Source organism: Lissotriton helveticus, chromosome 3_1 (assembly GCF_964261635.1).
Source record: "Lissotriton helveticus chromosome 3_1, aLisHel1.1, whole genome shotgun sequence".
NCBI classification, from domain to species: domain Eukaryota; kingdom Metazoa; phylum Chordata; class Amphibia; order Caudata; family Salamandridae; genus Lissotriton; species Lissotriton helveticus.
This window is the reverse complement of record NC_136061.1, coordinates 2,061,839,920-2,062,128,277: the sequence shown is the minus strand read 5'-3', so window position 1 is coordinate 2,062,128,277 and position 288,358 is coordinate 2,061,839,920. Positions and strand designations below refer to the sequence as shown.

The following is a 288,358-nucleotide window of genomic DNA, read 5'->3' as shown; positions in this document are numbered from 1 at the left end:
AAGGTCTCTGAATGGCTGCATCAAAGAAATCACATAGTTGGTTATGTTTCCATGGATAATGGCAGTAATATAGTTAAGGCCATGCAGCAAGGTGACTATTTAAGAGTGCAGTGTTTGGCGCACAGTATTAACATCGTGGTGCAAGATTTCTTAAAAAATTAAAACACAGTCAGCAAGTTACTGACCACCTGCTGAAGAATCTGCACACATTTCAGCCATTCTTTTTAGGCCCGGAAGCAGCTGAGGGGCATTCAACATGAACGTAGACTGCCAGTCAAAGGACTCCTCCAGGAGGTGGCAACACGTTGGAACTCAACCTTTTACATGCTTGAGCGTCTGTCTGAGCAGTGCATGGTAATCAATGAGTATGTCTTTCGACGGGGTTCTACTATGAAAGACATAAGGCTAGAGTTGGAGGAATGGAAGCTAGTTAAAAGCCTGACAGACATGCTTCGTCCTTTTGAGGTCTTCACCCGTGAAGTCAGCAGGGAGGACTGTTCTTTGGGCAAAGCTATCCCATTGTTGGTCATGCTAGAGCACCAACTGAAGGCGGTGTCTTCAACGTTCTGAGGTGCTGCTGAAAAGCAAGACGCATGTCAGTTGGCGGAGAGGTTATTAAACCGCCTAGTGACAATGAAAGGCTTAAAAACATACATACAGAACAACATTACATTTGTGCCACTATTCTGGATCCACGGTACAAAAAGGCAGTGGCCAGCAAAGCATTCATTCCTTTTGATGAAGCAGATGTTTCAAAGTACAAACATTGGCTAGCTGTGTCAGCCACTCGGTTCGAAAAAGATCGGCAGAAAATTCAAGGAGCCGGCAGAAGTCAAACTGAATCAGCAGGCCATCCGGCGTCAAGTTCCACTTCTGAATCTGTGGGCGAAGGGAGTCACTTTCCCTCACAGCCTTTAACGACACCAGCAGCAACCGTATCATCATCCTTACCTGCACCAGGCCCAGCCATAATATTGTCGGAAGCGGATTGGCTAACTCATCAAGGGTTTGCTCGTTCCAGTGCTGCAAAGGCCACAGATGGTACGCAAAGTGGAGCAACCGTGGAGAATCTTGAGTCAATGGTGCAGGCCTATCTGGATGACCCAACAGCAGTCTTTGTTAATAAGAACCCATTGCTGTATTGGTACAGGAAAATGCCTATATGGCCACTGATCACCAACCTGGCTATAAACTATTTGTCTTGCCCACTCACAAGCCTGTCTTCTGAACGTGTTTTCAGTGCTGCTGGTGCCATTGTAACTTCAAAAAGGACCCTCCTTTCGGCCAAAAATGTAGAGAGGTTAACACTGATCAAGATGAATCAGCACTTCATACCACCAGATTACAAAGTACGTGAATGCACGCAGGAAGAAGAGGACACCGACTTAGGTGACGGAAGTTCTTCTCTGTTAGCTGACCTACTGCCGTCTCAATTCTTGGAGTTTGAGGACGAGCTCTACTTCCCTGACACCGAGGCCTGAAAATGACTTCCTTTTTTCGTCCTTATTTAATTTTATTCCTGTGTGTCTTTCTTTGTTTTGCAACTTTTACCACAACAAAACTCTAATCACCTAATCACAACAAGTCCATCAGCAGCACTGTCTTCATCTTATATTCCTTATTGATTTGAATGTGCCGCAGTCTGCATTCCTGAGGTTCACAAGTTCACAACTCAATCATGCTCCTCTATACTCCTCCTCCAGACTCCCCCTATCCATTTCCCTCAGGGCAGATGGATGGATTACGATGAGTCCCCTCAAGTGGGACTGAAATTACTGACTGACTACATGCTTGCTGATTGCTGACAGAGTTACTTCTGATATTGACAGGAGAGGCTGCCCTGTGGGCCCTAACTTTCCGGAGAAAATGCGGAAAAAAAGTAGAACAGGTAATGAATAATTGAGAAGATGGCATGCAGTGGACAGCAATGGCTGTGATGGCTCTGATGAAACCAATTGCTGTTTGTTTTTTGTGCATGTAATGATGAATCATATGTCTTGTCTTAGTTATTATTCAATCTTTTACACAGTAATTGTAACTCATGTCAACTACTCTGTTTTTTTTACCTTGTTTAATTCAAATTGTACTTCAAATTCAGGGGCCACTATGTTGCATTTCACAATATGCAAAATGTCCTTGGAGTGGACTCACTTGCCAATATACCATGATGATTGATTAAATAATATATTTTTTTTCTTTACAGTCACTCACTGGGATGGATGGATCATCAGCGTCGGATTACGGAAGAACTATGGCCAATTCGTGAGTGGCAAACAGGTAAACCAGTCTACAACAACTACTACAGCAGAACTACATGTTTGTCTATTCGTGGTATGTAGTGGTCGAGGGCGAGGCTGTGTACTGTTGTTGTTATGCCAGGCAGAGTCCACTCCAGACAGCAGTTCATGTAAAATTGGGGCTATGTGGCTTGCTGCATACAATTAGATATGTTTTGTCTGTCTGACAAAGAGCCTAGGTATGCTACATCAGGTTGCTTCACTCAGTGGTGCCTGCCTTGATCGTCTGCATGGCACTTCCTCAAGCTTGGGCCAAACATCCGTTATGTTTGCAAAATTTGCTGTTTTTCGGTATTTCGCAAATATGGCGCATTTTAAGTTGGGGAAATAATTCCCCTTCAATCCTTGAGGGCTCATGGGGGCCAACTAGTCCACCATGTGCTTCCAGTAAGCGCCACTCCGCTGCGTTGCAGAGAGATGGTCCAGGCTGTGCTCATTTTCTCTGCAACGCAGCTCTGTGGTGCTAACTAGAGATACCTGATGGGCTAGTTGTACCCAAGCGAAACTCAGGATTCAAGGGGACTTTATCCCACAAATTAAAACGACCACTGGGCGTGGTTGCACTCGTCAGCTCAGCACCCCCCTCAGGGGTGTTATAGTTAGCAGGACATTTCACTCATACAAAACCAATGAAATTCCCCCGTTATAGTTAGTATAACTAACTATAACTCGAGCGCCCGCAATGCACTGCTGATGACGTCACATATTACATCACTCATGTCATGGTCAGTGACATCACTCATGACATCACTGATGACATCTCAAATGACGGGTGTGCGAGTTACAGTTAGCTGAACTAACTATAACAGGGGAATTTTAACCCCTTCCGTGCTCATGACCAGCGCAGCTCGTCACGAGGCACGGTGCTCCTGTGCTCATGACTCAGCATGGGCGTAAAATCCGTTTTGCGGGTGGATTTGCGGATTTTTGGCAATTTTGCGTTCCGCAAATCGCGCAAGTTTGCCCAAAAATCCGCAAATCCGCAAGGTACGAATTATTTTGCTTGGTCGCGCTTGAAAAATACAATATCGCGCGTGCGGCGTTGACTTACCGTGATTCTGATTCCGCTGAGTTGTTTTTCTCCCGGTTTGCGTGTGCGGCGCCATTTTCGATCTTGCTGCGTGATCGCGCGAGAGTTTTTCGAACGCAATTACGTTATCGCTGCTCTCCATCTTGCACAGCGAGAGTTTGACAACGCGAGTACGTCATAAAGGCCCGCGATCACGCATTGCGGGAGTAAACAATGCCGAACACGTAGATGCAGCGCGCAGCTGACTTCCGGCGGGATATTTGAACAGCTCGCGTTCCCGAAAGTGCAAAAATTGCAATTCTGCACAAGAAATCCACCGCAGGAAGCATAAACCTTGTGAAAATGATGATTTTGATCAGAATAACTCCTCAGATTGACATTTGGCTGCACTTTTTGGTGCAAGGAGTCCATTTTTTGGGAGGGTGGGAGGAAGGAAGTGCCCCAGAGTCTCCAACTTCCTGTTCCTGTCCAGCAGGCTCCTCCCAGTGCTTTGTCCATGTCCTGGTCACTTTTGATTTGGATCTGGAGCTGGAAGGATTACTTTTTGTGGCTGCTGCTGGATATTTGTATTTGAGAACTTTTTGGACTTTGGAGTTTGGATCACTTTTGGACATGAGATTTTACAAGTAAGTTGGTGTTGTTTGTTTGGGGCATTGCAGTTGAGGCAACTACAGTTTTAAAACTTTTTTCACAACTTTAAAAAAATATATATTGTGGGTAGCCACAGTATCCAGTAGGCCCAGGGTTAGTCATGGGTGCATGATGCAACTCTTTCTGTGATTTTTTTTAACTTAATTCTCATTTATGTCATGGAATTTTAGCTCACTGTTATATGTTGATTTTTTTTAAATTTTGGGGTGCCTGTAAAGCCTCACTAGCCAGTAGGCCCAGGTGTAGTGAGTTGTGAATGGACCTAGTCTTTCTGTGGGGTGTCTTGAATTTAAACATCATTGAGGGCATGGATAGCATTGGATTGTGGTGATTTTTCTGTGTTTTTTGACTTTTTGGGGTGTTGTTGGGGCCTGGCGATGTGGGTGGGGGCCATTTTGAGGCCAGGTACAGGCAGGGCCTGGCCATGTGGTGGGGGGAAAGGGGCCATTTTGAAGCCAGGCAGTGCGCTCAGGCCTGCACCCAGTTTGCCTTGCTTTCAACAATTATGCCCAGGTGTAGTGAGTGGTGCATGGACCTAGTCTTTCCGAGGGGTGTCTTGAATTTAAACATCATTGAGGGCATGGATGGCATTGGATTGTGGTGTTTTTTGTGTGTTTTCGACTTTTTGGGGTGTTGTTGGGGCCTGGCCATGTGGGTGGGGGCCATTTTGAGGCCTAGTACAGCCAGGGCCTAGCCATGTGGTGGGGGTCAAGGGGCCATTTTGAAGCCAGGCAGTGTGCTCAGGCCTGTTTGCCTTGCTTTCAACCATTATGCCCAGGGGTGCACAGTGCTGCATGGACCTAGTCTTTCTGTGGGGTGTCTTGAATTTAAACATCCTTGAGGGCATGGATGGCATTGGATTGTGGTGATTATTCCGACTCCTCACCCACGCACACAAAGCACTACACAACCAAGGCCCAAGATACCTCAACAGCCGCCTCAACTTCTACACTCCCACACGCCGGCTTCGATCGACCAACCACGCCCTCGCCACTGTCCCCCGCATCCGAAGAGCGACCACAGGAGGAAGGTCCTTCTCCTACCTGGCCGCCAAGACGTGGAACTCCCTCCCGACCCACCTCCGCCTGACCCAAGACCACCTCGTTTTCAAGAAGCAGCTCAAGACCTGGCTGTTCGAGCAGTAGCGGACCCCCCCTCCCCAAGCGCCTTGAGACCCTCCGGGTGAGTAGCGCGCTATATAAATGCTTTGATTGATTGTTGTGTGTTTTTCGACTTTTTGGGGTGTTGTTGGGGCCTGGCCATGTGGGTGGGGCCATTTTGAGGCCTGGTACAGGCAGGGCCTGGCCATGTGGTGGGGGTCAAGGGGCCATTTTGAAGCCAGGCAGTGTGCTCAGGCCTGCACCCAGTTTGCCTTGCTTTCAACCATTATGCCCAGGGGTACTCATTGGTGCATGGGCCTAGTCTTTCTGTGGGGTGTCTTGAATTTAAACATCCTTGAGGGCATGGATGGCATTGGATTGTGGTGATTTTTGTGTGTTTTTCGACTTTTTGGGGTGTTGTTGGGGCCTGGCCATGTGGGTGGGGGCCATTTTGAGGCCTGGTACAGTCAGGGCCTGGCCATGTGGTGGGGGGCAATGGGCCATTTTGAAGCTAGGCAGTGTGCTCAGGCCTGCATCCAGTTTGCCTTGCTTTCAACCATTATGCCCAGGTGTAGTGAGTGGTGCATGGACCTAGTCTTTCTGTGGGGTGTCTTGAATTTAAACATCATTGAGGGCATGGATGGCATTGGATTGTGGTGATTTTTGTGTGTTTTCGACTTTTGGGGGTGTTGTTGGGGCCTGGCCATGTGGGTGGGGGCCATTTTGAGGCCTGGTACAGCCGGGGCCTAGCCATGTGGTGGGGGTCAAGGGGCCACTTTGAAGCCAGGCAGTGTGCTCAGGCCTGTTTGCCTTGCTTTCAACCATTATGCCCAGGGGTACACAGTGGTGCATGGACCTAGTCTTACTGTGGGGTGTCTTGAATTTAAACATCCTTGAGGGCATGGATGGCATTGGATTGGGGTGATTTTTGTGTGTTTTTCGACTTTTTGGGGTGATGTTGGGGCCTGGCCATGTGGGTGGGGGGCATTTTGAGGCCTGGTACAGGCAGGGCCTGGCCATGTGGTGGGGGTCAAGGGGCCATTTTGAAGCCAGACAGTGTGCTCAGGCCTGCACCCAGTTTTCCTTGCTTTCAACCATTATGCCCAGGGGTACTCAGTGGTGCATGGGCCTAGTCTTTCTGTGGGGTGTCTTGAATTTAAACATCCTTGAGGGCATGGATGGCATTGGATTGTGATGATTTTTGTGTGTTTTTCGACTTTTTGGGGTGTTGTTGGGGCCTGGCCACCTGGGTGGGGGCCATTTTGATGCCTGGTACAGTCAGGGCCTGGCCATGTGGTGGGGGGCAAGGGGCCCTTTTGAAGCCATGCAGTGTGCTCAGGCCTGCACCCAGTTTGCCTTGCTTTCAACCATTATGCCCAGGTGCAGTGAGTGGTGCATGGACCTAGTCTTTCTGTGGGGTGTCTTGAATTTAAACATCATTGAGGGCACGGATGGCATTGGATTGTGGTGATTTTTGTGTGTTTTTCGACTTTTTGGGGTTGTGTTGGGGCCTGGCCATGTGGGTGGGGGCCATTTTGAGGCCTGGCACAGGCAGGGCCTGGCCATGTGGTGGGGGTCAAGGGGCCCTTTTAAAGCCAGGCAGTGTGCTCAGGCCTGCACCCAGTTTGCCTTGCTTTCAACCATTAGGCTCAGGGGTACTCAGTGGTGCATGGACCTAGTCTTCCTGTGGGGTGTCTTGAATTTGAACATCCTTGAGGGCATGGATGGCATTGGATTGTGGTGATTTTTGTGTGTTTTTCGACTTTTTGGGGTGTTGTTTGGGCCTGGTCATGTGTGTGGGGGCCATTTTGAGGCCTGGTACAGGCAGGGCCTGGCCATGTGGTGGGGGTCAAGGGGGCATTTTGAAGCCAGGCAGTGTGCTCAGGCCTGCACCCAGTTTGCCTTGCTTTCAACCATTATGCCCAGGGGTACTCAGTGATGCATGGACCTAGTCTTTCACTGGGGTGTCTTGAATTTAAACATCCTTGAGGGCATGGATGGGATTGGATTGTGGTGATTTTTGTGTGTTTTTCGACTTTTTGGGGTATTGTTGGGGCCTGGCCATGTGGGTGGGGGCCATTTTGAGGCCTGGTACAGGCAGGGCCTGGCCATGTGGTGGGGGTCAAGGGGCCATTTTGAAGCCAGGCAGTGTGCTCAGGCCTGCACCCAGTTTGCCTTGCTTTCAACCATTATGCCCAGGGGTACTCAGTGGTGCATGGACCTAGTCTTTTTGTGGGGTGTCTTGAATTTGAACATCCTTGAGGGCATGGATGGCATTGGATTGTGGTGATTTTTGTGTTTTTTGACTTTTTGGGGTGTTTAACTGATGTTCCTCTGGCTTCCATTGCTTTTAGGTGCACAAGAGAACCACCAGTGCCAGGAAGAAGTCCTGCAGCGGTGTGTGCAGCACAACGTCACGTGACGTCACGTCTGACATCTGAAGAAGATGGCCCCAAAGAAAGGTGGCCGTAGCGCCTCAGCGAAAAAAGTTGCCAGTGCCACTGCCAGTACGAAGGAGCAGAAGAAGCAAGTGGCACCACCTACCAAGGAGACTGGTGTGCCTACCTACATCTTTTTTGGGAAAAAAGAATACGCCTATAGCAGCAGCGGTGTCCGCCAGGGACCAAGCTGGAAGCAGCACCTCCGCTTCATTGGGCTCAGTGCCAGCACGCCAAGTTAGGTCCAAGACCATGAGTGCTGCTGCGGCAGCCACTTTGGTTGTTCAATCACCATCGACCAGTGATCTTGGCTCATCACAAGAAAGTACCTTCCAATCAACGCCGGGTGCAACTCAGCTGACGAGTGTTCAACAACCACAGCCGAAACGACAACCACAGGTGCAACTAGTACAAGCGCAAGTACATGGGCAAGGATAGGCGCAAGGAGAGGCGCAAGTAGAGGCGCAAGGAGAGGCGCAAGGAGAGGCGCATGGACAGGTGCATGAAGAGGTGCAACTAGAGGTTTATGGAGCGGCACAACTGCCTACAACGCTTGTTCCTCCAGAAGTAGGGGCACATCAGGAAATTGATATTCAAGAGGAGGTATCATCCGAGGGAGCCACTCCTCCTGATGATGATCCATTGTCTTCCAGATCCCCAGCAAGAATTAGGTCAAGGAGGGCTACTACTACTACAAGTTTTTCTTCAAGCCCTCTTCATTCTGATGACCTTGATCTTGATTGGAACCCACAAATGCAGTCTGAGAGTGAGGCACGCCATGAGACGACAAAGGAAGCTAAGCCTAAAAGGAAGGCTCCCGCAAGGCTTCGACTTATGGGTGATGACAATGAACAAGAAGTGGTGTCTTCTGCTGCTGATGAACAGTTTGACGATGACCCAGTCATCACAGTCGTCACTCCAGCCCCAGCAGGCATACAGCAGACAGACATTTTGATCCTATCCCGAATGGCTGCTGAGCGGGATGTGGGCGGCGTGGCACTGGTACCACCACCAACACAGTTAACTACAACACCAACACGACCTACAGCTTCCATATTTCTTAGTCAGAAGGGCCGGCAGGGACCTCCATCCAGCTCGACCTCAAGTAATGGTGCTGTAAGTGAACAACAGAAACAAATTCAGCCACGCCCATCCTCCACTTCATCCGTCATTGAAACTCAAAGCAGCACCTCCACCACCAGCAGACATTTCCCGTCCCCAGTTTGGGACTTCTTTACTGTTAGCCAAAGTGCGGAAAACATGGTTGTTTGTTCGATTTGTAAAACATTAGTTAGTCGGGGTAAGCTTGGTTCCAACTATGATACCGGAGGCCAGAGAGGTCATCTAAAAAAACACCACATTATCCATTGGGAATCGCACATAAGGAAGATCGAGGAAGCCAAAAGAAAACCAAATCCAAATGTATCCATTGATATTGCATCTGATGATGACGAGAGGCTGATCGTGCAGGGGGGAAGTGAAGAAGCGACAGACATTTTTTCTGGTACACCCAGTACCGCTGGCAGCAGCACTGCAGTGGTATCGCCCACACCCTCTACCCCTGCAACATGTATGAGGCACACTAAGAGTCTGGGAGAGACACCAATGCGAACAACTACATCACTGGCCTAACTGGTTTGAAGAAGTCATCATCACGTAAAATGATCCAGCCCACCATTCGCGGAATGTTGTTGTCAGAGGCGTCATTTGAACGCAACCACCAAACGGTACGTCTGTATAAAGCAAAGCTGGCTAAAATACTAGCACTGGACCTTCTCCCTTTTTCTTTCATGGAAGGGGTGGGGTTTCTAGAATTAGTTGCAACAGTCTACCCTAAATGGAAGGTTCCTAGCCCGTCCAATTTTGCCAGAGTTACGGTTCCAACACTACATCAAGATGTGCTGGAGGTGATTGGGGTAGCTTTGCAGAAGAGTGCTGTTCACACTATCCACTTGACAACAGACATGTGGACCAGTTGCCAAGCCCTTGATTACATGTGCATCACTGCACACTGGGTCTCTTTTGCAGGGGTTAGACACAAGTCAAGTGCAGGTGTTGACCCGGACACACTTTTTCAAGCTACTCGTAAACATGCAACATTAGCCATGTTTGCTGTGGAGAAATCTCATACTGCAGTAAACATTTTGGAGGAGTTTAACAGTAAGGTCTCTGAATGGCTGCATCCAAGAAATCGCATAGTTGGTTATGTTTCCATGGATAATGGCAGTAATATAGTTAAGGCCATGCAGCAAGGTGACTATTTCAGAGTGCAGTGTTTGGCGCACAGTATTAACATCATGGTGCAAGATTTCTTAAAAAATGAAAACACAGTCAGCAAGTTACTGACCACCTGCTGAAGAATCTGCACACATTTCAGCCATTCTTTTAAGGCCCGGAAGCAGCTGAGGGGCATTCAACATGAACGTAGACTGCCAGTCAAAGGACTCATCCAGGAGGTGGCAACACGTTGGAACTCAACCTTTTACATGCTTGAGCGTCTGTCTGAGCAGTGCATGGTAATCAATGAGTATGTCTTTCGACGGGGTTCTACTATGAAAGACATGAGGCTAGAGTTGGAGGAATGGAAGCTAGTTAAAAGCCTGACAGACATGCTTCGTCCTTTTGAGGTCTTCACCCGTGAAGTCAGCAGGGAGGACTGTTCTTTGGGCAAAGCTATCCCATTGTTGGTCATGCTAGAGTACCAACTGAAGGCGGTGTCTTCAACGTTCAGAGATGCTGCTGAAAAGCAAGACGCATGTCAGTTGGCGGAGAGGTTATTAAGCCGCCTAGTGACAATGAAAGGCTTAAAAACATACATACAGAACAACATTACATTTGTGCCACTATTCTGGATCCACGGTACAAAAAGGCAGTGGCCAGCAAAGCATTCATTCCTTTTGATGAAGCAGATGTTTCAAAGTACAAACATTGGCTAGCTGTGTCAGCCACTCGGTTCGAAAAAGATCGGCAGAAAATTCAAGGAGCCGGCAGAAGTCAAACTGAATCAGCAGGCCATCATGCGTCAAGTTCCACTTCTGAATCTGTGGGCGAAGGGAGTCACTTTCCCTCACAGCCGTTAACGACACCAGCAGCAACCGTATCATCATCCTCACCTGCACCAGGCCCAGCCATAATATTGTCGGAAGCGGATTGGCTAACTCATCAAGGGTTTGCTCGTTCCAGTGCTGCAAAGGCCACAGATGGTACGCAAAGTGGAGCAACCGTGGAGAATCTTGAGTCAATGGTGCAGGCCTATCTGGATGAACCAACAGCAGTCTTTGTTAATAAGAACCCATTGCTGTATTGATACATGAAAATGCCTATATGGCCACTGATCACCAACCTGGCTATAAATTATTTGTCTTGCCCACTCACAAGCCTGTCTTCTGAACGTGTTTTCAGTGCTGCTGGTGCCATTGTAACTTCAAAAAGGACTCGCCTTTCGGCCAAAAATTTAGAGAGGTTAACACTGATCAAGATGAATCAGCACTTCATACCACCAGATTACAAAGTACGTGAATGCACGCAGGAAGAAGAGGACACCGACTTAGGTGACGGAAGTTCTTCTCTGTTAGCTGACCTACTGCCGTCTCAATTCATGGAGTTTGAGGACGAGCTCTACTTCCCTGACACCGAGGCCTGAAAATGACTTCCTTTTTTCGTCCTTATTTACTTTTATTCCTGTGTGTCTTTCTTTGTTTTGCAACTTTTACCACAACAAAACTCTAATCACCTAATCACAGCAAGTCCATCAGCAGCACTGTCTTCATCTTATATTCCTTATTGATTTGAATGTGCCGCAGTCTGCATTCCTGAGGTTCACAAGTTCACAACTCAATCATGCTCCTCTATACTCCTCCTCCAGACTCCCCCTATCCATTTCCCTCAAGGCAGATGGATGGATTACGATTAGTCCCCTCAAGTGGGACTGAAATTACTGACTGACTACATGCTTGCTGATTGCTGACAGAGTTACTTCTGATATTGACAGGAGAGGCTGCCCTGTGGGCCCTAAATTTCCGAAGAAGATGCGGAAAAAAAGTAGAACAGGTAATGAATAATTGAGAAGATGGCATGCAGTGGACAGCAATGGCTGTCTGGCTCTGATGAAACCATTTGCTGTTTGTTTTTTGTGCATGAAATGATGAATCATATGTCTTGTCTTAGTTATTATTTAATCTTTTACACAGTAATTGTAACTCATGTCAACTACTCTGTTTTTTTTACCTTGTTTAATTCAAATTGTACTTCAAATTCAGGGGCCACTATGTTGCATTTCACAATATGCAAAATGTCCTTGGAGTGGACTCACTTGCCAATATACCATGATGATTGATTAAATAATATATATTTTTTCTTTACAGTCACTCACTGGGATGGATGGATCATCAGCGTCGGATTACGGAAGAACTATGGCCAATTCGTGAGTGGCAAACAGGTAAACCAGTCTACAACAACTACTACAGCAGAACTACATGTTTGTCTATTCGTGGTATGTAGTGGTCGAGGGCGAGGCTGTGTACTGTTGTTGTTATGTCAGGCAGAGTCCACTCCAGACAGCAGTTCATGTAAAATTGGGGCTATGTGGCTTGCTGCATACAATTAGATATGCTTTGTCTGTCTGACAAAGAGCCTAGGTATGCTACATCAGGTTGCTTCACTCAGTGGTGCCTGCCTTGACCGTCTGCATGGCACTGCCTCAAGCTTGGGCCAAACATCCGTTATGTTTGCAAAATTTGCTGTTTTTCGGTATTTCGCAATTACCAAAAAATCGCAAATTCTTGAGCGGAACTGATTTTTGGCCCATGCTTGCGGCAGGGCCATGCAGACGGTCAAGGGAGGCACCACTGAGTGAAGCATCCTCCTGATTTGTAGCATACCTAGGCTCTTTGACACAGACAGACAAAGCATATCTAGGGTTTAGGGTTCAGTGCAATTTACTAAGGTTTTTGGGTTTAAGTTGTTATGGTTCACGCTGAGTCTAGGGCTCGGGCCCGATGCAGGCTCGTTCAGAATTTTGGCCTTTTTGGGTGTTTTGCGGGCGCGAGTGTTGGGGTGAAAACTAAGTGAAAACTAGTTGTAGACCTTCTTCTTCTTCTTCTTCTTCTTCAAAGAGAGAGCGCAGTAGTTCGATTTTGTTCTGCCTTGCTGAGATTCTTGGGAATCACTGGAACAAGTGACTGTCCAGGTAAGTTTAAAGAGGATCGAAGTAGTGGAAGTGCTGAAAACAGCAATGTTTTGTGATCAGCGCATTTTGCCATGTTTTGAATATACCAGTATTGCATGTTTTTGGGGGGCTGTTTGGGGGTGTTCTAGATGTGTGGCGGTGGGTCGGGGGGGGGGCTGGGAGCACTGCTGGCACAGTCTAATTTTGATTGAATTTGTTTTTCAAAAAATCCATGGTGAAAAAGGGGAGTTGGGGCCTAGCTGCAGAGCGCATTTGGACTGAATTGAAGGTAGGCCCATGTTTTGCTTTTTGCCTGTTTGGGGGTGTTCTGCTTCTTTGCCAGTGGCAGCAGGGGTCTGGGGGCATAGCTGGGAAGGTCTAATATCGGAATCAAGTCGTTTGGACAAAATCCATGGTGAAAAATTTTTCAGTTTTTGCTCACTTCCTTGTTTTCGGGGGGCTGTTTGGGGGGGTTCCTAGTGTTTGTGGGGGTAAGGTGGTCTTGGAGCAATGCTGGGCATGCCTAATTTTGGTTGCAAGTGGTTTGGAGAAAATCCATGGTGGAAAAGGGGAGTTAGGGCCTAGCTGCAGAGAGCGCACGGAGTGATCTGGGAACTAGGCCTACATTTTTCCAAGTCCCCGTTTTTGCATTTTTGCGTTTTGCCTGTTTGGGGGTGTTCTGCTTTTTTGCGGGTGGCTGCAGGGGTCTGGGGTCATAGCTGGGAAGGTCTAATATCGGAATCAAGTGGTTTGGACAAAATCCATGGTGAAAAAGTTTTTCCGTTTTCCGACTTTTCGCTCACCTTTGTGTTTTCGGTAACCCTGGGCGAAGCACTACGCTACGCTCACGGAGTTTGCGAAGTTTGCGCAACTTCGCACTACGCGAGCTGCACGTAGCACAGTGCGAACACGCGTAGTGCAGCGTAGCGTAGTGCAGCGCTCATTTTTTGCTTGTTCGTGGTCCTGAAAGTCATGTTCGCGACCGTGAGCAAGCAAAATGACATCCCGGCGAGATTCTCAACGCGGGGAGGTAAGGTCTCTCATTGTGAGTGGTTGCGCATGCTCGCGACCGCTCTCAATGAGAAACTACCGGTTCGCGTTGAGAAAGCTGCAGCTCGAGTAATAACCTACTCGAGCAGCAGAAAACTACAGCTCGCACTGTGCAAGATGCCGTTTTCAATGATTGCACAGTGCCGGATGCTTGTCCGCACTGTGCAATCATTGAAAACACATCTTGCACAGTGCGAACATGCTACTACGCAGCTCGCGTAGTGGTACGTGAAGTTCGCGTAGTGCGAAGTGCACTTCGCGTAGCTTCACGTAGCGCTACTTCGCGAACTACACCCACCCTTAGTTTTTGGGGGGCTGTTTGGGGGTGGTTTGGGGGTCTTGGAGTAATGCTGGGCATGCCTAATTTTGTTTGCAAGTGGTTTGTAGAAAATCCATGGTGGAAAAGGGGAGTTAGGGCCGAGCTGCAGAGCGCGCACGGAGTGATCTGGGAACTAGGCCTACATTTTTCTAAGTCCCCGTTTTTGCATTTTTGCTTTTTGCCTGTTTGGGAGTGTTCTTCTTTTTTGCCAGTGGCAGCAGGGGTCTGGGGGCATAGCTGGGAAGGTCTAATATCGGAATCAAGTCGTTTGGACAAAATCCATGGTGAAAACGTTTTTCAGTTTTTGCTCACTTCCTTGTTTTCGGGGGGCTGTTTGGGGGGGTTCCTAGTGTTTGTTGGGGGTAAGGTGGTCTTGGAGCAATGCTGGGCATGCCTAATTTTGGTTGCAAGTGGTTTGGAGAAAATCCATGGTGGAAAAGGGGAGTTAGGGCCTAGCTGCAGAGAGCGCACGGAGTGATCTGGGAACTAGGCCTACATTTTTCCAAGTCCCCGTTTTTGCATTTTTGCTTTTTGCCTGTTTGGGGGTGTTCTGCTTTTTTGCGGGTGGCTGCAGGGGTCTGGGGTCATAGCTGGGAAGGTCTAATATCGGAATCAAGTGGTTTGGACAAAATCCATGGTGAAAAAGTTTTTCCGTTTTCCGACTTTTCGCTCACCTTCGTGTTTTCGGTAACCCTGGGCGAAGCACTACGCTACGCTCACGGAGTTTGCGAAGTTTACGCAACTTCGCACTACGCGAGCTGCACGTAGCACAGTGCGAACACGCGTAGTGCAGCGTAGCGTAGTGCAGCGCTCATTTTTTGCTTGTTCGTGGTCCTGAACGTCATGTTCGCGACCGCGAGCAAACAAAATGACTTCCCGGCGAGATTCTCAACGCGGGGAGGTAAGGTCTCTCATCGTGAGTGGTTGCGCATGCTCGCGACCGCTCTCAATGAGAAACTACCGGTTCGCGTTGAGAAAGCTGCAGCTCGAGTAATAATCTACTCGAGCAGCAGAAAACTACAGCTCGCACTGTGCAAGATGCCGTTTTCAATGATTGCACAGTGCCGGATGCTTGTCCACACTGTGCAATCATTGAAAACACATCTTGCACAGTGCGAACACGCTACTACGCAGCTCGCGTAGTGGTACGTGAAGTTCGCGTAGTGCGAAGTGCACTTCGCGTAGCTTCGCGTAGCGCTACTTCGCGAACTACACCCACCCTTAGTTTTTGGGGGGCTGTTTGGGGGTGGTTTGGGGGGTCTTGGAGTAATGCTGGGCATGCCTAATTTTGGTTTCAAGTGGTTTGGAGAAAATCCATGGTGGAAAAGGGGAGTTAGGGCCGAGCTGCAGAGCGCGCACGGAGTGATCTGGGAACTAGGCCTACATTTTTCTAAGTCCCCGTTTTTGCATTTTTGCCTGTTTGGGGGTGTTCTTCTTTTTTGCCAGTGGCAGCAGGGGTCTGGGGGCATAGCTGGGAAGGTCTAATATCGGAATCAAGTCGTTTGGACAAAATCCATGGTGAAAAAGGTTTTCCGTTTTTGCTCACTTCCTTGTTTTCGGGGGGCTGTTTGGGGGGGTTCCTAGTGTTTGTGGGGGTAAGGTGGTCTTGGAGCAATGCTGGGCATGCCTAATTTTGGTTGCAAGTGGTTTGGAGAAAATCCATGGTGGAAAAGGGGAGTTAGGGCCTAGCTGCAGAGAGCGCACGGAGTGATCTGGGAACTAGGCCTAAATTTTTCCAAGTCCCCGTTTTTGCATTTTTGCTTTTTGCCTGTTTGGGGTGATCTGCTTTTTCGCCGGTGGCTGCAGGGGTCTGGGGGCATAGCTGGGAAGGTCTAATATCGGAATCAAGTGGTTTGGACAAAATCCATGGTGAAAAAGTTTTTCCGTTTTCCGACTTTTCGCTCACCTTCGTGTTTTCGGTAACCCTGGGCGAAGCACTACGCTACGCTCACGGAGTTTGCGAAGTTTGCGCAACTTCACACTACGCGAGCTGCACGTAGCACAGTGCGAACACGCGTAGTGGAGCGTAGCGTAGTGCAGCGCTCATTTTTTGCTTGTTCGCGGTCCTGAACGTCATGTTCGCGACCGCAAGCAAGAAAAATGACATCCCGGCGAGATTCTCAACGCGGGGAGGTAAGGTTTCTCATTGTGAGTGGTTGCGCATGCTCGCGACCGCTCTCAATGAGAAACTACCAGTTCGCGTTGAGAAAGCTGCAGCTCGAGTAATAATCTACTCGAGCAGCAGAAAACTACAGCTCCCACTGTGCAAGATGCCGTTTTCAATGATTGCACAGTGCCGGATGCTTGTCCGCACTGTGCAATCATTAAAAACACATCTTGCACAGTGCGAACATGCTACTACGCAGCTCGCGTAGTGGTACGTGAAGTTCGCGTAGTGCGAAGTGCACTTCGCGTAGCTTCGCGTAGCGCTACTTCGCGAACTACGCCCACCCTTAGTTTTTGGGGGGCTGTTTGGGGGTGGTTTGGGGGTCTTGGAGTAATGCTGGGCATGCCTAATTTTGGTTGCAAGTGGTTTGGAGAAAATCCATGGTGGAAAAGGGGAGTTAGGGCCGAGCTGCAGAGTGCGCACGGAGTGATCTGGGAACTAGGCCTACATTTTTCTAAGTCCCCGTTTTTGCATTTTTGCTTTTTGCCTGTTTGGGGGTGTTCTGCTTTTTTGCCGGTGGCTGCAGGGGTCTTGGGGCATAACTGGGAAGGTCTAATATCGGATATAAGTGGTTTGGACAAAATCCATGGTGAAAACGTTTTTCAGTTGTCAGATTTTCGTTCACTTTCGTGTTTTCGGGGGGCTGTTTGGGGGGGTTCCTGGTGGTTGGAGGTGTTGGGGGGTCTTGGAGCAATACTGGGCATGCCTAATTTTGGTTGCAAAAGGTTTGGAGAAAATCCATGGTGGAAAGGGGGACTTAGGGCCTAGCTGCAGAGCGCGCACGGAGTGATCTGGGAACTAGGGCTAAATTTTTCTACTCCCTGTTTTTGCATTTTTGCTTTTTGCCTGTTTGGGGGGTTCTGCTTTTTTTGCCGGTGGCTGCAGGGATCTGCGGGCATAGCTGGGAAGGTCTAATATCGGAATCAAGTGGTTTGGACAAAATCCATGGTGAAAACGTTTTTCCGTTTTCAGACTTTTTGCTCACTTTCGTGTTTTCGGGGGGGCTGTTTGGGGGGTTGGGGGGTCTTGGAGCAATGTTGGGCATGCCTAATTTTGGTTGCAAGTGGTTTGGAGAAAATCCATGGTGGAAAAGGGGAGTTAGGGCCTAGCTGCAGAGCGCGCACGGAGTGATCTGTGAACTAGGCCTAAATTTTTCTAAGTCCCCGTTTTTGCATTTTTGCTTTTTGCCTGTTTGTGGGTGTTCTGCTTTTTTGCCGGTGGCTGCAGGGGTCTGGGGGCATAGCTGGGAAGGTCTAATATCGTAACCAAGTGGTTTGGACAAAATCCATGGAGAAAACATTTTTCAGTTTTCAGACTTTTTGCTCACTTTCGTGTTTTCAGGGGGGCTGTTTGGGGGGTTGGGGGGTCTTGGAGTAATGCTGGGCATGCCTAATTTTGGTTTCAAGTGGTTTGGAGAAAATCCATGGTGGAAAAGGGGAGTTAGGGCCGAGCTGCAGAGCGCGCACGGAGTGATCTGGGAACTAGGCCTACATTTTTCTAAGTCCCCGTTTTTGCATTTTTTCTTTTTGCCTGTTTGGGGGTGTTCTTCTTTTTTGCCAGTGGCAGCAGGGGTCTGGGGGCATAGCTGGGAAGGTCTAATATCGGAATCAAGTCGTTTGGACAAAATCCATGGTGAAAAAGTTTTTCAGTTTTTGCTCACTTCCTTGTTTTCGGGGGGCTGTTTGGGGGGGTTCCTAGTGTTTGTGGGGGTAAGGTGGTCTTGGAGCAATGCTGGGCATGCCTAATTTTGGTTGCAAGTGGTTTGGAGAAAATCCATGGTGGAAAAGGGGAGTTAGGGCCTAGCTGCAGAGCGCGCACGGAGTGATCTGGGAACTAGAACTATATTTTTCTAAGTCCCCGTTTTTGCATTTTTGCTTTTTGCCTGTTTGGGGAGTTCTGCTTTTTTGCGGGTGGCTGCAGGGGTCTGGGGGCATAGCTGGGAAGGTCTAATATCAAAATCAAGTGGTTTGGACAAAATCCATGGTGAAAAAGTTTTCCCGTTTTCAGACTTTTCGCTCACGTTCGTGTTTGTGGGGGGCTGTTTGGGGGGTCCCTGGTGTTTGGGGGGGTTAGGGGGTCTTGGAGTAATGCTGGGTATGCCTAATTTTGGTTGCAAGTGGTTTGGAGAAAATCCATGGTGGAAAAAGGGAGTTAGGGCCTAGCTGCAGAGCGCGCACAGAGTGATCTGGGAATTAGGCCTACATTTTTCAAAGTCCCTGTTTTTGCATTTTTGCTTTTTGCCTGTTTGGGGGTGTTCTGCTTTCTTGCCAGTGGCTGCAGGGGTCTGGGGGCATAGCTGGGAAGGTCTAATATCAAAATCAAGTGGTTTGGACAAAATCCATGGTGAAAAAGTTTTCCCGTTTTCAGACTTTTCGCTCACTTTTGTGTTTTTGGGGGGGCTGTTTGGGGGGGGTTGGGGGGTCTTGGAGCAATACTGGGCATGCCTAATTTTGATTGGAAATGGTGTAGAGAAAATCCATGGTGGAAAAGGGGAGTTAGGGCCCAGCTGCAGAGCGCGCACGGAGTGATCTGGGAACTAGACCTACATTTTTCTAAGTCCCCGTTTTTGCATTTTTGCCTGTTTGGGGAGTTCTGCTTTTTTGCGGGTGGCTGCAGGGGCCTGGGGGCATAGCTGGGAAGGTCTAATATCAGAATCAAGTGGTTTGGAAAAAATCCATGGTGAAAAAGTTTTTCAGTTTTCAGACTTTTCGCTCACGTTAATGTTTTCCGGGGCTGTTTTGGGGGTTCCTGGCGTTTGGGGGGTTAGGGGGTCTAGGAGCAATGCTGGGCATGCCTAATTTTGGTTGCAAGTGGTTTGGAGAAAATCCATGGTGGAAAAGGGGAGTTAGGGCCTAGCTGCAGAGCGCGCACGGAGTGATCTGGGAATTAGACCTACATTTTTCTAAGTTCCCGTTTTTGCATTTTTTGCTTTTTGCCTGTTTGGGGGTGTTCTGCATTTTTGCCGGTGGCTGCAAGGGTCTTGGGGCATAGCTGGGAAGGTCTAATATCGGAATCAAGTGGTTTGGACAAAATCCATGGTAAAAAAGTTTTTCCGTTTTCAGATTTTCGCTCACTTTAGTGTTTTTGGGGGGCTGTTTGGGGGGGTTCCTGGTGTTTGAGGGGGTTGGGGGGTCTTGGAGCACTGCTGGGCATGCCTAATTTTGGTTGCAAGTGGTATGGAGAAAATCCATGGTGGAAAAGGGGAGTTAGGGCCTAGCTGCATAGCGTGCACGGAGTGATCTGGGAACTAGGCCTAAATGTTTCTAAGTCACCGTTTTTGCCTTTTTGCTTTTTGCCTGTTTGGGGGTGTTCTTCTTTTTTGCCGTGGCTGCATGGGTCTGGGGGCATAGGTGGGAAGGTCTAATATCGGAATCAAGTGGTTTGGACAAAATCCATGGTGAAAAAGTTTTTCGTTTTCAGACGTTTCGCTGACTTTTGTGTTTTCGGGGGGGGCGGTTTGGGGGGGTTCCTGGTGTTTGGGGGGTGGGGGGTCTTGGAGCAATGCTGGGCATGTCTAATTTTGGTTGCAAGTGGTTTGGAGAAAATCCATGGTGGAAAAGGGGAGTTAGGGCCTAGCGGCAGAGTGCGCACAGAGTGATCTGGGAACTAGGCCTACATTTTTCTAAGTCCCCATTTTTGCATTTTTGCTTTTTGCCTGTTTGGGGTGTTCTGATTTTTTGCGGGTGGCTGCAGGGGTCTGGGGGCATAGCTGGGAAGGTCTAATATCGGAATCAAGTGGTTTGGAAAAAATCCATGGTGAAAAAGATTTTCCGTTTTCAGATTTTTGCTCACTTTCGTGTTTTCGGGGGCTGTTTGGGGGTTTCCTGGAGTTTGGGGGAGTTGGGGGGTCTTGGAGCAATGCTGGGCATGCCTAATTTTGGTTGCAAGTGGTTTGGAGAAAATCCATGGTGGAAAAGGGGAGTTAGGGCCTAGCTGCAGAGCGCGCACGGAGGGATCTGTGAAGTAGGCCTACATTTTTCTAAGTCCCCGTTTTTGCATTTTTGCTTTTTGCCTGTTTGGGGGTGATCTGCTTTTTCGCCGGTGGCTGCAGGGGTCTTGGGGCATAACTGGGAAGGTCTAATATCGGATATAAGTGGTTTGGACAAAATCCATGGTGAAAACATTTTTCAGTTTTCAGATTTTCGCTCACTTTCGTGTTTTCGGGGGGCTGTTTGGGGGGTTCCTGGTGGTTGGGGGGGCTGGGGGGTCTTGGAGCAATGCTGGGCATGCCTAATTCTGGTTGCAAAAGGTTTGGAGAAAATCCATGGTGGAAAGGGGGACTTAGGACCTAGCTGCAGAGCGCGCACGGAGTGATCTGGGAACTAGGCCTATATTTTTCTAACTCCCTGTTTTTGCATTTTTGCTTTTTGCCTGTTTGGGGGAGTTCTGCTTTTTTGCCTGTGGCTGCAGGGGTCTGGGGGCATAGCTGGGAAGGTCTAATATCGGAATCAAGTGGTTTGGACAAAATCCATGGTGAAAACGTTTTTCCGTTTTCAGACTTTTTGCTCACTTTCGTGTTTTCGGGGGGGCTGTTTGGGGGGGTTGGCGGGTCTTGGAGCAATGCTGGGCATGCCTAATTTTGGTTGCAAGTGGTTTGGAGAAAATCCATGGTGGAAAAGGGGAGTTAGGGCCTAGCTGCAGAGCGCGCACGGAGTGATCTGGGAACTAGAACTATATTTTTCTAAGTCCTCGTTTTTGCATTTTTGCTTTTTGCCTACTTGGGGAGTTCTGCTTTTTTGCGGGTGGCTGCAGGGGTCTGGGGGCATAGCTGGGAAGGTCTAAGATCGGAATCAAGTGGTTTGGAAAAAATCCATGGTGAAAAAGTTTTTCCGTTTTCAGACTTTTCGCTCACGTTCGTGTTTTCAGGGGGCTGTTTGGGGGGTTCCTGGTGTTTGGGGGGGTTAGGGGGTCTTGGAGCAATGCTGGGCATGCCTAATTTTGGTTGCAAGTGGTTTGGAGAAAATCCATGGTGGAAAAGGGGAGTTAGGGCCTAGCTGCAGAGCGCGCAAGGAGTGATCCGAGAATTAGACCTACATTTTTGTAAGTCCCCGTTTTTGCATTTTTGCTTTTTGCCTGTTTGGGGGTGTTCTGCGTTTTTGCCGGTGGCTGCAGGGGTCTTGGGGCATAGCTGGGAAGGTCTAATATCGGAATCAAGTGGTTTGGACAAAATCCATGGTGAAAATGTTTTTCAGTTTTCAGATTTTCGCTCACTTTCGTGTTTTCGGGGGGTGTTTGGGTGTTCCTGGTGTTTGGGGGGGTTGAGGGGTCTTGAAGCAATGCTGGGCATGCCTACTTTTGGTTGCAAGTGGTTTGGAGAAAATCCATGGTGGAAAAGGGGAGTTAGGGCCTAGCTGCAGAGCGCGCACGGAGTGATCTGGGAACTAGGCCTACATTTTTCTAAGTCCCCGTTTTTGCATTTTTGCCTGTTTGGGGTGTTCTGCTTTTTTGCAGGTGGCTGCAGGGGTCTGGGGGCATAGCTGGGAAAGTCTAATATCGGAATCAAATGGTTTGAAAAAAATCCATGGTGAAAAAGTTTTTCCGTTTTCAGACTTTTCGCTCACTTTCGTGTTTTCGGGGGGCTGTTTGGGGGGTTCCTGGTGTTTGGGGGTGTTGGGGGGTCTTGGAGCAATGCTGGGCATGCCTAATTTTGGTTGCAAGTGGTTTGGAGAAAATCCATGGTGGAAAAGGGGAGTTAGGGCCTAGCTGCAGAGCGCGCACGGAGTGATCTGGGAATTAGGCCTACATTTTTCTAAGTCCCCGTTTTTGCATTTTTGCCTTTTGCCTGTTTGGGGGTATTCTGCTTTTTTGCCAGTGGCTGCAGGGGTCTTGGGGCATAGCTGGGAAGGTCTAATATCGGAATCAAGTGGTTTGGACAAAATCCATGGTGAAAAAGTTTTTCCGTTTTCAGATTTTCACTCACTTTCGTGTTTTCGGGGGGCTGTTTGGGGGGTTCCTGGTGTTTGGGAGGGGTTGGGGGGTCTTGGAGCAATGCTGGGCATCAACTAACAAGTAGCATTAAGTCGAGAAACCCTAACACGTGAGGGTTGGATGAATGCGTGTGCTGATGGCAAAATCAATCATGGGGCACCTTCAAGCTTGTTACAGTGTTCCCATCAGAGTCCATCCTGTACCGCCCTACATCATTTGGGAAAGCCACCATAAGTACACACGGAGAGACCCAATGTGTGATTTGGCGCAGCGTGAGCCTGGTGGTGATCAGTTACCCAATGAACTATATCTAGCAGGTAGGGATCAGGATGTAACTAGTAAGCAGTGCTGAATAATAAAGAAAATAAAGAATTTTTCAAAAGGTGGTGGTTTAAAAATGGGTGGAAGAAGGAAAATGAATTTATTAGCAACCTTCTGCTCCCACTCTCTAAAAACAGTGCAAAAGGTAGTGTCAGCAAATAACTACCTAGACAGTTCACATGGTCATGGTCGACATGTTTCTGCAGCTTTACCTGTGCCCCGGGGTCACTTACTGCTTCGTCAGGACCTATGTTGCTACTGCTTAATTAGTGCATAATAAACAAGGAAACTCAAATAAATTAAATGTCACCTTCGATTCTCCTGATGAGAGGACCGTTGGGTTTCACAAAACAGCACATACACAAAAGAGAAAGAAAAAGAAAAAGAGAACATGCCTGTTAGCAAAACTCTCTGGCGAGGCTGAGAGTCTATACAGTATCTCGCTTATAATGATGAATAATCCATTACTTTTAGCACTCATCTTGTTCTAACAAGTATTCACAAGAGAGCCAAGTTACCACTCGTGTAAAAACACACTCACCCTGTATTAAGGAGAATGTTGCCCCACCTCACCCGGCATTAGCTCAGGTACTGCGGAGCCCCGCTCTGTGCAAATAACAAACACACAAAATAAACCAATTAAAAGGAAGTACTTAAGAGTCAAGGCAGGCCGATCAACATCACATGGTTCTAAACGGCCTGAATCGTGTCTCATAACTCACCTAACCGTCGGTACTCCAGACGTCCAACTGGGCTGTCTGTGGGAGGTACCGGCGGCATGAGTAAGCTTGCTTTTATAAGCCTGAATCTACATACCGGGTAGGGGACGCTGCGCTCGTTGCTGGGAGCGTCGTCTGTCCATTTCCGGGTATGCTGAGGTGTTTCCTCATTGGTCGGCGCGGTGCGATGACGCACTTGCTTCGCGCTCAGACTTCTGGGCAATGTGGTTCTTCTGAGGCCCGTTATGATTATGATCACGGACTCCTCAGTCTCCGTTGTGATGTTCACACATGATTTATTTATACTAGTAAGGTGAAGGCATCACACCACATATTGTGGGATCCTCATAACGAAACACCAAAAATAACTTTTAAAGAAACAATTTATTTTTGGAACACTTCGAAATCTCTCGTGTCATTCTTAACAGCGGCGCATACTACATCTAACACCCGACACCCTGTTTTCAGCTGTAAAGCTCTTTTGTCAGCTGGATGTCAGTATCATTTTAACCTTTAGCGAGTTAAAGATGGCCATTTCAAGGTACTCCAAAGGAAGTCCATGAATGATCGCGCCACTACTGCGCCCTGTCCTCTCATTAGTGTACCACAAACTGGTAAAAATTGTACATATAAGGGGGGGTTACCTTGTGTCGCGTAGCCTTTGTTCGAGGGAGTAATGGGCAATATGGTAATGCTCAAGATGTCTCCCCATAGCAGACGTCTTCCTCTCGTATCATTTACCTCTATGTCTCCTACTTGAACAGTAAACACACCCAATAAGATCGTATCTGACGTTAGTGTATAGTAACGCCCCTGTGGCATAAAGTCATCATGTAGGTTGTGTTCAGAGGAATTATTGCAATCAGTCACATGACACTAGTAACAAAGGGAAGATTCATTAGTGATGTTCCGCAAGTACATCTTTCGGGGTATACAGCTCATAAATGTCAAAGCACTGACTATTAGATGCTGCTAGCTTTAGAGTGACATCCAAGGAATATCTTCATTCAATCCTTGCTTGTCTGTCCCCAATTTGTAAACCCATCTCTGTTCACGTCGGAACAGGAAACTTTTAATGTCCGTGATATGAGTTGGTATCAATGGTTGCTCTATCACAGTCCAATGCAGATCAGACGGAGTATGCTTGGTTAGTAAAAAATGGTTCGTCAGTCTGGTTGACTGTCTAGAGCATCGGATGGAGCTCTTGTGTTCACAAATGCGTGTCTTAATTTTGCGGGTGGTCATGCCCACGTATCTCTTATTGCAAGGGCAGCTGATCAAGTACACCAAATTGGAGCTGTTACAATTTGTAAATCTACGCTGCTCCCACGGTCTATCAGTCCCTATGTCAATGGTATGTGATCTGGTTGTGTTCGGACAGGCTGCGCAATTCCCACAGGGATGATGTCCTGTGGCCGCAGGCATGTCCCACAATGTACCCAGAGCTCGTGGTAACTCTCCTTTTGGACGCATATGGACCAGTCTGTCCTTTAGATTTTGCCCTCTTTTGAAGGCGAACAGTGGAGCTGGGATAGTATCACCTCCAGTATTAAGAATACTCCAACGTTTTTTTATAATCCTCTGAATTTCATTGGACTGTGTGGTGAACGTGCTCACACAAGTCATCCGATTGTGATGAGGTTTAGGTGGTAATACCTCCAATAACCCCTCGCGGTTGTTATTAGAGGCTCTCTTTTTTGATCTCCGGACCAGGTATTTAGGATAATGCTTTTGTCCAAGATCTTTTTCAAGGCATTCGGCATGATGTTCGAAACGATCTCTGGTGGAACAGTTTCTTTGTATGCGCAGGAATTGCCCATAGGGCAAATTATCTCGAAGAGATTTCGGGTGACAGCTGTTATAGTCTAGTAATGAATTTCGTGACATCGGTTTGCGGTATAATTCTGAAGCCAAACCGGTAGCTGAGGGCGTTATCAGGATATCAAGAAACGCTAATTTAGATCTACTTTGCTCCATTGTGAAGCGTAGAAAGCGATTTCTGCTATTTAGCCACTCATGAAACAACATTTTGAAAAATTCTTTATTTTCTTTATTATTCAGCACTGCTTACTAGTTACATCCTGATCCCTACCTGCTAGATATAGTTCATTGGGTAACTGATCACCACCAGGCTCACGCTGCGCCAAATCACACATTGGGTCTCTCCGTGTGTACTTATGGTGGCTTTCCCAAATGATGTAGGGCGGTACAGGATGGACTCTAATGGGAACACTGTAACAAGCTTGAAGGTGCCCCATGATTGATTTTGCCATCAGCACACGCATTCATCCAACCCTCACGTGTTAGGGTTTCTCGACTTAATGCTACTTGTTAGTTGGTGTTTAGTAGTCTTAAGGGACGTAGCATTTTGGTCGTTAAATTTCCCTCTGACCCCCCTTAGTGTATTTTGCAATGCTGGGCATGCCTACTTTTGGTTGCAAGTGGTTTGGAGAAAATCCATGGTGGAAAAGGGGAGTTAGGGCCTAGCTGCAGAGCGCACACGGAGTGATCTGGGAACTATGCCTACATTTTTCTAACTCCCTGTTTTTGCATTTTTGCTTTTTGCCTGTTTGGGGGAGTTCTGCTTTTTTGCCGGTGGTGTCAGGGGTCTGGTGGCATAGCTGGGAAGGTCTAATATCGGAATCAAGTGGTTTAGACAAAATCCATGGTGAAAACGTTTTTCTGTTTTCAGACTTTTTGCTCACTTTCGTGTTTTCGGGGGGCTGTTTGGGGGGGTTGCGGGCTCTTGGAGCAATGCTGGGCATGCCTAATTTTTGTTGTTAGTGGTTTGGAGAAAATCCATGGTGGAAAAGGGGAGTTAGGGCCTAGCTGCAGAGCGCGCACGGAGTGATCTGGGAACTAGGCCTACATTTTTCTAAGTCCCCATTTTTGCATTTTTGCTTTTTGCCTGTTTGTGGGTGTTCTGCTTTTTTGTCGGTGGCTGCAGGGGTCTGGGGGCATAGCTGGGAAGGTCTAATATCGGAATCAAGTGGTTTGGACAAAATCCATGGAGAAAACGTTTTTCAGTTTTCAGACTTTTCGCTCACTTTCGTGTTTTCACGGGGGCGGTTTGGGGGGTTCCTGGTGTTTGGGGTGGGGGCTGGGGGGTCTTGGAGCAATCTGGGCATGCCTAATTTTGGTTGCAAGTGGTTTGGAGAAAATCCATGGTGGAAAAGGGGAGTTAGGGCCAAGCTGCAGAGCGCGCAAGGAGTGATCTGGGAACTAGGCCTACATTTTTATAAGTCCCCGTTTTTGCATTTTTGCTTTTTGCCTGTTTGGGGAGTTCTGCTTCTTTTGCGGGTGGCTGCAGGGGTCTGGGGGCATAGCTGGGAAGGTCTAATATCGGAATCAAGAGGTTTGGAAAAAATCCATGCTAAAAACGTTTTTCCATTTTCAGACTTTTCGCTCACGTTCGTGTTTTAGGGGGGCTGTTTGGGGGTTCCTGGTGTTTAGGGGGGTTGAGGGGTCTTGGAGCAATGCTGGGCATGCCTAATTTTGGTTGCAAGTGGTTTGGAGAAAATCCATGGTGGAAAAGGGGAGTTAGGGCCTAGCTGCATAGCGCGCACGGAGTGATCTGGGAACTAAGCCTACATTTTTCTAAGTCCCCGTTTTGGCATTTTTGCCTGTTTGGGGGTGTTCTTCTTTTTTGCCGGTGGCTGCATGGGTCTGGGGGCATAGGTGGGAAGGTCTAATATCGGAATCAAGTGGTTTGGACAAAATCCATGGTGAAAAAGTTTTTCCGTTTTCAGACTTTTCGCTCCCTTTTGTGTTTTCGGGGGGGTTTCTGGTGTTTGGGGGGTCTTGGAGCAATGCTGGGCATGCCTAATTTTGCTTGCAAGTGGTTTGGAGAAAATCCATGGTGGAAAAGGGGAGTTAGGGCCTAGCTGCAGAGCGCGCACGGAGTGATCTGGGAACTAGGCCTAAATTTTTCGAAGTTCCCGTTTTTGCATTTTTGCTTTTTGCCTGTTTGTGGGTGTTCTGCTTTTTGTGGGTGGCTGCAGGGGTCTGGGGGCATAGCTGGGAAGGTCTAATATCGGAATCAAGTGGTTTGGACAAAATCCAATGAGAAAAGGTTTTTCGTTTTCAGACTTTTCACTCACTTTCACGTTTTCACGGGGGCTGTTTGTGGGGTTCCTGGTGTTTGGGGGGTTGGGGGGTCTTGGAGCAATGCTGGGCATGCCTAATTTTGGTTGCAAGTGGTTTGGATAAAATCCATGGTGGAAAAGGGGAGTTAGGGCCTAGCTGCAAAGCGCACGGAGTGATCTGGGAACTAGGCCTACATGTTTCTAACTCCCCGTTTTTGCATTTTTGCTTTTTGCCTGTTTGGGGTGTTCTGCTTTTTGTGGGTGGCTGCAGGGGTCTGGGGGCATAGCTGGGAAGGTCTAATATCGGAATCAAGTGGTTTGGAAAAAAATCCATGGTGAAAAGGTTTTTCCGTTTTCAGACTTTTCGCTCAGTTTCGTGTTTTCGGGGGGCTGTTTAGGGTTCCTGGTGTTTGGGGGGGTTAGGAAGTCTTGGAGCAATGCTGGGCATGCCTAATTTTGGTTGCAAGTGGTTTGGAGAAAATCCATGGTGGAAAAGGGGAGTTAGGGCCTAGCGGCAGAGCGCGCACGGAGTGATCTGGGAACTAGGCCTACATTTTTCTAAGTCCCCGTTTTTGCATTTTTTATTTTTGCCTGTTTGTGGGTGTTAATCTTTTTTGCCGGTGGCTGCAGGGGTCTGGGGGTAGCTGGGAAGGTCTAATATCGGAATCAAGTGGTTTGGAAAAAATCCATGGAAAAAAAGTTTTTCAGTTTTCAGACTTTTCGCTCACTTTCGTGGTTTCACGGGGGCTGTTTGGGGGGTTCCTTGTGCTTGGGGGTGGTTGGGGGGTCTTGGAGCAATGCTGGGCATGCCTAATTTTGGTTGCAAGTGGTTTGCAGGAAACCCATGGTGGAAAAGGGGAGTTAGGGCCTAGCTGCAGAGCGCGCACGGAGTGATCTGGGAACTAGGCCTAAATTTATCTAAAGGCCTGTTTTTGAACTGTTGCTTTTTGCCTGTTTGGGGGTGTTCTGCTTTTTTGCCGGTGGTTTCAGGGGTCTGGGGGCATAGCTGGGAAAGTCTAATATCGGAATCAAGTGGTTTGGACAAAATCCATGGTGAAAAAGCTTTTCCATTTTTGCTCACTTGCCTGTTTTGGGGGGGCTGTTTGGGGGGCGTCTAGGTTATTGGGGGTGGGTTTTGTGGTCTGGGAGCACTGCAGGCACAGTCTTAGTTTGATTGCATTTGTTTTTCAGAAAATCCATGGTGGAAAAGGGGAGTTAGGGCCTAGCTGCAGAGCGTATTTGGACTGAATTGAAGGTAGGCCCATTTTTGCTTTTTGCCTGTTTGGGGGTGTTTTGCTTTTTTGCGGGTGGCTGCAGGGGTCTGGGGGCATAGCTGGGAAGGTCTAATATCGGAATCAAGTGGTTTGGACAAAATCCATGGTGAAAAAGTTTTTCAGTTTTGAGATTTTAGCTCACTTTCGTGTTTTCGGGGGGTGTTTGGGGGGTTCCTGGTGTTTGGGGGGGGGGGTTGAGGGGTCTTGGAGCAATGCTGGGCATGCCTACTTTTGGTTGCAAGTGGTTTGGAGAAAATCCATGGTGGAAAAGGGGAGTTAGGGCCTAGCTGCAGAGCGCGCACGGAGTGATCTGGGAATTAGGCCTAAATTTTTCTAAGACCCCGTTTTTGCAATTTTAGCTTTTTGCCTGTTTGGGGGTGTTCTGCTTTTTTGCCAGTGGCTGCAGGGGTCTTGGGGCATAACTGAGAAGGTCTAATATCGGATATAAGTGGTTTGGACAAAATCCATGGTGAAAACGTTTTTCAGTTTTCAGATATTCGCTCACTTTCGTGTTTTCGGGGGGCTGTTTGGGGGGGTTCTTGGTGGTTGGGGGGTTGGGGGGTCTTGGAGCAATGCTGGGCATGCCTAATTTTGGTTGCAAGTGGTTTGGAGAAAATCCATGGTGGAAAAGGGGAGTTAGGGCCTAGCTGCAGAGCGCGCACGGAGTGATCTGGGAACTAGGCCTACATGTTTCTAACTCTCCGTTTTTGCATTTTTGCTTTTTGCCTGTTTGGGGTGTTCTGCTTTTTGCGGGTGGCTGCAGGGGTCTGGGGGCATAGCTGGGAAGGTCTAATATCGGAATCAAGTGGTTTGGAAAAAATCCATGGTGAAAAGTTTTTTCCGTTTTCAGACTTTTCGCTCAGTTTTGTGTTTTCGGGGGGCTGTTTGGGGGTTCCTGGTGTTTGGGGGGGGGGGTTAGGAGGTCTTGGAGCAATGCTGGGCATGCCTAATTTTGGTTGCAAAACGTTTGGAGAAAATCCATGGTGGAAAAGGGGAGTTAGGGCCTAGCTGCAGAGCGCGCACGGAGTGGTCTGGGAACTAGGCCTACATTTTTCTAAGTCCCCATTTTTGCATTTTTGCTTTCTGCCTGTTTGTGGGTGTTCTGCTTTTTTGTCGGTGGCTGCAGGGGTCTGGGGGCATAGCTGGGAAGGTCTAATATCGGAATCAAGTGGTTTGGACAAAATCCATGGAGAAAACGTTTTTCAGTTTTCAGACTTTTCGCTCACTTTCGTGTTTTCGGGGGGCTGTTTGGGGGTTCCTGGTGTTTGGGGGGGTTAGGGGGTCTTGGAGCAATGCTGGGCATGCCTAATTTTGGTTGCAAGTGGTTTGGAGAAAATCCATGGTGGAAAAGGGGAGTTAGGGCCTAGCTGCAGAGCGCGCACGGAGTGATCTGGGAACTAGGCCTACATTTTTCTAAGTCCCCGTTTTTGCATTTTTGCTTTTTGCCTGTTTGTGGGTGTTAATCTTTTTTGCCGGTGGCTGCAGGGGTCTGGGGGTAGCTGGGAAGGTCTAATATCGGAATCAAGTGGTTTGGACAAAATCCATGGAGAAAAAGTTTTTCCGTTTTCAGACTTTTCGCTCACTTTCGTGTTTTCACAGGGGCTGTTTGGGGGGGTTCCTGGTGCTTGGGGGTGGTTGGGGGGTCTTGGAGCAATGCTGGGCATGCCTAATTTTGGTTGCAAGTGGTTTGGAGGAAACCCATGGTGGAAAAGGGGAGTTAGGGCCTAGCTGCAGAGCGCGCACGGAGTGATCTGGGAACTAGGCCTAAATTTATCTAAAGGCCTGTTTTTGAACTGTTGCTTTTTGCCTGTTTGGGGGTGTTCTGCTTTTTTGCCAGTGGTTTCAGGGGTCTGGGGGCATAGCTGGGAAGGTCTAATATCGGAATCAAGTGGTTTGGACAAAATCCATGGTGAAAAAGTTTTTCCATTTTTGCTCACTTGCCTGTTTTTGGGGGGCTGTTTGGGGGGCTTCTAGGTTATTGGGGGTGGGTTTTGTGGTCTGGGAGCACTGCAGGCACAGTCTTAGTTTGATTGCATTTGTTTTTCAGAAAATCCATGGTGGAAAAGGGGAGTTAGGGCCTAGCTGCAGAGCGTATTTGGACAGAATTGAAGGTAGGCCCATTTTTGCTTTTTGACTGTTTGGGGGTGTTTTGCTTTTTTGCGGGTGGCTGCAGGGGTCTGGGGGCATAGCTGGGAAGGTCTAATATCGGAATCAAGTGGTTTTGACTAAAACCATAGTGAAAAAGTTTTTCACTTTTCAGACTTTTCGCTCACTTTGGTGTTTTCGGGGGCTGTTTGGGGGGTTCCTGGTGTTTGGGGGGGGGTTGGGGGTCTTGGAGCACTGCTGGGCATGCCTAATTTTGGTTGCAAGTGGTTTGAAGAAAATTTATGGTGGGAAAGGGGAGTGTTGTGTTTATATCTAGGACCCTAATTCGATATTCCCGATTTATGCCCTTGTAGGGTTATAATCAATAATATCCTGATAAAGGCATAAGAATCAGATCCATATTCAGTAATAGCCCATTCAGTCCAAAGCACAGCACGACTACTCCCATCGACTCCTAGAAAGCACAACGCGTTCTTTAAACAAACCAAGCCTCCAGTAGCCCGGGAAATCCCCCCTGCTTTTGTTTTGATTTGAACAAGAACTCCTGAAGTCCAGAAAGAACTGTTAGTTCTTAGTGACGTCTTATGTCCAACCTTACGTCAAACCCGGCACCTTCCCGGTATAAAATACCAACAGTTGCCTTAAGCAAACACACGGTGGTTTGGTGCAGAGCGGCCATCTACTTGCCCGAGAGCCCAGCTGATGCGAGAGCCCACGGAAGCCGCCCCTCCCGTTTGACGCACTGAGAGAAGACGCTGTCTTTTTCTCCAGCCGAGAAAATCCAGCTCCGGTGTTTCCAGCCTACCCTTGCGGGTTACTGGGATATCAAGTCCGGAGGAAAGAGATACCAGACCTCCCACATTCTATTACCAAGGTACGGAGCTGACTAAACCCTTAAGAGAATTCTTGATGCAGATTCTTGGCAAAATAATCTTAAACCAACTTAACTTAAAACTGCTACTTGCTCATCCTTTCCCAGTATTAGACTTAGGTCAGGTACACCGGGGTAGGCTTAGTTAGAAGCACCAGTTGAGTACTTTAGTCAATGTATTTATGTATGTATATATTTTATCTCTTTTAAAGTATCATATGGCTAAGAAACCATATCAATGCTTTTACAGTATTATTTTCTAATACTACTTTTACTGTACGCACTTTACTTTACTTTAAGTATTGCAGTTGTGGCAATTCATTTCTATTGCATGAAAAAGAAGACTGCTCAATAAATAACACCTTTTTATTGAAAACGCCCGTCTCTCTATTTCTCTGCATTCTGGTGAAACTAAGTATGCACTGCTGACTGAGTGAAATAACTGTCTATTGTTTTCACACGACTCTAGAGATACACTCTTATTCTGAGGGAGCAAAATTGTCATGTTTATGCGGTTATCGGAAACTGAATCCCTTCTTGTCTGAGCCAGGGAAGTTCATCCCTCCCTATTCATTCAAGAAAGTTTCCAGTGACCTCTGAGCTAATTGGCGCAAACCTAAATTAAGTTTAACATAGTAAGTGGAGACCTAGATGACCTCAGTCCTATGTCTACACTGCTGTTTATGTTATTCCAATGCGAAGAGCCTATTGGGAAAATAGGAACTACACTACATGGCGCCCAACGTTTGGTAAGGCGATAATCTAACGCAAGACACTAGAGTAACTCAGTCGTGCTTTTCACACAGACCCCTTTTTCCCGTAAAAAACTCCAATAGACGTCTGGAGTGGGTGAAAGGTTAATATCCGCCGGAACTTAGTAGGATGAGAATCCTATGTATTAGTTTTTGGTATAGTCAACGTTGAAGGATACAGTGTTCCAAAATATTGTGACCTAATCTTTGTTTCCTTGAAACTCGATCTGCAACAAAAAAACTTTCAGTCAGTAAAATGTCAGAAAGTGACGAAGAGAGAGAAAGAGAAGCCTTAGCAGCTCGACTCTTACAGGAAGACACAACTCTCCATGAAAATGACCCGAGTGTTATAATCATTCCGGTCAACGTAAGAAGAACTATAACTCTCAAACTTATAGAAAATGGACTGACACCACGAGGTGGTACAGTCATATTCGTGGTAGAGGCACATGAATATCGGCAGACAGAGGTATTCTATTCATGGATACATTTTCCAGCAGCACACACTGTGACAAAAGATTTCCACTATTACAAAATAGAGGAACCTCCGGATGAATATACTCCTTTCGAGGACGTTGAAATCCCACTAAATTACCAAGAGCACCTGCTCTGGTTTAATGGCGCCCTAAAACATAATAATCACATCACCAGGCTCGGTCCACTAGGTAGACCAGGAGCAACGTGGCCGGTTCTAGCCAGCTACACACCACATCCAGACATTGATAAAATGTCAGTTCCTGAACTCTTAGCTCAGCTAAAACTCTTAATTAAAATACATAGACAATTAGTCGAATATGTCATGCGGACTGGAACAGTCCAACCGACAATTAGCATCCCACAGCTGACCCCTCATCAGGGGAATACAAACAAAATTACACCACAGAACATACAGTCATGTCTTGGTAAAACACCCATAAAACGGGAACAAATTCCATTCTGGTTAGCACAAAAAATCACTCAAATAGAGGCAGTATTTCCTGATACTACCCCTCACGAAAAACACAGAATCCTGACTATCTGTCTCCCAATGGGGATCGCACCACATGTGGAGGACTGTGACACTTGGGGTACAGTACTTGCTTCAATCTACACAAAAACACATGGTGTTCCGTGTATGGCGGTTATACCAGATGTACTAAGACAGATTCAAAATGAATACGGTCCAGAACCTGCTTTAACCCTGGGTATGAAATTAATGAAAGACTTCAAGCAGGTCTCGGCTATAATATTAGCCAATATAAAAGGAGAAGCAGCAACTGTGGCGATCCGCCAGAAATTGAAGGAAACAGATATAACAGAACAACCCTTTGACCTTGCCAGAATCATTGAAAAATCCTATGAAGAACTAGGAAGAGATAGTTTGGGTGGGAAACCGGTAAAACCCCAACTAACTGAAAATCCTGAAAAAACAATTATTAAAAATAATTTAAATACTCCAAAAAAGAGTTGGGATGGTAATAAACAATCCACTCCCAGGGAAAAACGATTCCAGTCCAGAGGAAGGTCTTCTCAACGGAGAGAAAATTCTCCAGACCGAGGAAACAAGTCTCCCCAAAGGGAGCCCTCTGAAAAAAGATACAACCTTAGAAATAGGGATAATCTGAAAAAACCTGATAGATATCAAGATGTTGATACACGTCCCTCTCGATCTTTTCAGACTTCCTCACAGAAATCGGAAAGAAGAGGATGATCAGAGCACAGAGAAAAGCACATCAAGTCCAAAGACAAGGAACCTGCTCACTAAAGTAAAAAATTACAATTTCCCAGAAAGAAGGTAGCAAGTATTAAAATTAAACATGCCGAGAATTCTGAGGACACAACTGAAAAACGGAGAGTGGGCACAGACAATGCTAGATAGTGCAGCAGAAGTGACCATAGTTCGCAAGATCCTGATGAATCTTCTGGAGACAGTGGACACGAATGAATACATTCAGGTGGAAACTGCAGATACATGAGTTAGTGTGCCCCATAAACTATATGAAATAACATTGCATATAGAGGGAGATAAAACTAGGAAAATAAAAGGTCTCTTTTGGGAAAAACTTTCAAAAGGCTATGACATCCTATTAGCTGAAAAAGACTGGCCACCGGAGTTTGTCAGGGAGTGCCCTCATGGCGAAGAAATGATTATGCCTGCCTTCTCAAATCATATTCCGATTCATAAAAAATACACACTAGCAAGAAAATGGGCAGTGGCCCAAGCTCCTGCTTTATACAAAAATCATGTAGGATGGGATGAGGATTCACCTCACCACAAATTCCAGCTAAAAGTCCAGCCCACTGCACAAAGGCAGTATCCAGTTAAACAAGAAGCTAAAAAGCAAGTCAGGGAGATCTTAGATCAACTTGAATATCAAGGGGTGATTGAAACATGCACCTCACAAATGAACAATCCTTTGTTTCCTGTCTCCAAGCCAGACAATTCATATTGTCTAGTTTTGGACTACAGACATCTTAACTCCTGTTGTAAAACATTTGCAGTACAAAACTCACATAGTGCAGCACTAATGAATAACATTGTGCGCAAAAAATATAAAACGACATTAGATATCTCTAATGGATTCTTCTGTCAAAATATTGCACCTGAAAGCAGGTATTTGACCACTTTATCAATAATTGGATCGCAAAAACAATTTTGCCGACTCCCACAGGGATTCAAGAATAGCCCAGGATTATTCTCAGTGAGAGTAACAGAATTACTACAAATATATGATGATGAAGCATTATCATATGGCAATGACTTCTATCTCACAGATGATGACCTGGAGACTCACTTAAAAAGGGTGAACACCATAATACTTGGGTTCGCGTCAGAGGGTTACAAATTCAACTTTAAGAAGTCAAGAATTGCCCATCTAACTGTCCTATTTTTAGGATATGAATTATCAAGTGAAGGCAAAAGCCTGGCAGACAATTTCTTAGAGAAATGTGCTGTACTCCAAGCACCAAAAACGCTGAAGAACTTACAATCAATACTAGGTTTCCTGAATTTCGGAAGAACATACATTCTAAATGTTAGAACCGGCTGTCTCTAGTTGGCAGAGGTATGCACTTCTGACAAATAGGGACACATCTTTTCTAGTCAGGGCAAGGGGATCACACACTTAGATAACCCCTGCTCACCCCCTTGGTAGCTTGGCAAAGCAGACAGGCTTATCTCAGAGGCAGTGCGTTAAGCATTTATGACCACATACAGTAATAAAGTGAATATACTACAAATGGACACGACACAGTAGTATTATAAAAATAAGGATTTTTATATAAGGCTTAGCACAAGATCAAATAACGACAAAAATATACCACAGTCTTAATAAATATTCTTGGAAGGAAAAATAATAGTTCAAGTGTAGTTTCTTCTTTGCACAAAGTCTTTAGTATCAAAAGCAACTCTTCTTCTTTAAAACACAGTTCTTGGCAACAATGTAACCCACACTGGAGTCACACGACGTCGAGGCAAAGTTAATCCAAAGGGTTCGCGTCGACCGCGAGGAGCGCTACGTCGAGCCCGGAGTCGCCCTGACCCCCACAACACAGTACCTTGGAAAAGTGAAGCACTCGATGATCAGCGGCGTCGAGATGTCCAGCGTCGCGTCTTCGGCGTCGATCCGGCCTCGGAGTCTGGGCGGCCTGCAGCGGCGTCGATCGAAGTCGGGCAGGAGCAGCGCTCACGAGGCGAAGCAGGATACGGCGTCGATGATGTTGCAAGAGTGAGCAGCGCTCACGGCGTCGAGAGGGCTCGAAGTTGATGCGATCAGCAGCGGTGCAGACACTGGGTCACTTGGAGCTGGAGCCGAACTCGCTACTCACTGGCGTTGCTGCTGGCGTCGATCGGGCCCGGCGTCGAGGGAGCGGGACACTGGAGCCGTTACTCACGATGTCGAGCTGGATTCGGCGACGTCCGTCGGCGTCGAGATTGCTGGATTCTTTCAGAGGTGCTGGATTCACAGAGGTGCTGGATTCACAAGTTCCAGCAACAAGCACTTTTAGCAAATGATGAAGTCCTTTAGCCCTGTGACTTCAGCAGGAGACTGGCACTCTTCCAGTCCTTGGAGATTTTCTTAGCAAAGTTTGAGAGTACACACACAGTTCCTCTCTCCTGGTTCCTTGGCAAAAATAAAGAAGTACATGCAGGATTCCCCCCAGCAAACAGCACACTGGCAGAAGGGGTAGGCAAGTCCTTGGATCAGCAGGCTTCTTGTCCTTGGTTTCAGGGTTCCTTGTCAGAAGTGATCTAAAGTCTTGGTTCAGGGGTCCTTCTCTTATACCCCTTTTTGGCTTTGATCCCTTTGTCCATGCAGGGGAATTTCCCAACATCCTGGGTTTGTTGTGGGTGTAGCCAGGCAGAGGCACCTGGCCTATTCACTGTGCAGGGCAGAGTCCTCAGCCGCCCAGTAGGAGGTGGAGCCAGTATTGTCACTGGCAGGAGCAGAGCTATCAGCTTCCCGGTAGGAGGTGGGGCCAGGATCGTCCCTGGCAGGCACAGAGCCATCAGTCGCCTGGCAGGAGGTGGAGCCAGCATTGTATCAGGCAGGGCAGGCTATCAGAAGCTACTCTCCCCCTACTCTCAATGCAAATGTCCCACTTATCCCACACTGACTCAGCAGATCTCTGGAGCCACCCAGCTCCTGTCACACACACACCAAACCAGCAGAAACCAGAAATGGTTAGACAAGAAAATAGCCACTTTCTAAAAGTGCTATTCTCAAACCCAGAGTCTAAAAACCATCCACACCAACGGATGCGTGATTAAACCCCGAGTTCAGGGATACCAAACTCGACATTGCACCATGCTCCCCGAGCCAGCTAGGATTATAGCATTAATAACCCAGGCAGCCCATTCTAACTAATGGAGAGCAGGTTACCTTACAATAGTGAAAAACGAATAGGGCTGTAATTCACTATTAGGACATGCCAACCTTGTCAGGCTTGTCCTACCTTACTCTTACAATGCACCCTGCCCTCAGGCCTACCATAGGGGTGACTAACATGAAGTTAAGGGAAGGTTTTGGGGACTGGCAAGTAGGTGTACTTGCGCAGTCAGCGTGACAGTACCAGACTGCACGTAGGTCTGGCAATGGCAGACCTTTAGACATACTTTTACTAGGCCGCTCTTGTGGGTGGCACAACATGTGCTGCAGGCCCACGAGCAGCATTTGTATTTACAAGCCCTGGCACTCCTGGTGCACTAGACTAGGGACTGATAGTAAACCAAAATAAGCCAAACATGGAATTCAATCAATACAGCAATTTAACATAGGGAGCACTTGCACTGTGGCACTGATCAGCAGTGGCACAGTGCCCAAAGCAGTATACCAGCAAAAACATCGTAAACAGTGGAGGCAAACAGAAAAAAATGGAGGAGAGACTCAAGCCAATGATGTCAGGTCTAACACGTGTCCCCTCCAGCTGAAATGTGGGGAGAACTACCCTTCCCCTGGGGAGTTCTCATCACTAAGGCGGAAAAATCTGGACAGACCATCAGCATTGGCGTGATCTGTGCCAGGGCGGTGTTCCACCGTAAAGTCCATCCCCTGTAGAGAAATGGACCACCTCAACAGTTTTGGATTCTCACCCCTCATCTGCATCAACCATCTGAGGGGACTGTGGTCTGTCTGAACCCGGAAGTGAGTCCCAAACAGGTAGGGTCTTAGCTTCTTCAGCGCCCAGACCACAGCAAATGCTTCTCGCTCTATCGCACTCCACTTCTGTTGCCTGGGAAGTAACCTCCTGCTGATGAAGGCTAGAGGTAAGTCTCGGCCCTCTTCATTCACCTGAGCTAGAACAGCCCCCACGCCATGCTCTGAAGCGTCCGTCTGGACAACAAATTCTTTAGAAAAGTCGGGTGCCTGGAGTATAGGTGCTGTGCACATTGCAGCTTTCAGGGTGTCAAAGGCCGTTTGACAGGCGTCAGTCCAGATCACATTTCGTGGCTGCTTCCTGGAAGTCAGCGACGTCAAGGGGTGCACAATGTTACCATAATCCTTGACGAACCTCCTGTAGTAACCTGTGAGACCTAAGAAGGCTCTCACCTGAGTTTGGGTTTTGGGCGGTGCCCAAGCCAGGATGGTATCTATCTTGGGTTGCAGGGGGGCCACCTTGCCGCTCCCTACTTGGTGCCCCAAGTACACCACAGAACCCTGCCCAAACTGGCACTTACTGGCTTTGATTGTGAGGCCTGCTCTGCGCAGGGCCAACAACACTTCCTGGAGGTGGCGCAAGTGTTCCTCCCAGCTGGCGCTGAACACTGCGATGTCGTCCAGGTAGGCGGCACTGAAATCCTCCAGTCCAGCCAAGACCTGGTTGACCAACCTCTGGAAGGTGGCAGGGGCATTCTTCATCCCAAAGGGCATAACCCGGAACTGGTAGAGCCCATCTGGTGTGGAGAATGCTGACCTCTCCTTTGCCCCATCAGTTAAGGCGATCTGCCAGTACCCAGACGTCAAATCAAACGTACTAAGGTACCGGGCAGCCCCCAACCGATCTATGAGCTCATCAGCTCTGGGGATGGGGTGCGCGTCAGTCTTGGTGACTGAATTGAGTCCTCGGTAATCCACACAGAACCGAAGTTCTGGTCAAGCACCAGGCGCTGCAGCCTTCGGGACCAAGACCACTGGGCTGGCCCAAGGACTGCTAGAGGACTCAACCACCCCTAAGGCAAACATTTTGGAGACCTCCTCCTTAATGTATGCTCTGACCTTGTCAGTCACCCTGTAAGCCTTGTGCTTCACAGGAGTGCTGTCTCCGGTGTCCACATCATGGACACACCAATGAGTGACACCAGGAACCAAGGAAAACAGATCAGGGAATTGTCCCAACAGTTGGCGACAATCCTGCTGCTGCTCAAGGGTCAGTGTGTCAGAGAGGACAACACCATCCACTGACCCATCTTGCTCTTTTGCATACAGGAGGTCAGGAAGAGGCTCACTCTCCTCCTCCATTCCAGCATCTGTAGCTAGGAGCAGGCCCACTTCGGACCTTTCTAAGTGGGGCTTCAAACGGTTGACATGCAGGACCCTCAAGGGGTTCCTGGGAGATTTCAAGTCCACCAGGTAGGTGACATCGCTCTTCTTCTCCACAACCTTAAACGGTCCAGTCCACCTGTCCTTGAGCACACAAGGTTCCACAGGGGACATGACCCAAACTTCTTGACCAGGCTGAAGCTCTACCAGAGTGGCATTCCGGTCGTACCACCGCTTCATCTCCTCCTGGCTGGCCTCCAGATTTGCCTGAGCAAGATCTCTGAAGCGCCTAGTCTGGTTCCTAAAGGCCAGCATGTAACTCTATACATCCTGGGGAGGTTTCCTGGGAGATTGCTTCCAGCCTTCTTTGACCAGACTCAAAGGTCCTCTTACCGGGTGACCATACAAAAGCTCAAAGGGGCTGAATCCTAGAGACTTATGTGGCACCTCACGGTAAGCAAACAGTAGGCATGGCAAGAGGACGTCCCATTTACGCCTCATTGGTTCTTCAAGACCCATGATCATGCCTTTAAGGGTACGGTTGAATCTCTCAACCAACCCATTACCTTGAGGGTGGTAAGGAGTGGTGAACTTGTAGGTTACCCCACACTCCTTCCACAGAGACTTCATATAATTGGAAATGAAGTTGGTGCCCCGGTCTGACACCACCTCTCTGGGGAACCCCATTCGGGAGAAAACCCCCATCAGTGCCCGTCCCACCACGGGGGCCGTCACTGTTCTGAGAGGGATGGCTTCCGGGTACCGCGTGGCATGGTCCACCAAGACCAGGATGAACCTGTTGCCCAGGGCTGTCTTGGGGTCCAGGGGCCCAACAATGTCAATCCCCACCCGGTCAAAGGGGGTACTGACTACTGGAAAAGGTTGGAGGGGAGCCTTCTGCTTCCTTCCGCTTTTCCCACTTGCCTGGCAAGTGTGACAAGTCTTACAATGTATGTCTACATCCCTTGGCGTCTGAGGCCAATAAAAATGGGTGACAAGCCTGTCATAGGTCTTGTCCTGCCCCAGATGTCCAGCTAAAGGAACGTCATGAGCCAAACCCAGTAGGAAGGCTCTGAAGCACTGGGGTACCACCAGCACATGGGATGACCCAGGCTCAGCAGTCTTAGGCTCGCTATACAGGAGGTCGTTCTCCCAGTAAACAAAATGTGACCCTGACTGATCACCTGAGGTTTGGGCTGAGGCCTGCTGCCTCATACCCACAAGAGAAGGGCACTCTTTTTACTTCAGCACAAAATTCCTCCCTGGAGTGACCACCATCCTGCTGCCAATGGGTCAGCTCGGGCAGGTCTCCCAGTTCAGCAACTTGTTCCCCTGTGGGCTCCAGGGCATCCCCCTCAGGGTCTACCTCCTCCTGGACCACGGGAACTATGGGGGACGGTTTCCCGCGCCCCCTGCCTCTTCTCTTCACAGCTGGGTCCTGGGCCATATTTTCAGGCTCCGGAACCCCATCAACACCCTTACTTGCTGTCATGGAGCGAGTGGTTGCACACACCCACTCTGGCACACCCAACATTTTCAAATGTGTCTCCCTCTCCACCTTAGCCCAAGGGGAGTCTTCTAAATCATTGCCCAGGAGACAATCAACAGGCATGGCGGGCCTCACAGCAACCTGAAGAGTACCTGAAACTCCCCCCCATTCAAAGGGAACCTGAGCTACCTCACACACTCTCTGGGAGTTGTCAGCAGCTATCACAGGGTAGAATGCGTGGGGAACCACCTGCTCTCTGGACACCATGTGACACTTGACAGCTGTCACACTCACTCTGGTGTCTCTGAGAGCTTCCACTCTATGGCCATTAATGGTCACCCACTGCCTATATTTATTAGTGTTACTAGGCAGAGGGGGTGGCGGGACCATTTCCATGTCTCCTAGCGAGACCAGGGACATCTCTGCGGGACCCCTCCCACCAGGGGCAACCATCTCCTCCCCTCCCAGGGCTACACTCGCCAACTGACGGGGGGGTGCACGAGGTGGTGCATTAGAATTCTTCATGGGACACTGGGGATCATAATACCGTGTCCCACCTGCCCACAAACGTAGCAGGTCATTGGGCCCCTATGAACAGGTTTACCTGTCGGGCCCCGGGCTTCTTTACAGGGGGGGCTGGGAACCTTTCCCTTGGTTCCCTTGGGGATTACTTTGGGGCCCTTTCTGGAACTCCTTCTGTTTACCCTTGTCCCCCCCACTCTTCTGCTGGGGACCCTGCCCACCTTTGGCTGAGTCTCCCACTGGACCCTTGTGGACCCTGGTACTGACCCAGCGGTCCGCCTCCTCAGCAAGTTTTCTAGGGTTAGATATCTTGCTATCAATAAGGTGCTGGCGCAGCTCTGGAAAACAGTTATTAGACAAGTGCTCCCAAGCAAACAAATCATAAAGAGCTTCATAACTTTCCACTTTTCTGCCCTTTACCCAAAAATCCATGGCTCTGCAAAAAAAAGACACATATTCAACCCACGTAGTACCAGGCAACTTCTTACATTCTCTAAAGGCCTGTCTGTACTTTTCTGGGGTTAGGCCATACCTCAACATTAAAGCATCTTTCATATGAGCATAAGACATCCTATCCTCAACAGGCATTCTAACAGGGTATCTCTCCCCTCATTCACAAAGCGACCCCACAACCCCGCTCCCCAATCCTTCTCAGGGACCCGGTGGGCCAACAATGCTAACTCATATGCTTTAAACCATTGACCAATTTCTTCATTCTTATGATAATCTTTGATCACATCCTTGGGAAAATAAAACTTACTTTCTGCAGGCACAGATGGGATGCTGCCACCAGAGGGATTCAATTCTAACTTTTTAGCTTGGATCTCCAGCTCCCTCAACCTGGTTTCACACTCCAAAGCTAACTTCTCTCTCTCAAATTCTAACCTTTTGATCTCCAAATCAGCTTCTCTTCTGCCTTTTGCATTTTCTAACTCCAACTGCCCATTTATCTTAAGCCTTGCCATTTCCATGTTGTAAGCTCGCTCTTTCGCCCTTTCTTCTCTTTCTTCAGGGGAAAGACCTTTGGAGGAAACACTACTACCGGGAGAGGACACAGGCCCATTCACTGGCACCTCCTCATCCCCTTCCCCTGTCGGTACCACCACCGGATCAGAGGGATCTCTGGACTCCAACCAGGCCTCCAATGCTTTGAGATATTCCTCCTTCGCTGAGATGCCTTTGGTAGGGACTTTAAATTTCTTGCAAAAGGATTTCAGCTCCTTCAATTTGTAGACGTTTATCTTTGCTCTATCAAATTCCTCCACAACAACAACAGGGGCAGTGACTCGGGTGTCACTCATGGTCAAAACTGGCAGTGTTCAAAAATCAAGCTTCAGAAAAGCGGAGAACAAAAATAGAATCCTTCCAAATTAGATTGTGGCCGCGCTATGGTCTGCTTTCACTATGTAGCGCACACTAATCACTGCACATGGGTCATAAATGCAAAGTTCAAATCCTCACCGCTGGTACCAATGTTAGAACCGGCTGTCTCTAGTTGGCAGAGGTATGCACTTCTGACAAATAGGGACACACCTTTTCTAGTCAGGGCAAGGGGATCACACACTTAGATAACCCCTGCTCACCCCCTTGGTAGCTTGGCAAAGCAGACAGGCTTATCTCAGAGGCAGTGCGTTAAGCATTTATGACCACATACAGTAATAAAGTGAATACACTACAAATGGACACGACACAGTAGTATTATAAAAATAAGGATTTTTATATAAGGCTTAGCACAAGACCAAATAACGACAAAAATATACCACAGTCTTAATAAATATTCTTGGAAGGAAAAATAATAGTTCAAGTGTAGTTTCTTCTTAGCACAAAGTCTTTAGTATCAAAAGCAACTCTTCTTCTTTAAAACACAGTTCTTGGCAACAATGTAACCCACGCTGGAGTCACACGACGTCGAGGCAAAGTTAATCCAAAGGGTTCGGCGTCGACCGCGAGGAGCGCTACGTCGAGCCCGGAGTCGCCCTGACCCCCACAACACAGTACCTTGGAAAAGTGAAGCGCTCGATGATCAGCGGCGTCGAGATGTCCGGCGTCGCGTCTTCGGCGCCGATCCGGCCTCGGAGTCTGGGCGGCCTGCAGCGGCGTCGATCGAAGTCGGGCAGGAGCAGCGCTCACGAGGCGAAGCAGGATACGGCATCGTCGTCGATGTCGATGATGTTGCAAGAGTGAGCAGCGCTCACGGCGTCGAGAGGGCTCGAAGTTGATGCGATCAGCAGCGGTGCAGACACGGGGTCACTTGGAGCTGGAGCCGAACTCGCTACTCACTGGCGTTGCTGCTGGCGTTGATCGGGCCCGGCGGCCGGCGTCGAGGGAGCGGGACACTGGAGCCGTTACTCACGATGTCGAGCTGGATTCGGCGACGTCCGTTGGCGTCGAGATTGCTGGATTCTTTCAGAGGTGCTGGATTCACAGAGGTGCTGGATTCACAAGTTCCAGCAACAAGCACTTTTAGCAAATGATGAAGTCCTTTAGCCCTGTGACTTCAGCAGGAGACTGGCACTCTTCCAGTCCTTGGAGATTTTCTTAGCAAAGTTTGAGAGTACACACACAGTTCCTCTATCCTGGTTCCTTGGCAAAAATAAAGAAGTACATGCAGGATTCCCCCCAGCAAACAGCACACTGGCAGAAGGGGTAGGCAAGTCCTTGGATCAGCAGGCTTTTTGTCCTTGGTTTCAGGGTTCCTTGTCAGAAGTGATCTAAAGTCTTGGTTCAGGGGTCCTTCTCTTATACCCCTTTTTGGCTTTGATCCCTTTGTCCATGCAGGGGAATTTCCCAACATCCTGGGTTTTTTGTGGGTGTAGCCAGGCAGAGGCACCTGGCCTATTCACTGTGCAGGGCAGAGTCCTCAGCCGCCCAGTAGGAGGAGGAGCCAGTATTGTCACTGGCAGGAGCAGAGCTATCAGCCTCCCGGTAGGAGGTGGGGCCAGGATCGTCCCTGGCAGGCACAGAGCCATCAGTCGCCGGGCAGGAGGTGGAGCCAGCATTGTATCAGGCAGGGCAGGCTATCAGAAGCTACTCTCCCCCTACTCTCAATGCAAATGTCCCACTTATCCCACACTGACTCAGCAGATCTCTGGAACCACCCAGCTCCTGTCACACACACACCAAACCAGCAGAAACCAGAAATGGTTAGACAAGAAAATAGCCACTTTCTAAAAGTGCTATTCTCAAACCCAGAGTCTAAAAACCATCCACACCAACGGATGCGTGATTAAACCCCGAGTTCAGGGATACCAAACTCGACATTGCACCATGCTCCCAGAGCCAGCTAGGATTATAGCATTAATAACCCAGGCAGCCCATTCTAACTAATGGAGAGCAGGTTACCTTACAATAGTGAAAAACGAATATGGCTGTAATTCACTACTAGGACATGCCAACCTTGTCAGGCTTGTCCTACCTTACTCTTACAATGCACCCTGCCCTCAGGCCTACCATAGGGGTGACTAACATGAAGTTAAGGGAAGGTTTTGGGGACTGGCAAGTAGGTGTACTTGCGCAGTCAGCGTGACAGTACCAGACTGCACGTAGGTCTGGCAATGGCAGACCTTTAGACATACTTTTACTAGGCCGCTCTTGTGGGTGGCACAACATGTGCTGCAGGCCCACGAGCAGCATTTGTATTTACAAGCCCTGGCACTCCTGGTGCACTAGACTAGGGACTGATAGTAAACCAAAATAAGCCAAACATGGAATTCAACCAATACAGCAATTTAACATAGGGAGCACTTGCACTGTGGCACTGATCAGCAGTGGCACAGTGCCCAAAGCAGTATACCAGCAAAAACATCGTAAACAGTGGAGGCAAACAGAACAAAATGGAGGAGAGACTCAAGCCAATGATGTCAGGTCTAACACTAAATTATGCAGAGAAGGTTAAACCTCTCTATGAATTAATAAAACCTGATTTTAAACCAATACATTGGACTCAAAAACACACAGAAATTCTGAGATCATTACAAACAGACATGTTAACCAAAACAAAATTGCAAACACGTGAAAACACACGCAATCTTGTAATCCGAGTCATCCCAGGAAGATGGGGATTCACATACCTGACCTCTAATGAGGGAGAAACGGTACCTATAGCTTACAAATCACATTTGTACACTCAAGCTGAAATGAAATTCAGCTCTATGGAAAAAATTCTGACAGCGGTTCAAACTGCTGTAGCAAAAGAAAGAGCCCTAGCACAAGGGAAACGAATAATAATCGTCACACCGGTACCTGCCTTAGAGGCAGTAACAAAAGCAAGCATTCCAAATGCTAAAGCATTACATCCGAGATGGATACAATGGGTTAATTATCTTGCTGCAACAGACGTAGTATACAAATTTGATCCTAATTTAAAAACACAAGAATTTCTCCAATATGAATATGAATGTCCTCTGCCGCCTGAAATCCTGCCTCTGGAACATTACGGCTGTATAATATATACAGACGGATCAGCACAACCCGCAGTTGGGGGTAAACAAGCATATAGTGCTGCATGCGCGATCGTTAAAGGTCGTTGGCGTGAAGGGAAATTTAGACCAATGGTCACTAAAACTCAATCTCTAGGAGATTGTACAGCTCAGCGAGCTGAACTATTAGCATTTAAGATGGCGCTTGAAAATACCGATCGCGAGTTCCCCACACTAATAGTGTGCGATTCATATTACTGCGTTCAGTCTTATAATGAATACTTGCAGAACTGGGTTCAAAATGGCTTCAAAGATGCAAAAGGTGGCACAGTTAAGCATTTGGGAACAAGTAGTTCTTTTACAGAAAGAACTACAAAAGACTCACGTGATACATACACTGAGTCATCAACGTGATGGCGTTCACGTTGCGGGGAATTCATTGGCTGATGAAGCCGCGAAGGCAGCTGTGCAAACGGCTTCCGTAGCTGCTATCACCCGGTCAAAAACTAAAATAGACAGCGATATACTACATGCTGTCAGTGCTTCAGTAAAAGATGACAGAAAAACACTCCCGAAAGGCGTTCCAGTAAAGTACTCATACATAACGGATGCAAACAATGTTCCATTTGCTCGAATCCCTGGAATGGGGGATAGAGCAATTCCAAACATGGAACACAGATTAGGACTCATTTCAGCTGCACACGAAGGGCTAGCTACTGCACATGCTGGTATTTCCGCCACAACATCATTATTAAAACAGAGATATTGGTGGCCGGGCATGAGAAAGCAAACTAAGAACTATGTTCTAGAATGCGAAATATGCCAAAGAATGAAAGTATCAACAGTAAAACGACCAGCACAGACGCCCCTTCTAATCTCAGATAAACCATTAGCATGTGTTTACCTGGACCACTGTGGTCCCTTACAAAGGGATGGCAACTATAAGTATATCATGGTCGCAGTGGATTCCTGTACGAGATTCATTTGGATGTGGCCCCAGCGCTCGGCTGACGCCAGAACTGTTATGAAAGATTTGCGAGTCTTTATCGGCACATACGCAATTGGCATGCTACATTCTGAGCAGGGTCCTGCGTTTAGCTCTCGAGCTTACAAAGAGGCCATGAACAGCATGGGCATCGCATTGCGGTACTCTTCTCCCTTCCAACCTGAGGGAAATGCGGTTGTGGAAAGAAAAAACCGGGACATAAAGCAATCTATAACAGCAAAGGTATTAGGTTCGGGTGATGGGTGGGTCAAACATTTAACAAGTGTCCAACGTAGTCTTAATAATCTGCCAAGAAATTCTCTAAAAGGTCTCACTCCATACGAACTATTGTTCGGGACTAGAATGCTTATTCAGGATCTTGATAGTCATACTTCAGTGGTAGAAGAAAAATCCTATGATATCAAAGATCGTTTGGCTGTTTTACAGGATTTAAATGAAAGAAGAAAAAACCTGAGTAACAAAGTTGAATAGCCAATATCCACTGAAGAAAAACCACCTGTCCCAGCAAGACCTGTCTGGATTCCAAAGATTGGGGATCTGGTCAGAGAGAAGATCGCGGTAAAGAAGGAATTTGGGCCTTCTTACAGAAAAGCTGTACCTGGCTTAGCTATCAACGGAACAAGATCAGTTGTACTACCGCCGCTTGCTGGAAAAAAGGAGAACAGAGTTGTATCTATCGACCTGGTAAAACCACAATCATGTGGCCAATAATAAGTAGTAGGCCCAGTGGACTCCCAAGAAATAACAGAATACCCAAATGTGCTACAATCCAAGAGGCTCACACTGAGAGACTGATCACATTTGAAAAACCTGCAGTAAATAACAAGGGACTATGCAATAATGCCATGGAACTTGTGCCTCTTCAAAGCCAAATTACAACAGTTCGTCAAGAAACACCAGGCTACAATGATGTAGCTTCAGACTATACTAATGAAAGAAATAAAAATGAAAATTCAGCAATAATTCCAACAATTGACAGAACTGCATCTGGCTACTTCATCAACTTCGACGACTTTTCTGAAGATCCAAGCGAGCATGAAGAAACGCCTACAACAAAAACTTTTAAAGACAAAGTAAATGAACTTTATCATCAACTAAAAGAAACATATCTGATTTCACCATGGATTGAATTTTGGATTGTGTTAGGTGTACTTACTCTCCTGCTTTGGCTCATCATGGTTCTATGTTTGGGAAAATTCATGGACGGAAAATATAGTACAATGGACACAGCAAGTCAGAACATCAACTTGGTCCTAAAGCCTCACACATCCTCCCACATCGAGAAAAGAGAACTATCAACAATGAATATCTCAGCCAATCTAATACCCGGTGGGGTAGCATGGGACAGGACTGATTATGACATTTTTGGCCCGGTTGAGCTCCTGAAGTATCCACACCAATTCAAGGTTTCATTAAGTGACTTTGTGACACCAAGTACATTCTCTGATGATTGGGACTTTGAAAACATTAATAATATGATGTCGGATTTAGTAATGTCAGCAAAATTCACAGAACATGATTATTTACAGGGTTCATCAAATTATGAAGAGTTATATTGTTACACACATTATGGTGATCACTATTTGCATAAAAGTGCTCAGCCTAGAAATGTTTTGTCTTCCGCCAAAAGGCAGCTCGAAAACATTTTATGAGAAATTTCAGTACTTCTCAGGGTTTAATAACAGTGATCCAGAAACGTTTTACTTTAAAATGCCATTTAGGACAGCAATGAAAACAATGTTGACAAATACTAAATTGATTTATTCTGAACATTTTTATGACAAAATGTCTACATTTGGTTTCGAATTTTGGAAAAACACCATTGAAACAAAAACGATCTGGGGTACCAAAGATTGGCAAGTACAAGCCCTAGAAGCTTTATTTAGGGCCTGCATGATCCCAGAACAAATGATATTCTTGAATGACACAATTCAACAAACTACTTGTCTTGGCCTAGCTAAGATAAAACTAAGATTTAAATAAACCGTCTATTCCGAAACCCATAACTGATAGTGAAAGCACTACTGATGTGGAAATAGACGTATCCCATATTTTAATTCAAAACAGAACACATCCTGATTGGAACAAGCATTTACAATGCAATAGGTCTCGCATTTACACGAGTTTGAGCTATTGACATTGTAAATGACAATACCTTTTATTTTTGTTTTTGTTTTTAAAACATAAATAAAAGGCATTGTAATTTACAATGCTAATAGTGTAAACTCACGTAAATGCGAGACCTATTGCATTGCAAATGCTTGTTTTCAAAGTTGATGCCGGAGCAATTGCATAATCACAATGAAAACATGAACAATCATCCACCAAAGCACATACTCAAGTCAGCTGTCAGATACTTCAGTCAGAGGGGTACAAAAAAAATGTTGGCAGGGTTTGCTAGTAGCAAGAGAGTAGAAATGATTCGCTCACGTATCACTAAATGGCTCACTCACTAAACATTTCTTGATTTGTGAACAATCTTCTCAGCAGACCTCGTTAAAACCTCAATCAACCAATCAGGGGTGAGTTCCCACACTTATTGTTTTTACCCTCGTGCTTCACACAAAGGTCAGGCGATGCCAGGGCTCTCTATTACAAGTTGGAATCTGGCACAGGGGAGAAACGCACACAGTACTCAGGTGCCTGGCCTGTCGTCGTCTCTACTGAGGGGCAAAACCAGCTTCTAGCTTTCCTTTTCAAAAACAAACATGAACCGAATGAGCAACGGGCCAGTCTTTTATATAGCGCGGACTTTACCTGGGCTCCGACGTGCTGGTATCCGGGACGCTGTCTCCCCACTGCACTTAGCAATGCCTCTGCGGCCGCCGACGCTTGGCTCCTCTCCACCGGCCACACGTAAAACGAAACTGAAACATACGAGGCCCGTGACGTGAGCGGTCTACGGTAGCTCACGCGCGCGACTCAATCCCAAGGCGCATGGCAGAGTCGGATTCCGACGCGCGGTTTGGGATTGGGTCACGCGCGTCGGAATCCAACTCTGCCATGCGCCTTGGGATTGAGTCGCGCGCGTGAGCTTTTACCGTCTTAATGCGCGTGGCCATCTCCTGTCTGCAGTCCTTGTCGGCCGACAGCTATAGGCTCTCAGCGAGAGCACGCTTTTATATAGCGCGGACTTTACCTGAAGGCGTCAGAGCGCTTCACAATAGGAACAGAAATGAAACATAATGAGAAACATTACAAAAGAACAGATTGCAAAAACATACGTTACTTACCTAAGGTAATAGTGACATTGTGAGCAAACAAAATACATGAGGTAGTCAAAATTGTGAGCAACCAAAAATACATGTAGTTAAAAGTGCACAAGAGGAAAAGTGACAAGTGTACAGTTATAAGAGAAAACAGAGTATAATTAGATGTATAGTCCTGCAATAAGTGCTAGACACTCAGGCTCAGGAACAAGCGTTACGTGGGCAAGGTGGCACTTGTGCAAGTATCATAGGTAAAGACAAGTGAGAGGTAGCAGCCGTGTGTTGCAAGGGCAGAGTGGTGTGTGCATGTTACACAAGCATTTGCAATGCAATATGTCTCGCATTATTAAAGTTTGAGCTAATGGTGTTGCATTATTTAGCAATGCCGATAGCTCAACCATTATTAATGCGAGACCTATTTCATTGCAAATGCTTGTTTATGTGAGGTTCATCTGACAGTAAAGAGGTGTTTGTGACTAAGTCATGCGGGTCCCTGGTCCTCCTGAGTTGACCCCTCCTGGGGAGATGACCCCTCCTGGACTTGTCTGACACCCCCCCCCCCCCGCAGTGAGGAGCAGTGTGCACGCCCGCGCACACACACAAACAAACATAAGGTCAGTCCGACGTTCTCTGCAGCAGCGACCCCTCATCCCGCCACTATTACGTGAACAGGTCAGGAGTGCCTGTTACACACTCTGAGGTGCCTGGGCGCTCTATGAAGCCACGGGGGAGGTGGGCCGGATACAAACACACACACACAGGCGTCCCGCTAATGTCCTCGAAGCGCAATGCCTGACCCTACTCCATATCTTGCATTGTCTGGACAGGAGCCCATGGGATGCCACACATGAGCGCTCCCACAATCACAAATCAAAAATGTCAGGTTGGCGACCGCCCTCTCCCTCCTGCAGGCCCCACTCCGGCCAGCAACACTGCATGGTGTCTTGTGCCCTCAGTTCAGTGCCAAGAAGGGTGAACACAGGCACACATTAAAGGTGTCCTGTCTACCGCCCACCACAGCACCCGTGCCAGGCCTCCGACCACAGTGCACATCACACACAGCGTCTGCTAATGCAGTGGATAATAAACACACAGGCTGTCAGTGTCCTGCCAAGCACCCTCGTGACGTCACTGCTCCCCTATGCACACACGTCTCCGTGCCACGCTGCACAGTGTCTGCAGCCGGCATCAGTGCCAATAAAGGCCCTTGGCCGGATCCCCACCGAGTATGCATGACAGTCAGCAGCCATCAAAGAAGCACAGGGGCAGCTGCACACAGATGCGCAGGCACACAACCTAAAACAGACACACGCCTCAAGGATGGCATGTGAGACCCTCTTCTCCATCAATGCGAACTAACACCTGCTGTTGCAGTGCAGCCATGTTCTTAGGCACAGATAGATGCACACAAGGGCAGCGCGCGCCGAAGATGCAGTGTCAGCCCCCCTCCTCTGCCTCCAGTGCAGCAGGTGGGTCTGTTGGTGCATGCCGGTCAGAGAGGCATCATTAAAGCAGGAGGGGGCGCACGGGGGCTCGCACAACCTGCAGGAGGCGTCAGTCATACACAGCAACAAGGGGCTTCCACCAGGCGGGCAGAGCAGCATGAACCCATGCAACCTTCAGCACCACTGCCCTGCTCTCTGCCCACCCATTCTCTCCTGCCCATAAATGCGTCACAGCATCACCAGCCCGTGCAAGCTTCAGTACCACTGCCTGGCTCTGCCTGCCCTGCTCTCTGCCCACCCGTCTTCCTCTCCTGCCATGTCTATGGATGTGTCACAGCAGCACGAGTCTGTGCAAGCTTCAGCAACACTGCCCTGATCTGCCCGCTCTTTGCCCACCCGTGCTGTCCTGCCTTTGGATGTGTCACAGCAGCACGATCCCGTGCAAGCTTCAGCACCACTCTGCCTGCCCATCCATGGGGCTTGACGACCCGACACATGCTCTCCTGCATGGGTGCGTCATGCAGCACGGGCTCGTGCAAGCTTCAGCAACACTGCCCAGCGCTGCCTGCTCTGTGCTCACCGTGCTCTCCTGCCAGCGAATGCGTCACAGCAGCACGGGCGCGTGTAGGCTTCAGCACCACTGCCCGGCTCTGCTTGCTCTCTGCCCACCACAAGAGACCACCTCCTGCCCGAGGATGCGTCACAGCAGCACGGGCTTGTGCAAGCTTCAGCACCTCTGCCCATTTCTACCTGCTCTGTGCCCACCCATGCTCTCCTGTCCGCATATGCGCCACAGCAGCACGAGCCTGTGCAAGGTTCTGTACCACTACCCTGCTCTCTGCCCCTCCGTGCTTCCCTGTCCTTGGATGTGTCACTGCGCCCGTGCAATCTTCAGCACCACTGCCTGGCTCTGCCTGCTCTCTGCCCACCCATGCTCTCCTACCCCGGTGCGCATGCAGGGAGGGGAGGTGCGAGAGTCTGGCTGATGCAGACTTCCTCTCCTCCACAACAACGGATATGCATGAGATGCCGGCACAGTTGACATAGACATAGACGTGTTTGCACCATCTCCAAAGCATAGACAGGATCCTCGACACAGAACCACGCGCAATTTCGTCCTCAAGAATGTGCATTTTCGAGAGCAGAACACATGCATCACAAACAAGCAGGGCAGAGTGAAAAGACAGATGGAAAGGAAGGTGATGACGTATGAGATGCGTAGATGATGTCAGGAGAAAAGGAGCGTATGTATACCCCCCCAACCCCCCAGGTAACGTGTACACAGTACATACAAAGTTATGATCGTGGAAATAGAAGTTGCGAGTATTGGTGACAGCGTCAAATTGCTAGACCCCAAAAACGAGACTCGCTGGAGCTGTGTAGTTACCAATGTCTACTAGGTCACAGGGTCACTGAAGACATTAAATGTATAGTCCCGGGTAAATAAAGTAAGTGGGGTGTTGTCTTTAATACAATAAACATTATTTGCATTTTTTTTTTTAATCCAAGGACTCATAACGCTGCCTCCAGTCCCTGGTTACACAGAAGTATCATGTTGTTCTAAGTAGGAAGCAGTGCCAGATTGACTGCTTGAATGAAATGACAATGCACAGGAAGGATTATTGAAAGAAGTATGGTCAAGCGCGGCGTTGCCACTGTTTCGCTTTAATATTAAACAGACAGTTGTGATTCAATTATCTAAATCCCACAATCTAAGCGTGTGAATGTAGGCAGTTGTGCCACGGTGGTTCGCGACGCTTCCTTCAGTTAAGCATTACCTGTCATTTAAGTTCTCGAAGGCATTGGGCTATCAGGCAAGGCACGGGATCGGCTCTACCGATCCCTGCTGGTCGGCACACCAATGTTAATTGCCGAATAACTTGATCACGTTGCATGAAACTCTCCTCCTGAGGCCGCCATCTTGCACCATGAACGGCGCTGGTTGGAGTCTCTTTCTGACGCCGTCACCGGGCTCGACGCCAGGCTTGGTTAAGGAGCGAGTGCAACCTAGCGGCCATCTTAGGAAGGCTTTCTCTGCCGAGAGGTTAATCCCACTCGCAATGGGGCACTGAGTGCAGGCCCACGCTACATTACTAGCTGTCGCTCTAGTTTTTTTTTTTTGCGATACATCATAATAGCAACACAGACAAGAAAAGCTCTACTCTAAAGATTAACTGGTGGAAGGGTGTAGAGACAAAGACATAAAAGAAGGACTAGACAAAGGTAAACATGACGCAGTTAAAAATGACAACGGACCAGAGAGGGAGCATGTCTGCAAGGAGTTCTGCCTCCTGATTGGCTGTTTAAATAGAAACCTGTGGTGCGCGCACCACAGAGGAGCCGACGCGGGAATCGAAACTAGTGGTGCGCGCGCACACCAGAGGAGCGGGGCAAGGGAGCGCGAAGACGCCGAGACGAGGTAGGGGATGTGTGTGTAAGTGCCGGGGGTTCTCTGCTATGTGTGTGCGTGCGTGTGTGTATGCGGGCGTGTGTGTATGCGGGAGGGGAGGGGGTTCTGTATGTATGTATGTGTGTGTGTATGGGGGGGGCTGTATGTGTGTTGTGAAGAGCCTGCCGGAATCGGAGCGCGTGACCTGATCCTGGCAGGCTGCTGCTGCGTGCTTGCTGCTGCGTGCGCGTGACAGTCTGTTGTCCTCTCCGGCTCCCCTTGAGTCCTTGAAAGCCGGAATGATGACAATAGTCTCGCTCTGCGACTGCAGGCCTTTGGCCTGCAATCGCAGGGCGAGACCTAAAAAGTGGTTGATCTGGCCAACAGACACGAATAACTGTCAAGATAGATTCCTGAACAAAACACAGGAGTTCAAAATGACCAGACCAGACCCTAGATACTCCCAGAGACAACATCCAGGGATAGTTACAACATACAGTGTAGGGAAACTATGCCTTGAGTGGGTAGAGAAATCCACACTGGCTGAAATTAAGCAACACTTGACTTTACTTAAAGAAGGTGCTGACTTGCGTGATTTCGTATTGGGACCACGCAAACAGCGTCAAAAACGTTTCATAGCGGCCGGTATATATGCTGCGTACAATGAAGCTTGGAAAGTAATGCAAATTGAAACAGCAGAGAAAATACGAGAAATTGATCGTATAAATCTGGAAAAATCACTTTCTGTAGTGGACAATGGGTTAACGACTCTGTCCTCCAGAATATATTCACTGGACAGCATTGTGTCATCTGCCTTTGATATAGAAGAGCAGGACTTACTAATGTTACAACATGGTCAGTCTCAATTAAGTTCTATTGTACAGCTTGGCTGGACGTTGCAAAATCTGCGTTCAGGCTATTTGCCATGGCGTTTAATCAACACAACGTCATTATGTTCAATATTTAACCTTACTGATAAACAAAAAGGAGCAGATTATACAATCCTGAGCATTGAAAAACTTGAGAGATTATCATTGACAATGTCAGAGAGACCTGTCATTGAATGGATAATACATGGAACAATTACAATTCCAATTACAACTTTCCAGTTTAAATACTGCCAAGAGTATATACCAGCAGGCCAGTATGAAAGGTTGGGTAAAGAATACATCAAATCAACCTGGAATTTACCTTATACACACAGATGTTATAGTGAAGGGAACAAGGAGGTATTTCTTAGTGGTAAAAATTATAAAAAATCACTAAGCGGTACACTTCTGTGTCAAGGAATAAATTTGCATGGAGCCTGTGAGGGGTCTTTAAATAACCTTTCATGTCACCTGCATGGCACTCCTGCAAAACAGATAGAGCCATTTTTTAGACCTCTTTCTAACGGCAGTTACGTTTTAATAAGTGACCACAGCTGTTGTGGCATGCTGCCAGGAAAAGCCTATCTGACGACTGTAACTTCCAGGGCCATTTGCTGTATGCAAGTAATGTATCCACACAGCAATCCAGATATGGGGGCTGCGTTATGGCCTTCTGTGAATATCTCTTCTATTCGAATTGATACTTTAAGCAGAATGAAGTCTATTCTTGTACAGGCAACTGTGCCTTTAACGTCATCAAAAGAAACATATGACCTGCAAGTTGCAAGGACGGCTGCAGAGATACATACCCTTTTATCGACAAATTGCCCAGTGCATTTCGTAGAAATGTTAAGCCAAATCTTAAACATGTCTGAAACCAGTGGCATCGCACATGTATTTAAGACAGTTTTTTCAGGACTGTTAGCACCCTTTGAAACAGTTCTGGGCATTTTCCCGAATTTTGTCCATTCTGTCTTTGGTGGCCTACCCTTAATCCTGGGACTCGTGGCAGGAATTTTATTTTTGCTCCTTCTGCACCGATATGGCAAGCAATCCACAGACAAGACTCTGGCAACGATGGAAGAAACGATCCTAGCAATACGACACCAAGACCGTATCACTAAGGTTCTCGGATTGGCCCGGCTAAGAGACTTGAGTGCAACTTGGTTTCCTTCATTCAGACCAATCTGGCAAGACTGCATCTTACCTGTGCTTCGATGTCTGCTATGCGGAGAAGAATGCGTGTTGGACATCTGTCTTACACTACAATCAGCAGTACCAATGGATATCGATACTTTGCTAGGTCCGGTAACGACTCATGCATTGTGTTGTCCCCAGCGGCTACCGATTCTGATGACGGCATTCGTTGAGACTTCACCACTACGAGTAGGTGGCAGTAAGGTACGAGAGGAAAGCAGCACCAAACAGGTACAGCCTTCTGTGAGCATTGCTGATCCAAACATCGATGATGGCAATCATGCAGAGAACTGCACTGTGGCAGTATTTTCGAATTTGGTCGAACTTTCACCAGATGTGGTAGACCAATTTTTTGCGGGTCTGTCTGAAATAATGTTCTCTCCAATCAACGAGAATAACTCTTAATAAAAAACAATGAACACACAGCGTTCCCTGAACTCTGAATTTGGCCTTCAGTTTTGATAAACAAAGCTTTCGAAAATATTTGGAACTTTTTTTTCCCGACAGCGAGATTATTTTTGTCCACTTTCCAAAATATTTACTTTTTTATGGAACATGGAACTCTGCTTAAAGTAGAACTATTCTTAGAGAACACAGCTTCTATTTTTAGGATACTAGAGACAATAATTTACCTCAGCCTCTAGCACATACAGCATTTTGTATTAATATGTGATGGAAGGGTGCTGCTGATTTCTTTTAAAACAAACTGCTGATCTTAGAGCACTTTTAAATCGTTTGAAACGGGATGTTGTTAGACTTGTAAAAACCAAAGTGTTGATTTAAGAGCACTTTGGAAACCGTTATTTTAAACTTAATTTGCTGTGTTTACAAGCGCATTCTTACCTGCATTCTTCTCGCTCGTGGCCCCGTTCCGCCCCGGCTTGTGCCGTTTGTTGCGGAGGGTCAGTCCGAGCGTCACTTCCTGCAGGCAAATACACTTCCGCCCTGCACCCACGCATTGCAGGTGAGCGGTCTAGTGATCCCTCACCACTAGTACTTAATGGCGGCATGGCGGAAGCGCAGCGGACGAGCGCAGCGGGAGCGCCGACTTCGCGCCGAAGTCGCGCCGAAGTCGCGCACAAGTCAAGCCCGTCTGCGCCCGTCCGCGCCAGTACGTGCCCAGGGCCCAGTACCCCTGCCCATGATTACGTAACCTACTCACGTACCGCCTTACTGCGGCTGCGGGGACCTTCTTGTTCCTCGAATATTGTTTTTAATTGTCATAAGGCGCCCACCTCTTGCTCCAATTGCAGCCTCTCATTGGAATCTGTCACCTCTAGCATAGACTGTATGTCCTCTACTTTCTGGAATATTCCCCCCCGCTATCATACTCCCCCCGCCACTTCGCCCTATCCCTGCTCCCTTTTGAGTTTTATTAGTATTAATTGTCGATCTCTCTCGAAACACAAGAGAGATATCTTTGACCTGTTGGAGACAGCTAGCCCAGCTGCCATGTTTGTTACCGAAACCTGGTTAAATGATAGCTCTGGCCCTGACATCGCCATGGCTCTTCCCAATGATTACACCTATGTTGGGCGGAATCGGGTTCTTAAAGATGGCGGGGGAATCGCCATTATTTTCAAGAGAGAATTCTCTTGCAAATGGGAAGACCTCGATTTCCCAAACTGTGAAGCGGGTTTGTTTAAACTCCTACTTACTCCTCATTTTACTTTAACCGGCACGCTGATTTATCGGCCGCCGGGCTCTGCTAGTAGTTGGGCTTCTTCCTTCCCTGAACTTATTGCCCCATTTTTGGCGCAATCTACTAATTTTATTGTTGTCGGTGACTTAAACATCCACTTTAACTCTGCTTCGTGTGCCATCTATGCTCGCCTCTTACAGGATCTTGCAGCCTTAGATCTTCACCTTCATAACTCCGACCCTACTCACAAGGCCGGCAATCTTTTAGACCCCATCATTTCTAACCTCACTGGCATTTTCTACCAATCTTCAACGCCAGTTACCTGGTCTGACCATTTTATTGTCAAATTCTCCATTAAAATGACTATGGTTAATCCTTCTAATCCCGCTCTCCCTCACAAAGCCAGCAGGAACTGGAAACGTCTAGACGTAGACAAACTAAATTCCTTTCTTGCCAACTCAAAACCCACGTCTTCCAGTATATCTACTAAAGAGCTACCTACTGTTAGATTGTGGTTGACAACAGCTTTGGATTCCTGTCTCCCGATTCAAAGAAATAAATCTCAAATCCATCATCCACCGGCACCATGGTTCTCTGACGCCCTTCGCCAAGAAAAATCTAACTGTAAAAAACTGGAACGCATATGGCGTTCCAACTATAACTCTGATCAGAAAGCAAAATACAAGGCTGCCCTTAAAGCTTATCACTCGGCTTGTGATATTGCCAGAGCCAATTTTGCTAACACCACTATTCTCACGGCGCAAAATAGACCCAAGGCCCTGTTTAAAATAGTCAAAGAGCTTTCAGGTGCGTCTACTGTACCCAAGGACCCCTGTCTGGACACTGCCCAGTGTGATGCTTTAGCCAATTTCTTTGTTGAGAAGATTGATAAGATCTATGATACTTTTAACTCTACTCCAGTTGCGTCTACTTACCCTGATCTGACCTTACGCACTCCCCCTCCTGCTATTATCCCTTGCTCCACTTCCACTACTCCCCTACTTCACACGTGGGATCCTATCTCCCCGACGCTTTTTAAAAAGTATTTACAAGACATTAAATCTGGTTCCCCCCTTGACCCAATGTCTCCTCAAGTTCTGAGTTCTCTGGATCCAGCCCTACTCCATATTGTCTTGAAGGTTCTGAATGCTTCACTAATTGAGGCCATCGTTCCTAGTGAATGGAAGCACGCTATGGTGGCCCCATTATTAAAAAAGGCCAACGCAGATCCCAACAACCCATCTAACTTTCGCCCTATTTCTTTGTTGTCATGTTTCTCTAAAATTTTAGAGAAACACGTTAATTCTTTGCTCAATTCTCACGTCGAAACCTCTAATCTTCTTCATGGCTCTCAATCCGGGTTCAGGGCTGGTTTCTCTACTGAAACCACGCTCCTTGGAGTGTCGGAATCCATCAGACAAAAGGTGGACAATGGGGAGACAGTGGCACTCATATTGCTTGATTTGAGTGCCGCATTTGACACCGTCTCCCACTCCATCTTGTTGTCCACCTTGAAATCTGTGGGTGTCGGTGGTTCCGCCCTGGCCTGGATTGCCAATTTCCTTTCTGATCGCACGTTTCAAGTTTTTTCTTCTACATCAGTTTCATCAATATTCCCCTCCAATCACGGTGTCCCCCAAGGGTCTATTCACAGCCCTCTTTTTTTTAATTTGTATGTGAGACCTCTTGCTTTTTTGGCGGAACAGGCAGGTCTCACAATTTATTCCTATGCCGATGACACTCAAGTCATCTATTCACTCTCCACTAATAAAAATCTTCCCTCTTCCTCTCTTCAAGTTGGACTAAAACTAATATCTGCATGGATGCTTGAGCACAAATTAAAACTGAATGGGGACAAAACAGAACTGCTTCTGTTTGGCTCTGATACCTCGCTCTGGGGCCCACAACATTGGCCGCCGGAGATGGGCCCTCTACCCACCCCAACCACGACTGCTCGCAATCTTGGGGTCCTCCTTGACAATCAATTGTCCTTCAGGCAACACGTCGTGAAAGTCTCCGCCACCTGTACCACCATCATCAGGTGGCTGAGGAAAATCACGTGGATGCTGCCTGTTGACACCCTGAGGACTGTAGTCCAGGCTCTTGTCACCTCACGCCTGGACTATGGGAACATCCTACTCCTGGGTGCTTGCAAGGAGGTAACTAGGAAGTACCAGGTGGTACAAAATATGGCTGTTCGCCTTATTTGCAACCTACCCGCCAGAACCTCGGCCACGCCTCATTTGCGTAAACTGCATTGGCTGCGAATTGAGAGCAGAGTCAAATTCAAGGCACTATGTCTTATGCACAAGATCATGACTGGAAGAGCCCCTCACTACCTATCTGTTCTGGTGCAGCAATACATCCCCCCACGCACACTTAGGTCATCCACCCAGAACAAGTTTAAGATACCACGTGTCAAGAGAGCCAAAGGGAGGCCGTTCGTTCTCCCTTTTAGCACCTTCTCTTTGGAACTCCCTTCCCCCTCCTCTGCGATCTGAAATGTGCTTTCTGACCTTCCGTAAAGGAATCAAGACATGGCTCTTCAATACCTAAACTGTGGGTCTGACGCTCCCCTTACCCTGTATATCGTTCTGTTTGCCTTAGCGCCGGGAAACCTCCGGGTAGCTGCGCGCTTAATAAATGTAATTATAATAATAATAATAATAATGGTCTGGACCTTCTTTTCTGTATTCAGAGCCATTTCATGTGTAATTCTCGTAAATCGTTCAGCTAAAAGATATATGCATTCTCATGAATGATGACATGCGGAAAACACATATGCATTGTTACATGTTTATTATTGCTTAGTTTTTTAGTAATGATGGACATTAATCCGTGGAGTGGGTGTTGTGTTTATATCTAGGACCCTAATTCGATATTCCCGATTTATGCCCTTGTAGGGTTATAATCAATAATATCCTGATAAAGGAATAAGAATCAGATCCATATTCAGTAATAGTCCATGCAGTCCAAAGCACAGCACGGCTACTCCCATCGACTCCTAGAAAGCACAACGCGTTCTTTAAACAAACCAAGCCTCCAGCAGCCCGTAAAATCCCCCCTGCTTTTGTTTTGATTTGAACAAGAACTCCTGAAGTCCAGAAAGAACTGTTAGTTCTTAGTGACGTCTTATGTCCAACCTTACGTCAAACCCGGCACCTTCCAGGTATAAAATACCAACAGTTGCCTTAAGCAAACACACGGTGGTTTGGAGCAGAGCGGCCATCTACTTGCCCGAGAGCCCAGCTGATGCGAGAGCCCACGGAAGCCGCCCCTCCCGTTTGACGCACTGAGAGAAGACGCTGTCTTTTTCTCCAGCCGAGAAAATCCAGCTCCGGTGTTTCCAGCCTACCCTTGCGGGTTACTGGGATATCGAGTCCTGAGGAAAGAGATACCAGACCTCCCACATTCTGTTACCAAGGTACGGAGCTGACTAAACCCTTAAGAGAATTTTTGATGCAGATTCTTGGCAAAATATTCTTAAACCAACTTAACTTAAAACTGCTACTTGCTCATCCTTTCCCAGTATTAGACTTAGGTCAGGTACACCGGGGTTGGCTTAGTTAGAAGCACCGGTTGAGTACTTGAGTCAATGTATTTATGTATGTATATATTTTATCTCTTTTAAAGTATCATATGGCTAAGAAACCATATCAATGCTTTTACAGTATTATTTTCTAATACTACTTTTACTGTACGCACTTTACTTTACTTTAAGTTTTGCAATTGTGGCAATTCATTTCTCTTGCATGAGAAAGAAGACTGCTCAATAAATAACACCTTTTTATTGAAAACGCCTGTCTCTCTATTTCTCTGCATTCTGGTGAAACTAAGTATGCACTGCTGACTGAGTGAAATAACTGTCTATTGTTTTCACACGACTCTAGAGATACACTCTTATTCTGAGGGAGCAAAGTTGTCATGTTTATGCAGTTGTCGGAAACTGAATCCCTTCTTGTCTGAGCCAGGGAAGTTCATCCCTCCCTATTCATTCAAGAAAGTTTCCAGTGACCTCTGAGCTAGCTGGTGCAACCCTAAATTAAGTTTAACATAGTCAGTAGAGACCTAGATGACCTCAGTCCCACGTCTACACTGCTGTTTATGTTATTCCAATGCGCAGAGCCTATTGGGAAAATAGGAACTACACTACAGGAGTTAGGGCCTAGCTGCAGAGCGCGCTTGGATTGATTTTGGAAGTAGGCCTGAAATGTTCTAAGTGTCACATTTTACATTTTTGCTTTTTGCCTGTTTGGGGGTGTTCTACTTTTTTGGGGGTGGGTTGACGGCTCTGGGGGCATTGCTGGGAAGGTCTAATATCGGGCGCAAGTGTTTTGGATAAAATCCATGGTGTAAAAGGGGGATTAGGGTTAGGGTTAGGGTTCTAAAATCGCAGTTTACACGTTACACCTAGCTTGAGGGAAAAGATCCGCAAATTTCGCCCACACTAATTTATACTTGAAAAGAAGACTCAGAGTACGCACTTTCAAATTGATGCTTGTATGTTTTGTAATACTGTCGACTCTGAAACTGAAAGTGTTATTTTTGCACTACACAGCGTACCTTATATTTTTTTCTCCGTGGTGTTTTAATATCACTTCCTGTTTTTCCATCAACAATTACAGGCTGACTTTTACCCTGTGCAATGGCAAAAAGGATGACCTCAGGCTTAGCGACCCGCAATTCAGCATCCACCAAGCAGGCAGTGGACAAGGTGTCTTCTGGTCCCCAACATTGATCGGCGGAGCGTCAGATGGAATGGAGGAGTACCGCGAAAAAGAGGAATGGCTGGATGCATGCAACTTACCAAATTCAACAGGACAACTACAACAACATACAGTTACAGTATCCATCTTCATTTCTACTTATCTTCTAAATAATGTTATTGCTGTGAACGTCTGTGAGTGTGACTCCGTGCATTTGTTTGCTCTCTGCTTCAATTCATCCCTCCAGCCATTGTATACTTTTTTCTTTGCTATTTTTTAAACTCATTTAATGTACTAAGTGGTTCTTCTCTCTGAGGGCAGATCGGCAAGTGAAATTGCGTAATTACTGCAGCCCTGTATTGTCACATTGTTTCTTCATAGTTAGTACATTGTAGAAAGTACTACTTACTTTACAGTAACCTATCCATTTAGCAAACAACTTCATGCATGCAGTAGTGCATGCACTTCCTTTATGTCCCTTAAAAGATTTATGGATAGCTTCGTATCCAAATATTTGTTTATCTTCAATTTGTTGTTTGTCCATGCTGTGTTTTTTTTTCTCTCTCCACAAAACATTCCCCACAAACCCCATTCCCATCCAAGTTTCAAACCCTAACCCTCTTCCCCCGGGCTGTGTGGTTTTCATTGAGGTGTGAGTAAATTACAACAATAATTCCACACACTTGTTGGGGAGGATAAGGTCAAAGCCACAGAAAACATCCTCCTCCTACACGTGGTGAATGATTACGCTGCTGTGCCCTTCACCTTCAGTACTATTTCTTGTAGTAGCCAAAGCCAAACTCCACACAACTAGTATACTTTGGAAACTTTAGCATTTGTTAGGCTAAATTATGGCACTGTTCTTGTGTACTATGCTATCTATCGTACTGTTGTAATGATCCGCTCAGGCCACTCAAGGTTTCATTTTCTTTTTTTTCATATGCTGCTACTGCCACTGTGTACCACCACTACCACCACAACGATACCATTTCATCTGCCCAGGATTGCCAAACTTCATCGCCAGTTGCCATGCAGCCAGCCCTGTGCCTAGCCCTAGGCCTATTCTCAAACACGAATCACAGGTAAGATTAGCGTTTGGGGGGGACGAAGAATAATGGAGTAGGAGGAGAGATGAGAGACTGACGGTAGTACTACTAAAGTAGTAGGACAATTGAATTCACTAACTCTGTGAGTAGCACTTACTTTTGTAAACATTTGGGTGATTACTTAGACAATTTGAATCAAGCAGCCAGTTAAGTTTCAGGAAAACAAACGAACAGTTAACCCCTCCCCACGCCTCCCCCGCAAAACAGTAAAAACGCGTATGCAATGTTTACGTTGAAAGTAAATAATTATTTAAATCCATAACAAAAATAAACTATCCCGCAAGACCCGACCCACCCCGCTCCCTAACCCCAAAGAATGTCCGTGAAAAAGTCCCCAAAGTCCAAGAAAAAACCCAACTCCCAATTCCCCCCCCCCCCCCCCAAAAAGTCTTTCAAAAAGGGGCAAGGGACAGTTTCTCCTCCTCTACTGCCGCCGGCGGTGTCCTTTGGCCAGGTGGGCCCGTTGCTCCCTGCGGAGGTTCTTCTTGAGCAGGCTCTTCATTCTCTTCATCTCCTGCTCAAGGTTGGACACCCTGAGGGTTAGGCGGTGGATGCGGGCCTTGCACCTGCTGTGGGGGGGCAGCTGATTTTTTGGCTGCTTGCGGTGGCGTGTGGCTGCGGTACCACGGCTCCGTACCGCTGGAGGCCTGTGCTGACTGGCTGACCCAGGGAGCGCGGAGGAGGATGCAGCTGTCGCGGTGGATGTTGTGGTGGACTGCGTGTCCTCCTCCTCCTCGGCCACCAGCCGCCGATATTCGGCGACAATCGCCTCCAGCTTCCTTTGCCGGGCCCGTCTAGCCAGCTCCTTCCGTGTCAGTTTGGAAGGAGCATCTATATGAAGAAAGAAAGACATACTGCAACCAATGCTCTTCAAGATTAACACAAAATAATTCAGCAGAAAGTTGTGTCACAGTAGAACTAGCAACTTGCAAGCACAGTACATAACATTTGTGGCCTGTATCTATCTAACTTCCCACTTCGTCAGCCTCTGCTCTAACATTAGTGGGGGTTTCAGGAATCAGTACTACGAGCACTATATGGACTCACTACATTAGAGTCGACTATGACAGTACACCAGTCTTATTCTTCTTCTACTCTCTTGTTTAGCGAAATTGGTATGTAAACTTCTGGAAGCCGGCATAATGCCAGCGCAGTTAACTTGCACCCGAGAAAAACAGACGCAAGACATGATGACACAAACTTCCGTTACTGTACCAGTCCAGTACATGCAGGTGGTGAAGCTCTTACTTTTCTATTGCGTGTGGCACTGAGAATACTCTGTTACAAGGGCTACTGCTTAATTAATTTAACTTTCACCCTACAGTGCCAATGACTACTAGAAAAGGAAAATGAAGAAGATAAATAATATGATTATCTATCCCTTCACAGGATATTTGCTTACTTATGGGATGACTTTAGGTGCTTTGTTTTTTATTGAGTGAACACTGATAGGCCACACATGAATGACAGAGTTGTACTAAAATTATTAACAGAGGTAGTGAGTAGCCCCTGTAAACGCCGGATATATGCTGTGCTTGCAATACAAACTACTGCTACTATTCATGGTAGTATTCGGAAAAATTACCACTTCTTTTCCTTGCCTTTGCTACACTGGAACGGACGTGCGGGTGCAGTGTTACATGCTCTTTAAAGTAACACTTACTTCATCCAGTGACCGTCTACTCTGTCTACATACACATATGAAATGAAATTAAATTAAATGAAAGCAGGATTTATAAAGCGCATGGCTGCCCGTGAGCGTCCCAGCGCTAGTGAGAGAGGTAGTGGAGAGGAAGTGGGGATTTATGGGAAGAGCCAAGTTTTCAGGAGCCTACGAATAGCGAGAAAGTTGGGTTCGGCGCGCAAAGTCAGGGGCAGCGAGTTCCACAGCTTGGGGGCGTTATAGGAAAAGAGGCGACCTCCTGTGCGGGCCTTTTTGATCCTAGGTATGTGAGCCAGATGTAGGTGTGCTGAACGTAGATTTCTGGGAGCTTCATGGGGTCTAATCAGATTTTTTAGGATATGGGGCCCCTTGCCGTGAAGGATTTTATGAGTCGTGCAGAGGGATTTGAAGTGTATTCGCTCCTGAATGGGCAGCCAGTGAAGCAGTCTGAGGCCCGATTTTGGAGAGCTCCTGCTGTTAGTGCCTGTTAGTAGCCTGGCTGCGGAATTTTGTACTACTTGTAGTTTGGCAATGACTTTCTTAGGGGCACCAAGATACAAAGCATTGCCATAATCCAATCTGGATAATAGGAGGCTCTGGATAAGGAGCTTCCTGGAATCTTGGGGGAGCAGGGGAAGAATTTTACGGGTAGTCCGTAGGATGCCGTAGCAGGCCCCTGCGGACTTCCTGGCTTGCGTGGTGAACGTCAGAAACTGGTCGAGCCACATGCCCAGGCTCTTGATGGATTGTTTTGGGGCCGGGCCGGGCGGGCCCCATGCAAGGAGGCCACAGAGTCTTTGGAATGAAGTGAGATTGGTTACCTAATACCAGTATCTCAGTTTTATCACTGTTGAGTTTAAGATGTGAGCAGTCCATCCAGTGTGAGATATCTTGGAGGCAAGAGTGAAGGTTATCAGAGGCACGGTTAAACTGGCTGAGGGAAACAACAAGCTGGGTGTCGTCAGCGTACGTCACAAGTTTAACACCATGGGGAGTGACTATTTTTTCCTGGGGGGACATGTAAGCATTAAAAAGAGTGGGGCAGAGGGAAGAGCCCTGGGGGACTCCACAATGTACAGGGGTGGCACGGGATTTAGAGGTTCCCTCGAGAACTTGAAAGGAACGATTGTGGAGGAAAGATTTCAGCCAGGATAACGCGGACCCAGAAATTCCCAGTTCCCTGAGCCGGTGAATCAGAGAGACGTGATTCACTGTGTCGAAGGCTGCGCTCAGATCCAGGAGGATCACTGCCACTGATCCTCCTGAATCAAGGATATTTCTCGCCTCCTCCACCACCGCGATCATAGTGGTTTCAGTACCCTGGCCCGGGTGAAAGCCCGTCTGGGATGGGTGTAGGAGTCCACTGGTTTCCAGGTAGGCTGAAAGCTGCTGGTTGACAAGTTTTTCAGCAGTTTTGCTGACTATGGGCAGTAATGAGATGGGGCGGTAATTACACAGTTCAGCAGGGTCGAGGTGGGATTTCTTTAGAAGGGGTTTTACTATAGCCCTTTTCCAACCAGGGGGCACAATACCTTGTAGTAAGGAGGTATTAATGAGTTTGGCCAACAGGGGCAGGATAGTAGGGGCAACTAATTTTAAAATGTTGGGTGGGGCTGGGTCAAGTGGAGATCCACTTTTGATGGAGAGAAAGATGGGGAGAAGGGTCTCCTCTGTGGTGGAAGAGAAAGAGTTTAGGCAGGGACTGTTTTGTTGCTGTGTGCTGGAGGGGGGTTCTAGCGGAATTTCTCCTGTGGGGGGAGGAAGGGATTTTAGAATGTTTTGAATTTTCTCATTGAAAAATTCAGCAAACTTGTTGCAGCGATCGCCGAGGGGGTCTACAGGGGGGGTCTGGAATTTTTAAAAGCTTGTTTACTATGCAGAAGATTTCCTTGGACAAGCTAGAGGAGGCTCTGATTTTTTCCTCAAAGAAAGCGGCTTGAGTTATTTTAAGGGCCTTTTTGTAGGTTAGGATTGATTGACTGTAATCTCTCTTTTTTTGGGGGGCAAATTCTTTCCTCCAGGCTCTTTCATGTTTTTTGCAGAGGTTTTTTAGCAGATGGAGGTCGCTATTGAACCAAGGGGACTTGGACTTCCCACCTAGGGTGTGGACGGGTTTCTTGGGAAGGGTTATATCAAGAGAGTCCTTTATCCAAGCGGAGAAGTTAGTGTCCGATGCATGGGTAAGGGGGTCGTAGGGTGGGAGGGAGTGTTCCAGGAGTTGCCTCCAGTCTTCTGTGGCCAATTTCGACCAGCAGCGTTCAAGGGAATTGGGGGCCGATTTGGACCGGTAGGAGACCGGAATGTGCCAGCTAAAAGAGATTAGGGAATGGTCTGACCAAGGAAGGGGGACAGGGTTTTGCACCTTAAGATCGGAGATGTTCGAAAATAGGGGGTCGAGGAGGTGGCCCTTAATATGGGTAGGTTGGTAATTAAGCAGAGGAAGTTGGTATGCTGCGAGGTCAAGTTCCAACTCAGACGCCGCTTTGTCGCCAGAGTTGTCAAAGTGAAGGTTTAGATCTCCTAGAATGGTAAAATTGGGAGAAGTGCTAGCCAGGGCGAGGGAGGCTCCTAAGAGGGAGCTGTAAAATTGCCCTGGGGGGCCGGGAGGGCGGTAGACAAGGATCCCTGACAGAGATTTCAGTGGGGAGATTTGAATGAGGAACAGAGCATTTTCACAGTCTGAAATAGGACTATCGGTGAGGCGGCAGGACAGGTGATCTTTATATATTATTGCTATTCCTCCTCCCTTCCCTGATAGTCTGTCCAGACGCTGAATCAGGTAGCCAGGGGGCAGGGCTCGCACGATGTCAGGGTTGGATTCAGGTGAGAGCCATGATTCCGTAAGAAACAGGACCTCAAGGTGGTAGTCTTGAAGAAGCATATATATTTCGAGGGCGTGTTTGGGCAAGGATCGGCAGTTAAGCAGGGCCATGTTGAACGGGACCAGTGGAGGGGGGCAGGGGTCATGTCCCACGAGTCGAAAGGTACAGTTGGGACAGTGAGTGAAAGAGTTCATCATAGTGATGGTATGAGTGCAGAGCGTGTGGGGAATCTGCCTGAGTTGCAAGAGGGAGTCCCTGGAGTAAAACGGAGGTTGGAGAGTCTTGGTGGGGATGGTGCTGGGCCCTGGGCCCGGTCTGGCGTCCCGCTGCGCTCGTCCGCTGCGCGTACCGGTAGCGAGGTTCATTTTGTAGAGTGAGGCAAGTGTCACCCGCAACACTAGCCCGCCGACCTCCACTCCCCCAAAGATGGCGCCCGTAGAAGTGCGCCTGCGAGAGAGATCAGGCGTCAAAGTGAGCCCCAAATCGGCAGCCTGGAGGTGCTTGACCCTCGGGGAGAGCGAGTGCGATAAGTAAGGCTAAAAGGGATTTTTTTTAAAACATTACATAAAAAGCGTTTCTACACAGTTTTAAACACACAGTATTAAATCACTGTCCTCTAGTTCCCGGCTTCCGCCTCAGGAACTTCTAACTCAATCAGGGAGTGCTCGTGATGCCGGGTCTATATGTAGAGTGAGGCAAGTGTCACCCGCAACACTAGCCTGCCGACCTCCACTCCCTCAAAGATGGCGCCCGTAGAAGTGCGCCCACGAGAGAGATCACGCGTCCAAGTGAGCCCCAAATCGGCTGCCTGGAGGTGCTTGACCCTCGGGGAGAGCGAGTGCGGTAAGTAGGGCTAAAAGGGATTTTTTTTTAACGTTACATAAAAAGCGTTTCTACACAGTTTTAAACACACAGTATTAAATCACTGTCCTCTAGTTCCCGGCTTCCGCCTCGGGAACTTCTAACTCAATCAGCTATCTATGAGTCAGATAGTACCATGATCCAGGCATCCATCCATTCAAAGTAAATGTCAATCATTCTTCTTAATGTCACAACTGGACAAACCTTAGTTTTTCTCACGGAACAACAACATTTTCATTTTTTTTTTGGAAACCACAAGCCATGCATCCGTGCTTGACTTGCATTTGAATTTGAACCAAAGGATATATTGCGCACACATACAGTTTCTGTTTCACCCACTCAGGCAGTCCTCTTCCCTTTCTCCTTCCACTCATCCTTGCTTCATCCTTCAACCGGCCATGAATCATATTCCCATCCACCTCGGGCAGAATTCAAAAACACGTATCATTCTTTGCCAGTCATCATTACTTTTTAACTCGCTCGTCCTTCCACACTTACTTACACCCTTCTTTCCCTTTTCGTTCATCCCATCCATCAAGTTCATCTCTGATCTGACTTGGCTTCTCGATAAAACTTTCACAGCTGAGTTGAAGTCAATTTAGAGGAGGCTACTACCTGGTTGATAAACTTAGTTCTAAATTTATAAGTCTTCTTAACAGTAAAGTATACTTGTACCGTACAACATACTTCCGAGGACCGGTTTCTGGCATTTCAGCCGTCTTCAGCCCGGCTTGCTTGAATCCAGTGGTGTGGAGAGCATGGGACTCACGTCTAAGCATATCCATCCCACTCGGGGTGACAAATGCAAAAACCACAGTTGATGGACAGAATGCGGAACAATGTCATACATTCACCCCAGTACAGAGATCTGGGCCTAAATCCATCGTTTTTTTTTGCACTCCACACCACCCCAGTTCAGACATGGCCATATGCAAATAGCATACTCTGCAGTCTGCAATCTCAATAAGTAAGGAATATAATAGCTTACCACTGCCCGCCACTCCTGCGGCATCCCCCACAGCAGTTCCCGCTGGCTGTTGCACCGCCTCTGCCCCAGGAGTGCCCACCTCCGCGCTGGCCCCGGCACCGGTGGATGGCTGTGCCGATGTTCTGCCTAGAAAATACATTTCAGATTCTTAGATGCCATATACACCACTCCCTAGTATTTTGTCTAGGAATGAAAAAATTTTACTACGACTACACAAACAAATTTAATAATTTGTGACTCTCTAGTCTAAACTACTAATTGCCCTTTTTTCAGGGACGGGTGTTTTTTAGTTATGCCTAGCCGTAACATGTCTTGCTACACTTTTTGGCACAACTGATGAATGCTTGCTTTTTAACACGCACCATTTTTCTCATAACAGACAGAAGCTTCCCTTCTAAGAACAAGAGCATGATCAGATCATCATCACTTGGACGGAGTCAGCACCGATTCAGCACCACAAAGAAGACTTGAAGTTCCAACCTGGTGAGGGCTCGCCCACAATTAATGTGTGAAATCACTAAGCACTTTTAAATTTTCAATCCACCGTTTATGTTGTATGCTGAACTTGATTTTAATAAATGGTTTTACTTTTAATAAAGCTTTAAAACTTACATAGACTGTGGTTTTTGGTCATGAGTGAGTGAGCGAAAGGGTTTGCAATTTGCAAGCATGAGTCCGTGGCTCTGAGAGGACGGGACTCTGACTCCGTAGTCTTATATCCTGGGTTGTATAATCATTGGGGATCAATCATCAATGAATTCGAGAACTAAATGACTCTGACACACTAGCTAGTCAGTAAGGAGATTTGGGGTTTAAATTCTGTTATGACGGAGGTATGTGGAAAGTCTAACTGCGCCTATTATAATTGATAAACAATGCACTATTTTGTGTCCATAGTTCTGTTTGTGCAGAATAGTCCCTGCAACAGTAGTAGTATGGATTGTCCTCCTATCCAATCAAAAAGTAAACTAGTATTTTATTCTTTCTTGGTGGCCATTGACATTTTATTGTTGGGAATTGTCAAAGCATAAACATTTAGAAGACTTTCAAAGACATTATGGACAACCCAGAGGACTGCACTCAGTGCATAGAGCTATTGCTGAATAGAATGGGAGTTTTGTTTAACACCTTTTGCCAACTGTGCAAGCTTAGTTAGCTACACAGACAGACTAATAATAATCTAGTAGTACCACAGGGAGTCATAGTAGAGGCAGGATAAGAATTTAGAAACAGTCTACAAGAAGATCAAAGACGATTTAGAAAAAATCCAATAAGGAACGTTAGGAAAAAATAGGTGCTGTAAAAGATAGGGAAGTATAATTATTAATATTAACAGGAAAACTTACTGGGGCCAGCAGAGGAGCCCTCGCCGGACCGATCCTGGCCTTCCTGATCTTGTCCCTTCTCCGCCGGCACCGCTACCTCCTCCTGTGTCCCCTTGCCCCTGGGGGGTGCTGATGTACAACATGAAAGAAAGACACAAACATGGATGATTGTTGTCAACCAAATCAAACATTTAAAAAAAAACAATAACAAATTAATTCGGGGAAATATACAACAATTGCACTAAATTTATTGACCTATCTGATGTGGTCTACTAGGATATTAGTATTGTTGGATTCGCGGACCGTTTACTTGGAAAGTTATGTAACTCACTAAACCAACTACAAAAAGGTTCGACTAGGACTGGCAGGCAGCACTCCGCAGCACGCGAAGTGACAGACACAGTCCATCGTGATTGCAGACCAGTGAGAAGTTGAACACTAAAAAGTTTCCTACTAAATAACCAGTCATAATATACTCAAACTATCAATCCACCACCACTATCTCTTCTTAGTGGCAGGAGTACAAAGGAAGGACTGCACTTGAGTCTCTAGGGGCAGATTTACAAGCCCCCTTGCGGCTCTTTTGCTCCGTCGTTGCGAGACTTTTGTGACGCTGCGGCAGTGCAAAAGAGGTGCCATTGTGCGGGGTATATTAACAACGTGACACATCTGGGAGATGCAAAAACCACAGTTGATGGACAGAATGCAGAACAATGTCATACATTCACCCCAGTACAGAGATCTGGGCCTAAATCCATTGTTTTTTTGCACTCCACACCACCCCAGTTCAGACATGGCCATATACAAATCAGTCTGACCCTGTGCCTCATGGGAACAGTCCAGCCCTAACTGCCAAGCCATTCCTTCCCTGGACCGGAAACAAGCTTCCGAGGACCGGTTTCTGGCATTTCAGCCGTCTTCAGCCCGGCTTGCTTGAATCCAGTGGTGTGGAGAGCATGGAACTCACGTCTGAGCATACCCATCCCACTCGGGGTGACAAATGCAAAAACCACAGTTGATAGACAGAATGCAGAACAATGTCATACATTCACCCCAGTACAGAGATCTGGGCCTAAATCCATCGTTTTTTGCACTCCACACCACCCCAGTTCAGACATGGCCATATGCAAATCAGTCTGACCCTATGCCTCATGGGAACAGTCCAGCCAGAACTACCAAGCCATGCCTTCCCTGGACCGGAAACAAGCTTCCGAGGACCAGTTTCTGGCATTTCAGCCGTCTTCAGCCCGGCTTGCTTGAATCCAGTGGTGTGGAGAGCATGGGACTCACGTCTGAGCATACCCATCCCACTCGGGGTGACAAATGCAAAAACCACAGTTGATGGACAGAAGGCAGAACAATGTCATACATTCACCCCAGTACAGAGATCTGGGCCTAAATCCATCGTTTTTTTGCACTCCACCCCACCCCAGTTCAGACATGGCCATATGCAAATCAGTCTGACCCTGTGCCTCATGGGAACAGTCCAGCCCGAACTGCCAAGCCATGTCTTCCCTGGACCGGAAACAAGCTTCCGAGGACCGGTTTCTGGCATTTCAGCCGTCCTCAGCCCGGCTTGCTTGAATCCAGTGGTGTGGAGAGCATGGGACTCACGTCTGAGCATACCCATCCCACTCGGGGTGACAAATGCAAAAACCACAATTGATGGACAGAATGCAGAACGATGTCATACATTCACCCCAGTACAGCGATCTGGGCCTAAATCCATCGTTTTTTTGCACTCCACCCCACCCCAGTTCAGACATGGCCATATGCAAATCAGTCTGACCCTGTGCCTCATGGGAACAGTCCAGCCCGAACTGCCAAGCCATACCTTCCCTGGACCGTAAACAAGCTTCCGAGGACCGGTTTCTGGCATTTCAGCCGTCTTCAGCCCGGGTTGCTTGAATCCAGTGGTGTGGAGAGCATGGGACTCACGTCTGAGCATACCCATCCCACTCGGGGTTACAAATGCAAAAACCACAGTTGATGGACAGAATGCAGAACAATGTCATGCATTCACCCCAGTACAGAGATCTGTACTGGGGTGAATGTATGACATGTGTGAATGTATGACATTGTTCTGCATTCTGTCCATCAATTGTTGTTTTTGCATTTGTCACCCCGAGTGGGATGGGTATGCTCAGACATGAGTCCCATGCTCTCCACACCACTGGAGTCAAGCTATCCTTGCTAAAGACGGCTGATAGCCAGAAACCGGTCCTAGGATGCTTGATTCTGGTCCAGGAAAGACATGGCTTGGCAGTTGGGGCTGGACTGTTCCCATGAGGCGGCACAGGGTCAAGGCTGATTTGCATATGGCCATGTCTGAACTGGGGTGGTGTGGAGTGCAAAAAAACAATGGATTTAGGCCCAGATCTCTGTACTGGGGTGAATGTATGACATTGTTCTGCGATGGTGCTAATGGTTTTGAATGTGTGAAATGTCTTGCTAACTATAACACCCCTGAAACCTATGGTTTTTTTCTGTGATATATATATATATATAAATATATATATATATATATTCACTGAAAAAACCATAGGTTATAGACCATATATAGTTAGGAATTAGCATTTACAAAACCTTGAAAATTCACTGAAAAAACCATAGGTTATAGACCATATATAGTTAGGAATTAGCATTTACAAAACCTTGAAAATTCACTGAAAAAACCATAGGTTATAGACCATATATCGTTAGGAATTAGCATTTAAAAAACCTTATTTTACCCACACAAAACCATTGAAATTCCATATATAGTTAGTTGCACTAACTATATATCGCGCACCCGCAATCCACTGCTGATGATGTCACATATTACATCATTCATGACATGGTCAGTGACATCACTGATGACATCACTGATGACATCTCAAATGACATCACTGATGACATGACTGATAACAACATCCAGTGATTTTTTGTTTCTGTAAAGTTTAAATATGTCTTACATATTGAAGAATGAGTGGATGTATAAGTGTCTGGACGAAGGATTTAGTAGGTGCATGACTAACTGTATGAGTGAGTGATTAAATGTGTCTCACTGAGTGCATGGGTTAGTGACTAAACTGTCTTAATTTGTGCATCATTATGTCTGTTGTTCTGTAAACTGCTGCATGTGTTGATCAGTAGCTGTATGAGTAACTATATGGGTTATTGATTGATTGCCCAAGTATTTGTATGGGAGACTGAGTGTGTGTGTGGCTGGCTGGGAGGTGTGTGACTCTGTGCAGATCAATGTGTACTTGTATCAATGATTGTATAAGAAGGTAAGTATGTGTTAGTATATGTTTGAAAATGTAAGGTGCTCTATGTTTAACTGTATAGACAAGAAAATGGAAGTGTCATTGATTCTTTACATGACTGACTAGGTGAGTGAGTAACTCCATGGATGAGTGGCAGACTGTGAGTGTCTGTATAGGTGTATGAGTGCATATGATAGTGTTGTAAAGATGAGTGATTGTATGTATGAATGATTGTATGGGTGAATGAGTGAAGGTGTGTGTAGACGTAGGAATCAGTGAGTGCGTATGTAGTAACTAGTATTGGTGTGTCAATGGTTTCAAAAATTATACTCTGTATTTAACACTGGGTGAAACAGAGGTTATAATAAAATGTGAGGAGATGCATTGTATTGTCACATGAATGATATCATCAGTGATGTGGTCATTGATGTCAAATGAGATGTCATCAGTGATGTCATCAGTGATGTCATTTGAGATGTCATCAGTGATGTCATCAGTGATGTCACTGACCATGTCATGAATGATGTAATATGTGACATCATCAGCAGTGGATTGCGGGTGCGCGATATATAGTTAGTGCAACTAACTATATATGGAATTTCAATGGTTTTGTGTGGGTAAAATAAGGCTTTTTAAATGCTAATTCCTAACGATATATGGTCTATAACCTATGGTTTTTTCAGTGAATTTTCAAGGTTTTGTAAATGCTAATTCCTAACTATATATGGTCTATAACCTATGGTTTTTTCAGTGAATTTTCAAGGTTTTGTAAATGCTAATTCCTAACTATATATGGTCTATAACCTATGGTTTTTTCAGTGAATTTCAATGGTTTTTTAATAGCAAATATCATAAGCTGTCGAATGTCAAGTACGTGGTAAGTAAAAACATTTTCGTGTTTATGCACACTGATCTGCTTTGAATGCTGCCCCCCCCCTCATTTCTATTAGGAGTACTCTCTCTTTGCAGATAGTGAAAGGTAGTTAACGCAGGCCTTTGCCCCCGTTGTAATACGTCGTGCCTGCTTCTCTCTCCATTTGATTGATTGTTATCCAAGCATTTACTGTTTTAGAATTGGTTCTCTTTGGTTCATTCTCTATTTACAAACAAACACAGAGTCGCAATACTCTGTTTAGTCTTTGCAGATAACGAAAAATCGTTAGAAAAAACAAAAGGAATCGAGCAAAATCAGTAGGCCACTAATGGGATCTCTTTTTGACCTCGCTAAAATAGAAACATTAAGAACAACCCCTCATGACAAATACGAAACTAGTGAGATGAACTGAACTCCACACCATGATGGCTGCAATACAGCTCGGCTCCGCCACCCACCCCGCCCAAAATAACGATAAAGAGCGGCTGCCATGATTGCTCGCGGAATGGCCACGACGGAGCTACGAAATGGTGGTGCTCTCATGCTAACGCCAGCTTCAGTCTGAAACATCCAGAAACACTGTAGACTACCAATTCGATCAGTTCCGGTAGCGCCCCAATGTAACCCGGTAGAGAAGAACTAGCCCTCCCCTTTTTGACTGATGGTTCTTGTTGCCTGTCCCTTCTGTTGTCATTTAACAGAACTATTTAGCCTGCTGAAAGGGGTTGTGTTCCGACCGCTGGTTGGTGGAGACATTTTGACTATATTCTGGACCTGCGTTGTCGCGTAATGCGTCATATGACGCGCCGCGTTAGCGCATCCGGAAGTCATCCGGGGCGCGACGCGCAGCGCGTAACGTAAGCATAACACGTCATGTGACTTGTTAATAAAACTTTTCATTGGTTCATTTTACTTTTCTTATTCTAATGATGAAAGGCTTGGTCATATGACCTAAAAATTACGCTTTTTATTACTTCCGAACATTATTTTTTCTTAAATATATGTTATAATGTTCCAGGCTAATGTACTTTCCCGGAAAATTTACAACTGTCCTGCAAGTAAAATATATTCTTTTTTCGAGAAAAAGGGCGTTTCTTCGTCCCATGACGGAGCCGTTGAGCAAAAGAGGGTCGACCTGTTGTCTTAGTCGCCGATACGCCTGAATATGAGATTCTTATCGATCACTTTATGTTGCAGAGTAGAAAACACAACAGCCCTTGACCATTTATCTTTACTGCGTTCCTGCGTATTATACCTTTTACCCTTCATGTGATTGGTCTGCTTTATTTCACTTGCCTTTTAATGATTCTAAAACAGTGACTATTATTAAAAACTTTACCAATGTATATACTACTACCATGTTTTCTTTTAAAAACCTTTATTGTGAAAATTTCATTATACAAATACGAGCCTATAACCACGTGGGCCGGCCACGGAGCAAACTGTAATCGTATATGATGAGTAGACATTTACACTGTAGAGGAACGTAACGGGCGGGCCATTAGGTTGCAAGAACTAAGGTGTCTAACAGTTGCGGAATCGGTGGACGTACATTTTATAATTAAAATACGACAGGGCCAGTTACAATAAAATTATCTAGATATACATTTGCGGGCAAGTACCATGCGTGACGTTAATTCGAACTTTCAATAGTACAGTAATCAATAACACATCAGAACTTAATATCAATAGGGATGTCGAAATACTCAATCAATTCTCGTCCCCGCCCGCCATGTGCTTCAAAATTGCATACGTATCTCGTGATTTCAAGGTTCTGCAACCAGTACACAACAAGGAGTTACGAGTCCCATTTATTCCGGCGCCATTTTGGGCGAGGACGGGCAGGTCCAGGATATAGTCAAAATGTCTCTACCAACCATCGACTATGATGATGTTCATATGCTGTATTTATAGAGTAACACTCATCTGTCCACATGAAATTAATTTGCCACAATCTAAACATGTCATTTTAATCTTTGCAAAGTTCTTCTAAATATTTGGGACCGTTTCCCTTGCCTCTGATGCTGTCAGTGCCACTTCTTTGATGAATGTACTGGCAGGTCGGGGGTTCTCCTCCAAATCTCTCTTTTATGCAGCACTATAATTAATTGGTGCCACCTCTCCATATGACGATGCATGGTATAGTTACCATAACTATATTTTTTTTCGGTTCCTCTGGAGAGTACATCGTGGCAGATGAAGCGTATAACGCACCGGGCATTTACCTTTTTTTGCATGTAGAGGAAAGGAAAAAAAAATCGAGCGTCCGAGTTCTAAGGTGTCCCAGGGCCATTTTAGTGGACCAGGCCCAAATCCAAAGAACAGGCCGCCATTTTGAGAGTCCTGTTGCAGCCGCCTGTCGCTGTAGCATCAAGAGCGGCCAAAACTCAGCTGAATGGCAACTGAAACGGTAAAGGGGCGCCCCACTACAGCAGACGAGCCTCCACCTAGGAAGGCCCGTTCACGCCGCCTCCCCCCCCCCTTCGGGCACCCCACGCCGTTATTCGGAGCAGTATTGTAGGATGGCCACACCAGTGCGGCAACTTACTAGACACCACCTCGGTGCCATCCGGATCTTGGCGCGTTGTGCTGCCTTCGGCCTATTCGCACATCGGTCCGCTACTGACGCGAACTCACAGGCCAACGGGGCGCCCCACGCCGACTTTCAGCATTGTAGGATGGCCACACCAGTGCTGCAACTTGCTGGACACCACCTCGGTGCCATCCGGATCTTGGCGCGTTGTGTTGCCTTCGGCCTATTCGCACATCGGTCCGCTACTGACGCCGCCTCACGTGCCAACGTATTTTCTCCGCATTTTATACCCTATGCCGCATAACAGGTCATGTGACTTGTTTATAAAACTTTTCATTGGTTCATTTTACTTTTGGTTTCCTAATGATGGAAGGCTTGATCATATGACCTAAAAATAACACTTTTCATTGGATGAAACCTTTTTTTTTCCCAAACGATGAAAGCCCCACCTTGTTTCTGGATGTTTCAGACTGAAGCTGGCGTCAGCATGAAAGCACCACCATCTCGTGGCTCCGTCGTGGTCATTCCGCGAGCAATCATGGCAGCCGCTCCCTACCAGAAGCCTGCAGGAGTCGGGGGCCCCCAAAACTTTTGTTGAATCCTCAAGGCGGAGGGGACGCTTTCGAGAATGGGGTCCAAGACCTAGCAGACAGTCGTCCGATTTCCAAGGTGTCCCAGGGCCATTTCAGTGGACCAGGCCCAAAAAGAAAAGAGCCTGCCGCCATTTTGAGAGTCCTGTGGCAGCCGCCTATCGCTGCACCGCAAGAGTGGGCGCAACTCAGCTGAATTGCGGCTATTGACACAGTGGACCAAAAGCGGACGGAATGGCAACTGAAACGGTAAAGGGGCGCCCCACTACAACAGACGAGACTCCACCTGGAGAGGCCCGTTCACGCCGCCTCCCCCCCCCCCGGGGCGCCCCACGCCGTTATTCGGAGCAGCATTGTAGGATACCAAAACCAGTGCGGCAACTTACTGGACATCACCTTGGTGCCATCGTTCTGCTGCCTTGGAACTATTCGCACAACAGTTTGCTACTGATGACCCACCCCCCGCGACGCCCCACGCCGGATGCCGAAATCAGTGCGGCACCCAGGCAACATCACCTGGGGGCCGTCCAGAAATCCGGACGTTGTGCTGCGTTGGGACTATTCGCACAGCCGACCGCTACTTCGTTGTTTTTCCCTAAAAATGTTTATATGTTTTTACTGTTTTTGTTTTGTTGTATATATTTATAAGTTATTAAAGTTTTATAATCTTACTACTTTGTTGGAGTGCTATATATTTTTAATGTGACACATAATTGTAAAAACTTTGATGTACAAAGAGTCATCCCTGGAATCTTCCGCTTCAGGCTCGGTCCCCTCCCCAATCACAATACAGGATGGTTTTCAGATAGTAGGAACGCGTGTGCTGTGACGGATCTCATCGAGTGTGGGCCTTGATCTACTATAACTCCTTTGAAGAGGGGTGATTCTTTACAGCTGGGGCCATAAACTACATCTGCAGGGCTAGCTGATAGCCTAGGACCGGCCTGGACAATCGGACACTGAGGAAAAGGAGTGTCAGAGGGTGCGGTAGTGAATAGGGCGAAAGGGAGGTGTCGGGCGGGCACAGGGTGTGATTCTCAGGGAAGAACAGCGCAGATGGGGGAGGTTTATTACCCATGCATAAGACAGAGAGCGGGGGTGACCAGTGCCTGGGGGAGATGCTTGCGAGGGTGGGGAGCCATGCTAAGGATCGACAGCGTGCAGAGAGTGGGTCTGGTCAAGTCATCTAAAATGGCTGCCGTGCACGACAAAAGTGTGGCATTTGAAAAAAGGCAAGATGGCGCAGACAATGTTTTTCAACACTTCCTGATTTCCTTCGAATCGAACGTTAACAGACGTTGGGGCATATTACCAAAGTTAAGCGATATTTATCCCTAACGATGCTTAGCAACACATTTTTTACCGCTAAGCATCGTCAGAAATTATCGCAGATAAACCTTGCTATTATCAAGGTTTATCGCAAATGCCATAAAAAACTACCGCAATGCATTAATATCGCTGAAAACTCAGCGATATTCATGCATTACCGAGCTAATGCTCTTAGCCATGTTATCCACCTCCCATTGGATAACATGGCTAAGAACTGCTCAGGGCAGGTGGTAGCTTTTGGAGATATTCGCGCTTAGCACGAATATCTCCAAAAGTTGGTAATAGGAGATAGCGATGTTAGCGACTGTTTCAAGTCGCTAACATCTTGGCATGCCCACTTTGCATGTCATTAGTGATAAATATCACTGACATGCAAAGTGGGGCCCAAGATGGTCGCTATCTCCTACTAGCGGTCGCTAACTGGTGTTAGCAACAGCTAGGTAATACAGAGATAATTTTATCTCCGCGAAGCGGAGCGCTGTTACAGATATATATCTTTTTTTGAACGTTAATTTCTCAAAATCCACTGAAGCACATATATTGAGACCTAGCAAAGGCACATCAGGCTACCAGTCCCTAATATTTTGCCAAGTTTCGTGCAAATCCATTCAGCCGTTCGATTATTAATATTATTTTTTTTTTTGCCCCGCGGGGCCCTTTTAAAACCTCCACATCAAACCTAGGGGGTCAGCGAGGATCTACTATGCCCCCTTATGGTCATTTGCCCCTTCGCTTTGGCCTCCTCTTGTCTCTCGATCCTACCGAGAGACAAGATGGCGGCCGCTACGGACTGTTTGGAATGTTCACAGACGCCGGAGAACCAATCAGCTTCGCTTCACAAAGCTCCGTACCGCGAAAAGTCCGCGAACCGGAGCGCTGCCCGGTCCGCTGTTACAGATATATATCTTTTTTTGAACGTTAATTTCTCAAAATCCACTGAAGCACATATATTGAGACCTAGCAAAGGCACATCGGGCTACCAGTCCCTACAATTTTGCCAAGTTTTGTGGAAATCCATTCAGCCGTTCGGGCTAAAAGTGAGGCCAACCGCCCTATGGAAAACTCAATGTTAAAAACACGTTTTGGGACCCCCCTTTTTTCTCGGCCCCCCCTTGACGAACCCCCCCCCCCCAAATTTTCAGGGGCTGCTCAGAAACAAAATGTTCCATTTTCCTGAAAATTTCAGCCAATTCCGTCCACAAACGCCAAAGTTATTAGACATAGGATTTATTCTCTATGGGATTTTTGAAAATTCTAACTATATATACCTACTGGCGACCGCCAGTAGGTAATATATAGATATGAAAATATAACATTTACCATGCTAAATAAATAAAATAATTGTACTTACAGTTGCAAAGCTGAAGTTCATCCACCTCCCAAAATTCCAATCCACAAAAAAATCAAGAATAAAAACTAAGAACCTCCACAAAACAAGACGCAATACAAAATGTCTATATTAAATTCCCAGAAGTAATCCATAGCTATTGGAACCCATAAAAACCAGAAAAACTCAAAGTAAAAACCGCACAAGCAAAAACAAAAAAGGAAAGGAAATTTAAAAATAATGTGAATCAAAATTAATAACCCTTTTTTTTTAAAGTATTAAAAATAGCTACAAACATTGCACTCCAACTTTTTAATCTGAAAAAATAAATAACATATCTACCTACACAATATATAGATCCCAAATACAATATAAATATAAAATTACAACTCTACAAAGTATAACTCAAAACTATATGTACAATAACTTACTACTACCAAATTATAGTTAGGCCTACCGTGTTACACTAGATAACAACGTAACACAAACTACCACTAAACAATCATACAAAAGAAAATTATACCATAATCCACACTAGCTAGACCTACCTCTAAAGCCCTCAATAGAATTTTTTTTAAAAGGCAGCAACAGAGAACCATGACAGACACAAATGAAATCAACCTGGGCATGGGAAAAAAATACCAACTAAATAAAAATTAAAAACATCCCACTAATAAAATTATTGTTAATAATTTTTTTACAAAAAAAATTCTAAAGCACATAAAATAACATTTTGATGGTAAAATTAAATATACACATTTTTACTGACATAAAACATCAATTTTTCATATAGACAAAATCAATTCATAACTTAAAATGAATACTAACTATATTATAATAATACATTAATTAAGGTTTATTGTTTTCTATTTTATTGATCATAAACACAAATATACATAAAACATAAAATTGAATAATGACATTAAAAACGGAACTAAGAAAATTTAAAACATACAGTTGTAACTTGAAATACATTTTAGAAATTAAATTATTATCAAAAACAGATAGACAACTTTCCCACAAAGAAATGTGAGAAAAGGGTCATTTGTTCAGCTACATTTGAGGTTTGCAGGGGGTTCTGGGTAGGAAAACGTTGGGGGATCCACACCAGCCATACCTCCCTGGACTCCCCCAGGTGTCTAGTTTTCAGAAATGTGAGGGTTTGGTAGGTTTCCCTAGATGGCCGCCGAGACCGTGGCCATAACCCAGGTGACCCCCCCTTGCAATACCTGGTCGTTTTGTGATAGCCAATTTTGATGTCTCCTCAATAACTTTTGGGCCCTTGCCTGTTGCGGGTACTTAGGCCACCCACATGAGTGAGGTACCATTTTTATCGGTAGACCTGGGGAAATGCTGGGTGGTAGGAAATTTGTGTCAGCCTGGTGATTTCACAACTTCACCACACAGAAATTTGATTGAAAAAGTCATTTTTTACAGCTAAATTTGAGGTTTGCAGGGGATTCTGGGTTGGAAAACGTTGGGGGGTCCACACAAGCCATACCTCCCTTGACTCCCCCGGGTGTCTTGTTTTCAGAAATGTGTGGGTTTGGTAGGTTTCCCTAGATGGCCACCAAGACCGTGGCCATAACCCAGGTGACCCCCCCTTGCAATACCTGGTCGTTTTGTGATAGCCAATTTTGATGTCTCCTCAATAACTTTTGGGCCCTTGCCTGTTGCGGGTACTTAGGCCACCCACATGAGTGAGGTACCATTTTTATCGGGAGACCTGGGGGAACGCTGGGTGGTAGGAAATTTGTGTGAGCCTGGTGATTTCACAACTTCATCACACAGAAATTTGATTGAAAAAGTCATTTTTCACAGCTAAATTTGAGGTTTGCAGGGGATTCTGGGTTGGAAAACGTTGGGGGGTCCACACAAGCCATACCTCCCTGGACTCCCCCGGGTGTCTTGTTTTCAGAAATGAGTGGGTTTGGTAGGTTTCCCTAGATGGCCGCCGAGACCGGGGCCAAAACCCAGGTGACCCCCACTTGCAAAACCTGGTCTTTTTGTGATAAGAAATGTAGATGTCTCCACAATACGTTTGGGGCACCTTTCTGTCGGGAGTACTTAGACCACCCAAACAAGTGAGGTACCATTTTTATTGGGAGACCTGGGTGGTAGGAAATTTGTGTCAGCTCAGTGATCCAACCACTTTCCCACACATACATTGGAGAAAAACATCCTTTTTACAGCTAAATTTGAGGTTTGCAGGGGATTCTGGGTAAGAAAAAATTGGAGGGTCCAAGCAAGCCATACCTCCCTGGGTTTCTAGTTTTTAGAAATGTGTGGGTTTGGTAGGTTTCCCTAGATGGCCACTGAGCCCGGGGCCAAAAACCCAGGTGACCCCCCCTTTCAAAACCACGTTGTTTTGTGATGGGCAATTTTGATGTCTCCTTAATACATTTTGGGTCCTCCCCAGTTGCGGGTACTTGGGACACCCACACGAGTGAGGCACCATTTTTATGTGAGACCTGGCGGAACGCTGTGTGGTAGGAAATCCCATAACTTTCCTACAAAGAAATTTGAGAAAAAATTCATTTTTCTGCTAAATTCAAGGTTTGCAGGGGGTTCTGGGAAGGAAAACATGGGGGGGGGGGTGTCCACGCAAGCCATACCTCCCTAAACTCCACCGGGTATCTAGTTTTCAGAAATGTGTGGGTTTGGTCGGTTTCCCTAGATGGCCGCCGAGCCCTGGGCCACACATACGAGTGAGGTACCTTTTTATCGGGAGACCTGGGGGAACGCTGCGTGGTAGGAAATTTGTCTCAGCCCAGTGATCCCACAACTTTCCAACACAGAAATGTGAGGAAAAGCTGTTTTTGGGATAAAATTTGAGGTTTGCAAGGGATTTTGGGTAACAGAACCTGGTGAGAGCTAGACAAGTCATCCATCCTGAACTTCCCTGGGTGTCTAGTTTGCAAAAATGTATAGGTTAGCTAGGTTTCCCTAGCTGCCGGCAGAGCTAGGGTTCAAAATTTACAGCTAGGCACTTTGCAAAAAAAGGGTCAGTTTCACTATAAAAATGTGGTGTGTCCACGTTGCATTTTGGGCCATTTCCTGTCGCGGACACTAGGCCTACCCACACAAGTGAGGTACTGTTTTTATCAGGAGGCTTTGGTGAGTGCGGGGTAGGTGGAATTTTGTGGATCCATGCAGATTCCAGAACTTTCCATCACAGAAATGTGAGGAAAATGTGATTTTACAAAGTTTGAGGTTTTGCATGGGATTCTGGGTAACAGAACCTGGTGAGAGCCACACAGGTCACCCCATCCTGGATTCCCCTGGGTGTCTAGTTTTCAAAAAATGCCTAGGTGCCAGCTGAGCTAGGGTCCAAGAACCACAGCTAGGTACACAGCAAAAAAAGGGTGAATTTTCCCCGGAAAAAAAGTATGTGCTCACGTTGCATTTTGGGCCCTGTCTTGTTGCAGGCCCTATGCCTACCCATACAAGTGAGGTACCATTTTTACCGAGAGACTTAGGGAAACTCAGAATAGTAGAACTAGTGTTTTTGCCAATTGATTTTCCATGCATTTACCCTTCCAAATGTAAGACAGTGTGTAAAAAATAATTCATTTCCAAAAATGCCCTCTAATTCACATGCTGGAATAGGTACCCACGTATATGGAGTTGTGCAAATAAACACTGCTTCTAAACTCCATATTTTGTTACCATTTTGGAAAAACATAGTTTTCATAGATACCTATTTTTCACTCTTTTTATTTTACCAAGTGAATTGCTGTATACCTGGTACTCAATTAAAAAACGTAGCAAGGTGCAGCTCGGTTATTGGCTCTGGGCACTTCAGATTCTTGGTGAACTTACAAGTCCTATATACCCCTGCAACCATAACGCTCCAGTGTAAGTAAGTATTTTATTTAGTATAGTTACTTTAAACCATTGCTACAAAGTATCTCATGACATTTCATTTATAAGTTACAATTTTAAAAACGGGGCCGATTAGGATCGCGGTTTTCCCGCATCCTCCGGGCCGGCGGAAGGCAACGCCGGCCCGGAGGATGCGGGAAAACCGCTGCGGAGCCTCCAAAGACCCACCGCCAAATTAGGATGGCTGGTGGGTCTTGGATTCCGTCCGCTGCTTTCCCGCCGCGGTCACCTTCCGACCGCGGCGGAAAAGAACTAACATGGCTGGCGGTGTCTATCAGACACCGCCAGCCATATTAGGATGTAGGGAAAGTAATGGTTTTCCGCGGCGGTTTTTCCGCTGTGGAAAAGCATACGGACATTCACTTTGGGGGCCCGTTGCGGGCCCCCTGGGTGAAGGTTGCGTGGGGGGTGCACATGGGGGGTACCTATGGTACCCCCCTGCATTTGCGTGCACAATGCAGCAGGCACCGCGCGGTGCCTGCCGCTTTGTGCACGCAAATGCTGTGCGTGCATTTTTAACATTGCTGCGGGTGCAGCTTGAAGCTCCACCCGCCGCAATGTTAAACAATAGAGGATGTGACCGCCACCCTGGCGGTCACATCCTAATCTGCACAGAGGGAACGCCGCAGCCCATGCGGACGTTCCCTCATGCTCTGGGGTCGCGGACGGACTCAAGTCCGTCCGCGATCCTAATCGGCCCCATAGTATGAAACAATTTGTTAAAAATCTGTAAATTCTGTACAGAATATTTGTTTCGCAGCATCCAACTCAGTTCTTAATGATTATAATGTTGTTCTGTCCAAAGTTAGAGACCAGTGGCCGGCATCTTGATTTTGTGGCATTCTCTTCTCTGCTTGTCTCAAATATACCAGCCAGCAGTTCAGCTGCGTGTCCCCTGGTGCAAAGCATGCCAGCACAGCCTGCCTCCATGTGTGGATGCCTCTCTGGTTAAAAAGTGGCTTTAAGAGCTGTTTCCGTTCCTGTGTTAGTTCTTTGCACTTACAGAGCAGATGCAGCATATCCTCTTCCGCTGTGCAGCACATGCGACAGATGGATAACGCTCCAGTGGCCATCACGGAATATTGCTAGTAAAAATCTGTCATGCTTAGAAGAAGGTACAGGTGAAAATGCAGACACCAATAGCAGTTTTTTTCAACTCATTTGCAATATGTTTTAATTTGAACTGTTACTTTCTATAGGAAAACCTTGAAGGATCTACACAAATGACCCCTTGCTGAATTCAGAATTGTGTCTACTATTCAGAAATGTATAGCTTTCTGGGATCCATTATTGTTTTTACATCAATTTATAGCAGTAACTGAAAGGAGGTTGAAAGCACAAAAAATAGAAAAAATAGGCTATGTCCCACTAAAATGCCCAAACTGTGTAGAAATGTTTTGTTTTCTAACAAAAGTCTGCCTGTTACTGAAAGCTGGGAAAATGGTGATTTTATCACCACAAATGCTTTATTGATACCATTTGCATGGGAAAAAGCAGAAGCTCTCTTATTCAGCACTGGTTTCCAATTTTTCACCAACATTTCGCTGTATTTTGGCTAATTTCTAGGTCCCCTCCAGGGGGAATCCACAAACCCTGGGCACCTTTAGAATCCTCAGGATGTTGGAAGAAAAGGACGCAAATTTGATGTGGACAAAACATTACAGGGGCCTAAGCGCGAACTCCTCCAAATAGCCAAAAAGGGCTCAGCATTGGGGGGAAAAAGCCAAGCAGTTAATGGGTTAAAATATCTAAAATTAAAAATTTAAATTAAAACATATTTACACAAACATACTTTAAAAATCTCTTGACCCTTTTCCCTGTAAATTTAACATCCCACTATGAAAACGTTTACTATAAATATATTTTCATTTAAACATATTGCAATAATTTTTTTAATTACATTAATAAACTTTACAATACATTTTTAAAATAAACATGCATAACTTCAAACTATTTTCAAATGAAATACATACAAATACATAAAATAGATTTCTAAACAAACACAACTAGTTAACAAAAAAAATGTAAAGAAATAACAGTATATATAGTGACTATTTAATATATTTTACAATATTAAGCAAGACTAAAAATTACATCAAGATATTCTTGCAACATTGTGATATTCCGGCAACAATATTTTTCTATCACAATTTTTTCGATATTGTGTTCAAACGTTTCGGAGGGTAAGAGTCCATTCGCTGACCTACTGTTAAGCTATAGGGCTACCAAAAGCTGTTAGAAGCCCCTTTTTCTAAGGAGCCCAGCTGACCAGTAGCAACTGGACAAGGCTTGGACCCAGCTGCTGGCTTCTGTTGGTATGTGTCTTGTTCTCCAAGTGCTATTCCTGCGGTCCTGGGACTCTTGGCTGGGTCAAAGTGTGCTCCTTCTGACATCTTGATAAAGCTGGGATTTAGAAAAGTTTTTACCCCAAAGACCTCTGGAGGACCTGGACAAATCTGCCAAGTCTCTAAGAGAGAGGTAAATTGCCAATGGGTCAAAGATTCAGGTTGCTCTCACTCTGAGCTTTTCCGAAACATCAAATCTGTTTCAGTGGGGCTTTATAAAGACAGTGTCTGGCTTTGTGGAGCTCCGTTTGACTACTTAATTCTGTCCTGCCTGATTAATCCAAGCTAAAAAAAAAAGTGACTTTGTGCAAACATAGGTGAAGCACCAATAAACATCCAGCCAGAAAAGGATCTTTATGGAGAGTGAATTATACATTTTTCCAGCTCAGAGCTTTCACACCAAAAGTCAACGGCTTCACCAGGACCTCGTTCAACAGCTATCCCACCTCAAGAAGCCCTTCTCAGCCACAGTCTGCAGCCCTGCCCCGCTGAAGGTTTGTGAGTTCTATCTTTGGAGACTAAGTGGCTGATTTAGATCTCAATGTATTGGTTACTCCTACTAGGATATAATGGGATTTATATTTCGGTGAACTGGATATCCATTACTGTTGTGAAGGAGTAACCCATCTGCAGAGATGTGAATCAGGCCCTAAGTCAGAAGATAAAACTTCCGACTGGGTTGAACCTGGTTTCTTTATTCAACCTGCGTTCCATTGCAGAAGGCCTTAATGCAAACAATATCTCTTGATTGGTCCCCTGGTGCTGTAGGCTTCTAAAGCACGGCAACTGACGAGGAGTCGAGGAAAGTACGCAGCAGGTCGGGCCAATGAGGAGTCCTCCATTCCTTCCTGGCTGTTGCCTCATGGAATGCCACCTCATGTTTTCCTCAATCTTGTGACTCGCCAGATACAGGAACTGTGAGGAGGCCCCCATCCCAGCATTAGTGAGAAGACCATGCTTTGTAAATGTGGACTTTGTATTAGTCCAACCCTTACCACTGTAACTTTTATGAAAATGTAACCTCAAGTGAATCTGCAACTTGTATATATGTAACTTGTTACAATGATAGAACGGTCCAGAGGTGGTAGGTTTCAAATAGGTATTTATTGAGATACAAGGTTACAGAGATATGATGTTGAAGCCAGGATGTAAAGTAGGCCAGTAAGTATCCTTGTAAATACGCCCCACCAGGAGCTGTCCTCCTGGCAGCTCAGCCTTCAGTCACCAACCGAATCTGTACACCCATCCAACATTCTATGACATGTACAACATAATCCATTGTGCTTTGCACGCGTGGGTTCGGATCCCATCCTCGTCGCCAATGTTACAATGATAGAACGGTCCAGAGGTGGTAGGTTTCAAGTAGGTATTTATTGAGATACAAAGTTACAGAGATATGATGTTGAAGCCAGGATGTAAAGTAGGCCAGTAAGTATCCTTGTAAATACACCCCACCAGGAGCTGTCCTCCTGGCAGCTCAGCCTTCAGTCACCAACTGAATCTGTACACCCATCCAACATTCTATGACATGTACAACATTCCACACAGAGAGCAGGGGAAGAAAGAGAATATAGAAATAACCATACAACATAACTCTAACCACTAGTATCTGTACTAGACTTATGTACTTACTACCATTCTTATGGATTTTAGAGCTTATCTGTTTGTATCTTTCCCCAAGTGAATCTGCAACTTGTATATATGTAACTCTAACCACTCGTATCTGTAGTAGACTTATGTACTTACTACCATTCTTATGTGAATTTAGAGTTTTTTTGTTTGTATATTGTATGTATCTCATGTACTCTGATGCCCTGTAATGTAACTGGTCCTTTTGTAAAGCTCTCCGACACCTTCGGGTAAAGTTCACGCTATATAAAATCTCATTAATTAATAAATATATAAAAATCATAGGTGAAAGCAGCAGGGCCTGCCGAACAAGACCAGCTGGCCCGGCTGCTAAAGTTCAGTGCCCGCTCCATGACTAAATAGGCTAGCCGTAGGCCACCTACAGAGACGAGCAGCAGGTTCAAAGCTGCAATGCGATGCCCAGTACCGGGGAGCGGCTTCGGCAATGTTTACAAACCGGACAGGCACGTGCTGACTCCACAGCCAACAAGCGCTTCGGAATTCTGTGTAGCGCACTAGGATTGGATGAGTTGCTATCCATGCTCCAATCCTAGGTCATCTTACTCAGGACGAGCCCCTCTCGCTCCCAGTAGGATCACAGAATATATTCAGCCATGGAATTGGTTGTCGTGCGAACCGGAAGAACTGAAATTACCGACAAAGTGAATGTCTTCTGTAAGCCCTTAAAACATCAATAACTGACGACAGCGAAACTTTACATATGGTCCGTGTAAGTACCGCAACGATGGTCGGGCAGCTTATAAGTAATGTTCTATTAATGTACCATTCGTCGCAATCAATCAATCAATCAATCAGTGACACTTGTAAAGCGCGCTACATACCCGTAGGGTCTCAAGGCGCTTGGGGGGGGGGGGGGTGCCGCTACTGCTCGAACAGCCAGGTCTTCAGCTTCTTCCTGAAGGAGAGGTGATCTTGGGTCAGGCGCAGGTCGGACGGGAGGGAGTTCCAGGTCTTGGCGGCCAGGTAGGAGAAGGACCAACGTCTATGTATGTGTAATGCAGACAGGAACTTACTGAACTATTGCATAACTACTTACAGTTCGGAAGGAATTATGTACTTATAAATATATTTTTAGAAAAAGGGCATTGTTGCGGTACTACGATTGCATAACATTTGAGATCATTTGCAGACGTTTGTGCTAAAAGGTGCTTGCAGGGGGCGTCTCTCTAAGTATCTGAAATGTCTGGGTCCTGCTCAGAGTTTCCAGTTCGAGCTTCTTTGGGAATGTATACTTGACCACAGCAGCTTTGTCTGATTCCTGACTGCTCCAGCACTGTTCTGCGTTATTCCGGCTTATAGCTTCCTGTGTGTTCCTGCCCGTTATGCCTGCAGTGCGCGTTTTTTTTTCTTGGTGATGCCTACATAGTGGGTTTGCTGAGCATAGACTAGTAGTTTGTGGCTCGTGTCTGCTCAAAAGAACCAGGAGCGTGATTTATCTTGTTCAGAGTCAGTATTCCTACTTGCTCGGAGTTGAAGAGGAGGTGTAATAGAGTAACAAATAGTGCACTAACGTGCCCTTTTATATAGCAGTCTAATGTACATTTTTAATCCGTGTCGATATATAAATATTTTAGTTCATGAACGGCCATGCATTATTTTATATTTCTTTGTTTTTCTAAAATTGTTGTGCTTTAACAAGATCAGTATTTAATAATATATCAAAGGGGGGCCGTGACTGCCCATGTCAAAAAGGAAGATCATCCTGGAGTCATTCTGGACTCATCTGATGATTACAGTCAGGCTATTCCTGCAATTATCCAGGGAAGTCATCCCAAGCCATCCTGAAGTATGCCTGTAGGACGAAAAATGTAAATGTGATGATGACTTCTACTGGCAGGGAGTGATTACCTTTTACAATTCCACGAATACTAATAGACAACTTCAGGATGAGTGAGAATTACACCAGGATGGGTTCTAGCTAATTTAAGGATGACTGTCAATTATTCCAGGATGATCCTATAACCGCTCCAGGATGGAAGTGGATTACTCTGGAATGATCCCATGACAATTTCTGGATGAGTGTGGATTATTCCTGGATGATCCTATGACAGCTTCAGGATGGCTATTGATTACATCAGAATGGCCCCATTATATTGGAGGGGCGTGGCTTGGCGCGCAAACGGAATGGCCGCCTAACTGAACGGCTCCCGTTTCCTACACCATTAATCCTGCATTAATCCTCACTGGCTGGAGGGCTGGCTCTCCCTACCTCGGCGGAATCGACGGAACACGGTATCGGCTACTCTCGACCCTGATTACGGATCGCTAGGAGATAACTCCGGTCGGCTGTCGGCACTGGAAGTTTTGCCGGCGTAGACCCTGGAACTCAGCGACAGGAACCTCGGCTGCGGGCGATCACGCGAGGCCGGTGCGGACCACGAGGAGGAAGGCCCTGGACAGAGGCCTTGCTGAGAGAGATCGCCGAGGCCCACGGGACGGGTGAGGCATCGGATCCTGCCCTGCACAACGGCGGAACCTACCGGGGGGTCAGGAGCTGCTGATCCCCTGAGCGTGGTGGCATCGAGAGACCTGGCCGAGAGGGTGGCTGCGCCGCCGGCGCACAGTGAACTTGATCGCCCCCTGACAGCGGCTGCAGAACACGGCGGGAGAGGAGCGGGCTGCTCCATCGACTGAGGGACCGTCGCCGCGGCGCAGTGAGTACCCGGCCAATTTGCAGTGACCCGCCATTGGGCTCGGACTGCTTTATTACACGCTGGCATACCTGTGGCGGTGGTGCCTGCGCTCCGTGGTGGGGGTGCAGTCTCGTCCCTGCCGCAGCTCGCCGGGGCCTGGCCCCCACCTTGAGACTAACTACCTGCCCGCATAATCCTGATTGATTCGGAGCCTCATGGCACAGGGGTCCCGGTGTGCTGCCATTGGCCAGAGGGAACGCTGAGACGGTGCTAGAGAGATCCGATCAGTAAGCGACGAGTGAGTGCTTTGGCTGCCCCTAATCCCTGCTTCCTCTGTACAACACATGACTAGTTGCCCTCGTCTGGTCATCCGGCCCTGGGTACTGCACACATCTTAGCTGTAGCGGGCTGTGTGACGACTGGGAGGAGAGGGGCCGGTCACCTTGCCTACTCAAGCACCAGTTCTTAGCCACCTAGACAGATTCCGCGAAGGTGGCCCAGGAGCGACGTAGGGGCACCATGGTGCGCCCGGAAAACCGACAATCAAAGCTCAGCTTCGAGGGCTTCAAGAAGGGAACGAAGCCGGGGATGGTGGAACCTGGGCCTAGCGGCACGGACTCGGCCGCTATACCCTCCCCCACGGCCACTTTGGATCTACACGGCCTGTTTCAGGAAATGCGTCAGGGCTTTGCCACGGTGGTGGAGAAGGTGGATAGAATGACGTCCAGATTGGATGCATTAGTGCACAAAGTCGATCAACACGAGGAGAGGATAACCGCGACAGAACAGCGAATCTCTGATAATGACGACCTCACTGCTACTCACACCTCCCAGCTTGCTCGCATGGATGGTCTTCTGAGAGTCATAGCAGCCAAGAATGAGGATTTGGAAGCCCGCAGTAGACGCAACAACATCCGCGTCACGGGTATTCCGGAATCCACAGACACTGGTCGAATGGAGATTTACATTGAGGCGCTCCTCCGGGCGTCCATAGGGGATGACGCCTTCTCACCTCAATTCATTGTGGAGAGAGCTCACAGATCCTTGGCTCCTGTTCCGAAGCCCGGATTGCCACCTAGACCAATTATTGCTCGGTTATTGAATTACCGCGACCGAGATGTTGCCTTGAGAGCTGCTAGAGCCAAACGCACCCTGCATTACAATGGAGTTGCCTTTTCCCTGTATCCTGATTTTACCCCCCTGGTGCAGGAGGAACGGCGGAAATTCTTGACCGTCAAAAAGAAGCTGAGAGAGGCCCAGATAGATTATGCACTGTTGTACCCGGCAAGATTGAGGGTGACACATCAGGGCAAGCAACGCTTTTTCACGGATCCGAGTAAAGTGGAGGAATATTTGAGACAACAGCGCAGGGCACAGAGAGGCAGGCGGGATGAACATGCGGACTCTGATGTGGAGTTGCCCCGGCGGACAATACTGAATGATGTACCCTGCTTTCCCTGGATGACTCTACCCTGGGGCTGCATTGCTATTTCTGTCTCACATCTGTTGCCTCTGGAAGTATTCTTGCATTTATTGGGAGGTGCCAGCGCCTGAATCCACTAGCTGTACCCAATATGTAGGAACTGCCCCCTCTAACCCCGCCTCTAAAGTGGACGGTACCGAATGAGAGGCTATCGGGTGAGGGGGTGGCTGTGCGCTATTGCTGATGGTCCCCCTACGGGAGTACCCCGACATTGACTACTGGTTGCGGGAGTTCTGGGGGTGGGGGAGGTGGGTGGGCATGGGACTGACTGGCTGCTGGCATGATCGGGATGCAGTAGTGGGAGGGGGGATGGGATCTGTTACAGGGGAGGTTGTTTGGCTGGTGCCAGCAGTTGACTGGATGTACAATGTGTTCCGTGATGTGTTGCATGAGCTGCTGCAACTTCTGAACTCGCAGCGGCACGATGTTTATATCCGAACGTATCAGGAGCATGGCTAATTCTGCAGCTGATGCGCAATTGAAATGTTTGTCTTGGAACGTCCGAGGGCTCAACGATGCTAAGAAGTGCAGAAATGTCTTAGCGTATGTGGATCGCCACCAGGTGCAGCTTGCAATGTTACAAGAAACACACTTAGCTCCCCGAGGTCGCATGACTTTTGGCAGTAGATGGGCCACTACCCGGTCCTTCTCCTCTTATTCCTCGTACGCGAGAGGAGTGGTTATCCTGATTAAACGTACAGTTCCCTTTCAGGTGTGTGGTGAATTGACGGACGTGGAGGGCCGCTATGTATTACTATGGGGGCGGCTAGGCCGCGACACCTTCACCTTGGTTAACTGCTATGCTCCGAACCTTGATGTACCTTGCTTTTTCACCACACTATGGGGTAAAATTCTGGACATAGGGTCCCGCTACATCATCTGGGGGGGGGGAGGCTTCAATATAGCGTTGGAACCTCACTTGGACAGGGCAGATAGGGAGACACGCTACAAACCCAGATCAAGAGAAGCGTTAGAGGGTGTGCTCTCTGAGGGTAACCTAGTAGATGCCTGGCGTCAGCTACACCCTGGCTGTATGGAGGGTACCCATTTCACATCACAGACTGGGACATGGGCACGACTTGATTACTTCCTCTTGACTAGAGAAGCGATAACGGGGGTGTCTAACGTCACACATCTTCCAAGATCGTACTCGGACCACAGTCCGGTACTGCTGACTTTAATAGTCCCTGGCTGGGATAACCCTAGGCCGCGCTGGCGTCTACAGCCAACAGCGTTGCTGGACGAGGTATTCCGTGCCGAACTGGGGGAGGAGATCACTGCTTTTTTCCCGAGAAACAAGGGAACTGTTGATTCTGTTGAAACTATCTGGGAGGCTTTCAAGGTTACTATTAGGGGACACTGTATGTCAAAGAGTTTTGGGGTGCTGCGCGACATACAACGCACAATCCGGAAACTAGAGGGTGAGATGAGGATGTTGGAGGCGCAAATGGTGGAGGGCGATGCCTTAGCCGCACACGCAGCATTCAGAGCTAAGCTCACGCAGGATGAGGAAGAGGCACACAGAGAGACTAGGTTTAGGGGCAAACACTGGCAGGCGAGGAAATACTGCGAGGGTGACAGGCCTGGCAAGGCGTTAGCCATATTGACGGGGATGCCGCGCGCTGACAATACTGTCCTTGAAGTGGTCAATAGCCAGGGACACACTGTCAGGGACTCGGAAGACTTGTTAACGGCATTTGTCTCCCATTATCACACATTATACACCACGGTCACCACCCCCGACATACAGTATGATGACTTTCTAGGTGACTTAGCTTTATGCTGGCTTAGCGATGTTGACAGACGATTCCTTGCTGCCCCTTTTGAAATGGCTGAAGTTAGGGATGCGATCATGTCTCTCCAAAACGGGAAGTCGCCTGGATTGGACGGACTTCCCGCGGAATTCTACAAGGCCTATGTAGACACCATGGCTCCGGTCCTCAGAGAGGTCTTTGTGGAGTCACTCGAGGACGGCCTCCTTCCTAGATCCATGCGCGAAGTCGTCATCACCTCCTTATTGAAACCAGGCCAAAACCCCGCTTCCTGCGATTCATATCGTCCCCTTTCACTTCTCAACTGTGATGTAAAAATACTGGCTAAAGTCCTAGCCACCAGGTTGTCTCTCCTTATGACCCGGATAGTGTTGCCGGATCAGTCTGGCTTTGTCCCGAGCCGCTCCACATCAAATAACCTGCGCACGCTTTTCTCCCTGCTCCATACGGTCCATCCGGACCTCCTCTTTTTAGACGCCACAAAAGCGTTCGACTCAGTAGAATGGCCTTATTTGTTCTCTGTCTTGACCCGCATGGGATTCCCCACTATTTTCATATCCTGGATCCACTTACTGTATACGCACCCTACGGCTCGAGTCCTGATTAATGGTCGTCTTTCTGCACCACTCGTCATCTCTAGGGGTACCCGACAGGGATGCCCCCTGTCTCCCCTGTTGTTCGTGATAGCCATTGAACCTCTTGCGTGCCGACTACGACAGCTTCATGGTGAAGGAGCGATTCGCTGTCTCCAACGCCAGATTGATGTGTCGTTATACGCGGATGATATAACGCTGTTTGTTAAGGATCCGGTTCACAACTTAAATCCCCTGCTCAGAGAATTTGTGGTTTTCGGGCGACTGTCGGGGGTACAGATCAATTGGGCGAAATCCCACTTCTTTCCGCTCACTGAGGTCGTACCCGACTTTCACTTAGACTACCCCCTCGAGTGGTGCAGGTCCGAACTTCGGTATCTGGGCATCCAAATATCCCGAGACAAAGACGAAATCCTGCGCTCTAATTATGGCGTCGCTGTGACCAAACTCACTGCTCTAGTGGACCGATGGATTTCCCTTCCCATTTCCATGGCAGGACGAGCTTCCCTGGTCAAAATGGTGGTGCTCCCGCGCTTCCTTTATTTTTTTCTCAATATCCCATTTTACCCAGGCGCCTTTTTTTTCAAGACTCTGAGATCGGAACTTTGCCGCCTTTTTTGGGGAGGCAGGGGTCCGAGACTTAGATCGTCCGTGTTGATATTGCCATATGATAAAGGGGGATTTGACCTCCCAGATTTCGAACTCTACTACCTCTGTGCGCAGGCGCACTATGTATATCACTGGCTTCGCCCTACGCCCTTCATGCCTCAATTGGCGGTGGAGGACTGGATAGCCAATCCCCTGCCTTTGAATGGCCTCCTTCATTGCCAGCCCTCGGCCATAACGACACCTCATACGTCAGTTACATGTACTATTGATGCATGGTGCCGACTGGCTAAAAGACTCGACTGCAGATTATTATACTCTCCCCTGCTACCGTTGACATATCATCCCGGGCTCACATTACTACAAGAGACGGGCTTCCAGAGACTCTGTGCGGCACTGAAGATTGCTTGTTGGGGTGACCTCTTCACGGCAGGGCGCTTTAAAACTGCGGATGAGTTCTTTAAGGCACATGCTCGCACCCCCCTTCTCTCCATCCCTCGCTACCTCGCTCTCTCCATCCCTCGCTCCCTCCCTCCATCCCTCTCTCGCTGCCTCTCTCCCTCCCTTGATCCCTCTCTCCCTCCCTGTCTGTCTCTCTCACTCTCTCTCTCTCACTCCCTGTCTCTCTCACTCCCTGTCTCTCTCACTCCCTGTCTCTCTCACTCCCTGTCTCTCTCACTCACTCCCTCCCTCTCTCACTCACTCCCTCTCTCTCTCACTCACTCCCTCCCTCTCTCTCACTCCCTCCTCTGTCTCTCTCCCTCTCCCACTCCCTTCCCCGCCCACACTCCCTCCGTCGCCCACACTCCCTCTGTTACCCTCACTCCCTCCGTCATCCTCTGTCGCCATCCTCCCTCTCCCTCCCTTTCTCTGTGTCCCTCTCCCTCCCTTTCCCTCTCCCCTCTCTCTCCCTCTCTTTCCATCCCTCCCTGTCTATGTCCCTCGACCTGCCTGTGTGTCAGCCCCGGGTGAGACAGCTTCCTGACACACACAGCCGCACCCAAGCACTTCACAGGTTGTTAAAGGCCATTTGAATGCTAATGAGGCTTTGTTGTATTCCACCTCATCTTAGGCCCCTGCAGCTCCACTCTGGCTAAGTGAGAATTGCCCGACCCTGGCCCCCACAGAGCAGCAGAGACTCTCAGAGTCGCGCTGCAGCAGACAATCTTTAAAAGAAAAAAAAATACATTGGTAGGATGTCTGCAAGGTCCGCGGGCCGCCAGGGAAGGCTTGCCGGGCCGCCCCTGGCCCTACTATGAGTACCCATGCTCTAGGATGACGTGGTGAAAGGGAGGCATGTTTTTGTCCTTGATATTTGGATTTAAGCGGGGACTCCAAGTCAAGTTCATTTTCACGGTCTAATGCGTCATTTTTAGTTGTGGATTTTTGATGAAGGACACTAGCCATCCCTGCTAAAAGGGCCAGGTTTTCAAGTTTCTGCAAACTCATCCGCGAACTTGCATCACCAGGCTGAGAAGTTGTGCTTTCAGCATGAGCTTTGTTACCCACTCTTATATAATCCAGTCCACTCTGCTTGGCTTTTTTGTCCTTGCATCTTTTTTCTGCAATTTCTTCCTCTTGTAGTTCGCGTAACCCCCTCTTAAGTCTACCAGCGCTTCCCCGATTGCCACAGTCCATTAACATCTGCTTTTCCTCCAGTGCCTTTTGAAGTAACACCTGTTTTAGACCCTCTGTTGTGGCAGAATAGCTTGCAATTAGCTCTTGAAAAATATCCTGAATCATTAGACACTGTTTCTTCACTAAAAAAAAAAGCAAGAGAATAAAAATATATATTTACATATAAACTTCAAAACATATAAAAACACACTGACCACTTGCAATATATATTCACGCTCTAGCCATAATATTTAAATAAAGAGGTATTGATAATAAAGGACAAATGTACAATCTATCCATAACCAAGTTAGTATGTTTTCCTTAATAGACAGTACACATTGTAAGCCTGAACTTGAACCTCCTGAAAAAAGTTGCCTAAATAAAATAGTTTATCCAAAAATGGCTGCCTTATAGTAGTGCCACAAGCTAAACGTTTCAGTCCTTTTCATAAGTGTTACATTTGTCTCTGGAAAGCAATCCAAGGCATATGTGGGGACATGCATGTTCATTTCTACTGTCCATTATTGGACTAATTAATCACAAATGTAGGTTTTTACTGAAACAGGTTGGTAATTTGTACCGTTATCCTGCAGTTGCAAACTTATTATAAAGGTTTACTTATTGTGCTTACCAGATGATTGGAACAGAATCATAGCTTTAAAATCTCTCTCTTCGGTGATTGGCCGACCAGCTTCATCTAGATTTTCGACCAGCCATTTACAAAGAACTTCCCTGGGATTGTCCAAAAGCAGGAAGTCGCCATCTTTTCGAACACACACAAAATGATCGCAAGTGAAAAACAGGACGTTGAATGAAACCATGATTATGTCCTGCTAGATATAAAAATCAGGAATTAGTTTGTGTGTGGTTTAAGTTTCAGCGGTAAAATACAAAGCATATCAAACTGATTAACAGATTTAATTGGAGAAAAGCACCCCAAAAAGTACACTGACCTGGTGCAATTTCTATGTAATATGTCTAGATGTTGGACTACAAAGAAGTGTTTGGGCATGCACTGAAGACCATTGAGGAAATTACCTAATAATCAATTTTATTTTTGGAGAGCCAGAGTGTATGCTTAGGTCTTGCTGCTCAGGGCAAATAGTAATAGCAAAGTAGAGGCATTGTGAGAGAAATAGAAGAACTATCAATAAGTGAACTTTCACACGGGGTTTGTGACGGGAAAGTTACCTATCCCCACAGATGCATAGGGAGTCAGATGCATGCTACCCTCTGCCCACCGGCACCCCAACATGAAAGGACAAGCGTTAAAAATGCAATAGGTTTCACCTTTTATTAAGCTAAAGGTATTAGCTTTGCTAGTAGTATTGTACGTTAATTGTGCAATATGTAATGGCTTTATAAATGAAACAAAAAGACATTACAATGGCAAATACATAAAGCAAAAGCATTGGCATAGCCAATAGGTCTCCCCTCTGGGACCTTATAAGTGTTTTGCCAGAGGTGTTTGGAAGTTTGGTAAAAGATGCAATTTAACATAAAGGGATCCCATACCTCGTTGACACATGCAGTACCCGCAGTTCAAACGAGAAGAGGGCATGGGGAAACCTCTTATAAGATCTCAATCAATGGGGAAGGCACGCGTTACTGCAACTTGTGCGTGCTTTCACCGTATAAATATTTAACACATGATCCGAGGCAGTTGAATGCTAGAAGCGAGAGAGAAGGAGAGAAAAGGAGAGAGAGAGAAAAGGAGAGAGAGAGAAGGAGAGAGAGAGAGAGAAGGAGAGAGAGAAGGAGAGAGAGAGAGAGAGAAGGAGAGAGAGAGAGAGAAGGAGAGAGAGAGAGAGAAGGAGAGAGAGAGAGAGAAGGAGAGAGAAGGAGAGAGAGAGAAGGAGAGAGAGAGAAGGAGAGAGAGAGAAGGAGAGAGAAGGAGAGAGAGAGAAGGAGAGAGAGAGAAGGAGAGAGAGAGAAGGAGAGAGAGAGAGAGAGAGAGAGAGAGAGAGAGAGAGAGAGAAGGAGAGAGAGAGAGAGAAGGAGAGAGAGAGAAGGAGAGAGAGAGAAGGAGAGAGAAAAGGAGAGAGAAGGAGAGAGAGAGAAGGAGAGAGAAAAGGAGAGAGAGAAGGAGAGAGAGAGAGAGAAGGAGAGAGAGAGAGAAGGAGAGAGAGAAGGAGAGAGAGAAGGAGAGAGAGAGAAAGAGAGAGAGAGAGAGAGAGAAATGGTGCCTGCGCAGCTCCCGTCGAGACCCCAGCTCGAGGTAATACATAATCCTCCATTAAGGCAGGTAGATGATTTACCGCGTCTCAGCCGCTGTGTAAACACCGCCACCAGGACACGCCGGGCCCCTGGGGCCGAGTGCCGCTTGGCCATGATTGAAACCCAATGGGCTGGAATTAATAGGAAATATTAATGCGATCTTAGGGCTCGATCCCTCTGCCTCAATACTTTAGCAGTAGGCCAGGTTGTAACTGGATAATATATGGCTGGGATCGATAGTGGCAGATGTAACAAGACCGGCTTCATTTTTACAGACATCTTAGCGGTAAAGGTAAATTAGCGCAAACAGGGAATACGTAATTGGCCCTGTCTCAATAATATATACAAACGAGTTAAAAACATTGCATGCACATGGAACAAAACCAGAATGATAGCCAGTTTTGCGAAAGTAGATATTGCAAGATGTTGGAATGCGTCTGACTACGTCTCCTAAATAGGGGGTAAACCTCAATCGCCACAGGCAACCAGCCCTTTCAATTACACAAATAGCAAACAAAATAAGGAACCAGCATTACAACGGCCAAGTTATTTGAAGCATTTATCCTTATGCTTTGAAACGCATCCATGAAAACTGCCAGTGTTTTAGAAGATGTGCTGAGCAGCATACAACACAACTTGGGGAACGTGACCAGGATTCAACAATAGAGCACACATTCATTTAGTAATGAAAGCTCACTACAAGGTGCAAGGACACAAGTAATACTCAACAATATACAGTATTCACATAAATAAATGCGTTTAGCCTTCTTTGATTGACAACTTTTCAGTAGATCGAAAACTGTTCCATTTGGTCGAGAATCTAGAATACACGCAGGTGCACTTGGAACCAACATGGGACCTACAATACACGGGCAGTGATTTATTTTTCCTTACGGCGAAGAACTTGCTGTAAAACACATTTTTTAGGCTTTTTGCAATTTTCCACAACTTACACAGGCACGCACTACGTCACACATACACAAAAATACACATGCTCAAACACAAAAGGTGCATATTAAACAAGCAGGCAGGCTGATACAGACAAACATCAAACACACATAATGCACACACATTGCAACACAGGCATTCATTATAACACGTACGAAGCACACACATGCAGGGAGCTGCGTCTGAATTTGGCCCCTTAATGAAAACTCGTGCTTTCCGAAAAATGAGGAAGCTGGTCTGGGACGGAAATTGAGCAGCTGGGACCGAGAGCGGAGGATCGATGCTGCTCTTTTTTAAGACAGGCAGCGCTATGCATGGGGTCTCTGACCCAGGATGGGCGCGTGCAGATATAGCGTGGAGCTTGCCCCGATGGACTAACATCTACCCCCTGGTAGCAGCTGCAGCACTTACCTGAGTATACGCTGGAATCGATGAAGGAAGTGGAGTTGGAAAAATAAAGAGACTGATGCCAATCCATCTGTCCCTTTTCCATTGCACTCACGGCGGTCTTCGATCTTGCCGCAGACCAATGACGTCACTTCCGGCGCTCCCGGATGTGCGTAGGCTTTTGCAAGAGGAATCCTCCGGCTTCAGGTATATGCAAAGTTGAGAGAGCTACTCTCCATTGAGGACCTGCGGTTCGAGTCCCAGCCAGCCGGCAGACTGTTGGTTTACAGTAGGTGATTTTGGCATTGTGTTCGAGGCAGCTGTGCTTTTTAAAAATGTATGTTAGTATTGTGATGGAGTGAATTCGGCAGTCACCATGACGACAAAGCTTGTTTTGATTCCTCGGGCCATGAGAAGGTCGGTCTGTCCGCAGTTGTTTAATGAGTCTAACAATTGGATTCCACTAAACTATGAGGCAGATTTACAAGAACCTTGCGCCACTTTTGCGTCACTTTTCCCATGTTAAAAGTGGCGCAACGGGCTTGTAAATCTGCCCCTATGTGTTTATGGAAATACTCTATGAAGGAAGTGCAGCCTGGGGGTACAGAAAGTATAATTTGCAATCACAGCAGCGCCTCCCGGCATTCCGCATTCATAAACAGTTTGGGGGTTTGTAGGGCTTTTGGATTTTAGGGCGTACATGGTCATTTTAGGGTTGAGGGTGGGTTTGTGTTTTGGGGGGCCAGGTGTAATTTAAGGGTTTAGAGCATGTTTGGGTTTGGGGTGCGAGGGGAGGGTTCATTTTAGGGTTTAGGGTGTGTTTGGGTTTTAGGGTACAAGGGTTAATATTAGGGTTTAGGGTGTGTTTGTGTTTGGTGTGCAAGGGTTAATTTGGGGGTTCAGGGTGTGTTTGAGTTTTGGGGTGCCAGGGTTAATTTTAGGGTGGGTTTGGGGGTTCAGGGTGTGTTTGGGTTTTGGGGTGCCAGGGTTAATTTTAGGGTGGGTTTGGGGGTTCAGGGTGGGTTTGGGTTTTGGGGTGCCAGGGTTAATTTTAGGGTTTAGGGTGGGTTTGGGGTGCAAGGGTTAATTTGGGGGTTCAGGGTGTGTTTGGGTTTTGGGGTGCCAGGGTTAATTTTATATTGGGGATCAGGGTGTGTTTGGGTTTTGGGGTGCAAGGGTTAATTTGGGGGTTCAGGGTGTGTTTGGGTTTTGGGGTGCCAGGGTTAATTTTAGGGTTTAGGGTGTGTTAGGGTTTTGGGGTGCAAGGGTTAATTTGGGGGTTCAGGGTGAGTCTGGGTTTTGGGGTGCCAGGGTTAATTTGAGGGTTTAGGGTGTGTTTGGGTTTTGGGGCGCAAGGGTTAATTTGGGGGTTCAGGGTGTGTTTGGGTTTTGGGGTGCAAGGGTTAATTTTAGGGTTTAGGGTGTGTTTTTGGGGTGCAAGGGTTAATTTGGGGGTTCAGAGTGTGTTTGGGTTTTGGGGTGCCATGGTTAATTTTAGTGTTTAGGGTGTGTTTGGGTTTTGGGGTGCCAGGGTTAATTTTAGGGTTTAGGGTGAGTTTGGGTTTTGGGGTACAAGGGTTAATATTGGGGTTCAGAGTGTTTGGGTTTTGGGGTGTAAGGGTTAATTTGGGGGTTCAGGGTGTGTTTGGGTTTTGGGGTGCCAGGGTTAATTTTAGGGTTTAGGGTGTGTTTGGGTTTTGGGGTGCAAGGGGTAATAGTGGGGTTCAGGGTGTGTTTGGGTTTTGGGGTGCAAGGGTTAATTTGGGGGTTCAGGGTGTGTTTGGGTTTTGGGGTGCAAGGGTTAATTTGTGGGTTCAGGGTGTGTTTGGGTATTGGGGTGCCAGGGTTAATTTTAGTGTTTAGGGTGAGTTTGGGTTTTGGGGTGCAAGGGTTAATATTGGGGTTCAGGGTGTGTTTGGGTTTTGGGGTGCAAGGGTTAATTTGGGGGTTCAGGGTGTTTGGGTTTTGGGGTGCCAGGGTTAATTTTAGGGTTTAGGGTGTGTTTGGGTTTTGGGGTGCAAGGGTTAATATTGGGGTTCAGGGTGTGTTTGGGTTTTGGGGTGCAAGGGTTAATTTGGGGGTTCAGGGTGTGTTTGAGTTCTGGGGCTCCCAGCTGCAGGAGGTCAGACGTTTATCTGCAATTCATTGTGCAATTATCCAACAGTTTGCATTTTTCTGGAAATCTGAAACCAAAGTGGTGGACGTGCTCTTTAAATAGACAAGCAATTCCTGTTTAAATCACCAGACGCAAAAACATCTTATTGAAAACACAATAGTACCTTTGAAGTATTCAGATGCTTATTTTCAAATCACCCCAAAGTCATCAGGAACAATGTCATCTTGTAAAGTTATCGGAGAGTCATTTACAAGTCATCCTCAGATCATCAGGAATAATGACACCTTCTGAAGTCAGCAGATACTAATTTTCAAGTCATCCTTAAATCATCACGAATAATGACACCTACTAAAGTCATCAGATACTCATTTTCAAGTAATCCTCAAATCATCATTCTGAGCTTCTGCAGCTTGCTGATGACTTCAAGAGCTTGATGATGTCTGATGACGTGTAAATGACTTCTAAGGTAGTTGGATGATCATCCAATGACTCTGGGATGGCTTCTAAAGTAATCCTGTTTGACCTGGGTGGTATGGTAATCTGCTTTGCTGCAGCTTACATGCAATATTACAGCATACTTGAAATGGTCGCGGATTTTTCTATGATAATAATTTATGTATGACTCCTGTGCTGTCTCATTCTTGGCCCCAAAGCCAGTACTGGTTCCTAGAGTGTGATCTGTTTTTATCAGACATGCTCTGAATCTCAAAGCCTGGCTTCAGTATTGTTGTTAACTAACCAGCTGCGAGATATATGAAATAAATAAAGGGGAGGGACAAGAGTTGGAGATGGATACAATGCACTGAGCCCACTAGGGGGCATATGTACAAACCACTATCGCCACCACAACGTCACCTATGATGACGTTGTGGGGGCGATAGGGGCGCTGCGTACAAGACCGGGCCTTAACGCTGCCTTGTACATAAGGCCCCCTTTCACACTATGGTTAGCGTGAAAGGGGTGGGCAGTGGGTGTTGAGGTGGCCGGGCCACCCCAACACCCATTCATTTTGACGCTGCCCCTTATGTACAAGGGTTGCGTACATAGGAGGCAACACCAAAATTAAGTCTAGATAAAAACTGGTCTTAAGATGGCGAAAAGAGGAGAAATGCATTATTTCTCCTCGTTTTTGCTTTTTCCCTGTGACCTGGACAAAGCAAAATGCCATTGTTTGTTTATGTGTAGGAAGGCGTCCCTTCCTGCACATCAACAAACTTTTAGAAAAATGCAATTTTGTCACTTTCATGTGTGCTGCATGAAGCAGCCCACATGACCGTTACAGTATGGCATTTCTAGGATTGTTTATGTGCAGGAATGGACACCTTCCTACACATAAACAATCCTCCTCTGCACGCAGACACCCTTGCACCCTGCTGCAAGGGTGCCTGTGTTGGCGCTAAGTTGCTAAACTTAGCGCCATCGCAGGGGGAAACGCAAGGCTGGACCACATTCTGGTAAATATGGTGCAGCCTTGCGTTTCAGAAGTGGCGGAGCACAGCGTTAAGCCGAGGAGGCCAACGTCACGCTCCGCCACTTCCTTGTACATGTTCCCCAAGGTTTTATGGGTCGGACCTCTGAAGACCTTTTACTGAGGATCCTGTAGTTTTCTTTTAGGTTTGTTTCCCTTCACTGCTTCAGGAACGACCACCTAAAACCTTAACTGAGGTGTCTGGATTTACTTGGGTCTTTACTTTGCCCGTTTGGGTGATGGCACTGACAAATATACTCTTGTGTTAAGGTAGTCTATTGAAACTACACCACCACCCTTCTTATGACAATGGGATTGTACAGCCACCATGCTACTATTCTTTGATCAGATACCTAGATAATCCTGTTCATTTTACACATCACTACAAATATTTTCATGTATCAGTAGTGTGAAGATCACAACGATACAAATAGAACATGTGTCAAGACCTCAACTACCTCCCCTAAAGCTTCCCACATATTTCATACTACACACCGCTTCAATGAAGCGCACACCCCCACCTGTAATGCCTCCAAAATCAGTGCCACGCCCATAGAAGTTCTGTGCTACATAAATGCTAAATAACATGACATTACAGCCCAGAAATGTGGAGGCATGAATTTCTTAGCAGAAGTTCCACACATTTATGGTTCACAGTAACTACAAAAACCTAGAGCTTTGATGCACACTTTCAGGTTTGTGGAGGTGCACATAAAATCTTGACATGTCCAGGCAAGCCCCAGACGTTGGGTCTCTCTTGCTGCAGAATGTCAAGGGGAGTTATGCATGCTGCAGAATGTCAAGGGGAGTTATGCAGCACAGACTACTTGAACAGGACACATTAGGGTGACCAGCCGTTGGTAAAATTCACGGACCATCCGTAAATTGGACTTCACTTCCGTTGTCCGTAAGGATCCCTTTTACGGACGCCTTTTGTCCGTAATTTTGGGCCTTGCAGGGAACATCACTGTTCCCTGTGAGAGGCCTCAGCTCCATGATGGGGCCGCCTCGTACTCCTCTGCGAAGCACAAGAGCAGCCCCACCCCGCCTATTGTCATTCTGTATGCGGCTGATTGTCACATACAGAATGACAATGGGCCTGTCTGTGAAAGCATGTGGTGGCTTCCTCCAGCCTCGATCTAGGGCAGGGCATTCGCTTAGGGTTAGGTGGATGACATTTGAATTTAAGACTCCTCTTAGGCGGTGGTATGGAGCGTGACACTGAACACTAGTCTAGATAGCCTACAGCAGTATAAGGCTGACTTGAAATGTCATAACTTGGAACCCCATTTTGATTCTCACACAAATCTAGGTGTGAGCTGAGCATTTATTAAACACCAGGGACACGGGGTACAGCATTTCTTGTGTGACATGTTGCAGTTCATTCATTGTTGACGTTTTGACCCCCAGAATGAGGAATAACTGTTTACCTGTGCATGTTTTTTTCCAATTCCAAGGTGCAGAAACTCAGATTTCACACATTTCTGTGTATGATTTGAGCCAGGATTTGACTTGTGAAAATCAGGCAGGCAAATAAATACCTGTGGGGTGCACAATCAATGCCTTACTCAAATGACCAAATCTGCTGCAGGTGGGAGTTGGCGGACAAATTGGTATTAGCTCTTGTTTCAAATAGGTCCCTGGTGCACTTAAGGGGACCACAGCACACAAACGGTAGGATTCCCATTACTTACCGTGACCCAGATCCTTTTTTTACCAGGCATTCTTCCAAAACACTATTGCAACAGAAGGAAAAGATACACCAAGCAGGCAAACTAAAAGAATATGTAGAAGAGAAGTACCACGATTACAGTGTACAAAGTTAAAAAGAAGATCTTATAGTTTCAGAGCTGAAGCATTGTTAATATATATACAACGAAGCCATAGTTGCTACTTTTTAAAATTTATTTTATGCAACTAACATCCATTGACAAAGCCAATAGTCATGGATTGTTGTAGGTCTAATGTTACTGGATGCAATGATAGAAACAGCAAAATACCAGTCGGGCGGCACACTATGCGCGCACATATTTTTAGCTTAGGTTTTTTAAGCCAAGCCCTTAATTACATCAGACACACCCCTTGGAGAGACCCCCAGTTTCTACATCCCACGTAAAGCCCTGGAAACAACACCATGTCACAGTCACCTCACGTCCTGGCACTGTGCATCATGCATGGCTTCCAAATTTTCAGATTGCCTACGTGCAGGTGCATAAGTGGGTGGGTGGGTATATGGGTAAAGTGTGACTGGATGGATGGGTGGCTAAGTGAAAGGAGAATGTAAAGAGAAAGGGAGGCTGGATGGACGAGTGAAAGAATGAATGCATGATTAGCAGAATGGATGGGCGAATGAGTGCATGGATGAGTGAAAAGAAAAATGTAAAGATGGATGAGTGAAAGAATGCATAATGACTGAAAGGGAGGGTGGAGAACTGGATGGATGGATGAGTGACTGGGCGGATGGATGAGTAAGTGAATGGATGGCTGGATGGGTAAATGGTTGGATGGATGAGTGAATGAATGGATGGGTGGGAGACTGAATGGATGAGTGAAATGATGGCTTGGGTGAAAGGGTAAATGGTTGGATGGATGAGTGAATGGATGGATGATTGAAAGGATGGATTGGGTGAAAGGATGGATGGATGAGTGAAAGGGTGGATGAAGGGATGGATGAGTGAAATGATGGATGGAAGGATAGATGATTGATAGGTTTGCAAATGATTGAAAAGGATTGGATATGGATGGGCACACAGATGGAAGGGCAGGATGAATGGTGAAAGACTGAATAATGGATGAAAGAATGTAAATTATCATATGAAATACCACAAAAAAGACTTGCACAGTTGCTCAAAGCTGCACGCATACCAAATAAAAGTGTAGTGCACTATTGTCTCAACCGAACATAAACTTATTTTACCTTGTACTTAAGTGGTTTTCTATTTCCTTACTTTTATACTATCGCGCTACTTCCTCTGATGTGTCTGTAAAACGTACGTTTTTTCACAAAGTTTTGTCCTGAATTTTGACCTTCTATCCTGAATTTTTAAACCTACCAATACCATCCTGAATTTGCACCCATCCCAGTTGGTCACACTAGAACACATCAATGCCCATAATTAACTCTGACAGTACCCTAAGTTACCCTCATTAACTGTAACCCGTTAGCAGTAAGTTCCCTGTCGTTGTGATAAATAGTCCGTTCTGAAAGTACTTTGTTTAACATGTTGGCAGCCACTCTTACTCAGGAATGAGCCCTGAAGTTGGCTGAGTGGATTCCTCTTTTATCCAACCTCCTCAACCACCAATTGGAGTGAGGCAGCAGGCATTACTCCTTATTTGTTTTCGCTCACTCAAACCCCTTTTTCTTTAGCAATGCTAGTTTGATAACACCATGACTTTTGTTTCAATTGTCAGCTCATTTCAGTTAGCCATTATTCAAACATTCGGATTCGAGGAAAAGTGACTTAGTGGAAAAGTAATCTTGGAAGGTTTCTTAGGTGTAAACCATTTTTTAGGTCTCGCCTGTCGATGCGCATGCGCATCGAGCAAGCGAGACTATAGGGGCTCATCCAGACTTTATCTAACTTGCAAGGAATCGTGGCGATTCCTTGCAGTGCCCGTGACTTTTAAGCTCAATGCGCATGTGCATTGAGCTTAAAAGCGCGTGCACAGCCGCCCGCATTCCTCCGACACCTTTGAAGTGAAGCTTAGCTTCACTTCAAAGGCCCGGCTTGTTCACACCCACATGCCGCTCTGCCCCGCTCCGCCCCCTCCCCTGAGTCATCCTGCCTGCCCCTTCCCGCCGTGTCGCATTTCTCCTCCCCCCTCCCCTCTCTTCCCTCCGTCTTGTTCTTCTTGCTCACTTGTCACTCTTTGCCCCTTACTTCTATCCCTTCCTTTCGATTCCCTCTCTGAACCTCCTTCTATGCCCATCTCCTGTTCCTTTCTTTTCTCCAACATTTGCCACGTCTGCTTTCCTCGTCTCCCCACACGTTTGCCTCCCTTTACCTCTGTTTCCTTAGCTCCTCGTTTCTCCCGCCTACTCTCACATCTTTCTCTTTTCTTTCTACCCTCTCGCCCCCACTTCTCTTCGTGCTCATCTGTTCTCCACACATTTCTCTCACTTAATTCTTCCTGCCTCAACTCTCCGCTCCGCCCCCTCCCCTTCCCGCCGTGTCGCATTTCTCCTCCCCCCTCCCCTCTCTTCCCTCCGTCTTGTTTGTTGTTGTTTGTTGAAGCAAACCCTTGCATTCACCCTTCGGGAGTTCATCCATTTGCGAGACTGCGATAGGCACATTTATTATTTTGTTTCCCATTCACCACAGTTTTTATTTTTTTAATAGGCACTGGTAGAAAGGGAGACTCGAACCGGTCCGTAGTCCACATCAATGCGGTACGGACAAAGATAATGACCGTGAATTGTGACCGTGAATTGTGACCTCCGCTTCGGCATTATAATTTAGCTTCCCCTCTCCTGCTTCGCATTACCAGCCCTCCCCACCCTCTGAGCACAAACAGTGCCTTTCTTAAGCAAGTGTCAATACTTCCTTATTCCTCCTCCCGCAGCCATTCCCATGTCTGCCCGACCCCTCCCTCACTCCCTACACCCCTCCTGCACAGGTCCAGCGGGCGCCTACAAAGTAGGAGCTCCACAGCGGCATTTGTATTTTTAAAAAGCAGCAGCTTGTGTAAAAGCATTTCCATTCGGGCTTCGCAGCTGTAGCATTTGTATTTTCAAAAGAGTAGCGTGTGTACGCATTTGCAGTTTGTAAATGCTCGGTCACTACAGGTAAATAAATATTGAAGTGCGTGGACTTTAGTATGTGAACTGCCAGAGCCGCAAAGAAATGCTTTCACATTCTTCCTGAATCAACTTGTAGGTGTCACCAGAATTGGCACTCAGTGTCGGCCTCGTGATATGGTGAATAGGCAACAAGAGACTTGAGCAAAGCTGTCCTTCTTAAGGAGGCGATGTTAACCAAGAGGACGGTAGCTGGACATGAGGTAAATACAACACTGGAATTAAGGGGCAAACCAATTGCCTACCTAGGTATTCAGTCTTCCACCCCTGCATTCTTGAATCTTCTTTTCACTGACTCTTCCTTATGTTCTTAACCCTTTCAGAGTTACTGGACTGTTTGGAAAACGTTTAATTTCCTTTAAATCTACTCCAGTGTTGCAACCATCTTCTTAGCGGTGAACAAACAGTAGCTTGATCGCTTTAATCGTGAATTGTTTTATGCTCTGAAACTATCCAAGGAGCTAAATTGGTTCCCTGTAAAGAGCTTGCAGTTTCTGCTTACATTTCACATGCTTCACTTGGTCTTGTTTTTTGTTGGAATGCGGCGGAAATGACTTAATTGCCGTTAGTTTAACCCCAAGGTGCATTGGCAGGGCTGTTTCAGCCGTCTTCCTCCTGTTGGCTCTTTCCCCCACAACTGTGTTTTTATGGCCCGCTCACCTGTGTGCCTCTCTGCTCTGTGTACGTCCCCCTAATGACGGACCTGGCATGCTGTCCCGCTGCTATGTATTCTTTCTGCTTTGCCACACTTTTCACACGCAACGGCTATTTTCTCACATGAGCGCCTGCCGAGCTGTGCGTCTTTGCTAAGTTGCTTTTTCCCATAAATGAGCCAGGAGTCGATGTTTTATGGCTGTGTTTGCTAGTCCATCCTTCCTTCAGTGAACCCTCAGACTGGGAATGTAATGTTACCAGGTCAGTGTCAAACACAGTACACCAGCAGATCAAGACTTTCTATTTAGATAGCTGTGCACTCTTGCACTTTTGGGTTCTAATCGTATTTCAAGAGCTGCATTTCAGAGCTTTTAGAAATGTTTATGGCTTTTTTTTTTTGAAATTCTTTAGCATTGGCTACAGGAAACAAAAATGCTAAAGATTTACAAAAAAAACCCATAAACAATTCTAAAAGCACTAACTCTAATGCTGCGAGACCTATTGCATTTTCAATGCTTGTTTTAAATAGTCATTTATGGAATTACTACTCTAAAGCAGCTGCTCAGATCTTCTTTGCGTTTCTGAATACTGATGCGACTGATTCAGATTGATGCTTGCTAGTCAAGATTTAGCTCGGACCTAAATTATTCCTTTGAATTCTTTTTGAAGGAAGGGGCTGAATAAAGAACAAAACAATTTCTTTTGCATCAAACGTGTCATTTGGAGGAAAAGGAGTTATTTTGAGAGAGAGAGGATGAAATGCAGATCAAAATGTCATTGCTTTGAAGAACATGAAAACCTCAAAAAATAGTTTGGGTGCTAGCCCTTAAGAAAAAAACACGAGGGTGATATAGGGTAGGATAAAACTGTTTTGGGAGCCGAACGTTCCCTAAGTTCCAAGGTGTTCTTACTTATAATTTAATGGACTTGCTCCCATGTTTGCTCTGTTCATTGGCATTGTGGACCATGCTGGTGTTACTGGCTCTGTGTGAACGATTGAAGGTTGTAAACTGGGGGTAGTGTTTGGAGATACCCTAGCCTCTCTGTTAAGATAATGCGATTGAGGAGCTCGAGAAACTTGGATAACTGCAGAGTTCTTATTTCACAACCGCAGTAAAATGCTTTGTTTTCATCACAAATTAGCACAGCAATGTTCAATTAGGTGGCTTACCAAATCCTCTCTTGCTCCTCTCAAGGTGATTCTACATGTAGTCGCACTTCTTGGCAAAGTGTCGAAAATCTGGATACATCACACTTATTTAGATGTGCCGCCCCTGGCTTCCACATTAAGCCAAAATAAACTTCAAAATGGCCTGCCTCACACCCAGTGGTTCACCTTTGCCTTCCCACCTTCCAGGGGAGGACGAAGAAACATTAGAGACAATCCAGCCTCATACCGGTAATTCACAAACTCGGCAAAAATTTGCTAGCTTTTAGGACGGGTTTAAAAACTCACTTTTTCAAACTGCACCCTTCTTTCAAAGTAATGGGAGTTCCATGAGCAGATCGATGCAGGATGCCACAGGCCACGGAGCCTTCATAAGATTACTCTAACGTAATGCTGTACTGTTGAGCGTAAACTATTGTGTACTGTTAGTGTGTTTTTCATTTCCCTGCCACAGATTCAACACATTGGGTCACATTGTGTGTGAGTAGTTTGTTCAGTCCTGCTTTTAGCGTGTATTCTGGAACTAGTATTTATTTATCACTTAAAAAACAGGTACAAGACTCGTAGGGACGACAATGCATGTTTTTTCTTCTTTTTTTTTTCCAACTCTTTTTTCCTCTGCTCTCCAAGTGGGCCGTAAACAGGCTACCCCATTTCCTGATAGGCCATGGACTTACTTTGGTGCCTGCAGAGCTGTTGGGTGGGGTGGAGATATTCATGGTCGTTTTACTTTGGGCCTTCAAATAGACACACCCAATTGTATCAGCCTTTCTGTGTATGCCTTTCGTCTGCTATATGTGAAAGGCAGGCAAAGCATCACAGACCCTTTGTGAATAGTGCTATTTTATGCCTTGTGGTACGTTAAGGCAGTGCTTGTTGCAAGCACATTTTGCCACCATATTATTAACTCCTTAAGTGTGTCTGTCATCCATTGGCCAATACCGGGGAGGGTTAGAAAGGGCCATTCCTTTATACCTCTCCAGGCTCAGGCAGCTCTGGAAGAGCTTCCCGAGCAACCCAAGCCTTTTTTTTTCTTGGTTTCTTTGTAATGATGCTTGCGCCATGACTTCATTAAATTACAAAAGTGAAAGCCTCGTTTCACTTTCACTGAATCAGTCCTTGGGGAAATATCTCAGCCCCGAGCAATGATTCTTCTGGGAGAGGTATAGTTGAAAAGGGATAATCTCTTCTTTCCAGTGGTACCTCTGTTTATTGGAACCCTGCTTTGTGATCGAGATTCCCCAAGCAGGGATCCACCCACTTGACACCAGGGATAGGGGAGCGGCCCCGTAGGCAATGGTGTGTGCTCCCTCAGCACATTTCATTATAACAGTCTTATGTCCCCCCAGGGGTGGGGGGCAGATAGGGGCAATTACCTCTTATCCTTCCACTCTGGGAGGCAGAAAGCCAACTAGTCACTAGGGATTTTTCTTTCACATCTAAAAATATAAGGTTGAGGCTGTTGTATGGCTCCCTACACGGTGTGGCCATACAACAATCTTTTTGCCTCTCCTGAGTAGGCCAGATGGGCCGATTACCCCGATCTGCCCCCAGGAAGCTCACTCGATGCCAGGGATGGTGGATAGGGGTACTCACCCCCGAACTTGGCCTTTCCTGGGAGGAGGACAGTAAAAAGTACTGTAAACGCCTCTGATTTCAAACTTACACCAAAGCAAAAGGAGGTGGTGGCTTACTCTGGTATGGAGCCACACCCGCCTCCCCAATCCCTTCCTTCCCACCCCCGCAGATAGGAAGTTTGTCCTTATTGGAGAGGTTGCCCCAAATCTGTCCCCTTGTGTATTACGGAAGTGTCCATCAGAGAAATATAAGGCAAATGCTTGATTCGAGGCAAAGCTTGAGGTTTGCAGGGGACTGTGAGTAAGAAAGCCACATGATGTCCATGCAAGGCAAAGCTCCCTAGAATGCCCTGGTTGTCTAGTGTTACAAAGTGCCTGTGATTCGCAGGTTTGCCTGGGTGGTGCCACGGCCCTAAATACTGCGGGTACCCCTAAAGCTTATCTGTCAATGTAGGGCTTTAGTGCCTTTTGTGTCAATGTCTCCTGGCTCACCCACAATAGAGTTACTGTTCTTATTGGGGGGCATGTTGCCACTCAGGGTGGTAGGCAATTTGTGGCTCCCCACAGATTCCAGAACTTTCGATCACAAAAATGTGCAGAAACTGTGCTGTTTTAGTCGATGTTTGAGGTTGGCAAAAGATTCTGGGTATAAAACCTGGTAAGAGCAACCCAAGTCTCCCCACACTGGATTCCCCCAGAGGTCTAGTTTTAAATGTGCAAGTTTGGTAGGTTTCCTGTTAGACATGGCATCTTTTGGCATGATGTCCCGGGTGATTTGGCTTCTGACCTTCTGTTTTTGACTGTGTGCTGCATTTCTTTTTTGCTGGTTTTAGGACTCTGGGCACTTTATCACTGCAGACCAGTGCTAAAGTGCAAGCTCTCCTTGTGTAAATTGTATTGATGATTGGGTTATCTATGAACCGCATATTTGATTTACTAGTAAGTCCCTAGTAAAGTGCACCAGGTGTGCCCAGGGCCTGTAAATCAAATGCTACCATTGGGCCTGGAGCACTGATAGTGCCACCGAAATGAGTAGCCCTGCAAACATGTCTTAAACCTTCCACTGCAGTGTTTGAGAGTATAGTTTTAAACTGACATTTCAGCCTAGCTGGTGCACCCACTTGCCAGGCCCAAACCGTTCTATTACTACATGTAAATCACCCCTACTTTAGGCCCAAGGTAGCCCCTGGGCAGGGTGCAGTGTATTTAAAAGATAGGACATGTGCAGTTATGTTTTACATGTCCTAATAGTGAAACACTTCTAATTTCATTTTTCACTATTGCAAGGACAATCTCTGTTCTATAGGGTAACATGGGGATTGCCTTGAAATATCTTTTAAGTGTAATTTCCCATTGGGAGCTGATAGAGATTTGGGTTTAGGGTCTCTGAACTCACAATTTAAAAGTACAACTTTTGGCAAAGTTGATTTTTAAATTGCATGTTTGAAAATGCCACTTATAAACAATTGATGGCCAGAATGCTGGCCAATGCAAACATTCACCTCCAGTCACAAGGATCATCATTCTTTTGCTCACCACACCATTCCAGTTTGGACCCAGCTGTATGCAAATCAGTCTTGACCCTGTTCCTTGTGGGAACAGTCCAGCCCGAACTGCCAAGCCAGGACCTCCCAGGACTGGAAACAAGCATTCTTGGACCGGTTTCAGGTCATTTCCCTTCATCAGCCAGGCTAGTTTAAATCTAGTGGTGCAGTGAGCACAAGACCCACGTCTGGGCATACTCTTCCCACTTAGGACAACATATGCAAAAGAAACAATTGATGGAGGGATTGCAAAAATTCACCCCAATCACAAGGATCTGGGTTTAATCCATCATTCTTTTTCTCACCACACCAGCTGTGGTCTCCATGCCAATGGAGTTAAGCTATCCTGGGTGATGAGGGCTGAAAGCCCAAAACCGGTCCTAAGATGCTTGTTTCTAGTCCAGGGAAGACCTGGCCTGGCCTGGCAGTTTGGGCTGGACTGTTCCATTGGGCACAGGGTCAAGACTAATTTGCATATGGCTTGGTCCATACTGGAATGGCACGGTAAGCAAAAAAACGATGGATTTAGGCCCAGATCTCTGTACTGGGGTGAATGTATGACAGTGTTCTGCATTCTGTCCATCAATTGTTCTTTTTGCACTAATAGAAAGTGGGCATTTTGTTGATTAACCATTCTGTGTCTCTGCCTGTCTGAAGAATCCTGTCTGGGTTGGCTGACAGTTGGGCTCTTGTGCATTCACTCTAAACAGTCATACAAAGAGAGCTGAGGTGTGCCTTGCATATCCTGATGGGCTGGCACCAGCCATTGGCCCTCCTGACCTAGAGTGGTGGGAGGTTTGTCCCTGAACACCTGAATAGGGCTGTCCTTGTCCTCACACAAAGCTGTGTGCACCCCCCTGTTGTATGTCTGGAGCCGGGTCAGGGAGAGGCAGGGTCTTGTTCACTGCAAAGACTTTTCTTTGAAGTTTGACTACTTCAAAGGTCAGAGAGGAGTGTAAGTATTGGACCTTTGACACTCTCAAATCAGAACCCTTCTGGACCAAAGGACATTCTGCTAGGAAATTGAACTGGATTCTGTAGGAAAGACTGACATTTTGCCTGTTGCCTTATTGTGGTGGCCTGCTGCTTGCTATTTCTGTCCTGGGAGCGAAAGGACTTGACTTCACTTTTTGAATCCTGCTTCCAAAGTCCTCCAAGGGCTTGTGCATGCTTACCTCCAGTTAAGAAGTCTCAGGGCCATCAAAGATTTCACCTACCAGTGCCTGGGCTCTTCTGCTGAGAGCCCTGACTTACCAAGTGGTGCCAAATCCAGTTCCTATACCCTTGGAAGTGCAAACTGGTGAGATAAATATCGACGCATCACAGCCTTGTGGCCGAAGGCTTGACACAGCACCTGCTATGCGGCTGAAAAATGACTGTAGCCCGAGTCTCGATCACTGTGTTACGGACGTTCATGGTACCCACTCCGACTCGAATGCAGCCCCTGACATTTGACCTCTGTCCTTAAACAGAATTCCCTCGGTACCACGCAGCCCATGGCATATTTATCGGTATGGGACCTACCCATCTTGTGTAAGGGTGCCCTTGTGTAATAGGATCTGTGAAGTATATGTAGCTGACCCAGCCTGAATCAAGCTCTGATTGCTACTTATCTGGGTGATCGGATTTCCTCCTTCCTTTCCTCCTCTTTTAGCTCCTCAATGTGTGTTTTCTAGGTCTTTTATAACTTCAGTAATAGATTGGGGGCATTATTCATTAATTTACAATAAGTTGTGGATTTCGGTTTTGTGAGGAGTGGTTCTGTCAAAAGTCTATCCTCCAGTGGCGAGGCCTCTACCAGACTCTGGCCCCTCTCGACATGCACCCGCAATGCATGCTTCAGCTGTTGATATCAGAAGATTTCCTTGGGAATTATCTCATGTTTTGCTTGCAAAGCCTCCCAAGTGACCAGATGTCCCTTCCACCACACATCTCCCAGCGTCGAGTTGCTGATCAGATTCCATCCAGCAAAAACCCTTCAATCAATCAATCAATCAATCAAAAGCATTTCTATAGCGCACTACTCACCCGGAGGGTCTCAAGGCGCTGGGGAGGGGGGGTACGCTACTGCTCGAACAGCCAGGTCTTGAGCTGCTTCCTGAAGGCGAGGTGGTCTTGGGTCAGGAGGAGGTGGGTCGGGAGGGAGTTCCAAGTCTTGGCGGCCAGGTAGGAGAAGGACCTTCCTCCTGTTGTGGCTCTTCGGGTGCGGGGGACGGCGGCGAGGGCGTGGCTGGTCGATCGAAGCTGGCGGGTGGGGGTGTAGAAGTTGAGGCTGCTGTTGAGGTATATTGGGCCTTGGTTGTGTAGGGCTTTGTGAGCGTGGGTGAGGAGCCGGAAGGTGATTCTCTTGTTGACCGGGAGCCAGTGCAGGTCTCAGGTGTCCGGAGATGTGGGTGTGTCGGGGGATGTCGAGGATGAGTCTTGCTGAGGCGTTCTGGATCCGCTGGAGTCTCTTCTGGAGCTTGGCGGTGGTTCCGGCGTAGAGGGCGTTGCCGTAGTCCAGTCGGCTGGTGACGAGGGCCTGGGTGACCGTCTTCCTGGTCTCGGTGGGGATCCACCGGAAGATCTTACGTAGCATGCGCAGGATATTGAAGCAAGACGAGGAGACGGCGTTGACTTGTCTGGTCATGGAGAGGGAGGAGTCCAGGATGAAGCCCAGGTTGCGTGCGTGCTCTGTCGGTTTGGGTGCGCTGCCCAGGGCGGGGGGCCACCAGGAGTCGTCCCAGGCGGAGGGCGAGGAGCCCAGGATGAGAACGTCCGTCTTGTCTGAGTTCAGTTTCAGGCGGCTGGTCATCATCCACTCGGCTACGTCTGTCATCCCTTCGTGTAGGTTGGCTCTGGCGGTGGCGGGGTCGTTGGTGAGGGAGAGGATCAGCTGAGTGTCGTCGGCGTAGGAGATGATGTTGAGGTTGTGTTGGCGTGCGATGGCCGCAAGGGGGCTCATGTAGACATTGAAGAGGGTGGGGCTGAGCGAGGAGCCCTGAGGGACGCCGCAGATGACTTCGGTGGCTTCAGATCTGAACGGGGGAAGGCGGACTCTCTGTGTCCTTCCGGCGAGGAAAGAGATGATCCACTACAGTGCCTTATCCTGGATTCCGACGTTGCTGAGGCGCTGCACTAGGGTCTCCCCGCTGCCGCCAATGTGTCGCTGTCCCACAAAGGGATCATCAGCGTGAGCCGACCATGCCAGCCCAGGAATCTATTTGCCACCCACCAGACTGAGGCTGTGACTTTTGTCAGAGGTGGAAGCGATCTGAACCCCTCTTGGAGTATAGTGCCCTTAGGAAACCCCTCGGACCCAGGGCTTTGTGGTCCACCCCGATCGAACGCTCCGTCAGAGGGGAAAAGACCCACTCATTGACCACTATTAATTGTGATGCCCAACAGTACATTTCAAAGTCAGGAAGGGCAATGTCCCCATCATACCACCCTCTCATGGGTTTGTTCATCACTATTATGACAATTCCCCCTTTCTCACAAGAGCTCTCTAACTGTCTGATTTACCTGCTGATAAAACACCGGTGGCACCCGATACGGGGTGTTTTGCAGCGCATATAGGAGTTTCGGTAGACAGTAATCTTTTTTATTTGCCACCTTCCCCTGAAGTGAAAGGGTGAGCGATCCCCAGTGCTTCACATCCACAATTGATCCAGCACAGAATAAAGATTGGCCAAGAAGAGTTCAGGCTGCCTAGTCACCTAAATGTCCAGTTTCTTAAATCCCTCTGTTCCCCCGCTAGGCCTTTTGGAAGGGCCCTCTGCACGTCCCATGCACAGAGGGGATAAAGATGGGATGTCCCCCAAAGTGTTATGTATCCGGAGTAGCTACCATAGAGATGAAAATTATATGCAGCAGTCTAGGCATGGAGACCTTCAGGTTTGACACCTTTAACAGGATGCCATCCGTGTAAAGGGAAATTCTGTCTGCCCATTCCCCCTACCCGTGAGAGACTGGTTCACTGTAAAGCAATTTTACCCACCCAATATTGTTGGGACCAAAGCGTATCCTCTCCAATACAGCCAACTTGTATTCCCACTCAATCGTATCAAAAGCCTTGGGTACATCAAGCAAAAGGACTACTGCCGGTTCACACCCCTCCCTGGTGCCCCCGATACAGGCATATAACAATCTAAAGTTTAACCATATCCCTCTATGTGGCATAAAGCCTGACGGGTGTATTAGTGTCTCTATAATTCTCCTGAGTCGGGTGCCAAGGAATTTAGCCAAGATGTTCCCCCTCATTGTAGGAGCTAAACTGGCCAGTAGTCTATATTCAGCTTCTCTTCCTTATGGATTGAGATGATAGTGGCTAATCGCTTTTCTATCTGAAGAGCACCCTGTCGCCTCGCGAAACATATTGCATAGGTGCAGGGCCAGCTCAATCGACAATTTTCTATAATGCTCAACGGCGGACCCAGTGCTTCCTCGCCTGAATCTCTCTAATGTCCAAGCGTATCTCTTTCTCGCTAATGTTCACCTCCACGTCCTGTCTTGCCTCTGCAGTGAGCCTCTGCACAGTTATCTCCCCCAGGATCTGATTTTTAATGCTGGGAGTTCTGCGCTCTACAATCAGCGCGAGCTTCACCATGCGGTGCGCCACAGAGCGCTGCTTCTTTTTGCTGCTCAAGTAGATTTTCTGCTTGAGCAGGAGCTTTCTCAATGCAAACGGTCGCAATCTGCCACGGTGGACCACCCGTGTTGAGAAATCTCACCGTTCTAGCACCCAGAAATAATGCTAAGGAACGCAAATTCTTGCTCGCACTCGCCCACTCAACCTTGGCGGGCCATGCTCAAGAAAAACAGACCGTTTTGACAGAACTCTGCATTCCAAGCAGAACGCAGAATGGGCAAAACCCTGCAAACTCTACCGGTGAGGCAGAGTTTATCACCCACCCCTACTTTAAAGATTAACACCTCTACAGAGAAACACATTTGTAGGTCCCATCAACCAGACAGTGCAAGTTTCTTGGTTACGAAAATCCTTTTGCAAATTTTACAATGGACCTTCTGCTTGTCCATTGCTTGCCATTTGTTGTCACTCTAATTTACTTGCTTCTTATTCAATAGCTATCATTTCTATTGTTGTGTTTATCCCTTCCCTTGTGCATAACCTCTTTACAGTTCTTTTAACTGGCTGACTTCACTGCTCACATTTCGATAACTACGTATTAGGTTGAGCCTACTAGACGGCGCATGCACTGCCTGTTGTGAGGCATATTGTGGCTTACCATGAATTTAGAGGGCATTTCCATTGGTTGGCTTTTCCTTGACATTCTCATTTGCCTGATTCTTACAAGTCTCCTAGTTTGTCAATTATGTGTTTCTCCCTCCCATGGAGCATTGCCTGTTGATTGGCTGGCATCTCTGTTTCCATTGCTAACCTTTAAAGCACTACTCCATGAGGATGCATGTGTTTTCCAGTCACTTCCCCTCGTGTAGTTCTCTCTTCCTGCATTGCTGCCCATCTCCACCACCCTCCCCTTTTCACTTTCCTGTTTCCCCCATTGCCTCCCCATCCTTGTACTCCGTGTTGCTTACCCACCCTCTCATGTGTTGCTTAATCTGAACCTCTTTGATTTGCTTTAGTCTGTCCCCCACATCCTCCCTGGTGTTGCTTCCACGTTCTTCTGTGCTGCTTTGGATCCCGCAATACTTCCTTTTCTCCCACCATGTCCCAGAACACATTAATCACTTGAAAAAACACCTTTGCTCATTTTCTTCTTTTTAGGTACTGATCTAGCTCCGATTAGTAGCTTAAAAATAAAAGAACATGCATGTGTGGCGCGTGAACTTATAAAAGATGCCTGCAAAACCATAGGGCTTTTTTATTTTGGATTTTTAAAATTTTAACCACAATACATGGCTAAAAACTATTGGCAATGCCAATTGCTCACAGTGGCAAGGCATTTAGCACTACATGAGAGTACATGTGTTTTCTACCTGTCCCCCTTGTGTGTTGCTCCCCATCCCTACCATCGTGTCTGTAAAAGTAGAGGAACAGGAACGTTTTTGCTGGAGTGTGGCTGAAGAGCAGACTTTAAGGATTGTTTTTATCTCCTTCATTCCATATATTGTATGAAAGTACAAGCTTTGGTACATAAAGGCTTTAATGGCACTTGGGAAGAGGCCATCTGCTACACTGAGTTGGTGTCTGAGGCAGAGGGTATGCTTAGTAGGGCATTTTTCCTCGGGGCCCATAAATTTGCAATCTGGGGTACTGCAGACGACCAAATGGCTGAATCCTATGGAAAGGAAATTAGCACTTGGGATCGCAGTTCCCTTTACATTCTCACATTTCTTTATTCTGATCATAGTTTCTAAAGTGAAAAAAAGTATTTGAAAAATAAACGGTGCCAATTTTAAAGATTGGAAACTTTGAATTCAACTTCCAGTTGTGTGAAACCATAACCAGTGTTTTGCTTTTCAGCCAGTATTTTGAAATGTTTTTTTTCCACCTGGTTTTTAAACAATACTTTACAGACAAAAATTGGCAAATCCAACAGCTTGGGATTCGCTTGATGAAGGTGAGATCTTTTGATGTTGCCAATGCTTGTAAAATGAACTTCCAAAGGACTTACAAATTGAATCTGCTATAATTAATTCCTTTCTCCCACTAAAATGTTTCATTCAACCTCTTAAAATTAAGGTAAACCTAACACCAACTATATTCCTTACTCTGAGGCTAAGCCAAAAACTTGCTCTAATGCTGATCCTTAATCAGATCTACAACCTTATCCTTTAAAGTTCTTCTGCATATTTTCCCTTTCCAACGTTCTTAACCACTATATGTTTGTGATCTTCTGATACCTGATTGATTTCGTTACAGTTTATGTTTATAGTTTTTTTTTCTCTGCAAAGGTAAGTAAGTGTGGATTCAGATTTGGGTCCACAGTTTCAGGTTTTTCATGTTTTTCTAAAGAGACCTTTAAGTCTCACTTAGCTAGCTTCTGGTCCAGGCAATTGAAGCAGATATTACTGGTCTAGATGCAAGTGTTTGTTTTCTGTCTATTTGCTCATTATTAGATAGTGTTTACTTGTTTACCTCTTAAACGATGTTTTTTTAAACTTTTTTTGTTTACTTATTTTTAGTGAGAAGATGAAGTGATGATTTATGATGGATCATGACGCTCCTACTCTCAGACCTCGTAGAATCCAGAACCAAAATGTCATCCACCGCCTTGAGCGAAGGCGAATCAGCTCAGGTAAACCTGGAACTCACTGGCATCAAGTCCGCATATTCCACCAAAATGTGTTTCCCAACTTCACTGTAGTCAATGTGGAGAAACCACCATGTTTTTTGCGAAAGTTTTCTCCGGATGGACGCTACTTCATTGCATTTTCTTCAGATCAGACCTCCTTGGAAATTTATGAATATCAAGGTTGCCAAGCAGCAGAGGATCTCTTGCATGGTTATGATGGTGACATTTTGGCCAATGGAAATGATCAAAGATCGGTCAATATACGTGGACGGTTATTTGAGAGGTTTTTTGTTCTTCTTCACATTACTAACGTAGCGTCGAACGGTGAGCATCTGAACCGAGAGTGCAGTTTGTTTACAGATGACTGTCGCTATGTAATCGTAGGGTCAGCTGCTTATCTTCCTGAAGAGCCTCACCCTCCTTTCTTTGAAGTCTACCGTAATAGCGAATCTGTGACTCCCAATCCAAGATCACCCTTGGAAGATTACTCTCTGCACATAATAGACCTTCACACAGGCAGACTTTGTGATACCAGGACGTTCAAGTGTGACAAAGTCATCCTTTCTCACAACCAAGGTCTTTACCTTTATAAAAATATTTTGGCTATTCTGTCAGTCCAGCAACAGACCATTCATGTGTTTCAGGTTACTGCTGAAGGCACATTCATTGATGTCCGGACGATAGGTCGGTTTTGTTATGAAGATGACTTGCTCACGCTGTCGGCAGTCTATCCTGAGGTACAGCGAGATAGCCAGACTGGGATGGCTAATTCCTATAAAGAGCCCTTCATAAATTCATTGAAGCACAGACTTCTTGTCTACCTCTGGAAGAGGGCAGAACAGGATGGGAGTGCTATTGCAAAGAGGAGGTTCTTTCAGTATTTTGACCAACTCAGGCAGTTACGCATGTGGAAGATGCAGCTTCTGGATGAAAGCCATCTTTTTATCAAGTATACTAGTGAGGATGTGGTGACACTGAGGGTGACCGACCCCTCACAGGTAAAGTGTGATTTAGAAAACAGTTATAAAATCAACACATGCTGGCACTGGCATCCTTTCGATATATGGGAATGTGAAACGGAGAGCTATTTGAAATTGCAGAATTATTTCGTCATGTATTGTTGAGATGCTGTGTGGTTGCTTTGTCTCAGTGGCATGGATAAAACATTTGCAATGAAATCTGGAACACCGTCCTCCTTTTACTCATTTTGGCTTTGTTCATAGTTTAAGTGAAAATAGTAGTCTTCAGTATGTGAATGTTTATACAAAGCTGCAACGATTACTGTATATTCTGTTTTTATTTTACAACCGTCCAGGTTTATGATGGCATTGCTGCTGCCTTAAGTGTGCATCACTGACACAGGTAGCAAATTTATATGGTTCCATACCTTTAGAGAAGTAACAAACAACTGGTACAATTCTTGTCAATTTATGAATAAACAAAGTAGACCAACACATTAACTGACAATTTAATTAAAGTCATTGTCAAGAGTTATACTAGTCCACGGTTAAGGATTGAACTCATTTTTCAAGAGCAGATACAGAAAACAGTTCTATGTGGTTGTATTCTGGTCCTATGAGGTAGTTAAAATAAGACGGGTGTGCTAGCAGAAAACTGATTTGGTGGGTGGAGTGAGTAAGGAAGAAAAATCATGCGTATAATTACGTGATTTCGAAATAATGAACATGTGACCGGTTGGTACCTTTGCAAAACAGATTGGTTACACGATATTTCAAGGTGGTTGAAAAACATAATTTACTGTGAGTGACGAATTGAAAAAGAAATAGCAGAATCACGATTGATAAGATGAGGGTAAAGGTGCAAGATAACGAGGGATAGCTGGAATTACCACTGCCATTCTTTTCTCCTTTAGCTTAAATCTTGCATTATATGTCCAATTCATATACATCTTCCCAAATGTTCAGTTTGTATTTGTTAGGGCTTCCATACTACAGGTACTAAAGCTCTTATCTTGGACTTATAAGCATTAGATCATTTTAACGTCTTACCTACCTGAACTTACCAGGGTTTATTTATATATGTTTGGTTTCTTGCTCTGGAGAGGTTTCACAAGTATTGTATTGTAATTGCATTTATATAACGCTTACTACCCCTGTCAAGGCGCTTTTTGGGGAGGGGGTCCAGAAGGGATCCCGCCTATCAGGAGGAAGGGAACAACTTTGTAGTGAGACAAAGGCCCAAGGGGTACACTCTCACTGACAGGGCCGGACTGGGAACCAAAACTGGCCCCGGCAAAGTGCTCGGCCAGCCTCCCAGGGGAAGGTCTGAGCTCTTTGCCGGGGCCGGTTTTCGGACGATTTTGTTGCAGGGCCGATTTTGCAGCTATGCTGCATAAACGGCCCTGTAACAAAAACGGCCCCCAGGGGCCCAAAACCGGCCCCCACCCTTGCGGCGCACCGGGGGATTGCCCGGTGCCCGCAACGGCCAGTCCGGCCCTGCTCACTGAACAAGTAATACTAAAAACAGAGTATCACTTGTACTACAAGAGAAATATCCTAACCCCTATGGGGGCTCTGTTAGTGTTTATGTTGTAAAGTTGAATCTACTACCGTAAAGAAGACTCGAGGCGGAAGTAAATAGTAGTAGTCTTTATTCTGTCACCCACTCTCCAAGACTGCCAGGTGGCTCTCAACATTCTACAGCAGACTCCAGTGGAACATACCATCAGGGAGGGGAGGGGAGGGGGGGGGGGGGCGGGAATGTACCACTGTGAATATACAAATTAGTGTGAGCAGATTTCAACACATTTCCCAATGACCAGTATAACTATACATTTAGTATAAGCAGATTATAACACACCTCCCTTCGCTAATGAAGGGTCAAAGAGGGAGGAAGGAAGGAAGGAAGGAAGGAAGGAACTGAAAAGAGGGAGAGGGGGCTTCCACAGATGTCAACCAAAAGAAACACCTGATACAACGGGGGAGCAGGAGGAAGGAAAGAGAGCTGTCCAGACAGGATGCCAGAAAGGATAGAAAAGTAAAGATAGAGGACAGATGCAACAAGTTAAAACCATCATGAATGTAACAGAGAACAAGCAACAAAAGGGCGATCAGGATTTCACCTTCAATATACTCCTGTTATGCAGGCATAAACTTTTAATGGTTTCCTCAAATGTACCTTTAGCATGGCTTACACAACTGACGGGTTCTTCTGGAGGGTAAATCTCCAAAATACTCTAGCAGTGTATTAATAGAGAGGCCCTACTGATAGCTTCTCTATGAGGGGATGGAGCATCCTCGTCGCCAGTGTTGTAAAGTTGAATCTACTACCGTAAAGAAGACTCGAGGCGGAAGTAAGTAGTAGTAGTCTTTATTCTGTCACCCACTCTCCAAGACTGCCAGGTGGCTGTCAACATTCTACAGCAGACTTCAGTGGAACGTACCATCAGGGAGGGGAAAGGGGGGGGGCGGGAATGTACCACTGTGAATATACAAATTGGTGTGAGCAGATTTCAACAAATTTCCCAATGACCTGTATAAATATACATTTAGTATAAGCAGATTATAACAGTTTATTAAGCAGGGGGAAATTATTTTTTATTATGACCCTCACACAATTGTAATAATAAAAAAAAAAATACCTCACTCAGTCCAAGGTATCCCTTGCCATTTTATGATTGCTTGCTTTATGTACAGGCAGTAAATTGTGAATGTACTCCTCACTGGGTAATTGTATTGCTTTTACGTCCTGAATAAAGCTCTGGACCAAATAGGCTGCAACATGTCGGAGAATATTTTAGGGCCTTAGGACCATTATATCATAAACACCCCATTATATAATTTTCAGACCGCGAATAAAGGGATACCTTAGTTTGGGTGAGGTGTTTTATTATCTCCCCTATCAAACTAGTATTCAAAGAGCTCCCTGGAACTTCATTAAACAGTCTTCGGTTCCCATTGTGAAATAGGATTTTTCTCTTGTAGATCAAGGGATACTGTAGTTGTTTGTTGAGGTTTCACATTTGCCTGAGTCTTGGCTGTGAACCCTGCCATATGCCTTCTTATCCACAAGAGGGATAATTTAGTGCAGCATTCCAGGAAGTAACAAATCTCAAAGAACACCCAATGTTCTGTTTTTTAAGGATACAGTGTCTTAAGAAAAGACTTGGTGAGGATCCAAATTGGGATCTTGTTTATAAAAAAAAAAATCAGGCTGGTTATTTCTTTACTGCCCATTCCTTATTTTTTTCTTTTATTGCCCAAATAGCCAACATCTATTGATTTTGAATTAAACAGGAAATGTATATTTCACTGAGCTCCAGAGTGAGCAAATAAGTGCTAACACTAGTTCAAATTAAGATTCTTCTTCTTTTTTAATTTAAGCTAACAGGAATACTTTTAGAGCTTTTTCAGAATACAGTTTGAATTTGAATGGATTTCATTCCCTCATGTAGAGAATGCCACAAAGTGCTTGTCACTGTTCAGTCCAAAAATGCACCAGGAATTGATGTGAATTGGAGTGCTTTGTTACCTGATATATAATTTCTTCTATATAGTACAATGGAATTCGATCCTAACTCTGATTCCACATGATCTGTAAGTCCTCATACTGCCAGAGAACAAGTTTTATTTTAACATGTAAAAGACTTTCGCACACTTCAAATCTTACTCGAGATTGTACTGTAGTCTCTCTTTTTTGGCTGGTAAGCTGGTCCTTTACACAGTGATGCACAGTTGAATCAGTCTTGAAACCTTATTTCAACCCAGCTTCTCTTCTTGCGGAGACTGGCTGATGTTTGGGTTAAGAGCTGTAGAGCATCATTTCAGGAAGTGTTGTTGCAAGCACACCCCTCGCACTGAAGCAATTCCAAAGCACTTTGTAAATATCAAATAAACTTAAAGTGAATGCATCACTCTGGTGAGGTCTTTAAGATGAAGACTTGCTGAATTACATAAGAAAAGTATCCTTGAGTTGTGTTGTTTCCGTCTCCCTACTGTTGATTAAGTCTCAACACCATGCATTTACTAGTGTGACAAAATTTGTCTTTAGAGACCTGACCCCCATTCAGTGAACTTCTGGCTGTTTGCTTTTAATGGCAGTTAAAGTGTCTCTACTCCGGCCAAAAACATGCCGACAAAACGTTCTGATACAGCATGGCTAGAAATCTTTTAACAATTAAACACAATTGAAGAGCAAATGATATCCCTCAATTTTCTCACAATCCTCAATAAAAGTATACATAGGTGATTGCAAACCCAATCTCTGCATTTTGGAGAGATTTCCGAAGCCAATCCCTACCTCCTTATAACTTTTAAACTGTCAATCATTGGTACGTCCATTTTAGTGCACAAATGAATCTTTGGTTGAGTGTTGGATGATATTAAAAAATCAGTTCATCAGGCCCCTAATAGTTATTTTGGCAGTTGATGGCAACCATTACTAATAAATACTTCTACATTCCTTTTGTTTCGGCTTTCCTGTGGAGTCCCCAAAAAACGATCTTATCTTCTTTTGAATGTCACCTCAATAACTTGTCAGCCCGGTTTGTCAACAAGTGAATTAACACCAACCAGTTTGGAGGCAAACCTCTACTCTTCTACCGGTATTGATTTTTTTTCCTGAAGTCGTGTCTGTCAGTTCTGGGTGCCTAGGTCTTGTCTAAAACTCAACACTACACTGACTCCAACCCAAAAATGCTGAACTGACTGTATTGAACCTCCTAGTATTTATTTCTGAGTGAAGCAAAAAGAAAAAACCCATGCAACCTAATGCCAACTCCTTTTTTTTTTTTTTTTTTTTTTTTTTTTGCACACTCCCGCACTAGCTCCTAAAAATATTTTTTTCTGCCCAACTGTTGAAGACCTGGTATTTTGCTACCTGGACATTGGGAATGCTGAACTCTGCTCCACACTCTAACCTGGCACTCATGAAAATTCTCTAGGTGCAGCGCGTAGAGGCGACAATCAACCTGTGTAGTTTGACAAATTCAGCTAGTTTTATATCATTTTAGCCAGCTGCACCTTTCGTTCTGGGACTTGAAGTTTGTTGTTCCCATTAGAGTTGCGGGCTCCCAAATGCCAGCAGGCTTAGTGATGTTGAATAAATAGCCTTGCTATTCTTTGACGTAATGTAACATGTATGTATTAAAAAAATCGATCTTTGCGAACATTTCTTAATTTTGCCACTTTTCGTGATTTGCAATAATTTCTGTTGGCTCATATCCAAACGACCCTAGGCTATAGTTATTACGTCTTGTGATATTGTTAACAGTTCGAATATTCTTACACGTATATCTCCGATCCAGTACTGGTAGGTAGAGTGTTTTTGAGTGAACTAGATTTATAACCCAAATTGTTCCAAATATAGGTTCCGTCCAAAGTTGGAGAAATCGTTATAATGTGTAAACTGTAACGTATGTCCGATGCCTCTGTAATCGGAGTGGTTGAGTGGTTATTGTGAGTTTAGAACGTTTCTTCAGTGATTTCAGAAACCTGCAAAGATTGTTTTTTTTTTGGGAGAGGGGGTGTGGGGGGGGGGGGAGTGGTGACTTTATCACGCACCTGTTACTGGTGTTTCTCAGATGAGTATCATTCGTTTTCACAGTGGTTCTGTTTTCTGTCCGCAGTAGTTATTTTCCGCACTGCCATAATTAGGGTGCCTGAAATAAAACATTTTTTGTGTGTGCAGCATTTTATATTCTCTCTTGCACTTCCAGACTCTACCAAATGTAAACATTCATGTGATGTTTTGATCTAGTCGATCTTTGATTTCCGCCATCACCACTGCAGTTGCCTGGTTTAATTAATTATCACAAATGAACAGCAGATTGCAAGTGTACTTGTACTATCTATTCTTTGTGGTATAAATGTTTAACATCAGTCGTGTTGATTTAAATCTTCAGATAAGCTGTTCATCTTGCATTCTCTTTCGAGACATGAGATATGAGGCAAGGAACACGTGTAGAGAGTGAGGTTTGTTACAAAATTAATATATACCTCCCAGAATTTTGGGGGACAAATTCATTTCTTTGGAAAAGAAAAAGTGTAAACTAATGCTCTATCCAACAAAGTAGCACACAAGGGTTCTAGAGACTACATTTCTGAGGTTTATTTTATTAGTGTGCTCAGAATTAATTACATGTTGCATTTACTGCTTTATCCGCCATGGCAACCCAATGAACTTCGACACAAACTTTAGTTGTATGTGTGCAAGGACTGGGTTTGTTCTTGCTATTGGAAATGGCTAACAACCCTAAATCACGTATTTTTCAGATACGTCTTGATTCAGAAACTCCGCTTGTATATTATTCTTTTAAAAACAAGCATATGCAATGCAATAGGTCTCACATTTACTCGAGTTTGAGCTATTGGCATTGTAAATGACAATGACATTTATTGATGTTTTGGTGTTTAAACCATAAATAAAAGGCATTGTCATTTACAATGTTGTTAGACCTAGTGTTTTCCTAGCCAACACGTGGGTAGAATGGCACAGAGGGGAAGACTAATTCCAAAGGCTAAATGTGTAAAGCTTGCGTAAAACCTCTCAGGAACTCAGCGCCCATCCATTCCAAAAACGACACTACACCTTGTTAGGAAAATAAGGTTCGTACTTTATAAAAATAGACTCTGTTCTCTTTGCTTTGATAATTCCTTGGTTACATTAGTACATCACCTTTCACATTAATGCAGTTTATATCACTTAATACGTTTCCACATTGAGGGCTTGAACACTCTTTCTACTTTCCCCCTCCAAAAGTGAGCAAATATAACAGTTAATGCTTCCTAACCTCTTTCTAGACAAGGCGATAATGCAAGGGTCAAAGGGATCTCTTAAAAACTGGGGTTTCCTGTAGGGTAACCACCTGATACCTTACCCCTAAGCGTGCAGGATCAAGCACTCTTATTTTCACAGACTACAATGCTTCACAATGGTTCGCCCTGCTGTCTCACTAGAAAAGGAATGGGTAAAATTAACATTACATTTCACTTTATCCCTGTTGATACCCCCTCATTTCGGTAAGCGCAACTTGGTAGGATTTAGATACACTTTTGCTTCAGGATGAGTGTTTTTCCCTTCTCTTCCCTGGAATGAGGGACCCAGCCCACTATGTTTAGTTGGCTTAAACTGAGCCCCACACGAGTGTCACTCTCCCCACTTCAACACCTCCCCTTGGCAGATCGGCAACCCTCGTGTTCACCAGTTCCAGCACTGGTTGCTTTTTATTGTGGCTGTTTAGTTCAGGGCAAGAATAATGCTGTTCTACTTTTATTCTTGGCAGTTCACTTGGCCCCCCTTTGAAGCACCGCTTCTCTTATGGACCGCCTTCGCCCTTCACACGTTATTAACCCGGCTTACTTGGGTCACTGTTGGTGTCCTTTTCGATGACGTGAGTCGGTCTTGTGAGGCAGCCTCGCCACGGGGTCTGAGCGCGGCCGTGCAGCGTTCTCCTACAGCAGAACAGAACCGCTGACTGAACTTTCCTTCCGCGGCGCAGACAAGGTGCGGCAGGACCTCTCCTCACGATCCCCTTCCGGATACGGCTGCGGCTCCTCCCTCACTGCTGACGCCGGGGCACCTCCGGAAGCTCTTCTTCCGCTCCGCCCTCACCGCTGACGCCGGGGCACCTCCGGAAGCTCTTCCTCCGCTCCGCCCTCACTGGCAGGGGTCCGTCTTCCACCGCGACGATGCTGCAGGTCAGCTGCTCTTGATCTCCTCTGAAATGCGACCGCTGCTCCTCTTGCCGCCGACACCGGAGCCTCCGCTCGGTCTCTGCTTGGTAAGGTCTGTGCCACACACGCAAGGGCGATCCGGTAGCGGGGTGCAGGCTCCACAGTTTGTGTCAGGTGGAACTCTGGAGGTTCTGAGAGGGTGGGCAGACCTTGGAATGAACTTCTATTCACCAGTTGTGGGATGCCAATTAATTGTTTGGTCACAAAGTTTATTTATGATTCTGCCAGATCAGGGTTTGGTCAACACCAGAGGGGCAGCGTCAGAACAGGTGATCGCCGGCCCGCAAGTCGATCGTTCCCTGGTAAAGCACGGTCCTCCTCACAATATTGCCTCTCTCCTTCTCTGGTCACAGGTTTCTCTACACAAAATGGCCACCTGAGTACTGGCCTTTTATAGGCTGACCCCAGTCCCCTGGAACCTGCCAGATGGTTCCAGAACCTTCTTCATGTAACTCAATGGGTCAGCTTGGTTGTGATGTCCGTTATGACAGTTGGTGGACTCCATTTTAGGTTTCTTGGATCTCACTAAATTTTCATGTGGATGACTAGGCCTTAAGGTTAAGGCAAAACGTCCTACTCAAGGAACACTTAGCCCCACAGTCAATGCTGACAACCAAAAATCTGGGTGAACATAAGAAAAAAAACTAATAACACGCAGAGGCCAAAGGGGACAAAATAAATTATAATTGTGAGGGGACCCCCAAAAACAGACAGGTCTAACACGCGTCCCCCCCAGCTGAAAGTGGGGAGAACTACCCAACCCCTTGGGAGTCCTCATCACTAAGGCGGAAATACCTGGAGAGACCGTCTGCATTGGCGTGGTCCACTCCAGGCCGATGTTCCACCCGGAAGTCCATTCCCTGTAGGGAGATGGACCACCTCAACAGCTTGGGATTTTCCCCCTTCATTTGCATCAGCCAACGAAGGGGTCGGTGGTCAGTCTGAACCAGGAAGTGTGAGCCAAAGAGGTATGGCCGCAGCTTCTTCAGAGCCCACACCACCGCAAAAGCTTCCCTCTCAATCGCACTCCACTTCTGTTCCCGGGGAAGCAATCTCCTGGATAAGAAGACTACAGGCTGATCCAGGCCCTCTTCATTTAGTTGCGATAACACTGCCCCAATGCCATGTTCTGATGCATCTGTTTGGACAATGAACTCCTTGGAGAAGTCTGGGGCCCTCAGGACCGGTGCCACACACATTGCCTGCTTCAACTTTTCAAAGGCTTGCTGACAAGCCTTTGTCCAAACTACCCGTCGAGGTCGTTTCTTGGAGGTGAGCTCCGTGAGGGGCGCTACTATAGTGCCATACCCCTTCACAAAGCGACGGTAGTAGCCTGTGAGGCCCAGGAAAGCTCGGACCTCAGTCTGTGTCTTGGGGGGTTCCCAGGCCATGATTGCCTCAATCTTTGCCTGCAGGGGCTGCACTGACCCCCTACCCACCAAGTGTCCAAGGTACACAACCGACCCCTGCCCAATCTGGCATTTGCTGGCCTTGATTGTCAATCCAGCCTTTTTCAGGGCCTGGAGAACTGCTTGCAAATGTTGCAAATGGTCCTCCCAACTGCTACTGAAGACAGCAATGTCATCCAGGTAGGCAGCGGAGAAACTCTCCATTCCAGAGAGGACCTGGTTCACCAGCCGCTGAAATGTGGCAGGGGCGTTCTTGGGCCCAAAGGGCATCACACAGAACTGGAAGTGTCCCTCAGGCGTGGAGAAGGCTGACCTTTCCTTTGCTCCATCTGTCAAGGAGATCTGCCAGTACCCTGAAGTGAGGTCAAAGGTACTTAGGTATTGGGCAGCTCCTAGCCGGTCAATTAACTCATCCGCCCTAGGGATCGGATGAGCATCAGTCTTTGTAACTGAGTTCAGTCCTCGGTAATCCACACAGAACCTCAGTTCTGGTGTGGTGCCTGGTGGGGCGGCTTTTGGCACTAGCACCACCGGACTGGACCAAGGGCTGTTGGAAGGTTCTATCACTCCTAGCTCCAGCATCTTGGCAACCTCGCCATGGATGCTAGCCTTCACCTTGTCCGACAGCCTGTAGGTCTTTGACTTCACTGGGGGGCTGTCTCCTGTGTCCACATCATGGGTACACAGGTGGGTTCTTCCCGGGACAAGGGAGAACAGCGAAGAGTACTGCTCCAATACCTGGCGGCAATCCTCTCGTTGCTCAGGAGTTAGGGATGGGGAGAGAATCACTCCCTCCACCGACCCATCCTTCTCTTGGGATGAAAAAAAATCCGGGAGAGGCTCGCTTTCTGTTTCCTCGGCACCATCAGTCACCAACATCAGGATGACCTCTGGCCTCTCATGGTGGGGTTTGAGGCGATTGGCATGCAGCACCCGTAGGGGCTGTCGCGGGGTCTTAAGATCCACCAAGTAAGTGGCCTTACCTTCTTCTCCAACACCTCAAATGGGCCTGTCCAACGATCTTGAAGGGCACTTAGCTCTCCAGGTTCCATCACCCATACCTTTTGGCCAGGCTCCAACTCCACCGGGTGAGCATTTTGGTCGTACCATTCCTTCATTACTGCCTGGCTGGCCTCCAAGTTTTCAGAAGCCTGCTCCCACAACTTGGCCATCTGGCTCCTGAAGGCCAGCATGTAGCTCACCACATCCTGAGGAGGTTTCCTGGGAGACTTTTCCCATCCATCCTTCACCAGGCTGAGAGGCCCACGCACAGGGTGCCCATACAACAATTCAAAAGGGCTGAAGCCCACTCCCTTCTGCGGCACCTCTCTGTAAGAGAACAGCAAGCAAAGCAGGAGGACGTCCCATTTCCTCCGTAAGCTCTCCGGCAGACTTCTTATCATGCCCTTCAGGGTCTTATTAAACCTCTCAACCAGTCCATTTGACTGGGGGTGATAAGGAGTGGTGAACCGGTAGGTCACTCCACACTCCTTCCACATTGTCCGCATGTAAGCTGACAGGAAGTTGGTCCCCCTGTCGGACACAACTTCCTTGGGGAATCCTACTCGGGTAAAGATTCCCATCAGGGCCCTAGCCACCACAGGTGCAGTAACAGTCCTCAGAGGGATGGCCTCTGGGTACCGTGTGGCATGATCCACCAGAACCAGGATAAACCTGTGACCAGCTGTTGTTGGTGGATCTAATGGCCCTACAATGTCGATGCCCACCCTTTCAAAGGGGGTGCTAACGACTGGAAGTGGTTCCAGGGGAGCCTTTAGCTTCACCCCTGTTTTCCCACTGGCCTGGCAGGATACACATGTCCGACAGTAAGTGTTGGACGCCACTTTCATCTGAGGCCAGTAAAAGTGGAGGACAAGCCGAGCAAAGGTCTTGTCCTGGCCTAAGTGTCCTGCCAAGGGTATTGCATGAGCCAATTCCAGCAGAAAGGCTCGGTATTGCTGCGGGACCACCAAGGCCCTTGATGAGCCAGGTAGGGGTACCTTGGGTTCACTGTAGAGGAGTCCATCCTCCCAGTAAATATGGTGGTGTCCCGTAGCATCACCTGCTGCTTGGGCTTCAGCCTGTCGCCTCAGTCCCTCAAGGGTAGGGCACTCCCTCTGCCCCTTACAGAATTCCTCTCTGGTAGGACCTCCCTCCACATGCCACTCGGCAGGGATGGGTAAATCCTCCAGAGAGTCTACTTCCCCCTCCACGGACTCCTGGTCCACCACCGCAGGTGGCCGATCTGTCTCATGGGGTGTGGAAGCCGGAGCAGGCTCTCCCTGTCTCCGGGTCTGTCCCTTTTTAGCAGCGGGTTGGGCCATTGTTCCAGGCTCCAACCCAGGCGAACTCCCTCTCCGGGCAGTCGCAGACCGTGTGCTTACACAGGCCCAGTCAGGTGTACCCAGCATCGCAGAATGCGTCCGGTATTCCACCTCTCTCCAAGTGTTGTGCTCCATGTCATTCCCCAACAGACAATCAACTGGCACGGCAGGGCTTACGGCAACTCTAAGTGAACCTGCAACCCCCTCCCACTCAAAGGGAACCTCAGCCACTGGATAGTGGCCCATTCTGCCGTCAGCCATCGCGGCGGGGTGGAGTACATTAGGAACAACCTGCTCTGGAGACACCAGTTGACTTCTCACCATAGTCATACTGGCTCCTGTATCTCTCAGAGCCTCCCCTCTTTGGCCATTGATGGTGACCCATTGCCCATACTTTGTAGTATTTGGGGGCACCTGGATCTTTGGAACCATCTCCCGCTCTCCCAGGGACACTAAGGTGACACCCGCCCACTCACCCCCCTTATCTAAGGGCAACTCCTCCCCGAGCGCTACACTAGCTACTCCCGGTGACTTTCCTCCGGTGGGAGGGGGTGGTCTCTTTGGGCATCTGACATCTCCCTTATAATGTCCAACACCACCACATTCAAAACAGTGGAGAACCCTTGGCTGCTGGCTTTGGCCAGGATTAGGGTTTCTGGGCGGGTTTGCCCTAGGGGTGAAACCTGCTCCCTTACCTTGGAAATTATTTTGGGGACCTTTGGAGAACTCCTTCTTTTTATCTCCCCCCCTCCTTCTTCTGGGGGGCGCCCTGTCCGGCTTTTTGAGAATCCCCTCCAGTCCCCTTTGAGGACACCCGGGTACTAGCCCAGATGTCCGCCTCCTCAGCAAGCTTCCTGGGGCTGGTCAGCTTGCTGTCCACCAGGTGCTGTCGCAGCTCGGGAAAACATTTCTCGAGTAGGTGTTCCTTGAGTATGAGGTCATATAAACCTTCATAGTCCCCTACCTTGCTGCCTTTCACCCAACCCTTCAAGGTCTTCCTGGCGTAATCAAGAAAGTCCACCCAATTCTGTGTGGCTACTCCTGAATTTCTGCCTATACTTCTCAGGAGTTAGTCCAAACTTCCTTATCAGCGCCACCTTCATTGTAGGGTAGTGGGTTTGCTCATCCTGCTCCAGGGCCAACAAGGTATCCCTGCCAGTAGGTGGCATATATTTATACAACCTACCCCCCCAGTGGGCTTCCAAGATCCCATGGGCCCTCAATGAGACCTCATAGGCGGCTAGCCATTTCGCAATATCATCACCTGGGGTGTAGCTAGCAATGACATCCTTGGGTAAGTAGGTTCTGGATTCTCTGGTGTTCACCTTAGTTTCGCTGCCACCATTATCTGGATTGAGGGACCTTTGCATTAAGGCTTGTAGGTCCATCTCTTTGATGGCTCGCTCATGGGCTAACCTCCTGTCCTCCCTTTCCATATCCATCCTAGCTAATTCCAACTTCGTTCTCCTCTCCTCCCTCCTATCTTCTAGCTCGGCGTCAGTTAAACCCCTCTCTGAGACGCTGCTGCCCGCCCTCGAAGGTGTCCTGGGACCTGTCAGCAGATTCCCCCCTCTAGCTTGGTTCAACATTGCAATCTCAAGGACAGTGTCCCCGTCACTCTCTTCAGTATCTGGTTCTTCCCTTAAATGAGCTTCCACCCATGCCCTTATGCTTGTCAGCAACTCTCCTTTCTTGGCACCTTTGTTAAAGAATACCCCTTGTTGCTGACACCATTCTCTGAGTTGGGCCACAGTATTGGATTCTAGCTCTTTAAAATTCAATTCCATCTTTCACTATGGAATAAAATTAACACACAGGAGAAAACCAAGAAGTGACCTGAGGTTAACCTCCACCCACCACCAGGAGTAAATTTGGAAAATCAAAATATAAATTTGGGAGGCCGCTTGGAGAAAACTCCAGGTGTAGGTTTATGGTGCACCCTGAATTACTGCAAGGTATACGCAAGCACAAGTAGTATCCCACCGCTGAAACACCAATATGTTAGACCTAGGGTTTTCCTAGCCAACACGTGGGTAGAATGGCACAGAGGGGAAGACTAATTCCAAAGGCTAAATGTGTAAAGCTTGCGTAAAACCTCTCAGGAACTCAGCGCCCATCCATTCCAAAAACGACACTACACCTTGTTAGGAAAATAAGGTTCGTACTTTATAAAAATAGACTCTGTTCTCTTTGCTTTGATAATTCCTTTGTTACATTAGTACATCACCTTTCACATTAATGCAGTTTATATCACTTAATACGTTTCCACATTGAGGGCTTGAACACTCTTTCTACTTTCCCCCTCCAAAAGTGAGCAAATATAACAGTTAATGCTTCCTAACCTCTTTCTAGACAAGGCGATAATGCAAGGGTCAAAGGGATCTCTTAAAAACTGGGGTTTCCTGTAGGGTAACCACCTGATACCTTACCCCTAAGCGTGCAGGATCAAGCACTCTTATTTTCACAGACTACAATGCTTCACAATGGTTCGCCCTGCTGTCTCACTAGAAAAGGAATGGGTAAAATTAACATTACATTTCACTTTATCCCTGTTGATACCCCCTCATTTCGGTAAGCGCAACTTGGTAGGATATAGATACACTTTTGCTTCAGGATGAGTGTTTTTCCCTTCTCTTCCCTGGAATGAGGGACCCAGCCCACTATGTTTAGTTGGCATAAACTGAGCCCCACACGAGTGTCACTCTCCCCACTTCAACACCTCCCCTTGGCAGATCGGCAACCCTCGTGTTCACCAGTTCCCGCACTGGTTGCTTTTTATTGTGGCTGTTTAGTTCAGGGCAAGAATAATGCTGTTCTACTTTTATTCTTGGCAGTTCACTTGGCCCCCCTTTGAAGCACCGCTTCTCTTATGGACCGCCTTCGCCCTTCACACGTTATTAACCCGGCTTACTTGGGTCACTGTTGGTGTCCTTTTCGATGACGTGAGTCGGTCTTGTGAGGCAGCCTCGCCACGGGGTCTGAGCGCGGCCGTGCAGCGTTCTCCTACAGCAGAACAGAACCGCTGACTGAACTTTCCTTCCGCGGCGCTGACAAGGTGCGGCAGGACCTCTCCTCACGATCCCCTTCCGGATACGGCTGCGGCTCCTCCCTCACTGCTGACGCCGGGGCACCTCCGGAAGCTCTTCCTCCGCTCCGCCCTCACTGGCAGGGGTCCGTCTTCCACCGCGACGATGCTGCAGGTCAGCTGCTCTCGATCTCCTCTGAAATGCGACCGCTGCTCCTCTTGCCGCCGACACCGGAGCCTCCGCTCGGTCTCTGCTTGGTAAGGTCTGTGCCACACACGCAAGGGCGATCCGGTAGCGGGGTGCAGGCTCCACAGTTTGTGTCAGGTGGAACTCTGGAGGTTCTGAGAGGGTGGGCAGACCTTGGAATGAACTTCTATTCACCAGTTGTGGGATGCCAATTAATTGTTTGGTCACGAAGTTTATTTATGATTCTGCCAGATCAGGGTTTGGTCAACACCAGAGGGGCAGCGTCAGAACAGGTGATCGCCGGCCCGCAAGTCGATCGTTCCCTGGTAAAGCACGGTCCTCCTCACAATATTGCCTCTCTCCTTCTCTGGTCACAGGTTTCTCTACACAAAATGGGCACCTGAGTACTGGCCTTTTATAGGCTGACCCCAGTCCCCTGGAACCTGCCAGATGGTTCCAGAACCTTCTTCATGTAACTCAATGGGTCAGCTTGGTTGTGATGTCCGTTATGACAGTTGGTGGACTCCATTTTAGGTTTCTTGGATCTCACTAAATTTTCATGTGGATGACTAGGCCTTAAGGTTAAGGCAAAACGTCCTACTCAAGGAACACTTAGCCCCACAGTCAATGCTGACAACCAAAAATCTGGGTGAACATAAGAAAAAAAAAAAAACTAATAACAAGCAGAGGCCAAAGGGGACAAAATAAATTATAATTGTGAGGGGACCCCCAAAAGCAGACCGGTCTAACTTAATTACTTAAACTCTCGCAAATGCGAGACCTATTGCATTCCAAATGCTTGAAAGCATTTCTGAGTTGCCCCCTTATGCCTTTCATGTCCCCTGAAGGGCTCCCGTTTGCTACGAGTTACATAAAGTAGCAGGTGGTAACAACTGTGCAGGAAAGACGCTCCTACAGTAAGAGAAATTCATTAAATAAAATAATGCTTACAGACTAAAGCGGACCTACTGTGTAACAACCAAAGTAAAAGGGCCAGTCCTCATGGGATGTTGCAAATGAAGACAAGGTGGTACTAAGAAGGGATTAAAATGCCTAATAAATCATAAGCCAGTATTTACGAAGGACTATGACACAAGCCAATGACCAATATGGGCGGAGACTGGGCGGAGCTTCAAGTACATACTCCAATAAAGCATGGCTTGCAGAGCTGCACATGCGCTGACCAGGCTCTACCTAAAATCAAAAGGAATATTTATTTACCTCTTTGTTTTTTGTTACCCGTTGACCATTGAATATTCCCAAAGCATATTTGTGTGTCAGTGGCAGCTTGTAGTGACATCTTATGACTAAAGATGGATTTATGCCAACTACTGCCTTTGTTAAGTCTTCATTTTGAGCTCCAAGGTGCCCGCTGGCAGGCCCGCACTCAAACAGCGGTAATGGTAAAATGGAACTGCACCCAAAGGGACATTGACATGAACTACATTACCCATAATTCATCGTTCGATGCTCATTCGAGCCGCCCATCTGAGGGCAGTTAAATTATCAATTAGAGGGAGTGTCTAAAGAATGCTTTTCCCAGGTTGAGCCTCTGAAGACGAGCAACACAGTTCAGAAACGCGGCTTCCATCCGTGACAGGGGAGCTGCAGCTGCCGGCGCACACAGGGGTCCTTTACCCGTTGAATTAATTGCTGCTGTTTGAGTGCGCGCTGGCCAGCGAGCAACTTGGAGCTTCAAAATATATATATATATATATATATACTTGAAGGTTACAAAGTCATTAAAGTTAGGCTCAGATTGGGGGCGTAGCTTAGCTTAGTCACGCAGCAAGATGGCTGCTCAATAGAGTGGTTCGGCTGGCTGAAAACATAATCCTTCTTCATTGGCCGCCTAATCTGCGACTCGCCACTTCTCAGCTCACACCGGGTGTTGCGGCTCCCGCTTTGCTGTGGACCCCTGGGACGCGGGCGAAGCCTGCTGCTGATGGCAGAGGCCGTGGCCTAGGTTGACGCGGTTGTCGCCAAGACTGTGTGGCGGCTTGGCCGTAATAGTCCAGTTTGAGCTGGGGGCTGATTGAAGAGAGTAAAGCCCAGCTGCTACCGGAGCTGAGGGGCGTGGGCTTGGTAGCCTCCCCCCTCAGCCATCTCCCCCCTGCTACGAAGACCCTTTGACTGCTGCTGGGTGCCTCGGGCTGCACTTGTATCATTTGGAGGAGCGGTGCGCGCTGGCCACCCCGGGCCTGCTGTGTGGTGCCAGCTGTCAGTGGAGCCCGGTCCCGGATTGGAGTAAGCCCTCACGTATTGTGTTGCAGTGACGGGGGGCCCCAGGCTGCACTTCCATCGGTCTCGACTGGGGCCCTTCCTTACTCCCAGGTCGAGCTAGTGAGAGCAGGATGGAAACTATCTGGGTGGGGCCTGCTCAGTCCGGGTTGCTTGCTGGTTACTGGCCCCTCCACCGCCTGTCCCCACAGCCTTTGCCCAGCCAACGGCCCCAACAAGTGAAGGACACCAGCCCATGTTGCTGCAGGCGTAGACAGAGAGGGCCTACTCGTACTCCCCGGTGCCAGCTATACCTCCAGGGCGTGGTGGGGTCTGGAACTGTGCTGCCCGGTCGGCTCTGCGAGGTGAGTCCCCTTCCTGACACAGGCCCAATCAGTCACTTCGGAACAGTCTACAATCTCTCACAAGGGTCCACACATTTCTCTGCCTTGCCCCAGCAGAAGTCCCTGCACTGTGGAGAGAAAAACAGAGACTTGGTAAGCCATAAGGGACACTGGGGCCTCCCGGGTTACCCTGCTACTGCATCTGAATTTATTGAACCATTGGATAGAACTTGAATCTCTTGGCTGAGTTGAAATCTGCACTGCCGCTGTGCACTGCTTGTACCTGTGGCTTCAGTGGGCAAGATGGACAAACACGATACCCGCCAATATCAACTTCCATTCGAAACTAAAAAGATCACATGCCAGACAGAAATGGATCAGCCATGGGAGATAATCACTGCCCCTTCTGCGGAGTTTATTAGTAGCAATGACTATCTCAAAGAAATCCTTGTTGATTTGAAAACTATCCTACGGACCATTGATGCCAAACTAGACCTCGTGGCCAGCCACCTTGACAGGATGGAAGAATGTGTCGACAAGCATAATGACTGTCTAGATCCGTTCCCTCTTGTCTAGGCTGCCCCTAGTTCTGACCCTCTCCAGGGAAGGCGGCAAAACGCAATGTGATTTCAGGTTATCTGCACTTTACCATTGCAGTCCAGGCCTCCGCAGAGAATTCTTGTCTGTCAAAAATCTTCTTCAAAAAGCCTTTTGCTTTGAATTGTTCTTTCTTTTTTTGTGATGATTTTCATCTTTTGCAGAACCCTGACACGGCAACACACCCTTCCCTGGCCCTTATCCTGCATCCTAGCACACTTAGCAGGACATCCCTTAAATATACTACACGCTCCATCTTTCTACCCTTTGACATCCAACTCAGACCCTCTAAACCTACAGCTTACAGACCATGGCATCAGGTATTAGGTGTCTGACGTGGAACGTACCAGGGCTCAATGATCCCAGAAAGGCTTGTCTTGTACACACTTACCTCGCAAGTCACCTGATTGATATTTGCTTCTTGCAAAAACTGCATCTCTCCCCCCTCTACCTCCTCTTGCCTACGAGCACGTCGATACATAGAAATACACTTCTGCTATTCTAACTATACCCATACTTACCACAATGACCTCCTCCTACTCTAAATTATGCAAGACAAACTCTGCACTGCTTACTGGGGAGCTGTATTTCTATCTTTTTGTTTTCGGTATTTTATGTAGGGCAAACTTGACCTGAAGGTATCGGGTATCTGAGCACTTTACATGAGCACCAGTTGCATTACATAAGGACACATTAATTTTTGTTACGCCCAGGGAGATTAAGTGATTTGTCCAGATTCACAGGATGTTTAGCGTTGTTGCTGAGACTCGAACCAGGATCCCCAGATTTAAGGTCGACCGCCCTAGCCGTTAAGCCACATCTTCCCCTCATTCTATCTTAAAGCTATACGACCTATCTGAGTAGACAGCATGCATCGTTTATAACTAGACTCCCACTTTACTGAGGGGTAGGTCTTACAAGTAATTGATAGTCTTCCAAACGACAAGGTACCCGGCCTAGATAGGCTCACTGCATCTTTCTACAAAGAATACACCACTCTGCTGACATTGCATCTATTATCCTTGTTCCAAGCCTCCCTGGAGGCTAAAGAATTACCACAGTCGGGCCATGAAGCCATCATAGTTACAATACTTAAACCGAGAAAAACCTGCACACCGATGCACCTCTATGGGCCACTATGTATGACAAAAGTGGACAATAAAATATTGGCCAAACTCATTGCTAACAGTCTTCTCCCTTCTCCTTCCAGATCTAGTTCAGCCAGATCAGCCAAACAACATCCGTACATTATTTGCGGTCATGAATAGTGTGGAGCCCTCTGTAGAATGGCCTTTCATTTGTGCTCTTCTCCGATGCCTCAGGCTGAGCCCTCAATTTGCGAGTCTCATTCACCTGCTGTACACCTCCCCATTGGCATTTACACCCCCTCCTGCCTTATGCTACCAGCACTACAAGATCAAGTCAAGAGCGCACAGATGGAACCGGTTTACATTGCTGATCTGTACCCTGATGGACAGTTCCTCTCCCCACCTGCCACCATGGACAACCCCTGCCCACCTGCAATGGATATTCTGCTATACCATCAAATTCGCACCACATGCTGTGCGTGAAATGCTTCTTTCCCTGATTCTCCGCATACTCTGCATGCACTCAAACATATGCTCACAAATGCTTCGCATCGGAAGCCTATCACATGCCTCTATACTGTCATGCAAGAAAAGGCGCCCATATGCACCTCTTCTGCCCCTGGTCTGTTTGCTAGTGTACGTTGAAGACCTACCACCGGCGCCTAAGACCTATGCTCCTACTCCTAGCTAAACGCCAACTAGCCAAACATTGGGGGAAGAAAGCTGTCCCAGAGTCGTGCTTTGGTTGCAGGATGCACTTTTTTTACCCTCTGTTTCTCTGTCCCCTCTTGACAGATTGCCCCGAAACTTTCAATGCACCTGGGCATTTGTTTTGGAAAAGTTCGTAATGATTCTTCAACCGGCTCCAAAGATTTAGGGAAGCCAAAAAATGCTTTTTCTATGGAAGCATGGTTCTTACTATAACTACATAATGATGATATATCTATCTATCTATAGAGTTAGGTAATAGTTCTGCCCACAGTTACCCAATAAATTGAGGGGCAGGTGGCGCAATAAAAACGATTGTGGGAATTGTTCGCATAAAGATTGGGTGGACATCTTCATCTTGAAAAAAGACCCCTCCTTTATCATAAAACCTTCGGATGAAGGAGTTAATATAGTCTTAATGGACTTGGAATTGTATTTGCAGGAGGCAATTGAACAATACGACCCACTACCAACGGCTCTCAGGAAATCCCCTGAGGGATATGGAAAAATAATTCCACATGAAGCTTCAAGTGTGGGACTACAAACGTTTATTGGAATGGGAGTAATTCATTAAAAACTGAACATAACAAAATAGCCACCTTCTATTTTTTTTTTTTTTTTTTTTTTTACCAAAAATTCATAAGAGTATATAAGTTCCACCTGGTAGGACAATAGTGAGCTTGATAGGCTGACTAATGGAAAATGGTGCACGATTCCAAGACCTGTTTTTACAATCTTATGTCACATCTTTACCTTCATATTTAAGGGACTCGACTGACTTCCTGCAAAAGTTGGATGGAATACCATGGAGAACTGAGTACGTCATGCTGACTCTGTGGTTTCCCTCTATACATCGATCAATCATAAGGATGGTATCGAGGCTATAAAATATTTTATAAGAGATAGGCCAATCGAGCATTTGGAACACACCCGAAAGGTGATACACATAACGTTCTATCTCCAGCTAAAGGGCACGGCGATGGGCGCCTCCTTCGCCCCCACCTATGCGAAGTTGTTCATGGAGTGGTGGGAGAAGGAGGTGCCATGGAAAAAGAGGATAACAACTTTTACATGGATATGGTTGTGCTCTGGTATCATTTTATAGACTTATTTATTTTGTTGGATGGGGAGATAACAGAACTGGATGAGTTCATTTTGAGATTGAACAACAATGAGCCCAACATCAAATTTACTTCATGTGTTAGTAAGACGCAATGCAAGTGTTAGGACGTAAATTTGGATGTTCAAGATGGAGATCTGGTCACAATCATCCATGCTAAAGTCACACCCACTAATTCAATCTTACATGCCAATAGCAGACATCCTGTAGCACTAAAATTGAATATTCCATACAGCCAACTGCTACGAGCGAAAAGAATCTGCTCAACAGAAGAACAATTGGAAAAAGAAATAAAAGGATGGACAAAGATTCATCCAATGGGGTTACCCGAGAAGTGTACTACAGGATGCTAGTGAAATAATCAGAAAGAAGACACACACACAGTTACTCTATCAAACAGAAATAGGTAAAGAAGGAAAAGACAAAAAGAAAACTTAAAAGAAAAGACTCCTTTTGGAGTACAATTCAGCAAATCCTACGATTTTGAGAATTTTAAAGAAAAAATGGAACCTATTGCAGAAAGAGGATCTCCTCAAAGATGTGGTGTACCAAAACCCAGAATAACTTAAAAAAAAGTAATTGGGAGACATCTTGACAAGGAGCCCTTTGGAAGTAACCAGAGAAAACAATTAGCTAACCAGCAATATAAAAGGTTTCACAAAATGTAGTTCCTGCAGAGCGTGGCAGTTTGTGATCAATCCGAAAACAATTGTAACATTGGATGGGTAAAGAACAATACAAGGAAGAATCCCTTGTGAGACAGAATTCGTATATTATGCACTTAAATGTAGCTGCAATAAATATTACATGGGCAGCACTGAATATTACAACATATAAAGACTATCAAAAATTTAGACTTGAGCTAGCCAATGGCTAATCATTTTGAGAATGTGCATGGTTGCTCCCTGAAAGGTTTCTTTTACTTTGGATTAAAACACATACCAAAAAATTGTAGAGGAGGGAGCAGGAATTGAGAAGAGCAGAATTTAAATTCATAATCATGATGGGCACAGAGATTCCAGCAGGACATAACACAAATGTGGAATTACATGTACATCTTTAGCCATTGAAGTTAGCACCTACAAGAAAGAACAAAATAAAGAGAATAAAAAAAAGAACATTCTACCATTTGTGAAATGATGGAACCCAGAGATGATTACAACATACTGCTCATGGGACATAGAATACGAAAGGGTTGTGAGGACTCTATAAAGGTGGTAGACAATGACACTTTATAAAAACGAGATATTTAAGATATTTTTTTTAATGAAAAGGACATGGGGGCATGTTGTGATGATCAAGATCGAGAAGAGGTCCATCGTAGTTCTAACTATCTGTTAAGATTAGACATATAAATAAATACATGGAAGATGTGGTCGCACCGGATGAACAGTGGAATGAAAGATACTAAGCACTTTAGTATATCCATCAGTATAGAGTAGCATGCGTCACTTCCTTAATAGAAATGCAATAGCACTGGACACTTTGAGAGGTTTGTGTAATAAGGGTACATGAAGAAGTGAAAAAGTAATGCACATGTCTCTTCAACCAGAGGAATAACTGCAATATCATGAAACACCTTAAAGCACATTTCACCTTTAGTTTTGTAGAGGAAGAAGTGCAATAATGAATTATGAGACATTCAGGAGTCAGATGCATAATAATGTGCCATAAGGATACATAGCATAGTAAAAATCATATTATGCATTTTGACACTTTTCCAGTTTGGGTCAACAGCAACCATTTTAATTGAACAGGTGCAATAGCACAAAACCCTTCTGAAGGATATTGCGATAAAGACAGAATAGGAGAGCAATTTACCTCTGAAGGATATGGTAATAATGACAGCTATTGGATTAGGAGAATAATTGATAGCAAACATAATATTAGGCATCCCATAATCAGAGACCGCATTATATTGCACAGGGCACTATCAGTACAGATCGCATAACAAACTAGGTAGAAATTGTACATCCTAAAAAGGAAAAGAAAAGAATGTAACTAAAAAATGCGATGGAACAAATGTAATATGGCAGTGACCATTAACCAGCCTAAGCGAGTAATCCACTCTCTAGTAGCCACCTGGGCATGAACATTGTGAAGGGACATGTTAAATAGAATGGTGGCTGCCCGTTGCAGTGTAAATGGAGGCCCAGTAGAAGGTATAAGCAGAAACGTGTCGGCCTGGAATCTAAATACTAATATGCAGAATCTTGTTAAAATGTTACAATCAATTAAAAAATGGAAAGGAAATAATGGGAGACTACTATACCTACAAAGATCATCCTCTATGGTGTCTGTGTTCTTCTGTATGGTGAGTCACAGAAGGTGACTGTGTGTGTGTGTGTGTGTGTGTGTGTGTCTGTGTCAATCACAGAAATGGAAATGATTTTAGACAAAGTTTGAAGTTTGCAGGGCATTGCGGGTAAGAACACTTCCTAGGAACCAAGTTAATCCCATCATCCTGGAGTCCACTCGATGTCAGTCTTCCGAATTGTCTGGGTCTGGTATTTTTCTCCAGGTGGGGGCTAACCCAAGCCCAATAAGTGCAGCCATTCACCATGGCAAGTGGGAAAATATTAGGATGTAGCCCTACTCTTCTAGCCTATATGGAAAAACACAAGAATCAAATGTCCTCACTCTTGCCTATGGGATGAGATGTTATAGTCCAGAGGAGACCAGAAAGGCTGTTGAGGCTTTAGGGGTGAGAGTCGGCCTGATGCCAGGATGGGCCAGAACCACACCATTCTTTATATTTAAAAAAAATGAATTATAAGAATCATTTCATTCTCTGGGCTTTCTCTCCCCTGGGGGGGGGGGATAGGGAAAACCCCCGGTTGACCCTTTTGGGGTGGGGGTGGCTAATGCCAAAGTCGACTCCCACACCCCTTTCTTTTGCCCCACATGCATAATGCCTGACATCTAGTAGGCTTTCTACTCCCTCTCCCCCAGGCCCCCCATGGGCAGATTTGGGGCAACCTCTCCAATTGGGACTAACTTGCAATCTTCCTGGAGCGGTTGGGGGGGCGCGGGGGGGGGCAGAAAGCATCTAGTACCCCTTCGGAGGCATTTCGAAATCCGTGGTGTTTAGTATGCTTTCTGCCACTAAGGGGGGCACATTGGGAGTGAATATCCCTATTCATCCCCCCAGGAGGGGCAGAAAGTCTATTGGGCCCTATGGTATGGAGAGCACAGGCTCATGCCCGAGAGGCACCCTACCCCAAAAGACAATAGTACATACATTCAGCCCTCTTGTCTAGTGAGTTTTCTGCCCACCAGGGGAAGCAAATTGGGGGTAATTGCCCCATCCCCCTCCAAAGGGGGAGCCAAAATATTGTTGAGCAAAGCACCAACGGTGCCTTTCTAACCCTCCCCAGCGTTAACTTATGGCTGACAGACGTACTGGGGAGGGTGTGTTGTTGTCGGCCATTGGCCGATGGCCTCACCTAAGTGGTTAACTAAACTAACTTTCACTACTTTACTTCTGATGATAAAATTGTGAAACACGTAAACATGTCTAATGTCAATTAGAATATTTATAGCAATAATGAGTGGACTCTTTCTTTGCAGAAATCATGCACTTTCTTTTTGACCTGCTGAAAAAACCCACAATATCAAGGTGGCTATTTTATAAATCGTAGAAAAAGGCTAATCACCGGGAGGCAACATCAGTCTGCACATAGAAGCATTTGTGCCTCGCCTCTGCATTAGTATTGGCAGCAGAGCGCCTATTAAAGTTAAAATAACCCAAGAGTGTTTGTGGGTTCTTTCTTAAATTCCTAAGTTCTACAGTTGATTATCTCCCATAAACTCCTATCATTTTGCACTATGTGAATTTCTCACAGGCTGTTCATGTTCCTAAATGTCCTACTGTAATTTAATCATTAATTGCAGCAAACATTTGTGAATGGATTTTTTTAAATGTTTGCCCATAAATTTCTCATTGTTAAAATGCTCATTTTCTGATAATTGTGCACATTGCAAATTTTGCTCAATTTTGCCCCTTTTCCCCACAATTATGCTGCTCAGAAATTTGTCCAGTTCCAATTTGTGTTCCTTTTTAAGCCCAAGTTTAGCTATGAAAAACCAGACTATTCTGTATCAGACTGAAGCTGCCTATTGATTATTCACTAGCATTCCTTGTCACACTCACCTTCCTGCTTCTTATTTGTGTACCAGCTTATCAATCTTTTGTTTCTCTTTCACATGGTGCATTGCCTCTTCACAACCTCTTTGATTGACTGGCATAGTGACTTCCATTACTTGCTTTTTAGGTCTCGCCTGGCGTTAGTAGCGCGCATGCGTTGCTCTCGCCATGTGAGGGCTTCTTGGAATCAATACGGTTCCAGAAGTTCGCTTTGTCCACCGCCCGCGTTTTCCATAGGTGCGCGTCATTTTGCGTCATCAATTATGCTAAACAGGGTGTTACGATTGTCCCGTAGGCTTTTAAGTCCCTCCCGGTGACCACTTGTCCACTTTCTTCCACGTGGACTGCATCTTTTACGGGCGGCGTGACATACTCTCCTTCATTAGTCAACACACATTATTTCTTTTAACAATGCTGACAGCTTTTGGGAAAATGCGACTCGGACGGGCTCTCTGCCTCGTCTTCAGACCCCAGGTGCCGCCGCCGATGCACGCCTGTGTTGACTCCCTACCCACCGCCACCCGCTCTGTCGTACCCCCACCGCCACCCACCCGTCGCTCCTTGTTGGTAACACTTAGCGCCTTTTCAGATTTGAGGCCGAACTATGTTTGCTCCCGCATTTTTTCAGTTTTGTGTCAATGTCACAGCTTATGCTTGGAAGAGAGGCGGCCATTGCTGGAGGAAGGGCCAGGAACCTTGTGGTTGCCTGGGGATGTAGAATTACGGCAGGCTGGATGCGGGGATGCCCGGCTCGGGCTGGCACTCGTCTACAACTGTTGCAGCCCAGCATTGTGAGCTGTATCTTCTATTATGGGGGTGCGCATTTCTTTTGTTCTGTGATGCGTTAAAAATAGCAACTTGGCTTGCAACAGAGAAGCAGCATGATTATTAACATGGAGGGACCCTGCCTGTTGGAATATTAATTTCCCATCCTCCTTTTCTTCTCTCAAGGACACCCCTGGCTTTTTTTGCAGCATTTCTTTTTTTCCATGCCTTTTTTGGCTGTTTGCATGGAGCTCGTCCAGAGCTTCTAATAGTGCCTCGTGGTATTTGACCTCTCTCGGGGTTACTGCATAGTGAGGTGAGTTTGTACACATTAGAATTGGGGCTCGCGGGAATATAGATCAGGGGAAACCTGCTGCAGCTGCCTTCCACTACAACTGCTGCGGCAACAGCTATCCTTGGCCTACAAAGCAGATTGAGCGCTGCTGCAGAGTGAGCCAGCAAACTGAGTGCTGCTGCAGAATCAGCCAGCTGCAGAGAGTCTACAGTATGAACCGCTTTGTAGACAGAAACAAATAAATGTTTCCTATTTGTCTTACTCAACATACGGTATAAGTTTGGAGGGGGAGGTTTAGGAAAATAATCTTGTCACCTTCGATTTATACAGCATTGATGGCAAGAAGTGCTTCACTTCAGAATGACAACACACACATTTCATACCTTGTTCCCACATCTGTTTTCCTAAGTGAGATAACGTATAATAAAGGCAATTAATTGCTTCTGCCGTAGGAGAAAGTGCCCTGTGAACAAGGAGCGCTGTCTATTTGTAGCTGCATGAAAAACACAGTTGGTGTTCTTTTTGTCAGACTCCTGCAAATTGGGTCTAAGCTAAACCATGAAAACCGATCACATTTGAATGACTGCGTTTCAGTGGAGTATGTCTGAGACCAGGAAAGTAAGAGAGCCCCTCTGAACATTACCATTAATGATGCAATAGTTCTTGCCTTTCATTAAGTTAAAGCCATTTGCTTTGCTATACAATACCATTAGCTAAGCAAACGGCTTTATCTTAACTTAAAGGCGAGACCTATTGCATTTTCAAAGCTTGTTAAGAACTGCTTTTTTTCTTTTCTGTGAAGCACTCCATTGGAGTGCATGTCTTTTTCAGCCATCTCTGTGTACGTTTCTCCTTCTGTACTCTGTGTTTCTCTGTGTTGACCTTCTATTTCACTCCACCCCTTTCCATTTGCGGTTTCCCTGTGCTTCTCCCCATTGTTTCATCATCTGTGCTCTGTGTTGCTTTTCACCAAGTGTCACTTTCATGTCTCCTCCAGTCTACCCTCTCCCCTTGCTTTCGTGTCCCTTCCCGTGTTGCTATGGCATGTTCCCCACCCTTCTCTGTGTTGCTTTGCTTTTCACCCCCCTGCACTCCACCCTTTGCTTCACCATTCTGTCGGCCATTCCCCTGTATTGTAGTAACTAAAAAGGAGAAAAACAAGCAATGGCAAAGCCATTTGGTCTCAGCAATGCGAGTGCTATTGGTTTGTCCATGTTAATGCATGTCAGCCTCGCATGTGCAGATGGTAAGTATTACCCAGGCAGGTGCAGCACCTAAGCGCCCACAGTTGATGCCCCGTTACCCCTTTGTGTAAACACGGTCGTACATGAACAAGGCATCCCAAATTACATTTACCATTTGATAGAGAGCAAAACGCAATACGAAATATGTCAATTCCCTTTAACAAGTGCTGCCAAAATTACCCCGTAATCTCATAATGCTTATTTTCTTCACCTCTCAAGAACAGAAGGTACTGTCTGCCTTAGTGCAATTTTCACTTGTGATTTGCATGGTACACACACATGCCTGCTGGAGGCACTCAACCCACTGAGCTATCCGACTGTCTGGTTTTAACTGATTATTTGCTTTTAACCTGTAATTCTGTAACATAATGTACTGTGCGCTGTTATGTCAAGAACTGCTGTCTAAAGTCTCTACCTTGCCTTGTATGATGTTCAGTTTCTTTATTTTTAGTTTTGAGGAAAGGTTTGTATCACCAGCCTTTCAATCCCCACATGTCATATTATGAGCAACAGAATCGAAAATACTGTTCTGCTAACACCGAAATTTAGCATCACAGAGGGTCTTGGGTTACAGGTGCACTATTTTGGAAGCCCCTCTCATTCTGACGGTCAGAAGCCTGAATTTGACCTCGATGTGCGTTAGACCTCAGCACCCCAGGACTAAGAGTCCCGGAATGCAAAGAAAAATCCTAGACTGGAGCTTAAATGGACTTGGGAAACTAGGACTACAGCTGTAAAGTTAATAAGGCTAGTTTTACATTACCTTTTTTGGTGTGCGGGTACAAATCCCAGCATGATTAGTTGTTGACTGAAAATACAATAGCAATGACCGAGAAATGCCCTCATGAAGTGCAATATTTTGATTGGAATATGAACTAGTTTATACTACTTACCGCAGGCGGAGCCAGTGATTTCACTCTTCTGTGCTCCGCCCACCTCCCCCTCCACCCGATGTATCCACAGAAGACAGCAGTCTACTCGAAGACCTGAGATGCAGTCTAGACTGTTCCAACACAATACCACAGCAGTTTTCCAATGTTGTGATGTCAATCAAGCAGGATCTGTATATCACTGCTTATCACATGTAAGGGTATCCAGGTGTTTCGGGGGACGGGGAATGTTGCTGCTGAGGGATGTTAGTTGAATAACCAGGTTGTTAGGCCTTTCCTGAAATCCTGCAGGGTGGGGGCTCTTTCAAGGTGGAGGGGAGGCGTTCCAGGATTTTGCGGCCAGGTGAGAGAAGGCGCAGCCTCTTCTGCTTCTTTGGATGCCGGGCTTATGGGCTAGGGAGAGGAAAGCAGAGAGTAGTTGACTGACCGGTTGGTGGAAATTCACTCTGTGATTGAGTTAGGCCAGTCCCTTCATGTCCAGGTCCTTGTAGGCATGGGTAAGCAATTTCAACTGGCATCATTTGCGGATGGGAAACAAGTGCAGAGACTTGAGGTGAGGGGTGATGTAGGTCCACTCGGAAGGTCGAGTATGAGCCTGGCTGCTGTGTTCTGGATGGTCTGGAGTCGTCTTAGTAGTCGTGAGGGGATCTCGCTCATATATGGAGTTGCTGTAGTCTACGCAGCCGTTGATGAGGGCTTGGGGTGACGGTGCATCTGGTGCTAATGGGTAGCCACTTGAAGATCTTCCTGAGCATGCGTTGGGAGAGAAAGCGAGAAGATGAGATGGCATCTATCTGTGTCTTCATAGTGAGCTTTCTGTCGAGTATGATGCCATGGTTCCTTGGGTGTTCTGTGGGCGTGGGTGACAGCCAAGTTCCACCAGAAGTCGGCCCATGGAGAGGTGTTGCTCCCGAAAATGAGTATCTCTGTTTTGTTGATGTTGAGTATGAGGCACCTGTTCTGCATCCAGGTGGCAAAGCTGGTTGTGCACCTTGCAAGTTGGATTTGGTGTTAATGGGGTCCGAAGACAGGGAGAGGATGAGCTGAGTATTGTCAGCATAGAAGATGATGTTCATTCCGTAGGATATTAGGGTAGCCAGAGGGACCGTGTACGTGTTGACTAGGTTTGGGCTCAGAGAGGACCCACAGTGAACGCCGCAGTTGATGATCTTCTTCGGGCCCAAGGTGTAGGGAGAAATGCCAATACTCTGGGTTCTCCCAATGAGGAAGGATGCGATCCATTAGATGGCTCTCCCTCGGATCCCCATCTGATGCATTCCGTGTTACGAGGATAGAAGAGGGACAACGGTTTGCATTTATTTAACGCTTGCTACCCCTGATGAGATGTTAAAGCAATTTTTTGGCAAGTAGCACGCTACTTCGGAACCCATAAAGGATTAGTGGTGACCGAGTATAGTAATATGAAATTAATTTGAGAGGTGGACACTTTAGTCTGTTATTTGATTGAAAAGCATAGTGGAGGTATGGAAGAGTGAAGGATTTAGACTTTTATTGAATTTTTGTTTGTTTTGTGGGTCATAGGCTTAGGATGAGAAAAAGGGATGTGGAGGGTGAAAGAGTCCGAGGGAAGGGCTCAGAAAGGCCTGTTTTGGAGGACCGAAATAGTAAGAGGTATGAGACGATGCAAGTTGGGGTAGAGTAGGGAAGAGTCTGGAATGGGTTATTTTTGGAGATCAAAATAGTGGTATGGGGTTTGGGATGAATGAGAGAATTAGGTGGAGGATTTATTAATCGAGGTAAAGTGTGAGAAATAGGGTAGGGGGGGCGTGGCTAGCAGCCTAACATGGCTGACGTGACCTGGTAGAGCTCCGTCCACGGGGCCTTTATTATCATGTAATTATCCTGACGAGGTGCTTTTCCCGGCCTGGGCCACGCAGAGCTGGTGGACAGAAGTGCCAGGAGGCCGCCGAGACGAAAGGAGGCTCGAATCTGGGCGGCAGCGGCGGAGAAACGAGGTCTGGGCTGCGGTGCAGTGGAGAGGCTGCCGGAGGCGCGAAAACCGCCTGAGGCCTTGGCACTCCGGGAGCCACAGAAGACGCGGCCGAGACTGCGCCGGGGGGCAACAGTTTGCCCAGTGCCCCCGGTGCTTAGGAGCCCAGGTGTGTGCAGTCGGCGTGGGGGGGTGCGAGACCCTGCAGCGGACGGCGCGCGGTGAGTGCCCGGAGGCACCCTAGGAGCCGGAGGCGGAGTGGAGGTTTTAGCGGAGCAGCCCGGAGGGACTAAAAAAGGCGGACGCCGACCCATTGCGGCTTCCTGAGACCGCATCTAAGGCCACTGGAGTTGCTGGTGCGCAGTGGACATTGCGGGGCTGAAAAGCGAGTGGCGGCCTGCGACCCTGCAGTAAGTGCTGGACCACGGGACTCCACCTCGGAGCAAGCAGCATATCGGAGGCAAGGATTTCTATCTCCCCGGGACTGAATCACATACTCGGGTAGCCCGGCGGACTAAGCGGCGAACCCTTTTTGGACCACCTGGTTGTCGCCCGCAGCCTGGGCTCCTCTTCGGCGCGATCAGCGCAAAATGGCGCCGTGCCCCCGACTCAGCTGAGACCGACCCTGGGATTCTGGTGAGGCTGGAGCGACAGTATCCACCGACATCTGCTGACTGCTGTCAAGATCCACTCACGGGAAGGTCTGGAGGTGGGGGCTCTGAAGTGTGGCTGCACCCGCCCGGTGACTTTTGCCTTGCCTGACCCTACATTGGCGGCTCGCATGCCATTCTAGCCCGCATTGCCTGCTGACAATCAACTATATGCACGAAGTCTGCTGTTGCCCTACTAGTAATCAGTGTTGCCGACGACTGGAAGGCCCTTCAGCTACCATCTTGAGTATATGCCCGCACTTGAAGTCCGATCCGCTTTGCGGGAGCCTCTAAAATGGCGGCGTAGCGGTGCCAGGGCTCCGGCGGCGGTTTTAATACCGGTGCACCTTCATCATCACTGGGACATTTTTGGCTGGCGGCAGTTGAGCAACCGAAGAGTCAGTAAGCCCTGGACTGCCTGGAGCTGCAGGGGTCCTTTCCTACTGACCCCCCGCCTCACATGGTGCCGTGCAAGGCATTTTGACCTGCGCTACCCCACGCTAAAATACCTGGTGCGGTAGATGGCCGAACTGGCGCTGGAGGCGCAGGGACCCGGCGGTGGGCATTGTGGTGGGGGTTGTCTGTGCCGGGGCATCATCATACTCCAAAGGCCGCCATCCAGGAAGAGGTGACATTGGGCGGGCTATAGTGCCAAATACAGACAGGGCGGAGACTGCCTGACGGGGGCCGGAGGAACTGACTGGAACCGCGCTGAACTGATTGGACCAGTCCTGGGGGCTGACGGGGCTGTTACATTCCTGGTGTGGGCCACAGCAGAGGCTACCTGAACGGCGGGGGGAGGGGCGCACACGATAGCGCCTGCTGAATTGGACTCGGCGGAGTATCACCCGGGCAATCGATTGGAGTTGGCCTTTGATGGCGGCGGCCCGCCCTGGGTGGGAACCCCCCCTGACGGTCACGGCGGCGGTGCTCAAACCGGTGAGGTGCTCTTTTGCTGCGTACTGGCACGCCAAACCTACACATTGATGCCAACAGCGCAGCAGATAGCGATGGGGAAGTTATGGGACAGGCCAAAGCAGCACCAACAGGCGGCGGGCGACACTGGCTCAAGGCAGGAATGGAACAGGGAGGACTCGGAGCTCACAGCAACACTGGCAGCTAAGATGGACTCTGTTTTGGTGGCGGTGGAGCGTATTGGAACCACCTTGGCGCAAACTAAATCATCCCTTGAAGCGCGGATACATAAGGTCACTTCGGATTTCACACTGCTTCATGCAGATCATCGTAAGCTGTCGGAAGCGGTCACCGCCCAGCGCCAGTCCGTCCAAGAATTGCAGCCTGTGGTGCGCAGTCATGCCTCAGCACTACAAGATCTGTTGGACAGGGTTCATGCGTTAGAAGACCGCGGAAGGGCGCTCTCGGCGCAACAACGTCAGAGTGGTCGGCCTGCCGGAGGGAGAGGAAGGGAGGGACCCTGAGAAGTACACAGAGCTGTGGCTGCAGGAGCTCCTGCCGCCCGGAACACTGTCTGCGCATTTTGTGGTGGAGAGGGCACATAGAGTATCGGCGCAGGCTCAGCGGCCAGGGACTCTGCCTCGCCCATTTCTCTTCAGGCTCCTCAACTATCGAGACCGCGATTTGGTACTCCGCGAAACCCGGAAGCTGACTGACCTCCAGGTGGGCAACAGCCGTGTGATGTTCTTTCCGGACTACACAGCGACAGTGCAGAAGCGAAGAAGCACGTACATGGCTGTAAAGCGGCAACTGCGAGAACTGGAGCTACCCTACTCCCTGCTGTTCCCCTCTCGCCTCTGGGTGGGCACCAAGGAGGGCGCACGCTTCTTTGAGGCCCCGTCGGAAGTTTGGGACTGGTTGGAGGAGACGGGACAGTGGTCTGGGGCGAGGCCCATGGGTCCGGAGGTCGGCGGATGGCAAGAACAATGCTCCAAGAGGCGGAGGAGGAAAAGAGGGACCAGACAGAGTGCGGACCTGGGCCAGGTTGCCCCCAGCCCGGAACGGCTGCGAAGGGAGCGGCAGGAAGCATTGGAGGCAGTTGCGACACTGGGAGTGGCGACCAACACCGGCAGTTTCGACACCAGACAGCAGAGTGATGCGGATACAAGTGGTCCGTCCTCTCCGTTCACTGAACTGTCAGAAGACGTCAGTCTACCTGTGGTGACACCACAGAAAGCAGACTTCATTGTGTGATGGTGCGAGGAAGTCTACCGACCGGACTGAAGGCTCTATCAGCCGCGAACTGTACTCCATATCCTTTGCCTAGCTGTTGCGCAGTGCACTGTTCGGGTGGGACACTGGGTCTCCCGCATGGGCGCCTCACGGGGAATGTATATCACCTGGGACCCGGGGGGGAGCTTTCCAGCCCGCGACTGGGCAGCGCTGACCTTAGAAGGTACACAAACAGCCCGAGCAAGTGGCCTGCGCTGAGTTTTACGTGTTACGTGCCTTAGTCATCCTAGAGCACCTCTTAGGCACTCATAGGCCCTGGATAAGGGAGTGCCTGCACTCAATTGCTAGCTGCACACCCCATCGCGTAAACACGGCGCTGAGACCACGAAACACTGAGGGATAGACCCACTTTTAGTTTGGACGTATGCCCCGTTGGGTATTCGCCCGCTATGTTCGTTTACCATCCGGCTCGTTCGTTGAGGTCGGAATCTCTACTCTTGGCGGCGGTCCCTCGTGTTAAGAGGGCCCGCCTGGGTGGCCGTTCTTTTAGTCTATTGGCCCCACAGATGTGGAATTCGTTGCCGCTCCCACTCCGGGGGGCTACTACTCTTCTTGAGTTTAGGAAAGGGCTCAAAACCTGGCTGTTCTCCCAGTAGGCCTCCAGGTAGTTCTTCTTTTATTGTCTGTTGGTTGTTTATGTTCTTTTAAACTGTATTGTGTTATCTTGCATTACTTCCCCTTACCTAAAGCGCCGGGACACTCTTTTTGAGTAACCGTTGCGCTATACAAAACAATAAATAACATAACATAAATAACATAACATATGTTGTATTGTTGAATGTTGTTTATAAGCTTCAGAAGCGACCTGCAGATACCTTCCCCGAGCAACTGTCCATTTGTCCGGCTTGGTAACCCCCCACACCCCCCTGACCCCGCGCAGAGATGCTACAATTCTATGCTTGGCAAGCACTAACATCATGACCTGGAACATCCGCGGCACGCACACCCCAGCGCACCGTTACTCTGTATTCTCTTATCTCCAACGACACAGGTTGGGGATCGCGCTTCTTCAGGAGACCCACATGTCTCGGGCAGAACTTGATAAACTCCGTAGGCGCTGGAGGGAACAGTTGTACGACACAGTGTGCTCAGCGCATGTACGCGGCACACTAATTTGGGTGAGAGCTGGTGTCCCGTTCATATGCGAGGAAGCTCAGGTGGACCCAGAGGGGAGGTACTCCTTGGCAAAGGGAAAATTCAATGGGCAAGTGGTTCTATTAGGGTCCGTATATGCCCCCAACACGGGTCAGCGCACATTCCTAGAAAGCCTGAATCGAGTGCTTCCCCCGTTCACAGGTCTCCCATGGTTACTAGGCGGAGATTTTAACATGGTACTGGACACACACCTGGACCGGTCCTTTCCCCCTCTTCGCGCTGCGCCGGTAGGATCGAATGCGCAGGCGCTGAAGGACTGGCTTACGCATTGGGGAGTGCATGATCTCTGGCGGGTGCAGCACCAATCCGATAAAATATTCTCCTACTATTCATCAGTCCATGACCTGCATGTCCGCCTGGACCGTATAGTGGGCTCCCAGTCCTTGCTTCCGCTCTTGGCTAGGGCGGAATATTTAGGTAGGATGCACCCCGACCATAATCCCCTGTTGTTTCAGATTAGCTGGGAAGCGGACCGGCCCCCCGTGCCCACGTGGCGATTGCAGCCGGCAGCGCTCGAAGACGCTGAGTTTCGCTCCTCACTGGGCACTGCCATCCTGGCCTATTTTGAGGAAAATGCGGGGACGGCGGCTGATCCTATGGCGGAATGGGACGCACTTAAAGCGACCATACTCGGGCTCTGTATAGGTGCCACGTGGAACATCCGTAAAACAGTGTCCGATTCCCTGACTAGGCTAGAATCTGAGCTTCTTCAATACGAGAGAGAGGGTGAGGGGACTGGAAGACACTCGGCCAGACTGGGTGCACTGCGAGGGGAGCATGCGGTCCTCATGGAGCGGCTGAGATGCCACAATTATGCGGCGCACACGGCCAAGACCCATGCTAAGGCGGATAGGGCCAGGCGGCTTCTAGCCTGGCTGGTGCAAAAGTCGGACCGCGGGGCTTTGGTGGGCGCCCTCCGTACACGGGGAGGGGAAATGGTCTACACGCAGCGCGAAATCCATCAGGCGCTGACTGATCATTGCAGACAGCTGTATGTGGCCCGGGGTTCTGGCCCCAGACATGCACTGGTGGAGTTTATTGACTCAGTTGCCATGCCCACTGCCACTGACGCCCAAAATGGCACACTCAGTACCCCTATCACTTTAGAGGAGGTTGCGGAAGCGATTCAGGCCTTGGCGACTGGGAAATCCCCAGGCCCTGACGGCCTACCAGCCGAATACTACAAAGCCAAAAGGGAGATCCTAGCGCCCTGGCTCCTCCGTCTGTACAATACGGCGATTGATGAGGGACGGCTCCCACCGACTCTGCAGGAGGCTTTCCTGGTATCGCTGCCCAAACCTGACAAAGAACCCACAGCACTGGGCTCATACCGCCCACTGGCAATGCTGAATGTGGATTATAAAGTGTATGCCAAAATCCTGGCAGAGCGGCTGGCGCCGATGGTCCCGCACCTGGTGCACGCAGACCAAAACGGCTTTGTGCCGGCGCGGTCCACCTCGCTGAATCTTAGGAGGTATTTTAGGGTAGCGGCGGGCGCGACAAGAGACTGGCCTAGAGCGGGGTGCCTGGTATTCGACCTGGAAAAGGCCTTCGACAGCCTTGAGTGGGGGTATTTGCAGTCAGTGTTGGTGAAATATGAGCTAGGTGCGGATTTCCTGCAGATGGTGGACCTCCTGTATTGCAATCCAGTGGTCTGTGTGAAGTTGGGACCCTACATCTCGGAGGCGGCAGCGGTGGGCAGGGGCACCCAGCAGGGGTGTCCGCTGTCCCCGTTGCTCTTCGCGCTGGCCATGGAACCTCCGGCTGCGGCCATGAGACAACATCTGGATGTTGGCATTCCTTTGGGGGATGGTGTGCACCAGGTGTCGCTATATGCTGACGACCTGCTGGTATTTGTCAGAGATGTGAGTAACATTCCGGAGTGCCTGGATCGGCTGCTGGACCGCTTTGCAGAGCTCTCGGGCTGCGGGTAAATGCAGGCAAGTCCGGCCTCTTCGCATTTGGGGAAAGAGTGGAAGACCCAGAGTTCCGGATGCAGGGCACGAGAGTCCAGTGGATGGCGGATACATTTAAGTACCTGGGGATCCAGGTTTATCACAAGCCGACTGACCTTTTTGACGGGAACCTGGGTCGAGCAGTGACAGCGCTCCGATCCCAAAACAGCTTCTGGTCCACGCTCCCACTGACGCCCACGGGCAGAGTAGCCCTAGCTAAAATGGTCATGCTCCCGCGTCTGCTGTACTATTTCACTAATCTGCCGTTGTTTCTGCCCGCCTTCTTTTTCTCCATGCTCAACAAGGTACTGCGTGACTTCATCTGGGGTTCATCCCGCCCTCGGCTGGCACTCTGGAAATTGTTCCTCCCCACAGACCGAGGCGGACTAGCTGCCCACTGCTTCGAACACTACTATCTGGCTGCGCAGCTCCAGTGGATCCTCGCTGGCTAGCTGACAGGGGGAGAGAGGACACAGCTATAGGTGATCCCCCATATGCACTGGAACAAATCCTCATGCTGTTTCATCCACTGGCAGTCCCGGCGCGTCCCACCCCGCTGCTGCTGGCGGTGGCATAGAGATGCTTCCGTAGGGCACTGCAGCTTACACGGGCAGTGTCCCCCAATACAACCGGCGGTGCCTTTGGAGGGCTCACCGGGAGGCCGGGGAGTCCTTACACGTCAAATGCTAGGACGGTGGCATGACGCAGACATACAGACTCTAGGCGACTTATATAGAGACGGGACGCTGACACCATACGAGACACTGGTCACTGACGAGGGGCTTCCCCCAGGGGGGTTCCTACTGCAACGCTCCCTTCTGGCGCACATGACGACTGGGTGGGGGATGTCACGACAGAGCCTGAACAGCACCTCACTATACAATACCTTCATGTCATGGGCAGGGGAAGGCATCTGGTCAAATGGTTTGCTGCATCCTTGAGAGCGCGCACGGAAATAAGCCTGGAAGCATTGCGGGGTAAATGGGAGCGGGACCTGGGGCGAGCACTAGCAGATACGGAGTGGGAGAAACTCCTCAAGAGTCCAGTGCGGATCCCCCGTAACATGCGCTTCCGCCAAATACAGGTCTACATAATTCATAGGGCCTACCTTACTCCAGCTTCAATTAACATATATTTCCACAGAGCGGATGCGTCCTGTCCCAGGTGTGGCAAAGTGGATGCTTATCTACTCCATATTCTGTGGAGCTGCACAGGGTTGGGTACTTACTAGGGGGACATCAGCGGGCTCCTTGCGCAGTGTACTGGACGCGTCATACTCTGAAAATTGGCCTGAATTTCTCTTACACCTTTTTAAGAGGCCCCCAAAGGATAAGGCGTCGTCCACATTTCTGGATCTGGGGATGGTAGTGGCAACGCGCCTCCTCACTAAGAGGTGGAAGGCTCGGGACCCACCTAGTGTGCAGGCTTGGACCCTGTCCCTTCAGGCATGGGCTCGGGCAGAATGGACTGCTATACAACGTGAGGAAACAGTAGGACTCCGCAAGGAGCCAGCGGCAGAACGCTGGGAGCACATGCTAAAGCCCTGCAGTCGGCAGGGAATATTGTAGATGGGGGAGTGGCAGAAGATTAGCTGGGGTCCTTGGCAGTTGGGGATGACGCATAGCGGAAACTGCACCTGACTCCTAGATTGGTGCTGCGCACGGTGCTGGGGGAATGGTGGGGGTTGGTGACATGTGGGGGCGGGGGAGACTCTTTCTGGTGGGAGGCTGGGGCAGGATGGGGGATAACACCTACTGTATGTTTATGAACATGTCGCAGTTTGCTGGTTTTAAATTAAGAAAATTAGGAGTTTTACTGTTTTGATATATGAATCATTTCTGTACACGGGGCTGGGTCGCACAGGCTCTTTTAGATTAAAGATGCACTCTAGCACGTGCGCTAACACTGGGAACACTTATACACTGCATTACAGTGCCTAAGGGACACAATATGCTCTATGTGACAGAAGGGTGGTCATACCCTCAGAGATGTACTGTAGGGAAATTCATGTGTAGTGTAATGTCTATAAATGCAAATGCCAATAAACAGATTTGACAAAAAAAAATAAAAAGGGTGAGAAATAGGGTAGTGCATTGGAAAGAGGTTTGAGATAGGTCCGAGTTGAGGTAGAGGGTATATTGAGAGAGGTACAGGGTGAAAAATAGGGTAGTGCAATGGATATGCTGAATTAGAGGAAAAGTAATAAATATATAGATCCATAAGTACATGGAAGGTATATAGATGCATAAAGGGAGTAAGTATATGTACATTTGTTTCTCAGAACTAATGAATATCTAAATGTTTGTTTTTTTTGGCATAATTATTCTGCATGTTTATACAAAGCAATACACATATATAGGTACATATCTATAGTACAAATAAATGCTTATATTCAGAGGGATGTGCTGTATATTTCTGCTTGCATATGGTGCCTATGTTGGTGGGAGCCAATTCTCTAGTAGTTTTTAGAAGATAAGGTGGTTATCTGTGGATCTTATGTTGGCGAGGTAACGAATTCCATAGTGTTTGATACAATACTTCATTGAGTGCTTTGGTTTGTTAAATCATGTGCTCCAATATTAACACAGCGAAAGTAAAAGAAAATGCAGTGCTTACAGATGAATGGGTGCATCGTGTGTGGGGGGATGTGGTGAAGTAGATGCAGGGAAGCATGTGCAGGGAGGGAAAGAGGGTGTGAAGGAGGAACGAGATGAAGTGTGAAATATGCTAAGGATTTATTTTTCACAAATATGCTGGGAAAAAGAATCGAATGTCTCACAGAGAAGATTCATATGCATGTGGCGTGAAGGGAAGAAAGGAGTAATTGCTATACTCTCAAGACCTTTTTACTTTCCGTATACCTCCGTAATGAGTACTTTTGGATGCAATAACAGAACAGTCAGAAAGAGGCAACCGAAAACTGGTCAGGTGGCAGGTTGTGTGAAAAACAAGATTTTTACGTTTTAAGCCACAGTCTTAATGAACTGGGCCGCACATTGTCACATCTTCCTAAGGATGCATAGACTCACATCCACTGCTTTCCTCCCACTTAAAACTGTGTATGAAGCTTCCTTTACCCCAGGTTGCTTCTCTGAATGACCACACAAAAAGTGCAGGCATGGCTGAAAGTGTCCCGCTGTCAAACTTTGGAAAGTATGCATAGTTCAATGAAGCGATCCTTGATCCGGCTCAGTAACAGTTGCCGTATCCCGTTGGATCACCCTCATTTCTAGCTCTCGCTACACAAGTTTTCTGGGTGGTTTTATATAGCTCAAACTCGACCTGAAGGTATTGGAGCGTTTTACATGAGCACTAGTTACTTACATTATAGAAGGACACTTTTATTAGCCCGAGACTAGAACCTAATTCCCCAATTTCAAAGTTGGCAGCTCTGGCTGTACATAGTTGCAATTCACTCGTTCCCCTCGAAGGCCCGGACTGAATGGGTGGTACTAACGTCAGCACACCGACAATGTTGTCTTAGGGCACTGATGACATTGCGCAGGATCGCGAGCAGAGCATTCCATTGTGACCTCCTCATCGAATTGGGAGTGCTATGGAGAAAAGTTTCTGTGTGATGTTGTGGAAGGGGTAATTAAGAAGGTGAGGAATCCATTAGCAGATACTGTATCCTCCGGAAAAAGTGTTACCAAAGGTAAGTAACTTGTTCTTCAACAAGGTGCGAAAGTTATGTCTCCATCAGTAGTTTATTTTTTTCGCTTTTATAAAGATTGGCTAGGGGATCTTAAAATGTGCAGTTCAAGCTGATTCTTCTGGTGGTGGAGTAACGCATAATTTATATCTTTTTTTAGCCTTCATTCTTTGTGGTGTACAACATGGTTACAACGGAGGTTATTGCTGTATTTGAGAATACTTCTGATGAGCTGCTTGAACTTTTTGAGAACTTCTGCGATCTATTTAGGAATGCCACGCTACACAGTGAGGCTGTACAGTTCCCATGCTCTGCCTCCAGCAACAATTTTGCCAGACAAATTCAAAGGCGGTAAGTAATTCACAAACCTGATCTTTCTGTTCTTGGATCTGTAACGGGCCATATGGTGAATGATTTGACAATCGGTGCGGAGCCAATGTAGACCTGATCAATTAAAAGAATATACTGACACGTATGTTGCTGTTTGTTAGAGTTGCAGAACTCAGACGTTTGAACATATAGTAGAATAATTTTATTTGCATGTCATTGCATTTAATGTCTCTTCTGCAGACAGCTTTAGCTTTTAGCAAACAGACCTATTGCAACCATTATTCGCTTAGGTTGGGGTATCTGTCCTCCTTTTGCTGTTGATTTGAGGGCCTGGCTTTCTTGTGTAGTACAGTGGTCTGCTCCCAATTTTCTCCTTACTCGTGTTTGTCCCTCTCAAGGAGCATTTCGGTTTCACTATTTTATTGTAAGACGGATGTCCCCGACTTGCATTGCATTGTATGAGGGACTATTTTCTCTCCCTCTCTCCCTGTTTCTCTCCCGGTTGGTCTCCCACTCTTCGGACCCCTCTCTTTCTGTATAAATATTTATCCTTCAGTTCTCTGCTTGCCGTCCAGCCTCTTCGCTGCTTTATCAGCGTACTGCCATTTTGCATGCATAGTAGCCATCATTAATTTTTTTAATTAAAAAAATAAGAAAAAAACATTTAAAGATAGCAATAAGCCCACAAATTGTGGTAATCTTTGTATGATTGTTTTGAAACAAATAGAAAACCTTTCCATGATGTCATTCAGAGCTACGTCTGCTACGGTGGCCCTTTGGGTTAAGATGTATGGGGGCAAGAAATGGCAAAGCCAGTAGATTTCATATGCGAGACCTATTAGCTTTGCTATTGTTTGTTAGCATTGCCTTCCAATAATACAAGGTCTTGCACTCTGTAAAGGAAAAGATTCACCTTTTGTGGCTTGTTTTTAAAGGTAAACCGTATTATTATTTTTTTGTTGCTCTTTATAGTGAAATAATGCTAATTGTCTTACAACTGTGCCCTTTCTCTCAACCGTTGGGATTCTTGTGCCATCCCCTGATGCTTCCAGAGACAATGCGTAATACCTGCAGATGAACAGCATGTCTTGCTCATACCGTTTAAATTGACTCAGATAGTTTCCTGTTCATCTGTCTGTAACAATCTTTGAGGAAAAGAACTGCTTTTATCATGTCTTTTCTTGTCAATGTTTTCTTTGTACCTCTTTAGTGGGATAGTGTATGCTACAAATTATGGTTTCATGGATCAAAAATGTCCAAACATCAAGTTGGTTTTGCACTCAATTAACTGCTGTAGGTTTTAACACGCACATAGAAATCAGACCTCTTAAGATCCACTTTAAGTGGATAAGAGATACTTTGAATGGTTCCACTTGAGACTCACTTTCATTCAGAAATGCTTGAGATCTGAGGTTGGGCTGTCCATGTCTACTACGTTCCAAGTGAGCAACCCAGCCTATGAATGGTTACAGGACTTATCCTACACTCGTACCACCCTTTTCCTCCCTCTCACTTAGATCCTCCAGATGCTAACCCTGCTTTTTCATTGGGTCAGAGTAACAGTACCAAAAGTAATTTGAAAATAGTTGAGTGGTTTGGATTCGAATTGCTTCCCTAAGTCTCTCTTTGAAGATGTTTGCAGGACTCTAGGTGGGACACATGGCAGGTGTCCTGGTACTGCCACATTGAGTAAGTGGTTAGTCGCTACACTAGATGTTCCCAAATCCAGTTCTATTAAACCTTATCAGTTAATGCTTGTGCAATCCGCACAAGGCATAGCATTCCGCAGACCATTTACTTTGGAACGCCACACTACCATCAAAGCTTGAGATTTCTACATATGACCTAAACCCTGAGAAAGTCAATGGCAAATACCTACAGTGGTGAAACACCTGTTGGTAGGTGTGTATGTATGTGAAGATTATATATATGTCTATATTACTTGCACAATGGCAGTTGTCCCTGTGTAGTTAGTTAGTTCAGAGTTTCCATGGGAAGAGAGTCTTTTGTCTTCCTAATAACTTTGGGTTATTTGACGAATCGCCGCAGAACTTTCCAAACAAAAGTTCCTCCCTTAACTCTTCCCTGGAATGTTTTGGGGTGAACCATCAAGTGTAGAATGAGAAATCTGGGTAGTCTCAAAACATGTTTTCCCATGTAAATTCCCATAGAAAGTTTGGGAAGCGATACAGAAAACACAACTCAACATAATTACAATTTTGGCAGAAAGGTAGATCTTTACTCGGAAAATGTGCTTTTTTTAATGATTTGGTGTAAATTTGTAAAGTTGTTTTTGAGAAATTAAGGTTAACAAAAATTGAGAGATCTGGACAGTTGGTTCTACGGGAGATCTGTAGAACTGCAAATTTAACACAAAAGAAAAACATTCTAATTGACCAAGAAGGCTACTTTTCCATCTGTCCGTTATGTGCCATTGGTCGCAACATGAAGAGAAATGTTGCAGACTCCATTACCAGACAGAGAGACTCTGTGGAGCAGTGTCACAAACCTGGACTGTGGGAAGAGGGGATGTGGATATTGTATATCTTGCATGTTCGTCTTGCTTTTGCTTTGTAGTGATTATCTGCTTCCTATAGCAGCTCCGCGTATGTTTTCAACTGCCAGACATTCAAAAAGAGTACTTTTTTGAAGTACCTCTTGAAAAATACCGACTGCAGGTTTTAGAAGTAACAACCTGAGCAGACACTCTCTTCTACCTCTCTGAAAGGTAAATGCCTGCAGAAGGGACTTGTTTGTGGTCTCTGGTTAATTCTCCTGCTCCTCCTCTTTATGGGACTGTTCTTACATGTTCTCTCCTGGAGATGCCATTATATTTCAATCCTAAAAATTATTTTAGAAAAAACAAAAAAAGCCAAGAGACATTGCACATGGTGCGAATCTTCTCCTGTGCTACTCCCTGATTACAGAAAAGGGTGGGAACTTATTGGGAATACATCAAACTGATGACATAAGCCAATGAGATAGTGTTCCACTCTGAGTCACGGTACGCATTACCTTTTGTAGATAAAGCAATAGCGCAGCACTTCAAAGCACAGAAATGTCACTAAAACCTTCAAGAGACCTTTTTATTTGGGCCTGTTCGGAAACCTCTTGGCTAAAACATTGAGTAAAACTACCCTTTAATTGTAAAGACAGCTTTTTTTTAGGTCTCGCGCCTGCTGTCGCAGAGCGAGTCTATTGTAATCGTTTCAGTCCTTTTTGCTTTCAAGGACTAGGCAGAGCGGGCACGAGGCTATTACGCGCACGGAGCCTGCCGGAATCGGATCAGGTCGCGCGCATGAACACGCCCGCAGCGGCAGCAGCGTTAGGACAGGCTTTCCTCGGAGTCTGTGTAGGGCGGGACTCCGAGCGGACACGAGGCTATTACGCGCACGCAGCCTGCCGGAATCGGATCAGGTCGCGCGCATGAACACGCCCGCAGTGGCAGCAGCGTTCGGACAGGCTTTCCTTGTAGTCTGTGTAGGGCGGGACTCCGCCGCCAGGCCCCGCCCCCGGTGCAGCGCCCGTCCGGGGAAGAGGACGAACAACAGACTCCAGAGCGGGCGGACCAGCAAATAGCGGACCACGAGGGCTGGGGACACCTGCAGGCTGACAGCTGCTTCACCACACCCGCGGCCAAAACAAGGAGCCGACCTCTGCCGGAGCCCAGAGAGGAGACCGCAGCCACCCGAGGTCTCAGCTGCCCAGAGACTGCTAGGTGAGGTGTTACGCGCACGCAGCCTGCGGAATCGGATCAGGTCGCGCGCATGAAGACGCGTTCCGATTCCGGCAGGCTCTTCACAACACATGCACAACACACATACAGCCCAACACCCCCGCCGCGCATACACACACATACAGAACCCCTCCCCCCCACCCCCCCGCCGAGCATACACACACGCACACACAGAACCCCCGGCACTTACACACACACACATACATCTCCTGCCTCATCTCAGCGTGTCTTCTCGCTCCCTTGCCCCCGCTCCTCTGGTGCGCTCGCCGGCTCCTCTGTGGTGCAGTTCCGTGCTTGTTTAATTCTGAAACTGTAATTACCCTTTAAATTGATTCAAGGTTTCTGAGCGCATCAAACATTACTCCTTATGCGTCGCTTAGACAGAGTGGGAGATGTGGGTAGACGGCTCGAGCTGCCACCATGAACATGGGAAACTCAAGTTTGAATCCTGGCCTCCGCGCTACCCTGAACCTGGTGCAATTCTGGATAATTCACTTAATGTCCCTGTGTTTAAATGTGTGTAAAATGTATTTGTCTTATCCCAACTTGATGTACACGATCTAGATCGTCTCCCAACCCTCGTCTAATGTACAGCACTCTGTTACTACACAGCTTGGTAAAAACCATACATACGTACGGAAATACATACTTACATACGGAAATACATGACAGCAGACATATCGTTCAAAAAACAGTTTCAATTATTATTACAGTTGTCAGAACTTTCACACAGAAAAAATGGCCGTCCTTTGTATTCCAGCTTTTAAAACACCACTTCTCTGGAGGTAGAGTGAGTTGCTCCCCGAGTGGTTAATGGTGCTAATTGACTTTACTATTGCACCCTACACTAATGCCTCGTTCATGTGATCCGCTTTAGCTACCCATGATGCAGGCGATTCTCCCATACTTCCAAACCGACCATCAAGTGAATGTGACTAGAATGCTGGTGAAGCCACCCCAGGATTACTGCAATAGAATCTATATCAGCTCACCAAAAAATACTGATGGGCTGCTGATACTCCAGGCCTAGCCAAGCAGCATACACAAGCCCATGTGAAACTTGCAGTGAAAGCGCTCTAATGGCTTCTTGTGGAATTCGGGATCAAGATCAGAACTCTGTGAACCAGATCTCCCAATGAGCTTTCAAGTACCAGAAGTATAGAGAGAGAGACCCGTAGGAGGTCGGACCCCAAGAGTCTAAAGCGCCTAAATGGAAGAACACAATGACCTTCAGTTCGTAGCACTGCTGGAAATTGAGCTATTAAGACTAGATCTTGATGGAGATCATGCTAAAACTAGTGTGGCACTTGAAGCCTGCCGGATACAGGCGTCGGCTTACATTCAAATTGTGTCTGAAATGGCCAGCCAGTGACAATCAAAGCTTCACAAAACTCTGACATAACAAGCATTGGCAAAGCTAATGTGGTGTATTGGCTTTGCTATGGTTTTCAGCAGTGCTGCATAGCATTCCCGATGCTGTGCAGCTTGACAAAAGAATTAGAAAAAAGCCTTTTGTTATGTCTGGCCACATCATTTTGGAATAGTGCACACCACACATGCCTACAAAATGATGTGGCTCCTTTTTAGGTCGAGTCTGGGCAGCGCATGCGCTGCTCTGCGAAGCATGCTGTATTCAGGTATGGACTTGAAGCTCTGCCCACTCCCAGCCCATATTTTTCTTTGGCTTGTGTCATAGGCCACTGTAAACTGTGGCTTTTCATTGATCAACATTCTTAGTATTCCCTCCTAAGTACTGCCTTGTCTCATTTTGCAACCTCCCATGAGGACACCCCCTGTTACGTGTGTTGTTACTCGGTAGGCTTTAACTACAGCCTCCGAGCACTATTTTCACAAATCGCTTTGTCGTGCCTGCTGATGAAGGCAGAACACGCTCTCTCCTAACGATTTAAAAAAAAAATATTTATAGCTGGGGCATCGAATGCATTTAGAATGTATTAGGTCTCGAATTTGCGAGAGTTTAAACTGTTGGCATTGCAAATGCCAATGTCTTTTATTTATCGGTTATAAAAACAACACATAAATAAAAGGCATTGTCATTTACAATACCAATAGCTCAAACTCTTGTAACTGCGAGACCTATTGCATTGCAAATGCTTGTTATTTTCGTTCTCACTCCTGTGGGACCGGGACCTGGAACTGAAAGTAAACTCACTTGGGATCCTGCGGGACCATCTCATAAGCTATCGGTCCCATGAGAGTACAGCAGTACAAATGGGAGGTTAAAAAAAAAGAAACAACTTGAATGGCCTCGCTGGAGGCACTGCTAAAAAAATAAAGCCCTTCCTCCTTTAAAAAAATACTCAAATGATTTTGCTCACCACCGTGATTGCATTGTTGTTTAACAGAGACAGTTTGCAGGAATACAATCTGAAGCTATCATGGCCCCAGACAAAACTGGATACAAGCAAACACTATGTGCATAATCCACCACACCTATGCAGGTTACAGCATCTAAAGATTATGTAATTGTGCTTCCACACACTTCTACAGCACCACAAGAAGAAAGACCAGTGAAGAAATCCCTGGTGTGACAGTTTTTTGTTTGTTTTACCTTACAGCTAGCAAAACAAGCATTTGCAATGCAATAGGTCTCGCAATTGCAAGATTTTGAGCTATTGGCATTGTAAATGACAATGCCTTTCATTTATGTGTTTAAAAACCTCGAATAATAAAAGGCATTGTCCTTTTCAATAACAATAGGTCAAAGTTTCCAAAATGCGAGACCTATTGCATTGCAAACACAATGCTTGTTGTTTAAAAGCGCCCCATGCTTTGCTTTCACGTTATATAAGTAAACACAGAAGAAGCGCCAGTGTTTACCGGTCGAGAGACTTACTGCTCAAAGCTGTGGCGGCGCTCATGTTGATAATATGAAAGGGTGTGCTGGTCTGTAGTATAAACTTATTGCTGCAGCGCGGTGCAAGTATTGATAATATTAAAGCGGGCGCTGTGCAGCAGCATAAAGTTTCATTAAGTTTGGCAGTACTGCTTCTGTGCGAGTTGTAACAAATTTCTTTATTTATTAATTTCTTTGGGAGAAAATTGCATTTTTAGTTATTAATGTTTCTTGTAGGCACAGCAAACCTATCAGAAAAACATAGTCAGAGTGCTACCCCCAAATGTGTTAGAAAGACCACACGTTGATACCTCAGCGCCAGAAACCGTACCGCCCAAATCCATACTGTGTTCTTTACCTTCAATAATAACCCTCTGAAGGGAAGAAGGTTGCCTTTCACTAATTGCAATTCCTCACACGAAAAAAATAAAGGTGGGCGCTGCCTTGGTTTGACTAAAAAGAGAAACCAGCATTTGCATAACGTAAGGAAAGGCATTTTCATTTAGAATGTCAATAGCTGAATCCTTCTAGACCTATTGCATTGCAAATGCTTGTTTTTCCTAGCCATCTTGCAGGGTGCAGTACTAAATGTGGCCAAAAGAGGTCTTAGGGGATACGATAAATCCACTGTATTCATTATGCATTGCATGCAATTGAGGCAACATCAAAATTACCTATCACAAACCAACCTGGTTTTGCAAGGGGGGTCCCATGACTTTTTGGCCCGGAGCTCGGCGGCCACCTAGGAAAACCTACCAAACCCACACATCTCAAAAAACTAGACACCCGAGGGATTCCAGGGAGGTATGGCTTGCGTGGATCCCTCAACGTTTTCTTACCCAGAATCCCCAGCAAACCTGAAATTTAGCTGAAATCACTTTTTTCACACATTTTTGTGTGGGAAAGTTGTTGCATCACCGGGCTGGATGGTAGGAAATTTGTGTCAGCCCAGTGATGCCACAAATTTCCACACAAAAATGTGTGAAAAAAGTGATTCTTTTCAGCTAAATTTCAGATTTGCAGGGGATTCTGGGTAACAAAACCATGGGAGATCCACGCAAGCCATACCTCCCTAGAATCCCCCGGGTGTCTAGTTTTCAGAAATGTGTGGGTTTGGTAGGCTTCCTTAGGTGGCCGCCGAGCCCCGGGCCAAAATGTCATGGAACGCCCTTGCAAAACCAGGTTCTTTTGTGATAGGCAATTTTGATGACTCCTCAATACGTTTTGGGCCCTTGCCTGTCGCGGGCACTTGGGCCTCCCCCACAAGTGAGGCACCATTTTTATCGAGAAACCTGGGGGTATGCTGGGTGGTAGGAAAGTTGGGTCAGCCCAGTGATGCATTAACTTTTTTTCAGCTAAATTTCAGGTTTGCAGGGGATTCTGGGTAGGAAACGTTGGGGTATCCACGCAAGTCATACCTGCCTGGAATCCCCCTGGTGTCTAGATTTCAGAAATGTGTGGGTTTGGTAGGTTTCCCTAGATGGCTGCCGAGGCCAAAAACCCAGGTGACCCCCGTGCAAAACCAGGTTGGTCTGTGATAGGTAATTTTGATGTCACCTCACTAGGTTTTGGGCCCTTGCCTGTCGCGGGTACTTAACCCACCCACACAAGTGAAGTACTATTTTTCACTGAAGACTTTGGGAAATGCGGGTTGAGTGGAATTTTGTGGATCCACACAGATTCCAGAACTTTCCACCACAGAAATGTGAGGAAAATGTGTTTTTGTTATACACATTTTGTAGGTTTGCAAGGGATTCTGGGTAACAGAACCTGGTGAGAGCCAGAGAAGTCACCCCATCCTGGATTCCCCTTGGTGTTTAGTTTTCAACAAGCATTGGCATAGCCAATAGGTCTCACTTTTGCGACCTTATAAGTATTTAGTTATGCAGCACAATATCCTTGGTGCAACAACATCAACTGTTGCATGGCTAAACACTTATAAGGTCCCAAAGGCGAGACCTATTGGCTATACTGTGATAGTCAGATCATGTTGTATCTTCGGTGGGCTTTTGATGTTGTTGTTTTTTTACTCCCATTGGTTTGTTATTTTTCTTAATTAGTCTATTTCATTGGCCTGACTTCTGGGTTTCAGTTGCAATTTGGGGGAATCACTAGCTGCTTCTTCCATGATAACTCTTTGTTACTGTTAGGATGGTACAGCCTGCAACGACTCACAGAAGTCCTGACGCACTGCCACATTGGGATGACTTGACAGCAGATGTACTAGACAACTTGAAATCATATCATAATCTTTATTTCAGCTAAAAGCCATAAAAGAACAAATACAAACAGAATAAAAACATGTAAATCGGGCAATTGGCATCGAAGGGGTCCATTGCCAAAAGTGCAAGTTGAGATATAGTTCAATACAAGCAATACTATCATGAAACAACTAATTACCACCAATAGAAGTTTTGATAAAAGTCAGTGCAGCTAGTGTGGGCTTAGGAAGGAGAGAGTGGGCAAAGACCAACACCAGATGATCTAAGTATGCAAAGACTCTTGAAGTGTGTGCTTCGGAAGGAGGGAGCGAAGACCAACACCTGAGGAACTGAATGTTTGACGGCTCTTGAAGTGTGGGCCTCTTTGTTCCAGTACTCTGAAACCCAGATTTCTATTGAACTGTGTTCATTGCCAATATTGCAGCAGTGGAAAGCACCTAAGTCCAGGAACACCTCAAATATACTCCGGTTCGGAATATGTAGGTAACCCTGCTCCTCTCTCTGTGGCCTAGCTCCTAGTTCCTAAAAGCACCGTTGTCCTTACAGAGTGCCTTGGGTAGTGTGAGAATGTTGCGTTCCCTGAAGCACTGGTGACCTCTGGGTAGGATTGTGGTCTGCCAATGTACACCTTGTCAAGTGACACTACTCTTTGTTTTGTGTGTGGGTCCCTTCAGGCAGATGTGCGGGTGAAACACCGAGACACCCGTGGAACAAGAAGATGACAGCTCACAACATGTGCTCTTCGGCACCGGGAAAAATTATATTGCTTTCCATCTTGTTGGCTTAATAAGCCCTGCATCAAAGACCTTCACCTGTTTGGATTTGCACTTGAAAATAATTACAAAGGAGCAAATTGCAGTCCTAGCCCCGGTTATCACGTCTGGAGATTGTTTTCAGACAAGCCCCTTTGTCGTGCAGACAGCAGGGCTGCCCTGTGAGGAGAAGGTGTTACCAGTCCGTCCAGATTTCTGCATCGTTGGCAGTCGTTCAACAAACCCAGACAAAAACGACACCAGGTCAGTATTCCGTACTGAAAGTGGAGCCTAGAAGACGCTGTCGGTAGTGGCGTCCCTTAGAGAATCACATATTCCACAGCGTATGCAGGGCTGCACTGCGAGCGGAGCGGGCACTGTGCACCCTGCCTGCTGTTCACAGGGCACAGGTTTGTAGCCTGTACTCTATTGATCCTTAGAGGAGCTCTGGATAAAGTAAAGTTTTAAATGTTAGGTTCTAGAGTAGACCTTCTCACTATGTGTGGCTTTGACTTGATATGATGGCTCAACCCTCACTCCAAATGTGTGATTCTTATTTGCAAAAAGTTAACAGCTGCGAAATCTTTATAATGCTGTTTGCTGATCATAGGAAATCTAGGAATTGCATTTTGGTGTTTAGCAGAGCCAAAACAATTCAAAATACCCGGTAAATGAAGGTGAGATTAAAAGTATATCAAAAAGCTGCGTGCCAGCACAGACACATTCGAGTTAGCTTATCTTAGGACAAGTGCACTGCACTGCATGCAGAGTTCGCGAAAGATGTCAGAAAGGGAAATTGAAAGAAAGACGCCCATTAACTCCCCCCCCGCCTCAATGTTAACTCCTTCCTACGTTAGTTTGGTTCTGCTGGAAACAAAGAAGAGGGACTTCATACATGAAACTATCACACAAGGTTGAAACTACTAATGTGTCCATCTTAAAGGCACAGCGTCAACAGATTCTTACTGATAATTGTCGGGTAAAGAAATGAAACACGGCTAACATTTGTAAAATAGTTTCTTTTTCTTCATGCCCAACATCAGTACTTCGCCGTTAGATTTTATTGAATCATAAAGACTAAAAGTGACTTACATATAATGTTTCAACTAGTGTGTTCCGTACATTGGAGTTTGAAAAATACAAGAGTCCAGGTTGCGAATTCCAAAATGTGTAAATGGTCGTGCCTTTTTAGTAAGACAGTGGGTGGTGTTCTAACCACCAGCCGCAAAGTTCTAGTTTGTCTTTCTTCACTTTTCATGGTGGTGACACTGACTGTACGGACTGTCATGGCAGCCCCCATCGGTGTTGCTGCCGTGTCCCTGGCTGTTGCTGCGGCTGCTGCAAAGAGGAGTGCAAAAACCACAGTTGATGGACAGAATGCAGAACGATGTCATACATTCACCCCAGTACAGAGATCTGGGCCTAAATCCATCGTTTTTTTGCACTCCACCACCACCCCAGTTCGACATGGCCATATGCAAATCAGTCTGACCATGTGCCTCATGGGAACAGTCCAGCCCGAACTGCCAAGCCATGCCTTCCCTGGACCGGGAACAAGCTTCCGAGGATCGGTTTCTGGCATCCCAGCCGTCTTCAGCCCGGCTTGCTTGAATCCAGTGGTGTGGAGTGCATGGGACTCACGTCTGAGCATACCAATCCCACTCGGGGTGACAAATGCAAAAACCACAGTTGATGGACAGAATGCAGAACAATGTCATACATTCACCCCAGTACAGAGATCTGGGCCTAAATCCATCGTTTTTTTGCACTCCACACCACCCCAGTTCAGACATGGCCATATGCAAATCAGTCTGACCCTGTGCCTCATGGGAACAGTCCAGCCCGAACTGCCAAGCCATGCCTTCCGTGGCCCGGAAACAAGCTTCCGAGGACCGGTTTCTGGCATTCCAGCCGTCTTCAGCCCGGCTTGCTTGAATCCTAAGTTGGCAGGGTATGCTCAGACGTGAGTCCCTTGCTCACTTGGCCACTGGATTCAAGATAGCCTGGCTGATGAGGATTATGAATCCGAAACCGGTCCCAGGATGCTTGTTTCCGGTCCATGGAAGACATGGCTTGGCAGTTCGGGCTGGACTGTTCCCATGAGGCACAGGGTCAGACTGATTTGCATATGGCCATGTCTGAACTGGGGTGGCTGAGTAAGCTAAAGAATGGTGATGGATTAAACCAGATCAGTTGACTGGGGGTGAGTGTTTGATTTGCTCAAACGTTCCGTCCATCATCCCCTTTTGTTTCGCTTTGTTCGCCCTAAGTTGGCAGGGTATGCTCAGACGTGAGTCCCTTGCTCATTTGGCCACTGGATTCAAGATAGCCTGGCTGATGAGGATTATGAATCCGAAACCGGTCCCAGGATGCTTGTTTCCGGTCCAGGGAAGACATGGCTTGGCAGTTCGGGCTGGACTGTTCCCATGAGGCACAGGGTCAGACTGATTTGCATATGGCCATGTCTGAACTGGGATGGCTGAGTGAGCTAAAGAATGGTGATGGATTAAACCCAGATCAGTTGACTGGGGGTGAGTGTTTGATTTGCTCAAACGTTCCATCCATCATCCCCTTTTGTTTCGCTTTGTTCGCCCTAAGTTGGCAGGGTATGCTCAGACGTGAGTCCCTTGCTCACTTGGCCACTGGATTCAAGATAGCCTGGCTGATGAGGATTATGAATCCGAAACCGGTCCCAGGATGCTTGTTTCCGGTCCAGGGAAGACATGGCTTGGCAGTTCGGGCTGGACTGTTCCCATGAGGCACAGGGTCAGACTGATTTGCATATGGCCATGTCTGAACTGGAGTGGCTGAGTGAGCTAAAGAATGGTGATGGATTAAACCCAGATCAGTTGACTGGGGGTGAGTGTTTGATTAGCTCAAATGTTCCGTCCATCATCCCCTTTTGTTTCGCTTTGTTCGCCCTAAGTTGGCAGGGTATGCTCAGACGTGAGTCCCTTGCTCACTTGGCCACTGGATTCAAGATAGCCTGGCTGATGAGGATTATGAATCCGAAACCGGTCCCAGGATGCTTGTTTCCGGTCCAGGGAAGACATGGCTTGGCAGTTCGGGCTGGACTGTTCCCATGAGGCACAGGGTCAGGCTGATTTACATCTGGAAAAGGGAGGAACAAAGCCCGGGAGTTGTGTGCGTGCATGCGCGCGCATATCGAATTTCACTCCAACTGAAAAATGTCAACAGAAACGAAAACATTGCCTCCCGCGAAACTAAAGAGCGCTTGCCTCAAAGTGATAAAAACCAGATGGCGCCTCGGACGGTGAGAGGCTGCAGCAGCGCTCCGAGCACATGAAGCTGACAAGGGGATTCACATGAGAAAGCCAGATGGCTGTGCAGGTCGCGCACGCTTGTGCGCGTAACAGCAAGCTGGTGTCCGTCAAAAGCCTGTGGGTAGCACTTTGAAAACCTGCTTACAAAATGTCTTGCCAGAGCAACTGCCCCATCTTCCCCCCACGGGGGGCAGAAAGGCTGTAATTTTTGCGGGTGGGGGCATTGGCATGCCCATTTTGGGCAGCCCTCGCCCTAATTACAATTTGCCCCAAAAAATCCCCGGCGACTAGTGTGCTTTTTTGCCTCCCCCCCCCCCTCTCTCCCCACACGGGGTGCATATTGGGGGCTAATGCCCCCATCTGTCCCCCAGGGGGGACAGAAAGCCTACTACATGCCAGGGATTTTTTGGGGCACATTTTGATTAGGGTGGGAGCTGCCCGAAACGGGCATGCCAATGCCCCCCACCCTAATTAGGATTTCGTGCCCCTGGCTGGTTCCGTCATGAGCACAGGGGTACCGATGCTCATGACGGAACCATTCTGTCATGAGCATCGATGGGGTTAAAGATAAATTGGTAAAAGGCTAATATAAAAACAAAGCTACCATGCTAATGAGAATACGTCTTGTAGACAAATGACCAAGAGGCAAAACTATTTGTGAACGGTAAAATTAAAGGTAAATAGACAAAATTTGGAAAATGTACATATGGTTGTACTAAAGGACACAACCTCCAAAACAGACACTAAAAGGCGGAGGGAAGGGGTGATGGTGTGGGGGCTGCATGGAATCAATATGAAATTTAAAAAAAAGCTTTTCAGATGGGCTAACTGATGAATTCCTTAAACAATGGAAGGACTCTCTATTCTCACACTGTTTAAAGCTTATTTGGGAGCGCTGAGGACAAGCAAACTCTCTCCCACCACTAGGGATGTGGTTGTTATGATGTTGCTGAAGCCTAATAAGGATGGTAGACTTTGCCACTCATACCATCTGCCATGCCTCCTAAATTTGGACAAGATATTAGCTATGGTTATAGCTGCCAGATTTAACCCTCTGATAGACAAACTGGGCCTCTCGGATCAAGTGGGATTTATCTTAAGCAAATCCATGGCACATAATCCGTGAACACCATTCGCTCCGGTACACCAGATTATCCCTGACCGGAGGCAGTGATGGCATTTTTAAACACTGAGAAAGCCTTTGATACCCTGCAATGGTCCTTCCTCTTCACAACCCTGCATAGAACTGGCATTGGAAACTACCAAACAGAAATTCATTGGGCTGCTACACTTTGACGGAAGTGATTGGATATGTATTAAAAACCGCTCATCAGATCCCTTAGGTAGAGGTAGCCAGAAGAGGCGTTCTCCCTGCTCTTTGCTATGGTGACGGAGCCTCTGTCCTGCTGGCTCAGGGAGTATCAGAATTGAATTGTCTTTCCAACTAGAAGCCTCCTAGTGTCATTATATGCAAACAATATTCTCTTTTTCATTTAGAACCTGCATGCTAATCTTGTCGCCATTATCCGAGAAATTGGTTTGTTAGAACAAACCGGTATTCAAATCAACTATGATGAATCTGAAAAGTTCCCACACATGCATTCCACGAAACAGGTAGAGTTAGATTAGCAAAAAGAAGCATAACAACTGTGCCCTACCCAGGTATTTCCACAGAGAGACAGAGATGTAGGGCTAATAAAAAATTCTGGCCTGGCTCTGGAAAACTAAGGGTCACAGGTAGAATGCTGTATTGCATTGTTGCTAGCATTGAGGATAACCATTAGTAAGACATGATCCGGTCAAAATTCTTCTATTTAATAACTAACTTTCCCATTTCACCACATAAAACATTTAAGGATTGTGTTTTATTCTATCATCGCTGATATGGGCAGGAAACAGCTGATTAGATATTTGAAACCTCTCCCTCGACAAAGGAACATTCTCCGTGCCAGATTTCGGAGTGAACCTCGACAAAGGAACATTGCCCATGCCAGATTTCGGACTGAAACGATTTCTGCTTGTGGTGTGCAAGGGGAAAAGGACGCGGACAGCTGTAAAGAAATAGGACCAGCCTGGACTCAATGGCGAGAACCCAAAGACCCAGCTTTTTGCAGGCATGAGGTGCGTTGCCCCCCTTGTTTGGGAAGTTGCATTAATAGTTGCACTGCTCAGCCCAAACAGCTTAGCCTACATAGTGCTGCACTGTCATCTCTGTCTTTCCTCACCCCCCACACCACCAAGAGCACACACTATGACGACCTTAAAAAAAAAGAATAAGAACTTACTATACATTCAAATGTATTGTGTGTTTTTCATGTTGCGTGTGTTCGAGTTGCTAAACCTCCATCACACTTAAAAGGCACACTTTGGTTCTGGGGCACAGCGCAGAGCAATGAAGTACCCCTGCATGGAGTTAATCTGCGTGGTTGACTTACTTGGCTAGTTCGATTGCAGCTGGGAAATTTGACCAACCTGCCTGCCTAGACTGCTCCACTACACTACCTCCTATAGGTGGAAGCTGAAACAAGATGTGGTTTACATTTGGTGGGCTGTGCACTCATACCAGCCACTGGAATCCAGAGAAACAAGCAGTACTTTAAAGGGAATGTGCACGCGCCTCAGAGCGCCCCCCGGATATAGAGAGCTGGCCTGACATAAGATGGGACTGTGCTGAGGGAATCTCTTGCCTTCTCAAAGGTTGCATTTCAGCATACACGGACAACTCGAAGACAAACAGCTAAGGAGAAATACTGCATCGTGGTAGAACACTACCTAGAGGAAAGTGCGGTTGGGCCCTGCAAAAGAAATGCTCAGGCAGCTGCGTGCAACACAAGCGTCAAACTCTACGGTGGAGAATTGATGCATTATCAAATATTGCACGAAAAAAATGATAAAGAGGCCTCTCATTCCTGTAAATTGTGAGACCGATGGTTTTAGAGATACTGCTTTCTTAAACTTTGTGGTTTCACCAAATTACATTTCAAGGCTGACCCAGAACTGCTGTACAAAATAAGCATCGATCTCTTAGCTTTATGGGGCCATGTGTTTCTAATTTGCGTGAATTTGAAACACATTAGCCCCATAAAGATAAGCAAGTGCTTTGTGACAGCAGCAAAGCAGGCGACCCAGTCGGATCGGAGGCGAAAGGGCATCCACAAAAAACCCTCATTTCCAGTGGCAGGCCTCCGTTTATCATAAACGGTGACGCCAGCCAATAGAAATGAGGGGCGGAGATTAAAGCCTTTTTTAGGTTTCGCCCTGGCGGTAGCACTGCGCAGCAGTGCTCGCGCAGCAGGGCGAAATCTAATGTTATCTCAGTAGTGGGGACTTGAAACCGCCCCTTCTTCCATTGGCTAGCTCCATAAATGGAGGCTAGCCATTGGAAGACATGGTTGTCCATCACTGTTTCCCCCGTCAGGACGCGAATTGTGGGCTTTTGACTCTTTTTTTTAAGTCCCGCCCCTTGTTGCCCAGGCCGCGCTGTGATTGGCTGCCGGCCCGGGACACCTCCGTGACGTCATTCCCCGGGCCGCGCTGTGATTGGCTGCCGGCCCGGGACCTGACTTGTTATTGTTTTGGTTGCCACCCTTCCCGACCTTGTTTTAAATCGGATGAATTTACTAAATGTGATATTGAGGAGAGAATGCAATGAATATGCATAGAAATCCCAGAATCCATTAGCAATTTGAAAGACAAGATTCGCTACGTCCCTAAATCACATGTAACAATAACATTTGAAGAATTAATGGGGAACATGACACTTAGAAAAGTTGAACTTAATGTGCAAAACTCCAGGTGCCAGAGTTTTAGAGACATAACCAAAAGCAGTGGCTCTTTTTCACCATTACGCGGTGCGCGTGTTTCCATGTAAGCTAGCTGTGCGCAAGCTCCGCTCCGTGCATCTGTTTTCTATTTAATGTCTCTTCAGTTTTGCAAGAGATGCAACCAGCGGAGTATCCGAGGCGAGCAAATTTAAAGGGCTGTCTGCGTGAGAATCTCTACTGGCCGGTGACTTTTTCACTCTGACAAGTAAAGCGCAGGTGCACAGATGCAGGGTTTGTGTGGGTCATTGCAGAGCTGGGGCCCCTGTCTCACTTGGTCAAAGTCTCCCTGGGAGAGCGAGCCGTTTCCTAATCCCCCGCCCCTCCGACAACTTGGTTTACTCTTTCGCATTCATCTCCTGGAGACGGCTTTTCTCCACTTCCTGTGTTAGCATTTTTTTCAGCTTCCAAAAATTAGTTTCAGGCACGGAGCTCAGTGGGAGCTGGAAGCGGCAGGCTGCGAGGAGAGGAGGCTGCCCGGAGGAACAGTCTGTGTCTGTCTCCTGCGGGGCTGCAGCCTCCTGGACGGGCTGCCTCAGCACAGAACCTGTGCCCGGGATCCCATCTGCCTCACGGGTTGTGCAAAGTCAAATAACAGCACGAGCACTTTTGCACAAGCTGACCTCGGCACCAGGCTTTCATACAGGTTGTTCTCATCACCAGGGACACGGGTGCGGACGCCCTCAAAAGGCCTTGTGCACAGGAGGTCTTGTCACCAGCATTTGCGCACAGGCAGCCCATAGGCTCCCACAACAGGGACTCGCACACAGGCTGACCCTTGCACCAGGATTTGTGTGCAGACTGCTCTCAGCGCCAAGGATTGCGGTCTGGAGTCCCTCAGAATAACAAAGGGACTTGTTTACATTTTACTTCTGTTTAAACCAAATAGTTTTCTGAATTTAGTTAGTCTTCGCAGACTCGTTTTTGCTCGTTCAGCTAGCTTTCCATACGGCGCCGGTAAGCAGTGTTGTAAGTTGCCGACGCAGTAGTATTAGGTGTCTTTTAAATGGTATTAAACTTAATATTATCTACTGACCTGTGATAAGATTTTATGGCCTTTAGCGTGGTTTTATCAGCGGTCTTGTCATTCAGACATATTTCCGTCAGAAACAACACTGTTGTAGACCAAAACTAATGAATGAGATTGTATCGTTAGCTCCCAAAACACCTAGTAATGTGATTAAGAGCTGTGACGTCAAACAGGGCCTTTCTTGAGATTGCAGTCGGTCGATAGTTGTTTGAGAAATAACAATAGAGCAGGAAAAACTTTCCTTGGTGCTGTATGCAACTTGGAAGGTCGCTTGCTGGCCGAATCCAGCAGGGCTGACTCGACTTTCATGCTTCATATGCGTGCACAGTGCTTAATTTGTAAAAACAATAAGTGTCAGGGCCCTCGTCAGGAGACCACTGCACATTGCACCACATATTGCCCCTGCCAGCGCTGCCAATAAAAGCAGCAGCACAACTGTGTGAAGAGCAGCTGCTGTTAGTGCGTTTTATTGACAACTCCTGTTTCTTCCATTCAGATGAAATACCGCCTGTGCACGGGTCCCTTCATTTTGTAACAAACGATGTCTGCTTTCAGGTGAAGTTGCTGTCCGTTCAGTATTCTAAGGTGCTTTTATCTGTGTCATTTGGGGTGTTTGCTCTTTGACCTGATATATCTAAAGTGCCCTTTCTGTTAGTATAGATGGTGAGGCTCATTGCATTTTTGTAAGCTATTAGTATTGTAAATAACAATGCCCTGTATTTGTTTTAAAACCCAAAACATAAATAGAAGGCATTGTCATTTACAATGCCAATAGCTCAAAATCGTGTGAATGCGAGACCTATTGCTTGTGAGCTACCAGTAGCTCGCCGCCTACCAATGAGTAGTTCTCTTATGTGCAGCCTACTAAACATGAAAGCCTTTGCTTGGTCGAAATATTATTAGTTTGTCAAAATTTAAATGCATATATTTGAGACGAGAATGTGTGTGTTTTCAGAACTGACAGGGTGATGTTTGGAGAAAAAGCATTTACATCTTCAAAATAAATTTAAAGCTGTTATTTAAGTTGGAGAGATGGATCACTCATATTGTTACCTTGGTGCATGGTGACTGCTGCTATGGCTGTTATGCATAAGCAATGTAGATGCAATGCAAATGTATAGTTTTTATTTACTTTACTGCTGGCAACCCTGCCTAATGCACTGATGTATTTACTGCTGACAGTCTTTGATGGACTATCACATCACTTATAGTAGCTCGGGATACAATGCCAATAGCTCTAACTTTGGCAAAGGCGAAACCGTTGCATTGTAAATGCTTGTTTTAAATCGCTCTCACAAAATTTCTTGCCAGTGAGCCGCGCATGCGCTGCAACACAGGCGAGATCTAAAAAGGGGTGGGCATGAGGTGACGTGCCCTTTGACCCAGGTAGTGCACCTCACCAGTCATTATTTGATGGGAACCACTGGAATGTTGAAGCACCTGAGGGCTATGCAGACAAATAACAGCGCATGCAGAGGTACAAAAGAAATGAGCATTAGAAAAGCAACAAACTGCACAAGAGGAAGTGCAGCAAAAAGAAGAGTTAGAAAATGATGACAACATCCAGCCTTTTAGTTTCTACTGCAGATGCTTTCATAAAGTTGTGGTCTGTAGGGAAGGTAACAGAACAGTATAAATTCAAGGGCCATGAAACAACACCTGAAAACAGAACACATTACTTGTGTAAAAAATAAAATTAATTATATTAAGTTTATTTCAAAGTTTTTTTTCAAAAAAACAAAAAGTTACAAAAACTGAAGTTGAAAAGTGCAAAAAAATTAAAAAGCAAGTAAGTGAATAAACCCCAGAAAAGTATCCATTCTGTACTTCTTATTTAGTTGGGCACTTGCTGACATCCCCCAAAGTGCATGGCTGCTGGCTCTGCATGACAGGGGGTTGCGGTTTGAGGGGTTTTAAACGCTGGACGTGGCCTGTACAGTGTTTTGAGCTGGCATGTTGCAGCATGCAGTTCTTCATTCTTTGTGGGGGGTTTTTCTCTTCCTAAACTGGAAAGTTCAACATTTTAGTCTGTAAGTGTGTTGTTATATTGTATGCTTACATTTGTACATTTTTTTTTATCTAGTCGTCACTACAATGGAACGTTTGTCTATGGGCATAATCTATGTACATTTCCTTTTATTTCAGATTTAAGGACACAATTGTCAATGCAAAATATGGTGGCCACACAGAGGCAGTTAGGAGACTTCTAGGTCAGCTTCCCATCAGTGCTCAGTCATACAGCAGCAGTCCCTACCTTGACCTTTCCCTTTTCAGCTATGATGACAAATGGGTCTCCGTCATGGAAAGGCCAAAAACGTGTGGAGACCATCCTATACGGTAAGTGTTATCTGTATGCTTAGAAGTTTGTATTTCTTCTGATGCTTTTATTAGAGTTCACATTCATTTGCTGCATGCTCCTTTGGTTGCTGCTTCTATTTGGGTTCATATCATCTTTAAAAATATTGCAAAAAGAGGATATGAGGGTGTGTGCATGGTGCAGAGTTGCACAGCAGTTTGTTTTCAACATTAGTTAATCTACTGCATATGCCATATCATGTTGGGACTTTTTATGGTTCTAAACTATTTTATTGAGTTTACGTAGTAGAAGGCAAACGATGCTCCATCATGGCCTTGCTACTACAGGGCTGACCAGCGATACCAGTAACATGAGTGAACAGTGAATACAAACTTACCCCTAGAAGCCCCCCTCACCCCTTCCTCCCTCCCTCCATCCTTCCACAGACTCACTCCTTGTTATGTGTCACAGGAAATCTCCAGCTGCGACCTAAAAGCAACCCGCATTTGGTAGTATGACTTCAGACTGTCAGAGCTGTCAGGTTCATTTAGGGCAAGTCAGTTTGTGGAATTCAGTGGAAGCAGCGCTATTAATGGAGCCCATATCTCATGGTACAAGGCTGACTTATGGGTCATGGAGAGGGTCATCTTCTTCATGCCTAGTATGTGCCACAGTCAATGCAGCCAGGTTATGTGTGTGGCCACTTTTTCCATGGCCCAGTTTGAAAGAATGGTTTTTAATGCAGCTTTGAGGATGACACCAATATGCTTCCCTTGTTGCAATCTTAAGGAAAATGTCAGAGCATTAGGAAGCCCCACTATGGTGTAGGCTGGGAAGCGCAGCAACTGCGTATCAAAATACAGGTCAATATCTGCTAACAATGCGTCCCAATATCATGTCCGGTTCGAGCAAGCCCAAAGCAAGTGTACATGAGTTACTGGTTCCCAGCATCCCCTCCAGCAATTCTCACTGCAGGTTAGGTTGCCTCTGTGTAGTCTGACTGGTGTGAGATACCGATATGTATCAATCTTGGTGGCAGTGATGCATGTCTTCTCACTCTTTGGGACCCATTACAATGTCGGGCAGAAGGCCATCGTTAGCTTGTCGGTGGAGGCCTGCCTGCCATCGAAGGCATTGGTCTGACCACCGTATTATGATATGGGCGGTCCAACCGATGTCTGCAGGGGGAATCTGCCTCTGACCGGCTCAAGGAGCACGTCAGGGCTGTGTGTGAAACGTAATCCCCAAAATGGAGGTGGTGCCTGCTCAGGCACTGCCATGGGTATCACAATGCATGCTTCAGACAGCCTTTCTATGGCGGTCGAACCTCCATAGAGAGGCTGTCAGGGGGCCCCTAGCTGGGCCCCCGTACCGCTGCAGCCTCTGCTCTGAGGCCAGAGGGACACCTATGATGCCCCCCAAAATATTCATGCATCGTGAGGCAGGCACCGCATGGTGCCTGCCACACGGTGCATGGATGTGTATAAAGTGTATATTTCCTATTGCTGCTTGAACTGCAGCCTACAAGAGAAAATATACACTTTCCAACCCCCTTGAAGGCAGTCTTATCCTATTTGCAAAGCGGGACCGCTGATGACTCGTTTGGCAGTCCCGTTTCCGTATGCCGGTCGCATGCTCATCCGTCCGGTATCGTAATGGGGCCCTTTTGTTGCGAGTGAGCATCCAAGTTCCTGGGCATAGCGTTTCTGTCCTCCCTGATTTCTTCTGTGGGTGGGGGAGGGGTGGAGGGGGTGTAAGGAGGGTGTTAAGTTCAGTGATTATGCGACTGTTGCTATTTTTGACCAGGAGCCATTTCTCGAATGTGGTGAGTGGTCTCCCATCCCGCAGCTCCCTCTCATATCCCGGGGTGAGTGACCCAATGTGGGATCTGAAGGTAGTGAAGACGCTCCGACTTAGGGATGTCATATGTGCTTTTCAGTTGCTCGAAGGGAATGGGACTGTTGGTGTCAAAGGGGTGCCTGATGTACCTACAGCTAGACCTTTGCCAAGCCTGGAAGGCTGTGGGGTGGAGACCAGGGTTAACGTCTTGTTTACTAATAAAAGGCATAAAGAGCTAAGGAAAGGAGGTAAAGCCTCGTCGAGCAATACACAATCCCATACCGCTAGGGTTACCCTGGTGATTGGTGATGAGTAGAGCCCCCCACGCCCTGTGCTTCTGTTTTAACTAGTGTATTTTACCTAAGTGTTTCCGGCACCGCTCAGTCCATGAAACACCCGTGCTTCTCGGTTCCCGAGTGACTCTACTCAACCAGAAAGCGAAGCTGTGCTGCTTGATGGTAATGTAGAAGACTGGGGACCCCAGGCCTCCCTGTCTCATAGAGCTGTAGATCAAATTGTGGCTTATACGTATTGTGGCTTATTTCCCTAGACAAAGCGATTTAGATCTGCCTACATGGATTTGAGCAGTCCCTCTAGCTGTGCTCCTGGGCGGGTTTGGAGCAGGAACAGGACTTCAAGAAGACTTGTCATTTTAAGGCTGCTATGTGTCCAAGCCAGAAGAAGCAATAGTGACTCCATTAGTCGGTCCGCTCTGATCTGCCGGAGCAGAGCGCTGAAGTTGACTGTATCCCAAAGTGTGGGGTGATCCAAATCCCCAAATACAAGATCGACTGCGTTGCCCATGTCAGTGGATATTTAGAAGTCAACTGTTCCTCTGGGGGGAATTGCACAGAGAGGCTGGGCGCCTGAGATTTTTTAGGGTTGATGCTGAGGCCTAGTGCCTTGCTTAACCGATCCAGTTCCCCTAAAAGGACTAGCAGAGAGTGCGGCAAGCGGATCGTCAAGCTTGATTATAACATCATCCACAAATAGGCTTAGGGAACTTCACTCCAGCATTTTGAGGGCTATTTTTGACTTTCTGTGTCATCTGCTCCATATAAGATCAAATATTAGAGGGTATCTTAGGTGCCCATGGCATGTCCATCGGCGGATCAGAAGGGGGGCTGATTGCTGCCCATTGACCTGGATCACCGCAGAGGGGCTGCTGTAGCAACCAAATACTCACCTGCAAAACCAGGCACCCAAGCCAAAGTGGACCAGAGTGGCTTCCAGATACAGCCAGTGAACCCTGTCAAACGGTCTCTCGCATCTACAGTTAAGAGCTTCACCTCCCTGTGGGAGCAAGCAGCATTGTCTACTAGTTGTAGTATTCTTTGTGTTATCCCCACATTGCTGATGGGGAATGAACACGGACTGCTCTGGCTCCACCAAGCCCGGCATGATTAAGGGAAGCCACTAATATGTAAATAGCTTGCCATGTACGTTAAGAAGTGAGATGGGACAGTTGGAGCCACAGCAGAGTGGATCCTTCCTGGGCTTGGGAATGCTGCAATTGAGGCTTCCAGCATGGTACGAGAAGTGTACCCATATCAGCGAAGGATATTAAAGGAGTCCGGTAATTACCGCTGCAAAGACATGACAAAAGATAATATAAAACAGTGCTGAGAAGCCATCTGGGCCTGGAGATTTTAACGGCTTTAGTCAAGAGATAGCCGAGATGGCCTCCTACATTCAGATGGGAGTGTCAAGGGAGTCAGCCTGTTCTTTGGTTAACCGGTGGGTGTTAGCTCCACAAAGGTGCTCATGGTCTTCCGACGGATGAAGGCTTTGGCCAGTGTATAGAGAGTAGTAGAAATCATGAAGCACTATCACTTTAGTGGGGCCATCTGTGACCTCGGCCCCATTGGCAGTCCATATTACTTGGACCCTTTCAGTCTGACGCTTCGCTCAGTGTTTATGGGCCAATCGCCTACCGCATTTGTCACCTTCACTGTGATAGGTATGGTGAAGTATATCGTATTTGCCCTATCCACATCGAATCCACGTAACTGGGCTTGCAGTGCTTGTCAGACCCTCTGTGCACCCACACGTTTATGGATGATCTCAAGTACCTTCATCTATCCCTCCAGGTCCCAACAACTGTCTCATGCAAAAACAACAATTGATGGACAGAATGCAGAACAATGTCATACATTCACCCCAGTACAAAGATCTGGGCCTAAATCCATCGGTTTTTTTGCACTCCACACCACCCCAGTTCAGACATGGCCATATGCAAATCAGCCTAGACCCAACAATTGTCTCAACAGAGCTTGATTTCTCCAGCGGAGGTGGTAATGCTCTCCCCTTTTTTTTTACTTCCTTTATTGTCTCCCAGAATGTGGCTATGGACGTATCCGCAGTGTCTTCAGTGTCCAGGAATTCAGTAATACCATGCCTGAGTTTTTCGACCGCGCCCTGTCTGTGGAGTAAACTGTCCTATAGCCACCAGGGAGCAGCCCACTGTTGGTATTTGTTGATCCGTAGTATAAGTTCAAGAGCAGAATGGTCTGATAACGACCAAGGGACAAACGCTACCCCACGACCCATGTCTGTAGGGCCGATGTCCTGATAAAGTTGTCTATCCTGGCATAGGTTTTGTGTGCCTTGAAGTAGAAGGTGTATTCCTGTGTCTGCGTGTAGGCCGCCCTCCATAGGTCGCTCTGTCCCACCTGTTTTAGCCAGTGTAACCCTCATCGGAAGTGGGCCCTGGCCTTGCCATGACGCTGAACAGAACCAGTCCCATTCATTATTCAGTATGAGGTTCATGTCTCCTCCTATCAAGGCCACCTGATCTGGGGAGTCCAGGGTCTTCAATAGTGCCCACCTCAGACATAGCTTTGGTTGTCATTCGAGGCGTATAGGGTTGCAATGTTAAGGGTGTGCCTGCCTAGGTTTATGTGTTATACTAATAGTCTACCCCATATATCAGCTACCCCCACCTAAAGTTCCCCGGAAGGAGTGGGAAAACAGAATGGCCGATCCCCCATTCTTTGTGGTCCTGGAAGAGAGTTGTTGAGACTTGGGGAAGTAGGTCGATTTCAGCCTATGCCAGTCACTGGGCAGTGGGTGTGTTTCCTGGAGGAGGCATATGTCCCCTCTGCTACACTCTAGATAGTACAGTTCAGCTTTGCATTTGACTGGATTGTTGAGCCCTTGTATATTGAAGGAGATAATTTTCAAGTCAACATGTGGAAGTGTAGGGGCTTGTGGGCAAATGTCTACCGTCAGGCAGAGACACATGTTCTGTAGGAGGCGCTGTGTACTTGTGTGGTTGTGTAAGTAGGTGGAGTGAGTGTGAACCCCAAGACCTAAGCAGAGCAGCAAATGACACAGGAATGATAGAGCAGCATTGAAGTCCAGGAAACCAAGGGGCAGAAGTTGGGATGCCGGAATCCATGTCCAGCAAGGACGGCAGACAAAGGACACCAAGATCTAGGGTCATCAGCTCCCGCTGATATCGCCCTACAGGAGACGACGGGCCTCCCAGGGTCAAATAGGACCACACCCTGAGGGTCCATTTCCCAGGTTGTCATCCCAGAGCGGGCAGAATATCTGGAGAGACTGTCTAGCACTGCTTGCGGTTCCTGAGCTACAGTCATGGGATCCGAGCATAGGCCTACTGAGTGTTTTGTGATCAGTGTCATCGCTGGACTCAGTTCCAGAGTGTCTGGGCGACCTTAGGTGAGGCCTTGACTTATTCTTCTGGAAGTTTCAGTAGCTGGCGCGCCTCCTCCAGGCATCCAATTTAAGGGAGTTTGTCCTCCTATCGAAAAATGATCCAGAGTGGGTGGCCCCAGTTGTATTATGTGCCTTTTACCTCCAAGTGATCATGCAGAAGCTCCTGCGCTTCTATAGGGTGAGGCCAGAGGTCATGGTATAACACTAATTTGTGTCCCTTGAAGAAGACTGGGTGGGTGCCCCTCACATCTCGCATGACGCGCTCATTGAGTTTTAAAGTCATGTACACAGACGAGGATGTCCCAGGGCCTCGCACCTTTGCCACCCTCTCAGCACACCCTGTGCTTGCAGTCCAGTTGAATGGGATGGGAATTGCATCTTCTTCTCCAAGAATGTGGCGGATGAGGTCTTGGATGTACCCTGCGATATTGGAGCCCTCCGCTTCCGATGGTACCTTTCTGATGCGGCTGTTGTTATGGCGGGAGCAGTTCTCCAGGTCTTCTGTGTGGGCCTGTTGGGCTATCTGCTTGATGCGAAGCCATAGGGCCTCCTGTTGGAGAGTCTCAAGTTGTCACCCTGTACAGCATGTAAGCTTTTTAAGTCTAGCCTACAGTGTTTTCAGATGTCTGTTGAAAGGTCTACTGTTTACAGAAGTGACCCACGGCACTACATCTTCAAACCATCGTTTCTGATTCTCCTGCAAGGTTGTGGTGTATTCAACATTGTGGAGTTACTTATTTAATTATTTTTATGCCAATCAGTTTATCAACAGGAGCCCTGACAATCACTTTGGAAATTCAGCCCCCTTCCCTACACTACCCTCCCCTCCAAGAATGTTCTGTTTTGTTCCTTATTCACCCATTCCTTCTGTTATATTACCTCTTTACTGTTCCTCAGCCTTGACAGTCACACAGAATTTTCCATTTCCCAACACTCACCATCTCACCAATCCCTGCAGTTTCTGTGGCCCACACTGATCTTCAGTGACGAGATAAGGGAAAGTTAAGATCTGGCTCATAGTTCAATCAGGAGAGCTTTCTTTTGAACTCTGCAATGTGAGCCAGGCCAGCATCAAGAGTGTCGAAGGTTTATCTTGCTGTTGCGAATTCTGGTCCACATTTCTGTTCTGAATATTTCTGGAGGTGCTACCCTTCAATGTTTGGTTACCCACTTAACAGACATGAACTTCCATTCATAGCAACACCCCACTGAATGTTTAACAGATCAGCTCAACCTGTTGCTCAAATCTCATTGTTCTTGGCGATCAGGCTATTGGCAATAAAATTGAAACTGAGGGACATGTGATGAAGGTGAGTGCAGGTGCTGCTTCTTGAGAGTAGGTCAAAGATTTTTAGGCTATTTTTGTTAATCGATCTAGCAGTGATGACCAGTCAGTTTAGTTGTCATGCCTCTCCTCTCTTTTTGTGGGTGTGGGTCAATGGTGAGGACTGGCATCAGCGAGGGAGCAAGGAGGTTATAGGTGAGTAAGAGGGTCATGTCCTTTTGGTGTTGGGGATGGGGGGTTTGTGGGGGCATAGGCCTGTGGGATGCTGAACCTGTGTGGCTTAGGCAGAGAAAGACCCCATGGTGACAGTTTGAGAGCCTCTAAAATATAGTGGATGGGCTATGATTGAAGTGGAATGATGTAGCGTCAGGCGAAATACACATCCTGGGAATTTGGCAATCCGGTTTTTGCACTGTAGCCTCTTCCTGGTGAGGGCCTTTGTAGGTTTCCAATATGTAAGGTTGTTTTCTTTTTTGGATGGCAAATCATAGTGTATAGGTATATTAGTTGGAGATCTTCATTGTTCCTGAGAGGAGGACTCTACATTCCGTTGTGCCGCTATCCTACACTCTTCAGTTGGTAGTGGCTTAAATCCGCTCCATTACTCATGCATGTGCCTTTGGAGTGACGCAGATTCCGTTTACTTTAATTCTTTATTTACAGCTCCAAGGTGGTTGCTCTACTTGGCTGCTAAAAAAATAAAAAGCAATTTCATATAATTGGGGGTAATGGAGGAACGGGTGGGAGAGTAAGGTGAAAGCAGAACACAAGGGTTGGCTTTGGGAGAAAGCACGAGAGTGGGAACACCAGAGAAGCACGCTGGCAACAGAGGACAAGATGGAACATAGAATGCTGGGGAAGAGAGTGCAGGGGAAGAAAAGCAGAGAGACGAAGGGGAAAGAGGCCCACAAAGGAGACTGCTGGAAAACACTTGCACCCTTATGGGGTGCTTAGGCTAAAAAAAAAAAAAGAAAGTAGTTCCCTCAAAGAGAGCAGTGAAAGGACACAAGTAAATGGACAAACACAAGATGTTAATGTCAAGCCATTGAATTAGTACCAAGCAAATAAGTGACAAAGCCAATCCATGATAAGTAATGCCTGAGCAGAGCTATGGGGCTCATGTAACACTAGCAAATTGTCAAGATCTGAGAGGAAGTTCTGTAGGGCCATCATGTCACTTCCCCAGGGTACTCCTATGATCCCACTAATGCTTGATTTAGGCTGCCGCCCTATTGGCGATTTGGCAAAGTTCCGGCCCTTACTCTTATGGGCCCGGCTGTGGCGAGTCCCGGAGCTTGCCAAATATGCTAAAGGGCTCTCTGAAGTAATGTCATTACCGGGGTGGCACAGGATAAAATGGCTGAGAGATATGAATGCCCTCCTGTGTAACTTGGGTCTAAGTGAAGCCTGGGCAAATAGGTCTTCCCCCCCAAAGGCAACACTCAAGAATTTGTATTGGAACTGGATTGCGACCCAACGGAGTACTAACTGTACATTGGGTAGACTCACGGAGGACTTTTTGAAATTTAAGGATTTGCCGATCCGGGAACTTTACTTAGACATTATTGAGAGACCACTTGACAGGACCCTTTATTTTAAATTTAGGACCGGGAATCTTCCACTGCACGCTCTTACATCTCGGTGGAAACCCCCAGCACAGACCACAGAATTTTGCCCTATTTGCATATCCAGACAAGAGTCAGTGCACACTTTCTGTTTGAATGCCAGGAGTATGCTCAACCAAGAAGAAGATGGCTTAAGCAATTGTGCCGTTTGTTAGGAACCAGGCATCACATTGAGGCACTACGTATTTTAATGTCGGACTCTCGCCCACTGTATGTCTGTGCCCTCTCCAAATTTTTATCATGGGCCTGGTGCATTAGAAGCAAAAGGCTTAAAGGAAATATGTAATTTTTTTTATATAACTATTCATGATGTGCTTCTTTTATCTGAAAATTAAGATTTTAAGGTTAAATGTAATCAAATTCCTATATTTTCTTCTTTTCTTTTTTTTCTTCTAAAAATGAAATTGTGTGTTTTTAATGTGAAGATTTTATGATAAGTTTTTATCGAAATAAAGCCTTTGACTTGACTTGACTTGTAATGCCTGTAACATCTTGGTAAGCCGATATGAAGTCTTTTGCAACCAGACAGCTTTAGCTGAAAGGCACACAATACAAAATGGCAGCCAGCCCTCACTCACTGTCCACATTCCACAGACTTGCTTTTTTAATGGCTAAGCTGGAATCCAGACATATACATAAATCAGATTTTACAGTGTGCAGCAATGAAATGAAGTCAGACCAGGAAATCAGTGGTATCAGTCCATTTCAGTTACTTCTTGTTTGACTTTTTAATGCTGCGTGTGCGCTTATTAATTGATTATTAAGAGTTGACACTGCATGGCCAGGCTGCGCATGGGTTCGGACACATCACACCCTAGTGCAAGATGGGCGCTTTCTTTAAAAAACGCTAGACCGTGTTAATGGCTAAAACGATTGTGCTGGCTGTAACTAATAAAGAGTGCAAAATGTCCTGAATTAAAAGTGAATGAGGTTATCTGGAATAATGCATTGGTGCTGCGAGAAAAAGCAATTTAGTTATTGTTCTTTAGATGAGTCGCATTTGATAAATGAATATGTGGAAGGTAAAGTTTCGAGTATCTGAGATGAGATTAAAAGTCGTGCTAAGTCACTTAAAAATTAAGGAATGTCCTTATTTAGGTTTTTACTCACGAAGCGGTAGATTTGCACATTTCATTGTGTGAATTGAGGAGGTTAGAGATCCTATTTCCAGATGGTAATTGATCAGACAGTGGTAAGGACAGCTAGTAGACAGTGGAATGAAAGACATCATATTATGGTAATCTGTCTTTGTGGGGCAAAGGTGACAAACTATTAAACATATAATGAGTGACTTTAAGGTGGATATTGAATACTGTGCATGTTATCCAGTTCCAGCTAACTTGCATGTCTCTGATAAATGGTCTTTTGAAGTGATTTTAAAATGCTACAATAACCTAAGAAATTGCGCTCAGTAAATGCTCTAGAGTTGCTCTAGAGTTGGCTATAGAATATTTTTTGGAAACTAAAATTGATATGTACAGTTTAGAACAATTGATGTGTTTTGACGCAATACTGTAAACCATTACAAACGGTTTCTTGGTTGTAGTATTACAGTTTAAAGTACCGCAGTAGTAGTACAATTGATCATTGAATTCAGTTGCCATGATTGTGCTGAAAAAAGTTTGAGGCGGTTGCCAAGCAAATTCTATAAACCGGTTAGAACAGTGTAAAGAAATCTTGGTAGAAACCATTATGGTATGGGCTTTCAAACTACTTCGGGAAGGGATTAAACATTTATTTAACATTATTTCCAATAAAATGTATTTGTGTGTATAAGATTATTTGTTTTTGAACGTGGATAGCTAAATCTAGTCCTTTTTTAAAGGTACCCAAAATCTATTTCATCTGACTAACTTTCAGTGTAGTATCCTGAAGCTGGTTGTGGGATTGTTTAAAAAGTAGTTAAGATCGGAATTCTTTTCTTCACCACCCCACTTGCTTTTACACCCACCCTTTCTCCACAGCCATTACTGCTTGGCCCATGATGCCCTTTAACTGAAGTGAAGTCCAGAGTGAAAACCAGACAACTTATGCCTGCTCTTCTTGAACGTCTTTTTAGGTTGAGCCTGGGAAGCGCATGCGCTGCTCTGCGAGGCATTTTGTATTTGAGTATGGACTTGCAATTCCGCCCCTATTTTTCATTGGCATGTGTCATTGTTCTTTGTAGATGCTGACTTTGATTTGTAAATAGGCTTGTTAGTCTCTCCTTAGTATCGCCTTGCCTTCATATGTAACCTCCCGTAAGGACTGACCCTTTTACTTCTGTTGTTACACGGTATGTCTTATTTAGTCTGTAAGCACTATTTTCTTTAATGAGTTTCTCCTACTGCAGACACAACATGCTTTCCTGCAACATTCATCCTGCCACGCGTGCTCTCACTTTCGAAGCACACAATGGAGGTAGCTTCTTTGAAATGAAATGGGTCTCGGATTTACAAGAGATGGGGCTACTGACATTGTAAATAATAATGCCCTTTATTTATGTGTTAATTAGCAAAACAGATTTAAAAAAAAGGCATCCTCATTTACAAAGCTATTAGCTTTAACTCTCGCAAATGCGAGACCTATTACATTGCAAATGCTTGCTTGATTGAAGGCATAAGCTAATTATTTGTGTGCAACTTGAAAGAAAGTATTTGCTTTTCTTTCTGTTTGGTGGCTCTTTTCTTTTTGTTTGGAAGGCTCAATTGAATGCATATCTCAAAACATAAATTGGAGGGAAAAAACCCTGATATTGCTTTAAAACTAAATTACTGCTTTATTAGTGAAGACAATTTCACTGGTTAAGTATGGGTTTTGGAGCTTTGTAAAACCAGCATTAGCAAAGCCAATACATTGTGCCCCTCCCTCCCTAAGCCCCCACCCATCCACAACATGATGTATTGGCATTGACAATATTTTTTATCATTGTTGGACAACATCGTGCCTGGTGTGCAGCATTGCTGAAACTTTAAGAAAATAAAATCCTATGACACATCTATAGTTACTTTTTTTTTATCACGGAGGCTATGCGGTTTGCGTAGTGGGAAAAGCACTATGATGCAGTCAGTGTTGACCACATAATAGTGCCTTTATTTTATTGGAAGGGGCAATGCAGAGGGCAGAATGTGTGTTGGGGTGCACAAGGACGAGGCCAGCGCTGGCAGTGTCAAGGCATTTCTTATTTTTTGCTAACATGAACGGGGGAAGGGAGGGCAGGTGCGAGCAGTCAGACAGGGGAGAAACAAGGAAGGGGATAAGTGCACGAGGGAGCCAACTAAAAAAGACACATTCTGGTAAAGTGCCTAAATCCAAAGAAAAAAGTAGTCCCTAATAAAAAATGGGTAGTGGAAGTTCACAAGTATTGCATCCTTGCTCCAGGCGTGGAACAAACGCATGAAGTGGATCGAAGCCTTTGGCAACTGACCAATAAGAAGCAAGAAAATGAGTGACAAATAAGCTAACCAATGGTAAGCAATGCATGGTCTCTAAGCCCACTGATAGAAATAAAAAGATCTTGAATAGACTGTACATGTGCTGTCTAGACAAGACCTAAAAAGAGTTGAGGTCAGAAACTCTTGCCTACAACCTCCTGAACCCTAAAAATACCCCTGTACCCCAAACCTATCCCTGAACCCTAAAAATACCCCTGTACCCCAAAACCCAAACCTATCCCTGAACCCTAAAAATACCCCTGTATCCCATAACCCAAAACCCACCCTGAACCCTAAAAAAATAATAAAAAAAATATTCTAATAATGAGAAAATAATAATAATCTATAATCTAAAAATCCCATACTCTAAAAATAAACCCACCCTTAAAATACCCCTGAACCCCTAAAACATATAACCCACCCTTAAAATACCCCTGAACCCCTAAAACATATACCCCAACACCCCCAAACTAAAACCATATACTTACCTTAAACTTAAATATTAAAAACATATGCTTTTACCATTCTTGCTTTTACAACGAATTTCGTTGTAAAAGCCTGCGTGGTAAAAGTATATAAGATATAATGCCATGCGTTATAATTGCATTGCGGAGTGATGGTAGTTTCGTTGTAAAAGTATGCGGAGTGATAGTATGCGGGAAGAAAGATTCGTTGTAAAGGTGTTTTACCGTGTAAAAGTTCCTCTTAGACAGCTAAAGTTTGCTTTTCTGATTTATTTGTAGTAGTAGAGTCCAACGTTCTGTTTCTTGTACAGTGCATAGATGCCATGAAAGTTGACAATTATCTGAATATTTTATATCAGACAGGATGTGCGAGCTCAAAATCACAGTAGAGAATATGCTGACAGTCAAAAAAAATAAAAATACTTTATTTCGATAAATCAATATCAAAAAAAGGCGCAGTACAATAAATATACAATATCAATAATTCATACAAAACAAAACGCACATCATTCACGATTTAAAATATACTTCAGTGGTTTTTTTAAAAAGTCAATCATGTTAAAAACAAGAGAAGGAATAAAATTTAAAAATACATCACTAGTTTCATAAAATCAACATTTATCACAATATAAATTAATCTCTCCTCCGTTGTCTTTGCTCCCAATACACGGTATCCTTTGTAAAACAAGATGGAAACTTCATAAGGATATGGTCAATCTCGCGTTTCTCATAAGCCTGTTCTTTGAACGCACAGCACCCACCAAGTAACTGGCTACGTGGAAGATGACACTAGGGTTATTTAGTAGCTGCAGGTAAAGGAGTGCTGGCCTAACTTGCAAAAACCCTGCCTTTTTAAGAACAGGGACAAGAAACTTTCTCCTCTCCTCTATAAAATGACCACAAAACATCATGAAATGCATAGTGTCCTGCGCAGAAAAATTATCGCAGGAACAAGGTAATGATTGTTCAGGCTTACACCATGTTGGATATTGATCTAATATCAGATGTATCATGTTTAGACGGAAGCAAGTTAAAAGGAACCTATGAAAGGGGTGGTTAACCAAGGTAAGGTAAAATTCTGGACCAGGGAGATTGGCAACCAAAAGGTTAGCTCTTACAGTTGGTTTTATGAGGTCCTTTTCCTCTCTTACTGAGGCCAACCTCGTTTGCATATCCCTTTTGGTTATTGCAATGTCTTTGTGTGTAATTATTTCCGGTGAGGAAAAGAGCTCAGATCTCCCCAGTACGTTGAACCCATTTTTTACATAAGTCAGCCACTTAATTTTATGTACATTATCAAGTGAAAGACAATCTTTGAAAATAGACCGATTAAGGGACAGTTCATCGTTCAGCCAAGTCTTAAGCCACATAATTAAAGGAGCCACTTTGATTGTGTCTGTTATAAAACCGGCCCCCAACTCAGAATGGATAGAGTAAGATGGCGTAGAATGGGGCACAGACAAGACTGATCTAAAAAATGTATTCTCTGTCACTTGAAGAGAGTCTGTTGGACCATAGCCCCATAATGAACAGCCATAGGTGGCAACAGACAGGCACTTGGATTTATAAATATTCATGAGGGCTGAGATTGGCCTCGCCCCCAATCTTCTGCTAAAGCCCATAATAGCCAACGATGCTCTTACAAGGACGCTGTTTCTACTTTTTATTTGTGGACCCCAGCTTCCTTTATCCTCAAAAATGATCCCCAAGTATGGAAATGTGGACACTCTGCATAGTTCTTCCTTACAACAATAAAAAAAATTCACTCTCTTACACCGTGAGCCACCTCCCGTGATCATTATTTGTGATTTTTTAGCATTTATTTTAAGGTCTAGAGAATTCATGAATAGACCAAAGGTGTCTAATAACCGTTGGAGCCCGACCCCTGTACGTGACAAAAGCACAGCGTCGTCCGCGTACATGAGGACCGGTACACAAGTCTCCCCTATGCGCGGTATATTAGGGGTCGCTTCCTTAAGCACTGGTTCAAGGGCATTAATGGAAACTGTGAATAGCAGAGGGGCCAAAATGCACCCCTGCCTCACCCCTCTTTTAGATTTAAAATAGCTGGTTCGTCGCCCGTCTGAACTAACCCTGACTGAAGCCAAAAGTCCTGAGTGAAGGTCCGCCAACAGGTTCACAAGAGTACGGTCAAGCCCTAGATCAACCAAGATGTGCCAAAGTTTAGTACAGTTCACGAGGTCGAAGGCCGAAGATAGGTCCATAAACCCCAAGTACATCGAACCATCTTTGGCCCTGGTGTATTTGTCCACTAGTAACTGCAGGTTTAGGCACTGATCCAAGGTACCGCGCTTAGTTCTAAAGCCATATTGCATATTGGATAGAATCCCTCTCTCATCAAGCCACGTCTGTAATCTATAGAGAATGACCCGCCCCAAGATTTTCACTGATGAATCAATAAGGGATATCGGGCGATAACACGCTGGGTCAACCCTACTACCCTTCTTAAAGACTGGGATGATTACAGACTCCTTCCAGGAGGCAGGGATGCTGTTCTGGCTCAGAACATTGAAGACCCTGCACAGAACCCTAGACCACAGTTTTGGATCACTTTTAAAGAAGTCGGCTGGGACTCCATCTGGGCCAGGGGCCTTGTTTTTTAGTGTCTGTTCAATTGCCCTCTAGACTTCAGAGACCTCAAAAACTACACCGGGGACCTCCAGAGTGTAAAGGGGTGAGCTTTGCAAGTCCTCAATGAGTGCGCTAGAGTATATCTTTTCAAAATGATTAATCCAATCACCATCCGGGATGTTGGATTCGAGGGAAGAAATATCCTCGTTTGAAAAGAATGGCTGATTAACTACCTTCCAAAACTCAGCGCTATTTTTAATAACCTCAGGGTCAAGTAGTTGCAACCAAGCATTGTCTTTTATCTCCTTTTTCCTGGTTAGTATGGCTTTCTTATAGGTAGATCTTAGTATGGATATTAGTGGGCGATCTTTTGGGGTGGCTTTAAGGGCCTTAAGCAGATCAGCATGCGCCCTAGAACATGCACGATCAAACCATTTTCTCCCTGTAGGCCTAGACAATTTTTTGCTAGATGTAAGGCTACTGTTAATATGTTTACAAATATTGTCAAAGGCAGTTACTACTTGGAGGTTTGATGCCCTTAATTCTAAACAGGTAATCACATCGCTTTCCGCTCTATCCAAGACAGACTGTGAGACATCCTCTGGGACAACACTTGACCATTTCAATCTACGGCCCTGATCCTTTACAACCACATCTTGACCTCCAATCACCCTTAGCCCTCTGCGAGTTAAAATAACCGTAGACAGCACCTCTGCTACTACTGGATTGTGGTCACTAAATACTGAGACCACAGTGCTGTAGCTAACCACCTTAGCTAAAATTTGACACGTCATAAAAATATAGTCAATTACAGTACCGTCGCCATTTCCCTTAAAAGTAGAAATTCTACTTCCAACCTCCCCACAGCTTGACTCATATAAGTTCCATGCTTCCAAGTAATTTTCAAGTGCCTCCCCCCTATCAGAATGCTCAAAGTGCATTACTGTCGAGTGAGGTGGCCCCTCTTCTAAGAAACTGGCGCATGGCTCGTTGCAGGGATGGATATTGAAATCGCCTAAAAGAATTATTTCAAAATTATTTGCTTTAGTTCTATATTCTGACAAAAAAAATTCAATTATATCCAAATTATGCCTAGTACATTCATTAGGACTAGAATTATAAAAATTTATGAATAAAATTTTTGAAAAAGAAAGAGGATTCAATTCAACAATCATACAGTTTGGGGAGCCTACATTATACTGTGTTAGCACACCTTTTAGGTCGGTTTTAAACAAAGTTAATAAGCCCCCCTTTGGTCTTCCTGCCCCACCGCTAGTGGCAGGGGTAAAAAAATGTCTGTACCCATCCAAGGAAAAACTGTTGGATAAGTCCCACATTTCCTGGAATGCGAGAATGTCAAAGGTTTTCAGCAATTTAATCAATTCGTCATTCCCAGCCTTAGCCCTAATGCCAGCAATGTTCCAAGTCACGATGCGGCATGGGTGGCCTGTTGTCCCTGGGTTTTTAGACAGTCAATCATTTTCTCCTAATGATGATAACGGGGAAAACCGATTAAACAAGGGCAAGATTGGTTCAGGTTGTGGATTAGGCCTACACAAATTATAACAATAAGCATCTGTAGGCATAGGAAGTTGGAGATCATGTTGTGCCCTAGGGAAAAAAACCTGCCTGTGTATGGGATATGAAGGAGTCTGATGACCAGCATGGGGACTAGGAGTCATACTAAGGTGGTTGTAAAAGAATCCTAATGGGCGCACACATATATTGTCTTCTGTAACCGGTAAGGAGGCGGCCCTTAACAATACAGTGGCGACGTGCTGAGGGTGCTTAAAGTTTACAATAACGCAGTCGCCTCTGCATGCTTTTCTCGATGTACCAATCCAGTCAACTCTACGCACTGACAATATGTCATTACAAAAAGCAGTGGGGAAGCCGCAATATTTATTTAGCCATGCTAATACTTTATTGCTTAAAGAATTTGACACTTCCTCCCGTGCTTCAAATGAATTTGGGTCGACTATTGGGACATTAGTCAGAACCACTGTATACGGTGCACAATCAGGGGGTAAATTAACTATTAGTCTTTTTTTCCCCAGAGAACCGCCCGAGTTATTTTCAACTGCCCTGCTGGCTGAGCTATTGTTCCTCAAAGTCGAAGCAGTAGTATCAGACTTTGACACAGACTGAGCTGATCTCACAGATGACACCAATTGTGTCACTTTGTCCCCCCTACCATTAGAGCTTGAGGCCATTATAGGTGCAGATGTTCCAGCGCTAGCGTTCTCGGGTAATTTAGCCTGGGACAGGTGTGAGGATAGAAGACCCCCAAGTCTAGATACCTCCTTAGAGACCTGGTCTAGTTTATCCCCAACCCCCTTGCTATCAACAGCAGCTCCTTTATGTATTGCATCGCTCATGTTAACGTTAGTGCTCTTCTTTCCAATTACAGCAGCTGGGGGGATAGGAGGGTACTTAATCTAGCTACCTCTTTGGATACTAAGTCAACTTTTACCATTAAGGGTTTAATCAAAAGCTCAATTTTGGTGGTCAACATATTAACGAGGAGCTGGATGTGGTCGCCATTTAAGGTGTTCATATCTGCCTCATTTATAGTAGCATTAGTAAGCTCTTTAGTAAGCTCAGGTTGTTTAGGTGGAGAAATAACTTTCTTAGTTATTCTATGCCCTCCCCGCTTGTTGATCAGCCTTCTGCATGCCCTCACTGGTCTGTGTACCGGTGATGGCACCACCGTAGGAGTCAAGGGGATGTGAGATGTTGATGGCAGCGGACTGTCCAATAAAACCATATTGGCTGGGAGGTTAGCAGAAGTTGAAACAGTATCTAAGTCCATCTCCACTGAAGGCAAAGCAACCTGAATAGCCCCAATAGTGTCATCAAGGTTATCTGAGGTAGAAGGTACATTAGTAGGTGAAACAGGGGGGCTAATCCTACTAAGTGAAAGGCGTCGATCAGAGTTGATCTTGCTGACCACCTTGACCATATAGTTATCCATGGTGCGGATATTGTTTTTACAGAATGCAGTTTAGCCATTTATGCTGTATAGACAGGCAATTTAAACACAGTATATTAAACACTCACAATGAGGAGCAGAGTCCTAGTTCCCAGCAGGATGAATAAGGGTCCGTGGCCCAGCCCAGCCTCTTCCTGCCCCGGACAGCCCCAGACGGCCCGCCCTCTGCCCGGGCTCAGCCCGGCTCTGCCCACGCGCGTCCCGCTACGCGGGAGGTGTTCCGCGCTGTTAAGCGCTTGCGGGCGCAGCAGGAGCGTCACGGGAGCGCCGGGGTGCCGGGGCTGCTGGGGAGTGTAGTTCTGCTGTGGCCGTTCCCCTCACGGCAATGGAGTGCTGTATGCTGGCCGTTCCCCTCACGGCTGATAGTCCTGGGCGTCGGCCGTTCCCCTCACGGCAAGACAGGTAAGGCTGAATGAAGTCCCCGCACCCCGCTCGATGCTCCGCGCTGTTAAGCGCTTGCGGGCGCAGCAGGAGCGTCACGGGAGCGCCGGGGTGCCGGGGCTGCTGGGGAGTGTAGTCCTGCTGTGGCCGTTCCCCTCACGGCAATGGAGTGCTGTATGCTGGCCGTTCCCCTCACGGCTGATAGTCCTGGGCGTCGGCCGTCCCCCTCACGGCAAGACAGGTAAGGCTGAGTAAGGAGGACCGTTCTCCTACACTCAACCCTCTCCTGCCACACCATCAAAGTATTAATTGACACTTGGCAGCACTGAGATTAATCAAGCCAACAGTTGTAATAGAGCTTCATATCCTGATATGGCCATTTCATCAATGAAACCCTGAAATTTAAAAGATTCATGGCATCTGTTTTAGATTGGATCAAACTCAAATATGGTGACTGCACTGGATTTTCCAACCTATTCCAGTCCGTTAGGCCCCCTGTGGCAGGAGGCTTCCAAATGTATGCGTTAATCGCTGGAAGGGGACATAAATCGGATATCTGGTAGGAAACGGACTGAAACAAACCACAATGGCTACTTTCATAAATAATTACCTAAATGCAACTACTTCTGTTTCTCCAAATTGTGTGTGTTGCTGATGTTTGACAAGCTACAGAGTGTTCATATTGATGTGTTGAGAAGAGATCAAGTAATGTACCTGAGATGCAAGACTGCAGACTGAGACATTAAGGAGGACCCTAGAATTTATTATAGGAGGCAATATTTATGCTTTATTGATTGATTGTCCTTTGACAAAAGAGATGGGAGCAGAGGAATAGGATAGTGAGTTTGGAAAGAGTTGTGGGGATGGAGTTGAGGCAGGATGCTGTGGATCAGAGTCCAGTGAAAAATGAAGCTCGAAAGAACCCTTTTCTCTGGAAAGGTACTTGTCAAGCTGTTTAGTCAATAAGAAATGTTGGCAGAACAATATCATACAGGCCATTGGCTGATCATTTCTTCCAGATGTAGTCAATCATAGAGGAATACTCTTTGGTAAATGCACAGAACTTGTGAAGAGTGATATATTTGGAGTCTGTGTCAGTTGTTGAAACAGTAGTTCTCTCTGTGCTTCATTTTTACCTTAGGACAAGATGCCATGTCTTTTGTCTAACCAACCGGCATGATCTTAGAGTTGAATGGGATGGCATTCACTGGAAAGAATGCAGTTGTAGCTATCAGCCTAAATATGCCATTTATATTGCAATAGGTCAACTTAAAGACTACTTACCAGCCTGTGTAATATTGGGAGAATTTGTTGACGTCTTAGCTCTTTTTTTGAAACTACTTGTTACTAAAATAACTGGGAAATGCAAGTAGGCTAAGGCAAAAAAAGTACTGAGTTTTTTAATAGGGAACTAATTGCTGAGGGAATTTAGGAGGAGCCATTTGGGACCATTGTGCCTTATTGCGTAAGGCATCAGTCTATCATTTACCAAGGTAAAGACTACATTATAATCCTTTTTTTGTGGAACAAAGTAATGAAGGTGTTAGCTGCTTAGAAACAAAACATGTACTTCCTTTATGATTGATAATTCTAACTGCAAATTCCACTCTTGTGAATAACCCTTCCAGGCACCAGGCTGGTTCTTGGGAATTTACTGGGCAATTCCCTTGCGCGTCCGTAGGTAGCATTGTGAGACGGTTCAACAACAATATTTTGACCTTTATGATGACAATCAAAGCCAACTATGTGACTGCAGAAACCTTTGACTTTCAGGTTGCCAGTCGACTCATCACATTCCCTGACACTAGTCTCTACTCGCCCACACCGTCTACAGCTACTAAGGAATGTGCCTCTTTTGCCATAGTCCTAAGGAGGTCAGCAGAGATTCAGTATCTTCTATGACCAACCAATGGGGGCAAGAACAGCGTCCTCACAGCAGTCCTAAATCCAAGACAGATGTCATAAGAGCCTTTCCTTCCTTCCAGTAAAGCTTTCACTGACGCTGCTGGGCTCCCGGGCCAAGCAAGTGCCTTGCCCCCCAGTTAATGAGCAGATTGCAATGTGGCTTCAGCCTGCGCTTGGGCACCCTGCCGTCCTCCTTCAACATCCTACGCCAGAAAGCCTGTTTGCATAGACCTCCGCAACAGGCTCAATCCAACTGCATTCCCGACCACCCCGCCAGACAAAGTCAAAATGCATGGAGATATTGCCACAGCGTATGTTCTCCTAAGCCAGCTTGCCCTCAGGTCAGTTAATCGTTGCCTCCTGGGGACGTCTTGCATGCGGTATGGGACAGAGTGGTGGACATCTTGCAGCCCAATCAGAATACACTAGGACTACCCTTACATGCCTCAAACATTCAAAAAACCCCTCCAGCCAACCTGTTGACAAATGTGGGTTTTTATATCTACTTGCAGTAGTCACACCAGACTCCTTCATAGGAGCCATTCCTAACATGGTGCCCTTCCGGTCCTTCTCTGTGCATCAGTGAGTCCACGACATTCGGGCTACAAATGCCAAAGTTTCAACCCTTAACCTGGATCACAGTGAGAGTATCTCTCAGGATTCTTGGCCTCCTGCATCCTTCTTGTGGACCATGGCAGGTGGCCCATGTGGCCTCTGCAGTGGGCGTGCCTCCAAAGAAACATTTTAGATGCCATCCAGATGTTGAACTAGACTGCAAAATAGCTACAGTGGCTGCTACTAATCCGCAATTAACTAGTGGTATACTGCTTTCCCTGCCCCACTCAGAGTAACGGGCATTGCTGGGTCTTATGGGAGAGGTGGAGATCAGAAGACTATGGTCTCTGGTGGAAACTCGTCTCCACATCAGATTGTTGAAGTTGCAAACAGTTCGCTTGGCACTCAAAGCTTTCCTCCCATCGATCAAAGAATAACTGGTTCATGTGCTCTCAGACTACACCATCATGTGATACTCCTGCAAACAAGGTGGAGTGTGGTCATGTGCTTCTGTGGGTGGTTTAATTGTCGGGCCTATATACCTTGCAACCTCTGCCTTCTGCCCAAGGTTCTAAATAAGGTCAGGAAGGAGTGGGTCGAACTCTGCCTAGTGGCTCTGGACTGGGTTGGTAGAGTGTGTTACCTGGAACTTCTGGTCATGAGCGTTTGTCCTCCAATCCGGCTTCCCCTTCTGATAGATCTCCAATTGCAGCAGCTGGGCAAGGTCATGCCTGCACAACTTGCAACTCCATACATTGAAATTGAGCAGCAGTAGTTGAAAGCTTTCGGTCTACTTCCCGGATTTGTTGTGGTCTTTGTGGTAGCCAGGCATACCAATTCATACAAGATGCTGGGAGAAGTTTGTTGCATGGTGTTTTTCTTGTAACATTTATCCTCTACAGGCAAACATAGCTGACCTACTGATATTCTTTAGCCCAATAAGGCCTTGCTGTGGCAACACCTAAAGGTTACTTATCAGCCCTGTCCGCCTTCACGCAACTAACTGATTAGCCAATTCACTTCTGATCAGCTGTTGTAATGAGGTTTTTGAAAGGGCTGAGTCATATGTTCCTGCCAACACCATTTAGGGTGCCACAGTTGAGTTTTAATTTGTTTCTCACTTCCCTCCATAGTGCTCTGATTCAGTCAGTACACAGTTGTTCCTTGCATCACCTGACACTGAAAACTACATTCCTTAAAGCGATCACGTAAGTGCGTCACATTAGCGAACTACAAGCTTGATCTGTCCAGCTGGTCTGTCCAGCAGCCATATACAAACTTTTTTCTGAACCAGTTCGTTCCCAGAACAAAAGCTGCCTTCCTTTCAAAGGAGGTCATGCCAGGGCAGTCAAGAACTCCGCCAGTTTTCTTTGCCCCTTTCTCATCCATCTAAGGGCTCCATCACCTTGATCCCAAGAGAACACTGAGCTTCTACATGAATCGCACCAGGGAACATCGGATGGGCAATCATCTCTTTGTGGGATCCTCTAGGGTGAATACAATGTGCAGGGGGAAGTGGTACAGAAAAGAACCATCTCCAGAGGGATTGTCTTGTGCATAAAGATCTGTTATGGGCTAGCTAAGCAACAGCCTCGGGACGGCCTCAAGCGCATGGATAACCAGGTCTGACAGAAGGGGCATTTTGCCTGGTCTTTCCTGCACGATTCTCTAGTCTGGGCCATTCCACAGCCCCACCCCTTGGTGAGCTACTGCTTTGGTATCTATTCAAAATGTGAAGAATGTGCGGTTAGATGAATTCATCAGGTAAAAAAATTAAGTATCTTTGTAATGCTCTGTCTGGTGGAAATTTCATCTAACCACACAGTCTTTAAGGACCCACCCCCCTCCCAGTTTTGTGCAATGTACTCCAAGTCCATACTAATAAGATTCCAATCTTAAGATCTGCACACTGGCACAATGTCATTTTGAGGATTCTTTGTCCGATGACGCGGACAGAGATTAGAAAGAAAGTGATGTCGGCGTGTAGAGATGGTAGATACGTTGGGGCCGACATCACATCTGGGGCAGGACAGACCCAACACGGAGCCACAAAACACCACCTTCTGAGGCACAAGGGAATTGCTGAATAAAATTCTCCAAATATAGTCTGGCGCTGGAGGGGTATTCCCAAGAATCTGTGGTTAGAGTACCTACCAGAAAGTGTGTTACCTAAGTTTTTTAAATGTTTTATAATTATTTTTATTAGCAAAAATCAACTCGTTGGTCATTACACATATATATTCACAGTTCTTACAGTGTTGCCTTTGCAGATTCTTATACAAAACATATCTCTTTAGATGTCATATTACACAAGCTGTTGGCAGTACAGAAGTCATTACGGCGTTAATGGTTTGTCAAGTGAGGGATCATGGGTGGTTCACACAAGTTTCCACGGTATTCATTCCATTTTGACCAAACTGCCACCCATTTCCGGGGACAAGCCCTGGCCACATAGACTGTCTTCTCTTGCAGCATACACCAATCCATGGCTTTTTTCCACTCACTGAACGTTGGAGGTGTTCCCGCTCCCCATAGGCGTGCTATATTGCGTTTTGCAATTACCTGTCCAAGCGTCACCCATAGTTTGCCCTTTGCTGATAGGTCAGTGGGCTCCCAGATGTTCAAGAGGCACCTTTTAATTTCGGGTCGCAAGTCAACCTCCCAGACTGTACGCATACAGTCATGCACCCGCTTCCAGTATGCTTGTATTATAGGGCACTCCCAAATTATGTGAAGATACGTCCCTACCTCCCCACACTGTCTCCTACAGAGCCCGTCTGCATTTCTCCCCATCAGTACTAGTCGTTTACCCGAGATATAAATTCGGTGCAATATTTTTTGTTGTATCAGCCTCAATTTTGCCAATATCGATTCTTCTTTGGGGGAGGAAAGTGCCTCTCTCCATTCCTCAAAAACAACAGTTGTTTTTGCATCTCTCCATTCCTCGTCATCAATTTCTAGACCGTCGGCCTCCCATTTCCTTCTAAGTGCCAACAAGGGGTCAGTGGTGTGGTGTATAAGGTTTTTGTATATGAGGGAGATAGACTTTTCCGGTAAATCACCGTCAAGCAGTCTGTCCTCAAGAGAAGAGGACTCCGGGAGCGTTGTACCGGGTGAAATGTTAGACTGGAGTGAGTGCCTGATCTGCATGTACCGAAAGTACTTTGTTTGCGCTAAATTGTAAGCTTGCTGTAGTGAGGCAAAAGTCACCATGCCCTTGGGCCCCCATAGATCTTTTATATGGGACATCCCTATCAGATCCCAATTACGAAACCCTTTAGTACGCCCCAATTTACCCAGCCTTTCGGAGACCCAGTGCGGGGTAGCTAATGTGGGTTTGTCAGCCCATCCCAGTTTGCGGCTCACAATATGCCAAAGCTGGACCAATTGCTTTGTAGGTCCTGTGAGTGGGTACTTGTTAGGTTTAGAGTAGAGCGCAGCCTCGAAGTTCCCCCCGGGAGGAGACACCTGTCCATGCCATACCCGGGAACATCTCCACCACTGTACGTGCCCTGGTTTAGGGCCGAGAGATGTGCTGCCCAGTAATATTTCCGAATGCCCGTAAGTGCTATTCCCCCATCATACCACCCCAGTGTGAGTTTTTGGAGCGATATTCGCGGCGTTCCAGCCCATAATAGATCCCTCTGAGTGGCTTCGATATCTGAAAAGTACTTTTGTGGGACTAAATCTGGGTAGTTTTGCAAGGCATACAAAAAACGGGGCAGTGCCATTATCTCAAATAGAGCTGCCTGACCCAGCAGGGACAACGGGACCCTCTTCCAAATGGCGGTGTCCCTCTTAAACCTCTGCAGAGGTAGTAGGAGATTCTTCTCGTAGCGAGTCGCCACATTTGTGAAGATAAAGATTCCAAGGTACTTGAACCCCTCCATGGCCATCTTAATCGGGCAGTCACGTGTTATTAAAGGGGGGGCACCATGGAGGACGTAGAAAATTATTTCCCCCAGTTGATACTGTAACCCGAGTTTCTCCCAAAACTGGTGAAAATATCTAGTGCAACTCTGAGAGATTTGGAGGGGGAGGCGAGGTATAAGAGGATGTCATCCGCATAGAGCGAGATCCGGTCCTCCCACCCATCTGCCCATCTAAGCCCCCATAGTGGGAGATCTTGTTATATCCAGGCCGCGAGAGGCTCCAGGGAGAGGGCGAAAAGCAGGGGCGAGAGGGGGCAGCCCTGTCGCGCCCCCCTCTCCATAGTAAAAACCTCTGAGATCTTGTTATTTACCACCCCCTGGGCTAGTGGCTCACTGTAGTGGAGGCACAGCCACCCAATGAAATTAGATCCAAAGCCCATCTTTTTGGGGACCGCCATCATATAGGGCCACTCTAGCGTGTCGAATGCCCTAGCGGCATCCAACAATACCACAACCCCGTCTTCCTGGATCGTATGGCTGCGTCCCAACACTCCGTGGAGTCATCGCAAGTTGAGCGATGTGTTTCGGTGCGGCATAAAGCCTGACTGATCTGGGTAGATCAGGTTGGTAATGATCGTCTTGATCCTATTTGCCAGGAGCTTCGCGAGGATTTTGGGTTCAGCGTTTAATAACGATATTGGCCTATAAGAGGCACACAGCTCCCTGGGTTTCCCCTTTTTAGGAATGGCCACCAGTGTCCCTGGGCAGTTTTCCCAGAGCTTTACTGTCCTCGAACATATTCTTAAGATGAGGACCCAGGCAGTCAGGTTTGAGCTTGTACAGCTCGATAGGGAAACCGTTGGGTCCTAGAGCTTTCCCAGGCCGGAGGTCTTTGATTGCCTTGGTCAGTTCCTCTGAGGTGAGTACACCTTCCAAAGTCTCCCGGTCATCGTCTGAAAGGGCGGGCAGCCTAATGTCTTTCAAAAGCTCGGAGGAATCCTCCTCCGGCCGCATAGATCCCTTACTATATACTCTTTTGAAATGTGCTGCAAACTCGCTAATTCTCTCCTGCTGCTCAGTAAGGAGGGTGCCCGCCTCAGTCTGAAGCTCAGATACCACCCTCAGCACTTTCTGCTTTTTGTCCATCCAGGCTATTAATTTGCCCGCTTTGTCCCCTTGGTCATACAGTCGGCCATCTCTATCTCTTGCTATGGATTTAGCGGCATCGGTGGCTAGCTCCTTATATTCAGCCGTTTTTAGCTGCATCTTTTGCAGAGCCCCTGGGCTCCCGTCAACTTGCGCTGCCCCCTCCAGAGCGAGGAGGTCACGCTCGATGGTAAGCATTTGTGTCTCCTTTTCTTTGCGTTGGCCGACAATTATGGAGAGGGCTTCACCCCTCAATACGGTCTTAAATACTTGCCAGAGGACAGCAGAGGATTTCCCCGTCCCAACGTTTTCTTGGAAGTATTGATCTATCAAGCGGCCGATCTTCTTCTTGGTCTCAGGAGTACTAAGAACCAGGGGTTGATAGGCGCCACACAGCCTACTTTCTGTTCCCCGATAGTGAGGTGCGCCCATATAGGGGAGTGGTCACTTATACCCCGTGCCAGATGTTTAATCTCTCGAATGGTAGTGTCGTGTTGCAGCGGTGTAAGGATATAGTCTATCCTAGAAAAAGTGTGGTGTGGTCCCGAGAAGAATGTGTACTGTTGTAGGTGAGGGTGGCGCATACGCCATGGATCCACTAGTCCGAATGCCTCCAGGAGGTTGGAGAGCCACATATGTCCTTCCGCCATGTCTCGGGGTGGGTGCCTATCCAGTCCTCCCAACACTACTGCATTGAAGTCCCCACTAATTAGAAGCTTCCCCTCAGGAAGAGAAAGGAGAAGTTTACAGAAATAGTGGTATGACTGAGATTGGAGACCTGGTGGAATATAGACCGTCACCAAGTTGAGTATGCGACCCTCCCACCTCCCCGAGAGCACCACATAGCGCCCCAGCGGGTCAGTCTCTGAACGTTCGGTGACAAATGGGAAATTTCGGTGAAGCAGAATGCCCACCCCGGGCTCCTGATGTGAAGCCGGCATGTATATCCCCATCTGTTGAATGCGTGACAAGTGTTGCCGATGAGGTGCGTCTCTTGCAAGAGGACAACATCTGGGAGGTGTCGCTTAACAAATTGAAGGACTATACTCCTCTTGAGCTTGTCCCCTAACCCATTGATGTTCCAACTAAGGATCTTGTGGCCTTTATCCCACCTTGTAGCCATCACTGGAAGCCATCTGCGTATGCAATCTGTAGCTCCTGCAACACCACACCGTTCCATAATTACATTCCTTTCCAGACCAACTTAAGCCCCAACCACCCCAAGCATAACCAATCATCCATAAAGAGCAATGAAACCGCTGTCCCCCCCTCCCTGCAACCCTGCCACGTAGGTTTACAACGACCCACATCCCCAACTAGCAGAGCGCCTTTCGCCCCAAAAAGGAGGGAAAGAAAAAAAACCCTCTTCCCCCTCCCCCAAGAAACTATTAGGTGGGGAAATGCGCCTGCACCAACTCCAGCCGCTGAGCGCCCTTCCCCATACCATTAATAACTTGTCAAGCATAGGCACGCATATTTCGAATGAATTCCAATGGTAATATCAGTTACATCCGGCCCCACACTAAATGCAGTTACCAATGTCTCAGGACCGGCCGGGCATTCCGACCGTGACGTGCAGATAATTAAAGTCAGGGAGTGCCGTTGGCCCCCCCGCCCAGATCAGATCCGTCCCAGGCATTGTGAGTACATCGCTCCCCCCCCCCATTTGGCGTCACCCTGAGAGGTCAGATACCCACTATCATAGCAAAGATTTATACTTTACAGTACAGCTTGCAGAGGTCCGAAAACGTAGTCCCTCCAATCCAAGCGAGTCCACTAGCATCCCTGAGTGTCTCCCATATCAGGACTGTGAAATCTCGATCGCCATGAGTGCTGACTCAGTCTTTCAGTGTCCGACCTGCCATCCAGTGAGCCAGGCGACTTGGCCCGGGTGTCCCTCCACTCGCCACCCGTGGTAGTGGCTGATGTCTGTGATGCGCCTCCGTCTAGCCAGTCCTGTACCTCCAAAGGTGTAGTGAAAAGAGGGACAATTATTTTGAGATTTGCAAGGAAGATCATCATATATTTAATGCTTTTACCCCGAAGCGCCGCTTTTACCCCATGAAAGATTCGCCACTCCCGCTGCACCTTGAGCGTAAAATCAGGGAAAAACTTGACTGTTGCGTTCTCGTATTGTAGGTCTCCCATCTGTCTGGCGGCCTGCAAGATAGCGTCCCGGTCCCTATAGTTGAGGATTTTCGCAATGATGGTCCTCGGTGGGGCTTCAGGTTTGGGCCTGGGGACCGGCGCATGATGTGCCCTCTCAACGGTGAAGATTTTGGAGAGCCTTTTCGGTTTTAAGCAGTTGAGGATCAGCTCTTCAAGGAATAGGTCCGCACTAGGCCCTTCTGAACCTTCCGGAACTCACACCACACAAATGGTCCTCGAGCTTCAGGGCCACCTGATGGTGCTGGTGTACAAGGTCATTAACCCTTTGGTCAAGCTTCTTGAAGGAGGCCTGGAGCTCCTTGATATCCGTCTCATTGTCCTGGCCTTAGCCGACGTTTTGTTGAGATCAGCGCATATAAGGTTCATCACAATGGACATCTTGTCGATTTTCGTCTCGAGGGTGGTCCCTAGAGCTTGTATGGCCGCCATTACGGAGGCTAAGGAAGGCTCAGCCTGCCCAGGTTGGCTCGCTGCCGCCCCTTCCGCCTGTGGGGCCGACATGGGGATCGCATACTTGTCAAGCTTGTTTGTTTGGGCAGCTGCAGCTCCCTTAGGTTTCATTTTGCTGCCTCAGTAGTATAGTCCGCCGTCGGCTGGGCTTTACGGAGATTCGCAGACCGATGTAAGTATTAATCCTCGGTCGACCTTTGGCGTCACTGCGCCACGCTCCTCAACGGTCACCTCCGCCACTCAGCGCGGTCTTTGTCCACCTGCACCTGCGAGCTCCAACCTCCCAGTCACGAGCATCCATCCCCGCTAATTGGGTCTCTTGTTCCGCGCCATCGGCTCCTGGTCCACGCTCTGGTCAGCCAGAAGGGGATAATAGTTGTCGTCTCTTTGGGACCCCACCCTTCACGAGGGGGCTATGCGCACAAAGACCTGTGCAGCCAGTAATGGTTACTCCGGGCACAGCCTGGATCTCTTTTCGCATAACAGACAGCCCCACACTCAGTCCCGCCTCCGCACCCGGACCTACCGGCGTAGGGTTGTTGGAATCTCACCTTTGGTTGTATCGCACAATGTCCTAGAAGCTCAGGGGCTCCCTCCCCCCGAGAGAGGGGTCTGTAAGTCCACGGGGCGCCTGAGCACAGGGAGGCGGCCACGCGCAGGCGAGGCCCGCCTCACATCAGCCTTCCCAAAAGACGTAATGCCGTTGAGCCCACGTGCAGCCACTGACACGACCTTTGCCTCATAGTAGTCCTCAGGCCTCTCAGGTCTTCACAGCAGGCTATTCTCAATCCCCTGAGGCCCGCCTCACATCAGTCTTCCCAAAAGACGTAATGCCGCTGAGCCCACATGCAGCCACCGACACGACCTTTGCCTCATAGTAGTCCTCAGGCCTCTCAGGTCTTCACAGCAGGCTATTCACAATCTCTTGACCTGCAGTCAGGGCCCCGGTGCACCTTGTGACCCCCTTATGCTGTTCTGGTGGGGTTGGTGGGGGCGCCACGGTCAGGCCCCCTCCCCGAGAGCAGGCACCCCCACCAGATCAAGTGTCCAACTGTCTTTTTGGCCGGCAACGCGAGACGCCCTGTAGCAGCTCACCGGTTCACAAAATCACTGATGCGGGGCCCGGGCAGCACGCAACAGCGGAGGCGTCACCAAGCCTCCGTGCATTAGCATCCATCGCCGCCGCAGCTCCTTCACAGGGCCGCCTCCCGCTGCGCTGCAAATGGAGTCAACGGGGGGTGCCCAGACTCGGCTGCACTCACGAAGACAGGCTTCGCCGCAGGCCCAAATGCCGGGGTGTCACGCAGGCGGCCGGCAGGAGTTTCCCCAGCTGCCTCTCAGGATCTCCCAGCCGCCTCCGTCAGCACCCGGCACAGAGCGAGAACGGAGGCGTCCCGGAGCCTCCGCGCTGCAGATATAGGCACCGCTCACTCTCTAAAGGTCAGTGCCACCTCTTAAATGTGCCATCTGCAGGATTCTGGACGGATTTATGGAGGAATTAGGGCTTCGCTCCGGCGGAGCTTGCTTCTAGGCCGCCATCTTTGCTGGCGCCAAGCCACGCTCCCCCCCCCCCATGTTACCTAAGTTAAGTTACTTTTTCTTTTGTGTGAACTTGTTTACTGGCCAAGGTAATGACAGTTAGACAGTTATCTAGTGTTCGCCTTTGCTAGGTTGTGTAATATAGGTTTAATTGTGCTTATTTTTAAGGAGGAAGAGTGAAATGAACCACAGCTTATCCTTATATCTTGCTTCTAAATACAAGTGTCAGAGCATTTTCCCTACTGTTCTGTAGCCATCTTTAATACAGAGCTTGATGTGATAAGTGTCCTTCAACCACATCTTCAAGGAGAAGGCAGTGGTCATTTATTTATTTATTTTAAATGCATCCTGTTTTCCTTTAAGGAAAATGGGCTTTATAAAAAAAAAAAAAATTAAAACCCACAAAGATTGCTTTATTTAAAAGCAATTGCAGACGATTGTCTGATGACCACAAGCAAGCCACCATTCCTGTGATTGTGGCCAATGGTAGTGGGTCGCAAATTTTGAGAAACAACCCATTGGTCCATAAGTCTGTTTGCAAAATACCAATAAATTTGGTAGAAGTTGGTGTGCAAATTGTGTCCAATTTTACAAAATCCATTTTAGTACATTCCATATATTTCATCACAAATTGTGAATCATTACTCACAATTTATTACTTGCATTTTTTGATCATGGGGCCTCTAATGTCCAATCTGGTCTTCATGCAGTTTTTAGGTTTCTCACTCTTCATTTTTTCTTTTTAAATTAGTTTTATTGCATTTTTACAGCAAACAACCAAGCAGACCGTGCATAAAAGAGGGTAGACAATACAGTCATGACTATTTTAGCCAGAATGTGTGTCACTTGCATGTTGTGAACAAAACAACGCGATACAAAAGGGAATGATGGACGGAGCGTTTGAGCAAATCAAACACTCACCCCCAGTCAACTGATCTGGGTTTAATCCATCACCATTCTTTAGCTCACTCAGCCACCCCAGTTCAGACATGGCCATATGCAAATCAGTCTGACCCTGTGCCTCATGGGAACAGTCCAGCCCGAACTGCCAAGCCATGTCTTCCCTGGACCGAAAACAAGCCTCCTAGAACCGGTTTCGGATTCATAATCCTCATCAGCCAGGCTGTCTTGAATCCAGTGGCCAAGTGAGCAAGGGACTCACGTCTGAGCATACCCTGCCAACTTAGGGTGAACAAAGCGATACAAAAGGGGATGATGGACCGAGCGGTTGAGCAAATCAAACACTCACCCCCAGTCAACTGATCTGGGTTTAATCCATCACCATTCTTTAGCTCACTCAGCCACCCCAGTTCAGACATGGCCATATGCAAATCAGTCTGACCCTGTGCCTCATGGGAACAGTCCAGCCCGAACTGCCAAGCCATGTCTTCCCTGGACCGGTGAAGTACCGGGTTTTTAAGAACCCAGCGGTGCCAGGGAGAACACCTGAAAACTTCGAGTCCTTCCTATTTCAGACTACAGAAACACAGAGTCTTCTTGGTGAAGTCAAAGATCGTATTTATTGGCTGCAACCAGTAACAGGTATCCTTGAAGTACAACAGCATGTATGTTCTCAGGAGACTGCTCAAACTTACAAAATCGGCTTTCTCTTTTATACGCGATATCGCGCTTCAGGCAAACATTCCTTATTTTACAGTTGGCCATTCACATATTTTCAATACAAAGAGAAAGCAGAGTCATGATGACAAGCCCATATTTCAGTTCGTCCAGCCCTTAATAAAATACCCGGCAAGGCCCAGTATTTTCATCAGATATCGACGGACCCCTAATAAAATCGGGCACCTCCTCCTCGTAAAACAAGTCGTAAAGAAGGGAACAAAGACAGGTGCGTGTAGGATCTAAACATGGTATGCGTGCGATGGAAGGTCTCTGATTGTTGTGTCTTGATGCTGATCTCGCTCGGCCACTGGGAAAGGAACTGGCCGGGCAGGTTTGGCTTCAGGCAGTGGAGTCAGCTTACCCAGGTCATGGCGGAGTCAGCCAAGGTGTACGTGTCCTTCGGACTCGTCTTGGCTTTAGTCATTGCCTTATGTGAGGGCAATCACAAAATGGATGCCGTTCACAAAATGGAACCCGAGGGTTCGGGACGGGAATGCTGGTTTCAGGGTGATTTCGTCACTCGGTTATGACGAAAATGCTTGTGTATACCGCAATCGTCATTTGCGGTGCACTGATACCAAAATCGGCATGAGTTGACGATGTTTATAACATGGGTCCAGAATTTTCAATACCACAGACCCTCCTTTTGCCGTTACATAGGCAATAACCTATACTCAATTTAATCTGAGTCCAGATCTGTATTCGCAAAGTCATTGAGATGTTGCTGTAGCATCATCCTATTGCTTAGCTCGTTTCTTGATACAGGTTTCCTTACGCACGGTGTAGCACAGACGCCACATATTGCAGGAGCACACTGTACACACAGACAGAACAGGAAAAGAATGGCTAAGACCATCCCAATGACTATCAGAATCTTCCATCCCCAGGCGGATACAAGTCCCCAGAACCACCCCACCAATGACCAATCTCCTTTATCCGTGTGGATAGATTCGGAGATTTTATGCAGTTTGGAGATGGCCTGGTAGACTGTCGGGGCGTTATCTGGGATGAAGATGCAGCAACTTGATTGGATCACTTTACGTACCCCACCTCGGTCTGCAAGTATGACGTCTAGTGCGACCCTCTTTTGAAGAGTCATAAGGCGATCCGACTGGAGCTCGGCAGTCAAATTGCTAAGGGCACCGGCTGTTTCAATGACAGTGGATTCAACCACCCTTGTCAATTGCCTTATGTTCCTGCTGTTCACCATAGGCCCCCAAAAAGGCAAAAAAACCCTTAAGAAATCTCCAAATTCTTGTCCGGCAGTGTCATCTTTACTCATGACACCTCTAACTATCCTTGTCCTATGGTAATCTGCCGCGGCCGTGTAGGTGGGAGGCAACAGGAACGAAACAAAACATGTGCCCGAGAAGTCAGGGGGCAACCACGTATAGGCTCTATCATGGCAGATGAAATAGGTGCCCTTAGCTGCCAGGAACGAAGGGGAAATCTGAGATGCAAAAACATATGTCTCAGTGCAGACACTTCTCCCTAACTGAGCTCTGGGATTTTTACCATTACCTTGCAGACACAGGCGACCCTGATGGGGTACTATCCAAATTGGGGAGGGTCTCTTTGCTCGCTGGTTCTCACTCAAAGTGACTCTATACCCTGTTATGTTCCATCTATCATAAGCCTGCAACTCATCTCTCGGAATCATTGTATACGAATCAATGTTCCTGCTCATGTTCGTTATTCCCACTACCAATGCTTTGTTGCTCAGGTTACTTTTCGTGGAACGTGGGGGATATGGTTCGATGGCGTATATAAACATTGTTTGAAATGCCCACAAAGAACCATTGTAGCTAAACGGTAAGACCAAGTACGAGATACCCTTATCTGTCGTATGTGTCATGAGACCACACACCCAACAATTAGTTGTGTTAACTACTAGCTGGTGTTGGTGCAGGAGCTGAACGAAGGAATTATTGACAAATTCGGATCTTCTAGCGGACTCGTGTTCAGGCAGAGGGTGAAAAGAATGCGAGGAGGCAGTAGAAGGAGGTGTAGGTTGCACAGTAGGCATGAACGTTACTTGAAAAGAGAATGTCACATAACCAATTAAAAACATCATTAGGCTCAATAGCAAAAACAAGCATGATATTAAAAAACGTTTCGTTGTAGTTAATTTACATAATTTCTGTCTGAAAGTTATTGTCCGTGCAGGTCTCTCCAACTCAAGGAAATCCATCCTCTCTGATTGCTGCCCGCGGTGGTAGGTTGATTCTGCTAAAGAATGCTTCTGTCAGTCCAGGGCAACTCCCTTAGACCAACCAGAACCGTCGACCTTATGTCTCAGGCTGCACTCAGAAGACTTTAAGCAACCGCGGCCTTAGCAGCTGAACCTGGATGGCGGTTCAAAAAAGAAAAATGAGTAGATCCTCGGTGAAGAGTTAACCTGCAAGCTGAAAAATCAAAAAAACTGTATATATATTTATATTTTATTAGTCCATGATTCTCGGTCGTAGATTATAACGGCTCTTTCCTAGTACTGTCTGGTTATGAAACAAGAGTTCAGGCTCTGCAGTGTTCAATCGACTTGACAGCGGCACAGCTTTTTGTAAAATATCATCGCTTTTCAGTTCAGAAGTTGTTCCTTTTACACGCGGTCGCTGAAGGGTAGGAAACGTGGCACAGTCTCAGTCTCGGAATCAGCAATCCCCTCCTGGACCCACCGGTCGTACGGTAGGGGCAACGGGACCCGTTTGCAGTGGTTCCCGTGCACCCAATTCTTCTTGCCCTGCACACGTACAGCAGAGCGGGTAGCCAGCAACACCTGAAAGGGTCCGGTCCAGCGGGGTTGCTCGTTCTTGGTTCGCTGGAAGTTGCGCACCAGGACCCAGGTGCCAGGTACAATAGCGTTGCCTGGATCGTCAGAAGCTGGCGGTAAGGAGCCGTGGACCTGTTGGTGTAAAACACGCAATTTAGCCGTCAATTCGTACAAATAATCAAGCAGTACAGGGTGTTCTACCTCGCTAAACTTGGTGGGCCTTGGCACTCCCCAAATGTTGGCCGGACGGCCGAACACTATCTCATACGGACTAAGTCCCAGTCGCGAATGCGCAGTCATTCTTGTTGATAGGAGTGCTAAAGGCAGGGCGTCAGGCCATTTAAGACCAGAGCTTGCTTGAATCTTGGCCGATTTCAGTTTTAATGTGCCATTATAGCACTCTACTAATCCAGCTGATTGGGGGTGATTTGCAGCGTGGAACTTCTGATGGATGCCTAGCCCTTCACATACTCTCTTCATCACTCGACCCACAAACTCACTTCCGTTATCACTCCAGACCATTCTCGGCATTCCAAATCTAGGGAAGAATTCTTTGACAAGGGCTTTAGCTGTGGACAAGGCAGTGTTGTCCTTTAAGGGGTATGCCTCTACCCATCTTGAAAAGGCACAAACAACAACGAGTATGTATTTCAAATTGTTGCACCTTTCCATGTGGATGAAATCTAGCTGCAAAACCTCGAACGGATACGTTGGAGGCGCAAAATGACCAGCTGGAGTTGGGGTTCCCCTACCAGGATTGTTTTTCAAACACACCATGCAATTCTTGACCACATTCTCTGCACACTTGGGTATTCCCGCGTTTTGCCATACCGGAGCTAACAACTTACAAATCCCTTTCACGCTGATATGAGCCATATCATGGGCCATTGTCACTACTGCAAGCACATACGCATCGGGCAACAACCATCGCTGATGTTCTGGCAATTCGACCCAACAACCATTCGCATCCAACCTACCTTTACTTTCTCTCCATTCATTCAACTCTTTCTCTGAAGCTTCAGCCTGAATCGACTTCACGCTCTCTAAGATCAATCACAAACCTGTAAACAGGTGGTTGGGAAGGATCAGTACGCTTCAAAACAGGCAGAACAGGACTATTACAAAAATTGCCTCTTGTCTCTTCAATTACATCCTTTTCGACCAAATCATAAATGATCGCTAGCAACGCCTTTTCACCTTCGCTAGAGATTTTGTATTGGGGAATGCGCGGCATTCTAACATTGGCTTTCAATGTCACAACATATGGCGGTATTTCCAAAAGACCCACACCATTAGGACCTTTAGCCCAAAGAATATCCGGGAGAGAAGACATTTCTGTCGGGAGCGTATCTTTTGACAAATACATTGGAGAAACCACTTTCTTACCGAGTGTAAGTTGTACTCCCGAAGGAGAACAGTACAAAGTCGCATACAATCTTTTCAATAGATCCAATCCTAACAAGTTTTCGCCGCAACCTGTTGTAAGAATAAGGAGTGCTTCGAGTTCACAAGGTCCAACAGAAAGAGACATAGGACTAGAAATCGGGTTCCTAACCGGGGCGCCAGAAAAACCTACTGAAACATTCATTTCGCCAGACAAAGGTGCGCCAGGGAGTTTCGAGTGCATGATAGAACTCTTCGTAGCACCAGTATCCAACAGAAAAGGTTCTGATACACCTGATGTAATCACCTCAACATAGGGTCAACTCTGATCTACTGGAACTGAAACAACTCCCTCTCTTTGTCCATGGCTGTCCTAACAATCACTACCGTTCATATTCTCATCTTCTGCGTAGTAGTCGTCGGCATAGTACTGAGCCGTCCTAGCAGATGTGTTATTCTGCTGGTCAAAACTATTCATTGAATTCTGAGGCGGTAAGGAACGTGCATTTTGCGGGAACGAACCGCGTCCCCTCCCTCTAGGAGCCTGTTGAATACCTCGACCTCTTGCACAGGAGCACCGTTCGTGCGTTGTAACAAAACCGGACAACTACTCTTAAAGTGACCCTCTTCCTTGCAATACACGCACTGATTGGGTCCATACTGTAAACGTTGTTGAGGAAACTCGTTTCTTTGAGAGTTCCTCGAATACTGCTGAGGTTGTTGATAATCGCGCTGACTATTAGTACGGGGTGGATAAGCTTGCTGCAGGAGAACCTTAGTTTTTAATTCTTTGGTCTTCTTATCCGCTTTCTCTAACTCATCTTTGCGCCTATTCTCATAGTACTGGGCCGTTGCTAAAATCTGTGCTGACGTGGAAACAGCCCAAGCACTCTCAGAATCCTTCAACTTATTGCACAATTCAGGAAGTAAATTATGTACAAATTTGTCGACGAACAATCTCTGGCCACCCTCGGTAGCCATATCTTGACCACTATGATCTGCAAAAGTCTCTTCAAACCGCGTGAAAAAGTCAGACACATTCTCGTCGTTCTTCTGCTTAGATGCAGACAACTTGTCCCAGTTAACGCGCAATTCTGGCATTAGAGTTTTCATATAAGTAATAATTCTACATGGGAGTTCAGCAATTAAAGGCTCGGGTTTAGCACCACCAACTTGTCTGTTATCTACAGCCGCAATATTAACCCATGTATCACTAACTCCTGATCGTGATCCGTATGACGAATCTTTCCCCATAAAGGCTGTGGGACAACATTTCCAAACAACATGTCTATATCAGCTAAATTCATAATGCATGATCTTACAGTTTGTGACAATTCCTTATAATACCCTGTCAGGTAATGTCTGTTTGAGAGCCAAAACTTCAGATCTCTTCCAAGGGACATGTACCCATACACGCTGGAAATGTGGCGGAATAGCTGGATTAGCGTTTGCGTCCCCTTCCCTCCAAACCGGGGGGACCTCTCTCATGGGGTACTGTCGCGCCTTTTTCCTACCGGGTGCGTCATGCTCAGATGATGACCGGGAAGTTCCTCCCTTACTCCGATACGACAACAGTATCGCAACCGCTCTCTCAACATCAGTGCCTACGATCATGCCCTCCGAGAACTCGAACCGCACACGCCACAATTCAGGCAGGTCATGTTCCGGATCATTTCCCTCCAAATCTTCACAAAGAAATACACACATTTGTTCAAAAACATATCTCAGCTTCGACGCTTCCCATTGATGGAAGACTTCCATGATAGACTGTACATCATATCTCGCAGTATCGACAACCCATTACGCGCTAACCTATTCAGTAATTCTCTCTTGATAGTTGGGCAGTTGGCTCCGCAACTGTCTTCGTTCTGCGATAGGGGTCGTATTAGACGTGTCTTCCAAATATGTGGGCCATCTGACTTCCTAAGAAGCTTGACAACTATCAATATGGAGTCAATTTCTGACTGGACAATCTGTACAATTGATGTAACATCTTTGTACACATCAATACCGCACAAGCAAGGGCTAGAAGCAATGGAATGGGCATTGATGAGTGAAGATAAACCAGAAGAAGTCAAGTGTATGATTATCCAACTACTGGAATTTTGCTTAGAGAATAGCTATTTCACGTGGCAAAATGAATTCTTCATTCAACTAAACGGGACAGCGATGGGATTTCCCGGAGCTTGCATCTATGCTAATATCTTTATGGCCAAGTTCGAATTAGACTACATCTTGCAGGATCCAACATGGCAAGAAGGTATCGTGTACTACAAACGGTACATAGACGACATTTTCTTAATCTGGAAAAAATCACCGGCAGCACTAGTCCAAAATATCAAAAGTCTCAATATGGCTAATCCTCAAATTCAATTTACGTATAATATGCACACTGAAGCCTTACCATTCTTAGATGTAATGGTAGAAATCAAAGACAAGTCCATCCACACTAGCGTTTATAAAAAACCAACAGACAAGAATACCGCATTGCTGTATGGAAGCTTCCATCCCGCAAATTTGATCAATAACCTTCCAGTGTCCCAATTCATGCGAATAAAGAGAATTTCATCGGATCCAGTTAGTTGTGAAAGAACTTTGGAAGAACAAAAACAAAAATACTTGGACAGAGGATATCCCAAAATATTACTTGAGGCACACATTGAGAAAATCAAGACCATCCCTAGGAGTGAACTCTTACAAAAAAAGCCTAAGAAAATGAATAAAAGAATGGTGTTTGTGTCCAAATATTCCACAGCATCCTGGGATATAAAGAGGATAATCAAAAAAAGATGGGAAATCCTTCAAATTGAAAAGGACTTCGGTTCATTATTTCTTGATCAACCATTGTTTGCCTATAAAAGGGCCCAAAATTTGAAAGAGCTATTGAACAAACCTAATAAATTCACAGGTAACACAGACGAATCAGGAACCTACAAAGGAACGACAAGATGCTACAATTGTAAGAACTGTAATAACATAATCCCTGGGAATGTAATATTACACCCAAGAACAGGTGAAAAAATTCCGCTCAAGCACAATGCGAATTGCAATTCAGAGCATGTTGTATATACCATCAAGTGCCCATGTGGGCTCCTATATGTAGGAAAAACGGATAGGAAGTTAAAAGTACGACTGTCTGAACACAAGAGTCGAATAAGAAACAAAAGTGCAACATCGCCACTGGCACAACACTGGACAGAATTGCGACATTCTATAGCACAGTTGAGGTTTCAAATAGTAGAACAAGTTTCGCAGAAGTTAGGTTTTGACAATGCTAGGACCCTTCTCCAAAGGGAAGCCTATTGGATACAGAGATTGCAGACGCTAGTCCCTTGTGGATTGAATGACAAAATGGAGATGATCTGCTTTTTATAAGCAGAAAGAAAGACGGCCGGATCTAAGCACTCGAATTTCAGACCCGCGATACACAAAATGCATTCATTTACAGCAACATAACTAACACACTTACATTGTTAACAAAAACATAGAGGTATATATTATCAATTAATAAAACGTTTTGAAAATTCAGATTGTAAATAGGCAGGAAGAAACGAGTACTTTGTAAAGTGAACTAATGTATTTTTAGTGGAAATGCATACAAATGATAATGCAGGCTGAAGAAGATGTTTATCTGATTACACACAATACGTATCATGTTCTGTTGATCAAATAATGGATAGTTTTCTGTGGTAATCTCAATATATAATGGTGCTTTTTAATATCATTTCATAATGTTCACCTAATATTCGAGTAAACCCCATTTATAACATTGGCCAAATATACTTCTTAATAATGGCCGCCGTCTACCTAAAAAGCCCTAGTCCTTCTATTATATCAGTGACAGGGAAGAATAACTAGCGGCAACAGAGAAGGGACTCACTATTCCCATCAGAAGCTCTGGGTTAATCGCGGCAATAAGGAGGACTCGTCGTTACGGCGAATAAGCTAAGAATACTCGGTAAGGCAGAATAAGTACAGCGCGTTACTGCGCTTAAGCAAAACAAGCTTTGCACTAGCGTCTAAACGCTAAATTAAAAACATTTCCTTCTCCTCTTTATTCCTTTTGACTGAACTCGGCAGTCGGCTGCAAAAAGACAGATACCGCGGAACCGAAGCCTTACAGCGTAAGACCGCAGGTAATTGACTCGTGTGTTTTAAAGATGCGGGCATTATATACCATTGTAAGTAGACAGCAGGCATTGAAAATCCACTTTTTTAATCCTTCTATAGGATACTGTTAAAAGCACGAAGCTGGCGAGAGTGAAGTCTTCGAGCTTTGTCTCGTAAGGTAAACATTAGCCACATTTTAATGCTTTCATTTGATGGTAAAGCAACAGAACCCCGTTTAAAACATAGCTTTCATCATGTTTTCTAGCACCTGATAACATTGTCCCAGCAAGCGAGACCAACGCTACACAGCTTAGGCTCGCAGGTAATTCATTCATTTTATAAATTGAATAGATATGCAAGCTTGTAAACTTGAAAGTTTTTTTCTATAAAACTTTATTGTTATAAATAGGGAGGACACCACTGATAGAAACGGCATTAATGATACCAACAGGTGAGCGTTAATAAAGCTTTTAATGTGACATAAGTGTGATCTATGCAGCAAAAGCAACGAATAAGATACTAAAATAAAATAATTCACATTTATTTCAGATCAACCCAAAGCAAGTAACAGGTAAACATAATAACTCTCCACTTAAATAACAAAACTCCCCCAGCTAAAGGTTGCGTCATAAAATAAATTATCCTTTTTTTATACAGATTACAATATAATATCAGAAATCAGATTCGTGAAAAACATTAGTTTTCCCTCAATGATTGAGGTAAGAATAAAAATAGTTTAATTAAAAGAATTATCTCAAACAGAAGTGGCAACTGTGAACCCGATAAGCACCAAGAGTAATATGATTTCCCTTTTTTTCTTCAACAGACCCCCGACGAAGGGGCTTTTTAGCCCCGAAATGCATTGGGTGTATGTATTGAATATGATTGAATTATGTTATTATTTTGCTGACATTGATTTTATTGTAATCATGTTGTGAAAAATATGCAAAGATTGATCTTGATTGTGAAATGAACTGAATATCAATGGTTAAAATATAACTGAAACGTTAAAAAGGAGTAATTGTTTATTGCAAGTAGTGCGCTTTTGAGTTCTGGCAGCCATTAGGGGCCAGGCCTTATACAATCAGACTACAGAAACACAGAGTCTTCTTGGTGAAGTCAAAGATCGTATTTATTGGCTGCAACCAGTAACAGGTATCCTAGAAGTACAACAGCATGTATGTTCTCAGGAGACTGCTCAAACTTACAAAATCGGCTTTCTCTTTTATACGCGATATCGCGCTTCAGGCAAACATTCCTTATTTTTACAGTTGGCCATTCACATATTTTCAATACAAAGAGAAAGCAGAGTCATGATGACAAGCCCATATTTCAGTTCGTCCAGCCCGTAATAAAATACCCGGCAAGGCCCAGTATTTTCATCAGATATCGACAGACCCCTAATAAAATCGGGCACCTCCTCCTCGTAAAACAAGTCGTAAAGAAGGGAACAAAGACAAGTGCGTGTAGGATCTAAACATGGTATGCGTGCGATGGAAGGTCTCTGATTGTTGTGTCTTGATACTGATCTCGCTCGGCCACTGGGAAAGGAATTGGCCGGGCAGGTTTGGCTTCAGGCAGTGGAGTCAGCTTGCCCATGTCATGGCGGAGTCAGCCAAGGTGTACGTGTCCTTCGGACTCGTCTTGGCTTTAGTCATTGCCTTATGTGAGGGCAATCACAAAATGGATGCCGTTCACAAAATGGAACCCGAGGGTTCGGGACGGGAATGCTGGTTTCAGGGTGATTTCGTCACTCGGTTATGACGAAAATGCTTGTGTATACCGCAATCGTCATTTGCGGTTCGCTGATACCAAAATCGTCATGAATTGACGATGTTTATAACACGGGTCCAGAATTTTCAGTACCACACCGGAAACAAGCATCCTGGGACCGGTTTCGGATTCATAATCCTCATCAGCCAGGCTATCTTGAATCCAGTGGCAAAGTGAGCAAGGGACTCACGTCTGAGCATACCCTGCCAATTTAGGGCGAACAAAGCGATACAAAAGGGGATGATGGACGGAGCGTTTGAGCAAATCAAACACTCACCCCCAGTCAACTAATCTGGGTTTAATCCATCACCATTCTTTAGCTCACTCTGCCACCCCAGTTCAGACATGGCCATATGCAAATCATGAGGCACAGGGTCAGACCGATTTGCATATGGCCATGTCTGAACTGGGGTGGCAGAGTGGGCTAAAGATCGGTGATGGATTAAACCCAGATCAGTTGACTGGGGGTGAGTGCTTGTATTGTCAACGCTCCGTCCATCATTTCCTTTGGTTTTTCTGTGAACAAAACAACAACAACATAGGAGCATTAGAGGTTGATTGAACAGTAGGAATTCACAGTGCATCTTCTACATCACAACAGGCTAGATAACATCAATAGGTCGGTGAGATTTAGTCCAATGTAAATAGCATTGTATATAAAGTATCTCGTTGTTGCTAAGGCATGCCAGCCAGGCCAGTATATCCCTAGATACTTTACAAAGTTCACCCCGGTGTCTCATCTACAGGATGGAGCTGTAAATAATCCTTGAGTGGTTGCCAAATGTCACACGGGCATGAGGCCATAGGCCGTAGTTTTGCATAGACATCGCTCGCTGTATTACAATAATAAGGTCACGAAGCAAGTCTTTTATTGTTGGTGATTGCGCTCTACCCCAATGCAAAGAGCCTTGGTGTTTTGCCAGAAGGAGAGCTATCGCAGAGAACCTCCTAATGCACCTCTTAACAGGTTTGACATAGCCCTGCAACGCCATTAGTGGTGTAGGCCACAAAGTGTGTTCGACCATGAGGGATAGGTGTTGAAGAACCTCTTTCCAATTAGCCTGAATGGGTTCGCAGTTCCAAGCGAGATGTGTGAAATCCACCTCCTGTGCCATACATCTAGCACATACACTAGTGCCAGTTGGACTTATCTTGGAGAGGAGCTTCGGGGTAACGTATGCTCTGTGGAGGCACTTAAAATGTAATAATTTGTGCTTGTAGTTGGTCGATATGTATCATGTCTGTTACCAGCTGTATGTCCTTATTGCATCAGTAAATGTTTCGCCTAGATCCCGTCCCAGGCCAGCTTGCCTTAAGGCCCACTGCAGAACGTATGGATTGTGATAAGTGATATAGGCAGGAGACCAGATGAGTGCTGTCTGAGGAACTAACTACCAGTGTGAAAGGAGGAAAGTCTTCCGGTTCTGTAGTTGTCAGGTAAAATGCTCAACAGAGCACCTCGTACCCTGTGGAGGACAAACCTGTCCATGTATGTACCAGCCGCACGCGATGTCAAATCAGTGATCATGCATGGCCGAGAGTCCTTAAATAGATCTCCAACTGTGCGGAGTCTAAATTTGTCTAGTGTTTTTTTGGTAAGAGTTATACACGGATTGTCGAATAATGGTATATGAGGGGAGTATAGAAGATTACTCTATAAGTATAGCTGTAGTTTAGTCCACGACCAACACGTTGTGGACAGCGTCTGTATTTCTGTGGGACAGCGTGGGAGACCCTGTCGCAGGATCGTTAGGAGTGAACTTGGATCCACTTGGTATCTTTCAGGTCTGAGGTATTGTATTCGAGCATCAGGGTGGTGCCAATAGTGTGTGAAGTGGACTTGTTCTACTAGGTAATATAAGTAGAAGTCAGGGACTCCGAAACCCCGCGTTCATATGGCATGGTCAGTGTAGTCCAGCTTATGCGTGGCTGTTTGACCGCCCAAATGAGACGCGTCAGCATGGAGCTCAAGGTGTCAAAAATAGACATGGTTAAAGCAATTGGAATGTTTAGGAATAAATATAGCAGTCTTGGCAAGACTACCATGTTAATTGTGGCATTCCTACCAGCTATAGAGAGAGGGAGCTTGGTCCATCTGTCAATTTGTGTTGTAAGCTGATCAATCGCTGGCCCATAGTTCAGATGGATGACTTAAGCAGCATTACAATGCAGATAGATGCCAAGATACTTTGGGGCGGGGGTCAATACACCATTGCAAAGGGAATTCTATGTCAAGTTGGGCAGTAGTGAGGGTAAGCGGGAAATTTCCAACTGACCAATTGATAACTCGTCCTGAATTCAACCCTAAGCGAACCACTTCCCTCATAAGTGGGGGAAGATTTTCCGCCTGCTGTCGTACGAATAGCATGACATCATCCTCATAAAAGTAAGCAGCGAGTGGGCCCATATGGAGTTGCAAGCCCCGATGAAGATGACACTCTTGTATATGACGGGCAAGGGGATCCATAGCAACGATGAGCAATAGGGGGGACAATGGACACCCCTTTCTAGTGCCACGTGATAACAGAAACTGAGTCGTAACTATCCCATTCACCCTTAGCCAGGCAACCGGGTTGGAGTATAGAAGACGGACCAAGTTCAAATAACCAATGGGTATACTTAGTTTTTGCTTCACTGCATATAAAAAGGACCACTCTAATTAATCAAATGCCTTTTCGGCATCAAGCAGTACCAGCGCAGCTGGAAGTGTTGGTTCCATTTGATTCATTACTCAGAATACAGCACGTAGATTAAGCGTTGTGGAGCTGCCGGGGACAAAAATCGCCTGGAAAGGGTATAATGTAGTGTCCGATAATAACAAAATGAGGATGGCTAATAGTTCAGCGAGGATTTTGTAGTCGTGGTTAAGTAATGACAAAGGTCTATACGACTGACATTGAGTTGGTGGTTTGCCAGGTTTAAGTAGAAGTGTAACTATGGCTTCTTGCATGGTCGGGGAGAGGGAACCACTTTCTAGGGCTTTAGAATAAATCTCTACTAGCCGCAGAGCGATAATATCTTGGTTAGCTTTATTGAAATCTCTGGTGTGACCGTCAGAACCAGATCTTTAATTGCCTGCTTGACTTCATCGGTATCAATCGGTGATGCTAGGAATTCATGCTGCCCATCATCAAGCCAAAGCATGGCAATTTCCTGTAAGTAATCCAGCAAAGCTTGCCCTCCAGGGGATCCCGAGTTTTATACAATTGTGTATAATAGAATAGTAAAGCTTGTCTGTGTCCAATTGTGTAATATACACGATTGGTATTGTGGACGGAAGAGTCGGGTGAGTGTTCTTCCAGGCCTCTAGCCTTCTCCATACACACGGGCCATGGCATATTTACCCAGATACTTGACCTCTGGTGGCAGCATCGGTGAATTCCACCATTAATGCTGAGCGGGCATGGAAAAACTCTGGCGAGGGATTAGTGAGTGTCACAGTGTCAGCATCCTTTAGTTTCTGCTCTGTTTTACCCAGCTTATCCCGAATCGAGTGGAGTACAACAGCATGCTTGGAGATGCTGACCACGCAAACACCTGCCTTGAAGGCATCTCAAAGTGTAAGTTGTGAATCCACTGTGCCCTCATTTAAGTCTAAATATTCTCTAATAGCATTGCCTACTTCGCTCCGAAATATCCGATCCAGGAGGGTAAAGGAAGGAAACCTCCATAACGGACGCTGTTTGGGGTGTAAAGTGAAGTACGAGAAGGACCGGAGAATGGTCCGATAATGTGCGTGGGAAATATTCAATACTGTGCACATCTAGTAGTAATTGTGGTGTAAGGTACCAATGGTCTACACGGGATCAGGAACTGTGTGGGGCAGAATAAAAAGAATAAGTGTAGGTCCCAGAATGGCGTTTATACCAAGGTCAGCTAACAATGACGCCTGTAAAAGATTTAACAGACCCTGAGTTGAATGAGGCTTTGTGATGCGTCCTGGACCGGCAGTATCCGTTGCAGGATCAAGAGTGAGGTAAAGTCGCCCCTCATCAATATAGTGTTGGTACCTAATCTGTCGATACCCGCTGCTATTGTGGGAATAAAGTCAAGGGAGTCAATGTTCGGGCATATATATTAATGAGCAGTACCGATTCACCCCCATCAGTCCCCTCACCATGACATATTGTCCCTCCGGATCCTCGACTACCTCTGCAGATCGGAAGGGGAGAGAGCGGTCTACTAAAATACACACTCCATGTGAGAATGAACTGTAGCAGTAGAAAAAGCGGTTCTCGCCCCAAGTGGATGCAAACCTGTGCGCAGGAAGAGGTGTGTAGTGAGTCTCCTGCGGAAAGGCTATTTGTACAGAGTGCCTAGCTAAATATTCTAACACTTGTCTCTTTTTTTTGGGCTTGGCCAATCCTCTAACATTCCAAGAGAGACACGGAGCTACTGTCACTGATAACAGTCATCGTACCATCTGTAGCGTTGACTTTATTAACCAGAGATCAGCGATACAGACAGATTGCACTGTAAATAGAAGAGGTGCTCCAATCCAATGAAAAACATACTCAATACAATCTTGAGAAGAAGCCCCCCCCCCGATGCCCCCACTCCACTCCCATCGGATACACAAAAACAAGGCACCCGGTGAATCCTGACCAGGGAGCAATCAACTAGGACAAAAGGGGAAAAGGGAAGGAAACAGAAGAAGGAAAAGTGGGGAATCCTCCCTGTTGGGGATGGCAACACTCCAATGGAGCCAACGGAATTATAATATCAATAATTACCACCAGACCAATGTGAATGTCACAATCACTAATCAGGCCAACTGATATAGAAATAGTAGTGAACTACCAGCAAATGGGCATATACACAATAGCAAGTGATTTGCACAGTCAGGTAGCTGCCAGTGTTAAATCAGTTAGTAGTGTTCAATAACTGGCTCAGGCACGAAGTGTCGACTAGCAAATCAACAGGAGGGCAAGGACCCGGGCCAGAGTCGCCATCAGGGCGCTGCGGCGTCGTAGATGGCTTGTGTTTTTTCCAGAATTTCTCTGCTTCTTCGGGGTAGTCAAAAATGTGAGCTTTACCAACTAGTTGTATACTGAGTCTGGCTGGATAAAGCATGGCATATTTGACATTTGCCCTTTGGAGGGTGCGTTTCACATTCGCGTTTTCACGCCGTGCCTCCTGTACTAACGGTGTGAAGTCCATGAAGAGGGATAGTTAAGCGTGCCACGTTCCCTGGATAGCCGGAGGGCCACATCTCGGTCACTGTAGTTGAGGATTTTGGCGATTATTATTCTCTTAGGGGCACCGGAGAGGGGCCTAGTGACCGGTGGGCCCGCTCTACAGCAAATAACGCAGAGAAAGCTTCTCTCCCAAACAAATCTACAAGGGCGGATTCCACAAATTTAGCCATAGGGCCAGTATTTGTGGATTCTGCAATTCCTGCGACACGAATATTGTTTCTACGAGAGCGCGCCTCTAAATCCTCTGCTTTTGTAGCTAGCTTCTGGTGAGAGGGCCAAATCGGAAATGTGTTCTGCAATGCCAAATAGAGTGTCCTGAGCTTCCAGACGGCCATGGAGATCATCCAATCGGCTTCTTAACATGTCCAGGTGAGTGTCAATAGATTGAAAGCCTGCTCGGCACCTTCCAGTTGGCACGGTTCCTCCCCGGTAGCATTTTCGGCCTCCTCTCTCCGAGGGGTCTTTTCCACCCTCAAAGTTGAGCTGGTGCTGTGACTGCGACCCATTTTCGACTTACAAAGCAAGGAGAGGGCCTCCAGAACAGTTCGCTGGTATCAAGAGGGGAGATCAGCAAAGTCGCAGTAGATATTGGCACCAACGCCCACCATGGTATGGGCATACCAGTGCAACAGCATCAGATCAGGGATTGCAATAATCCGCACCGTCTGGGGAACGTGTGATTCTACAGTAACATGGCGCAGCATACAGAGGGTCGTGTCCCACAATGGTGAGGTGAGACAGGATCAAGTGAGTTACCAGGCCTTTGATAATTAATGTTATCTAGCTGGGCACATGGGCACTGAGGTCTCGGTGCAGCCGGGGACAAAGTATGTTAGGGGAAGGCAGCCATGCGTGTTATAATGAGGCCACACGGGTTAGCAAATCTAGCGTTGGAAGGGGGGTCTCCACCCCCTGGCGTGCCAAGCAGAAGAAATCAGCACCTCTCACACTGCAGGCTGGCACAGCAGGAGTATGTAGCATGCAGGCATCAAGAAGCCACATTCCCGTTTACTACACAAACGCAGCAGCTCCAGCTCCCGGCACCAGCGCTTGTGCTCCAGGCCCCGCTCTCTGGCTCACTTGAGTTCCCATCCCGGCATTCCAGCGTAATATCAGCAGCCCAGTCTGCTCGCCGGCTTTTCCGGACCTCGCTTCACGGCAGCAGGGCGGGGAGGTGGGAAACGTTGACCAGCGGCTCTGGAGCTCCTGAGTCAGGCAGCCGTCTTGGTCGCTGGCTTGGGCACATCCCCACTAGGTTTCTCACTCTTAATAACCAATCTTCTTTTTTGCCTTTGGCATAAGCTATTTGTGTGGTCTCTATTTTAGCTTAGTCATCCAACTCCTTGCATTTTTCTCATAACATTAATTTTTTTGAACATGGCAATTTTATTTCTAACCTGGGTTTCAGGTGTAGTTATCAGGCTGTACTTTCATGGTCAATCTTTAATTTAGCTGGTCCCTTTAGCAGCGCTTTACCCAAAGAGATCTTATCTTTTATTTCCATTGTGGGTAACCTGTCGAATACCACATGTTGGCCTTCATTCGTGATCCCTTTCATTGCCAAAGCTTTGTAAGGTTTTTCCGCCAATTTTATTGCTAGTTCAAAACTCGTATGAGGGGTCATTCCTTACATAAGCCTCTTTTTTTATCAGTTATATGATGTTTCTAAGCCGCACTAGATGTTTAATGTGCAGCAATTTAACCCACTTAAAAAACTGCACACCAAAGGGTCATGTGATGCAGTATTCTAAATGTTAATTCCAACACACTTTCCCTTCGTTTCAAACTATTTTAATTGGAATGTTTTAACTTTCATTTTCAAAATTGGAAATATGTCCAGAATAAAGCCACACTGGTCTACAAGTACTAGGTCATTTAGTACATTTGATAGTCTCATTGCTAATATTCTACCTAATGTTTCTGATGGATACTTCTTACACAGACTCCTCTTATTATGAATATTCTTCATAATGTGACTGTACCTGAAAACTCCCCCATCTCTCCAGCAATGCCAAATGGTGCCGTATGTTTCCATCCATGACTGTGCTCGCTTAGGATTTGATGGCCGTAGTATATAAGGTGCCATCCTGAACACTGCTGTCCTTCCTGGTTTTCCTCACCTCATCGATGTGAGTCCTGACATCATCTTGGTACATCTGTGACTAAATTCTCTTTAGCTTTTGAGAGCAAATCAGTTGCAACACAACCCCTTGGCCTGCAACCCCCTTTCATTTTTCTTTTTTAATTGGTGCACCCGAATGCCGTTAGAGTATGGAGACCAAACTCATTTTATACAAGCCTTCTTGGATATACCAAAGCAATCGCCTCTCCTTCAGATAAGTGTTGCAACAAGACACAGTCACAGAAGAACATCAGTCCGAGCACAGCAATGATTGGAAAAGAAATCCTTTTGATCCACTCCCACTCCCGGGACCTGCTTTCCTGATGCTTTTCCCAATGCAGGGCTCTTTTCATCGGTTGAGCTGATTTCTACATTGAAAAAGATTAGGCCAAAATTCCCTGCTCCATCGACTAGCCTTTGGCCGGTTGAGACCTTACAACAGGTGATGCTCAATGTCTTCAGGACAGCCCTGTTTCCGTCTAGGCCACTTCCTGAGGATCACTCCTTTGGGGACTTGAGTGGCTCCGACTTACACCCACCAACTCTGCGGCTCTCCAGATACTGGCCTTGGCACCGCTTACAATGAATCAGTGCTTCTCAAGATGCCAACCCTTGTACACTCCGCATGTACACAGCCCACATTGGTGCTGCCTTGGGAACTGAGTTTGGTACTACCGCCAAAACCTTAAGCCATAACACGTGCAAATGCCAAAACAAAAAATAGTGATGATCAACCTTTCTTACAACCCATTGCTCTAGTGCCCAGAGTTGTGCTCACAGAGAGGAACATTTTAGACCATACTCCAGATGATGATGCTCTGAGCAAGCACAATAGAGGTTATGACCATACTGAGGATAATGATTCAGATGAACTTCCTGCCTTTTCCCTCCCCACCAAAACAACACAGATGCTTGCCATTTCTAACATACAAAAGTCTGGATACATCACCAGAAGAGGGATTTACCTTATCTCTCTAGGTCTCTTTCAGAGGAAGTTTTTGTCCCTAGATAATGTTCTGACCTGCCTCTTAATCCTCCTGGACCTCAACGTGCCCTGTGACACGGTCAACCACAAAACTCTCCTAAATGCCCCCTCTCAAAGTGCAGGCTTCAGTGGGACTGCCCTTCTGTGGTTAGCCTCATACCTGAACTAACCATCCCACTTAATCAAGCTCAATAATTCTACCTCACCAGCAATATCAGTCCAACAGGGAATCCCCCCCCAAAGAACAATCCTATCCCCTGTCTTTTTCAACCTCTATATGGAACTCCTTAAAGAGATCCTGAAACCAGCTATAACCGCCTATGCGGATGACACCTAATTCTGGATTAAAATCACATCATCCAAAGACCTCCAACACTTAAATAACACCCTCTTTATGGTACAAAACTGGCTGACCAACAGGGGCGTGGGCACGCTAGTGGACACAGGGGACGTGTGGAGCGGTCTCTCCGTCCCGTCCCTGTGAACCCGCCTGCAGCCCCTGCATATGCACCTGCCACGGCCCTGGTGAATTCTGCAAACCAGTAAAAACCCTGCTTGTCTGGCAATAGGCCACAGAAGGCCTTGCTGCTTCTGCCGTCGTGCTCCCAGAGAGATGTTCGGGTACGGGGATGGGCTGCCGGTCACAGAGAGTTGATCGAGAGAATTCTGTGGCACGTTCAACCTGGTAGACCTACTGTTTGGGTCTAGGGTTTCCAGAGCCCAACTTTCTCACGAAGGGGCTGACTAGGTGGTGTTGAGGCTGCCCGGGCTGCTGAGCCCTCGCGGCTTGCAACGCACTGCGCAGGCAAGATGATGACTGCCATGGCCTGCGGCCTCAGCGGGCCCCCCGTAAGAGAGCAGTGGCTTGCTGCTCTTGCGTGAAGCATTTTGCCCTCCTGTTAACTGCTTTGATTTGGACTGAACCATACACAGACTGGAATTGAACGTAGGTGCGAGGCAGTCCGTGGCTTTTGCATGTGGGGCCTGGCCAGGCCCGGGAGTAGTGCAGTCAGAGCCAGGAAAGGATCAGGCCCGGTCTGGGAGAGATGTTGGTGGTGCTTAACATTGCCGGGAGTGACTCCCCGTCTTTTTGAACGCCTAGCTGCGGTGGGGAGAGCAGAAGATGCCAGAGAATATTGCTGACTACGGTGGAGGTAGAGGCATTGGGCCTGAATTTTGGTGATTCTCGCACAGACAACGCAGGAGCAACGAGGTTAGACTGGTGCCCTCTCCTGTCAAAATAAAAAGGCTTGTAAGGGATTTTGTCAAGGGTAACCTTGGGATAGAGGTTAATCTGATACTGGCAAACCCAGTGCTTGAGATCCAGAAGAGCAAACCAGTGGCTTGAAAGAGGTCTCCTTGGGAAGACCGCAACCTTCTTTGACTAGTTTGGGTTTCTTCCGATCGCGGAGACTCACGCTGCTTCACTCCGCAATCATCCATGAAGTAGTCCTGTAACTGCAAAGAAAAGGGTGAATGGTGATGCTGCGGAGGGGCAAAGATGGAATCTGCAAGGGCTTCTGAGGCTTGGTGGGGGTGCACTCCCCTGAGTGTGATCCACTGAAGGGGCTGCCCCGATGCGACTATATGCCATCCCCAAGCACTGCTCGTGGCGAACCTCCTTTGGCATGTTTCAAACTTACCACAACCAATGAGGATGGTGTCCAGTCTGTGCCTGTACTTGTAGAATTGATAGTTTGCTCTGATACAGTTGCTAGTTCTTCTCTCAGACATCCCTTGAGGTTGCAACGGGACTGCCAGGACTTAGCAACATTGCATATACCAGTGCATCGGGCCTTAGAAATGATAACGCCACCTGGCAAAAAAGACTGCACACTCAAAGACATGTGCACAAAGGCAGGTTGTCTCTTCAGTGGCAGAACACCCCCTCATGACCAGACTTGACCTCCTTGGCGGGGTTTCCTCTCTATTTTTTCCTTTGCCTGCTTTGATTTTAATGTGTGTTGTACTTCTTTTTTACAGGTCTTAATGTGTGTTGTACTTCTTTTTTACAGGTCTAAGTGCTTTTCAGTGCCAAAGTGCAAGTGCTCCCTTGGTAAATTGTTCTCATGGATTAGTGTTTCCATAATTGGTTTATTTGGTTTACTGTTAAATCTCTAGTATAGTGCACTGTATGTGCCCATGGCCTGTAAACCAAATGCTGCTAGAGGGTTTGCAGCACGGATTGTGCCACCCACACAAGCAGCCTTGCAAAATGCTCTCGGGCCTGCCATTGCAGTGCCTGTATGCAGTTCATACTGCTATGTCGACCTGGCAAGTGCACCCACTTGCCAGGTCCTAATCTTCCCATTCCATACGTGTGAGTCACTTCTAAGGTAGGCACAAGGTGCCCCTGTGGGCAGGGTGCAGTGTATGTGAAAGGTAGGACATGCCCTGATGTGTGTGGCATGTCCTGATAGTGAAATACTGCCAATTTTGTTTTTCAATATTGAAAGCCTATCTGTCCCATAGGATAGAATGGGGTTACTTATAACATCTTGTAAGTATAACTGCCCATGAGAACCAGATAGGAAAATTGAGTTTAGTATGCCTGAACTCTGAATATAAAGTTGTATTTTTAGTAAAGATGATTTTGTATTCATGGATTGAAAATACCACTTTTAGAAAGTGGGTATTTTCTTGCTTAGCCATCCAGTGTGCCTCTGCAAGGTTTGTGTATTGACTGTCTGGCTTTGGAGTGACAGGGGCTGGGGATGTGCATTCTGTTCAGACAGCCACTTTGGGAGGGTGTTGGGGGAGAGACCTGCCTTTCTAGGATGAGTCAGGGATGGGCTTAGTAGACCTGTGCTGTATTCAGAGTAGGGGGAGGAGATTTCTTTTCACACCTGATTGGACCTGGTCTGCCTTGGACAATGCTGTCTCCACCTCCTGCCGGGCAACTGCACCAGAAAGGTCAGAACTAGTTTTGGCTGGGCAAAGAGATTCTCTGCTACCAAAGAACAAAGGAATTTGTGCTAGAAAAAGTGGGGCCTAGACCCCTGAACTTTAGATCACTTTTGGACTTCAAGAGGAACCTCTGCCAGGGAAAAGAGCTGGAAGAAGCTGGAGGAGGATACTTACCCTATGATGTGTCCTATCTGGGGTTGGGCTGTTTCTGCCAAGGATAGGAACATCCTGTTTGACAAAGAATCTCCAAGGGCTTCAGGTAGAACTTCCCCCTATTCAAGAAGTCTCAGGAACAGCAAAGCCTTCACCATCCTTCTGGGCACCGTCTCTGAAACCGCTGGTTTCAGTCGCCTTCTGAAGAAAAGAGCAGCCGACACTGCCACCGAGTCTGTCGCTGGTTCTGTGTCTCGAAGGCACCGAAGACAGCACCGTCGCACTTCGCACCGCATCTTTGGTCTCACTGATGCCGCTGGTGCGACCATCACCGAGCTGTTGCTTCCACTGCGTACTCTGCACCGCAGCCGCTTCACTCTGCCCAGATGCCACCAACACAGTCGCTGCCCAACCTGAACATCGACCGGCACGTCACCTGCACCGTGACTTGCCAGCACCACATTGAAAACCGCCTCCCTCTGCATCGTAGCATTGGTCTTACTGATGCCGCTGGACAACCGCAACCGAGCCACTGCTTGCCCCGCGCCGTACCGCTTTACTTCACAACGCAACCGTGATGGTTGCCCCAACCGACTCGTGTCAACGGGATCGGCCGCAACAAGAAAGGTACTGTCTACGAGTCTGTCAACACTTTAGCTTGCCCGTACCGATGTGATCTGCTGGAACCGTTAGACTCTGTCGTTTTCAGCATCGCGGTAGCCCCGGACGGAGCTACCGACTTGGAAGAACTGTGCTTTTCAGCTATTCCTGGAAATGGAAAGTTATCTTGCAAAGTTACTATTTTTACAGTAGTGTATGTTGGATTTTTGTAGTATTTGGTCTTGTTGCTTTCGATAAAGATTTGCTATTTTTCTAAACTGGTGTTCATTTGTAGTCTTTTCACTGTGGTGCTGTATGCATGTGTGGTAAATAAAATAATTACCCTGGCATAATTTCTAGGCATTAACAATTAGCATGTATCAAATGAGAGGCAGAGAGTCCGTGGTGTCCAAGTTAAAAGGGCTTTATTCCAATAACTCGAGTTAAGGGAGAATCTGTTCCATCACCACTGAGGTTCAGGAAGGGTCTTCTAACATTTAATAACAATGAACAACATATATACATTTTGTCTTGTACATAGGGCGTAGGAAGGAACACAGAGCAGAGAAAGAAACAGATAAGAGCATGTGGGCGTACATGTGGGTGTACACTTTGAGTCATAGGTAGGTGATAGGTAGGTGTCATAGGTGGGTGGTACACAGAGGAGGAGTTTGCATGACCAGCTGGAACTTTGCCCTACTTGTGTGCAACTTGGTCATGACGTGCAATTGACGTGTAACTGGGAGGAGAGCTGACTTTCAGTCTAGTAGAGAAATCTTTAGTGTCAAGGCGACCAGCACATCTGGTACTAACTGATATCTTAAGTCAGGGGATGTATTATCTGAAGCAAAAGTTGCTCGTCACTAGGAATCAGAAAAAGCATATATTTCTTCGTTCATTGCGTGGGGACTGTGAGCAAGCACTGTGATTTCATCTAAACGGAGACAGGAAAGCTAGGCCCTATCTTTACAGACGGGTTCTGTTTACCCTCCTCACTGGGCAGGAATGTGACTCTGTACACCAGGCAGATAACTGTTATTCATAATACTATCTTGGCAACCCTTGCTGGGTTTCTTTCGGCTGAGCTAGAAGTATGCGAGGTCAGAGATACGTAATTGCAGCCTTCAGTGTGTCAGGAGTCATGAAAACCCCTTATTTCAGAAAGTGGCTCAGCTGAACCACAAAAAAGGTTTCATCGTGATTTATTTAAAAGTGCACAATGTAAATACATGGGCCTTCATGTTAGCTTAATATTTCTTGCATGGGAGACTTGATTTCTGGCATCCTAATGCAGGACGTAAATGCAGAGGCCTTGTGATTCAGGCCACTGAAAGAAATATGCATGGGTGACATGCACATATATGTAAAAGTAAAAAAGTAAAGTAAAGTCCACATTTGTAAAGCGTACAATCACCCGTAAGGGTCTCTAGGCGCTGGGGGGCCGTCGGGAAGATTAAGCGAGCTATTGCCCAGAGTCACATGGTGCTGGGCTGACCTGCCGCCGGAGCCGGGGATCGAACCGTGGTCCCCAGATTCCAGCGTCAGTCGCCCTGGCCGTACCACACATGTAACATAGGGTACACGTAGGGGGCATCTTGGTCAGGCAAAATTTCATTTTCCTCATTCCCTCCTTGTCCCCTACGTAACCCTTTAGGATACATCTATATTCATGAGACCGTATAGTTGATCATACAGCATCATTTGTTCGTCCTTAACCCTTTGTATACTTGGATGTGGAACACAGGCAGTTGCACACAAGCCGCAAATGGCCGGGCCACACTGCAGACAGAGACAGCAACCAAATATCAGGAGTAGGATCATTCCTAGGAAGCACAACACTTTCCATCCCCAAGCAGATATCACACCCCAGAGCCAACTGGACCAAGTCCATGTGCCTGGGTCTTGATGTATGACATGAGCAATCTTGTGGAGCCTTGTTATCGCTGCATACACAGATGGCGCGTTATTTGGGATGAAAACGCAACAACTAGATCGGATCACGCTACAAGCTCCGCCCCTATCCGCCAAGATGACGTCTAGAACGAGGCGATTTTGAAGAACAACAAGTCTCATAGCAGACTGTTCCTGTGTCAAGTTCGCCAGGGCAGATGCAGTCACATTTACTACTGCTTCAAAAGTCCTTGTTAACTTGCGTATCAGTTTACTGTTTTGGACGGGACCTATGAAAAAAAAGAATCCTTTGTTGAAATCTGTATATTGCTCCCAAGCTGTTTCAGTCTGATCAATCCCTGAGGCATCTGTCTCTCTCTTTACTCTAACATGTTCTAGTCGTGAATCTCTATGATAATGGGATGGGGCCAAGAATACAGGTGGCAATAAGAATGCTATATAACAAGTCCCACCCCAGTCTAAGGGCAGATGTACATAGGCTGTCTGACCGCAAATGAAATAGGTATGGCGTGATGTTTTGAAAGAAGAAAGTCCTTTATCATTAAACACTACTACAACTTTACACTCGCTGTGTCCCATATGTACTGAGCCTTTCTTTTTAACACATAAATCACCTTTTGCTGGTAGAACTGAAATAAACGGTGGACCTGTGTTTTGCTTGGGCTGAACATTTAACATTATAAAATTAACGGATGCATTTCCCTGCTCGTACTCTTCATTCTCTAGATCGGTTCCCTTCCTTTGAGGAAATCCGTCTTTGTCTGGAAAACATGCTTCATTCATTACTTTATTCAGGTTTGCATATATCCAGCCACCTGGATAAGCTATGTACTTTCTATCTATTGAGGTCATTAAGGCAAACCATGCTCCACATGAACCATTGTGTGAGAACGGCAGAGGATAGAAGGGCAGAACTCCCTTCGTCTTTTGATAAGGAGGCAGTTGGCCACATACCCAGCAATTAGTCGCATTGCTGGTCTGATGAGAATGGTGTAACATTTGAATAAAAGTATTGTTACGCAATGCAAGTCGATATGACAATTCATGAGGTGGCAGGTCACTGAATGTATGCTCTATGGTGCTGTTAAGGGATGAGTGCATATGTGAGGCAAGAGGAGGAAAGAAAACATGTAGTAATAAACTGACACAGATTATAACAATGCACAGAATAAAAAGAATGATCAAAGTAACTATACATCTACTGCGTAATAACTTGCAGTACTTTTCTCTCATTTTTCTCTTGTTACTATTCTCGTATGTGATCTTATACATGTCAGAAATCTTAGTCTAACCGATTCACCACCGAGTGGACTTAGACAATTAAACTACGTCTGACTTACTAGATCTTAACTTAGATTTATACTCCTGCTTTGGAGTCTTTTTTAGTAAAGGCGGCGCGAGCGGCGCAAAGTCTGTATTTTTTGTAATGTTTTTTGTATCTGTATTAGATTGTCCAAAGTGTCTTTTATAGTGTTGAGCGTGAAGTTTCCCTTGCGTCCTTCGACTTTCAGCGCGGTCCTCGTGGTCAGTAGCACCAACTTCGGCGTCTTCCAACGTGGCTCAAGGGGGCTTGATCGATCAAAGTTCCGGACACATACAAAATCCCCAGGGACAATGGCGTGTTCCTTGACCTGGGTGTTGTCAGGGAAGGCGGCAGCAACCTGTGAATGACAAGAAAGTAGTGCAGACATCAAGGAAGCCAGGTAATCTGTCAGCATGTTACTGTCAACATCAGTTATTTTATTATTATTATTTTTTTTTTTTAGCATAGGCGTACCCCACATATTTGGCGGTCTACCGAAGACTACTTCATACGGAGATAGGCCTGTTCTGGAATGAGCTACCATTCGCATGTAAAAGAGGGCAACCGGCATGGCCACCATCCAATCCACGCCTTTATCTGCACATATCTTGGCAAGCTTTGTCTTAATTGTCTGATTATGTCTTTCTACAAGGCCTGTTGCTTCAGGGTGTCTTACACAATGGAATTTCCAAGTATATCCTAACAGAAGAGACACTTGTTTCATTAATTCAGAGGAGAATGGCTGACCGTTATCGGAGTATACGACCCGAGGCAATCCATACCTGGGGAAGTACTCGCGCACTAATTGCCTGGCTGTTGTCACAGCAGTATAATCTGGAACTGGATATGCTTCTGTCCATCTAGATAGTGCACACACAACTACCAAGACATACTTGTAACCTCTACATCTGTTCATTTGGATATAATCCATCTGGAGGACCTTAAAAGGGTGGTCAGGAGGATGAAATCCGCCTTGTTCCACCGGAATGCCTTTACCTGGATTGAACTGGCAACAGATCATACATGGTCGTACTTTCTGCTTCGCTGCTGTACGCATGTGCTTGTTAAACCAGATATTCTGTAAGCTGTCTATCATTGCCTTTTCTCCCAAGTGTGCTGGACTATGTGCTGTGTTTATGATTACTTGTACCATAGAATCTGGAAGAAACCATGTGCCTTTTCCCTTAGTCAGCCAACCTTGTTCAGTCTGGACCCCTCCTTGTTCAGTCCATTTCTTTATCTCATCTGCAGTGGCATGTGTCTGTATGTCGAGTACATCTTGAGTGGGATCCCTGACTGTCATACATGTTGTCAGTAATGGTACCTCTGTCCTTGTCGTGTCTGTTGGTGTCTGGGCTGTAAGTTTAGCTGTTCGGTCTGCCAGGTCATTACCCTGGGAAATGGTGTCTGTAACTTTGGTGTGAGCTTTGCACTTCAGGATAGCTATGGCTGTAGGTAAATGTATTGCTTCTAACAAGGCTTGAATAAGCGGGCCGTGCTGGATCTTGGTCCCATGGGGGGTCAAGAAACCTCTTTCCCTCCTTAGTACCCCGAAATCATGAACTACGCCAAAGGCATATTGTGAGTCAGTATAAATGTTTACTTTCAAGTGCTTAGCTCTTATGCAGGCTTGTGTCAGAGCGATGAGCTCTGCTGCTTGTGCTGATAGTGTGTCTATTTTCTGTGTCTCTATGACTTTAGTAGCAGTGGTCACAGCATAAGCTGCTACTAACTCTCCTGCACTCGTTCTCATGCATGATCCATCTACATAGAGCGTTAAGTCAGGGTCTGGAAGTGCAATATCTGTCAGGTCTTGTCTTGGTTTTGTCACTATATTCATTACTTCCACACAGTCATGTGGTGGTGCATTTACTGTACTTGAGGGCAAAAGTGTTGCAGGATTCAGAATATTACAACGTCTGATCTCTATGTGTGGTTGAAATAATGTCAGTTCATATCCTGTCAGTCTTGCTACAGTCAAATGTTGTGTCTGTGTCCTGTTTAAGAGAACTTCCACTGCATGTGGCACACTAAAACATGTGGTCGCTAAAACTGGCGCTTGACATAATGCTCTTATTAATTCCTCAAATGCCAAGGTATGTTCTTGTGTCCTGTGTTGTCAATTGTATGAGTGGTTTGGCTAGATAGGCATACTGGGGAATCCATTGCCTACAGTATGAAGTGAGGCCAATGAATGCACGTACTTCTTTCTGTGTCTTGGGCTGTGAAAGGCTAGAAATTAACTGAATGAATGGCTTGTGTTAGCTGTATACCCTCCTTGGAAAGTAAGTGTCCAAGGTACACCACTTGCTTTTCACAGAATTGCAACTTGGAAGGGGACACCCTGTGCCCCTTGTCAGCCAGAAAGTGTATAACTGTCAGTGATGCAATTGCGCATTCTGGTTCTGAACGTGCTGTAATTAGGATGTCATCTACGTACAGTAGTAGGGCAGTGTTGGGAGGCATATAAATACTGCCTGCGTAATGAGACTGAGCGTGTGTGAGACCGCACTACAGGACGCACGGCTCTAACTGAGTGAGCTGCAGAGCGGGGGGGGGGGGCGAGACTGATGCACCTCACACAGGGCTCTAACTGAGACTGAGCTCCAGGGCTGAAGGGTGTGTGAGACTGGGCTGCAGGGCCCTGGCTGTCTTTTTAATGCCTGACTGTAAATGCTAGGACTCATTGCAAGAGCGAAACCCCTGCCAATTATTCTGTTTACACTACGAGGGAAAAACTATTCATTGCAAGCATGCCTTATCTGAAGTCAATGAAGCTTTCAGTGCTGGCTGTAAGGAAGAGCAACTTGACCCCCCCCCCTTTTATAAACATTCTCTCCGCGGCTCATCAAGTTTTTTCTCTACACTGCCTTCCCCTTCACCATGATGTCACCCACAGGGCGGTCCCTCCACCCTTTCAAAACTCGGAGAGCTAAGAACAGCTGCCAAGTGTCCGCGAAAAAGAATTGGAGTATGGCCAATGAAAACAAGACAGGCACTGCTCGGTGCTCCAAGAGGGAAAAGCCCTCCCTTCATAAAATATCTTTCCCTGCGAGTCAGGCAACCTCAAGGTCGAAAAACACGTTCTCTGTAATTCAAAACATATCTGTACCCAGGCCTCCTAAAATCAGTAATTAATAAGGACATATTTTATTTTTGTAACCTAGACACATGCTAGCATTTGAAAATAATTATATCATAAAATATTGTTACTAGCTGCAAAGGAAAAAAAGAAACAGAACATGACATGGAAACACATCACATTTTACTTTTTGAAAATAACATGTGAAAACTCCATAATTTTGCATTGCAGAACCAAGATTTTCATAATTTAAGTGTGCAAGCTCTTCTATTCTACCTATTAAAAGGGCCAGGTTCATGTTTTCTAATTGAGGTTAAAAAAACCATGTTGTCTAATTGAGTGGATTAACTGTCACACGCTATTCTAAAGGGCAGCTTGCATTGGGAAAAAATAATGTATATTTTGTAGAACAAATTTTTATTTAAAAAAAAACAACACACGGTTGCATTACACTAATTAAAAGCACATTCTATGATGGGTCTGTTTTATATTTCCTTCTCAACCGTGAAAACATTAAAGCACCCTCCGTGCAAACCCTTATCTCAATCCGACTGGTTTATTTACATTATAAAACACATTAATCAAGTGTTCCAAGGCAAACCTACACAAATACACGGACGCATTTGACATAGAATGTTAAATGAACACTACTTTACCCTCCATGCAAGATGTTACCATTTAGTCAGCAAACTGACAAAGCACATAGGCAGACCCAGCAACTAATGAAAAATTAAATCAAACCATCATTCATCTAAAACACTCACTGACATTTAGTGTCAGCTCACATAACCATGCATGTGAGCTACACAGCCATGAAATCTTGCCAAAACGCACTTCCAAACCACGCCAAAAAGACACCTTCCCCTCCACCAATTTCCTTCAAACTACTTTGCCGCAAAACTAGACACTCCCAAGTTTCAGCCGATCCCGCAGACTCGGTTAAGAACTACTTAGCACACCACGAAATCTCGGCCTAAAAGCACGCACAAATCAAAACAGCTCCATTTTCCAAAAAATACACATTAGCCAAACACACCCTTCCGCCCAAACCAAAAATCCCCAAAATTCAGCACATCTGGCCATTCACCTCCTCTACCGCTGATCCAACCCCCGGGCCCCTAGCGCACCTGGAACACCCCCAAAATAATTTCTCAATTTTCAGAAAAACGCCCTTTGGATAACATGGCAAATCGCACCTCCGCACAAAACATGCTTTTTCCACCACTTCCACAGCTCAGATCCTTTTCAAATTTGGCATCACAGTAGTCCAAGCGATTCCCTAAATCCTCTCCAAAAAGCAACCAAATCCATCAACTGGAACGGGTACGAATTTCCGCTCAAAAACACGCCCCCCGCAAACACCAAAAAACGCCAAAATCCCTCAACACCTTGTTAAACAGCATGTTAAAACAAATACTGCCCTCTCAATACAAGACACCAACTCTTTGGCAGCTGAACGTAGACACTGAAGGCTGAAGCACAATCATTCCCCAATGACTGCAGTACATGGGAAAGTCATGAACTCATCTCTCCACGTTATCACATAACACGTACGCACATCTTCAAAACGTTTTCTCCAAGCACTTGAAAGAGATCCAGCTCTCTCCTGCCTAACGTAATGATAACAAGCTCTGCACAAACCATAACCACATGGCGCTATTCACAAGCCATATTCACAAGAAACTCAACAAGTTATAATAATGACATGCTCTCCATAAACCATATTTACAAGGAGCTATTTACAAGGAACTCTGATGCTGTCAGCTTCTTTCTACATACTCTAAAGGGTACAGGTGGTGGCGTTCGCGACCTACTGGGTGTTTCTGAGGAGGTCACTCTAGCTAGTTCTTTTTCTTTCGCTTTTTCCGCTGCTTGTTTAGTTCTCTCTACTTTATTAAATTCTTTCTCTATTCTCCTATGTGACTCTTTGCGCCACAATTCAATGGCATTTTTCTGAGAGGGTCTTGACTTCCTTTTCCATAGCGCTTCCTCTACTCTCATAATGCATTCAGGATCCCAGGTTCCTGAGATAGGCCATCTATACTTCTCCTCTAAACCCTTGGTGTACTCTACCCATAAGTCTAAAAACAAAATGGCGTCTAGTCCATGCTTATTATATATATAATGACCAGGTGTGTCCCTAGGCGGGATGTTAACTGACTTTTCTAGTATACCTTTTCTGGTCCCTATCTGACGCAATTTTGAAAACAGTGGCATGTTGAAACCAATATTCACAAGATAGACTGAAACAATCAACAATCATTCACACACAAACAAATATTAAACACTCAAACAGTTATAATCTAAACTGTTACAGAGAGCTAAACATGTACTTGAAAAACTTTATGCACTGGAATACAGTACAACCATACCGGTCTCAAAAATGAGACACGTCTTGACCGTTTTCACGAATAACGTGAACCCGTCTTGACCGTTTTCATATAAAATGAACCCGTCTTGAAACTTTATGCATTCCCCATAGTGGTACTCACCGGGAAGCAAAACTTGAAACTTGAAGGCCTCGGACTTCTACGCATCTACGTCCACGTCTACTTCTACGCATGCGCCTTGGAACAGGTGGACCTCTGGAAACCTCGGACCTTGCTCTCTCACGGATTGGGCTCTGGTTGGGATGATCCGCGATCCTCACCGCCTCGTGTGGACGCCTGGTCGCAGTCTGTCTCCTCCGTGGGCCTGAGGGAGTAAAATCCCGCTGCGTGCACTTCGGAGTCCGTCACGGCTGTAGAAGGGGGCAAAAGCTGGACCTACGTCGCCGGCGCGTGGGGAAAGGGATAGTCCTGGTCGGGCGCCAAATTAATGTGGTAAATAAAATAATTACCCTGGCATAATTTCTAGGCATTAACAATTAGCATGTATCAAATGAGAGGCAGAGAGTCCGTGGTGTCCAAGTTAAAAGGGCTTTATTCCAATAACTCGAGTTAAGGGAGAATCTGTTCCATCACCACTGAGGTTCAGGAAGGGTCTTCTAACATTTAATAACAATGAACAACATATATACATTTTGTCTTGTACATAGGGCGTAGGAAGGAACGCAGAGCAGAGAAAGAAACAGATAAGAGCATGTGGGCGTACATGTGGGTGTACACTTTGAGTCATAGGTAGGTGATAGGTAGGTGTCATAGGTGGGTGGTACACAGAGGAGGAGTTTGCATGACCAGCTGGAACTTTGCCCTACTTGTGTGCAACTTGGTCATGACGTGCAATTGACGTGTAACTGGGAGGAGAGCTGACTTTCAGTCTAGTAGAGAAATCTTTAGTGTCAAGGCGACCAGCACATCTGGTACTAACTGATATCTTAAGTCAGGGGATGTATTATCTGAAGCAAAAGTTGCTCGTCACTAGGAATCAGAAAAAGCATATATTTCTTCGTTCATTGCGTGGGGGCTGTGAGCAAGCACTGTGATTTCATCTAAACGGAGACAGGAAAGCTAGGCCCTATCTTTACAGACGGGTTCTGTTTACCCTCCTCACTGGGCAGGAATGTGACTCTGTACAGCAGGCAGATAACTGTTATTCATAATACTATCTTGGCAACCCTTGCTGGGTTTCTTTCGGCTGAGCTAGAAGTATGCGAGGTCAGAGATACGTAATTGCAGCCTTCAGTGTGTCAGGAGTCATGAAAAACCCTTATTTCAGAAAGTGGCTCAGCTGAACCACAAAAAAGGTTTCATCGTGATTTATTTAAAAGTGCACAATGTAAATACATGGGCCTTCATGTTAGCTTAATATTTCTTGCATGGGAGACTTGATTTCTGGCATCCTAATGCAGGACGTAAATGCAGAGGCCTTGTGATTCAGGCCACTGAAAGAAATATGCATGGGTGACATGCACATATATGTAACACACATGTAACATAGGGTACACGTAGGGGGCATCTTGGTCCGGCAAAATTTCATTTTCCTCACATGCACAGCTCCTTTACACAGTGCGTCTGAGATAAGCCTGTCTGCTCGTGCCAATCGATCATTGGGGTGAGCAGGAGTTATTTTAGAAGTGCTTCTCCCTTACCAGGAAGAATTTCTACTTGGTCAAAGGTGCAAACCATTGCCAACTAGAGACCCCCATTTCTACATTGGTGGTCAGTGCTGAGGATCCCAACTTGCATTTGTGCCTTACATACAGTAATTGGTGTACATTACTAGTATACTGCAGACCATTACGCAACCACATGCTATTGGTAAACTTTTCTTTTGTAATTTTCTTCAACTTGAGAACTGCCAATTTGCTCATCATGACCAAGCCAGCATCTATGGACATTGAATTTGAATAAGAAAGGGTGGAAACCTACACTGTGTCTCAACTAAAAGCCATCTGCAAGAAATGTAAAATCTCTGTAAGAGGCCTCACCAGAAAGGAAGAACACCAAAAGGCACTTAGGGCCTGTTTGGAATCCAGAAATGCCAGTGGGCAAGATGAGGATCCTCTGGTGGAGGCGGAGAATTTGGATGGGCAGCCAGGGGGGGCTGTTGAATCTGCCAGCAGTAGGGTACCTTCCAGAGAGGGCACCAGTGTGACTTGAAGAGGTCTGTCTCCAGAGTAGCTGGATGACAGAGAGAGTGCATGAGAGGGAGCTTGTTAAGCGAAGGCTGGGGAAGGAGGATAAGGAATTGGAGTTGGAAAGGGAGAAAATGTCTCTAGATGAAAAGAGAATGGTATTAAAGCATGAAAGTGGTTTCAAAGAGCTGGGCATGAAGGCCAAGAGTGCAGAGTCTAGTTCAATTGTGGCAGCTCGTCATCAGTGCCTGGAGAAGGAAGAGTATACAACCCCAAGGAAGAGTGATGACATTGGTCAGTGGTTCAAGGGGTATGAAGTAGCAATGAGGTCCCATAGAATCCCTGAGAGAGACCGAGGAGCGGGGTTATGGAGCCACTTCCTAACAGAAGGGAGGGAAACCTTAAAAGCCTTATCAGGCGAGGAGCAGATGTCTTCTACTTCTATGAAGGAAGCCTTAATCAGGAGATATGGCTTAACCCCCGAACTGTACAGCCAGAAGTTTAGGACCTGTAAGAAGCTTGAGTCAAGCACTTTGGCGGAATATGATTTCTCATTTTGCAGAGCACTGGATGTTTGGGTGAAGGGTAGCGAGGTAAATTATTTTCAGGGGCTCTATGATTTGGTTGCATGGGAGCACTTGTCTACCAGTTGTTTTCAAGAGCTACACCAGCATTTGATTGACAGTAGGCTGACTGACCCCAGGAAGCTTTCTGTGGAGGCGGACCAGTGGCTCAGTACTAGGGTCCACAAAGGTCATGTGAGAGACTCCGCCTAGGATGGGCAGGGTCCACAGCAGAAGAGTGGAGGGACAAAGGTAAACAGAAGGAGTTCCAAAAAGGGCCCCAAGGCAAATCCCAAGGGAAAGATTCCCAGTCCCCCAATGATAATAAACCGTGGGTCTTTTCAGGTATGCCTGCAGAGCAGGGTCCCGGCAAATGTTTTGCTTGTGATCAAGTGGGTTACTTAATAGGGGATCCTAAGTGTACCAAAAAGACCACCACTGCACCCACAGGTGCACCGCCCCTTGGGTTGACTAGTGTAGCCTTGGGAGAGAAGGTGGGTTCCCATGAGGGGTGGAAACCAGCAGAATTAACCCTGGTCTCACTAGGAGACAGTGAGATGGTCCCAAGGGCCCACCTGCCCACTAACACTAAGAAATATGTGCAGTGGGTGACCATCAACGCGCATAGGATGCAGGTTCTGAGAGACACTAGCGCCAGTGTGACAGCTGTTGGCTAGTGTCTGAAGAGCAGGTGGTCCCCAACGTACTTTACCCAGTAGATGCAGCTGACAACTCAACGTGCCTTTGCAAGGAGGCACAGATTCCCTTTGAGTTGGGGGGGGGGGGGGTTGAAAGTAGTTGTGAGGCCAGCCATGCCTGTTTCCTGTCTGCTAGGTAACTATGGGGAGGAACGTCAATCTCATTTGGAGATGTTTGGTGTGCCTGAGTGGCCGTATGTGGCCAGTAAGTAAGGGCAATCAAGGGGGCCTGGAAGAATGGCTTAGGTACCTGCCACCAGGAGGAGGCAGACCTTGGGGTATACCCTGGAGCCTACAGGGGAGCAAGTGGCTGTACTGGGGGACCTGCCTGAGCTGGCCCATTGACAGCAGGAAGGGGGCCCCTCCAGGGAGAAATTCTGCAAGGAGCAGCAGGAATGCCCCTCTCTTGTTGGTTTGAGGCAGAAGGCTTCAAGCCAGGCAGCCGGTGATCAGTCTGGGTCACATTGGATTTACTTGGAGAATGGTCTCCTGTATAGTGAGCCTAAGGTTGGGTCAGCCCATGTGCTGGTGCTACCCAGCGCTTCAGAGCCTTCCTATTGGGTCTGGCTTATGATGGACCTCTAGCAGAGCATTTGGGTCGGACATGACCTATGAAAGGCTTATCACCCACTTTCTGTGGCCCCTAATGCGCAAGGATTCTGACACTCACTGCAGGGCTTGGCAGACTTGTCAGGCAAGTGGCAAAAAGTGCAGATTATGGCCACAGTGGATTCTTGTGTGCTCCAGGACAAGTAGACTTGGCCATTTGAGGTGGTGGGGCACAAGAGTAAACTCAACTATCTGGTGGACTTGCAGTCTCCTGGGAACCCTTTGCAGGTCCTACATGTGAACCGCCTCAAGCCCCACTTGGAGAGATCTGAAGTGGGCATGCTCCTAGCGACAGATGGCGGAATAGAAGAGGAGACTAAGCCTCTCTCTGACCTCATATCTGCCAAGGAGCACGATGGGTCAGTGTACGGAGTAAACCTCTCCCCCGCCCTGACTCCTGAACAGCAGAGTGACTGCTGCCAACTATTGGGACAGTTTGCTGCTCTGTACTCCCTGACCCCTGGTGTCATTCAGTGGTATGTCCATGATGTAGACACTGGGGCAGTCCTCCTGTAAAACACAATATTTACAGGTTAGCTGACCGGGTCAGAGCTAGTATCAAGCCAGAAGTCTCCAAGATGTTGGCTGGTCCAGCCCAGTGGTCTTGGTCCCAGAGGTTGCGGCACCGGGTGCCATGCCAGTGCTCCGGTTCTGTGTGGACTACTGAGGACTCAGTTTAGTCACCAGGACTGATGCGCACCCCATCCCCAGAGTTGATGAGCTCATAGATCGGTTGGGAACTGCCAAGTAGCTCCATATGTTTGACCTAAAGTCTGGGTGCTGGCAGATTGCCCTAACTGATGGGGCAAAGGAGAGGTCTGCATTTTCAACACCAGAGGGGCACTACCGGTTCTGGGTGAAGCCCTTTGGGTTGAAGAATGCCCCTGCCACCTTTCAAGGCACCCAACTTCTTGCGGGAATTTGTGGTGCAGACAGATGCTTCAGAGCATGGTGGGGGAGCTGTGCTCTCACCGCTGAATGAGGAGGGCCTAGACCAAGCTGTAGCCTTCATTAGTAGGACGTTACTGCCGCAGCAACAGAGGTGTATTGCGGTTGAGCGTGAGGCTTTTGATGTGGTCTGAGCGCTGAAAAAGCTGAGGCCCTACTTGTTTGGGTCTCACTTCCGGGTTCAGACTGACCACAGGCCCCTCAGATGGCTGATGCAGATGAGTGACCCATTTCCCTACAGGGAATGGACTTTATGGCGGGACACTGCCCTGGTACAGAACCCCCCAATGGTGATGGTCTGTCAAGATTTTTCCACTTTAGTGAACAGAACTCCCAAGAGGGTGGGTAGTTTTCTCCAGATTTCAGCTGGAGGAGACACTTTTTGACTGACTTTTTTGGGACTTTTGTCAACTTTGTTTTTTGAGTCTACCGACTCCTGGTGTATGGGGAATGCCCGGCTTCAAGGCATGCAGTTCCTGTAACCGACTGATGGCAGTGACGTAACCCCACCGCATGTGCTTCTACTGCCTGGTGCGTGACCATGACTCCAAGTCTTGCTCCGACTGCCGAACCATGGCCCGAAGTCTTTGCGGGAGCGTTCCCGAATGCTCCTCGAGGCCCGGCAGTCTGCTCCGCATCGCTCAAGGTACCGGTTGCATGGGAGGTCGAGGGACCGATCGCAGAGTCATCATCACTCCTCTTCCAAGTCTTCGCACCCTGGGTCAGGTAAGTCGAAGCATAAGAAGAAGTCGAAGAAGCATTGTCGCCCTTCGACTTCCCCTCGTCTGTCGGGCAATGCAACGAAGGGTGCGGGTGGTGCCCCTTCCACGGCTCCGCATGCGGAGCCTGAAATGCTCCCACCGCTCCGCTCGACTCCGGCCTTCCCGGGACCGGGATTGACCCCTGCCCAGGTTCGTCAATTTTAAGAACGGATGCATGCCATCTTTGGGCACCCTGACTCCGCCGGCACGCCTTTGGGTCCCACGGATTTGGCTGGGGACCCTAGGCCTTCGATGCCGGCAGCTTCGGCCTCAGCACCACAGGGCCCCCTTGGATCCAGGTCTGGATCCGGATTGGCGGCGGTCGACTTCTTTACACCTCCACCGGCGCTGCTTCCACCGGCACCCCGCCCGCAACCGACGCCTGCTGGACCCCAACTTCTGACCCGATGTGGACACGGAGCCGGACTGGCATCGACCAACGGGTACTTTTGTGCCCATGTTCCACACTGGCCCTTTTCAGCCAGAATGGGAGCCAGAGGAGGGTGAGGAAAAGCTGGGAGGGTCTGGTGACCCTTTAACAGACCAGTTGGAGTATGATCCGACTGGAGAGAGGAAGTGGGGGATGCCAGTGGTCTGGATACCTCCTCAGACCCAAGCATGTGTGTTTCCTCCTACCGTGGCTACATAGGAGGGAGCATCATAGGCACTGGTGTTGCTTAGGACAGCCGAGGCTCTCCAACTCGAGCTACCTACGGTGGCAGTCAGGACTGACCTCCTGACAGAGGTGCTTCAACCAGCAGCGAGCTCTTCACATCCCCTGCTGCCATTCAATGAAGCCCTAACAGACATCCTTTTGGGCACCTGGTCGAGGCCCAACACAGGGGCTCCTGTGGATAGGATGATTGCCCGGCTCCACCGCCCTGCCCCGGGCAACCCCACTTTCCTCTCTCAACACCCCACCCCGAGAGCTTGGTGGTCCAAGCCTCTACATCCAAAGGCACCTTCCCTAACACTCCACCTGATAGGGATCCAAAAAGCTGTACCAACTTGGGAAGAAGATGTTTTCTGCCTCCAGCTTGTGACTACGGTTGGTAAACAATGCATGTCTGTTGGGCCGTTATTCCATCTCTATGTGGGTCACGGTGGCACAAGTGCTGCTTCAGTACCTGAAAGAAGACCGGGATGTGCTCTCCCATGCAGTTGCTGAGAGGAGAGACCCAGCGAAGTTTACCATCCGCTGTGGACTGGACACCGCCGACTTGCTGGGTAGGACGATTTCAACGTCTGTAGCTCTTCGACGCTACGCTTGGCTGAGGTTGACTGGTTTCTCTGGGGATGTCTAGAACACCATAATAGACATGCCTTTTGATGGCCATCGCCTGTTTGGCGACAAGGCAGAGAGTGCACTAGAGAGCTTTTTAGGACTCTCTGGCTTCGCCAAGTCCTTGGGCCTCTCCACCACACACCCTGCATTGTCTGCTTTTCGCCCCTTTCGTGGCTACATTCCTTCCAGGGCCACAGGTCGGCGCAAGCGGTACAGCCCCAGCACGGCTGGCGACGTGGGAACCACCGCTGTGGTTCTGGAGGCCAGCAGGCGGGCGGGCCAGTCCACCACTGCCTCCTCTGCAGCAACTTCCAAACCCTCTTAGTCTGACCTTTCAGGCCCACCACACGCCAGTGGGTGGCACAATTCGCCATCATCTCCCTCACTGGTGTACCATCACGTCAGATAGGTCGGTTTGCAGATAGTCCGAAGGGGCTACTCCCTCCCCTTAGAGACTAACCCCACCCCCACCCAGCCATGCCACCTGAGTACCATCGAATGTCAGAGGATCATCTGGCCCTTCTCCAACAGATGGTTGCTATTCCCACTAATTTCTGGTCATCAAGGAAAAGGGCATGCGTCCTATGTTAGATCTCATGAACGTCAACCGCATCCTTCAGAAGGAGAAGTTCAAAATGTTGACCCTGGCTCATGTCCTGTCTGCCCTCGACCCTGGAGACTGGATGGTAGCGTTGGACTTACAGGATGCTTATTTTCACATCCCCGTCCTGCCGTCCCACCGGTTCACAGTAGGCCATGAGCACTTTCAGTTTTCCGTGCTCCCCTTTGCCCAGGCTGGACTGTTCCCATGAGGCACAGGGTCAGACTGATTTGCATATGGCCATGTCTGAACTGGGGTGGTGTGGAGTGCAAAAAAACGATGGATTTGGGCCCAGATCTCTGTACTGGGGTGAATGTATGACATTGGTCTGCATTCTGTCCATCAACTGTGGTTTTTGCATTTGTCACCCCGAGTGGGGTGGATATGCTCAGACGTGAGTCCCATGCACTCCACACCACTGGATTCAAGCAAGCCGGGCTGAAGATGGCTGGAATGCCAGAAACCGGTCCTCGGAAGCTTGCTTCCGGTCCAGGGAAGGCATGGCTTGGCAGTTCGGGCTGGACTGTTCCCATGAGGCACATGGTCAGACTGATTTGCATATGGCCATGTCTGAACTGGGGTGGTGTGGAGTGCAAAAAAACGATGGATTTGGGCCCAGATCTCTGTACTGGGGTGAATGTATGACATTGTTCTGCATTCTGTCCATCAACTGTTGTTTTTGCATTTGTCACCCCTTTGCCTTACCAGCGCGGTGGTCCCAGCTCATCTGTGCAGATCAGGGGTTCCAGTCTTCCCCTATCTCGACGACTGGTTGTTGAAGGCGGGCTCACCCCAGGCAGTTGTCTGCCACCTCCAGACTACGGCCGACCTCCTGCATTCGTTGGGGTTTCTCCATCAATGTGCCGAAGTCACACCTCGCTCCCTCCCAGAAGCTCCTCTTCATCCGAGCGGTTCTGGACACGACGCAGTTTCGGGTCTATCCTCCTGAACAGCGAGTCCGGGATATTCGGGCTATGATTCCGATCTTTCAGCCTCTATCCCAGGTTTCGGTCAGGATGACCCTCCAGCTACTGGGCCTGGTGGCCTCCTGCATCCTGCTGGTGGATCATGACAGGTGGCATATGCGGTCTCTGCAGTGGAACATAAAGTTCCAGTGGGCCCAGTGGGCCCAAAATCAAGGGAACCTGTCCGATTGCGTCCAGATCTTGGAGGACACTGCACACCAACTGCAGTGGTGGTTCACGAATCAGGATTGGGTCGACGGCAGATCCCTCTCCCTTCCTGAACCAGAGTTCACGGTGGAGACCGATGCATCACTTCTGGGATGTGGCGAGGGACGTGGAGATCAAAGGCCTCTGGTCTCTGGCAGAGTCCAGGCTCCATATCAACCTTCTGAAGCTTTGGGCAGTTTGTCTTTCACTCAAGGCATTCCTTCCCTCTGTCCGGGGAAGAGTAGTTCAGGTGTTCACAAACAACACCACGGCCATGTGGTACTGCAACAAACAGGGCAGGGTGGGGTCGTGGACCCTATGTCAAGAGGCTCTCCAACTCTGGATATGGCTGTAACACCAGGGCATTTCCCTTGTGGTTCAACACCTGGCAGGTTCTCTGAACGCCAGGGCAGACAAACTCAGCCGCAGGTGCATGATGGATCCCGAATGGCGTCTTTACTTGGAGGTGGTGCAAGGTCTCTTTCAACAGTGCAGAGAGCCTTGGTTAGATCTACTCGCCAACGAAGAGCACGCGCAATGTCAGCAATTCTGCGAATTGGAATTTCCAGGGTGGCACTCGCTAGGCGACACTTTTCTTCACGAGTGGAGTTGCGGTCTTCTATACGCCTTTCCGCATATACCACTTCTACCCAGAGTGCTGAAGAAGACCCAAGTCATTCTTGTGGCTCCGGATTGGGCACAAAGAGTCTGGTATCCAGAGCTGCTCAACATGGCCATTGATCCTCTGATCCGACTGCCTCTTCGGGAGGATTTTCTGTGGCAACAGCAGGGGACGGTCCTCCACCCGAACCTGTCCAGCCTGCACATCCTTACGTGTAGATTGAGCGGCAGCAGTTGACATAGTTTGACCTGCCTCCCAAAGTCTGCAATGTTATCTTTGCAGCCAGGCGGCCCTCCACTAAGACTGTATACGCCTGCAGATGGAACAAATTTGTGCCATGGTGCACAGCAAAGGCTGTGGATCCCCTTTCTGCCCCTCTTTTTGAGGTTCTCTTGTTCCTCCTTTCTTTGGACCAGCAGGGCTCTGCTCTGGGCACTCTAAACAGCTACCTCTCGGCCATTTCAGCCTTTCTTAGGCTTCCTGATCAGCCTTCTCTGTTCAAGTCCCCGTTGTAAATAGATTCCTTAAGAGAATTACTCATATTTTTCCTCCTGTTCCCTTCGTAATGCCTCAGTGGGACTTGAACTTGGTTTTTACTTACCTTATGTGCGCTCCATTTGAGCCATTACGTAACTGTCCTCTCAGACGTCTCACTCTGAAAACTGCCTTTCTGGTGGCCATCAACTCTGTGCGCAGGGTGAGTGAGCTACAAGCTTTCTTCCAAGCCTCTTTTTCTGGCTATTCATCCCAACAAGGTCGTCCTCCGAACTAGACCTTCCTTTCTTCCCAAGGTGGTTACTTCTTTCCACATTGGCCAAACCATCACTTTGCCCACCTTCTTTCCGCCTCCTTCGAAAGAGGAAGAGAGGCTCCCCCATCTGGATCCAAAACATGTGCTTTCCTTCTAATTTGATTGCACCAAACAATTCCGGGTGGAAGACCAACTCTTTGTTTGTTACGCGGGTGCTAAGAAAGGTCAGGCCATGTACCAACATTCCATTCCAGGTGGGTCGTTCTGTGATTTAAAGCCTGCTATTCTGTGGCAAAGAAGGAGCTTCCGTGAGGCGGCGCCCATTCCACCAGGGCGACAGCAGATACTACTGCTTTGGGACGAGGAGTCCCCCTAAATGACATCTGTCAGGCAGCTACGTGGGCTTCGCTGCACACGTTCACCAAACACTACTGCTTGGACAGTCAAGTCCGGAGAGACGACTTCTTTGGTCGTTCTGTTCTCCATTACTTTCTGGTGTGAACTTGGTTCGCAGACCCACCTCCGGGGTTGGTATTGCTGGGTTATCTATTCTAAGGTAATGAATCTATAACTAACTGTTCCTTTCAGATGAACAAGTTACTTGCCTTCCGTAGTGATATATCTATAAGAAACATAGGTTAGTTATAGATTCCTTACCCTCCCACCCATCCTCCCCGTTCTGCGAACTGATTTCTAGGGTTAAGGACTTCCTTTCAGGGCCCTAGTTTTGTACACCAGTGGTCAGTGTCTTGCATGGCTCTGCGCTTCTGGCGTGGAAACTCGTGTACAGAACTGATGTCAGCATTTGAGGGCGGGTTTCTATGTAGCTCCTGCGACGTCATCCCGGCGATCACGACGCCGTCGACGAACGTGGAGTCGACCAATGTCACCTTCCGTCACGCAGGGGTACTGCTGACAAAAAACGTTCCGCATCCTGGGGGTAATTCTAAGGTAAGGAATCTATAACTAACCTATGTTACTTACAGATATATCATTACCGAAGGTAGGTAACTTGTTCGGTTCAGACCTCTCCTTGGGGGTCAAAGGTTACAGACAAAGCCTTTTCAATGCAAAGTGCATCTGAAAAATAACTTTAGCTGTGACTGTCACTGGGTAATATGTGTTACGCATATTGTTGGTTTGGTTTAAACCCGTTCAATAGATTTTGTGATATAAGCTTTAGAAAAAGTTTTAGCATGGGCTTTATTATTTGCTCCATATAAAATGGTGAATCAAAAAATTACGAATCGGATCAATACGAATCTTGTCAATCAAACTTACATTTTTTCTCAATAGCGATTGGCTTAGGAAGGTTATTTTTTTGTCCCTGCCTTTTTCAAATTAAAACTTTAATTTTCACACTATGGAAGAAGAGTGCAGAGGTGTGGAAATTGCATTAAAAAAAACTAATTGCAATTTCCTTAAAAAGCAGCTACCTTATGCCTCTGAAGAAGCACCGTTTTGTGGGAAAAATGGCAGATTTTTTCACCAAACTTTTTATTTTTTTATTTTTATTTTTTAGAAAAATAACAAATGGGGCAGAAACCGCCACTCCAATAGCATGAGACACAGGACATTTACATTGGGGGCTTCCTGGGTTTGGTTGAACATAGTCCAGCAGACAACCCTTGCTGCTCACGTACTCAGTAGGTGAAGCTTCCCTCAGAAGGTCGGTATAGGGCCTTGCTGCAACCAGGCCCTTCAGCCAGCCCCTTCTGCAACACACATCGGGGCTTGGAAAAAAAAGCGTGTTTTAAAACTGAGTTATGGTTCTAGTGAAGACATGCAGAAACACTGAAATGTGTCAGTTATGGTAAGAAACACTTAAAACGCACGCCATAACTAACGTTTCCAGCCATTGTGAGTATACAAAACGTCCATTTTAAAAGGGCACAGAAAAAAAGGATTTGATTCCCAAGAGCAGACAGAACATGGCGGATGAAGTGAATTATGGAGTGTGTTGTGTGTGCTGTAGCTGTATTTAGCCTCTGTGGGGAAAATCTGAGCAATATATACATGATCCTTGGGGGATATTATCCATAGGTCATATAGTGGAGAAATGTGGCTCAATGGTTAGAGCGGCAGACACTGATGCAGAGGTCTGGCCCGGACCAGGGTTCAATTCCCGCCTCAGGCGGGTCTTGGGCTAAATTTACCCGGACCTGACAATTCTCGCCTCTGTGCCTATTCTAATCATGGGTCCCAGGATGCCTGGCCTCAACTTTGGGGGCCCAGGAGTGGGCACTTCACATGGAAAGGCCAGGAGGGGTTCCAGAGCGGTATGTGTACAGCGCCGTGATACCCCTTGGGGTGATTGTGCGCTATATAAGCACTACAACATATATAAGCACTACAACATATACTGATTGTGTGTTAAACCATAAGGGACATAACTGGCAAATTCAATATGTGAGAAATTGCCCTTTTGGTTGGCTGATATGTGAGCCCTGCTCAAGCAGCAACCATTGCTATCCCTTCAGCAAACAAATGCCTAATTGATTTCCATTTTAGTATTATCCTATTTGTAAGGTGGTATGTAAGCTGCGGGCCCATATGGCGCATAAATCCCATACCAGTACTTGTTCTGTGACATTGTCTGTTTTGCAGTACTTAGGATCCGAAAGGAGATTCGTCATTTAAAGTTTGCCTCCGTCTATATTTTCAGGATGGAAGTGTAAGTTATTCAGGCTGCTCTTTGGAGTTCCGCAACTCGTTGCTGGTTTCCATGATAATTGAGGAATGCAGGTTCAATATATGCAGATATCTCACACAAATTGATTTTTTTCTATTCCGGACACTTTCTCCATTAGTCCCTATAGACGAGAGCTGTGCAACCCTGACCTGCTCTTTAATAATAACCCGTATAGGTCAATTAACCAATTGCACCGAAATGTTATCTTTTATGATTTGCGTGTAATTTAAAATCACTTTAACGTACCACGGCGCAGTTTAGCATAACATTTCAGTATCTTAATTAGAAAGCTGAAGAGGTTTGACATTTGTATGTCAGGGCCCACAGACACGCATCAACACTGCAATTTTGCCAAAGATCTCATTTTACAAAGAATACTATTAGTGTAGTCACAACTTGGATGCTTTTGAACTGCAACATGAACCATTGTTCCTCTGCAATGCTGATATCTACGGAAGGTCTAATAAATCCATCACCCGCATTATGAAGACAGCGACCCGTGAGTCCGACTCCCTGTTTTTTTTCCAACTTTTTCAGGATTCGAATATTTTTATTACATATTGACAGATGAAGCTTCAGTAAAGTATCTTGAAAATTCTAATTTATTTTGCTTTGTCTGGCGCTCAACCAACCGAAGTATGCTGGGAAGAGAAAAAGGAATAACCAACCTGTGGAATTTATCTGAGAAAGCCAAAGTGTAAGCTTCAAAATAGTACAAGGAGCAAGGAGAATTGACATGTATAAAGTCGATATGTAGGGGCTAGAAGCGTTTATTTGCTGCATTCAAAACGTGTTTCAAAATGTAATGATGGATTTTGTAACTTATAGTCATTGAATTTTAAAAAAAAATATTATAAAGGTTAACGTGACACTTCTTTTTTTCTCTTTTTTGATAGGTTTTATGCCCGGGATTCTGGTCTATTGAAATTTAAGATCCAAGCTGGACTGTTAGGCCGTCCCATCAACCATGCTGTGCGGCGACTAGTCGCATTTACATTTCACCCATTTGAGCCCTTTGCGATATCTGTGCAACGAACTAATGCAGAATATGTTGTCAATTTTCACATGCGTCACAGCTGCACGTAGAATGAAGGAAATCTAAGAATACTTGTATTGGTAAAACACATAGTCTTTTGAAAGGTCAAAAGAGGGCAATCTTGACATTCGAAAACAGGTCTTCTGCATTCCAAGATGAAACCTTTTAGCAGGATTTTAGGATTGGACTGGATAACACACATGCAACAAACAGCAAAGTAACCTTGGTTATAAGATGGCATCGTTGATGATCAGATTATTTTAACTGATCATGTATTTTGAAATACATATTTTTCGTCTGTATATGAAATAATGGGCACATTGTCTGGAATTTCACAATAAAAATATGAGAAATTTGTTTTTTTTAACTTCTTTTTATTTCCTACTTTTTTACTGATTATCGTTTGACGTAATGTATAAATATAAGACTTAATTATGGATCTGACACACCAGGTAACTGTGTTCTTGAGACAATCTAAATTTCAAGCCTTTGTTGTGATGCATCTCAGAAATGTATACACGATCCTTGCATGATGTCTTCCCGAGGTCACTGGTGAGTACTTGCCCTACAAGAATCCTGTAATAAAATTACTATTTTAGCCATTACGAACAACTTTAGCAGCATGACATAGTTCACTAGAAGAAAGTACAAAAGTTACAAAATATGGTTTAAGGTGACTACTTTTGCCTATATTGCAGCAGAAACCTTCTGCAGTGGGTGAATACAACGAGCGATCTGACCCATCTAGTAATACGTCTATAAAATATCATTCTCTACTTGAAGCTCCTCGAATAAAGAGACACTACCCCTTGGAAAAGCTGCTCATGTTGAGAAAAACATTGGTTATAAAGTTTTTTGTTTTTTTTTAATAACTGGGGTTGGGGGTCTTCATCAGGAGTCCTGTCACCAATACCGCGATTGCTTGAATACTCCTAGCCTTTCCTAATTTTGCTTTTTAAACATTTGAACGTTTTGTTTCAAAGGCCAGAGATCAAGCAAGGTTAACTGGCAAAAAATATACAATCCATTTTACAGGGGTATCGTTGATAATAATGCATACAGCTGTCTACACTGTAACGGAATATTTTAGTTTAATCATTCTTTTAAAATGTATTGTGGATGAATTGAAAGTACATCTCACCGTGAGCGATACATTTGCTGTTCCAAACCATTACTCTTTGAAGATGCAAAGAATCATTGACACCCCCCCCCCCTCACCACCATCCAGTCATCTCCCTCTGATGCATACTTCTAACCGCAGATTCTTCACTTTAAAGTATTGCTCAGATGACAAAATGGAACCAGTGAATTATGTAGCCTGGCTTCTGCAAGCCCATGGGTGGCATCCTACGGCTCTGCAGTGGCCCCATACCTCCCCAGAAGTGAGAGTAAAGGAAGTGACAGAGTGGAGCAGCATATAAGAGTCATCCATTTGGGCTGGCTATTCCTTTTTTTGTTTTCCGACCCGGATCATAAGCTGCCCTTTCGGCGTTGTCAATTTTTCGACGACTCCAAAACTTGCCACTAAAATATTGTTTCTTCTTCCTTTTACTTTTTCAGTTTTGTGGCCTTTGGTCTAAAGATGCACGGTTTAGTTTCATGTTTTAGGTCTAGTTGAATTATTTTATAAATTATAGAGAATCAGGAAATATCAAACTCATATTTGATATTTTGGCTGTATTTGATTCTTTCACAGATAGGTAAAATGGCTGGTTTCATAAAAATCTTTCCCCCCCTCACCACCATCCAGTCATCTCGTCAATCAGACCTGCTACATTGGCTTACATTGAATGCCCTCTGATGCATACTTCTAACCGCAGATTCTTCACTTTAAAGTATTGCTCAATTGACAAAATGGAACCAGTGAATTATGTAGCCTGGCTTCTGCAAGCCCATGGGTGGCGTCCTACGGCTCTGCAGTGGCCCCTTACCTCCCCAGAAGTGAGAGTAAAGGAAGTGACAGAGTGGAGCAGCATATAAGCGTCATCCATTTGGGCTGGCTATTCCTTTTTTTGTTTTCCGACCCGGATCATAAGCTGCCCTTTCGACGTTGTCAATTTTTCGACGACTCCAAAACTTGCCCACAGTATGCTAAGGAACACTGTCCCACCCAAAAATGACACGATGAAAACTAAACCGCGACTACAGAGAACTGATGTCGCTCATAGACTTGCACAAAAAGTGTCTTTGGTGTCTGGCTCTGGACACAGCTCTCAGTTGTGTGATAAATGGGTCCGAAGGCAGTTTAAGACCAGGAGACAAAGTTGTAAATCTCCAAACACAATCTTTGCAAAGCTTCCATTCCAAGTTATATGCCTGGTCGTTTTGCCATTCCTGCAATCACTGGTCTTTCTGCTCCATGTAACCCATTAAGTTTGAGCAAATGGCAGCAAAATGGGACTGAACTCTATCCTACCACTCTGACTCCAAATAGGAGCCACAAGGGCGTCCATATGCAAGTCTTTTTCCACCATAGTAACCAGTCACAGACCAGCTTCCTCAGTTGATCGCATTGGGCCCAACTTTCCCCGACCACATGAAACCCAGCAGCAGATGACCACCTTTGAAAGGCTGTGCTGCAAATATTCATCCAGCACCCGCTAGTACACCTCCAGATTGGTTTCCACTGGCATCCCCCTCCTTGGTGCCATCGATCCCCTTTCCACCCATTACTGGACCCGTACTGACTCCAGTGCAGAGTTACACTCCATGCCTGTGATCCATATCAGTTCCTGCTGCCCAACAATACTGGTGATTGTGGATCATCCGGTGCTGATGACCACTTTGGATCCCAAAAAACATCTGCTCAAGCTCGACTGATGTTAGGCCATGAAATTGGAAAAGCACAACCTATTGTCCTGCACCCTGATTCTAGCTCTGCTCTTCTACCGTGTGACGGCGATCAGCAGAGGCTCTATTATCTTTTTAGTTTATACTCTGATATTGTTCCAGAACAGGTTGCACCCCGGGGTATAGATTATGGCCAGGGTGATGGCTATCTCCCACTAATTATGCCTTATACTTTGATTTACCAAACAACAGTGAGCTTGATACCTTCTGAGACAGAGACTCGCCACATGGGCTATCAACAGAATAAAGTGCCTCATGTGCAGTGGTGGAGAATTACAACTTCTCTCCATTGAAACTAAGCCGGCAGGTGGCCAGACGTCATGGTCCGGGACCTGCTAATTTGAACTTTCTCACCAAGCACTTTAAGAGAGTCTTATTGTATAGGCCTCCACCAGAAAGGTGAACACTATCTCATTTCCAACCAATCTCTCCTGGATCGGGAATACAAAAGAATTGGTGTCTTTGGCATAGATATATTTTCCTCTCTGTAGGGAAGTGCCCTTTTTGACATGGTCAACCCCACATTTTGCCAGGTACATGTTGTGAATTCAACTGAAAGTGCACTGGGTTCCTGCTAACCAGGACTTCAGTGCCAGAGCTATTTCCTAAAACTATACAATCGTCCCCTATTTGGCAATCCCTTTAGTACCCTTTGTAAGTTCCTAATAAATGGTACCCTGGTACCTAAGGCCCGAGGTACTAAAGAGGGTCCTTAAGGGCTGCACCACAAATTGTTTCACCCTAAGGGACCCCTCACCTAGCACATGCCATTCCTGGTTGCGTGTCTTGGTGCAGACAAAATTGAAGGCGCATGTCACTTACCCCTATGTTCCATGTCCCCTACCACTGCAAATGATATTTGTAAGCCACACCTACAGCAGGCCTGAGAGCTCTTAGGCAGGGTGCTTGATATTATATGTGAGGGCATACCTGCATGAGCCGATCTGCCCCTGTGCTGGTCAGTTTGATTATTGCCAGTGCAAGTGAACAGGGAAGCCATTTTAAAACATGCTGGGCACTGGTTAAAAAAGACTTACCCAACTACATGATGACGTCACAGTAAATAGGTATGTTTGATATCAAACATTTTGGTCCCTATTATGATGTCCTAGATTTCACTTTACAATGCTGGCGTTCCAAAGTAAAACCGGCCGTTCATTACAGCTTGATTCTGGTGGGCCCAAGGAGTCCGTCGGCCAGTCGGAGGCCTCACCGTAATCCCTAAGGACGGTGTTTTCGCCTTCGGGATTACAATGTCTGTTTTTGACAGGCTTTCCATGTCGGGCTTTCCGGCCCTGGTGCCAGTGCTCTACCTAAACCTGATACATGGAAATTGGCAATGATACAGCACTTCCTCCCGGGTTGGCGATTCATTACGTCTGAAAGATGGTGTAGGAAAGTGCTTTTTTTGTATGGACACCTCCCCCACCCCCCCCCCATTCAAAAACACACTTTTTGCTCCAGTGCCGATGGTAATGACTGAAAGTTCACTGGATACTGCTGTCCAAGCCCCAGTGCCAGTGCTCTACCTAAAACTGATACATGTAAATTGGCAACCCCAATTGGCCAGGACTTTAACCCCCTTTTAAGTCCTTAGTATATGGTACCAGTGGCACCCATTGCATGGGTACTATAGAGGTCACCAGGGCCTGAATCACTGTTTGTGCTACCCTGAGTGACCCAAGTATACAGATGACAGCAGTCCTGCCATTGCAGACTGGAGGAGCAGTGCAAACTGCTCAAACTTGACTTTGCTCTCGCCAGGCGTGGCAAAGTCAATGAACTATTGTTAAATATACAAGTTTCCCCTAAGGAAGGTCTCCTGAGCCCAGGAAGCAGGGTGCATTATATTAAAGGTAATGATATATAAGTGCAAGCTTGTATGTCCTTAAAGTAGCGGGTGTCCATAGAAACTCGAGGTTGCCAGGTCTATTATGATACCGACGAAATAGGTCCTGTGTGGTATCAAACAACTAGCTTCATCAACCCTGACACGATTCTCATGCAGTGGACAATGTGTCATGCACCCAGGTTGCTACTTTAGAGATTTCCCACCTGGTTGCCCCAGGCTATGCTGTGCTCTGGCTGCCAGTCCACAGTTGCTCCCACAAACACCGTAAATTGACCCCCCCGCCAGTAGATGAAAACTCTCCCAGGAGTCAAACAATGGCCTGGATAGGAAGGAGGTCACACCTCCCTCCCTGGAAAGATGGCTAATGAAGTGGTGCATCAAGGCAGTGCACTTCAAAGCCTTCACCGTCTGTGATATGCAGTCAGGCTGCATATCAAAGGAGGAACCAGCCCTCCACCTGAACCCGGGCAAGCGGTAAAGTTAAGTATTCAACAGGTGTACACCCTCAGAAATCTAGCTACACCTCTGCGATGGGCTGCCTGGTCTGTACAGCTAAAGAAGCTTTCTGTCATTTTTAAAAGTGGCAGAATAGAGGGTTCTTGGAAGAAAAGGTGACACACCCCTCCGGATGTGGTCACCTCAGGGGCAGATTATCCGCTGGGGCTAGTAGCCCATTGGCCACTTGCACACACACCCATAAGGCCCCTAAATCTAGGATCGAGGTCACCCCTCATCTGACTTGCACCAGAGGACACAAAAGAGACCATAGTCTGTGACAACAGGAGCTGCACAAACCAAAATTGGTGATACCCTGCACCCGTGGCAGCCTTCTGGAACTGCATGACTGAGACTTGACCTGGACCAAAGACTGGTTCGTCCAGACAGAGGGACCCCTTTGAGAGCCAAAGGCAACTCCAGACTCCTTTGGACTAGAGTCACTTGTCCCCTGCACATTGCAGGTCAAAACAATGCACTAGAACCAAGGAATGGTTGGTCATCAGGCCCCCCAAGAGATCGTCCAAAACTAGATGGTCCAGTGCATTTTGGAAAACATAGTCATGACCTCCAGCAAGTTTCAGGCAGCGACTATTTACCGCCAGATCTTAAAATAGCTTTTTGCTGGCTGCCTAGACTGATTTGTGGCCAGTCCAGCAACCACCACCTTTGCTCAAAGCTGCAACTTGAGGGAACTTAGTAACACCTTCAGCCGACACAGACAGTGGCCTGGTTGTCCCCTTTTTTCACCCTTTTCCTCACCAGCCCCATGCAAGCGGTAACACCAGCTCCCCCACGGCTCCCACTTCAGCAGCACGGACAGCCTGGACAGCTCTGCACCCAGGCCTCCCGAGCTAGGTAAAATCAAACTGACTGACATAGCATGGTCCTGGGACTCGCATCACCTTAACCCTCTTTATGTTCTATGCAATTCAACCTGTAAGTGACTGATTGTCTTTAGTGCTGTTTCCCATTGACCGCAGTGCTAAAGCTTTTCAGTGTTGATTTGCACTGATTTATTATTGCTTCTAAAATTGACCGCCATGCTAAAGTTTTGCAAATTTAAATTTGTACTAATTCATTATTGCTTCTAAAATCCATAACTCCAGTTGTGCTTATCCAAGTTACTTCGTTCTGGTGTCTAAAGCTATATAAAAGTCTGCTGTATTTTTATAAATTGGTGTTGGATTTCTTTCGAGTCGTATCAATTACTTCTCATCCATGTTGTTACTCTGAAATACATAACACATGTTCCTCTAGTAAAGCTTGACTGCTCTTTTCCACACTACAAGGACTGAGCTAAGAATTTATTATTATAAATCCAAGGAACATCTTTAGGATATTGTAAGAGTATTGAAGCTTAACCAGGATCACTACATAATACTTAGGCTGTGGGGTTTTAGGTTTAAACCTATAATAACTGATAAAACCCCACTGAAAGAAAAATAGCCCTCACCGGTGAAAACATATAAACACTGAAAAAACACCTGGACAACCACAAACTAAATGCCATTCAAAGAAAGGAAAAAGAGAATGAAAGTCATTTTTTTCTTCCTGAAGGGGTCAATACAATGTAACTTTGTTATACAAGTAGAAGTAAGAAAGACTGGCTAACATTATTCTGCTTGAGTTTTGTTCTTTAGGGATGCCACTAAAATATTGTTTCTTCTTCCTTTTACTTTTTCAGTTTTGTGGCCTTTGGTCTAAAGAAGCAGGGTTCAGTTTCATGTTTTAGGTCTAGTTGAATTATTTTATAAACTATAGAGAATCAGGAAATATCAAACTCATATTTGATATTTTGGCTCTATTTGATTCTTTCACAGATAGGTAAAATGGCTGGTTTCATAAAAATCTTTCCTAATATGTGTCATCACATTTACCCACAGAGAATGGGTAAAATCCCTTAATACATCAGACCATAGTTTCTAGTGGGTCAGTATTGATAGTAGGTGAATTGCCAACACCTCAGGCTTTAAACCTTCAATGCAAGGTAAAGTGACAAGTATATATATCACCAAGCATCTGGGATAGTGGTGAAAACATGACACCAGACTTTTGGAAAACATGGAACGCAGCGTCACTTGTAATGCTCTGCAAAAAAGGTTCCTTCCAAGTTCAACAAAGATTGAAGTGATATTGTTTGTATTTGCAGCTACGTATATAGAAAAGTTGTGTGATGACCTGTCAAAATTGATACCCGAGCTGAAGTGATTCCCTGTAGTAGATCCTTGCCACTTGTTAGATGGTATGCTGAAAGCATCTTTACAATCTTAAGAGTTAATGAGGGATGCTATTGACGTTTTAGTCCATTCTGGTGCACTGGTTTCTAATGCACAGGAACTAAAACACAACTATTTATCATTTTGTGCTTTATGTGGCATCAAAGAAAGAGTCATCCCAACTGTGTCCTTTAGCTGATGGTTCTCAGCCCAATGGGCTAAGAATGCTGAGAGGGCCTTTTCACAGAAGTTTACATGGGAAGGAAAGAGCGAGCGCACATGACCCAAAAACTCACTGAAGAAGTATTGTATGGTGTACTACAATAAGATTAATTTTCAAAAATCTATTTGGACCTCTTATACACTATAAGTACACTGTCTATATACCATGTTCTTTCAGTGCAGAAAGCAAGCAATAATAAAAGCAAAACGTTCCATAAACACCGGAAAAACACTTTTCCTGTTGTTTTTAGTGGCGTGAAAATGTGTACCCACTGATAACAACTGTTTTTTAAGATATTGAAAACACTGAAAAAAACCACCAGAATTTACCAAAAATAGAAACTGAAAACAGGAAAGCCTAATAATACTCCACCTTCCAACGTGGGTGTTACAGCTGTGGGATCCTGAACTTCTGTTTCGCAGCATCACTTGGTTATAAGTGATTTTTTCACAAAAAATACACTATTGACTCAAGACTCAAAACTAATTTTTTATAAAATTGTTTTAATTTTTGCAAAATTGGAATTTCAGGGCCCTGTGTACATCCCCATTCCCATATTATAACAAAGTTTTAAAAAGGTCCCAACTTTCAGGTAAAGGGTTAGGGACAATCCCTCTGCTCCGTTGACAAATAGAAACTAGAGAGGGAGAGAGATCCCTAGGAGGAAGACTTTGAAGAAGGTGAGGATGGTGCTCTAGCCCAGATTGAAGAGGATGGGATAGAAAGTGAAGACAACACTCTCCACCCTTTCCCAGACCCCCTCCACCAATGGGAAGTGACAGAGGTGACTCTAGCAGACCCCCTACTGGTAAGATGGTAGTAAGCCTTAAGAAAGAGCTTGATCTCCTCTCACCAGAGGAAAACCAGATTGAACTTGAGAAAAGGAGTCTAGCCCTTGAAGAAGGAAGGTGCAAGATGGGTTTGAATCCCGCAGATAATGGTAGCATCAACTTTAATAGGTGTAAGAGGAAACCTTCGGCCCTAAGATCCTCAAAGGAATTGTCCCCCAAGTTTAGTGATGGTGACAAGTGGTTTGCAGCCTTTGCAAGGGCTTGCAAAATGAGAAGGATAGGCCCACCAGCTTTGGAGCTCTCTACTGTGAGAGTTATTCTCAGTGAAGGGTAGAGATAGACTTCTGGCCCCTAAGGAGGATGTGGCTGAGTCCTGTCAGCTTATGAAGGAGCTCTTGATAAAAGGATTTGGTTTCACCACAAAGGAATACAGAGTGAAGTTTAGGGACACCTATAAAGTTCAAAACCAGACATGAATGGACTTTGTGGACTCTTCAGTCAAAGCACTATACGGCTAGATAAAAGGCAATGGGGTGGACACTCACAATGGATTATATAATTTAATTATTGTTAGAAATTGGGGGTATCTAGTTGGCAGAGGCAGGTACCTTTGTCCAAGTTGGGACCTCTCTTCCTGGTCGGTGTAAGGGGGAATACACTTCTAAAATAACCCCCCCCCCCCCCTTGGTAGCTTGACAAGAGCAGACAGGCTTATCTCAGATGCAGTGTGTAAAGCATTAGTGAACACATACAGTAATACAGTGAAAACACTACAAATGGACACCACACCAGTTAAAAAAATAAGTAATTTTTAAACCAAGACCAAAGCAACAAAAATCCACAATATAGTACTAAGATATGATTCTTCAAAGGAAGAAACAGTTCAGTTCCAAGAAAATGGGGGATGCGACACTTATACACAAAGTACCTTGGATACGTCGAAGAATACAAGCAGAAAGGGTAGCAGGGAAGGTGATGCATTGGTTCCTTGCTCTGGGGGAGGTGATGCGTCGGTTCCTTGTTCCTTGCTCCGGGGGAGGTGATGCATCGGTTCTTTACTGCTGTGCAGGGGAGGTGATGCATTGGTTCCTTACCGGAGAGGAGGTGATGCCTTCGATTCTTACTGCATGGGGAGGTGATGCATCGGTTTCTTACTGCGTCACCCAGTGATGTGACAGACTGAGGCTTCGGTGCAATGAGTGACTATCTTCCTCAAACATGGGACACAGCAAACATCAAAGTGATTCTCCTTTTCTTGGCAGAAAGTAGCCACTGCAGGCCAACCTCAGACAGCAAACAGCACAGGGACAGTATTCCTCCTCAGATTCTCCAGCTCTTCTCTTTGGCAAAATTTCCTCTTGATTCCCAAAAGTGTTCCAACGTCTTGAGGTTTTAGGTGTAATATTTATACCCCAAAATGTCTTTGTCTCTTTGTGGTAAAGGTCTCTGAACCCAGTCCAAAGCAGTTCTGCCCTCACTAGTGCAGCAGGACCACAGAGGGTGGAGACCGCATTATGCAAAAGGAGACACAGCCTATTCAGGTGTAATCACAACTCCTCCACTACTCTAAATGCAGACCAGGCCTTTTCAGGCCTGTGATGAGTCACCCAGGCAAGGCAGGGCACACCTCAACCCCCACCCCTCACCCAATGACTGTCTAGAGTGAATGCACATCTCAGCTCCTGTCACCTACTCACCAGACAGTGAATTCACAAATAGCCAGAGGCACACAGAATGGTGAAGTTAGAAAATGCTCACTTTCTAAAAGTATTTAACACAAGGGGTGGTGATGGACAGAGTCTCTGAATTAAGCAGCATACTCTCACCCAGTCAAGAGATCAGGGCTAGATCCAACACTGTTTTTTAGCTCACTGCACCATCCCAGCTCAGAACTTGGCTATATGCAAATTAGTCTGTTCCTGTCCCAGTGCATGATGGGAACAGGGCAAACCAAACTACCAAGCCAATTCTTACACTGGGAAGGAAACAAGCTTCCGGGGACCGGTTTCTGGCATTTCAGCCGTCGTCGGCCCGGCTTGCTTGAATCCTGATGGTGCAATGAGCAAGGGACTCACATCTGAGTATACCCTTCCACGCTTAGGGTGGACACAATATTTAACAACAAGGGGTGGTGATGGACAGAGTCTCTGAATTAAGCAGAATACTCTCACCCAGTCAAGAGATCAGGGCTAGATCCAACACCGTCAGTCAGTCATAAGTCAGTCATAAGCTTTTATTCGATACTCAGAGATATCTTATAAGCACATACAAAATACAATCAATACAATATACAAAAAAGTTTATGCCATAAGAAGTCAGTAAAAAATATTAAAATGTTTAAGAATGATAAAAGGATATAAAATCCGTTAATAATTTAGCTAAAACAAGAATTAAACGGCTACTGACAGTCTCTTACATCGAATATGCCAAAACTGCTTTAAAAATTTAGCAATTCCACAGACTATTGGGGGGGAAGTGTCCGTGCTTAGGATACGCAAGGCTACTAAATAACTGCGTGTGCCCATATTACGGCAGAGTGGTTTCAGCCAGGAGCTCCTAGGCCTTGCATAATCCGGGCACTCAAATAAAACGTGCACAATAGACTCAATCTTAGTCGGGCAACATGCACAGTTGGGAGAAGTGCGATCCGCTGTTGACCATTTCGATACCAGGGCACCCAACGGGAGGGAACCAACTCTAAATTTAAAGTAAAGGGCACGATCAAAGGGGAGAGTAATCAAGTCCAAATAAGGTTCAAAGGCCACAGTGTCTTTAATTTGTAAAAAGGTGGCAGTGGACCTGCAGTGATTTGGGCTAGAGATTAGGCGCTCAGCAATCCATTTCCAAAAAAGCGCCTTGACAACTTCTTTTGGAGGGGCTGAGCGGGATGTCCAGCAATCCCCTAGTCCTATATTCTCCAACAACTTTTTGGTGTCCCTTAACCATTTTATTTTGGCCCAACCCCCCTGGCTCATTATGTCTCTCAGTGCATCAGCATAGGATTTTAGTTCTTCGCACCTCCAAATCCGTGCCCACAACAGGAGCGGGCGAAGCTGGGCCTGGTCTTTAATGTTTTTACATCCCGTGTCCATCCTCACAGGTACTGATGGTGTGCTCAGAGGGAGAGCGATGAAAGATTTTAATAGCTTGCTCTCAGCAGTAACTAGGGCATCCAGACGGCAATGACCCCACAATTCTGCCCCATACAAGGCTGATGTCGCTACTTTGGCCTTGTAGATGTCAAGTACTGGGGTAAGTGATCTCCTAGTTGAGGCCCTATATTCCCTCATGAGAGCTCCTCCTACTCTCCTGTGGTTAAGGACCATTTTTTCAATGTGGTTTGCCCATGTCATCCTGTCCGTAATCCGAATGCCAAGGTAGTCGAATTCGGCTACTTTCTCCAGGGGAATAGAGTTGAGTGTAGGTGGGCGGCCCAGTTTTTTAGGTGGGTTAACAACTAGGTATTTGGTTTTGTCCACATTTATTGTTAGCCCTTTTGCAACACAGAACTCCTGGAATCGTATTAGAAGTTTCTGTAGTCCTTGTGGGGTCTTCGAAATCAGGAGCGTGTCGTCCGCAAAAAGCAGGGTTGGGATGCGGACACCTCCAAGACAGGGGGCGTCGGCTGGTTCTTGTTGAAGATGTTTTACCACCCCGTTCAGATATAGCGAGAATAGGGTGGGCGCCAGGACGCAACCCTGTCTTACGCCCCTAGACACTGGTATTTTTTCCGTGAGTTCTCCGTTATTGCCCCAACGGACCTGTGCAAAAGTGTGGGCATCAAGGCTTATAAGAAGGGACAAGATGTAAGGTGGTAGCCCCAACTCACAAAGGACCCTCCAGAGCTCTTCCCGGGGAACTAGATCAAAGGCAGTCTTCAAGTCTATAAAGGCTAAGTAAAGACTGCCCTTGCCCAGTTCCACCACCTTCCACCCCAAGAGGGACAACCTAAACACCTGCTCTATAGTCCCCATACCAGCCCTGAAACCTGCCTGAAAGTCTGATAGGATTTTATTCTCCTCCACCCAATGGAGGATCCTACCTAGGACAGCTTTGCCAGCTATCTTTTGGGTGGAGTCTATCAGACTTATTGGGCGATAGTTTCCTGGGGTTTCCCTGCAACCTTTTTTATAGATGGGGACTACCACCGCCCCTTTCCAGGATTCTGGTACTGCTCCTCCCCTCATAATATCATTTAGGAGAGCTGCTATGATCCTTCCCCATTCCATTGGGTAAGCCCTCATCAGATCACCCGGAAGGCCATCCGGGCCCGGTGCCTTGCGTGGTGCCACCCAGCCTATAACCCCCTCAATCTCTAAGGGAGTGAAAAGGTCATAGGCATGAGGTTCAATAGCTAGCGTAAGATCCATCCCCACAGACAGTTCCCCGTCTGGTGGGAGGTATAAAGACCCAAAGTGCTTTGCCCAACTTTGAGGCGGGATGCTGCAGGGTCTCATGGCTGCATCGGATCTGGTCCGTTTCCTTATCAGATTCCAAAACACCCCGGAGTCCCTGATTTTGCTAGCCTGGAGTAGGTCCTCCCAGTATTTTTCTTCCCACTCCCTTCTAGCCGAACTAAGGATATTTTTATAAGCCTTCCTAGCCTCATGGATCATCCTTTTAGATTTAACTGCCTCGACTAGCTTTGTCTTGTGGGTCCTGCAGGCTTGGGTATACCACCCCTCACAAACTTTTTTTTTATTTCCTATTGTGCCCGGCTTTTTAGAGGACAGGATAAAGACATTGGTTAGGGCTTCAATCAGAGAGAGAAATAACCCACTCACTTTACCCACCCCTTCTAGCGAAGAGTCCAAGGATGTTACCGCGTGGTTTAAATGGGATTGGATTTCCCCAACCTTCGCCTCGGATAGGACCAGTTTCGCCCATTTAATTCTTCTACCACATGGGGAGACTTCAGATTCATCTAGTGGTACACGCGCCACTTTAAAGTTGGCCTTCCATTGGGGTTGCCACCAGTGTTCCATTTCTAGGGAGAGAAGGTTGTGATCGCTTTCTGTCGAAGGGACCACCTGCATGTCCTTCACATAAGGCCATAAGCACACATCTATTAGGACATAATCCAGCCTAGAGGTGTGCCCTGGTCTGTTGTAGGTGTGAGCACCCCCCCTATCCAAGGAAGTCCTCCCATTCGCTGCCCTTAGATTAAATTCAAGAGTAAGGGAGTATATTTGGAGCGCCACTTCTGTCCACTTTTTAATCGGTGCGATGTCCAGAGCCGGGATCCCCCACCTGGCATCTTCCTCATCCTGGTCGAGGGAAACATCCGAGCCCAGAGGCTCGAACGTACAGTTCATATCACCGGCAACCAGGGTGCAGGTCTTATGGGGGGTGTTATTTAGCAGGGTCTCGAGAAGAGCTATCACTGGAGACTTTCTCCCACCCTTTGTACCCCGAGCATACACATTAAAGATGTTTAGAACAATTTTTCCCCTTTGGTCTATAAGGGTAATATTTTGTATGTCCGGGGAACCTGTGGGATAGTCCACCACTCTACAGTTCAAAGATGCCGCGACCCAAATGAGAAGGCCGCCGGCTGGGCGGCCTCTCCCAGATTCCGAGGCCCGCGCGGGAGAGGAGTATGAGGAAAAACCCACCCTATAGACCGGTATCAAGCTCCAAGTTTCCTGAAAGAGGCACAAGGAGTACTTGTCGACCCACGCAGTGAAATCTGGGAGGGCCAATTTTCCAGCAATCCCTGCGATGTTCCAGCTGAAAACCTTAAAGGCTAGGTCCGTCACAGCTGGATAGTCGCTGGGCGCTTGGAAGCCCCTATCCATAGGGCTCCCCCTATATAACCGAGGAGAGCAGGGATCTTGTGGAGTTGTTGTAGACTCTCCTATTCCACTTACAACGTTTATTTTGGTGGGTGGTACTTCTACTCGTTCTGCTCTCCTCACTGAGTCCAGTCAGCAGGGGCCATTTGCCCACATATGTTTCTCCCTGTCGCCTCCTACAACCCCGGCCCAGTTTTGGCCCGAATTAAGAGAACTTACACTTCCTCCAATTGGGCTCACAAGATGCCTAGGATAAAAATACGTGAGGTCTACCAGTTTCACCCCCGGGGCCCCCATATTTTTAATAGGAGTACAAATGGATGGGACCATTCTATAGTCTTGGAAATTTATAATTACACAGTCCCCTTCCAGCATTTTTTTCCCTTGCCCCACCCATCCCACTCTACGGACACTTAAAATAATGCCGTCCATACCTGGGGGGATTGGTTTATTTGCCTTCAGCCAGTGTATACACTTGTTCTTAAGTGATTGGTGGTTTTCCAACTGGCCATCCTTTAGGGGAGGCACATTAACCATGACTGCAACAAATGGTTGACAGTCTGGTGGGAGATTAATTGGGGGGATCCGTCGTGGGCGGATACTGGGGGCCTGTGAGAACATTGCTGGGACAGAACATTGTGTTGCAGGCCTGGGGGCTTTCCTAGTCGTTGGGCTGCTGGGTTTGCTGCTACCTTTTAATTTTTGTTGGACTGCGTTTTTGCCCTCAGTTGTCTGTTGCTGTTTTTGAGAATGGGATTTTGGCTTATTTTTCTCAGGCTCTTTATTTGCTGGAAGTCCCTTTTGGCTTGGACCTGGATTCAGATTCGGAGGAGATTTCGGAGTTGGAATTACTAGATTGTTAAGAGGAGCTTTATTTTGGGTTGTTTGGGGCTCAGGGCCTTTCTGCGCTAATAGATCATTCCCTTTTACACCCACATCCTTATTTAAAGTGACTCTGGTTGCTAATTTAATTGTTGTCTTGAGTGAGTGTAACCCATCCAGAGTTGACTGCTCTAGTTTGTCAATCCTCTCCCCTAGACTCTTCACTTGAGTTATTAATGGTTTCAAGAGGGTATGTACCTTCTCCAGAATATTTTCGACCGCTACCAAGTCAGCTCGCTTTGGGACCTTAGTTGTATGAGGGCCCTTTGGAGAAATCAGTACATCCCCTTCTGTATCAGTTTCGTTCAGCATAGGGGCACCCCTTGTAATACTTGAATTTGGCACAGGAGACTTCCTTACTCTTTGATAGAGGGCGGCCTGTCTCACTAGTTTACCCTTCTTGCGTTTGCGCAATTTTTTACCTACAAGGGGAAACTCCTGCCTAGTATCACGAGTCACGCTAACAGGAGAAGCCCCAACTAGCTTTCCATCTGGTACAACTGCGGTACGTACAGGGGAATTAGGGGACTCTGGGTCTCCAGTAACATCGCTTAACAGAATAGGTAGTAGTGATGCGGAGCAATTACTACGGCCATCATCTTCCAAAGTGTCTATAGGAAGAAGAGCGGCCTGAGATTCCAACCTATCAATGATTTGCTCAATACCAGTCAGATGGAGGGGTTCCAAGGGAGCACTGTCCAAACTAGGGGGGGTACCTGGTTGAACCCGGGTAATGGCTGGTGTGAGCGACTGGGCGTCTACCCCCAGTAATGAGCGACTTGCGGGGAGATATACTTCAGATAGACGCCGCTCAGAGATGGCGATCTCCTTTTCAATCACCGCCGCTACCCTGGTAATGAAGCGGTCCATTGACCCTATCACGGGGCTCGCGGCATTAGATCCCCTTTCAAGCTCACCCCTGAGAGGCTTACCAGAGCGTGTAGACATGGTTTGGGCAACAGGAGAGCAACAGGCACCAAGCGTGAGTCGACGTGGTTGGTAAGAAGAAAGGGACGTGGCCCAGCCCAGCCTCTGTCAGCCCCTGACGGCCACAGACGGCCCGCCCTCTGCCCGGGCTCCGCCCGGCGCTGCCCGCGCGCGTCCCGCGACGCGGAGGGGCTGGCCCGCCTTTGTAGCGCCTCCGGGCGCGCTGGCTGCGGGAACCGGAAGTACACGCAAAGCCCACTGGGAGCTGTAGTCTCCAGCCGCCGTGAGTTGGTAATAGCGGCGAGACCTACAGCGTTCCTGGACCCAGGGGCAGAGGCTGCGTGCGGCGAGATATGCGACCAGGTAGGGTTCTCCAAGCAAGAAAGAAAGCCTCCCGCTCCACCGAGGGGCTGGCCCGCCTTTGTAGCGCCTCCGGGCGCGCTGGCTGCGGGAACCGGAAGTACACGCAAAGCCCACTGGGAGCTGTAGTCTCCAGCCGCCGTGAGTTGGTAATAGCGGCGAGACCTACAGCGTTCCTGGACCCAGGGGCAGAGGCTGCGTGCGGCGAGATATGCGACCAGGTAGGGTTCTCCAAGCAAGAAAGAAAGCCTCCCGCTCCACCGAGGGGCTGGCCCGCCTTTGTAGCGCCTCCGGGCGCGCTGGCTGCGGGAACCGGAAGTACACGCAAAGCCCACTGGGAGCTGTAGTCTCCAGCCGCCGTGAGTTGGTAATAGCGGCGAGACCTACAGCGTTCCTGGACCCAGGGGCAGAGGCTGCGTGCGGCGAGATATGCGACCAGGTAGGGTTCTCCAAGCAAGAAAGAAAGCCTCCCGCTCCACCGAGGGGCTGGCCCGCCTTTGTAGCGCCTCCGGGCGCGCTGGCTGCGGGAACCGGAAGTACACGCAAAGCCCACTGGGAGCTGTAGTCTCCAGCCGCCGTGAGTTGGTAATAGCGGCGAGACCTACAGCGTTCCTGGACCCAGGGGCAGAGGCTGCGTGCGGCGAGATATGCGACCAGGTAGGGTTCTCCAAGCAAGAAAGAAAGCCTCCCAACACCGTTTTTTAGCTCACTGCACCATCCCAGCTCTGAACCTGGCTATATGCAAATTAGTCTGTTCCTGTCCCAGTGCATGATGGGAACAGGGCAAACCAAACTACCAAGCCAATTCTTACACTGGGAAGGAAACAAGCTTCCGGGGACCGGTTTCTGGCATTTCAGCCGTCGTCGGCCCGGCTTGCTTGAATCCTGATGGTGCAATGAGCAAGGGACTCACATCTGAGTATACCCTTCCACGCTTAGGGTGGACAAAATATTTAACAACAAGGGGTGGTGATGGACAGAGTCTCTGAATTAAGCAGAATACTCTCACCCAGTCAAGTCACCCCCTTTTCTGAATCGTTTTGGCCACTATAGGTGTGGCAGGGTATACTCAGACATGAGTCCCTTACTCACTGCTCCATCAGGATTCAAGCAAGCCGGCCCGACGACGGCTGAAATGCCAGAAACCGGTCCCTGGAAGCTTGTCTCCTTTCTGGTGAAGAATTGGCTTGGTAGTTTGGTCTGCCCTGTTCCCATGATGCACTGGGCCAGGGACAGACTGATTTGCATATAGCCAGGTTCTGAGCTGGGATGGGGCAGTGAGTTAAATAACGGTGATGGATCAAGCCCTGATCTTTGGACTGGGTGAGAGTGGTCTGCTTAATTCAGACACTCTGTTCATCACCACCCCCTTTTCTGAATCGTTTTTGGCCACTATAGGTGTGGCAGGGTATACTCAGACATGAGTCCCTTACTCACTGCTCCATCAGGATTCAAGCAAGCCGGGCCGACGACGGCTGAAATGCCAGAAACCGGTCCCCGGAAGCTTGTCTCCTTTCTGGTGAAGAATTGGCTTGGTAGTTTGGTCTGCCCTGTTCCCATGATGCACTGGGCCAGGGACAGACTGATTTGCATATAACCAGGTTCTGAGCTGGGATGGGGCAGTGAGTTAAATAACGGTGTTGGATCAAGCCCTGATCTTTGGACTGGGTAAGAGTGGTCTGCTTAATTCAGACACTCTGTTCATCACCACCCCCTTTTCTGAATCGTTTTTGGCCACTATAGGTGTGGCAGGGTATACTCAGACATGAGTCCCTTACTCACTGCTCCATCAGGATTCAAGCAAGCCGGGCCGACGACGGCTGAAATGCCAGAAACCGTCCCCGGAAGCTTGTCTCCTTTCTGGTGAAGAATTGGCTTGGTAGTTTGGTCTGCCCTGTTCCCATGATGCACTGGGCCAGGGACAGACTGATTTGCATATAGCCAGGTTCTGAGCTGGGATGGGGCAGTGAGTTAAATAACGGTGATGGATCAAGCCCTGATCTTTGGACTGGGTAAGAGTGGTCTGCTTAATTCAGACACTCTGTTCATCACCACCCCCTTTTCTGAATCGTTTTTGGCCACTATAGGTGTGGCAGGGTATACTCAGACAAGAGTCCCTTACTCACTGCTCCATCAGGATTCAAGCAAGCCGGGCCGACGACGGCTGAAATGCCAGAAACCGGTCCCCGGAAGCTTGTCTCCTTTCTGGTGAAGAATTGGATTGGTAGTTTGGTCTGCCCTGTTCCCATGATGCACTGGGCCAGGGACAGACTGATTTGCATATAGCCAGGTTCTGAGCTGGGATGGGGCAGTGAGTTAAATAACGGTGATGGATCAAGCCCTGATCTTTGGACTGGGTAAGAGTGGTCTGCTTAATTCAGACACTCTGTTCATCACCACCCCCTTTTCTGAATCATTTTTGGCCACTATAGGTGTGGCAGGGTATACTCAGACATCTGTCCCTTACTCACTGCTCCATCAGGATTCAAGCAAGCCGGGCCGACGACGGCTGAAATGCCAGAAACCGGTCCCCGGAAGATTTTCTCCTTTCTGGTGAAGAATTGGCTTGGTAGTTTGGTCTGCCCTGTTCCCATGATACACTGGGCCAGGGACAGACTGATTTGCATATAGCCAGGTTATGAGCTGGGATGGGGCAGTAAGTTAAATAACGGTGATGGATCAAGCCCTGATCTTTGGACTGGGTAAGAGTGGTCTGCTTAATTCAGACACTCTGTTCATCACCACCCCCTTTTCTGAATCGTTTTTGGCCACTATAGGTGTGGCAGGGTATACTCAGACATGAGTCCCTTACTCACTGCTCCATCAGGATTCAAGCAAGCCGGGCCGACGACGGCTGAAATGCCAGAAACCGGTCCCCGGAAGCTTGTCTCCTTTCTGGTGAAGAATTGGCTTGGTAGTTTGGTCTGCCCTGTTCCCATGATGCACTGGGCCAGGGACAGACTGATTTGCATATAGCCAGGTTTTGAGCTGGGATGGGGCAGTGAGTTAAATAACGGTGATGGATCAAGCCCTGATCTTTGGACTGGGTAAGAGTGGTCTGCTTAATTCAGACACTCTGTTCATCACCGCCCCCTTTTCTGAACCCCCTTTTCTGAATCACTTTCTAAAAGTGGCATTTTCAAACACAGGATTTAAAAAACACCTTTATCAAAAGGTGTGTTAATAAATTCTGAGTTCAGAAAGCCTAAACTTAATTTCCCTATCTTGTCCCTATTGCAAGTTACACATGTAAAAATGTTACAGTGCAACTCCAATGATAAGCCTATGGGAAAGATAGCCTTTCTGCAGTGAAAAACGAGTTACACATTATTTCATGATCAGGACATGTCTCACACACTAGTGCATATCCTACCTTTCATATACACTGTACCTAGCCCATGGGATACCTTGGGCCTACCTTAGGAATGCCTAACGTAGAAGGAAAGGGAAGGTTTGGGTCTGGCAAGTGGGTGCAATTGCCAGGACAACATGGCAGTTTACAACTGCGTGCGCAGACACTACAGTGGTAGGTCTGAGATGCATTTACAGGGCTACTTATGTAGGTGGCACAACCCGTGCTGCTAGCCCACTTGTAGCATTTGATTTACAGGCCCTGGCACACACCGTACACTTTACTAGGGACTTACCAGTAAATCAAATATGCCAATCATGGATAGCCAATCGTAGTGACAGTTTATACAGAGAGCATATGCACTTTAGCGCTGATCAGCAGTGGTAATGTACCCTGAATCCTATAGCCAACAAAAACAGGGTCAGCAAATGGGAAGCAAAGGCAAAATGTCTGGGGATAAACCTGTCAAAGGGCCAGGTCTAACAATTATGAAAGAGCACATTTTGACTAATAGTACCACAGAGAAACTGCATCAGCATTTGGTGAATTGCAAGTTGGACTGTCCCAGAGAGCTGGGGAGGATAGATGATAAATGGGTCAGATGCAAGATGTCCAGAAAGAATCATAGTGGAAGTGACCAGAAAAAGGTCGGTCAGAGTTTCCCCCAAGATGAAAGAAATGAGCAACAACAAAGAAAAAAAGAAGGGCCATATGTATGAAGAAAGGTTCACATAGACGCAGAATAGGTAAACCCCTTTGATACATCTGGCCCGAAGTTCTCAATAGGTCCCAAACGTCTTCTCGGAAGGGTGGGCCTGAGAATTCTCCCGGACGAAAGGCAAGGGGTATCAGGGTAAGAACTGGGATACTTCCCAGGCTTCTGGGGTATGTCATGACTGTCATCAGCCTTGACATAAAAAAGGAGATGCAGCATTCTCTAAAAAGTCCCCCAGTGGTGGACAATCCAAGGGGTTGGCTAGCATAGGAGTTGGGATGGAAGTATACTCTGGAGAGGCCGAAGATTACAGTGAGGCTACTTTAGATTCCCTGAGTGGGATGCATATTAAAACCCTGGCTGTCTTACCTCCCAGCCTGGAGAAGTATAGACAAAGGCCAAAGATCAATGGGATTGAGGTAGAGGCTCTGAGGGATACAGGTGCCAGTGTCACTATGGTGGCAGCTAGACCGGTTTACCCATACCAAATGACAGGTGGTGTTAGTAACCAGGTTGGCATTGCCGACAACAATACTAAGCTCCATCCAATGGCCTTGGTAAGCTTAAACTGGGGAAGCGTTGCTGGTCCCAAGAAGGTGGTTGTGTCTCCTGCTATCCACATGCAGTGTATGTTAGGAAATGATCTGAAATCTTCTGCTTATGCAAATGTGGAAAGCAAGGCTCATGCAGAATGTTGGGTCTCCCTGGGTGGGGGTGTAGTACCACAAGCAGCACATCAGGAAAGTCATCGGAACATAGAGCATCAAACAATTGACCAAGGCTCCCAAAGCAAGAGAAAGAGCAAAAAGTCTGCTAAGGCAGCTTCAAAGAAGGGACAGGATCTGGGGAGAAGTTCCCCTGAGGGAGATGCCCTGGTGCCCGAGGAGGGAACTGAAGCTGAAGGAGTCTGGCCTGACCTGGCCAAGCTCCTAAGTGCAGGAGGGGTCCTCCAAAGAGGACATATGCCAAGGGCAAAAGACATGCCCAACTTGTGAAGGCCTTTGGTGGCACGCTGCCAGGCAAGAGGAAGGAGGGGGTCAGTGGCACCCATGGGGTCTACTGGGAAGATGGGCTTCTGAACACTGAGGCCTGAGACCCCAAACCAGGGGAAGCCAGGACAGGGGTGGTCCCACAAGTGTACAGTTTATTCTGACTTTAGCACCTGAAATCTCCCTAGCTGAACATCTGAGTCAAACCCAAATCAGGGACAGGTTATTTACCCATTTTTATTGGCCCCAGAGTTTTGACGCTCGTGTGTCCCCTGTCAAGCCTGTGGCAAGACAGGCATTCAGCCAAAGACTCCCTTGATCTCACTTCCAGTGTTCGGGACTCCCTTTGAGAAGTTAGGGATTGACCGTTTTGGTCCCCTTAACCCTCAAACTGCATGTGGGAACAAATTCATTCTGATGGTAGTGGACCACACCACTAGGCACCCAGGGCAATTCCCCTCAGGACAGTCGCTGCCCCTACAGTGGCAAAGGCCCTCCTTGGTATCTTTACAAGAGTTGAGTTTTCTAAAGATGTGGTCCATGATAGAGGGACAAATTTAATGTCTGCATACTTGAGGGCTATGTGAGATGAATGTGTTGTGTCCTACAATACCCCACCCCCTACAACTCCCAGACAAGTGTTCTTAGTTGAGAAATTCAACAAAACCATGAAGGGCATGATAATGGGCCTCCCTGAAAAACTCAGAAGGAGATGGGATGCCCTGTTATCTTGCCTCTTGTTTACCTACAGGGAGGTGTCACAGAAGGTAGTTGGCTTCAGCCCTTTTAAACTTCTGTTTGGCCATCCTATGAGAGGACCTCTAAGGCTGGGAAAATCTCACAAAGAGCCCACACATGACACAGTGGACTATGTACTAGGCCTGTGTCCATGCATGGCTAAGTACATGAAGAGGGCAAACAAACACCTAGAGGCCATAATGCACTGGTATGATCAGAGGTCCGCACTGGTTGAGTACCAACTAGGTCAATCGGTGTGGGAGTCTGTGGCTTCTAGGGCCCTCCAGGACAAGTTTGGAGAAGAAAGAGGAAGTCCCCTACCCCTGGGTGTCCTTACAGAGTTCCATGTAAATTGCCTAAATCCACACCAGGACAGGGCTGACCTGACCATTCTCATTGTCACTGATGGAAGCTAAGAGGAGGAAAGTGAAACCCTCCCTGATCAGCTGTCAAATAACCAACAAGATGGTTCAGTAGAGGGGGTTGTCATCAGACTCTTAGTGTACAACAGCAGTCTAACTTTAGGCAAGTCCTAGGCCAGTTTGCTGAGCTTTATTCTTTGTCCCCTGGTCAGATGACATGGTGTACTCCTGATGTGGACACTGGCGACAGCCTCCCTGTCCAAAAATAAAATATACTGACTGTTTGATCACGTCAAAGTCTGTATCAAGGCTGAGGTCCACAAGAAGCTGGAGCTAGGGGTTATTGGACACTACGTTCCAAGAGCAGATGTACTTATTAATAAGCTGAGTGCAGACAAATGTATGAGTACTTTTGATTTAACATCAGTGTGCTGGCAGATCGGACTCACCCTGGGAGCAAAGGAGAGGTCAGCATTTTCAACCCTGAAGGCCAGTTTCAATTTAAGGTGATGACTTCTGGTCTGTAAAATGCACCGACCGCTTTACAAAGGTTGGTAAATCAAGTTTTTTCAGGTCTGGACAGCTTTAATGCAGCATATCTTGATGATATAGCTGTCTTTAGTTCCACCTGGTAGGATCACCTGGACTACCTAAGGGAAGTTTTTCAGGCCCTGCAGCAGACAGACCTAACTATCAAAGCCAGTAAGTTCCAGATAGGGCAGAGATCTCTTGTAGATCGAGGACAAGTACAACCTTTCCAACCCAAGATCCAAACCATTCTGGAGTGGGAGGCTCCCAAAACCCAAACCCAAGTCAGGGCTTTCCTTGGCTTGTCTGGGCACTATAGGAGGTTTGTCAAGTGGTCTGTGACCATTGTGGCCCCTTTCACTTAACTTAAATCCAAAAACAAGCTTAAGAAGGTCATCTGGACTGTCGTGTAGTTCCTATTAACCTATATAAGACCTGCACGTTTAGACAACATATAGTGTAGGATTGGTGTCTGGACAGATTCTAGACACCCCCACAGGGTATCTTGGCCTGTATACCAGCTAGCTCACAGTGCCACTATAAAACCCTCTTACCAAGGAGGGAATAGTTCTTGGCATCTATCGAACTTTGTCTCAGAGAGATAAACAGAATAAATGGTGGGGACGTTTTTCAATAGGCATTTATTGAACTAGCGTCCTTCTACTGTAAAAACAGGTGTGCTGAAACAACCATTAAACAGAAACAGATATAAATGATTTGAAGCACTAACAGAGAAAAAGGATGGTAGATTTCTACCATCTACTAAAACAATGAATACAGGCAAGTATATCAAATACATGACATTAAAATGCATACTCCTGCAATGCGACCATAACTAGATGTACCTAAGTGTACCTAGCATGTATAGGTGTAAAGCCAAGAATCCCTCTAGGATCAAGTCAACCCCGTTACCTAAAGTGAGAGACTGTGGGACCCTGTCTTGTTCTCGAGATGGACACCCGCAAGGGAAGTCAGACCACTGCGAGCTGGAGTGTCTCCATGCAGGAACCTCCGCATCAGTGTGTTGTTATGGAAGTCCTTTCTCCTCTGACTACCTCAGCAAGATATGGTGATTATATACCCAAAGTGGTAACCTCTACCTTGCTGTGTCATGTCAGACTTAGTATGACAGAGGGAATGACCCTTGCACATAGTTATTATGCAGGAGATGGTACTCCTGCTGAGATTCCAAGAATCCTTCTGCAATATTGGAGTAGGCTAGTTTTCAACTCAACAGTATCGTAACTAGGTAAAAGGTCAGTCCCAAGAACCGTTATGCAGTGTATTGGTAGTGGAGGATATAGACGAAAGGTTAGGTGACTACCTGAGCCTATATTGGGGTATCTGTATGAAACGTAACACCCACTCCTCATCCGACTGGACAACACTAGCATTTTAACGTACTTCTAGGCCATTGTACATAAACAATTAATTTGCTCAAAACATTAGTGCGCTTGAAAAATGCTAAAAAATGGAAAAATTGTATTTTAAACGGTAGAAGTTTTACTAAAATGTGTTCATATATATAGTTTGAACAACTATGAGTGACTGAATGCCATGCAGTTTTAGCAAAAGTTTCTGTTTTTTGAAAATTCCAAATGCTGATGTTTTTGAAAAAGTCACATTTTTCCCAGCACACGATGAGACGAATGTTTGTGCCCTGACTGGGAGACGAAACTTCACTGTTGACTGCAATCGCAGACGTCCCTGCAACACCTCGCAAATCAGGTCAATCGAGCACAGACGTTCTTTCGTATTCTCCACAGCCGCTGCTGGGGATGCCTGTTTGACAACCAAGGCCTGAGTACTTGTTGAGGAGCTGGTATCCGTTCCGACAGGAGCTGAATCATCCTGTGGTGGCGCTAAGAATGCAGACATCAACACTGGAATACGCTGAGGACACTCAGAACATGGGCTGCTATCGGGTCGAGAAAAGCATCCACATCCGGTAGCGCAACTGATGGAAGTGTTAGACAGAGGTCCAACACACATTCTTGTCTGCAGAACAGGCATCGAAGGACAGGCAGAATACAGTCGATCCATACTGGTCTAAATGATAGAAACCAAGATTCACTTAGTTCGCGAGGGCGAGGTGTGCTCAGATGGAATACAATGCGATCACGGTATTGGCGCTCCAAGAGCATTTTTTTCCATCTCCTTGGTCACTGGGACGTACATCTCGTAGCAGAAAAATGACAATCCGGATACCTGCTATTAGGAACAGGATCAGCAGAAGCCCTCCAAAAATGCTTCAGAATATGACGTGTATGACGTTGGGAATAAGTCCAAGAATTGTCTGCAAGGTGCTTAACAGTCCAGAACCTATGGTCTTAAATATATGTACTATACCCGTCGTATCAGACATATTAAAGATACTTTATACCATTTCTGTGAAATGGAAAGGGCAGTTAGTCCCTACTAGTGCCTGTATCTCAGCCGAGGACCCTGCAACCTGGAGATCATACGTTTCTCGGGCGGAGGTTAAGGGCACGGTTTCCTGTTAAAGCATGGCTTTCATTTGCCTCAAAGTATCAAACCGTATAAAGGACACATTCAACGAAGGCCGTAACGGCACCTCCCTCTGTGGAAACAATACTTGCATACAGCAAGTAAACTTGGAGCTTACAGTGACAAGATATGCGATGCCCAGAAGCATCCCCCCACAACCTTGATAATTTAGCATCAAATAACTCCCATTTGAAAGAAACTTGAACACTGGATTAATCAGGGCAGCGAGGGACCCTTTCAAGTGACCGGATAAGTTAGCAACTTAACAGATACAGGCCCTGGGAAGCATGATATCCTGGCATATGAGAGATCCACTTCAAGAGTTCCCACAGTTTGTACCGCTTACTAACATTTCCATGTCCTCATTCCTGCATCGAAATCTGTCTGGCAATTCCCAAGATTCCTTGATGAATTCCCTACCCGTCGGTTCATATCTGCCTGCCCGTCGTTGATGAAGGCAATACTAAAACTTGTGACCGGTAATGTTATATGGCCATGGATTAACCATTCTGTGGATGGTAACTCTGCCACAGTAAAAGGTAACTTGTCTAGTTTTTCAATGCGCAGCATTGTATATTTTGCTCCCCTTTGTGCCATTGTTATGTGCTTCTCAGTTAGATTGTATGCAGAAAATAGGAACGTACTGTTGATAAAACACCAAGGCAGATAACCAGCGCGCAATGATTGCAGGGTCCAGCTTAATAGCATGATAGAACGTACTTGAGATTGTCAATGTTGTAGTATGGACAAGTCCTGTTCTAGTATATCTATACCAGAAGATATGTTGTCCAGTGAATAAATCCTGGATTTTGATGTAGTCATATCTTTGTCAACTACAGCTAACTCATTTTCTAGGTTAATTCTATCTATTTCACGAAATCTCTCCGCAGCTACTTGTTGGGAGATCTTCCAGATTTCATTATAGACTGCGTATAAGAAACTTTTCTGACGTGGCTTTCGGGGACCTAATAAAAAAATCCCTTAGACCCACCTCATCTGAGACTAAGGATAGGTGCTGATTCACCTGTGACATTGTCAACTTCCCAACACTGTATGATGTCACCACCCCAGATGTTCTCTTTGTACATATTGTTGGTCCAGCCTATGGATACTAAACACTTTGGTTGTTCCCTTGAATCTTGATTGACATCTGTTTGAGTCTGTGGGCCAAATTAACCATCCCTTCCAATTGGGGTCTGGAGTATTGTACTGCATGATGTCATCTATTGTATTCCCTCCATGTGATGTAAACTTGACGTGTGAAGGTGTGGGAATCCGAGGTGTGTTCAAATCCTTGTTCTTGGCTAGTCCAAAACAGTGTCATTCAGAATTATTATCTGCTGTGGAATGAGGCACACTCTAGTAGTGCTTCTGTTCCCCGATCTTATCATTTCTTTGAACCCCAGACTGTTTTTGTGTTTATAGTGTCCTTCCATAAGTCGAAATCCTGTTCAGACAGTTGCGAAATGAAGGATGCAGAATATATCTGTTTGTTGTTGGTCAGCATATTTTTTGTGCAGTTGTAGGTGCAACCTCATAGTAATGTGAGGTCGGGTCAGACGTGTTAAACCCTGAAAAATAAGAACATTTCCGTGCAAACGTTTTCAAACTACTTTTTTGGTGGTGTCTGGCAATGTTCCCATTGGTGGTATATGAAAATATTTCGTGGGATACTGGATTTGTGTAAAAAGTGATGACCATAATGATGATAACAGTACATAATGTCAAAATCAGATGTGTCCTCGAACATTTCAGTGCTTGAAAATGTAGCAGACTGTTCCAAATCCGACAACACATTATTTACAGTTTCAAAATCCCAATCATCAGAAAATGTACTGGTGGTAATGATTTCATTTAGAGACATTTTAAATAAATGTGGTATTTTCAAAAGTTCAGTGGGACCAAATACATAATAGTCCCAAACTATACCATCAGGAAAAGGAACAGCTGTAATGTTCACGAAAAACAGGTCTCTTTGTTCACAATGTGATGATGTATGAGGTTTTTTCAGGACCAAGTTCACATTTGATACTGTAGAGCATTTTGGGAGATAGTTTCTATTCACGAGTAAGCACAAATCAGTCACTAGACCAATCCAGAACAGAAAAAAACAATATTCCAGTTATTATCCTGAGCTGGAGCCAAGGTGATACTAAGTAAGTCTTTTTCAGAAAAGTGTAAAAGGCAAAAAGTTGTTGCTTTCAGGAAACTGGAGTTGGCATTGTCACAGGTTCATTGGGATCAAGATAGAAGGTATCAAAATCTATGAAGTAGCCAGATGCAGTTCGATCTATCTTTGGTAGCGCAGCAGGTTTTATGGAACTGGCAGACGTCTCTCGTATAGGCATATTGATGTAGACATCAGTATTGGGCCGAATTTATATTCGTCTTTCAATTGTGTTTTGAGGTTCTGTTTCAAGAGGAACGAGTTCCATTTTATTGTTGGAAATTCCTTCATTGTATATTGGTGACTCTTCAAATGTTATGAGTCTTTCTGTCTGAATTTCCTGTGTGGTAGTAAGAGGAGAGTGTCGGCTACCTAGGAGCCCATGAGGCTTGCTATTCAGTATCGGCCAAATAGTGTGGTTTGATCAGAACAATGAAGACAAATCTCTTCTTTTTTACCAGCAAGAGGCTGAAATAGAACTGTTCTTGTTCCTTCAACAGCCAGGACAGGTACAGGCTTTCTGTATGATGTCCAAAATTCTTTCTTGACCTCTATCTTTTCTCTGACCAGATCCCCGACTCTTGGGATCTAGACAGGTCTTGCCGTGACTGAATTGACTTCCCCAGTGGCGGCGCTTTTTACTTGCACGTTGCTTAGTAGTGCCCAGGATTCATTCAGATCCTGTAAATCAGCCAAAATTTATTGATGTCAAATGGTTTTTCCCCCACCACTGTGCTTTCACAATCGAGATCAGGTACCCACATTCTCCTCCCAAATAGGACCTCATACGGAGTGACATCTCCTAGGGAATTTCTTGGCATATATTTTTAAGGGCTCGTTGCACCCCGTAGAAGTGATTGACCCAACTACCACCTGAACCTTATACTCTCGCTGTCAAAGACTGCTTTAAGTTTCGGTTTTTACTCTCCACGACCAAATTTCCCTTGGAATGGGATGGAGAGGAGTACCGCAATGCTATATCCAAACATCCCATGGCTTCCTTGTAAGCCCTAGAGCTAAACTTGGGGCCACGGTCGGAATGTAATGTGCCAACTGCATATGTCCCTATAAAGACTCCCAAATCGTTTATGAGTTTGAGTGTCAGCCAAGCACTGAGGCATACCCATAGGAATCTGGAGCATGAATCCACTGCCACCAAAATATACTTGTAAGCCCCATCCGATTGTAGGGGGCAGCAGTGGTCCAAATAGACACAAGCGAGTGGTCTGTCTGGTATTAATAGTGGTGTCTGCGCTGGATGTGCTACGGTGGAATCCTTCGTCTGCTGGCTGATGTCAAAATTTAGGATAAAATTCTTCATCTGTTAAGTTAGTCCTGGCCACCAATAGCACTGTTTCAACAAGGAAACTGTCGCGATAATCCCTGCGTGTGCAGAACCTAGACCCTGGTGTGCAGCTAGTATTAAACCCAGTCTGCGACCCATGTTTAGTATTACTCTATCCCCCACTCCTGGAATCTGAGCACACGTAATGTTGTTTGCATCTAACTTGTAGGACTACTTGAGTGGAAAACCTTTTGGCAAGGCTGTGCCGTTTTTGCGAGAAGCAATTACAGCAACCATTATCTGTCTGTCTATTCTTGTTTTTGAATGAATGATTGCAGCTATGGCAGCAGTACGTACTGTCCCCTTCACTGCCTCATTAGCCAATGAATTCCCTTCAATGTGAACGTCATCACGTTGAAAACTCAGCGTGTGTATCATATGAGCTCTTGGTAGTTCGTTATTCAACTCAGCTACCTGTTGCCATAGCATTTTATGCTTAATTGTGCCACCTCTTGAGTCTTTATACCCATTTTGACCCCAGTAGTGGAGATATTTGTTGTATGACTGGACACAATAAAAAGCATCGCACACAACCCTTGTGAAAAATTCTCAATCCGTATTTGTAAGGGCCAGTAATAGGAATTGTAGTTCGGCCAGCTGAACCAGGCAGTCTCCTAGAGACTGTGTCTTCGTACTGCTTGGATAGAACTTGCCATCCTGCATACAACCCTTGACAATCACACACGCGGCACTGTATTTCTGTTCACTTCCTATGGCAGGCTGAGCAGATCCGTCTGTGTAAATGTTATATTCATACTGATCTAGAGGCAT

At 46.6% G+C, this 288,358-nt stretch overlaps 2 protein-coding genes across 6 annotated transcripts; one reads left to right on the top strand and one right to left on the bottom strand.

The window, feature by feature from the left end:
- Positions 1–63,625: 63,625 nt before the first annotated feature.
- On the bottom strand, positions 63,626–101,055 carry LOC144824092 (uncharacterized). Of its 3 annotated transcripts, none has more exons than XR_013608896.1 (5): positions 100,953–101,053; positions 98,008–98,206; positions 70,913–71,020; positions 69,567–69,692; positions 63,626–64,063 (listed from the first exon to the last, which is right to left on the bottom strand). XR_013608896.1 is itself a non-coding variant. In XM_078683182.1 (5 exons), the coding sequence occupies exons 2-5, from the start codon at positions 98,195–98,197 to the stop codon at positions 63,657–63,659; spliced, it is 831 nt and encodes a 276-aa protein (XP_078539308.1). In that variant the 5' UTR covers positions 98,198–98,209; positions 100,953–101,054; the 3' UTR covers positions 63,626–63,656. The 3 variants fall into 3 exon arrangements, 2 of the variants coding, with proteins under 2 accessions (XP_078539308.1, XP_078539309.1); XM_078683182.1 differs by having other exon boundaries at positions 98,008–98,209; positions 100,953–101,054; XM_078683183.1 differs by lacking the exon at positions 98,008–98,206 and having other exon boundaries at positions 100,953–101,055.
- Positions 101,003–258,846, top strand: DET1 (DET1 partner of COP1 E3 ubiquitin ligase). Of its 3 annotated transcripts, none has more exons than XM_078683181.1 (5): positions 101,003–101,135; positions 121,346–122,453; positions 162,243–162,433; positions 182,260–182,451; positions 258,350–258,846. In XM_078683181.1, the coding sequence occupies exons 2-5, from the start codon at positions 121,368–121,370 to the stop codon at positions 258,537–258,539; spliced, it is 1,659 nt and encodes a 552-aa protein (XP_078539307.1). In that variant the 5' UTR covers positions 101,003–101,135; positions 121,346–121,367; the 3' UTR covers positions 258,540–258,846. The 3 variants fall into 3 exon arrangements, with proteins under 3 accessions (XP_078539307.1, XP_078539305.1, XP_078539306.1); XM_078683179.1 differs by having other exon boundaries at positions 101,091–101,217; XM_078683180.1 differs by having other exon boundaries at positions 101,107–101,221.
- Positions 258,847–288,358: the final 29,512 nt, after the last annotated feature.

Coding starts and splice junctions, on each gene's coding strand:
- LOC144824092 (XM_078683182.1), bottom strand. CDS start 98,197: ATGGTTTCATTCAACGTCCTGTTTTTCACTTGCGATCATTTTGTGTGT. Junction 69,693..70,912: donor GGGCTCCTCTGCTGGCCCCA/GTAAGTTTTCCT, acceptor TGTATTTTCTAG/GCAGAACATCGGCACAGCCA. Junction 64,064..69,566: donor CGCAGGAGTGGCGGGCAGTG/GTAAGCTATTAT, acceptor TTCTTCATATAG/ATGCTCCTTCCAAACTGACA.
- DET1 (XM_078683181.1), top strand. CDS start 121,368: ATGATGGATCATGACGCTCCTACTCTCAGACCTCGTAGAATCCAGAAC. Junction 122,454..162,242: donor GGGTGACCGACCCCTCACAG/GTAAAGTGTGAT, acceptor ATCTTTTTTTAG/CCTTCATTCTTTGTGGTGTA. Junction 162,434..182,259: donor GCCAGACAAATTCAAAGGCG/GTAAGTAATTCA, acceptor CTTTTATTTCAG/ATTTAAGGACACAATTGTCA.